This window comes from Schistocerca nitens, chromosome 2 (assembly GCF_023898315.1).
Source record: "Schistocerca nitens isolate TAMUIC-IGC-003100 chromosome 2, iqSchNite1.1, whole genome shotgun sequence".
Taxonomy (NCBI): Eukaryota; Metazoa; Arthropoda; class Insecta; order Orthoptera; family Acrididae; genus Schistocerca; species Schistocerca nitens.
This window is the reverse complement of record NC_064615.1, coordinates 1,069,433,228-1,069,721,585: the sequence shown is the minus strand read 5'-3', so window position 1 is coordinate 1,069,721,585 and position 288,358 is coordinate 1,069,433,228. Positions and strand designations below refer to the sequence as shown.

Here is a 288,358-nt window from a genome sequence, read left to right as displayed (position 1 = left end):
GAGCAACACGACGACATAAAACACTCCGTAGATCGGCGAAGGGATTCGTGCGAATAGCTGGCCGAAGAGAGACTGCAGCCTTGGCTGCTATATTGGCCGCCTCATTTCCACAGACACCAACGTGTCCTGGGATCCAGAGGAACAGCACCGAGACGCCACCCAACTGGAGCAAGCGGAGGCAGTCCTGAATCCGGTGGACTAGAGGGTGGACAGGGTAGAGAGCTAGGAGTGTGTGAGCAGATAACATACTGTATCCGCTGATGGCGGCGGATGTAGTGGACAGCCTGGAGAACAGCGTAAAGCTGCTCAGTATAAACCGATCCTTGGTCGGGAAGCCGAAATCGATTTGGGGCGTCGCCAACAACATAGGCACTCCCAACACCAAACCATGTTTTTGAGCCATCAGTGTAAATAAATGTGGCATCCTTCATTTGTGCGCGGAGAGCAGCAAATGCGCGACGATAAACAAGAGAAGGAGTACCTTCCTTGGGAAACTGACAAAGGTCAGGGAGCAGGCAGGTCCAGGTCCGGGGCCGGAGCCAAGGCGGTGTTGTACACCAAGTTATCAAGGAAGTTTTAGGAACGTGGAAGGAAAGAGAATGGAGCAGTTGACGGAAGTGGACTCCCGGTGGTATTAGGGAGGAAGGGCGGCCAGCATACCCTAAATCCAAGGAGGCGTCGTAAAAATTGTCATGGGCCCGATATGCAGGCATGGAAGGCAGATGGCTAGCATAACTACTACGAAGGACAGCTCAGCGGCTGGACAGCGGAGGTTCAGCAGTCTCGGCATAAAGGCTTTCCACAGGGCTCGTGTAAAAAGCTCCAGACACTAAACGTACTCCACAGTGGTGGATAGAGTCGAGACGCCGAAGAATAGGCGGTCGAGTAGAGGAGTAAACTATGCTGCCATAGTCCAATTTCGAGCGCACTAAGGCGCGATAGAGGCGGAGAAGGACCACTCGGTCCGCTCCCCAGGAGGTACCATTCAGGACACGGAGGGTTTTGAGGGATCGCAGACAGCGAGTTGAAAGATAGGAAACGTGGGAGGACCAGCACAGTTTTCTGTCAAACGTAAGACCCAAGAATTTAGCGACGTCCGCGAACGGAAGGTTGACAGGGCCTAGATGTAAGGAGGGTGGAAGAAACTCAGTACGACGCCCAAAAATTAATACAAATGGTCTTACTGTGAGAAAAGCGGATGCCGGTTTCGATGCTCCAACAGTGGAGGCGACCGAGATATCCTTGAAGGCGTCGTTCAAGAAGGCTGGTCCACTGACAGCTGTAGCAGATCGCAAAATCGTCCACAAAAAGGGAGCCCGAGAAATCAGGAAGGAGACAAGCCATTTATGGCAATGGCAAACAGTACAACACTCAGCCCGGAGCCCTGGGGTACCCCGTTTTCTTGGGAGAAAGTACGGGAGAGCGTAGTGTTCACCCGCACCCTATATGTGCGCTCTGCCATAAATTCGCGAAGAAAAAGGGGCAACCGACCGCGTCAGCCCCAAGAGAACAGTGTGCGGAGGATGCCTGTCCTCCAATAGGTATCGTATGCTCTCTCCAGATCAAAAAATATTGCTACTGTTTGGCGTTTCCGGAGAAAATTGTTCATGATATAAGTGGAGAGAGCAACAAGATGGTCAACTGCAGGACGATGCTTTCTGAAACCGCATTGGACAGGTGTTAAAAGACTGCGGGATTCCAGCCACCAAGCTAAACGGTAATTCACCATACGCTCCAAAACCTTACAGACACTACTCGTGAGAGAAATGGGACGATAGCTAGAGGGGAGATGTTTGTCCTTTCCAGGTTTCGGAACAGGAACGACGATAGCTTCCCGCCATCGTCTGGGAAAAGTACTGTCGATTATAAAGGCGAAGGAGTTAACGCAGACTATGGTATGATAAATGCAGCAGCATTTGGATGTGGATACCATCTGGTCCTGGGGCGGAAGAGCGGGAAGGGAGTGCATATTGGAGTTCCCGCATGGAGAAAACAGTATCTACATCGACATCTATACTCCGCGAGCCACCTTACGGTGTGTGGCGGAGGGTACTTATTGTACCACTATCTGATCCCCCCCCCCTTCCCTGTTCCATTCACGAATTGTGCGTGGGAAGAACGACTGCTTGTAAGTCTCCGTATTTGCTCTAATTTCTCGGATCTTTTCGTTGTGATCATTACGCGAGATATATGTGGGCGGTAGTAATATGTTGCCCATCTCTTCCCAGAATGTGCTCTCTCGTAATTTCGATAATAAACCTCTCCGTATTGCGTAACGCCTTTCTTGAAGTGTCCGCCACTGGAGCTTGTTCAGCATCTCCGTAACGCTCTCGCGCTGACTAAATGTCCCCATGCCGAATCGCGCTGCTTTTCGCTGGATCATGTCTATCTCTTCTATTAATCCAACCTGGTAAGGGTCCCATACTGGTGAGCAATACTCAAGAATCGGACGAACAAGCGTTTTGTAAGCTACTTCTTTCGTCGATGAGTCACATTTTCTTAGAATTCTTCCTATGAATCTCAACCTGGCGCCTGCTTTTCCCACTATTTGTTTTATGTGATCATTCCACTTCAGATCGCTCCGGATAGTAACTCGTAAGTATTTTACGGTCGTTACCGCTTCCAATGATTTACCTTCTATGGCATAATCGTACTGGAATGGATTTCTGCCCCCTATGTATGCGCATTATATTACATTTATCTACGTTTAGGGAAAGCTGCCAGCTGTCGCACCATTCATTAATCCTCTGCAGGTCTTCCTGGAGTACGTACGAGTCTTCTGATGTTGCTACTTTCTTGCAGACAACCGTGTCATCTGCAAATAGCCTCACGGAGCTACCGATGTTGTCAACTAAGTCATTTATGTATATTGTAAACAATAAAGGTCCTATCACGCTTCCTTGCGGTACTCCCGAAATTACCTCTACATCTGCAGATTTTGAACCGTTAAGAATGACATGTTGTGTTCTTTCTTCTAGGAAATCGTGAATCCAATCACAAACCTGGTCCGATATTCCGTAAGCTCGTATTTTTTTCACTAAACGTAAGTGCGGAACCGTATCAAATGCCTTCCTGAAGTCCAGGAATACGGCATCAATCTGCTCGCCAGTGTCTACGGCACTGTGAATTTCTTGGACAAATAGGGCGAGCTGAGTTTCACATGATCTCTGTTTGCGGAATCCATGTTGGTTATGATGGAGATTTGTATTATCTAAGAACGTCATAATACGAGAACACAAAACATGTTCCATTATTCTACAACAGATTGACGTAAGCGAAATAGGCCTATAATTATTCGCATCTGATTTATGACCCTTCTTGAAAATGGGAACGACCTGCGCTTTCTTCCAGTCGCTAGGTACTTTACGTTCTTCCAGAGATCTACGATAAATTGCTGATAGAAAGGGGGCAAGTTCTTTAGCATAATCACTGTAGAATCTTACGGGTATCTCGTCTGGTCCGGCTGCTTTTCCGCTACTAAGTGATAGCAGTTGTTTTTCAATTCCGATATCGTTTATTTCAATATTTTCCATTTTGGCGTCCGTGCGACGGCTGAAGTCAGGGACCGTGTTACGATTTTCCGCAGTGAAACAGTTTCGGAACACTGAATTCAGTATTTCTGCCTTTCTTCGGTCGTCCTCTGTTTCGGTGCCATCGTGGTCAACGAGTGACTGAATAGGGGATTTAGATCCGCTTACCGATTTTACATATGACCAAAACTTTTTAGGGTTCTTGTTTAGATTGTTTGCCAATGTTTTATGTTCGAATTCGTTGAATGCTTCTCTCATTGCTCTCTTTACGCTCTTTTTCGCTTCGTTCAGCTTTTCCTTATCAGCTATGATTCGACTACTCTTAAACCTATGATGAAGCTTTCTTTGTTTCCGTAGTACCTTTCGTACATGATTGTTATACCACGGTGGATCTTTCCCCTCGCTTTGGACCTTAGTCGGTACGAACTTATCTAAGGCGTACTGGACGATGTTTCTGAATTTTTTCCATTTTTGTTCCACATCCTCTTCCTCAGAAATGAACGTTTGATGGTGGTCACTCAGATATTCTGCGATTTGTGCCCTATCACTCTTGTTAAGCAAATATATTTTCCTTCCTTTCTTGGCATTTCTTATTACACTTGTAGTCATTGATGCAACCACTGACTTATGATCACTGATACCCTCTTCTACATTCACGGAGTCGAAAAGTTCCGGTCTATTTGTTGCTATGAGGTCTAAAACGTTAGCTTCACGAGTTGGTTCTCTAACTATCTGCTCGAAGTAATTCTCGGACAAGGCAGTCAGGATAATGTCACAAGTGTCTCTGTCCCTGGCTCCAGTTCTGATTGTGTGACTATCCCATTCTATACCTGGTAGATTGAAGTCTCCCGCTATTACAATAGTATGATCACGAAACTTCTTCACGACGTTCTGCAGGTTCTCTCTGAGGCGCTCAACTACTACGGTTGCTGATGCAGGTGGTCTATAGAAGCATCCGACTATCATATCTGACACACCTTTGATACTTAACTTAACCCAGATTATTTCACATTCGCATTCGCTAATAACTTCACTGGATATTATTGAATTCTTTACTGCTATAAATACTCCTCCACCATTGGCGTTTATCCTATCCTTGCGGTATATATTCCATTCTGTGTCTAGGATTTCGTTACTGTTCACTTCCGGTTTTAACCAACTTTCCGTTCCTAATACTATATGCGCACTATTTCCTTCAATAAGCGATACTAATTCAGGAACCTTGCCCTGGATACTCCTGCAGTTTACCAATATTACGTTAACTTTTCCTGTTTTTGGTCTCTGAGGACGGACGTTCGTTATCAACGATGCTGATGTTCTCTCTGGTAAGCCGTGAGGTATTTTATGGTTTCGCCCAAGGGGGGGGGGGGGGTCCCTCTAACCTAAAAAACCCCCGTGTGCACGTGTAGTATTCGCGATTTTGAGAGGAGAAAGCAAGAGGTTGCACTTCCGCTGCACGTTTCTTTGGGAGATACACTGGCGGGTAATTTGAAGAGCTCGAAATCTCAGTGACTTAGAAATTGCGACGGGGTCCACTAATGTATCATGCGTGACAGTGAGCCCAAAGACCGGGGCAAAACAAGGCGCTGCAGATAACCGCCTACTCCGACTCCTAACTTCCGAGGAGGGAGTGAAGACGTCCCAGCTTGCCTTCTTGCTATCGCGGATGACGCGATGGCATCGCGCACGGAACTGCTTATAGCGGATACAGTTGGCCAAAATAGGATGGTGTCTGAAAACGCGAAGAGCACGTCGCCGCTCACGTACTGCGTCACGGCACGCCTCGTTCTACCAAGGAACTGGTGTGGTGGGCGAGGGGGGGGGGGGGGGGGGGCGCCGGGGCAATTCGGAGGTGCGAGGTATTGAGCGTTCCGCGGCTGTAAGAATAATGTCTAATATGAGTGATCTCATCGTCGACGCTAGGAAAGTGACGGTCATAGAATGTCGCTAGAGACGGAAAGTGTGTCCAATCGGCTTGTGCAAACCAAAAAGGGAAAGACGGACAGTGACTGCTTGGAAGGAAGTGTTTAAGTGGATTGGGTGATAATGCAGAGTATCATGGAGAAGAATCATGAGTCCTCCATGGGCTGGAGTGCCTTCAACAGAGCGGAGATCAAATCGGATGGACTGAAAATGGGGGATAACAAAGCGGTCATGGTGACGCAGCTTTGTTTCCTGAAGACAGAAAATGACCGGCGAGTAGGATCGTAAGAGGATCGACAATCCATCCCGATTGGCTCGAATGCCGCGGATATTACAATGGATAATGGACATAGGGTGGACAGAAAATGGAAGAATGTGACCAAGGTTGCCATCAACTCAACGACTGCTCAGAGCTTGCGACCGACAGCGTGGATCGGCACTCGGCCGAAGGCAGAAGATCCTGATTCACAAGTTGTTCAAGAGCAGCTCCTGCCACCAGCCTTCTTGGAAACATGATGTTTAGATGAAGGAGGAACCGATGGTTGTGAAGTTGGGGTGCTTAAAAAATCTTCACAAGTATGCTCTTTTTTGGAAGTCCGGGTGTCTGACTTTTGGGCTCGAGATTGAGCAGAACCCGATGAAGGGTGAGCCCTAGGGTGAGCAGGCGAAAGTGGGGAGGTTGAGCGGGCGATCTTTACGCTGGCTGATCTGACGACTGTGGCACTAAAGGCGAGATCACAAGTCTGCGTGGCCACCTCCTTTGTGGGCCAAGGAGAGGCAAGGACAGAGCTGTATTTTCCTGTCTGAGGCACAGTCGGCTTTCGACTGGCGAATAATTTTTATAGCAGCAAAGGCGACACCTTTTCCTTCACTCTGATTTCCTGAATGAGCTTCTCGTCTTTAAAAATGGGGCAATCTCTAGAGGAAGCAGCGTGGTCACCCATACAGTTGACGCAACGAGGGGATGGAGGTCGAGAAGCAGACTCATGGCCGGGTTGGAACAGGACTGGCTGGTGTGATTGAACTGCTGACACTGATAGCGAAGCGTAGGGTTTGGGACGTAGGGGCGAACAGAAATGATCTCATAGCCCGCTTTTATGTTCGATGGGAGTTGAACTCTGTCAAATGTCAAGAAGACAGTACGGGTTGGAACGATGTTCATGTCAACCCTTTTCATAACGCTATGAACAGGGGTTACGATCTGGCCAGACAGGCAGTGTTGAATTTCCTCGGCGCACAATCCGTCGAGGGAGCGTGTATAAACGACTCCACGTGAGGAATTTGAAGTGCGGTGTGCTTCAACCCATACAGAGAAGGTGTGCAGCAGTCAAGTACGCAGCAATTGTTGTGCCTGGAGGGCACTGACTGTTTCTAACAACAAGGTGCCATTCCGTAATCTGGAACAAGACCTTACAGGACCTGCAATTACGTCGACACCTTTCTGAATAATGAAAGGGTTGACTGTGGAGAAGGCCTGACCTTCGTCAGACCGAGAAACAACAAGGAATTGTGGCAACGATGGAATAACTGTGTCGCTGAGACTCCGTGAACTTACACTTGTGGGCAGACATAATGGAAGATGGAGCCATTGCGAAAGTATCCCCCATGATTACCGGCGTCTCCTATGGCGCGCTCCTCCCTTGTGTGGGCCCTCTGAGGCCACTCCCGCCTTAGGTGATTGTTCACACCGCAGGTCACACCTCCCGACAAATGGACAGAGGGACCAGTCTGCACTTTTGGAAGGTATCAGTTCAGATAAACACCCCTCCCTGGGACTTGCCGTTACCAGGGGGTACGTACATGTCCCACCTGTCTACCGGGGGCGGGGAATTACGCGTTACCCAGTCACCAGCTACGCATGAAAATACGTGGTTCGGCCTTCAGACTCGCACATGAAGGAAAAAAGAGAAAGGGAAAAACAAAGAAAGGGAAAGGAAAGCAGAGGTCTCAAACACCGCAGCGGAGAAAAGGGTGAAGAAAAGAGGTAAGGAAAAGGACAAACGAAGGATGAAGACGTGCAAGCAGAGAAAGCGAAGATTGTGTTACATTTTCGAGCGTCCGTCTCTGGACGTAGGCTCAAACCATACTCTCAGAGGGGGAGAAAGGGAAGCAAAGAGCCGGACGTGAGGGGAGGGCAAAGATGGGGGATAGGGATGGATACGGGAAAGGAAGGAGGGCCACATTAGCTCGGGGTCCTGTGCTCGCTATGCACGTATCCACAATTGTTGACCCCCTGTGGGGCTGACAGGCTTGGTGGACCAGGTGTAGTCTTTGGCACCCCGTAGTGTCAACCTCCTGAGCGCACTAGTTCATTCACCACTTAGTACGTCTCATGCATATCTGGTCTCACTTTCCATGACGACCCATCGATGAGTTTTTCTTCACGGAGACATGTTCGGGTTTTCTCTTCCTAGATTCTTCCAAAACGATGTTCTGTCGTCCAGGTGGAGGAGGCCAATCACTATTAATTTAACGACATATTCTTAACGCTTCATAATGCGTAACGGTCGTTCTTACGAATACCAACTTTGTACCAAACTTTGGGAACATTTAGATACTTGTTTGAGCACACAGTATCTTCTCAGATGAAAGTCTCTCTCACGTCAGTACGCGGGTGGAACGCAGCTGGAGGCCCCTCAGGGCGAATTTTCGCGGCGAGAAGTGCTCACTCCACGCCCACCCCCCGAACATACATGAAACTGGGTGGCTTGCAACTCATCTTTGGCTTTTCTCACGAAATTATTCGAATGTCAGCCGCCTCGTTTGCCAGAGGCCGTGCCGTGAACAATTATGTACTTCTAGACAGTGAGTTTGTAGAGCGGCACAGATTTACTGCGGGTGACCCTCGTTGCCGTAAGGTGAAAGCACTGCTAGCTTGTCCAGTACGTTCGTGGCAATAAGGTCGCTTCTTTCCGACCGTCTGTATGGGAAATGCGCCTGATGTTAACTTCTTCATTCACCATCCTTCTGTTGGCTTTAGGCTGTCAATGCACCGAGCTTTCGACATGTGATCCCTTACTGTGATCCATCCCTTAGTATTTGACATGGTTTTATGAAGTTCAACCTGATCAGTAGAACTCGTAAAAGCGCTCCTTCTGACTTTCATTTGCTGATTTCTTCGAGGAAATGAACACTGACACTAATTTCCATCAGATCCAGTGTGAACGACGATGCATGTGATGTTACCTGGGTCGTTAGGCTGCGTCAAATTACTCTTCACTTTCTTACACAAAACGGTGGCTAGTGTTTCTGTGAACCAAACGGCGTTAATCTAGTAAATTTCCTACTAGATTTAGGTAATTTGACTGGATCACAACACGTTGTTGTTAAACAATCCTCTCTGCACCTGCCTGCAGTAGGGTGTATATGAGCCTTTCACAGCATAGGGGGCTTACCCAGCTGTCTCTCCCCTTCAACGTCCTACCCATGGAGTGGGCACCACAAGCCACCAGCAGCGACGATGTTTCTGGTTCCGCCGCATTGCCGCATAATTCAGGCGTGTCTCTCCTTTTAGTGATATCGTGTTGACGTGCTTTCCAGCACGTGACAGACAGTCAACATTGGTAATGCGCTCCAGCCGCAATCCCCTGGGCATTGTTGTCACCCGAAGTCCATTGCACCGTTGATGAGCCAAAGGAGCCCACACCTCAGACGGTCACAGCTGCAATAGTTTTTCCGATGCGCCTATATTACATTATGTCTACAGAAACGTGCCAATTCAAGTGACCGGGAGGCTGAATAGAATATCTTTCAGATCAGCGCAATTGTTTTCTTTTTATGTACGCAACTCAGAACGTTAGCACCGGGAAATGCTTGTACTGTTCATCCTCCCAATTATTGTGGAATCAAGTATGAGAAACGTCCGTAGTTTTATTTCTGTCATACCTTACATGAACGGTTGTAATAGTATTCGTCAATGAGATGAAAATTATGGTTGTGCAAAATCTAAAACATATTTTATATCGTATTGGAAACAGGAGTAAAAATCTGAAAGCTGTTGACCTCTCCAGTCCCCTTTGCAGTATACAGCCGTTATTAGATCATTCCCAACACCGCAGTCAGATAATGAGTCATTTCGGCATTCAGAAGCTCTTAACACTGTCTCCTTTTAGCTGTCGCTCGCAGTGGAGGCTGCTTTATCTTGTCGGACCTGGGGATCAGAGCGGATTGGATGGCGACTCGGGGATAAACCAGCGGCCAGAGGCCTGCCCTCGCCTCCCCTCAAATCCCCTCGCAGGAGAGCAGACGTCTTATTATTTACTCCTCCGAAGGATGTGTCGGTCTATCGCTGTTGCACTATCCGCTGATTTATCTATGCAGTTCTTTCTTAGCCCGAATTGGCGCCCGACGTTTTGTGTAGCTGCGTAATCTTCAAAGTTCTACCGAACTGTTATCACTTTACCATGTGTCCACTGAAGGTTTTCTTCCTGTAACTAGAATAGTGCGGCATTTACATCGATTTCTAAACGATACAAGACGTAGCGTAGTCTGTCGACGTTTGTGATATTTTCGATTGTTCGCTGTGTATGGAATTGTGCAGTGTTATGACTTCTTAACAGCGGGTCATGTTTTCAGATGCATCCCAATTTTGACAGCTATCTTTAGGAAATGTGTTAACTTCTCCAGCTGTTCACATCAGGACTTGCGAAAGAACTAGTGTAGCGCGAGCTCCGAGTGGGCTCGCAGTGAAATTACATGTTGCTACCAGCTCCACCGCGTGTTGCACAGCTGTAGTTTACGACCGTTAGTCCTGCTATAGTTAAGGATGGTTCTTCAGGTTTTGTTTCATGGTTACTATCCAATTTGATTTTCTTCCTGGATTCATTTCAAGTTTCTGAAAGTTTTTAACAGTTAAAAAGCAATTAACTTCCGCACACGTGAATGCGCAAGGCTTAAAATGTTTGGATGTAAATTGTTATAGCCGCAAAGTAAAACTTTATGCCAGTTTCAATGCTGCATTGAAAGTCCTCAATATTTCCGAAGCGTTATATCAGCCCCTTCTTCCACACAGCGAGAGCTGCACAGGTAACCGGTTACTTCCAGTGTAGTCTTTGGCAGTACAGATGTGACCTTGAGCAATACTTTCTCATGCATACTACTCTGATAGAAATAAATACACAGCAAGAAGAATTGGTCCACCAATCCATATTAGTTCAATGTAGCCGTAATTTTGCAGCCATTACCTCGCTTTCTCGCTGGACCTGGGTATTTTAGACAGTATTGTGGAGCATTATCATTTAAGCTGAGCGTGATTTTGTTCATCGGTAGGAATTCAGCCTTGTGACCTTTCCGGCCACATAGTTAGCGCCTGTACTTTTTTTCATTAGCTAAGTGGTTTGCTGAAGTAACTTTCGGTACTTCTGCGCTATAAGACCAGAGATAGGGATAAGTCTGACGTCATACGGCGAGCGCAGAAGACGCTAGGGGCTGGCTGGAGGACCCCATAGCCTCGCTTAAGGTAACCTTTGGAAGGGACTGGCGGACAAAGAAGCGTGCAGAGAACTGATGCCGCGGGTGTGAACCCTTCACCACGTTGGGTTCATGTCACGGCCCGTGTTCCCCTTCGACTTTATTCGTTTCGTAAGGACATATTCCAGCCTTGCTCTATCGCTCTAAGTTCCACGACCTTCGCACAGATCTATGAGATGGTACCTTTATGTACACGGATAGCTCTGACCGACTGACATTGGTGTCGGGTGCACCTTCGTGATTGGCACAGGTATTTTTCAGTATCGGCTTCCAGAACACTGCTCGGCATTTACAGCGCATCTCTTCACCCTCTATCAGGTCACGCTGTACATCCGCGACACAGGTCTAATCGGCGTCATCTGCTCCGAGTCTCTCTGTGCCTTTCGGAGCCTTTGTGCGCTAGAGGTCCAATCCTTTACTGCAGTGGGTCCAGGAAAGCTGTCACTTGTTCACTCTTTATGAAGCCACTGGAATGTTTATGTAGATTCCTGGTGACGCCGGTCTGACGGGAAACGAGGTTGCTGACGCTGCTGCGGAGGCTGCAGTCCTTACACCCCGGCGTCTTCCAATGATCTCTGTGTTGCTTTGTCAGCAGGCGGTGTCCCTTTGGCATCACAATGTGTCTTCCCTTCATGAGAGCATGCTTCGGTGAATTAAACACCTCCCAGCGGCTTCGCCGACCACCTCTCGCCCCTCTCGCAGCGAGCAGATCAATTTAGCTAGTTTGCTTATTGGGTACAGTCTTTATTCGTCGCCGTTTGTTAACTGGTGATCCCACCACTTTGCTCATTTTCCTCAACCTTCTACGGCTCACCATTTCCTGACGCAATGCTCTTTTTTTAACCACTTACGTTCCAATTTATGTTTGCACTCCGATTTATCGGCCGTTTTAGCTACCGACGCGCGGGCTGTCGGCCCAGTTGTTTTTTAGCTGTCGTAGCAAGATGCCGAAGGACATTTATTCTTTTGATCAGGACCTACGTTGTCTTCATCGCGTATTTTATGGCCGTTTCTTGAAGAAACAGCCCCATTTTTAGTTTTCTTTCCTTCCTGCGATTGGGGTTAACGTGGAGTCTCTTAGTTCCCTTTTCGTATCCGTGCTCTTCGGTTCTGAAATGAGCGCGCATGGCAGTTGTTTTGCAGCCCAGAACGGAACGGAACTGATGGGCGACTGCTGAACAGACAAAAGCGTGAAGAAGGCGCCTGTGGAGGCGAATATTTTTTGGCACGCGCAGCTGTCTTACCTGCTTTAAGCAGCAGGAAGGTGTCGAGAATTTGAAGACCTTGAGTTCACTAATGGGGTCCGAACACTAAGCGCCAAGATCTCGCACAAAGAGGCGTGTGAAACTGAAGGACTGTCGGAAAAGTTAGCCTGCTTAAAGAAATATTTGGTGGACAACAAGGAATTGGCATTTAAATAACGAACGCCAGCAGATTCATAGACGAAGCACGAACCTGAGGTGCTTCAGGCATCACGCTACGAAGCTTTATAATCAATTGCGGTGTGCCGTGTAATTGACGATGGGGATTTAGTTTTTTTACTATTTTTGTGTGAATCTTACTTAAATGAAGTCGTTTCGTCTTTTATTCACCTTAACAATTTGCTCCATTTGCGTATAAATTCCGTAATCTCTTCACATTTTGCTTTTTAATTTCGACCTATTATTTTCTCTTTATGTGCGGCAAAGAGATACTCGTGTCAATTTATGCCAGACAGCACGAGGCGTTCTCTGCTCAACGTATTTATGTTGCCCAGCGTGGGGCGATCTCATTTTTCATTTACGTATGTTTTCACAGAAATGCAAACTTCTCACAATTCAATGCACTACGTTTTCATTATCAGTGGCTTCACCTAAAATTTACTCAGCATATTTATGACATTTCAAATCTGTGTAAGGACAAAATGTGTCTCTTGAATGAAGCAGTTTACATTATAATGGTGACGGGGGTAACGCTAACAAAGGTGAAACCGTCAATCTAGAAACAAAAAATTCAATCCAACATTGTGTAACTATGAACTAAAAAGCCGCATCTAGCCTGCCATTTACGTTTTGGTAGACCACTTCCCAGGTGTTTGAAGAAAATCTTCTTCTGCATAGAACGGAATCAACGAATCGTGCTGCAGCACACTCATTTTGAGTTTGTACTGCGGGAGTCAGTATGCTTTAACAGTAGAGACATCATTGGAACTCAGGAGGAAATTTTAGTAAATCCTGCCACTAACAGATGTTTGTTGCGGCTGGTTTGTTGTTTTACGCCTAACTGTTGCACTGGATATTACTAATCACGTACTACGAAATTTCTCAGCGTCTGTTGGCATTCCGTAGAGCTCTCTGGCGCACTGGGAAATATCTGAACCTTTAAAACGTTAGTATACCTTACGAAGACCTAATGCGATGAACTCTGTACAGGAAGCTAACAGACAACATTGCCAATGGCTGGTCGGAGCTTCCTTCAGCGCGTAGTTTTAACTAAGGAGTGCACTACGGAAAAGGTGAATGTGGTCTGGGACCCTGTAGGAGGTTAGGGCACACTCAGTGCGTGGAGGCGTACATTTGCTCAGATGATTAGCGGATGACAGCACTCCACAGGGCATCGTGACTGGGCCGCTATGACTATGTTAGCTACTTGGAGGGCTCAGCACGGGACATCTGCACTGTACCCACTAATAAGAAATCTGACAGCTTTTGAACGCTGCTGTTTCTTATAATGACGTGGATGCGCATAGCACTGAATAGTATACACCAGTGCTGAAGTCACTATGTGTTGCATAAGCACAGCTCCAAGCAGTTTTGGAGAGTCCGAAAGAATTTTGGATTGACATCTTCGGCCTATCTACGTTGAACAAGTTCGGAGGACATTTACCGGATTCGTAACTTTCTTTCAACACGAGGGTCATGCTATGACTGTGTAGAAGGAAAATTAAGATGGTGCGGCTCTAACAAAGAATTCACCTTTTATGCTAGTAATTCAGTATTAATCAGGAACTGGGTTCCTTCTACAAGTATTCACCATGAACCGACGGAGTGTATATAACATTTCATGATAGGAAGTGAACATTTGTTCAACGGAGAGGAACAGCAGTTGAGATTTATCATTCAACAGTCGTTATCACATTCTTATCGAACAGATGCTGCCGTATCATCTGTATTTCCGGAATGTGTATTGCTGCTTGTCTCCAAGTCGTTTCTACTGTGGAGCCCGTTATCACACATCAGTGATGGATTACTCGTGTGGAACGTATGGTGCCACTCATCTAGAAGCATCTTTGCTTGAATGCCGACGTTTGAAATCGCCAGTGTTCCACGTATATTTGTCGCCAGGTATCGGTAAAGGCAACGCATTTGTTAAGTTTATATAGCCTGAGCAGCTAGCCATAGCCGCACCATAAGACTACGAGTAACTGTCTGATATTTTTTGAAGGATTTAGCTGCCGTTTTCTTTATTTCCTGTTCGATGGTAGAATTTCGGCCTTAGGCCATTTTGAAGTATCTGAAACGGAAGTTTCATACGTTTTATACACGAGTGAAACTTTTGATTTTTATGTAGGAACAAGCCACATCTATAGATGTACTAGGCGCATTGTAACTGAATAATATCTAATACAAAATTTTGGGCAAACAGGAAGGAAATTTAGCACACGATTTAAAGAACAAACGACAAAAAGCGACAATAGCCCATTCACATTTGTTGCACGCTTAGAAGACACCAACATAGCTAATATAGATGTATCACTTCGAATATTACGTAAGATACATAAAGGAAATGTGATGGATGTAATTGAAGAAATGGATACTTTATGTGCGTTTTGATTTCAAAGTTCTAAATGAGCAGGAAGACCTGCGAAATGTGAAATTCCTAGACAACTTTCTACCAGTTCCAGGGCTAAGAGTTACAGAAGCATAAATGTGAAATTATCGCCACACTAATTAATAAATATGACTAGTGTGAAACATGAAGCAACCATGAAGCAAATTTTACTAGACTCTCGTGGTTCTCAGTACTATCTCATCAGAATACTGTGATAAATGTGATGGGTAAGATCGTTGTACCATCTATTCAAAAATGACGTGCTCCTACAGTAACAGAACAAGTATTTACAAGTTATTTTGAAGAAATTACATTACCATATTCACACCAAAGATGAACGACAAATATAACAGATCGAAAGTATATGCAAGTTAAGTAGCAAAATTCTGTAAAATGATTGCAATCTTCCTCGTGTTAAGTACATTAAATTTCAGAGCTTTGCAACAATTGTTCGAAAGTAACGTACTCCTAAAATAGCGTGAACACCTCGAACTAATTTATGAGCATCATATGATAGAACAACAATGTATATGACAATCTTACACGGAAAAAAAAACATCCGTGAAGGGAATTACAATTCGCCTAGTATATATGCAGGTATTATATGTGTCTACATCAAAATCGCAAGTGTCACTAACGTACCCAATGTATGAATCTTCCGTTTTAGATACTTTAAAATGGCCTAAGGCCGAAATTGTACCATCTCACAGGAAATAAAGCAAACGGCAGCTGAAGGCTTCAAGGAATCATTTAAAACCTTCATCTCATAAGTGATATACACTTTGGGTAATACCATCCGAACCAATCCTGCCAACCTATCAAGCAGGTAGTAAGTTGAAAAGCTTATTACTGAAGGACTGGTGTTCTCGTGAGGGATAGAGCGATTCGGAGTGTCTTTCATTTAGCCGTACACAGTCTTGTTACTCCGTATCTGCTGTTTTAGGGGTGAAAGGTGAGACGTTCGTGATTGACACTAGTAAGGGTGCGTGTGGGGTAGAGAAATTCATTGCAGAATGCACTACCACAGCTACTGATTGATTTCTGTCTTTCGTCTGACGGAAGACAAAGGGTTACGAAAATTTGGTTCTCAGCACGGAATTTAATTTATTCCAATGGGTGCGCCCGCACACACGCACAGTTTCTTATTGGATTGTGGAATCTCTTTCGGGGAGGCATTAAAGGAGTTTTACTTTGTGGCTTGGTACTGTTTATGTGCACGAATTTGCGTTGATAGACCAATTTCAAAGTTTCTTTCAACGTCGTTAAGAGCTAAAGGACGAGGCTAATGTCGTTTAAGCTGAGGATAGGGGACGAGCTAAATATTTCTCTAAAAAGTCACAAATCAATCTTACCCAGCTGGAGCTCATTAGTTGCCCGGTGAAAGCCCCGTCGCAGCCTTTATAGGTCCTTTCGTAGACACAGGTTGTTCGTTACAGCGTTCCTAGCCGACGTTACACACATTACCGATTCCTGAACTTTGCCTTACACACTCCTCACGCATTCGACACCAGTATCTGTTAACAGCTTTGGCATATACACCAACATCAGGGCTGTCACGCCTGTGAAAACCTGTCAGCCACTTACGAGTTCTGCATCAATAGCTCATTGTTCGCTTACAACCAAAATTACACCTCTGACTGCGGTTTTTTGAGACAAAACTGACCACAAGATCTATGATTTTGTTGAGCGACATGTTAGTTATGATTCAAACGCAACGTTTAGCGAAAGTGTGCAGCTATGTCATTCACACTGAGGTCTTAGTATTGCTATTAGTACTTTCACGGTATTTATCTCCTAACAAAAAAGAATTGTTTAGGATCTTGACAGTGTCAGTACATACCTGGTGCAGTAATGCAGGTAGCACGAAGAACCTAGCGAACGAGGCGCTTTAACTATTGTGTAAACCCATGTAGAACGACAAAGTGGATATCTGCTATGGCCGTCCAACCTCAAGCGCTTCTTGTCGTCAAGGCTAAAGGCGAGTAAGTTATTTTTGATGAATATATAATCACATTCTGACAATGTGCAACCAACATTTACTGCAGAAACATTTACCCTTCTAGGAAGTTTAGCTCTGTTGACATGATTGCGTGTTAGGGAACCTTACTAGGCAAAAGCTGAGTGGAAACATTGCGCGCAATAATTATGTTTTAATTAAGTATGGATTTTATTCAGTGACAGTCTTGTGTACATCGCGTGCGCAGTAAATTAGGGCCACTAATCCTCCAGTCACCGGGAATTTGCTTCTTCGTTATATTGCAACACGTCCCCCAACCACCAACCTGTTAGTATACCATATCTACAGTTATGTCAACTGTAGGATTACCCTTACGCTTTCATTCAAGCAAAATCTCTTCTGCTTCGTCATTTCCACCTCTACAATGACGCAGACCACTGCATCTAAAGTTTGAGGTTGTCTTTTTCATGTATTTACTATTTAGCGCAGTGAACTGTTAGAAACAATGATAAGGTCTTATGGTGGTTAAAAAATGCGGCGTATATGGAATCCCAATGAAGGGACTTCCCGACTTGTCATGTGACAAGGTTTGAGAGAAAGACTCGTTACTTATGAGAGTACTTCGATTTGTGTAATGGGAGTTCACGTTCACAGCTACCGCAATCCCCAAAAGCGTTAACAGTAGCTGACGGTCCAGTGAGTTTTGTGGGAAGACCAGAGTGGCGGAGGAGCTTAACATCAAGTTAATGCTGAATGCCGTGGATAGTTCCCTTTCATTGAACGCTTGCAACAATTGCTGTACACAACTTCACTGTGCTGTGTGTGCAAATCAGCGGAGGCACGATAAACGGTAATAGGTTCAAACAGGACAGGCATGAAGCCCTTGTATGGGTATATGAGGGGTTAATGGTGGTAACTATCTCTCCTTAAGTAGTAGGCACCTACCTAGAAGTAAAAGCGAAAAGGTTTGGTAACATGTGCAAGTAACTGGAGCCAAGTGCTGGCTGGAATTATGAAGACACTGAAAAAACCCACACTGGTAACAAAGTCAGACAAGGAATACTGCTGTAGTAACCTTAAAGGTAATCTGTAAGTCCCAACAATACAATCATTTACAGAAGCACTAACTGTAATTACGCGCGGAACTAATTCTTAGTGTCAGCTTTTACAGGCTATAAATCGCAAACAAAGCTGTCTTACAAGGTAGATATGATATCGTCCAAAGGGACGACGTGCGTTGTTACCACAGACATTTGCCATGCCTGATACATGTTTATTTTTTTAATGGCGGTGTTTGTAGCATCACTACCTCACCATACTTTATTAACAAAGTTCTGTATTTACTTCAGTAGCCTGTTTACAAATGTTCTTTAAATGTTTTAAAATTTTTATATTTGCTATAAATTATTTTGACTGGCGTTAGCAGCGTGTTTTAAAAGGTAATTTATTGCCATACTGCTAGCTTCCGTGTTTTTTAAAAATTAGAAACAAGGCCGTAAAAATTCGCAGATAAGAAGGGGCAGGTGACCCTGGAAGCTGCAATACGGAGGACACCCGTCCTCCAACAGGTGTCATACGCCTTCTCCCGAACACAAACGAAAACAATCACAGTTTGGCATTCAGCAAAAAATTTTCTTTATGTGAATTTACAAGACAAAGAGCAGGCTAGCAGTGCTTATGGAATCCATATTGGGCGTTAGATTCCGAGACGTTGACCACCACACTAGCTAACCATTAATCAGACAGTCCATCACACTGCAGATGCTACTGGTGATGGAATTTGGGCGGTACGTGGAATGTGTCCTCATTAGGCTTAAGTAGGAGAGGAACAATGGCCTCACCTGCGACCGGGAAATGTGCCACCTGTCAAAATGCCAATATATGTGGAGGAGGAATCGCAGGCCCTCAGGAGATAGGTGTTTCGACATCAGGATGTTAACGCCGTCCAGTCAGAGCAGGTGAGCGGTACGAAAGGAGTGCATGTTTAAGCTCCCTTATAATAAAAGCGCCTGCAGATGATTCATAAGCTGATTAACTTCCATGAACTGTGGGTATGGTTGGCATCAATGGGTCTCCGGCAACTACATCAGAATCTTCTAATAGCATGGCAAAAGGAGGGACGTCATGGGGTCGAACAGAAGTGGACATAGGAAAACGAGATGGAAGTAAGGAGCCCGAAGATGATTACGATGGATTCTGATGCTGCTGGGTGCGGGAGTTAAACCGATGCAGATAATGACAAACTCTTAGTTCTGAAGACTTAATAAAACCTTTTTTGAACTTCAGTAGCCACTATTCTCATTCGTACTCCACAGTTCACCATCTGACTGCAGTGGTACATCGGAATACCAAAAATTTAAAGTCAAGTCTGATCAAATTCATTTATTAATTAGGATTCTGGCCAGTCTCCTGCCACTAGTTGGTAGACGTGACGCCACCAGCAGTCGACCAGCGGTATGTTCGCCCTGAAGATGACTCCTGCGATGGGCTGAAACCCGTTGGCATTAAACAAAAAACGCGATTACGACTTAATACGAATGACAAACTGGTGATTGTTTTGATAATGATAATGGAGATTCTGGTGATTCTGATGATTCTGAATCTGTTGACAGCTCTGGCAGTGAGTGAGGGCTCTGACAGTGATTACGGCCGTTGGTGTTAGATTCAGGCAGTACATCGTGCAGTTCGCATGGTCGTTCCAGTTCTTCCAATACCCACCAGACTTTATGAGAAAACAATTTTGGCTAGCGTGGCTTCACGATTAAGACTGCTGCAATGAAGGTTAATTAAGTGGTCTCAAAAGACCACGAAAAATCAGATAGTTCAAACAAAGCAGAGAAGAGCGAGAAACCAAAGAAAAGTGAAATAAAGCGAAGTAGTGCGGTAGCATCCTGTAAAGCACCAAGGAAAGAGAAAGACGAAGTTAAACCAGAACGATCATCAAGTACTAGGTTAGGAAAGACTAGTGACAGTGAAGAAGCAAGGTGTAACTACGAGAAAATGCAGTGGGTCTCTCACACCACTGAAGGGAAAGTTGGATTCAACTTCATCCTATTGCCTTCTCAAATGATGCAGGAGTAGGAAGAGTACCAACCTCGTAGAAGAACCAGTGTCCTCCTGGCCCTGAAAGGTAGCAGCCTGTCATAGTTCCCCTTGCCAGGGTAATGGCGAAGACCTGAATGGCCTCTGCGGCGGAGAAGATGCACTTCAGAACGGCGTCGATGGCGGAAGAGGCCAAATGGTAGCGTCTGTACGCCCAGAGGAACTGCGGGAGGCGTCTGACTCCATTTTAGGGGCGGGCTCATTTGAACAGTGGAAGGCAATGGGGAACCACCACTGCTATTTTGCCAAGACAACCTCATGGCTGTACTCAATCTCAAATTAGATTCCAGAGTAATTCCCCAGTCGGGGCTGGCGGGGGAAGATAAATCGATCTTCCATAAGCTAGACACATTGAAGATCATGTTGCCACTCCATGACTCAGGCAAATAATACAGTACATTTTTCCAAATGTGAGGATGTGAATAGACATGGCGTTGCTGTAGTGATTCCTAAGAAACTATAATTCTGGCATGGGATATGACCCCGTTTGAGACAATAATCTCCATTAAAATGGAAGCTACTCCCTGCAATATTGTCGCCGAAGGAGCTGAGTACCACAATCTCTGTGGTGTAGTGGTTATGATGCTAGACTGTTGCATGGATTGTCCTGAGTTCAGAACTCACCTGAATTGTAAAATTTTAATTTCTATATTCGGTTCGAGTACATTCTAGAAGTAACCACAAATTTCAAGAATCATTGTATTGCAATGTTCTGTAATTGTATATTTACCGTATGTGTTCTGGCCGGAGGCAGTTCGCTCCGCGCTCTTATGTGCAATTGCTGAATAAACCCTGGTTAAGTTAGTCATTCATCTAATTACACCTTCTGCGTGACGTTCTAGTGAAGACGCTGGGTATTGGAACTTGTGATAGCTCACATTATCGATGACACAGTGGCTCCCATGAGGCCACGACAGAGCCGCCGTTTACGTGGCGAGAAACCAGAGTTCGAGCCTTATTTAACAGGTCGCAATCTGTCGGAGACAGAAGAGGACGCCACGATGACAGTAACTGTGTGCCATCACATGAGATCCTGAAGGCTTCTCTGGTGCCGATGGCCAAGATCTAAACAAGTGGCTGAAGGTATATGAGCCTTTAGCTAAATTTAACAAATGTGATGACACCGCGTTAAGGACCAGAATTCAGTTGCCTTTTGTTTCTGATTAAATGTGTTACAACGGTTCTGGAGAGAAAGGAGTGGAAACAGTTTCGAACAATGGCTACAGCCAACAAGCTCTTGTCAAATGTGACGGAAGATTTCCACGATACTGTGGTACCAATGTTTATAGCAAATCTAGGATGTAGTGTACGTTATTACTGCGACTTCCCTAATCTTTCATGTTTAGTAACCTCTCAACCACCAGACCGCAGGACCGCCAGTGTAGTGGATTGAGTGGTCACTGCCTTGTCAGGACGTAGAGCGGACACCGCACTGCTCGAACTGGAGACGTTTTCAAGGGTGCTCTTGTAATTATCCCAAGAAAATTAAGCCGCACGATGAAGGAACAATGTGATAGTACCTGTACAGTTTGCAATCCAACCAAGCTAAATGGAAGCTAGGTAGCATGGACAACAGTTTAAAGACCTTTGAAGTACGTGGTCATCCAGTGTGTACAGTCTTACGACGTCAACATGAAGATTTCGATGCTTACAGGGAAAGCTATTTCAGATGTACTGCAGGTCTCTCACTGACGAATAAGTACCGGTTATACAAACTCTCACTGGAGGAAGGGAGGAAGGTTGAAACCTTATGTTCCCATGGCGAGTAGGTTATTAGAGACAGTGCAGGTATACTTTCAGAATAGTAAGGTAGGAAACTGGCTAAATCCATTTCAAAGAAACCGTCCCGCCACTGCATTACGCTATTTCTGGAGACCATCGAGAATGTAAGTGTATGTGTGTGCCAGGACATATTCGTAGTGTCCCACCAAATCCAAGGTAATTGAGTAATGTCTTCTCGATACAACACGAAATACCAGAAACCACCAACAGCTAACAAGCATCTAATCCAAGGTGATGCAGCTCGTTAAACAGTTCAAGAAACAATAGGCGACGCATTATTGAAATGTAACACGAACAGGGCAACACTTTAGGAATTCTGTTTGTATTTTCGCTATATTCTGTAACACGTACCGTCCACGCTGAGACCATAGCGCAACAATGTATTTCCTGCCGACAGTTCTGATGCGGTATATGTAACAGTTGCAGCGCAGGGTGAGTGTGAAATGGCGTGGTAACTGGCGATGGACTCACAAGATGAAGTGAGCTTAACAGTACGATTCTTTTGGCCAAATCGCCGAAACAGCAACGAGATTCGACTTGAAAATCTGGCTGTGGATGGGCCAGATGCAATGTCACACCCAGTCTTAGTACATATTGTGAACTGCGCAGAAACCTGGGTGATGCCGCTAGGGAAGTAGTGTCATCAAGGTCTGTCACAGGCGACTTCAGTCATTCAGATTTTCTGCGATCTCGTGTCTTCCGAGGGTGAAAACATTCACACAGCGCCTCTCTAATGGCTCCATCAACAAGGAGCCCATAGTAAGCAACGGATTGACGGAGTTCGTTCCGGCCGTTAAGAGGGACTGTGACCTAGCCCTGAAATAATGTAGTGACTTGGCCTGCCGTCATAATGCCTAATGGTGAAGCCCCCTATAATGAACTGATGTGCACTTTGTGGAAAAACTGTACTCTAAAATATCCACAGCTGCAACCGTGCTTATCAAATCAGTGACCAATTTCAGTCTATGGGGTTAGTTGCGAAATGTGTGTTTATAGATCCAGCTACTACCTGTCGTTTGAGGTCTTGTGGTCGTCTGTATGGATGAACCATTTGTGTTCAATCCACTGTATGACCAACTGTTGGTGTACAGCCCTTACTTAAGGGCGACCAATATATCTAGCATTCATACAATGAAGCTTACGTATCAGAAGGGGATCTTCTACAGCGTCTCAACAAACTGATCTTTTTCGGTGAGGAAGCTGTTACGGCAGAGCTAGCACATTCCTTTTTTTCCGCAAATCGTTTGTTCAGGAACAGTCTTATGCACACTGTATGCGCAGTAAATTACGACTACCAATGCACCTGTCAGCTGCAATTATCTTAGTTCTGTGCAAAATGCCCCCTACCACCAATCTCCAATCTCTTAATACACCCCGTGCACAGTTACATCAACTGCGCACTTACCCTTACGGTTTCACTGAAGCAGAAGTATGTGCTTCATCATTTCTCCTTACAGGTGAGACAAAGCAGCTCGTCCTAGGCTTACAACAGCAATTCTAAGCACATGTTTTCCAATTTAGCGTAGATAACCGTCAAACTTTGGTTAGGTCAAAAGGGCGTTAGAAATAGGGCAAGAATGATATCCCCATAAAATCTTCGCGATACTTGTCATGGGGCAAGCCTGGGGTAGGAAGCCTCAGCCTGCTTTTGATGGTACTTTGAGCTGTGTGATGGGAGTTAACGCTGGGGAAATCATTTAAGGTTCGACACCTACGCAATCCCCAGACGCATGAACAGGAACACAGTACACAGTGGTTGTTGCGAGAAGACCGGAGTGGCGGAGGAGGATAACGAATAAAGCGGTTGAATGCCAGTGATTGTTCCCTTTCGGTAAACGCGTCCCACAAATTAATAGAAAGAATTTTCAGACTGGGCAGCCAGTAATGGGTTCCGACGAGGCATGCATGAAGCTGGTCTACTGATGAATGAGGTTTTAGGGGGAGGATGTCCGTAACGAATAGTGATGCAGTAAGCTTAAAGGTTATTTACGATTACAAAAAATGCAATCCTATTTACGTAAGCACCAACGAATTACACGCATAGCTCGACTCTACAGTCAACGTCCACACACTAAGTAATAGACTAGCCAGTCTTTCAAGAGACTTGTGGTATCCTAAAATCGTGGTGTCACACTGTAGGTTACCAATATCCATCATACCACGTCTCACTGCAATCCGCCATGACGAATGGGAGCAGCGCTTTTGAAGACACGACTTACCCCTGGGAACTGGGACGCCATCCGACAGGTCGATATGGAGTCGACTCCCCTACACCAGCTCATGACGTCCGAGAAAGTAGGCAACGTAATCTGTCAGAGCACCAGTGCCATGAAAGTGTCAGATGGAAGTGTACTTCTGTAAACGTGGAACTTTTACTTTAGAGAACAGTTTGTAACAGTAGATGGCTGAAAAAATTCGACATTCCTGTGTCAACATATTGTAGGAAGTTACGTGGATCTATCATTCTTTTGACACATTCAGCGAACTTCAAAATGGTTCAAATGGCTCTGAGCACATGGGACTTAGCTTCTGAGGTCGTCAGTCCCCTAGAACTTAGAGCTACTTAAACCTAACTAACCTAAGGACATCACACACATCCATGCCAGAGGCAGGATTCGAACCTGCGACCGTAGCGGTCTTGCCGTTGCAGACTGTAGCGTCTAGAACCGCACGGCCACTACGGCCGGCCAAGTAGTAGTCGACCCATCTGAGTGAGGAGTTGGAAAAACTGGTCTACAAACGCAATAATTTAGGTAAGATAGTAGCGTTGCTCACATCTCACTAGTTACGCTGCAAATGTGGCGTTTTTACTTTATGAACTCTTTGTAGCCGTATCTTGCCGATTAAACCCGTTGTTCAGGTTCTGGAGAGAGAGAGGAGTGGAAGCATTTTCAAACTGGCTAAGCCAACAAGCTCTTGCGCAAATGTAACAGGAGATTCCCAAGATCCCGCTATATTTTTCAGGTAGTGTATATAGTCCCCAATTTCCCGAATAATCTGTTTCATATTCATTACTTCGCATTACGTGGCTGCTCTCTACCATTTGACAGCACGATCACCGATGGAGTGGGTTGACTGGCTACTACCATATCAAGGCGTGGAGCAGACACTGTATGGCTTGAACATGAGGAATGGACTGTTACATTACCCCAAGGAAATTAAGTCGCACAATGAGGAAACTGACTGCACGTTAATGGTTTGCAATGCAGCCAAGCACCGTGTAGGTTACGTTACATTGGACACGCAGTTGTGGGGGAAAAACTGGAAATACCTTGTTAAATATTTATGGTCGTGTGGCAACAGATGGATTATAAAGCCTATTGGGAAGCTATATGACACCAATCACATGGCAGGCGCCCCACTGCCAAATCTGGGCTGTTCTATACGTACGAATTCACGCTGAAGGTTGGAAAACTAAATCGTCAGATATAACTATCGAGAACTACTGTTAGGGAAGAGTAAGGCAGGAAACTGGCTAAATCCATTCCAAAGAGACCGTCCCACTATATGCGTTACACGATTTAGAGAAACCATTGAAGAGACACGTCTGGATGCTGCTAGGAGATCTGTAGTGTCTTCCCAAACGCGTGTTCATTGATTGAGCAGGGACCTCTTCTCAGTACAACAGCAATATTATAAGCATTGCAAGGCGTCACTTGCTTCAATGACAAATATGCTTGAGGGAAGCTGCATGTTGTCTTCACATACAGAAAAGCGTTATCTTAGCAATACGCATCAAACCATGTGCTACACATTTTTTAGGTATTATTTAGTGAATTTACTAATGACGCTTGTCCTATGCCTCTAATCACTTCCAGAAGCCAAATTCATAAATTTGTTTCACGAGACTGAATATTAAATTCTTGGTAGGCCAATGTACCAGTACAGTGATATACAGTGAATAGTAGAGGGAATAAGAAGGAGAACAGTGGCTATTTAAGTTTACAAACGGGAAGTTTTACTGAACCTTCAGTAACTATAACTTTCCAAAGAACCAGCAGATAAATCTTACATGAAAGTGAGAAGTCAGTGAAGGAATTGTGTTCGATAGGCAAAGGATACACTTTTCACTTTCATCTCTTCTACAATGCAACCTGACTGTTTACATGAATCCCCTGTGGAACCAAATAATGGAACCAAATAATGGAACCAAATAATGGAACCAAATAATGGAACCAAATAATGGAACCAAACGCGATCAAGTATACCACGAACTACGGTGCAACTGAGACCAGGGAGCTATGGCTACCATTTAACAACCCTTCGCCAATGGAGCAATACTTTACCGTTTCACCTTGATTCCAGTGGTTGTTGGTTGGCACTGTAGGGTGCAGAACTGCTAAGGTCTTAAGCCCATACCGTAACGTAGGAAAAGGTACGGAACAAAAACGGGGCGAAAAGGCAATAACCTCACCAAGCAACTTTGAAAGAGGGGCAGCTAAGGACGAGGACGCCCGTAGAGAAAATTTCTCCGAACATTGTTGACATTCCAGACGTCCTCGCAGGAAGGGGGGGGGGGGGGGGGGAGGGGGAGATATAATTTGCTTCGCCATGCCACTGCGGCGAAAGCGACGAGGTCGATAATATGCGTGGCATCCGCCAAAACACTGAAGTATACGGCGAACAACCGTGAACAGTTAAAACGGGCACCGGGCACCGAAGTGTCGCACGTCAAGTGTGAGAGCAGAAGCGATAGAAGGGGCAGGGATACCAGTTAATGGTGGTGGCTGGAACTGTGACCTATACGCAGTCGGGCTAAAATGACTGCCTCACAACGTGAGGGAGCGAGATGAAGTCTACTACGCTGTTCGTAGGTGTTTGAAGTCTCAGATTGTTCCCCTGCAGAGAAGACTTGTGCACTCCAAAGCCAACACAGCGACACTACGATCTGAGAGAACAGAATGACTAGCACGCCGAGGGAAGAGATGCAGCCTTGGCAGCAGCATCGGCAGCCTCGTTCCCTGGCACGCCGATGTCACCAGGAGCCCACAAATAACCATGTTGGCTCCCCCATAGTGATCAGGTGGAGGAATTCTTGTATCAGTTGTACTAGAGGTATAACTGACTACCTTAGATCCTTTGGGCTTTCCAGAGCCTTTGCGCCCTGTAATGACAATTACAATGCCCACATGTCGCTGGATGTACCAGGTGGCCTGAGGAAGGGCGTAGATCTCCGCGGTAAAAATTGCGAACGTGAGGAAGCACAAAGGGACACCAGACACCATGGTCGGCCCTGGAACCGTCGGAGTACAGGACATTCCCCGAACTGCGTGCTAAGTGTGAGGATCTCGCTGCGATACACCAGGCCGTGACTAGTATCCTTGGGAAGCGAATGTAGTCCTAAATGAACACTTACCTCGTCACGATGACAGGCCACTTAAAAGCTCGCAACCGTGGGAAACGTGGCAGGAGTGTAAATCAGGGTTAATGGCTGTGAAAAGTAAGACTACGCTGAGCACAGAACCCTGAGGCACCCCATACTCGAAACAGAAGTGTAAGCCGAGCCCATATATACTGTAAACCCAGTCTTGAAAATTTACAGATAAAAAGGGGCAGGCGCCATGATACCCATCCTCTAACGGTTGCCATACGCCTTCTCTCCAGCGTTGGGCGTTACTGAGGAGATTCCGAGACTAGAGCCACCACATCGTATTGCCATTAATCACACAGTCCATCACCTTGCAGACGCTATTGGTGAGGGAAATTGTGCGGAAGCAGGAAGGTTCATCCCTACTAGGCTTAGGTATGGTAACATCCTCACGCCTGCGGCTGGGATGTGTGCCATCTGTCCAAAACCGCTTGCATGTGGAGGAGGAAGCGTAGGCCCTCAGGAGAATGGTAACGCTGTCCAGTCATGGAGTGTAGGACCGGTCGAATAGAGTGCACGTTTAAGCTTCCTCATACTAAAATCAATATATTGACGTAGATGTGAAAAGGGTAAGATTTAGTCTTTGCCTCCGCCGCCAGTTTCAGGGGGAAGGCAGAATTGTAGTGGACGTAACTTAATTTCTGAGAAATATCGGCCCGAAGTGTTGATATCTACATTGCCTACAATGACTTTTTCACTATGGTCAGACGAGTAACCCGAATGAACGGCAGTTCCTGAAAACCGACAGATCATTCCAAACAACGGAATAGGGAGTAAAACTGTTACAACAGTTTAGAAAAGAAAGCCTACTTGTTTTTATTGCTATTCCATGGGCGACGCTGTTTGTAACGGATCGTGGGATGGTGTTTAATAAGAGAGCTCGTCTAGACCACGGATTGCATCGCGACTTTACTCAGTCCATCCGAGGACAAGGGCACGTCGCAGCGAAGATTATGTCTGAGGTATGGAACGTTCTGTGGCAGTAAGGATAGCTCTTTTAAGGTATTCGATGTGGTTGTTAACGCAGGGGAATGGTGTTCATCTAAAGTGGCCAGTGAGGAGCAGAGATGCCAGTCAACTTTGGAAATCTCGTGGCTCGTTGGATACAGATGGGATAGGCGTAAGCAAATTTATCTTACAGGAAATGGTCACTTTAGTGTGACAGTTGCAGCTGTGTTTATGCCACTCTTGGCCCTAAGCGACCTTGCTAATTTCATCGGTTTTCCTACGTTTTCCCAAGTTTTATTTTTTACATTTGTTTTTATTCCTGTGTTATTTGAGGAGAGTACGTTTTCTCAGACACATTCGCCGTGTGGTTACATGTAACCCAGGTAAATTTCTTATCCTGATCATTGCCCATGTGCAGTCGAAACCGTGGCCAATCTAACAAAAAAATTTTGTGCAATCGATGTGGCTATATATACATCGTCTAATTAAATAACTTCTAGTTGCTGGATATCGGCAAATAAAAATGCTTTAAATTTCGCTCAAGAATGTGTCGGACAGACCACTCGAGACTACGATCAAGCTGAACAGTGTAGATCGGAAGGTCCATGAGGGGAAAGGAGTGCATGGAATCAAAGAAATATGGGTGTACTCGTGTTCAGATTAGATTGAGCTGGTTGAAGATTTGCACTAGGAGAGAGCCTCGCTGGCATGACCGTGGGGAGCCCTAAGGAGGATGTTGGGCACTGAAGTTGCAGAACAGCTAGAAGGAAGGAGGAAGTTCAGCAATAAGTTGCAAAATGTCTGCCCTGGTGATAGCAAACGACGAGAAAGATCTTCAGAGAGCTGAAACTGGGAAAGGAAAGGGACAGCAACAGATTTAAGCCGAGTGTGCGTATCGCTAGTGTGAGTAGTGTGTATTCTCGACTGAGCAACGTGGCTCCTATATGAACTGGAGTCCCCACCTCATGCGGTAGGCCAGAACATACTAAAGTGGAGTGTGGGAAGTGACAGGTAATCTGACAGGTTTTCTTTCCTGGAGAAGGAAACAAATCTACAGTATTATCAACCCTATTCCAACTGATGCTGCCAATTTTCCATTGGAGAATAACCGTATTTGGTGTTAGGAAGAGAGTCAAATACGGGGACAGACAAGGCAGCAACTGCCGAGTGCCGGAATTACAACGTGCTCAACGATATATTTCAGAGGCTGGAGGATTTATTTTTTTGTGGTTTTAGGGCGCACAACTACAACGGTCATTAGCGCCCAGACTACATTAGGAATACACCGCGAGGCACAAGTTCAAAACAGCAACTAAAAGGGGAAACACGATAAAAGACAGATTGACAGGCATAGGATAAAAAAACAGAATTATCAAATGTCCTTAGACAGGTAGGTCAAGTTGATAAAACGAAGAACGCGAGCAGCTGCTCCTGGGTCATCCACCAAAATGGCATCCAGAGTACATGGCAGGCCAAGATCAAAAACGCGGTGTATTAAAATCCGGACAGGACATTAAAATGTGGCAGACCGTCAGCAATTGCCCAGATGGGCAGAACGGCGCCGGCGCAGCAGTCAGCAGTTGGCGGTGGTTGAACCGGCAGTGTCCAATTCGTAACCGGGCGTGAGGAGGACGTCCAAGCCGCGGGAAGTGGTTTCAAGGCCCGAAGCTTGTTGTCCGTAAGTGCAGCCCAATCGGCATGCCACAGCGATAAAATGCGCCGACAAATTACCCTGCTACAATCTGATGAAGTGACACGACAAGAAGCTGTCCGAGGCTGGAGGACCGCAGCCTAAGCCGTGGCATCTGCAGCTTCGTTCCCAGGGATACTGACATGGCCAGGAACCCACATGAAGCTAACTGGAGAACAGTCTTCCACCAGCTGCTGAAGAGAGCGTTGGATCCGGTGCACGAAAGGGTGAACCGGATACGGATCACTGAGGCTCTGAATGGCGCTCAGGGAATCGGAGCAGATGACATAAGAAGAATGTCGGTGGCGGCAGATGTAAAGAACAGCCTGGTAGAGGGCAAAGACATCAGCTGTGAAGACCAAACAGCGGCCATGGAGCCGGTATTTGAAACTTTGTGCCCCGACAATAAAAGAACAACCGACCAAGTCATTGGTCTTAGAGCCATCTGTATAAATGAAGGTCATATTAATGAACTTCAAACAAAGTTCGACAAAACGGGAGTGGTATACGAAACCGGGGGGTAACCTTTGGGAGCGAGCTGAGGTCAAGGTGAACGCGAACCTGAGCCTGGAGCCAAGGTGGCGTGTGGCTTCCCCCCTCTCTAAAGGCTGCAGGGAGTGAAAAATCAAGGTGTTGAAGGAGGCGACGAAAGCGAACTCCGGGGGGTAGCAGGGCAGAGACATACAACCCGTATTGATGGTCGAGAGAGTCGTCGAAAAAGGAACGATAAGACGGGTGGTCGGGCACTGACAGTAGCCGACAGGCATACCGACAAAGCAGTATATCGCGCCGGTAGGTGAGTGGCAAGTCACCGGCTTCAGCATGACGACTCTCGATGGGACTAGTATAAAACGCACCGATCTCAAGACGTAAACACCGATGTTGTATGGAGTTGAGGCGGCGTAAGATGGACGGCCGTGCAGAGGAGTATACGAAGCTCCCATAATCCAGCTTGGAGCGGACGATCGACCGATATAGGCGAAGTAGGACGGCTCAATCCGCTCCCCACGACATACTACTGGGAACACGGAGAACATTTAGAGAACGGGTACAACGGGCAGCCAAATATGACATGTGGAGACCAGCTAAGTTTCCTGTCAAATGTAAGACCTAAAAATTTTGTTGTCTCCACGAATGGGAGAGCAATGGCACCGAGTCTTAAGGACGGTGGGAGAAACTCTTTGTAGCGCCAGAAGTTAATACAGACCGTCTTCTCGGCAGAAAAACGGAAGCCATTGGCGACACTCCAGGAGTAAAGACGGTCAAGAGAACGCTGAAGACACCGCTCCAGGAAACATGTACGCTGCGCGCTGCAATAGATGGTAAAATCGTCCACGAAAAGGGAGCCTGATACATCAGCTGGAAGGCAATACATTATTGGACTGATCGCTATGGCGAAGAGAGCGACGCTCAAAACTGAGCCCTGTGGCACCCCATTCTCCTGGCGAAAGGTGTCTGACAGGACAGAACCCACACGTACCCTGAACTGCCGATCCATTAAAAAGGAACTAATAAAAGAGGGAGGCGACCGCGAAGGCCCCATGTATGCATGGTGCGGAGAATGCCCGCCCTCCAACAGGTGTCGTAAGCCTTCTCCAAATCAAAGAACACAGCCGCGGTCGGGCTCTTCCGTAAGACGTTATTCATAATGAAGGTCGACAAGGTAACCAGATGGTCAACAGCAGAGCAGCGCCTACGAAATCCACGTTGTACATTGCTAAGCAGGCGTCGAGATTGGAGCAGCCGAACCAAACTAAAGGTAACCATTCGCTCCATCACCTTACTGACAGCTGGTAAGCGAGATGGGTCGATAACTTGAAGGCAAGTGCTTGTCCTTCCCCAGATTAGGAATCGGTACAACAATAGACTCGCGCCAGCATGCGGGAACATGTCCCTCAACCCAGATGCGATTATAAGTACGAAGAAGAAAACCTTTACCCGCAGGAGAAAGGTTCTTCAGCATCTGAATATGAATAGAATCAGGCCCTGCAGCGGAGGACCGTGACCGGGGAAGTGCATTTTCTAGTTCCCGCATGGTGAATGGGGCATTATAACCTTCACGATTCGAGGAGCGGAAGTTTGGTGGCCTAGCCTCCATTGCCTGTTTTCGGGGGAGGAAGGTAGGGTGGTAATGAGCGGAGCTCGAAACCTCTGCGAAAAAGCGGCCGAAGGCATGTGAGACATCCTCAGGTGCCACAAGGACATCATTCGCGACCGTCAAGCCAGAAACTGGTGAGTGGACCTTAGTGCCAGATAGCCGGCGCAGGCTACCCCAGACAACAGAAGGAGTAAAACTGTTGAAGGTGCTTGTGAAAGCAGCCCAGCGGGCTTTCTTGCTTTTTTTAATAATACGACGACACTGTGCACGTAATGGTTTATAAGTGATACAATTCGCCACTGTAGGGTGGCGTTTGAAGGTGCGTAAAGCACGTCGACGAGCACGTAAAGCGTCTCTACAAGCTGCAGTCCACCAGGGGACCGGTACGCGACGTGGAGAAGAAGTAGGGTGAGGGATGGAATATTCAGCAGCAGTGAGAATGACTTCCGTGAGGTGTGCGACCTGACTATCGCAGCTTGTGAAGGTTTGATCCTGAAAGGTCGCCCTGGAAGAGAAGAGCCCCCAGTCTGCTTTGGAGATGTTCCAACTAGATGAGTACGGAGAGGGGATATGATGCAGGAGATGGATAACACACGGGAAGTGGTCGCTCGAATATGTATCAGAAAGTGCATACCACTGAAACCGGCGTGCAAGTTGGGTAGTACATATAGAGAGGTCTAAATGGGAATAGGTGTGAGATGTGTCCGAAAGAAAAGTAGGGACGCCAGTATTGAGGCAGACTAAATTGAGCTGGTTGAAAAGGTCTGCTAACAGGGAGCCCCTCGGGCAGGATGCTGGAGAGCCCCATAGGGGATGGTGGGCACTGAAGTCTCCAGTTAACAAAAATGGTGCAGGTAGCTGAGCAATAATTTGCATCATGTCTGCCCTGGTAACGGCAGACGACGGAGTGTAAACGGTACAAATGGAAAATGTAAAAGTGGGGAGAGTAATTCGGATGGCAACTGCCTGCACGCCGGTGTGCAACGTGATGGGATCGTAGTAAATATCATCCCGGACCAGCAACATAACCCCTCCATGAGCTGGGATACCAACCACAGGAGGTAGGTCAAAACGCACAGAGGTGTAGTGTGCCAAGGCAATTTGATCGCATGGGCGTAGCTTCGTTTCCTGGAGGGCTACGACGAGCGGACGGTGCAAGCGAAGCAGCAACTTCAAGTCCTCTCGGTTGGAGCGAATGCTGCGAATATTCCAGTGAATAAGTGCCATCGTAAGAAAAAAAGAAGATGAAAGAAGGGGTCACCTCGAAGGCCGCTGAGGGCCTGGCTTCGAGCGAGCACTGCCACCGCTATCAGTAGGCGGACAGTCATTGTCCATTGGTTCTATAGGTTCATCGGCCATCTTGTTAAGGCGGCCGGGAGGGGGAGCTTCCTCTGCAGGTGAACGGCTCGATGTTCGGCTACCAGCGGTGCGGCCAGGCGAAACGGTTGACGGCCTGGGGCGGCAACCGCTGGGTGGCGCAGGAGAAGAAATGCGCCGTGGCGGAGGAGGGGAACTGTGCTTCCTATGAGCCTTCTTGGAAGGACGTTTAGTGGAAGTACTGGTCGACGGCTGGGAGTTCGATTTACGTAGGAAGTCTGCATGGGACGGTTCCTTCTTGAAGGCCCGTGCATCTGACTTCAGAGTCTTCGTCTTAGCAGAAGCTGATGAAGGGGCTTGTGTCTGTGGGGTGATGGGAGGAAGAGGAGACGTCGACCGGGCGATCTTAGCACTGGCCGAACGGACAACCGTGGTGCTGAAGGTCAGAGGGCACTCCCGCCTTAGGTGAATGTTTACACCTCAGGTCACACTTCCCGAGAAACGGACGGAGGGACCAATCGGCCTGGTCGGAAGGTGTCAGCTCAGGCAATCACCCCTCCCTGGGTCTGGCCTTTACCAGGGGGTACGTGCGTGCCTTACTTGTCTACCCAGGGCGGGAAATTACGCGTTACCCCATCACCGGCTACGCGTGCGATCGCGTGGGTCGGCCTTCAGGCACGCCCAGGGAGGAAGGAAGAGGAGGACAAGGAAGGGAGAGAGGGAAAGAAAGGACAGACCGTCTCAAACGCCGAGGCGGAGGCAAGGGGAAGGAGGCAAGGGGAGGAGTAAGACAGTGAGCTGGAGGAGAACGAAGAAAGGAACCAACCGAAGGAAGGAAGGAAGGAAGGAAGGAAGGAAGGAAGGAAGGAAGGAAGAAACCAGGATATGTGAAAAACCAAAATGACCGCAAATATAGGTCGTGGAGCCGTCCGTCTCCGGACGCAGGCGCTAACTACCCCCTTGAGGGGGAGGGACTCCTTTTAGTCGCCTCTTACGACAGGCAGGAATACCTCGGGCCTATTCTAACCCCTGGACGCGCAGGGGGTAGAGGCTGGAGGATATTGGTCCATTAATTCGACAGGTCTCTGTTATCGACTTCGCTCGCCTCAGGACTTGTTAGCAGTGCGTCGCAGTGAAGCAGAGGACGGCTGCGTGAGGGTATCGCATGGTGACCCCATTGATCGCCGAGGTGGAGAAGGGGAGGGTCACTGGCCTTTGACTTCTTACAGCCTTGGCTTTTGTCAGGTGCAGACCTAGACACTGGCTGGATGAAGAGATTCTGTTGTGTCGTGTGCGTCGTATGCGTACAGGAGCTCTATTGTAAAACCAATGGTTATAACAAGAATTTCTTAAATGTCAAAAAGACCAATATGTGAATTTAAAAATCTGATCTGAATCTCAGTAATTAGAATACTATTTGTGAACATCGTTTTCTACCACTTGATCGGAAGTGCAGCGCCTTTCATAGCCATGGCGGCAATTTTTATTCCCCTACTATTTTTCAATAATCTACAAATTGGTTCAAAAGATGCTGATTTTTAAGAAAAGATTAAACCAGGGTGTATTCAATATTTCTTTTTTAAATACCATTTTCTATTAATGCTTCAAAGCCAGTCTCATTCGAACAACAGATTTTAAGGCGCCCCCCCCCCTCCACCGTTCCCGAAACAATGAGTTCAGTTTTCAATATTGGCTAACAACAGAGCAAAGTAGCAAGAAAAATCACAAGAAGAGAGTTTTAACTTTGGCATGTTGTTTCTCATTGATCAAAGGCGTTTAAATCAGTTGTGGGAAACATTTCATACAATTCAATGGAGTGTGGTCTAGAATTGTACTACTAAGGATAAAAGAATATAACTGTCCATGTTGTGTGTTAATAATTTAAATGTATCATATGCAGATTAATGTATGGGTTTTGTTATACTGGAGCAATGTGCTTAGCGTAATTACATCTGCCACAGAACAGATATTGTGCCATCTCCATCACCAATCCGTTCATTTGTCAGTTAACTGCTACATATGAAGTAGTCAGGCTTTGTTAATACAATTTTACATCTGTTGCATCTATTTCCCATCCTCCCCTTCGATCTGGGCTTTGGAAAGACACTGGTGACGTATATATATATATGTATATATATATATATATATATATATATATATATATATATATATATATATATATATATATATATATATATATATATAATAATTATTGTCAACTTTTGACAGACATTTATTTCTTGACAATTTAGTTCATTTTTTTAGATCCTTTGACAAATGGTGATAAAATTAAGTCCAAATATTAACAAAATGTTATTTCTGATCATGTATAAACACACAACTTCGAGACAAATTAAAATGTATAGTAAGTTACTCCCTTCAAACGAACCTCATACGTTCTTAACATGTCTAATAAGAGTTATTGCATAGTTTGTCACGTAAATCAGTTTGTTTTGAGCAATGTTCTTTTTCGAGTTATCATCAGTAATAAAATATGACCCTTTAACTTCATTCACTTCTTCTAATTTATACTTCCTCCAGAGCTCTTACTCAGATCTCTTTAGTGTCTTCAGCTGTTGTGTGACTATGCTATATTTTTTTGCAATAATCTGGTTAATCTCCTGAACAACATCATTGAGATCGTCATACTTCATGCGCCCTGTCAGGTACGTTGGTGTCTCTAAACTGATCAAATTGTACAAGGTTGATTCTGGGAACAAGCTGCTGTGGTTTTTTTGGCTCCTTTGAAGATACTGCATTTGACTGATTAGGTACTGCAGGTTTTGACTGACTAGGTACTGTCTCGCGCTTAAAAATTGGAGGTATGTTATTACTGACATTGTCTACAATTTCATCAAGAGTGCAAAAAACAATCTGAAGTTTCTCGGTTTTCTCAATTTCTGATGAGTACTTAAACAGAAGTGTATGTAATTCTTCCACATATTTCTGACATAAATTTAGTTCAGAGCTTAAAACACCACAACGTTATACCACGTTATCATTTACACCATCTAAAATTTCCACCATTCCCAAACATCTGTCTATTCTTTCCTCCAAATAAGAGAGTTCAGATAATAATAGAGCAGACATTGGTGCTGCACCTCGCTCATGATGTGACTTACCGAACGAAAGTGCTGGCAGGTCGACAGACACACAAACAAACCCAAACATACACACGAAATTCAAGCTTTCGCAACAAACTGTTGCTTCATCGGGAAAGAGGAAAGGAGAGCGAAAGACGAAAGGATGTGGGTTTTAAGGGAGAGGGTAGGGAGTCATTCCAATCCCGGGAGCGGAAAGACTTACCTTGGGAGGAAAAAGGACAGGTATACACTCCTTTCGTCTTTCCCTCTCCTTCCCTCTTTCCTGACTATGCAACCGTTGGTTGCGAAAGCTAGAATTTTGTGTGTGTTTGTGTGTCTATCGACCTGCCAGCACTTTCGTTTGGTATATTTTTACATATTTGCCTTTTTTGTAGTAATTCATTCAGAAGTGTCAACAAATTTTCTCAGATTTAGTTCCTAGTGATTAGTAATGGTTATTTGTATGATATGTCTCAAAGCAGGGCGCAACACATAATGGAACATTGCAAGTTTTACATTGGTAAATAGTTTCCCGGCGCACTTTGTTTTGTGCAAACTATGCATCTGCGCATTAGCGTACTATTCTGTGAATGTTTACTCACAATAACAGCCAAAAAATGTCTCCCTGTGAATCACAGAGGATTCTTGTCATTGTAGTGCCTTTGCCTACCATCTTTCCTCTGTACTGTAGTATATTTTTCTACAGTCTCCCTTACAAGAGAAAGGTAAAACTCTGCGAGTGCCATTTTTGCTCTGTTACCGACTGGTGGAGAGCATGAGCATTTAGAATGCACAAATCCAGAATGTGAAAAAAAAATTCTTATACTATTTCACAGTCTTATGCACTGATTCCACTGAGCTCAGTAACATGTCACAACGGTCAACTGCACCTGAACACGAATTGTAATCCACAATACATTGCGGTTTATTTTTTTGCCAGTATTTCTGTCAGTCTTCTCTGTTTCAACCATTTGTGTTGTGCGACTTGTGGTCAACATCTACACCTCTCTCTTATCACACCACTTGATAGAAAGAACCTTTCAGTGGACCTAAACTCAGTTTCTCCTCGTTTTAATTTCTTCTGCAGTTTCGGCATGTTGAGCCTATTCTTGCCAACAGTGCCACATGTGGCTATTCCGTGGTTGTGAAGTCAGAGGAACAGGTCTGGGCTGCAGTACCAGTTATTGACATATAGTGTATGACCCTGTTCCAAACATGGTCCCATAAGAGTTGCCACTACGTCGCCAGTTTTTCCCAAATTGTGGAACCCAATTTCTGTTGTTGCGCCTGCATATACAATAAAATCTAAAATATACCCAATCTGACAGTCATACAGTACAAATTTCTTTCAACAGACTTTCATCTCTCTAAAGTTTGTGATGTGGGTGAAATGAATTATGAAACGTCTTACGAATTTTCTCTACAGTCGTTTTAATTTTATATAGACTGTCATCTCTAGTACTCGCACAGTTATCACTGAAGTGTAACATTCTCAGAAGTAGACAAAAATGGTCTTGGGACATAATTTTGCTGAAAACTGGTGTGTTCAAAAGTGTATCTCTGGACCAATAATCACGTAATTTTAACTTCTTAAGGGGAGCCTGAAGGATCCATCTGCTCTGTGTTAATTTTAGCAAATAGAAGGAACATTTTTTCTGAAACCATTAAACATATTGCTCTGCAATTTGGACTAAATGTTCAGTGAATATTTCTCTACAAAGTTATAATGCCACGTTACGAAATACTTATTGGTTTAGTTTTACAATTTTTTAAACAGATGCTTATTTTTTCTCTAAAATTTTGCATTTTCTTTCTTAACTTCTGAATTATTAAACATTTTTTACAATTTGTTATACAAATGAAGGAAAAGAAGTAAACAATATTGTGTATAAATTTCACTGATATACTGTTAGCAGTTTTTGAGAAAATGTTCCTCAAAGATGAAAATTTTAAATTTACGGGAAATGGCTTCCAAAGTTTTTAATTCATTCCTGCCCCATATGATGGATTATCAGCATCCTCTTTCTTTTGCAGTGTTTCCTTTTCACTGGTCTTTTCTTCCCTTTGGCTGCATGTTGTAGGCTTTTGTCTCTTCTTCCTGCACCTCTTAGTATTTCTTCATCAATTAGGTGCGTTGTGGATATGGTGTTGTGTCCTGGTTGTAAACCTAAACGTTTCAGCACATCACATTTGATCATGTTTGCTTCATTGTATGTTGCCACTGTATCATACACTCCAAAGTGCAATGTTTGTATCTGTGCAAACATTCTTTGGGAATCGTAATCCAAATTAAATTATTTACACTTTCATTTGGATTTTGTGTTTTCACATGTAAGCACTCTTACAATAAACTTGGCTGTGGTAAATCTCTAAATATGGGTTTAATTACATCAATTACAGCATTTGGCAAACAGTTTTTATGGGCATATTCCTTTCCTGATTGGTACTTAAACCATGAGCCATCACCTGTGGAGCACAGTGCATGTTGTGGGTGCTCATTTGTTGATACAGTATGAAAAATTATGCCCATACTGCTCTCCTCATATGCTCAATGTTTCTTGTATTTTGCGTAATTGCACACCCATAGTACCTTTGCAATCTATCAATTGCTTCCTCCAAGGGTCTTACTGTCACTAAGCTTCTGGGATCCTAATGTCTGCTTTAGTGTGCACAAGCAAGCCCCTATGTGCTTCAGCACGTGCCCAAATTTTAGGTAAGCTATTAAAATAATCCATAGTGTCGCACTTTATAGATTTATACTTACAGTCATAGGTGATTCTCCCCAAAATCAACCCCCAATCAACTACTCACAGCACATACGACACCCGCTCCTCACTAGTGTCCGCTTGCTACACACGTAAAATTTCATCTGACCACGACTGACTGGAAGTTCTATCAGTAACGTAAGGAGACCAAACCGCGAGGTTATCGGTTGCGCCGCATTTGGGAAGGAAGTCTGACATGCCCTTTCAAAGGAACCATCCCGGCGTTTGCATGAAGCGATTTAGGGAAATCACGGAAAACCTATGTCAGGATGGCCGAACCCGGGATTGAATCGTCGTCCTCTCGAATGCGAGTCGAGTGTACTAACCACTGCGCCACCTCGCTCCGTACTGTGAGTAGTGCTGTACAGTGTTTGATAAAGATTCGATTGCAGTAATTAGTCGTAGACTTCTTGCTAACGGTAGGTCTTTTAGGCCGTAAATACCACATGTTTATCGTTAGACAATTGCTAAGGTATATCAGCGGATATATCAGTTATGGAGATTCCAAAAATGCGAACTGGAAGGTAACTTAGGCGACGTAAAGAAATTGCGTTGTTGACCGAGAACTGTTGATTTGCCTGTACACTTTCAGCGTAGTACTTCGCAACCCGGCTCCTGAGACAGGGCTCGCGCTGGTTCTCGACCAAGTGAGACTTTCCTGAGGGGCACAGGGCAGCGACGTACGGTTTACCTCTAGGGTTTCCCTCGCTCAGGAAGTGGTCATTTAAAGAACAACTTCAACTTCACTGACGTTAAATGATCACCTGTTAGAAGTAGAGTCTGTTATAGTTATACAGCATTCTCGACAGCTCAGGAATGTACTGAGGCAGTTTCATGTATTCTCTCCGGTTATCAAGGTCAGTGCTTAAACTTTTCTGTTTCAGTGCTGGAGAGAAAGCAATAAATTTAGTTGTATGTAACTCGAAGTACTGCGACGTGTGAAATTTTTCACCACCTAGTCCTGTCTGCTCATTATTTGAACCTCTGAGTAACTTCGGAAGTTTAACTGCGAGAAATGCGTTTGATTCGTTCTTCGACAGTAGCGTAGCTAGATCGTTTAAACACTTTCCCCACTTTTCTGAATGCATGGGTGGCTTTCACGAATTCCATTTCTAATTTGTGCAACTAATGTGAGCTCAAGAGCCAACAATTTTGTATATCCTACTCTGAAATATAATTCGTAGTGTCGCACTTGGTAAATTTATACTTACAGTAATAGGTGACACTGTAGGGGAGGGGGACGGACAGCAAGGAGTTGCACTATTTGCACTAGCCACCAACACAGTCACCGTCACCTCACCCTCGGCGCATGCGATAAACTTCATACATTTAAAAATACTCACTTCTTCCTATACGTTAAGTGCCCCGCACGTAACAGGGGACAATGAATTTAGTGGATACTAAATTGCATTAATGTATTGTCCGGCCATTTCTCCCTGTGGTATTTCATTTATTTTTTGTTATGGTTTTGGGGCGCAAAACTGCTATAGTCATTAGCGCCCGGTCTGTGACTGAGGAAAACCTAAAAAACTGGAAACCAGCAGCAATGGGAGCAAAACTCAAGAAGTTGGGAAACCAAAAACAGAAGGAAAGCTTAAAAACCACTATAGAAGGGGGTTGTTTGTCCCCAAAAAGAGCTTCAAATTACTGACGTCATCTCACTGGCACTAATGAACTCGAGAACGCGATCGGCTCATCGCGTGTCATCTGCTAAAATGGAAGATATATCAGGCGACAGCTGTAGACGGGCGCGTAACGAAGTAAAATAGGGGCACTCAAGTAAAAGGCGTCTCACCGTCCACAGTTGAGAGCAGTGGGAACAGAGTGGGGGAGGATCGCCGCTTACAAGATGTCGATGGCTCATAGGCAGTGCCTTATCCGGAGTCTAGTTACAATTACCACCTCCCGACGACGCGTTCGGGAGAAAGAGGTCCAAGCACAGGGAAGAGCTTCCATGTCCCGCAATTTATTATTTGGAATTGTCGACCAATGTGCGTGCCATAAAAGAGCAACACGACGACATGAAACACTCCGTAGATCGGCGAAGGGAATCGTGCGAATAGCTGGCCGAAGAGACTGCAGCCTTGGCTGCTATATTGGCCGCCTCATTTCCACAGACACCAACGTGTCCTGGGATCCGGAGGAACAGCACCGAGACGCTCCCCAAGTGGAGCAAGCGGAGGCAGTCCTTAATCCGGTGGACCAGAGAGTGGACAGGTTAGACAGCTTGGAGTCTGAGGAGAGAGCTGAGAGAATCTGAGCAGATAACTTACTGTTTCCGCTGATGGCGACGGATGTATTGGACAGCCTGGATAACAGAGTAAAGCTCCGCAGTATAAACCGAACCTTGGTCGGGAAGCCGAAAACGATTTGGGGCGTCGCCAACAACATAGGCACTCCCAACACCAAACTATGTTTTTGAGCCATCAGTGTAAATAAATGTTGCATCCTTCATTTGTGCGCGGAGAGCAGCAAATGCCCGACGATAAACAAGAGAAGGAGTACCTTCCTTGGGAAACTGACAAAGGTCACAGAGCAGGCAGGTCCGGGGCTGGAGCCAAGGCGGTGTTGTACCCCAAGTTATCAAGGAAGTTTTAGGAAAATGGAAGGAAAGAGAATGGAGCAGTTGACGGAAACGGACTCCCGGTGGTATTAGGGAGGAAGGGCGGCCTGCATACCCTAAATCCAAGGAGGCGTCGTAAAAATTGTCATGGGCCCGATTTGCAGGCATGGAAGACAGATGGGTAGCATAACGACTACGAAGGACAGCTCGCCGAGTGAACAGCGGAGGTTCAGCAGTCTCAGCGTAAAGGCTTTCCACAGGGCTGGTGTAAAAAGCTCCAGACACTAAACGTACTCCACAGTGGTGCATAGAGTCGAGACACCGAAGAATAGACGGTCGAGTAGAGGAGTAAACTATGCTGCCATAGTCCAATTTCGAGCGCACTAAGGCGCGATAGAGGCGGAGAAGGACCACTCGGTCCGCTCCCCAGGAGGTACCATTCAGGACACGGAGGGTGTTGAGGGATCGTAGATAGCGAGTCGAAAGATACGAAACGTGGGAGGACCAGCACAGTTTTCTGTCAAACATAAGACCCAAGAATTTAGCGACGTCCGCGAACGGAAGGTTGACAGGGCCTAGATGTAAGGAAGGCGGAAGAAACTCCGTACGACGCCAAAAATTAACACAAACGGTCTTACTGGGAGATTAAGCGGAAGCCTGTTGCGACGCTCCAAGAAGGATGGTCCACTGACAGCTGTAGCAGATCGCAAAATCGTCCACAAAGAGGGAGGCCGAGACATCAGGAAGTAGACAATCCATAATTGGATTTATGGCAATGGCAAACAGTACAACACTCAGCACGGAGCCCTGGGGTACCCCGTTTTCTTGGGAGAAAGTACGGGAGAGCGTAGTGTTCACCCGCACTCGAAATGTGCGCTCTGCCATAAATTCGCGAAGAAAAAGGGGCAACCGACAGCGTCAGCCCCAAGAGAACAGTGTGCGGAGGATGCCTGTCCTGCAACAGGTATCGTATGCTCTCTCCAGATCAAAAAATATTGCTACTGTTTGTCGTTTCCGGAGAAAATTGTTCATGATATAAGTGGAGAGAGCAACAAGATGGTCAACTGCAGAACGATGCTTTCGGAATCCGCATTGGACAGGTGTTAAAAGACTGCGGGACTCATTTCACCAAGCTAAACGGTAATTCACCCTACGCTCCAAAACCTTACAGACACTACTCGTGAGAGAAATGGGGCGATAGCTAAAGGGGAGATGTTTGTCCTTTCCAGGTTTCGGAACAGGAACGACGATAGCTTCCCGCCATCGTCTGGGAAAAGTACTGTCCGTCCAAAGTCGATTATAAAGGCGAAGGATGTAACGCAGACTATGGTATGATAAATTCAGCAGCATTTGGATGTGGATACCATCTGGTCCTGGGGCAGAAGAGCGAGAAGGGAGTGCATATTGGAGTTCCCGCATGGAGAAAACATTATTGTAGCTTTCGCGATTTTGAGAGGAGAAAGCAAGAGGTTGCACTTCCGCTGCACGTTTCTTTGGGAGATACGCTGACGGGTAATTTGAAGAGCTCGAAATCTCAGTGACTTAGAAATTGCGACGGGGTCCACTAATGTATGATGCGCGATAGTGAGCCCAGAGACCGGGGAAAACTAGGCGCTGCAGATAACCGCCTAATCAGACTCCAAACTTCCGAGGAGGGAGTGAAGGTGTTAAATGAGCTAATAAAGAATTTCCAGCTTGCCTTCTTGCTATTGCTGATGACGCGACGGCATCGCGCACGGAACTGCTTATAGCGGATACAGTTGGCCAAAATAGGATGGTGTCTGAAAACGCGAAGAGCACGTCGCCGCTCACGTACTGCGTCACGGCATGCCTCGTTCTACCAAGGAACTGGTGGTGGGGGGGGGGGGGGGGGTGGGGGGGGGGCGCCGGGGCAATTCGGAGGTGCGAGGTATTGAGCGTTCCGCGGCTGTAAGAATGTTTAATGTGAGTGATCTCGTCGTCGACGCTAGGAAAGTGACGGACATAGAATGTCGCTAGAGACGGAAACTGAGTCCAATCGGCTTGGGCAAACTTCCAGCGTCTCGGGTGCATATATGGCAGTCGTGGCTGCAATCTAAGGACACATGGAAAGTGGTCACTCGAGTGTGTATCAGCAAGGGCGAACCATTCGAAGCGCCGAGCTAGTGGAACAGTACTGACCGCAAGGTCCAAATGAGAGAAGTTTGTCGTGGAGGCAGACAAAAATGTAGGGTCCCCAGTGTTGAGGCAAACTAGATCCGCTTGGTGGAAGACGTCTGGCAATAGTGAGCCAAGTGGACAAGGATGTGGAGATCCCCAAAGCGGGTGGTGGGCATTGAAGTCCCAACCAGCAAATAGGGGTGTGGAAGCTGACCAAGAAGATGAAGGAGATCACTTGTGCCATTGGTGTGGACGACGGAATGTATACAGTACATAGAGAGAAGGTGTATCCAGAAAGGGAAAGACAGATAGCGACTGCTTGGAAGGAAGTGTTTAAGGGGATTTGGCGATAATGGAGAGCATCATGGAGAAGAATCTTGAGTCCTCCACGTGATGCAGTGCCTTCAACAGAGGGGATCAAGTCGGACTGACTGCAAATGGGGGAAAACAAAGCGGTCATGGGGACTCAGCTTTGTTTCCTGAAGACAGAAGATGACCAGCTCGAATGCCGCAGATATTCCAATTGATAATAGATGGGTGGACAGAAAATGGAAGAATGTGACCAAGGTTGCTGTCAATGACTGCTCAGAGCTTGCGACCGACAGCGTGGAATGGCATTCAGCCGGAGGCAGGAGATCTTGATCCACAGGTTGTTCAGGAACAGCTCCTGCCACCAGCGATTGGCTAGTTGATCGGCCGCCAGCAGTGCACCTCGGCGACACAATGACGGCTGAGTGCGGCTACCGCCAGGTGGTGCTGTACATGAGACACGCCGTGGCGGAGAAGGAGAGGAACTGGGTTTCTTATTAGCCTTCTTCGAAACAGGATGATTAGATGGAGGAGGAACCGATGGTTGTGAAGTTGGCGTACGTAAAAAAATCTTCAGGAGTATGCTCTTTTTTGGAAGTCCGGGTGTCTGACTTTTGGGATCGAGAATGAGCAGAACCCGATGCAGGGTGATCCCCAGAGTAAGCTCGCGAAAGTGTGGAGGTTGTATGGGCCATGTTTGCGCTGGCCGATCTGACGACTGTGTCACTAAAGGTGAGATCACAAGTTTGCGTGGCCGCCTCCTTTGTTGGCCAAGGAGAGGCAAGGACAGAGCTGTATTTTCCTCTCTGAGGCACAGTCGGCTTTCGACTGGCGAATAATTTTCGAGGAGCAAAGGCGACACGTTTTCCTTCACTCTGGTTTCCTGAATGAGCTTCTCGTCTTTCAAAATGGGGGGCAATCTCTAGAGGAAGCAGTGTGGTCACCCACACAGTTGACGCAACGAGGGGATGGAGGTCGAGAAGCAGACTCATGGCCGGGTTGGAACAGGAGTGGCTGGTGTGATTGAACTGCTGACACTGATAGCAAAGAGTAGGGTTTGGGACATAGGGGCGAACGGAAATGATCTCATAACCCGCTTTTATGTTCGATGAGAGTTGAACTCTGTCAAATGTCAAGAAGACAGTACGGGTTGGAACGATGTTCATGTCAACCCTTTTCATAACGCTATGAACAACCGTTACGATCTGGCCTGACAGGCAGTGTTGAATTTCCTCGTCGGACAATCCGTCGAGGGATCGTGTATAAACGACTCTACGTGAGGAATTTAAAGTGTGGTGCGCTTCAACCTGGACAGGGAAGGTGTGGAGCAGTGAAGTACGCAGCAATTTTTGTGCCTGGAGGGCACTGGCTGTTTCTAACAACAAGGTGCCATTCCGTAATCTGGAACAAGACCTTACAGGACCTGTAATTGCGTCGACACCTTTCTGAATAATGAAAGGGTTGACCGTGGAGAAGTCCTGACCTTCGTCAGACCGAGAGACCACAAGGAACTGTGGCAACGATGGAATAACTGTGACGCTGAGACTCCGTGAACTTACACTTGTGGGCAAACATAGTGGAAGGTGAGGAAACCATTGCGGAAGAATCCCCCATGATTACCGGCGTCTCCGATGGCGCGCTCCTACCTTGTGGGGGCCCTCTCTGAGGGCACTCCCGCCTTAGGTGATTGTTCACACCTCAAGTCACACCTCCCAACAAATGGACAGAGGGACCAATCTGCACCTTCGGAAGGTATCAGTTCGGATAATCACCGCTCCCTGGGCCTGGACGTTACCAGGGGGTACGTACATGTCCCACCTGTCTACCCGGGGCGGGGAATCATGCGTTCCCCAGTCACCGGCTACACATGAAAATACGTGGTTCGGCCTTAAGACTCGCACATGGAGGGGAAAAAACAGAGAAAGGGGGGGGGGAAACAGAGAAAGGGGGGGGGAACAGAGAAAGGGGGGGGGGGAAAACAGAGAAAGGGGGGGGGGAAAACAGAGAAAGGGGGGGGGAAACAGAGAAAGGGGGGGGGAAACAGAGAAAGGGGGGGGGAAAACAGAGAAAGGGGGGGGGAAAACAGAGAAAGGGGGGGGGGGGGAAACAGAGAAAGGGGGGGGGGAAACAGAGAAGGGGGGGGAAACACAGAGAAAGGGGGGGGGGAAACACAGAGAAAGGGGGGGGGGAAACACAGAGAAAGGGGGGGGAACACAGAGAAAGGGGGGGGGAAACACAGAGAAAGGGGGGGGGAAACACAGAGAAAGGGGGGGGGAAACACAGAGAAAGGGGGGGGGAAACACAGAGAAAGGGGGGGGAAACACAGAGAAAGGGGGGGGGGAAACACAGAGAAAGGGGGGGGAAACACAGAGAAAGGGGGGGGAAACACAGAGAAAGGGGGGGGGAAACACAGAGAAAGGGGGGGGAAACACAGAGAAAGGGGGGGGGAAACACAGAGAAAGGGGGGGGGGAAACACAGAGAAAGGGGGGGGGAAACACAGAGAAAGGGGGGGGGGAAACACAGAGAAAGGGGGGGGGGGAAACAGAGAAAGGGGGGGGGGAAACAGAGAAAGGGGGGGGGGAAAACAGAGAAAGGGGGGGAAAACAGAGAAAGGGGGGGGGGAAAACAGAGAAAGGGGGGGGGAAACAGAGAAAGGGGGGGGGGAAAACAGAGAAAGGGGGGGGGGGAAACAGAGAAAGGGGGGGGGGAAAACAGAGAAAGGGGGGGGGGAAACAGAGAAAGGGGGGGGGAAACAGAGAAGGGGGGGGAAACACAGAGAAAGGGGGGGGGGAAACAGAGAAAGGGGGGGAAAACAGAGAAAGGGGGGGAAAACAGAGAAAGGGGGGGAAAACAGAGAAAGGGGGGGAAAACAGAGAAAGGGGGGGAAAACAGAGAAAGGGGGGGAAAACAGAGAAAGGGGGGGAAAACAGAGAAAGGGGGGGAAAACAGAGAAAGGGGGGGAAAACAGAGAAAGGGGGGGAAAACAGAGAAAGGGGGGGAAAACAGAGAAAGGGGGGGAAAACAGAGAAAGGGGGGGAAAACAGAGAAAGGGGGGGAAAACAGAGAAAGGGGGGGAAAACAGAGAAAGGGGGGGAAAACAGAGAAAGGGGGGGAAAACAGAGAAAGGGGGGGAAAACAGAGAAAGGGGGGGAAAACAGAGAAAGGGGGGGAAAACAGAGAAAGGGGGGGAAAACAGAGAAAGGGGGGGAAAACAGAGAAAGGGGGGGAAAACAGAGAAAGGGGGGGAAAACAGAGAAAGGGGGGGAAAACAGAGAAAGGGGGGGAAAACAGAGAAAGGGGGGGAAAACAGAGAAAGGGGGGGAAAACAGAGAAAGGGGGGGAAAACAGAGAAAGGGGGGGAAAACAGAGAAAGGGGGGGAAAACAGAGAAAGGGGGGGAAAACAGAGAAAGGGGGGGAAAACAGAGAAAGGGGGGGAAAACAGAGAAAGGGGGGGAAAACAGAGAAAGGGGGGGAAAACAGAGAAAGGGGGGGAAAACAGAGAAAGGGGGGGAAAACAGAGAAAGGGGGGGAAAACAGAGAAAGGGGGGGAAAACAGAGAAAGGGGGGGAAAACAGAGAAAGGGGGGGAAAACAGAGAAAGGGGGGGAAAACAGAGAAAGGGGGGGAAAACAGAGAAAGGGGGGGAAAACAGAGAAAGGGGGGGAAAACAGAGAAAGGGGGGGAAAACAGAGAAAGGGGGGGAAAACAGAGAAAGGGGGGGAAAACAGAGAAAGGGGGGGAAAACAGAGAAAGGGGGGGAAAACAGAGAAAGGGGGGGAAAACAGAGAAAGGGGGGGAAAACAGAGAAAGGGGGGGAAAACAGAGAAAGGGGGGGAAAACAGAGAAAGGGGGGGAAAACAGAGAAAGGGGGGGAAAACAGAGAAAGGGGGGGAAAACAGAGAAAGGGGGGGAAAACAGAGAAAGGGGGGGAAAACAGAGAAAGGGGGGGAAAACAGAGAAAGGGGGGGAAAACAGAGAAAGGGGGGGAAAACAGAGAAAGGGGGGGAAAACAGAGAAAGGGGGGGAAAACAGAGAAAGGGGGGGAAAACAGAGAAAGGGGGGGAAAACAGAGAAAGGGGGGGAAAACAGAGAAAGGGGGGGAAAACAGAGAAAGGGGGGGAAAACAGAGAAAGGGGGGGAAAACAGAGAAAGGGGGGGAAAACAGAGAAAGGGGGGGAAAACAGAGAAAGGGGGGGAAAACAGAGAAAGGGGGGGAAAACAGAGAAAGGGGGGGAAAACAGAGAAAGGGGGGGAAAACAGAGAAAGGGGGGGAAAACAGAGAAAGGGGGGGAAAACAGAGAAAGGGGGGGAAAACAGAGAAAGGGGGGGAAAACAGAGAAAGGGGGGGAAAACAGAGAAAGGGGGGGAAAACAGAGAAAGGGGGGGAAAACAGAGAAAGGGGGGGAAAACAGAGAAAGGGGGGGAAAACAGAGAAAGGGGGGGAAAACAGAGAAAGGGGGGGAAAACAGAGAAAGGGGGGGAAAACAGAGAAAGGGGGGGAAAACAGAGAAAGGGGGGGAAAACAGAGAAAGGGGGGGAAAACAGAGAAAGGGGGGGAAAACAGAGAAAGGGGGGGAAAACAGAGAAAGGGGGGGGAAAACAGAGAAAGGGGGGGGAAAACAGAGAAAGGGGGGGGAAAACAGAGAAAGGGGGGGAAAACAGAGAAAGGGGGGGAAAACAGAGAAAGGGGGGGAAAACAGAGAAAGGGGGGGAAAACAGAGAAAGGGGGGGAAAACAGAGAAAGGGGGGGAAAACAGAGAAAGGGGGGGAAAACAGAGAAAGGGGGGGAAAACAGAGAAAGGGGGGGAAAACAGAGAAAGGGGGGGAAAACAGAGAAAGGGGGGGAAAACAGAGAAAGGGGGGGAAAACAGAGAAAGGGGGGGAAAACAGAGAAAGGGGGGGAAAACAGAGAAAGGGGGGGAAAACAGAGAAAGGGGGGGAAAACAGAGAAAGGGGGGGAAAACAGAGAAAGGGGGGGAAAACAGAGAAAGGGGGGGAAAACAGAGAAAGGGGGGGAAAACAGAGAAAGGGGGGGAAAACAGAGAAAGGGGGGAAAACAGAGAAAGGGGGGAAAACAGAGAAAGGGAAAGGAAAGAAGATAGGTCTTAAACGCCACAGCGGAGAAAAGGGTGAAGAAAAGAGGTAAGGAAAAGACAAGGACAAAGGAAGGATGAAGACGTGCAAGCAGAGAAAGCGAAGAATGTGTTACATTTTCGAGCGTCCATCTCCGGACGTAGGCACAAACCATACTCACAGTGGGGGAGAAAGGGAAGCAAAGAGCTGGACGTGTGGGGAGCCGGGGGGGGGGGGGCAAAGATGGGGGATAGGGAAGGATACGGGAAAGGAAGGCATGCAGCCCGGAAAGGAAGGAGGGCCACATTAGCTCGGGGTCCCGTGCTCGCTACGCACGTATCCACAATTGTGGACCCACTGTGGGGCTGACAGGCTTGGTGGACCACGCTGTAGTCTTTGGCACCCCATAGTGTCAACCTCCTGAGTGCACTAGTTCATTGACCACTTAGTACGTCTCATGCATATCTGGTCTCATTTTCTATGAAGACCCATCGATGAGTTTTTGTTCATGGAGACATGTTCGGGTTCTCTCTTCCTAGATTCTTCCAAAACAATGTTCTGTCGTCCAGGTGGAGTAGGCCAATCACTATTAATTTAACGACATATTCTTAACGCTCCATAATGCGTAACGGTCGTCCTTACGAACACAAACTTTATACCAAACTTTGGGACCGTTTAGATACTTGTTTGAGCACACAGTATCTACTCACATGAAAGTTTCACGTCAGTACGCGGGTGGAACGCAGCTGGAGGCCCCTCGGGGCGAATTTTTGCGGCGAGAAGCGCTCACTCCACGCCCACCCCCGGAACAGACTTTAAACTGTGGGTAGCTTGCAACTCATCTTTGGCTTTTCTCACGAAATTATTCGAATGTCAGCCGCCTCGTTTGCCAGAGGCCGTGCCGTGAACAAATATGTACTTCTAGACTGTGAGTTTGTAGAGCGGCACAGATTTACTGCGGGTGACCCTCGTTGCTGCAAGGTGAAAGCACTGCTTGCTTGTCCAATACGTTGGTGGCAATAAGGTCGCTTCTTTCCGACCGTCTGTGTAGGAACTACTGCTTATGTTAACGTCTTCGTTCACCATCCTTCTGTTGGCTTTAGGCTGTCAATGCACCGAGCTTTCGACATGTGATCCCTTACTGTGATCCATCCCTTAGTATTCGAGATGGTTTTATGAAGTTCAACCTGATCAGTAGAACTCGTAAAAGCGCTCCTTCTAAATTTCATTTGCTCATTTCTTCGAGGAAACGAACACTGACACCAGTTTCCATCAGATCCAGTGTGAACGACGATGCATGTGATATTACCTGGGTCGTTAGGCTGCGTCAAATTACTCTTCGCTTTCTTACACAGAACGGTGGCTAGTGTTTGTGAACCAAACGGCATTAATCTAGTAAATTTACTACTAGATTTAGGTAATTTGACGATCACAACACGTCGTTGTGAAACAGTCCTCGCTGCACCTGCCTGCAGTAGGGTGTATGAGCCTTTCACAGCATAGTGGGCTTACCCAGCTGTGTATCCCCTTCAACGTTCTACCCATGGAGTGGGCACCCCAAGCCACCAGCAGCGACGATGTTTCTGGATCCGCCGCATTGCCGCAGAATGCAGGCGTGTCTCTCCTTTTAGTGATATCGTGTTGACGTGCTTTCCAGCACGTGACAGACAGTCAACATTGGTAACGCGCTCCAGCCGCAATCCCCTGGGCATTGTTGTCACCCGAAGTCCATTGCACCGTTGATGAGCCAAAGGAGCCCACACCTCTGAGACGGTCCCAGCTGCAATAGCTTTTACGATGCGCCTATGTTACATTATGTCTACAGAAACGCACCAATTCAAGTGACCGGGAGGCTGAATAGAACATCTTTCACATCAGCGCAATTTTTTTTCTTTTAGATGTACGCAACTCAGAGACGTTAGCACCGGGAAATGCTTGTACTGTTCATCCTCCCAATGATTGTGGAATCAAGTATGAGAAACGTCCGTAGTTTTATTTCTGTCATACCTTACATGAACGGTTGTAATAGTATTGGTCAATGAGATGAAAATGATGGTTGAGCAAAATCTAAAACATATTTTATATCGTGTTGGAAACAGGAGTAAAAATCTGAAAGGTGTTGACCTCTCCAGTCCCCTTTGCAATGTACAGCCGTTATTAGATCATTCCCAACACCGCAATCACATAATGAGTCATTTCGGCATTCAGAAGCTCTGAACACTGTCTCCTTTTAGCTGTCGCTCGCAGTGGAGGCTGCTTTATCTTGTCGGACCTGGGGATCAGAGCGGATTGGATGGCGACTCGGGGATAAACCCGCGGCCAGAGGCCGCCTCTCCCCTCACTTCACCTCATTATAGAGGCGAGGTCTGACGGCGCCTACTTTAGATCTTGTAGTATCTACTCCTCCTACGGGAGTGTGGGCCTATCGCAGTTGCACCATTCGCTGATGTATCCTTGCAGTTCTTTCTTAGCCCGAATTGGCGTCCGACGTTTTGTGCTTCTGTGTCATCTTCAAAATGCTCCCGAACCGGTATCAATTCATAATGTTTCTGTGATCGCTCTAAGCTTGTGGTTATAGCTTGATACCAGTGCCTACCAATTTTAATTGTATATTACAGCACTGAGGATCGTCACTAAGTGACCGAAAATCGAATTTTCTGACAATAAAAGAACAATATACGGCCAATGCTGATTTTCCTTCCAATTCTATCCACTATTTGGTCGTGGTGCACACAACACGGCATGGAGTCGCCGATAAATAAAACTTCACAATGTGTCCACTGAGGGTTTTTTTTCCGTAGCAAGAATTGTGTGGTATTTACATAGATTTGGGACCAATACAAGGCGTAGCCTAGTCTGTCGACGTTTGTGCTGTTTTCGATTGTTCGCTGTATATGAAACTGTGCGTTGTTTTGGCATTTGTTAGCAGCGGGTAATGTTTTCAGATGCATTCCAGCTGTGACAGCTATGTTTAGGAAAGGGGTTAACTGCTCCAGCTGTTCACGTCAGAACTCGCGGAACATCTAGTGTTGCACGAGCTTCGAGAGGGCTCTCACTGAAATGACGTGTTGGTACCAGCTCCACCATGCGTTGTACAGCTGTGATTTATAATCGCTATTTCTGCTATAGTTAAGAATGGCTCTGCACGTTTTGTTTCATTGTTACTATCCAATTTGTTTTTCTTCCTGGATTCATTTGAAGTTTCTGAACGTTTTTAACTTCACATACCTGAATGTGCCAGGTTCAGAACGTTCTGATGTAAATTGTTATAGCCGCAAAGTAAAACTTTATGCCAGTTTCAATGGTGCATTGAATTTCCTCAATATTTCCGAAGCGTTATATCAGCCTCTTCTTCCACACAGCGAGGGCTGCACAGGTAACCGGTTACTTCCAGTGTAGTCTTTGGCAGCCGGAAGCACAGATGTTACAGTGATCAGTACTTTCTGATCCATATTACCCTGATAGAAATAAATACCCAGCAAGAAGAATTGGTCCACCAATCCATATTAGTTCAGTGTACCCGTAATTTTGCAGCCATTACCTCGCATTCTCGCTGGACCTGGGTATTTTAGACAGTATTGTGGAGCATGATCATTTAAGCTGAGCCTGATTTTGTTCATCGGTAGGAATTCAGCCTTGTGACCTTTCCAGCCACATAGTGAGCGCCTGTACTTTTTTTCATTAGCTACGTGGTTTGCTTCAGTAACGTTCGGTACTTCTGCGCTATCAGACCAGAGAAAGGGATAAGTATGACGTCATACGGCGAGCGCAGAAGACGCTAGGGGCTCGCTGGAGGACTCCATAGCCTCGCTTAAGGTAACCTTTGGATGGGACTGGCCGTGGGTGTGAACCCTTCACCACGTTGGGTTCATGTCACGGCCCGTGTTCCCCATCGACTTTATTCGCTTCATAAGGACATATTCCAGCCTTGCTCTATCGCTCAAAGTTCCACGACCCTCGCACAGATCTATGAGATGGTACCTTTATGTACACGGATAGCGCTGACCGACTGACATTGGTGTCGGGTGCACCTTCGTGATTGGCACAGGTATTTTTTAGTATCGGCTTCCAGAACACTGCTCGGTATTTAGAGCGGAGCTCTTCACCCTGTATCAAGCCACGCTGTACATCCGGCGACACACGTCTCACTGGCGTCATCTGGTCAGAGTCTCTAGGTGTCTTTCGGAGCCTCCGTGTGCTGTAGACCGCCTATCCCTTACAGAAGTGAGTCCAGGAAAGCTGTCAATTGTTCACTGTTGATGAAACCACAGTGATGTTTATGTGCATTCCTGGTCACGTCGGTCTGACGGGAAACGAGGCCGCTGATGCTGTTGCGGAGGCTGCAGTCCTCTTGCCCCGAGACCTCAAGTTCCTCCAATCATCTCTGTGTTGCTTTCTGTCTGCAGGTGGTATCTCTTTGGCATCGCCACTGGTCTTCCCTTGATGGGAGGAAGTTCTGGGGAATTAAAGGTCTGCCAGCGGCTTGGCCGACCACCTCTCACCGCGAGATCATTCCATCTAGTTTGCGTATTGGTTACTGTCTTAGTCATCGCGGTTTGTTAGGTGGTGATGTCACCTTTGTGCCCAATTTCCTCACATTTTGGCGGTTCATTTCATGACGCAATGCTCTTTTTTTTAACCATTTACGTTGTAATTTATGTTTGCAGTCTGAGTTATCGGCCGTTTTAGGCAACTACGCGCGGACTGTCGACAGAGTTTTTTTTAACCTTCGTAGTAAGATGCCGAAGGAGATTTAATCTTTTAATCAGGACCTACGTTGTCTTCATGGCTTATTTTATGGCCGTTTCTTCAGGAAGTAGTCCCTGTTTTCGACTGTCTTTCGTCGATTGGGCGTAACGTGCAGTCGCTTTTAGTTCCTTTTCCCTCTTCGTGCTCTGCGATTCTGACATAGGCGCACATGACAGTTGTTTTTGAACCCCAAAACACAACGTAACTGGTGGATGACTGCAGCCACTGGGACGGAGCATAGACAAAAGCGTGAAGAAGGTGCCTGTGGAGGCGAATGGCTTGTGGCACGCTACAGCCATTTTACCTGCTTTAAGCAGCAGGAAGGTGCCGAGAATTTTAAGACCTTGACTTCACTATCGCTGTCTGGACACAAAGCGCCCACATCTCGCACAAGGAGGTGTGGAACTGAAGAACTGCCGGAAAAGTTAGCCTGCTTAAAGAAATATTTGGTGGACAGCAACGAAGTGGCATTTAAATAACGAACGCCAGCAGGTTCATAGACGAAGCACGAACCTGAGGTGCTTCAGCCATCACGCTACGAAGCTTTATAATCAATTGCGGAGTGCCGTGTAATTGACCATGGGATTTCGTTTTTTACTATTTTTGTGCGAAACTTACTTAAATGAAGTCGTTTCGTCTTATTCACCTAAACAATCTGTTCCATTTGCGTATAAATTCCGTAAGCTCTTCACATTTTGCTTTTTAATTTCGACCTATTATTTTCTCTTTATGTGCGGCAAAGAGATACTCGTGTCAATTTACGCCGGACAGCACGAGGCGTTCTCTGCTTAACGTATTTATGTTGCCCAGCGTGGGGCGACCTCATTTTTCATTTACGTATCTTTTCACACAAATGCGAACTTCCCAAAATTCGATACACTACGTTTTCAGCATCAGTGGCTTCACCTAAAATTTACTCAGCATATTTATGACATTTCAAATCTGTGTAAGCACAGTATGTGTCTCTTGAATGATTCAGTTTACATTATAATGGTGACGGGGGTAACGCTAACAAAGGTGAAACCGTCAATCTACAAACTCAAAAAATTCAATCCAACATTGTAGAACTATGAATTAAAAAGCCGCATCTAGCCTGACATTTACGTTTTGGTAGACCACTTCCCAGGTATTTGAAGAAAATCATCTACATCTGTACCTGAAAATAACTTTTGCTGCCAAGCATTTCATAGGACCAGTATTCGAGGAATCTCTTGTCGATTTTATTTCCACGTATTCCTGACTTAGCGATCACCTCAGCTACCTCCCTTCGCAGAAACTGTCTCCCTTGTTAGGAACTTGACACTGAAGTAGTTTGCGTGTTTGAAGATCATTTTGACTAAGTGGATTTATTGTTATTGCAGAAAGTGAGCGAAACAAGTATAGGAGTGCCTCGAGTAACAGGGCGAACAACGTAATAACGCTGTACGTGAAAGAATCGGATATCAAATGTTGAAACAGTGTTATTTGAAATCTGCGTTAAGTTCGGTTGAAGTATCGATAACTGCTACATTAAAAGCATGTATATTCCGTTCTGCATAGAACGGAATCAACGAATCGTGCTGCAGCACACTCATTTTGAGTTTGTGCTGCGGGAGTCAGTATGCTTTAACAGTAGAGACATTTGAATTCAGCAGGAAATTTTATTAATTATTGCCACTAACAGATGTTTGTTGCGGCTGGTTTGTTGTTTTACGCCTAACTGTTGCACTGGATATTACTAATCACGTACTACGAAATTTCTCAGCGTCTGTTGGCATTCCATAGAGCTCTGGTGCATTGGGAAATATCTGAACCTTTAAACCGTTAGTATAAAGACCTAATGCGATGAACTGTGTACAGGAAGCAAACACAAACATCATTGCCAACGGCTGGTCGGAGCTTCCTTCAGCGCGTAGTTTTAACTAAGGAGTGCACTACGGAGGAGGTGAATGTGGTCTGGGACCCTGTAGGAGGTTAGGGCACGCTCAGTGCGTGGAGGCGTACATTTGCTCAGATCATTAGCGGATGACAGCACTCCACAGGGCATCGCGACTGGGTCGCTATGACTATGTTAGCTACTTGTAGGCCCCAGCACTGAGTCCACATTTAGGAAATTTACACCTTAAGAATGCTGCGGTTTCAAATGACGTGGATGCGCATACGTGTGATGAAGATACACCACTGCTCGAGTCACTACTACGTTTGTGTTGCATAGGCACAGCTCCAGAAAGCTGTGAGGCGTCTAAGAATCTTTCCATTGACACCTTACGCCTATCTAAGTTACACAAGTTGGGAGTACATCTAATGGATTCGGAACTTCCCTTCGAGGCGAAGGTCATGCTGTGACTGTGTAGAAGTAAAATTAACATGATGCGGCTCTATCTTTAGGATCTCACCTATATCGCTGCTAACTATTAATCTGGAATTTGGTTCCTTCTCCGAGTATTCGCCATGAACAGACGTTATGTGTGGAAACTTAGAGACGGGTGTTAACAAGGGCTCCAGACCCGGTCTGTCAGCACCAAAGTATCGGAAACCAGCCAGGTGGAGGTGGAGCAGGAGGATGGAGAATGATCCCTGCATGTAGCCATTCATGGGACAATTTTATAACTTTTATATGGAGATTTATAGGATGTGACCTGTTATTCAACGAAGTGGAACAACAGTTGAGATTTATCATCCAGACAGTCGTAATCACCTCATGGAACAGATGCTGCCGTGGGATATTTATTACTGGTAGTCGCACTCCAGCTTGTCTCTAAGTAGTTTCTACTGACGAGCCCGTTATCCTGTAGCAGCGATGTCTTGCTCGTGTGGAACTCATCTAGAAGCATTTTTGCTTCAATGCCGACGTTTGGAATGGCCAGTGTTCCACGTATATATTATTTGTCGCCAGGTATCGGTAAGGGCAAAGCATCTGTAAAGTTTTTATAGCCTTAACAGCCAGCCATAGCCGCACCTTTAGATTACGAGCAGCGGTCTGATATTTTTTGAATTATTTCTTGAAGCCTTTAGCTGCCATTTTTATTTTCTGTACGATGGTAGAATTTCGGCCTTAGGCCATTTTGAAGTATCTGAAACGGAAGTTTCATACGTTTGATACATTAGAGACACTTGTTACTTTGACACGGTGGAAGCTCGAGAGAATTCTATCGTTTTATTTGAATTTAAATACGACCAAGTGAAGTAACGAGGAACTAAAATCTTCCAGTTTGACTTTGATCAGCGCCTTGGTGACTGAGCCACTGGAGAATTGCTGTGTGAACACATTGCAGTACGTGTAATACTCACGATTCAAAGGTACTCCCAATAATGGAAGTTCATTACCTAAGAGGCGAGTAATGATGCACGCAAGTCACAACCACTTTGTAAAAAGCAGACTTTACGAAAGACATCTCTTCCTTTCAGTATAGCGTTTCGTACCTTAGGAAACTGGACACGACATTCAGCGAGACATTAAAAGCCTTACCCGTAGCTGTAGTAAGGTGTAGTTCACTGCAAGACGGTCGGAATACATCTACTGGATGAAGATGCATGACGATCATACTGCGGTAGAAGTTGCATTCTAGGACTCTGGAATTTGCCATTCAACTGGATTTATCTCAAATCACTCAAGGGTGTGTAGGCTGTGCACTACGACGACTGGGGTATTTTCCTAACACACCATCAGGAGCAATCTATAGTGGAATTATAGCGTTCTTCACCTATGCTGAAAAGCTAGCCAAAATAATCTTATGTTACTTAAGTCCGTAGATATATACAGCGAACACACTACTTTTAGTCGTAAATTTATTATTTCTTGCTTTTTTGTTCTTATTTTTAAGTATGTTGCTTATGACTTGTACAAAGCAAATATCTACAGAGATTCTGTTGTGTCGTGCGTCGTATGCGTACAGGAGCTCTATTGTAAAACCAATGGTTATAACAAGAATTTCTTAAATGTCAAAAAGACCAATACGTTAATGTAAAAATCTGATCTGAATCTCAGTAATTAGAATACTATTTGTGAACATCGTTTTCTACCACTTGATCAGAAGCCATGGCGGCAACGTTACTTTTTTTTTTGTTTTAGGGCGCAAAACTGCTATGGTCATTAGCGCCCAGCCCGTAACTTAGGAAACAGTAAAAAAACCGCAATTGAAAACAAGCAGCAATGGGAACAAAGTCATAAAATTGGAGAAACTAAAAGCAGAAGGAAGGCTTAAAAATCCACTACAGAAAGGGGTTTGTTATCCCCAAAAAAAGCTTCAAATAACTGACGTCATTCCACTGTCACTAATAAACTGGAGAACGCGGTCGGCTGAGCGCGTGTCATCGGCTAAAATCGACGATAGATCAGGCGATAGCTGTAGACGGGCGCGTAACGGATTAAAATAGGGGCATTCAATTAAAAGGTGTCTTACCGTCCACAGCTGAGAGCAGTGGGGACAGAGTGGGGGAGGATCGCCGCTTAAAAGATGTCGATGGCTAAAAAGACAGTGCCCTATCCGGAGTCTGGCTAAAATCACCTCCTCCCGACGACGCGTTCGGGAGGAAGAGGTCCAAGCGCAAGGAAGGGCTTTCACTTCCCGCAATTTATTATGGGGAAGTGTGGACCAATGCGCATGCCATCGGCTCCGTAGATCGGTGAAGGGAAGCGACTGAATAGCTGGCCGAGGAGGAGAGACTGCAGCCTTGGCCGCTATATCGGCCGCCTCATTCCCACAGATACCAGCGTGTCCCGGGAGCCAGAGGAATGCCACCGAGACGCCCCCCAGGTGGAGCAAGCGCAGACAGTCCTGAATCCGGTGGACCAGAAGGTGCACAGGGTAAAGAGCTTGGAGACTGAGGAGAGAGCTGAGAGAATCCGAGCAGATAACGTACTGTATCCGCCGATGGCGGCGGATGTAGTGGACAGCCTGGAGAACAGCGTAAAGCTCCGCAGTATACACCGAACACTGGTCGGGAAGCCGAAATTGATTTGGGGTGTCGCCAATATAGGCACTCCCTACACCTAACGATGTTTTCGAGCCGTCGGTGTAAATAAATGTGGCGTCCGTCATTTGTGCACGTAGAGCAGCAAATGCCCGACGATAAACAAGTGTAGGGGTACCATCCTTGGGAAATCGACAAAGGTCACGGAGCAGGCAGATCCGGGGACAGAGCCAAGGCGGTGCTGTACCCCAAGTTGTCAAGGTGGTTTTAGGAAAGCGGAAGGAAAGAGAATGGAGCAGTTGACGGAAGCGGACTCCCGGGGGTAGTAGGGAGGAGGAGCGGCCTGCATACCCTACATCAAATGAGGCGTCGAAAAAAAGGGCATGGGCTGGATTAGCAGGCATGGAAGACAGATGGCTAGCATAACGACTACGAAGGACTGCTCGCCGATTGGACAACGGAGGTTCAGCAGTCTCAGCATGAAGGCTCTCCACAGGGCTAGTGTAAAAAGCTCCAGACACTAAACGTAATCCACGGTGGTGGATAGAGTCGAGACGCCGAAGAATAGACGGCCGAGCAGAGGAGTAGACTATGCTTCCATAATCCAATTTCGAGCGCACTAAGGCGCGATAGAGGCGGAGAAGGACCACTCGGTCCGCTCCCCAGGAGGTACCATTCAGGACACGGAGGGTGTTAAGCGATCGCAGACAGCGAGCCGAAAGATAGGAAACGTGGGAGGACCAGCACAGTTTTCTGTCAAACATAAGACCCAAGAATTTAGCGACGTCTGAAAACGGAAGGTTGACAGGTCCTAGATGTAAGGAGGGCGGAAGAAACTCCTTACGTCGCCAAAAATTAACACAAACGGTCTTACTGGGAGAGAAACGGAAGCCGGTTTCGATGCTCCAAGAGTGGAGGCGATCGAGACATCCTTGAAGACGTCGTTCAAGAAGGCTGGTCCGTTGAGAGCTGTAGTAGATCGCAAAATCATCCACAAAGAGGGAGCCCGAGACATCGGGAAGGAGACAATCCATAATTGGATTTATAGCGATGGCAAACAGTACAACACTCAGCCCGGAGCCCTGGGGTACCCCGTTTTCTTGGGAGAAAGTACGGGAGAGCGTAGTGTTCACCCGCACCCTAAATGTGCGCTCTGCCATAAATTCGCGAAGAAAAAGGGGCAACCGACCGCGTCAGCCCCAAGAGAACAGTGTGCGGAGGATGCCTGTCCTCCAATAGGTATCGTATGCTCTCTCCAGATCAAAAAATATTGCTACTGTTTGGCGTTTCCGGAGAAAATTGTTCATGATATAAGTGGAGAGAGCAACAAGATGGTCAACTGCAGGACGATGCTTTCTGAAACCGCATTGGACAGGTGTTAAAAGACTGCGGGATTCCAGCCACCAAGCTAAACGGTAATTCACCATACGCTCCAAAACCTTACAGAAACTACTCGTGAGAGAAATGGGGCGATAGCTAGAGGGGAGATGTTTGTCCTTTCCAGGTTTCGGAACAGGAACGACGATAGCTTCCCGCCATCGTCTGGGAAAAGTACTGTCGGTCCAAATTCGAGTATAAAGGCGAAGGAGGTAACGCAGACTATGGTATGATAAATGCAGCAGCATTTGGATGTGGATACCATCTGGTCCTGGGGCGGAAGAGCGGGAAGGGAGCGCATATTGGAGTTCCCGCATGGAGGAAACAGTATTGAAGTATTCGCGATTTTGAGAGGAGAAAGCATGAGGTTGCACTTCCGCTGCACGTTTCTTTGGGAGATACACTGGCGGGTAATTTGAAGAGCTCGAAATCTCAGTGACTTAGAAATTGCGACGGGGTCCACTAATGTATCATGCGTGACAGTGAGCCCAGAGACCGGGGCGAAACAAGGCGCTGCAGATAACCGCCTACTCCGACTCCTAACTTCCGAGGAGGGAGTGAAGACGTCCCAGCTTGCCTTCTTGCTATCGCGGATGACGCGACGGCATCGCGCACGGAACTGCTTATAGCGGATATAGTTGGCCAAAATTGGATGGTGTCTGAAAACGCGAAGAGCACGTCGCCGCTCACGTACTGCGTCACGGCACGCCTCGTTCTACCAAGGAACTGGTGTGGGGGGCGGGGGGGGGGGGGGGGGGGGGCGCCGGGGCAATTCGGAGGTGTGAGGTATTGAGCGTTCCGCGGCATTAAGAATAATGTCTAATATGAGTGATCTCATCGTCGACGCTAGGAAAGTGACGGTCATAGAATGTCGCTAGAGACGGAAAGTGTGTCCAATCGGCTTGTGCAAACCAAAAGGGGAAAGACGGACAGTGACTGCTTGGAAGGAAGTGTTTAAGTGGATTGGGTGATAATGCAGAGTATCATGGAGAAGAATCATGCGTCCTCCATGGGCTGGAGTGCCTTCAACAGAGCGGAGATCAAATCGGATGGACTGAAAATGGGGGATAACAAAGCGGTCATGGTGACGCAGCTTTGTTTCCTGAAGACAGAAAATGACCGGCGAGTAGGATCGTAAGAGGATCGACAATCCATCCCGATTGGCTCGAATGCCGCGGATATTACAATGGATAATGGACATAGGGTGGACCGAAAATGGAAGAATGTGACCAAGGTTGCCATCAACTCAACGACTGCTCAGAGCTTGCGACCGACAGCGTGGGTCGGCACTCGGCCGAAGGCCGAAGATCCTGATTCACAGGTTGTTCAGGAGCAGCTCCTGCCACCAGCCTTCTTGGAAACATGATGTTTAGATGAAGGAGGAACCGATGGTTGTGAAGTTGGGGTGCTTAAAAAATCTTCACAAGTACGCTCTTTTTTGGAAGTCCGGGTGTCTGACTTTTGGGCTCGAGATTTAGCAGAACCCGATGAAGGGTGAGCCCTAGAGTGAGCAGGCGAAAGTGGGGAGGTTGAACGGGCGATCTTTACGCTGGCTGATCTGACGACTGTGGCACTAAAGGTGAGATCACAAGTCTGCGTGGCCACCTCCTTTGTTGGCCAAGGAGAGGCAAGGACAGAGCTGTATTTTCCTCTCTGAGGCACAGTCGGCTTTCGACTGGCGAATAATTTTTAGAGCAGCAAAGGCGACACCTTTTCCTTCACTCTGATTTCCTGAATGAGCTTCTCGTCTTTAAAAATGGGGCAATCTCTAGAGGAAGCAGCGTGGTCACCCATACAGTTGACGCAACGAGGGGATGGAGGTCGAGAAGCAGACTCATGGCCGGGTTGGAACAGGACTGGCTGGTGTGATTGAACTGCTGACACTGATAGCAAAGCGTAGGGTTTGGGATGTAGGGGCGAACGGAAATGATCTCATAGCCCGCTTTTATGTTCGATGAGAGTTGAACTCTGTCAAATGTGAAGAAGACAGTACGGGTTGGAACTACGTTCATGTCAACCCTTTTCATAACGCTATGAACAGGGGTTACGATCTGGCCAGACAGGCAGTGTTGAATTTCCTCGGCGGACAATCCGTCGAGGGAGCGTGTATAAACGACTCCACGTGAGGAATTTGAAGTGCGGTGTGCTTCAACCCATACAGAGAAGGTGTGCAGCAGTCAAGTACGCAGCAATTGTTGTGCCTGGAGGGCACTGACTGTTTCTAACAACAAGGTGCCATTCCGTAATCTGGAGCAAGACTTCACAGGACCTGCAATTGCGTCGACACCTTTCTGAATAATGAAAGGGTTGACCGTGGAGAAGTCCTGACCTTCGTCAGACCGAGAAACAACAAGGAATTGTGGCAACGATGGAAGAACTGTGTCGCTGAGACTCCGTGAACTTACACTTGTGGGCAGACATAATGGAAGATGAGGGAGCCATTGCGGAAGAATCCCCCATAATTACCGGCGTCTCCTATGGCGCGCTCCTCCCTTGTGTGGGCCCTCTGAGGCCACTCCCGCCTTAGGTGATTGTTCACACCTCAGGTCACACCTCCCGACAAATGGACAGAGGGACCAATCTGCACTTTTGGAAGGTATCAGTTCAGATAAACACCCCTCCCTGGGTCTTGCCGTTACCAGGGGGTACGTACATGTCCCACCTGTCTACCCGGGGCGGGGAATTACTCGTTACCCAGTCACCAGCTACGCATGAAAATACGTGGTTCGGCCTTCAGACTCGCACATGAAGGAAAAAAGAGAAAGGGAAAAACAAAGAAAGGGAAAGGAAAGCAGAGGTCTCAAACGCCGCAGCGGAGAAAAGGGTGAAGAAAAGAGGTAAGGAAAAGAGGACAAACGAAGGATGAAGACGTGCAAGCAGAGAAAGCGAAGATTGTGTTACACTTTCGAGCGTCCGTCTCCGGACGTAGGCTCAAACCATACTCTCAGAGGGGGAGAAAGGGAAGCAAAGAGCCGGACGTGAGGGGAGGGCAAAAATGGGGGATAGGGATGGATAGGGGAAAGGAAGGGGGGGCCACATTAGCTCGGGGTCCCGTGCTCGCTATGTACGTATCCACAATTGTTGACCCCCTGTGAGGCTGACAGGCTTGGTGGACCACGGTGTAGTCTTTGGCACCCTGTAGTGTCAACCTCCTGAGCGCACTAGTTCATTGACCACTTAGTACGTCTCATGCATATCTGGTCTCGCTTTCCATGACGACCCATCGACGAGTTTTTCTTCACGGAGGCATGTTCGGGTTTTCTCTTCCTAGATTCTTCCAAAACGATGTTCTGTCGTCCAGGTGGAGGAGGCCAATCACTATTAATTTAACGACATATTCTTTACGCTCCATAATGCGTAACGGTCGTTCTTACGAATACCAACTTTGTACCAAACTTTGGGAACATTTAGATACTTGTTTGAGCACACAGTATCTTCTCAGATGAAAGTCTCTCTCACGTCAGTACGCGGGTGGAACGCAGCTGGAGGCCCCTCAGGGCGAATTTTCGCGGCGAGAAGTGCTCACTCCACGCCCACCCCCCGAACATCCATGAAACTGGGTGGCTTGCAACTCATCTTTGGCTTTTCTCACGAAATTATTCGAATGTCAGCCGCCTCGTTTGCCAGAGGCCGTGCCGTGAACAATTATGTACTTCTAGACAGTGAGTTTGTAGAGCGGCACAGATTTACTGCGGGTGACCCTCGTTGCCGTAAGGTGAAAGCACTGCTAGCTTGTCCAGTACGTTCGTGGCAATAAGGTCGCTTCTTTCCGACCGTCTGTGTAGGAACTACTGCTTATGTTAACGTCTTCGTTCACCATCCTTCTGTTGGCTTCAGGCTGTCAATGCACCGAGCTTTCGACATGTGATCCCTTACTGTGATCCATCCCTTAGTATTCGAGATGGTTTTATGAAGTTCAACCTGATCAGTAGAACTCGTAAAAGCGCTCCTTCTAAATTTCATTTGCTCATTTCTTCGAGGAAACGAACACTGACACCAGTTTCCATCAGATCCAGTGTGAACGACGATGCATGTGATATTACCTGGGTCGTTAGGCTGCGTCAAATTACTCTTCGCTTTCTTACACAGAACGGTGGCTAGTGTTTGTGAACCAAACGGCATTAATCTAGTAAATTTACTACTAGATTTAGGTAATTTGACGATCACAACACGTCGTTGTGAAACAGTCCTCGCTGCACCTGCCTGCAGTAGGGTGTATATGAGCCTTTCACAGCATAGTGGGCTTACCCAGCTGTGTATCCCCTTCAACGTTCTACCCATGGAGTGGGCACCCCAAGCCACCAGCAGCGACGATGTTTCTGGATCCGCCGCATTGCCGCAGAATGCAGGCGTGTCTCTCCTTTTAGTGATATCGTGTTGACGTGCTTTCCAGCACGTGACAGACTGTCAACATTGGTAACGCGCTCCAGCCGCAATCCCCTGGGCATTGTTGTCACCCGAAGTCCATTGCACCGTTGATGAGCCAAAGGAGCCCACACCTCTGAGACGGTCCCAGCTGCAATAGCTTTTACGATGCGCCTATGTTACATTATGTCTACAGAAACGCACCAATTCAAGTGACCGGGAGGCTGAATAGAACATCTTTCACATCAGCGCAATTTTTTTTCTTTTAGATGTACGCAACTCAGAGACGTTAGCACCGGGAAATGCTTGTACTGTTCATCCTCCCAATGATTGTGGAATCAAGTATGAGAAACGTCCGTAGTTTTAGTTCTGTCATACCTTACATGAACGGTTGTAATAGTATTGGTCAATGAGATGAAAATGATGGTTGAGCAAAATCTAAAACATATTTTATATCGTGTTGGAAACAGGAGTAAAAATCTGAAAGGTGTTGACCTCTCCAGTCCCCTTTGCAATGTACAGCCGTTATTAGATCATTCCCAACACCGCAATCACATAATGAGTCATTTCGGCATTCAGAAGCTCTGAACACTGTCTCCTTTTAGCTGTCGCTCGCAGTGGAGGCTGCTTTATCTTGTCGGACCTGGGGATCAGAGCGGATTGGATGGCGACTCTGGGATAAACCGGCGGCCAGAGGCCTGCCCTCCCCTCGCCTCACCTCAAATCCCCTCGCAGCAGAGCAGACGTCTTATTATCTACTCCTTCGAAGGATGTGTCGGCCTATCGCTGTTGCACCATCCGCTGATTTATCTATGCAGTTCTTTCTTCGCCCGAATTGGCGTCCGACGTTTTGTGTAGCTGCGTATTCTTCAAAGTTCTGCCGAACTGTTATCACTTTACGATGTGTCCACTGAAGGTTTTCTTCCTGTAACTAGAATTGTGCGGTATTTACATCGATTTCGAAACGATACAAGCCGTAGCGTAGTCTGTCGACGTTTGTGATGTTTTCGATTGTGCGCTTTGTATGGAATTGTGCAGTGTTATGACTTCTTGGCAGCGGGTCATGTTTTCAGATGCATCCCAATTTTGACAGCTATCTTTAGGGAAAGTGTTAACTTCTCCAGCTGTTCACGTCAGGACTTGCGTAAGAACTAGTGTAGCGCGAGCTCCGAGTGGGCTCGCAGTGAAATTACATGTTGCTACCAGCTCCACCGTGTGTTGCACAGCTGTAGTTTACGACCGTTAGTCCTGCTATAGTTAAGGATGGTTCTTAAGGTTTTGGTTCATGGTTACTATCCAATTTGATTTTCTTCCTGGATTCATTTCAAGTTTCTGAGCCTTTTTAACAGTTAAAAAGCTATTAACTTGCACACACCTGAATGTGCAAGACTCAAAATGTTTGGATGTAAATTGTTATAGCCGCAAAGTAAAACTTTATGCCAGTTTCAATGCTGCATTGAAAGTCCTCAATATTTCCGAAGCGTTATATCAGCCCCTTCTTCCACACAGCGAGAGCTGCACAGGTAATCGTTTACTTCCAGTGTAGTCTTTGGCAGTACAGATGTGACCGTGAGCAATACTCTCTCATGCATACTACTCTGATAGAAATAAATACACAGCTAGAAGAATTGGTCCACCAATCCATATTAGTTCAATGTAGCCGTAGTTTTGCAGCCATACCTCGCTTTCTCGCTGGACCTAGGTATTTTAGACAGTATTGTGGAGCATGATCATTTAAGCTGAGCCTGATTTTGTTCACCGGTAGGAATTCAGCCTTGTGACCTTTCCAGCCACATAGTTAGCGCCTGTACTTTTTTTTCATTAGCTAAGTGGTTTGCTGAAGTAACTTTCGGTACTTTTGCGCTATCAGACCAGAGAAAGGGATAAGTCTTTTTTTTTTTTTTTGTGGTTTTCGGGCGCACAACTTCAATGGTCATTAGCGCCCTGACTACTCTATGAATGCACCGCGAGGCACAAGTTGACAACAACAACTAAAAGGGAAAACACAATAAAAGAGACTGACAGGCATAGGATTAAAAAACATCAAATGTCCTTAGCGAGGTTTGTCAAATTGATAAAACAAAGAACACGAGCAGCTGCTCGTGGGTCATCCGCTAAAATGGCATCTAAAGTAGTAGGCAGGTTAAGATCGAGGCGCAGTGTTTTAAGATCGGGACAGGACATTAAAATGTGACTAACCGTCAGCAAGTGCCCACATGGGCAGAACGGCGCCGGCGCAGCCGTCAGCAGATGGCGATGGCTGAACCGGCAGTGTCCAATTCTTAACCTTGCTAAAACGACCTCCTCCCGCCGAGGAGGACGTCCAAGCCACGGGAAGAGGTTTTAAGGCCCGAAGCTTGTTGTCGGTAAGTGCAGCCCAATCGGCATGCCACAGCGACACAACGCGCCGACAAATGACCCTGCTAAAATCGGACGAAGGGACACAACAAGAAGCGGTCCGAGGCTGGAGGACCGCAGCCTTGGCCGCGGCATCTGCAGCTTCGTTCCCAGGGATACCGACATGGCCAGGAACCCACATAAAGCTAACCGGCGTACCGACGTCCACCAGCTGCTGAAGAGAGCGTTGGATCCGGTGTACGAAAGGGTGAACCGGGTACGGATCACTGAGGCTCTGGATGGCGCTCAGGGAATCTGAGCAGATGACATAAGCAGAATGTCGGTGGCGGCAGATGTACAGAACAGCCTGGTAGAGGGCAAAGAGCTCAGCTGTGAAGACCGAACAATGGCCATGGAGTCGGTATTGGAAACTTTGTGCCCCGACAATAAAGGAACACCCGACCCCGTCATTGGTCTTAGAGCCATCTGTATAAATGAAAGTCATGTTGTTGAACTTCGAACGAAGTTCCAAAAAACGGGAGTGGTAGACCGAACCGGGGGTGACCTCTTTTGGGAGCGAGCTGAGGTCGAGGTGAACGCGGACCTGAGCCTGGAGCCAAGGTGGCGTGCGGCTCTCGCCCACTCGAAAGGTTGCAGGGAGTGAAAAATGAAGGTGTTGAAGGAGGCGACGAAAGCGAACTCCAGGGGGTAGCAAGGCAGAGACATACAACCCGTATTGAAGGTCAAGAGAGTCGTCAAAAAAGGAACGATAAGAAGGATGGTCGGGCATTGACAGTAGCCGACAGGCATACCGACAAAGCAGTATATCGCGCCGGTAGGTGAGTGGCAATTCGCCAGCGTCAGCATGAAGACTCTCTACGGGACTGGTATAAAATGCTCCGATCGCAAGTCGTAAACCCCGATGTTGTATGGAGTTGAGGCGGCGTAAGATGGATGGCCGTGCAGAGGAGTATACGAAGCTCCCATAATCCAGCTTGGAGCGGACGATCGACCGATATAGACGAAGTAGGACGGTTCGATCCGCTCCCCACGACATACCACTGAGAACACGGAGGACATTTAAAGAACGGGTACAACGGGCGGCCAAATATGACACATGTGGAGACCAGCTAAGTTTCCTGTCAAAGGTAAGGCCTAAAAATTTGATTGTCTCCACGAGTGGGAGAGCAACGGGACCGAGTCGTAAGGACGGTGGGAGAAACTCTTTGTAGCGCCAGAAGTTAATACAGACCGTCTTCTCGGCAGAAAAACGGAAGCCATTGGCGACACTCCAGGAGTAAAGACGGTCAAGAGAACGCTGAAGACAGCGCTCCAAGACACGTGGACACTGCGCGCTGCAATAGATGGTAAAATCGTCCACGAAAAGGGAGCCTGATACATCAGCTGGGAGGCAATCCATTATTGGATTGATCGCGATGGCGAAGAGAGCGACGCTCAAAACTGAGCCCTGTGGCACCCCATTCTCCTGGCGAAAGGTGTCAGACAGGACAGAGCCCACACGTACCCGAAACTGTCGATCCATTAAAAAGGAACGAATAAAAAGAGGGAGGCGACCGCGAAAGCCCCACGTATGCATGGTGCGGAGAATGCCCGCCCTCCAACAGGTGTCGTAAGCCTTCTCCAAATCAAAGAACACAGCCGCGGTCGGGCGCTTCCGCAAGAAGTTATTCATGATGAAGGTCGACAAGGTAAACAGATGGTGAACAGCACAGCGGCGCCTTCGAAATCCACATTGTACATTGGTAAGTAGGCGTCGAGACTCGAGCAGCCAAACCAATCGAGAGTTAACCATTCGCTCCATCACTTTACAGACACAGCTGGTAAGCGAGATGGGTCGATAACTGGAGGGCAAGTGCTTGTCCGTCCCCGGCTTAGGAATCGGGACAACAATAGACTCGCGCCAGCATGCGGGAACATGTCCCTCAATCCAGATGCGATTGTATGTACGAAGAAGAAAACCTTTACCCGCAGGAGAAAGGTTCTTCAGCATCTGAATATGAATAGAATCAGGCCCTGGAGCGGAGGACCGTGATCGGCCAAGTGCGGTTTCGAGTTCCCGCATGGTGAATGGGGCATTATAACTTTCACAATTCGAGGAGCGGAAGTCACGTGGCCTAGCCTCCTCGGCCTGTTTGCGGGGGAGGAATGCAGGGTGGTAATGAGCGGAGCTCGAAACCTCGGCGAAAAAGCGGCCGAAGGCATTGGAGACAGCCTCAGGGGCCACAAGGACTTCATTCGCGACCTTCAAGCCAGAAATTGGGGAGTGGACCTTAGTGCCAGATAGCCGGCGCAGGCTACCCCAGACAACAGAAGAAGGAGTAGAACTGTTGAAGGTGCTGGTGAAAGCAGCCCAGCTGGCTTTCTTGCTTTCTTTAATAATACGACGACACTGAGCACGTAATCGTTTATAATTAATACAATTCGCCACTGTAGGGTGGCGTTGAAAGGTGCGTAAAGCACGTCGACGAGCACGTATAGCGTCCCTACATGCTGCGGTCCACCAGGGGACCGGTACGCGACGTGGAGAAGAGGTAGGGTGAGGGATGGAATATTCAGCAGCAGCGAGAATGACTTCCGTGAGGTGTGCGACCTGACGATCGCAGCTTGTGAAGGTTTGATCCTGAAAGGTCGCCCTGGAAGAGAAGAGCCCCCAGTCTGCCTTGGAGATGGTCCAACGAGAGGAGCACGGAGAGGGAGTATGCTGCAGGAGATGGATAATACACGGGAAGTGGTCGCTCGAATATGTATCAGCAAGGGCATACCACTCAAACCGGCGTGCAAGTTGGGGAGTACATATAGAGAGGTCTAAATGGGAATAGGTATGAGATGTGTCCGAAAGAAAAGTAGGGGCGCCAGTATTGAGGCAGACAAGATTGAGCTGGTTGAAAAGGTCTGCTAACAAGGAGCCCCTCGGGCAGGATGCTGGAGAGCCCCAAAGAGGATGGTGGGCATTGAAGTCTCCAGTTAACAAAAATGGTGCAGGTAGCTGAGCAACAAGTTGCGTCATGTCTGCCCTGGTAACGGCAGATGACGATGGAGCGTAAACGGTACAAAAGGAAAACGTAAAAGTGGGGCGAGTAATTCGGATGGCAACTGCCTGCAGGCCGGTGTGCAATGTGATGGGGTCGTAGTAAATATCATCCCAGACCAGCAACGTAACCCCTCCATGAGCTGGGATACCTACCACAGGGGGTAGGTCAAAACGCACAGAGGTGTAGTGTGCCAAGGCAATTTGATCGCATGGGCGTAGCTTCGTTTCCTGGAGGGCTACGACGAGCGGACGATGCGAGCGGAGCAGCAACTTCAAGTCCTCTCGGTTGGAGCGAACGCTGCGAATATTCCAGTTAATAAGTGCCATCGGAAGAAAAGGAAGATGAGAGAAGGGGTCACCTCGAAGGCCGCTGAGGGCCTGGCTTCGAGCGAGCACTGCCGCCGCTATCAGTAGGCGGACAGTCATCGTCCATTGGTTCTATAGGTTCAGCGGCCATCTTGGGAAGATGGCCGGGAGGGGGAGCTTCCTCCGCCGGTGAACGGCCAGATGTTCGGCTACCAGCGGTGCGGCCAGGCGAAAGGGATGACGGCCTGGGGCGGCGACCGCTGGGTGGCGCAGGAGAAGAAATGCGCCGTGGCGGAGAAGGAGAACTGTGCTTCCTATTAGCCTTCTTGGATGGTCGTTTGGTGGAAGTACCGGACGAAGGCTGGGAGGTCGAGGTACGTAGGAAGTCTGCACGGGACGGTTCCTTCTTGAAGGCCCGTGCATCTGACTTCTGGGTCTTCGTCTTAGCAGAAGCTGATGAAGGGGCTGGTGTCTGTGGGGTGATGGGACGAAGAGGAGACGTCGACCGCGCGATCTTAGCACTGGCCGAACGGACGACCGTGGTGCTGAAGGTCAGATCGCATGTCTGGGTTGCTACCTCCCGGGTAGTCCGAGGAGAGGCGAGGACAGTGCTGTATTTCCCCGCTGGGAGCAGCGTGGGCTTCCTACTAGCTAATAGCTTGCGAGCAGCCGAGGTGGACACTTTCTCTTTGACTCGAATTTCCTGGATACAGCGTTCTTCCTTATAGACAGGACAGTCGCGGGAGGATGCGGCATGGTCACCCTGACAGTTCACACAACGAGGAGACGGAGGTGGACAGTCACCCTCATGGGCATCCCTGCCACAAGTGACACATTTAGCCGCATTGGAACAAGACTGTCGAGTGTGATTGAAACGCTGACACTGGTAGCAGCGCGTAGGTGTCGGGACAGAGGGGCGAACAGAAATAACCTCGTAGCCCGCCTTGATGCGCGATGGCAGCTTAACACTATCGAAGGTTAAGAAAAGTGTCCGGGTCGGTACAAGGTCATTGTTGACCTTTTTCATGACCCGATGGACAGCCGTCACGCCCTGCTCAGCGAGGAAAGATTGAATCTCCTCGTCAGTCGAACCGTCGAGGGATCTAGTGTAGACCACACCACGAGACGAATTCAAAGTTCGGTGAGCCTCCACCCGGACAGGGAATGTGTACAGGAGTGTGGCCCGAAGCAGTTTTTGTGCCTGAAAGGCGCTCTCAGTTTCTAGTAATAAGGTACCGTTACGCAACCTGGTACAAGATTTGACAGATCCGGCTATGGCATCTACGCCCTTCTGGATAACGAAAGGGGTGACAGAGGAAAAATCCTTTCCGTCCTCAGATCGAGAAACTACGAGGAACTGTGGGGCAGGCGGTAGTATTTTTGTCACAGTTGGCTGGTCACGTTTCCGTTTGTGGGTCGAAGTCGAAAGCGATGGAGTAGAATTCATTGCGGAGGAATCCCCCATGATTGCCAGCGTCTCCGATGGCGCGCTCCTTCCTTGTGGGGACCCTCTCAGAGGGCACTCCCGCCTTAGGTGAATGTTTACACCTCAGGTCACACCTCCCGAGAAACAGACGGAGGGACCAATCGGCATGGTCAGAAGGTATCAGCTCAGGCAATCACCCCTCCCCGGGCCTGGCCTTTACCAGGGGGTACGCGCGTGCCTTACATGTCTACCCAGGGCGGGGACTTACGCGTTACCCCGTCACCGGCTACGCGTGCGAACGCGTGGGTCGGCCTTCAGACACGCACAGGGAGGAAGGAAGGAGAGGAAAAAGGAGAGAGGGAGAAAGAGGACAGACTGTCTCAAACGCCGAGGCGGAGACCAGAGAAGGCAAGGAGAAGAAGGCAATGAGAAAGCAAGGAGAAGGAGGCAAGGAGAAGGCAAGGAGAAGGCAAGGAGAAGTCAAGGAGAAGTCAAGGAGAAGTCAAGGAGAAGTCAAGGAGAAGTCAAGGAGAAGTCAAGGAGAAGTCAAGGAGAAGTCAAGGAGAAGTCAAGGAGAAGTCAAGGAGAAGTCAAGGAGAAGTCAAGGAGAAGTCAAGGAGAAGTCAAGGAGAAGTCAAGGAGAAGTCAAGGAGAAGTCAAGGAGAAGTCAAGGAGAAGTCAAGGAGAAGTCAAGGAGAAGTCAAGGAGAAGTCAAGGAGAAGTCAAGGAGAAGTCAAGGAGAAGTCAAGGAGAAGTCAAGGAGAAGTCAAGGAGAAGTCAAGGAGAAGTCAAGGAGAAGTCAAGGAGAAGTCAAGGAGAAGTCAAGGAGAAGTCAAGGAGAAGTCAAGGAGAAGTCAAGGAGAAGTCAAGGAGAAGTCAAGGAGAAGTCAAGGAGAAGTCAAGGAGAAGTCAAGGAGAAGTCAAGGAGAAGTCAAGGAGAAGTCAAGGAGAAGTCAAGGAGAAGTCAAGGAGAAGTCAAGGAGAAGTCAAGGAGAAGTCAAGGAGAAGTCAAGGAGAAGTCAAGGAGAAGTCAAGGAGAAGTCAAGGAGAAGTCAAGGAGAAGTCAAGGAGAAGTCAAGGAGAAGTCAAGGAGAAGTCAAGGGAAAAAGTAAGGAAGACAGTGAAGTGGAGAAGAGCAAAGAAAGGAACCAACAAAAGGAAGGAAGAAACGAGAAGGAAAAACCAAAAAGACCACGATTATAGGTCGTGAAACCGTCCGTCTCCGGACGCAGGCGCTAACTACCCCCGTGAGGGGGATGGACTCCTTTTAGTCGCCTCTTACGACAGGCAGGAATACCTCGGGCCTATTCTAATCCCCGGACCCGCAGGGGGGGGATAAGTCTGACGTCATACGGCGAGCGCAGAAGACGCTAGGGGCTGGCTGGAGGACTCCATAGCCTCGCTTAAGGTAACCTTTGGAAGAGACTGGCGGACAAAGAAGCGTGCAGAGAACTGATGCCGTGGGTATGAACCCTTCACCACGTTGGGTTCATGTCACGGCCCGTGTTCCCCTTCGACTTTATTCGCTTCGTAAGGGCATATTCCAGCCTTGCTCTATCGCTCTAAGTTCCACGACCTTCGCACAGATCTATGAGATGGTACCTTTATGTACACGGATAGCTCTGACCGACTGACATCGCTGTCGGGTGCACCTTCGTGATTGGCCCAGGTATTTTTCAGTATCTGCTTCCAGAACACTGCTCGGCATTTACAGCGCATCTATTCACCCTCTATCAGGTCACGCTGTACATCCGTGACACAGGTCTAATCGGCGTCATCTGCTCCGAGTCTCTCTGTGCCTTTCGGAGCCTTTGTGTGCTAGAGGTTCAATCCTTTACTGCAGTGGGCCCAGGAAAGCTGTCACTTGTTAACTCTTTATGAAGACATTGGAATGTTTATGTAGATTCCTGGTGACGCCGGTCTGACGGGAAACGAGGTCGCTGACGCTGCTGCGGAGGCTGCAGTCCTTACACCCCGGCATCTTCCAATGATCTCTGTGTTGCTTTGTCAGCAGGCGGTGTCCCTTTGGCATCAGAATGTGTCTTCCCTTCATGAGAGCATGCTTCGGTGAATTAAAAACCTCCCAGCGACTTCGCCGACCACCTCTCGCCCCCTCTCGCAGCGAGCAGATCAATTTAGCTAGTTTGCGTATTGGGTACCGTCTTTATTCGTCGCCGTTTCTTAACTGGTGATCCCACCACTTTGCTCGTTTTCCTCAACCTTCTACGGCTCACCATTTCCTGACGCAATGCTCTTTTTTAACCACTTACGTTCCAATTTATGTTTGCCGACTGAGTTATAGGCCGTTTTAGCTACCGACGCGCGGGCTGTCGGCCCAGATTTTTAGCCGTCGTATCAAGATGCCGAAGGACATTTATTCTTTTGATCATGGTCATTCATTTAAGAAGCAGTCCCATTTTTTAGTTGTCTTTCCTTCCTGTGATTGGGCATAACGTGGAGTCGCTTTTAGTTCCCTCTTCGGTTCTGAAACGGGCGCGCATGGCAGTTGTTTTGCAGCCCAGAACGGAACGGAACTGATGGGCGACTGCTGAATAGACAAAAGCGTGAATAAGGCGACTGGAGGCGAATGTTTTGTGGCACGTGCAGCTGTCTTACCTGCTTTAAGAAGCAGGAACGTGTCGAGAATTTGAAGACACTGAGTTCACTAATGGGGTGTGAACACAAAGCGCCAAGATCTCGCACAAGGAGGCGTGTGAAACTCAAGGACTGCCGGAAAAGTTAGCCTGCTTAAAGAAATATTTGGACAGCAAGGAAGTGGCATTTAAATAACGAACGCCAGCAGATTCATAGACGAAGCACGAACCTAAGGCTGTTCAGGCATCACGCTAAGAAGGTGTAACTGACCACGGGATTTCATTTTTTTAAACTATTTTTGTGTGAAACTTACTTAAATGAAATCGTTTCGTCTTATTCACCTAAACAATCTGTTCCATTTACGTATAAATTCCGTAAGCTCTTCACGTTTTGCTTTTTAATTTCAACTTATTGACGTCATTTATTTTCTCCCTATGTGGGGCAAAAAGATACTCTTGTCAATTTACGCCGGACAGCACGAGGCGTTCTCTGCTCAACGTATTTTTGTTGCCCAGCGTGGGACGATCTCCTTTTTCATTTACGTATCTTTTCACACAAATGCGAACTTCCCAAAATTCGATACACTACGTTTTCAGCATCAGTGGCTTCACCTACAATTTACTCACAAGGGAACCTCCCCATCGCACCCCTCTCAGATTTAGTTATAAGTTGGCAGAGTGGATAGGCCTTGAAAAACTGAACACAGATCAATCGAGAAAACAGGAAAAAGTTGTGTGGAACTATGAAAAAAATTAGCAAAATATATGAACTGAGTAGTCCACGTGCAACATATGCAACTTCAAGGGTGACATGCAGCCAGGAGCGCCGTGGTCTTGTGGTTAGCGTGAGTAGCTGCGGAATAAGAGGTCCACGGTTCAAGTGTTCCGCGGCTGAAAATTTTAATTTTTTGTTTTCAGACAATTATTATCTGTCTGTCTGTGTCTGTCCGTCCGATGCGATCACTTTTTTGGGAGTTATAATCACATCCACAAGAAAACCTAAATCGGGCAAGGTAGAAGAATCTTTTTACCCATTCGCCAAGCGTGCTAGTTAGGTGGGTCGACAACATATTACTGTCATGTGACGCACATGCCGTCAACAGTATCGTATAGAATATATCAGACGTGTTTTCCTGTGGAGGAATCGGTTGATCTATGACCTTGCGATGAAATGTTTTCAGTTCCCATTGGAGAGGCACGTCCTTTCGTCTACTAATCGCACGGTTTTGCGGTGCGGTCGCAAAACACAGAAACTAAACTTATTACAGCGAACAGAGACGTCAATGAACGAACGGACAGATCATAACTTTGCGAGAATAAAGGAAGTAAATTTTTCACTCGGGGGAGGACTTGAACCGTGGACCTCTTATTCCGCAGCTACTCACGCTAACCACAAGACCACGGCGCTCCTGGCTGAATGTCACCCTTAAAGTTGCATATGTTGCACGTGGACTACTCAGTTCGTATATTTTGCTAATTTTTTTCATAGTTCCACACAACTTCTTCCTGTTTTCTCGATTGATCTGTGTTCAGTTTTTCAAGGCCTATCCACTGTTCCAACTTCTAGCTAAATCTGAGGGGGGTGCGATGGGGAGGTTCCCTTGTAAGCATATTTATGACATTTCAAATCTGTGTAAGCACGGTAAGTGTCTCTTGAATGATGCAGTTTACATTATAATGGTGACGGGGGTAACGCTAACAAAGGTGAAAACGTCAATCTACAAACTCAAAAAATCCAATCCAACATTGTAGAACTATGAATTAAGAAGCCGCATCTAGCCTGCCATTTACGTTTTGGTAGACCACTTCCCAGGTATTTGAAGAAAATCATCTACATCTGTAACTGAAAAAACTTTTGCTGCCCCGTTTTTCACAGCACCAGTATTCAACGAATATCTTGTCGATCCTATATCCACGTATTTCTGACTTAGCGATCACCTCAGCTACCTCCCTTCGCAAAAACTGTCTCCCTTGTTAGGAACTTGACACTGAAGTACTTTGCGTTTTGGAAGATCAGTTCGAGTAAGTGGATTTATTGTTATTGCAGAAAGTGAGCGCAAGAAATATAGGAGGCCTTGCGTAACACGGGGCATACGAAGTAATAACGCTGTACGTGATGGATTTGGATATCAAATGTTGAAACAGTGTTATTGGAAATCTGCTTTAAGTTCGGTTGAAGTATTACTAACTGCTACATTAAAAGCATGTATTTTCCGTTCTGCATAGAACGGAATCATCGAATCATGCTGCAGCACACTCGTTTTGAGTTTGTACTGCGGGAGTCAGTATGCTGTAACAGTAGAGACATCACTGGAACTCAGGAGGAAATTTTAGTAAATCCTGCCACTAACAGATGTTTGTTGCGGCTGGTTTGTTGTTTTACGCCTACCTGTTGCACTGGAAATTACTAATCAAGTACTACGAAATTTCTCAGCGTCTGTTGGCATTCCGTAGAGCTCTCTGGCGCATTGGGAAATATCTGAAACTTTAAAACGTTAGTATACCTTACTAAGACCTAATGCGATGATCTGCGTACAGGAAGCAAACAGACAACATTGCCAATGGCTGGTCGGAGCTTCCTTCAGCGTGTAGTTTTAACTAAGGAGTGCACTACGGAGGACGTCAATGTGGTCTGGGACCCTGTAGGAGGTTAGGGCACACTCAGTGCGTGGAGGCGTACATTTGCACAGATGATTAGCGGATGACAGCACTCCACAGGGCATCGTGATTGGGCCGCTGTGACTATGTTAGCTACTTGTAGGCCCCAGCACGCGACGTCTGCACTGTATCCACTAATAAGAGATCTGACAGCTTATGAAGGCTGCTGTTTTTATAATGACGTGGATGCGCATAGCAATGAATAGTATACACCAGTGCTTAAGTCACTATGTGTTGCATAAGCACAGCTCCAAGCAGTTTTGGAGAGTCCGAAAGAATTTTGGATTGACATCTTCGGCCTATCTACGTTAAACAAGTTCGGAGGACATTTACCGGATTCGTAACTTTCTTTCAACACGAGGGTCATGCTATGACTATGTAGAAGGAAAATTAAGATGGTGCGGCTCTAACGAACAAAGAATTCACTTTTTATGCTAGTAATTCAGTATTGATCAGGAACTGGGTTCCTTCAAGTATTCACCATGAACCGACGGAGTGTATATAACCTTTCATGATAGGAAGTGATCATTTGTTCAACGGAGTGGAACAACAGTTGAGATTTATCATTCAACAGTCGTTATCACATTCTCATCTAACAGATGCTGCCGTGTCATCTGTATTACCGGAATGTGTATTGCTGCTTGTCTGCAAGTCGTTTCTACTATGGAGCCCGTTATCACACATCAGTGATGGGTTACTCGTGTGGAACGTATGGTGCCACTCATCTAGAAGCATCTTTGCTTCAATGCCGACGTTTGAAATCGCCAGTGTTCCACGTATATTTGTCGCCAGGTATCGGTAAGGGCAACGCATTTGTTAAGTTTTTATAGCCTGAACAGCTAGCCATAGCCGCACCGTAAGATTACGAGTAACTGTGATATTTTTTGAAGGCTTTAGCTGCCGTTTTCTTTATTTTCTGTTCGATGGTAGAATTTCGGCCTTATTCCATTTTAAATTATCTGAAACTGAAGTTTCATACGTTTTATACACGAGTGAAACTTTTGATTTTTATGTAGGAACAAGGGAGATCTATAGATGTACTAGGCGCATTGTAACTGAAAAATATCTAATACAAAATTTTGGGCAAACAGGAAGGAAATTTAGCACACGATTTAAAGAACACACGACAAAAAGCGACAATAGCCCATCCACATTTGTTGCACGCTTAGAAGACACCAACATAGCTAATATAGATGTATCACTTCGAATATTACGTAAGGTACATAAAGGAAATGTCATGGATGTAATTGAAGAAATTGAAGAAATGGATATTTTAGGTGTGTTTTGATTTCAAAGTTCTAAATGAGCAGGAAGACCTGCGAAATGTGAAATTCCTAGACAACTTTCCACCAGTTCCAGGGCTATGAGTTACAGAAGCATAAATGTGAAATTATCGCCACACTAATGAATAAGTATCACTAGTGTGAAACATGAAGCAACCATGAAGCAAATTTTACTAGACTCTCGTGGTTCTCAGCACTATCTCATTAGAATACTGTGATAAATGTGATGGGTAAGATCGTTGTACCATCTATTCAAAAGTGACGTGCTCCTACAGTAACAGAACAAGTATTTGCAAGTTATTTTGAAGAAATTACGTAGTCATATTCACACCAAAGATGAACGACAAATATAACAGATTGAAAGTATATGCAAGTTAAGTAGCAAAATTCTCTAAAATGATTGCAATCTTCCTCGTTTTAAGTACGTTAAATTTTAGAGCTTTGCGACAATTGTTCGAAAGTAACGTACTCCTAAAATAGCATGAACACCTCGAACTAATTTATGAGCATCATATGATAGAGCAACAATGTATATGACAATCTGACACGGAAAAAAATCATCCGTCAAGGAAATTACAATTCGCCTAGTATAGGGCCTATATGCAGATATTATCTGTTTCTACATCAAAATCACAAGTGTCACTAACGTACCCAATGTATGAATCTTCCGTTTTAGATACTTTAAAATGGCCTAAGGCCGAAATTGTACCATCTCACAGGAAATAAAGCAAATGGCAGCTGAAGGCTTCAAGAAATCATGCAAAAACTTCATCGCAGCTGCGGACTCTCATTGAAAATGAGATCTCGTAAGTGATATGCACTTTGGGTAATACAATCCGAACCAAGCCTGCGAACCTAACAAGCAGGTAGTAAGTTGAAAAGCTTATTACTCAAGGACTGGTGTTATCGTGAGGGAAAGAGCGATTCGGAGTGTCTTTCATTTAGCCGTACACAGTCTTGTTACTCAGTATCTGCTGTTTTGGGGGTGAAAGGTAAGACGTTCGTGATTGACACTAGAAAGGGTGCTTGTGGGATAGAGAAATTCATTGGAGTAGGGTCTGCCACAGCTACAGATTGATTTCAGTCTTTCGTCTGACGGAGGACAAAGGGTTACGAAAATTTGGTTCTCAGCACGGAATTTAATTTATTCCAATGGGTGCGCCCGCACACACGCACAGTTTCTTATTGGATTGTGGGATCTCTTTCGGGGAGGCATTAAAGGAATTTTACTTTGTGGCTTGGCACTGTTTATGTGCACGAATTTGCGTTAATAGACCCATTTCAAAGTTTCTTTCAACGTCGTTAAGAGCTCAAGGACGAGGCTAATGTTTAAGCTGGGGATAGGGGACGAGCTAAATATTTCTCTAGAAAGTCACAAATCAATCTTACCCGGCTGGAGCTTATTAGTTGCCCGGTGATAGCCCCGTCGCAGCCTTTATAGATCCTTTCGTAGTCACAGGTTGTTCGTTACAGCGTTCCTAGCCGACCTTATACACATTACCGATTCCTGAACTTTGCCTTACACACTCCTCACGCATTCGACACCAGTATCTGTTAACAGCTTTGGCATATACACCAACATCAGGGCTGTCACGCCTGTGAAAACCTGTCAGCCACTTACGAGTTCTGCATCAATAGCTCATTGTTCGCTTACAACCAAAATTACACCTCTGACTGCGGTTTTTTGAGACAAAACTGACCACAAGATCTATGATTTTGTTGAGCGACATGTTAGTTATGATTCAAACGCAACGTTTAGTTAAAGTGTGCAGCTATGTCCTTCACACTGAGATCTTAGTATTGCTAGTAGTACTTTCACGGTAGTTATCTCCTAACAAAAGGGAAATTGTTTAGGATCTTGACAATGTCAGTACATACATGGTGCAGTAAGGCATGTAGGACGAAGAACCCAGCGACCGAGGCGCTTGAACTACTGTGTAAACCGAAGAACAAGGCTGTGGATATCTGCCACGGTCGTCCCACCTCAAGCGCTTCTTGTCAAGAGTAAAAGCAAGTACGTTTAGTTTTGATGTATATTTAATCACATTCTGAGACTGTGGAACCAACATTTATTGCAGAAGCGTTTACCCACCTAAAAATTTTAGCTCTTGACATGGATGCGTGTTAGGGAATCTTACCACGCGAAAGCCGAGTGGAGATACTAGTTGCAAGAATTATTTTTTAATGACGTATGAACTTTATTCAGTAACCGTCTTATGTACATCGTATGCGCAGTAAATTAGAACCACTAATACTCCAATCACCGGGAATTCGCTGCTTCGTTGTACTCCAACATGTCCCCAACCACCAACCTGTTTATGTAACTGTACACATGGTATACAAACTGTAGGATTACCCTTACGCTTTCATTGCAGCAAAATCTCTTCTGCTTAGTCATTTACACCTCTATAATGACGCAGACCACTGCGTCTGAAGTTTGACGTGGTCTTTTTCATGTATTTACTATTTAGCGCAGTGAACTGTTAGAAACAATGATTAGGTCTTATGGTGGTTAAAAATGCGGCGTATATGGAATCCCAATTAAGGGAATTCCCGACTTGTCGTGTGACAAAGTTTGAGAGAAAGACTCGTTACTTATGAGAGTACTTCGATTTGTGTAATGGGAGTTCACGTTCAACAGCTACCGCAATCCCCAAAAGCGTTAACAGTAGCTGACGGTCCAGTGAGTTTTGTGGGAAGACCAGAGTGGCGGAGGAGCTTAACATCAAGTTAATGCTGAATGCCGTGGATAGTTCCCTTTCATTGAACACTTGCAACAATTGGTGTACACAACTTCACTGTGCTGTGTGTGCATATCAGCGGAGGCACGATAAACGGTAATAGGTTCAAACACGACAGGCATGAAGCCCTTGTATGGACATATGAGGGGTTAATGGTGGTAAGTATCTGGCCTTAAGTAGTAGGCACCTACCTAGACGTAAAAGCGAAAAGGGTTGGTAACATGTGCAAGTAGCTGGAGCCAAGTGCTGGCTGGAATTATGAAGACACTGAAAAAACCCACTCTGGTAACAAAGTCGGCCAAGGAATATTGCTGCAGTAACCTTAAAGGTAATATCTAAGTCCTAACAATGCAATCATTTACAGAAGCACTAACTGTAATTACACGCGGAACTAATTCTTAGTGTCAGCTTTTACAGGCTATAAATCGCAAACAAAGCTGTCTTACAAGGTAGATATGATATCGTCCAAAGGGACGACATGCGTTGTTACCACAGACATTCGCCATGCCTCGGTGCAGTCCGCAACGATGAATGCGAGTATCTCTTGACACGCAATGTCTCTCAGCCATCACGACGAGTTCCTTATTGAGCAGAGCATGGACTCCCTTACCCTACCTCAGGACTTGCAGTGAAGCGGGCAACGTAATGACAAGCGCCTGTCAAATCTCAGAACTTTACTTTTGTAAATGTTAACATTTAAAGAGGAACGTTTGTTACTGTATGCATCAAATGATGCTTTACTGTTCAAAGATGGTTGAAAATATTCGACTCTTGTGGGCAATAAATTGGTAGAGGGCTGATAGGGACTGCAAAATGAATATTCGTGTAACTTCAGAGAAACGAAAGGAACCACAAATGACAGTACGATTTTAGTTCATTTGGACGTAAGCGTAGACGTATCTGATAATGGCATTTGCAACTAACTGCACTATGAAATATGCTGTAACAATAGGTATGTACATGAAATGTCTCTTAGCAGCAAGTACTCCATGCATTTTCTAAAAATTGTGCAGGAATTCATTTCTAAATTTCAGATTTATTGAATATAATAACGCTGTCATTGGCGTTTAATTGGAAATGGGAGAAACATACAGCCGTATGTGTGAATCATGCATGTATGTCTAAAGGAATAGCAGTGACTGTAGGTGGACATGGAATCAGCGTTTCGTGTAACATACGTTAATTAGTTTTAGAATGATTAGAGTAGGAATGCTCGTTCGATTCCATTTACTTTTTCATTGACATTTCGTCCCATTCCCATTGCACAAGATGTCGATGAAGTGTGTTGCGTGCTGGGGAGCTACTTGAGAGCCACTGGCTGATGTTCGGTGTCGTGGTGCTGGGAGTAGGGCAATTGGGATCTGCTGAAATGCAAGTGTTCATGCTATGGTCAATGGGGAGGGAGCGCTGACTGATTTTATGGAGGAGCATTTTCGATTAAGAGGCTGGTGCTTTTCGTGATCGGGAGCGAAGCTAAGCGAAGAGTTGTGAACATGAACTTGCAACTGCGACTTCGGCTGTCTGATAGTGAGGCACTTTCGTCACAAGTGGACTAGCAAACGCAACAGAGCGTGGGGATAGAGGGAATGGAGTACGAAGACACTTGGAAATTTGAGCAAGTTAGCGGGGACTAGCGTCACTCTTTCGCTGGTATGTACATCGTAAATGGGGTCTTCTTTCGAAATGAACTAATTTGACGCGATTAAGGACCTCCATTCAGTAGCCGTATCTAGCTGGTGAAACCCATTATTCAGATTCTGGAGAGAAAGGAGTGCAATCTTTTTGGAACAACGGTTACAGGCAACAAGCTCCTGCTCGAGTGTGGTAGAAGATTTCCACGATACAGCGGTATCAATCATGACAGGACATCTGGAGTGCAGCGTACGTAGTTGCTGTAACGTCCCTGGTGTTTTATATGCAATAACCTTTAATTCACACTACCATTTGACTGCAGGCTCATCAGTCTAGTGGATTTTCAGATCGAAATAGTTGCGTTAGCAATCAATCTTTTCTGTTCAAAACCAAATATTAGAGGTATTGAGCATAGTGATATTCATTAGTACGTGGTTAGAGAGAAACCGAGTAAGCCGTTCTAAAGAATGTAATACCCAACAACCATCACCTCTAAAGAAATATTGTATTTAACGATCCACCACTATGCAGCAGGAAGGCGCAAAAATGTACCTGCAATGTAGTGGACCTATACTAATAAAGCGAAGCAGTAAAGGTAGAGCAAATCTTCAGTACAACTAATTGACTTATTTGGAAGTTTTACTTTATTACTGCAGATACCATAATTTGTACTTTTACCCCTTCGTTTATATTCTCAGAAGCAGAAAATTGGAGCCAAGACTGTACGGAGACGTTTCTGGCTTAAGCAGCAGTGGAGGGTCTTGCATGTAAGAGATATTCGTCTCGCGTCAAGATTCTCTAAAGACCAATGCAAAAACGAATAAAAACCTCTTCAGCAAATAGCGACGGCAGCAGTTAACAGTTACGAATACACAAGAGGGAATGAAATGATTTTAACGAGTGGAATATTGTAACGTGTAAGTAGTAACAAGGAATTATTTGCATCACATGAACAGTTTCTGAGGCTCACCTGTGATTTTGGAGTCAAGCATTCATTCTATAGCAACGAACAGATTTCTGTAGGTGCTAGAAATGGAATCGTGTGATTTCTTACTGGCAGTGTGAGTAAAGCCCAGCAGCATTTTTCCAGCCCAACAGCAACTACTTGGCAACGGGCAACCGGATTCTTACTTTCTGCGGTCGAATCTGAGCAGCACTCTCCTCCCGGCGGTGTCAGTTCTGACATACCGTCGGTTTCGCAACTATATCCGTTATGTACGTAAATGCTGAGGCGACATGCAACTCTGAACAGTGCTTTCAATTAGCTGTTTCTAAGGGAACTAATGAATGTGAAAAGTCACGCACGACAGTAGCATGAAGTGGTTGTCCCACGCATGGAAACACGTTGTTGTATCCCAAAGGCAAATATTTTATATGGACACACAAACGCATGGATTCGCGGCGTAATATGCTGATAAAATTCTCTCCACATCCCAGCCGAATCAAGTATTTTGAAATGCGTAATTGGCTGAAAGCTCGCACATTTTAAGCATCTTAACACGGTGGAGGCTAGAGAGAATTTTATCGTTTGATTTGAAGTTAATATAGTTTCAATAGCAAAAAGTAAAGTAACGAGGAACTAAAATCGTTATTTATCTGTAGTACTTGCCATAGGAACGATTCAAAGGTGTTGCCAATAATGGAAATTAATTACCTATTAAGGGAATACTGATGCAGGCAAGCCGCGATCACTTTGTAAAAGGCAGACTTTAAGAAAGACATCTCTTCTTCCTTTCAGTATGGCATTACCATGCAGTTTCCAGCAAACTGAACACTGCGTTAAGAGGACATAAAATGACTTACCCACTGCTGTAGTAAGATGTATTTGCACTGCAGGAAGGTCAGTATTCATCTACTAGATGAACTTTCGTGATACTGATCGTACCGTGATGGAAGTGTTCTAGTCCTTTTGACTGCCTTTCAGACTGCTGTGACTGAAGCCACCGATGGTCTGTAGGGATACATAAATATGCACTAAGAGGACTGGGGTATTTTAATATCACCACCAGAAGTCATCTGTAGCGGAATTATAGTAGTCTTTACCTATGCAGGAAAGCTACCCTGAACATCAATTTTGGGCTACTGAACTCTGTACATGTTTACATTCAACATGTTTACATTCAACATGTTACTTTTAGTTGTAACTTTGTTACGCCCATGATTTTTCCTTCGTATTTTGTGGTATGTTGCTTATGACCTGTACGATGCGAGTATCTACGTAACTTGTGTTGCATATGTGATGTGTGTGCAGTAATGGTCAATTGTAAAGCCTATAGTGGTTATAAGAAGCATTTTACAAGTGTCAGGAATGTGATCTGCATCTTAGTATTTAGAATACTATTCCTGAACATCGTTTTCGACTCCTAAAGTGGAAGTACAGTGACCAGTACGGCGCCTTTTATAACCATGGCATCAACGTTACTGGTAGAACTTTTTGTCGGTCGTGGTGACGAAGTTGAAAGGTGGAGCAAGCCCACACTAGTGGCGAGCGCGTATCTTGTGTGCACTGACTAGTGCTGTACAGTGTTTGAGAAAGGGTTGAGTCCCCAAATTAGTAGTCGAATCATTACCAACGGTTCAAGGTATTCTAAAGCTGTAAAAACCATGTTTAACATTGAACAATATCCAAGGTACGTTAGCGGTCATCTTTCTTACAGAAATTCACAAATGCAAACTGTATGTTGACTGATAAGCAACATGAAGAAATTTCATTGTCAATCGAGAACTGGTCATTTGCCTGTGGATTGTCAGCGTAATACTTCGCAACCCAGCTCATGGGACGGAAGGCCTCACTTGAGCTGCTCCTGGACAAAGTGAGACTTTCCCGAGAGCACAGGGAAGTGATGTACAGTTTACCTCTTAGATTTTCTTCGCTCAAGAAGCTTTATTGGAGTGAAGTTAAAGGAACACCCGTTACAAGCTATGTGCCTGTTATTTGAACACAGCATTCTCGACAGCTCATGAATGTATTTAGACAGCTGCATGTACTCTCTGCCGTTATCAAGATCAGTGCTGAACCATCTTTTTTTCTGATTCAGTGCTGGAGACAGTAGTAAACTTAGTTTCATGTAAGTAAGTACTGTGTGCGTTGTGAAATTTTTCACCACACACTCCTGTCTACATAACTATAACTGCGAGAAATGCGTTTGATTGGTCCCCAGATAGCATAGCTGTGCAGTTTAAACACTTTCCCTGGTTTTCAGGAAATCCATTAACATGTGCAATCACATGTGAGCTCGACAGCAAACATTTTTATATCTTATTTTGAAATGTAATCCATAGTCTCGCACTTTGTAGATTTATACTTAACAGTGTCGGCAGGGGGGAGGGGGGAAGTGAGGGGACCGACAGCAAGGAGTTGCACTTGCCGCGAACCCCCCTCCGCACCATCGGCGTCTGCGATAAACTTACTTTATTTAAGAATTCTTACTTTTTCCTTAAGTGTAGTGTCCCGCATGCAACACGTGACAGTGTATACTACACATCGTTATGTAGTGTCCTGTAAGTTCTGTGTGTAACATTTCAATCGTTATGATAAATACGACATCGTTTGCCTGTCCTTTCGGAACACTGCTGAAACCAGGTACCTCGTCTTTCCTCTTTCGCTTCGTCATACAGTTGGAAATTAATGGTAATTAATTTGAAACCCTCAGCTGCCGACAGGTGTTTTTGATGTACCTCTATGGAGACAGCTGGAAATGTGTGCCCCGGCCGGGACTAGGACCCGGGATCTCCTGCTTACATGGCAGACTCCCTATCCATATGAGCCACCGAGGACACAGGTGAATAGCGTGACTGCAGGGACTTACCCCTTGCACGCTTCCCGTGAAACCCACATTCCCAACTGTCCAAAACACGGCCATTCACCTTCGTCTGTGCGAATGCGCCCTGGTTGCTCGAACTCTTACGGGAATCGTCACCTTAGTTGCCGCCAATAATGAGTAGATGGGAAAATATTAATAACATACGGAATGTAGATTGTGAACAGTGAAGCTGCAGGGTCATCAATGGTATCTCTTCTTTGGAGAACAGTTACTGTCTTCATATATAGCTGGAAGTTGCAGAAATGGACAGTTCCGACTTTTAGCACCGTGCATACCAGCCTGACACCTGTCCGATATTTTCAGAAGAACAGCCCTATCGTTTGTGGACATCGTAACCTTAACAATATGTCTGCAATTTACCTGTCAAGGCTTGCTGAGACAAGTTTAACAGCAGAGCAATTATACAACAGTATGGACAAAATGACATCCTTTACTGTAGGTTACTTCACTTTTACTTCATCTGAGGTCGAACAATAATCCTAGGCTGAACGCGATGGGAAACTGTGAAATTTGAGGTTGAATTTGTGTTTGGACCTCTGAACTATATGGTTGAGAATCTATACGGTATATGACCCTATGTCACTTCTAGTCACATACTGGTGTACTCGAGTTGCCGTATGTACACATCACTCCAAACCGAAGACACGAAGACTTTTTCGATCATTGGCCAGTAACAGGTGATTCTGTTTATTCATGTCGGCTTTCCAGCCGGATCGAATGTGTTCCGACTGGAGCCCCGACAGAAATACAACCAATTATTACGCCGGGAAAGATAACGGCATCACATGAAGAGCCTCAACGGGGAAGGGTTGTTTTAGCTTTCAAGGTTGTTTATGAACTTCGCAAGAAGGGAAATTGCTGAGCGCCCTCGCTTTTCTGCTGAGATGTTGGAATGAAGGATTAATACCTAAATTTGCCAAAATTTTTTCCATTACATCGGGACAAGAACGGCCAGCACCATTAAGAAGCGTGCTGGTTTTGCCTTAGTAAGGAACCGCATTATTTTTACACGCAGGCAACTGGACTTCATATCCAAAGATTTATTGTATTTGCATTTGGCAGTTTCAGCGTTGCTGTCTGCCGCATCCTGGGATTGTGTTGACAGTTCGTGCTGGGCAACGCAGTCAGTAGGTAATCTTCGAAGTTTCAACGGTTTTCTTCTCTCTCTATAGTATGTGGTGATACTCATCGACAGGGGATCAGTCTCTCAACGTAAGATCTGGACGATGCTACGCTGGCAATATTGGAGAAGGCATTAAATTTTGCCCTTACAACATGTTCCCATTACGGAATTCATTTCCGCCGTTGAACCCGTGTCAAGGTTTCCCTACCATCTAGCTGATGAGGTTAGGTGAGGTGTGTCAGTTGTGTCGGGTGCCACCCCCGCGACGTAACACCTCGCTTGGAAGAGCCGCGATCTTGTCCATCAGAGAAGAGTAGGATTTAGTAATTTTTCCAGTGGGCAAGGTTCATGCAACGGTTCTTTCACGGGACTTTTATGTGCATAAAATTTATCTCTTGTACACTCACCATACCGAAGATTGCAGAACTATCAAACTAAAGGTATAAAACGCAACACTTACTGTTTTGAATTGGAGTTCTTAGAAAAATTTCCAACTGAGGCTGAAGTCCCGCCGAGATTATACCGTTTGCCTAACGTACACAAGAAAGGACTTTCTCTTCGGCGTTTTTTTAGCAATTTTGGCGCTCCTACTTTCAAGTTTGTAAGTATCTAGCGTCCATTTTCAGTCCCCCCCCTCCCCCCCATTGGAGAATGCGATCATGATACTACCAGTTCTCTGGCTATTATTCAGCGTAAGACATTGGCTCAGTCCCAAGAATTCTCTCCTCAGGTTTGATGTTGCGTCTGTCTTTACCAGAGTTTCTCTTTAAGATTTTCTCTAAGATTTTTTGCAGTTTATTTGTGAAATATTGATGAAGAAATACGCTTTTCCGCCATGTGTTGACGCGGACGTACTTTTTACTTAATGAGAAATACTTTTAACAAACTGAGTGCCTTTGAGGAGTCCATTATCCCCGTGATCGCCAATTTGTTTGTGGAAGATGGAGAACGTGGCAACACCGTTCTTAAAATCAACTTGTTTCTGGAGATACGTCGACCATACCTTTATGGTATGGCCACTTGGGAGGGATGCTCTCTATCATTTCCATAATCATTTTAGCTGTCTGCATCCCAATATTAAGTTCACGATGGAAGTTGGAAAGGATTAAACACTTATCTTTTTAGATGTCTTTGTCCACAGGATGGATGACAGGACATGAGGACAGTGCTTATCGTAAGCCCACGCATACAATATCTCTATGCATCAGGTTGTCATCGATCGGACCAGAGCAGTGGGGGCCTACGTACATTGATGGAAAGAGTTTACGCCATCTGAGATGCAGACAATTTGACACAAGAAGTGGAGATCGGGAGGAACCAACTGAAGATACAAGCAAATCGGTGGCATTCCTACCTTTTGCGGGGAGCGTATCCGTAAGACATGAAAAGGTTAAAGAAATTTGATATTGAATGTGTATTCCGTCTGCGAGCTAAGACCAAAATTCTGCTCGGATTAGTGAAGGATGATTGGTGTTTGAGGAAGCCCGGGGTCTAGAGGATTCCCTGCCATTTCGCGAAAGCCTATATTGGAGGAACGATTCGTTCGCTCCAGGTTAGTGGCGTGGAGCAACATCTCACACGCGTTTATTTCAGCCATAAAATCTGAGTGGCGGAACATTGTTTTACTGAAGGACATAAAAAGTTGTACGATGGGACAAGTGGTTGCCCCTGCGTCGCGGTATTGGGCGTCTGCAGCGAAAGAAGCCATTGAAATGTGGCTCGCTGACAATATTCTGAACAGAGGTAAGAGGTATCCTGTAAGTAAGAGTTGGAACCATATTCTGTTTGACAGTAAGAAACAGCAATCCTTGTTTCTGTCATCAGGAACTGCCAAGATGTTTGATAACGATTTACAGTTCACGCGAGCTTACACCACTGGTGCGCTGTTGTGCCGGTCCCTGGAGGGCCGTAGCGTTCGCGCTGCTCGGTGGACACACGGTCTGTATATAGAAGAGCCGCCGCGGGGTGTTTGATTCCAATTGCGGTGAGATAGTGCGATGGCCTACTCACCTGAAGATGGCGGTCAAGTGCACCGGCGTAGTATCGAGTGCAGATGACTATGTTCCGGCTGGAGACCAGACATGAATACATACGCCAGGAAAGTTTACGGAGCCACGAATGGTGATTCTGCCGACTAATTCGATATTTGGCTGTAGATTTTTCGATGTTCACATGCACATTAAGCATGTCAAAATATGTACTGCCGATATACTGACGACATAAGCTTACTTTCAAGGTACAGCAGCCTTCTATATACAAAATATCCACTGTGTAACTGTCAAGTGTTTGAGATAGAATATGTGGTGTCACCGCCAGACACCACACTTGCTACGTGGTAGCCTTTAAATTGGCCGCGGTCAGTTAGTATACGTCGGACCCGCGTGTCGACACTATCAGTGATTGTAGACCGAGCGCCGCCACACGTCAGGTCTAGAGAGACTTCCTAGCACTCGCCCAGTTGTACAACAGACTTTGCTAGCGATGGTTCACTGACAAAATACGCTCTCATTTGCCGACACGACAGTTAGCATAGCCTTCAGCTACGTCATTTGCTACGACGTAGCAAGGCGCCATTATTTGCTACGACGTAGCAAGGCGCCATTATTTGCTACGACGTAGCAAGGCGCCATTATTTGCTACGACGTAGCAAGGCGCCATTATTTGCTACGACGTAGCAAGGCGCCATTATTTGCTACGACGTAGCAAGGCGCCATTATTTGCTACGACGTAGCAAGGCGCCATTATTTGCTACGACGTAGCAAGGCGCCATTATTTGCTACGACGTAGCAAGGCGCCATTATTTGCTACGACGTAGCAAGGCGCCATTATTTGCTACGACGTAGCAAGGCGCCATTATTTGCTACGACGTAGCAAGGCGCCATTATTTGCTACGACGTAGCAAGGCGCCATTATTTGCTACGACGTAGCAAGGCGCCATTATTTGCTACGACGTAGCAAGGCGCCGTTATTTGCTACGACGTAGCAAGGCGCCGTTATTTGCTACGACGTAGCAAGGCGCCGTTATTTGCTACGACGTAGCAAGGCGCCGTTATCAAGGCGCCATTATTCAGTTGCTATTGATATTGTAAAGAATGTACAGACAAGAGCTACGTTCAACATTAATGGCTTACAGTTAAGTATTCCACCAGCTACATCCTTTGTTTTCTCGTCTAACGTCCTTGTCCTGCTCCAGACCTCACGCCAGTCTGCGTGAGCTTAAACACGTGCCTTCCGGCTTCCTCCAAACCCCGAGGGTTGGCTCCTGACAATCCTCAACAGAATAAGCTATGTGTACTACATGTGAAACATTTCTCTTACCAAGGTTCTCCGACTTGACTCTACGCTCTTCGCGGGTTCCGTAAATGGGAAAACATTTACCACTCTGAACGAACCTGGACTTCTGGCTACTGTACACACAATTCTCTCCACAACTAACATTTAATTGGAGAGGAGGCAACATCCCTCACTAGTCAAAATCAACTGCTGGTTAACCCAAAGACCCAACCGCATCACAAGATCTACAAGATGTTCAGAAGTTCCCGTTGTCAACATTTAGGGTTTGTAGAGGCAATTGAGTAGGCGATAGTTTGAACTCCAACCCATGTCGGTTAATCGTGTGTATAGTCTACCATTTCCTCAAGTTATGAGTGGACTTTTAGAATAAGTGACTTACTGGGTCGCGCCTGATGAAATAAATTACTCGTGTACTCCGATGGCTTCTCTTCAACGTGATGCCATTCCGGTGTGGACCTTGTTGAACCTGTCACACCTGCTGATGGTGAAGGTACCATTTGACGAAGTCGGTTCATTGCTATACCGTAAAGTGTATGCAGTGGAGTCTGACGTGGTAAACTATGCTGATGAAGGCGACATGAGAATGACCCACGATCTAGGTCAGAGAGGTGGGATGAACTTCAACTGACATCTGTCAATACTAGAGTACCTCCAACGAAAGCTGCCGTTTTGCACAACTACGTAGCAACCATGTTTTCACATGACATGGGTTCCTTTGTGTAACGTTATGTACTGACATCCCTCTACGAGACCTGCACGTTCGTAACGGCAGTTCACGACCACCCTTTAAATGTATCTGAACTGGAGACATCACATTTCCACACTTTACAAATAGTCCTTCAGTATAATTTATTGCGATAGAGTGTTCTAATTTCGAGGCGCTAAATATATCGAGAATGCACCGAAGCAGACGCATTGCATGAACTGAGATGTTCAGCGCTTCGTGCTTATCGAATCTTAGGTACTCAAGTCGCAGAGAAAGAACAGTGCCGTCTCCGCGAAATCACTTTCTTGTGCTGTGATTGGCTGACCAGAAGCAAACCGTGAAGCCACCTTGTCTGCGAATGAAGTGTTTATATCTATACCTGTGTATTATGAAAATATGTAGTTAAAGTGATAATACTATGTTAATGATATCAAATTTGTCTTTGACACAGTTTGTTGAGCGGAAGTATCAGAAAATGCAACGTCTCTAAAAACATGCTACCATACATTTTAAGTTTATCATTTGGCAGGCCAAATAGGTACTCAACAAATGAATCGCTCCTGATCACCCTTCAGTGCACGTTTTACTTTTCATCATCGTATTTCCCCTTCCGCGGTGCCCACTAGTCTCTGTCCATTCTGCTGAAATTTGGAAGATTCAGTAATCCGTTTCTAAGCTTGTTTTCCAAATTTCAGCCCAAAAGATCTGGTAACAATCTTTTTTTTTTGTTAACGCAGTACACCGCAAGACTAATTCCAACTCCGGCACAATGCACTCTGAAAAATCCGCTCTCTAATGCCAGCAACTGGACCATTTTCGCGTGGTTGTTTCCTCGGCTCTTTCGTGAAAAATCTTTGCGGTGCCTGGAAAGGAGATCTCGATACAGAGAATAGCCAGAGTTATTGGCTGAAATGTTTACGCTACGGCGGGAATTGTCTGGACCTGAAGGGCAATTAGTTACATCGTTCTTGTTTTACAATAATTATATTTCACTGAGAAAGTAAAATAACCTGAAATAGTACATAGTCGACATCAGCGTGAGGGTGCCAGAAGAAAACCTACCGTCACAGATTACGTTTTACGAGTAGTCTTGGAATGAGACACGTATATCTCTGAGCCGAGTTGCTCTGCGGTTGTGGAGCCCAGGTAGACGTCACGCACTGTGAGTCGTAAGTTAGCGGTGCAGTAAGGAGATGGGAGGCAATATCACCTGGTGTAATTGCAATTGTGAGTTTGTGTTTGAAGTATGAATTTTCATGAAGTTCAGCGGCGAGTTACAGAAGAAGAAAAATACGCATCGGAAATCGTTTTAAGTGGTGTCGCAAAAGAGCCTTCCAGTGAAAGAATTCTGCAGAAAGGAAATGTTCACATATCTGAACCGTGGCCGAACTCGTACACAGGATCCGACGAAAAATTCATACGTCATCGCCTCTCAGACAGAGAGATAAGAAATTGTAGGAAGCCTGTTGAATTACGATGCGATTGGGAACTAAACCATGGCATTGTAGGACTGCATCCACAGGTAAGGCAACTTCCCGTTCAAAACATGTAACTGTAGACATATTTACACAGTTAAGCAACATCTATTACATATTTTTATTAGTTCCCCCCGAGTGACGAAGACTGGAGGTAATTATCGAAAGCTCTTTACTTTACCCTGATTTTTTCTTATCGGAAACGTTATCATTAGTAGACGTCCATTAGTAACACACTGAAGCGTAATAGAAATGCACGGAGATCGGTATTCGATCGCCAAGTTTCAGCCACTCAGTTCCATTTCTTATACTAAATGGGAATGAACCATCTCATGGGAGTCTAGAACACCCTCAGGCCCGTAAAAGCATTCTGTTCAGAAGGCGTGCCGTCAGGCCTCTACGAAGTACAGCTAACTGCCATTTCCAGTCACAGCCTCGAGGCCAGATGTCAACAGTTCTAAGCACTTGTCATTAATGTATGTTGAAGTACTAGAATTTCATGCTAGCAGGTTGTTGTGATCATCTGCATTCTGCTTTTGTGATGTTCAGCTTTCTGCCCTTTTAGCAGGATTTTAAGCGTGCTATCACTTTTGAGTTTCACAAACAAATTGGACGTCGGCGTGGTTGCACTAAGATACTGAAGGTACAAGGGGTGGCAGTGAGTTTGGCCTTTTCAGTGACACTAGTGATAATGGTGATTCCCTAGGAAGCAATGAATCCGCCGTGTGTTGAATACAGTGCAAGTATGGGCGCAGTGTAGCGCTCAGACATGATATTATGCTCAGTCAGATTTTTGCGTAAATCTGTTGAATGGTACAAAAGCGTTTTCATGCAGTGAATCGTTGTTTTGAATTCCGATTCTTTACAAATAGGTGACGTTGAGAAAAATGCCACTAGCAAATTTTCCATTGATGTCTGGTACAGGAACTTGGAAAAAATTGCTACACAACGGTGGAGAGAGACTGAACAAAGGAAGACGCTCTGATGAGAATCCTCTGCGCTGGAAGGCACTTTCCGAATGTGGTTGACCAGGTCAAGAAACGCTGTCTATGGAACATATGTGCAGCCTGTTCGATACAGAATGTACTCCGAGAAATGAAATATGAATGCAAAACATGCAACGTACCTTTGTGTGTTGTGCCATGTTTTGGAACACACGAGGAAGAACTTTTAGCAACGTATCCAAGCCTGAAACATCAAATTAAGCTCTTACTCCTGAAAAAATTAAATAACAAGAAATGAAAATAAGCACAAAAACAACTTCGCCATTGCTGGTCGAAACCCCAAGATGACTTAGGAAAACGGGAAAAATAACTGCGCAAACAAGTAAGTTGAAATGAAAGTAAATAAATAAAAACCCTGAATTATGTGAGCTTGAAAAACTTGTCCAAATGAATTACTTTGCTGACAGGCACCTGATATACGAACATGCGAAACATCCTGTCTGTATTAACAGACGCTGCCTTAATGCTTTAAGTTCAAAACCATAATGAACGAAACAAAATTATTCCTATCAATCGTTAATAACGAAAATCGTGGAAAATCCACTAGAAAATAGGTAGCCCTTTCACTATTTCCAGAACTTCCCAATCTTCCAGGCATCTCTTCCAAACTTTTGTTTCACACAAACCTTGCCATAATTATGAATGCAAGAAAAAAAGAATAATCTTCCAATAGGTTAAGCCATTTGAGTTTTAGTAACACAGCAGTTAATTAAGTTACTCAGATGTCACGTACAATGCAGCAAAGGGTTAATAACCAGCAGTCATTTGTCGTATCTTGCTGATAAACCCGTTACTCAGTGAGCCATGATGCCATTGCATCAGTAGACTTCTGTCTGGTGCCAGTGGCTCAGGTGTAGTATCTACTATCCCCCTCTTGAGGCCCCGTTGCCATTATCTAAGAGGAAAATTTGGTATGTGTGGGTTGTGTCCTTAGACGATCTTTGCTTACCGAGATTATATACGTACGGGGTTCGCTCCCGAGAGGTAGGCACGAAGAGGATTGGCGGTAGCGTCGCGACGAGAAGTGGTCGCAAGGTCCGAGCGGCCGAAGCCACGAGCTGCGCAAGGAGGGCCTGCGCAGAGCGAAGATACCGGAGTACTTCACCTGGCCCAGCGTCGACTACAAGCAGCAGGCAGACATCCCGTCGGTTGGTTGGCAACACTCGCGTCCGACGAACGCTCGTGGCCTGGCTGCCCTCTTCTACCTGGCTTTCATCGGCACCACTCAGTAACCGCTGCGACGCAACGTGGATCCATGGAACTGCTTGCTGATGAAGGGGGGTAACATTCTGCAAGCCTCGTGGTGATTTGTTTCATTGTCTACCTGCCTTCATTTTCTCGTTTGTACCCCATCGGTGTTCTAATTGATCAGCTATTGGTTGTTAATAGAGCCGGAACAATTTTACTACGGCACATAATGTCGTTAAAAGAGGGACCTTGTGGTCAGATTTAGCTGTTAACCGGTTAGATTCTTTGATTCTAATTGCATTTCTCTGTCAGTTGAAATTTGAACAACCTGCTGTACTAAGCTCTTCGTTTCCGTGTTTGAAAGACCGCATCACTGTTGGTGTATTTTAGCTTCATCTTGTGGTTCAGTCGATTTAGTTCTTTTGTAATAAGTGTTCCCAAGTGATGTTTCAGGACATTGCTTCCGAGCGGTCTTAATAACTATCAGTTTAACATTGAAAATATTAATAGCCAACTGTCAACAGGGCTTTACTCAATTGTCAGAATGGAAAGGTTGGGGTCCAGTCGCACCTTGGTTGCCGACTGAAACTAAGAGGTTGGTTGCTTTGATGTAAACCATATCAATGTCATTGTCTGCTAATCTGTTTCAACTTTAAGCACAGGTGCTAACCCTAACCCCTAACCTTTAGACATACAACTTTAAAATTAAAATTTAAGACGTTTTGAGTAACTGAATTAGTCTTATCAATGGTGCTTATATAGTTTTCATATGGCGCGGAAGGGCATTTAATAAGAGACTGTCTCCAGCGCGGTCGTCGTGTGATCGTTTTACTGTTTGCTGTTTTGCAATACAGCACTTCAGATTTCTTTTGAAATAGCTTATTCAACTTTAGGTTTAGGTTAAGGTCAAAAGAATTTTGCAAATTTGCTCATTTTGTTAAAGAAAATTTTATGGTTAAATACTTCGATTATCTGCAAAACAGTTTATATGTATCATTAAATAAACAGAGCGAGTGAAAAAATTGTACTGGTGGGTTCTCCCACGTTTTCCTCAAGTCCAGTAAGCAGTACGTAACACGTTCTGGACAGAAAGGAATGGAAACAGTTGTGAACAACGGCTACAGCCAACAAGCTCTTGCGGAAATGATGTGAAAGATTTCCGTGATACTGCGATATCAATCTCCCTAACAAATCTGGAATACTGAGTACGTTATTACCCCAACTTTCCTCATCTTACATGTTTAACAACCTCTAAATCGCATTACATGGTTTCTCTCAACCATGTGACCCCAGGATCGCCAGTGTAGTGCATTGGCTGGTGACCATGTCAGGAGGTAGAGCCGACACTGTACAGTTCTAACCCTAGACAGGTACAAGTCAACTCTTGAATGAACAGACTTACATTAGCCCTAGAAAATTAAGACGCACAATAAGAGAACTGTGATGCAACCTGTACAGTTTGCAAGCCAACCAAGCTCAATATAATCAAAATATCCACGGGTGTGCTGCCGGTCTATAGTGTCCAACGGGCACAGTATTTCGGCGATCATACATGTCGCCATCATCAGGCGAACTGACGGACTGAGCTCCTGTGAACGTGCCGGCATGGAGATCCGTACGCTATGGCTGCTCAGAGGGAACTGGGTTCGGTCGCGGCGGCGACCGATTTACATACCCTCCGCCGCGGACCGACCGGACACGAAACAGTTCTCTCTGAGCAGCCATAGTGTTCGGATCTCCGTGCCGGCACGTTCACAGGAGCTCAGTCCGTCAGTTCACCTGAGGATGGCGACATGTATGATCGCCGAAATATTGTGCCCGTTGGACACTATAGACCGGCAGCACACCCGTGGATATTTTGATTATCAAATACGCCGGGAGAAACTCAAGAATCACAAGCTCAATATAAGCTAGGTAGCATCAGACGACAGTTCTTGGTAAAACATTAAACTGGCTGGTTATTCTTCGTGTAAGGTCTTAAGACCTTAACACGAGTACAAACGTACAAGGAAAGCTATTTCAAACATTCCCTAAGTCTCTCACTAGTAAGTGCCGGTTATTCGAACTCTCACCGGAGGGTTGGAGGAACGAAGGTTAAAACTTCACGTTCCAATAACGAGTAGATTATTGCAGACAGTGCAGGTATACTTTTAATAGTAAGGAAACTGGCTAAACCTATTTCAAAGAAACCGTCCCGCCATCTGCCTTACGGCATATAAGGAAACAAAAGATAAATGTAGGTGACTGCCACGAGGTCTAAGTAGTGTCCTACCGAATCCAAGGTCAATGAGCAGTGTCTGCTTGTCGGTACAACAAGATAAACCACTAACAGCTAAGAATCATCGAATTTAACATGTTGCAGCTCGTCTAACAGTTCAAGAAACAATACGAAACTCATTATTGAAATGTAACATGAACACGGAAAATCGTTAGGAATTTGAGCAGTGTATCGACTTGTGCTACACCTTGTGTTTAGATTGCATTGGTTTTCCTTTTCTTAACCTGACATGTTTGATATGTTGTCTGTAATTAAGTGGCTGCTTGGTTGTCTTTTCCCTCTGCTATCGATATCTGCGTTTTTGCTTCCGGGAAACTGTTATGGAGGAAGTGACATCTTTGACCGGTTGTGACCTCGTGTGGTGGCGCGAAAGTAGGGCAGTGGCGCGCAGAGAGTCTGGTGGACACGGGAGCGCAATGTGGCTCTCCAGCGCGAAGCAGGCGTGGTCGGTTGTACCGAGTCGACACGTGATGTATGTCGATTGTGTGTAACGAGCGGGTCGAGTTGACGGAAGTGCTCCCCGCGGGTTGGTTGTATACAAAATCGCCCCACCAGTAGTTACTGTTAATTTGGCATTGGTGGGACGTTAACAAGCTTATTTAAATCCTGTTTCAACACTGGAATTTAAAAGGAGACACCTAACATGAAGGAGAGGTCACTACCTGTCAACATTGCAGAGAAGACGTGAACGTGACAGAGCATGTTGTCGCGTGACTGGCGTGTTGGGTACGCTGGCGACGCGTGCGCGGTCGGTTGTGTGGATCCTTGCCATTCGAGGACGTGTACTGCCTGTTCGAGCGTAATTGAAAGTTAAGTTTGTGGAACGTTTAATCATCAAGTAACCAGCGTCTCTTCTGCCTTGTGGCCTCCGGCGACCGGGTTTCCTGTCCCTGGCACCGGTGTAATTGAAGACAGTGATCTTTCCCCCTCTCGTTACTGTCCGATGGGAGGTGTAGTTTTGGCAGTTTGTTTCGCTATTCTGTCGTGGGTTATAAGTAAATTCATGCTTCTTGTTGATTATGTGGTCGCTCATTCAGCACTGTGTGGTGTAATGTTTCCTTGCACGAGGTTGGCTAATTCTGGCTCTGAGCACTATGGGACTCAACGGCTGTGGTCATCAGTCCCCTCGAACTTAGAACTACTTAAACCTAACTAACATAAGGACATCACACACATCCATGCCCGAGGCAGGATTCGAACCTGCGACCGTAGGAGTCGCACGGTTCCGGATTGCGCGCCTACAACCGCGAGACCACCGCGGCCGGCAGCTCCAATTCTGTCAGCAAGTTAAGCCATCTTTTAACAGGTTTTCGCTGGCTAAGTTGGTGCAGTGACCAGCCTGAGAGTGGTAATTGTGTTTACGGGCGTATTTAATTTCGTCAGTATTCTGTCTAGCCTGAGCCTTACACGGGTCCGTCATATTTTATGTTCTAATGATATTCCAGAACACTTTTGTTTAAAATTTTTTTAAATTCCTCGAAGTTTGTAAATTCCTTTTATTGGCATTAATCGTGTGTTCGCTGATACCTGTTTATTTTTTTTAATGGCGGTGTTGGTAGCATCACTACCTCACCATACTTTATTAACAAAGTTCTGTTTTTACTTTAGTAGCCTGTTTACAAATGTTCTTTAAATTTTTTAAAATTTTTATATTTGCTATAAATTATTTTGACTGGCGTTAGCAGCGTGTTTTAAAACGTAATTTATTGCCATACTGCTAGCTTCCGTATTTTAAAAAAAAATTTAGTAACAAGGCCTTAAAAATTCGCAGATAAGAAGGGGCAGGCGACCCTGGAAGCTGCAATACGGAGGACACCCGTCCTCCAACAGGTGTCATACGCCTTCTCCCGAACACAAACTAAAACAGTCACAGTTTGGCATTCAGCAAAAAATTTTCTTTATGTGAATTTACAATACAAAGAGCTGGACAGCAGTGCTTACGGAATCCCAATTGGGCGTTAGATTCCGAGACGTGGACCACCACACTAGCTAACCATTAATCACACAGTCCATCGCCCTGCAGATGCTACTGGTGATGGAATTTGGGCGGTACGTGGAATGTGTCCTCATCAAGCTTAAGTAGGAGAGGAACAATGGCCTCACACCTGCGACCGGGAAATGTGCCACCTGTCAAAATGCCAATATATGTGGAGGAGGAAGCGCAGGCCCTCAGGAGATAGGTGTTTCAACATTAGACTGTTAACGCCATCCAGTCAGAGCAGGTGAGCGGTACGAAAGGAGTGCATGTTTAAGCTCCCTTACAATAAAAGCGCCTGCAGATGATTCATAAGCTGATTAACTTCCATGAACTGTGGGTATGGTTGCCATCAATGGGTCTCCGGCAACTACATCAGAATCTTCTAATAGCATGGCAAAAGGAGGGACGTCATGGGGGCCGAACAGAAGTGTACATAGGAAAACGAGATGGAAGTAAGGAGCCCGAAGATGATTACGATGGATGCTGATGTTGCTGCGTGCGGGAGTTAAACTGATGCAGATAATGACAAAGTCTTAGCTCTGAAGACTTAATAAAACCTTTTTTGAACTTCAATAGCCACTATTCTCATTCGTACTCCACAGTTCACTATCTGACTGCAGTGGTACATCGGAATACGAACAATTTAAAGTCAAGTCTGATCAAATTCATTTATTAATTAGGATTCTGTCGAGTCTCCTGCCACTCGTTGGTAGACGTGACGCCACCAGCAGTCGACCAGCGGTATGTTCGCCCTGAAGATGGCCCCTGCGATAGGCTGAAACCCGTTGGCACTACATAAAAAACGCGATTACGACTTTTCTTAATACGAATGACAAACTGGTGATTGTTTTGATAATGATAATGGAGATTCTGGTGATTCTGAATCTGTTGACAGCTCTGGCAGTGAGTGAGCGCTCTGACAGTGATTCCGGCCGTTGGAGTTAGATTCAGGCAGTGAATCATGCAGTTCGCATGGTCGTTCCAGTTCTTCCAATACCCACCAGACTTTATGAGAAAACAATTTTGATTAGGGTGGCTTCAGGATTAAGACTGCTGCACTGAAGGTTAACGAACTGGTCTCAAAAGACCAAGAAAAATCAGATAGTTCAAACAAAGCAGAGAAGAGCGAGAAACCGAAGAAAAGTGAAATAAAGCGATGTAGTGCGGTAGCATCCTGTAAAGCACCAAGGAAAGACAAAGAGAAAGAGAAAGTTAAACCATAACGGTCATCAAGTACTAGGTTAGGAAAGAGTAGTGACAGTGAAGCAAGGTATCACTAAGAGGAAATGCAGAAGGTCTCTCACACCACTGAAGGGAAAGTTGGATTCAACTTTATCCTACTGCCTTCTCAAATGATGCAGGAGTAGGAGGAGTACCAACCTCCTGGCCCTGGAAGGTAGCACCCTGTCATAGTGCCCCTTGCCAGGGTAATGGCGAAGACCTGAATGGCCTCTGCGGCGGAGAAGATGCACTTCAGAACGGCGTCGATGGCGGAAGAGGCCAAATGGTAGCGTCTGTACCCCCAGAGGAACTGCGGGAGGCGTCTGACTCCATTTTAGGGGCGGGCTCATTTGAACAGTGAAAGGCAATGGGAAACCCCCACTGCTATTTTGCCAAGACAACCTCATGGCTTTACTCAATCTAAAATTAGATTCCAGAGTAATCCCCCAGTCGGGGTGGCGGGGGAAGATAAATGGGTCTTCCATAAGCTAGAGACATTGAAGATCATGTTGCCACTCCATGACTCAGGCAAATAATACAGTACATTTTTCCAAATGTGAGGATGTGAATAGACATGGCGTTGCTGTAGTGATTCCTAAGAAACTATAATTCTGGCATGGGATATGACCCCGTTTGAGACAATTATCTCCATTAAAATGGAAGCTACACCCTGCAATATTGTCGCCGAAGAAGTTGAGTACCACAATCTCTGTGGTGTAGTGGTTATGATGCTAGACTGTTCCATGGATTGTCCTGAGTTCAGAACTCACCTGAATTGTAAAATTTTAATTTCTATATTCGGTTCGAGTACATTCTTGAAGTATCCACAAATTTCAAGAATCATTGTATTGTAATGTCCTGTAATTGTATATATACCGTTTGTGTTCTGGCCGGAGGCAGTTCGCTCCGCGCTCTTATGTGCAATTGTTGAATAAACCCTTGTTAAGTTATTCATCTAATTACACCTTCTACGTGACGTACTAGTGAAGACGCTGGGTATTGGAACTTGTGATAGCGCACATTATCGATGACACAGTGGCTCCCATGAGGCCACGACAGAGCCGCCGTTTACGTGGCGAGAAGCCTCAGTTCGAGCCCTATTCAACAGATCGGAATCTACCGGAGACAAAAGAAGGGCTCGTTACGATGACAGCACATGGGACATCCTTCCGGGCTCTGGTGACGATGGCCAAGATCCAAACAAATGGCTGAAGGTATATGAGCGTATAGCTAAATTTAACAAATGTGATGACACCGTGTGTTTGGCTAACGTATTTTTTCGACTTTGAGGGCACTGCCAAGCAAATGGTATGAGAACAACGACGAGAAGTTCATAACTTTGGAAAAATTCCAGGTGGAACTGCTCAAGTATTTCGGCGACATCTCGACAGAAGTGCAAGACTGAAGAGTAAAGTGCAGGGCACAGCATCCAGAAGAAACTACAGCATTCTACATTCAAGACGTCTTGGAGCTGTATAAAAAAGTGGATCCTAAAATGAAGGAGGATGATAAGGTTGCACATATGATGAAGGTGGTTGCTGAGGACTTATCAAGCCCTACTCCTGAAGGAGGTTTCGACAGCAGACTTGATAAAATGGTGCCAGTATATCGAGACAATGCATCAAAAAAGCATAGAGGGAGCAACTGATTTCCCAAGTGTTCGTCAGATAGTTAGGGAGGAAGTTCAGAAGGCACTTGGATTGCACCGCGAGCAAAAAACCGTGACGCTTCAGGAGGTCGTAAGAGAGGAAGTGGAACAGACACTGAACCCCATCTCTCGTCCATTTCCCCTTAAAACTGTGAAAAAAATCGAGACCCGGGCGAAGTTAGGTTCCTACAATGCCGCCTGAGGAACCTGTTTCGGTACCAAGGAAGACCGATGTCTTGAGGACCCAGGATAACTAAATACTGTTTCCACTAAGGACGACCGGGAAGTGTTATGCGCTGTCGTCGAGAAAGTCTGCGGATATTTGATTTTTTTTTTGTTTTGGTTTTAGGGCGCAAAACTTCTATGGTCATTAGCGCCCAGCCCGTGACTTAGGAAACAGTAAAAAACCGAAATTGAAAACCAGCAGCAATGGGAACAAAGTCATAAAATTGGAGAAACTAAAAGCAGAAGGAATGCTTAAAAATCCACTACAGAAAGGGGTTGGTTGTCCCCATAAAAGGCTTCAAATGACTGGCGTCATGTCACTGTCACTAATAAATTTGAGAACGCGGTCGGCTGAGCGCGTGTCATCTGCTAAAATCGACGAGAGATCAGGCGATAGCTGTAGACGGGAGCGTAACGGATTAAAATAGGGGCATTCAATTAAAAGGTGTCTTACCGTCCACAGCTGAGAGCAGTGGGGACAGAGTGGGGGAGGATCGCCGCTTAAAAGATGTCGATGGCTAAAAAGACAGTGCCCTATCCGGAGTCTGGCTAAAATCACCTCCTCCCGACGACGCGTTCGGGAGGAAGAGGTCCAAGCGCAAGGAAGGGCTTTCACTTCCCGCGATTTATTATGGGGAAGTGTTGACCAATGCGCATGCCATAAATGAGCAACTTTTCGACATAAACCGCTCCGTAGATCGGTAAAGGGAAGCAACTGAATAGCTGGCCGAGGAAGAGAGACTGCAGCCTTGGCCGCTATATCGGCCGCCTCATTCCCACAGATACCAGCGTGTCCCGGGAGCCAGAGGAACGCCACCGAGACGCCCCCCAGGTGGAGCAAGCGCAGACAGTCCTGAATCCGGTGGACCAGAGGGTGCACAGGGTAAAGAGCTTGGATACTGAGGAGAGAGCTGAGAGAATCTGAGCAGATAACTTACTGTATCCGCCGATGGCGGCGGATGTAGTGGACAGCCTGGAGAACAGCGTAAAGCTCCGCAGTATGCACCGAACACTGGTCGGGAAGCCGAAATTGATTTGGGGTGTCGCCAATATAGGCACTCCCTACACCTAACGATGTTTTCGAGCCGTCGGTGTAAATAAATGTGGCGTCCGTCATTTGTGCACAGAGCAGCGAATGCCCGACGATAAACAAGTGTAGGGGTACCATCCTTGGGAAATCGACAAAGGTCACGGAGCAGGCAGATCCGGGGACGGAGCCAAGGCGGTGCTGTACCCCAAGTTGTCAAGAAGGTTTTAGGAAAGCGGAAGGAAAGAGAATGGAGCAGTTGACGGAAACGGACTCCCGGGGGTAGTAGGGAGGAGGAGCGGCCTGCATACCCTACATCAAAGGAGGCGTCGAAAAAAAAATCATGGGCTGGATTAGCAGGCATGAAAGACAGATGGCTAGCATAACGACTCAGAAGGACTGCTCGCCGATTGGACAGCGGAGGTTCAGCAGTCTCAGCATAAAGGCTTTCCACAGGGCTAGTGTAAAAAGCTCCAGACACTAAACGTAATCCACGGTGGTGGATAGAGTCGAGACGCCGAAGAATAGACGGCCGAGCAGAGGAGTAGACTATGCTTCCATAATCCAATTTCGAGCGCACTAAGGCGCGATAGAGGCGGAGAAGGACCACTCGCTCCGCTTCCCAGGAGGTACCATTCAGGACACGGAGGGTGTTAAGCGATCGCAGACAGCGAGCCGAAAGATAGGAAACGTGGGAGGACCAGCACAGTTTTCTGTCAAACATAAGACCCAAGAATTTAGCGACGTCTGAAAACGGAAGGTTGACAGGTCCTAGATGTAAGGAGGGCGGAAGAAACTCCTTACGTCGCCAAAAATTAACACAAACGGTCTTACTGGGAGAGAAACGGAAGCCTGTTTCGATGCTCCAAGAGTGGAGGCGATCGAGACATCCTTGAAGACGTCGTTCAAGAAGGCTGGTCCGTTGAGAGCTGTAGTAGATCGCAAAATCATCCACAAAGAGGGAGCCCGAGACATCAGGAAGGAGACAATCCATAATTGGATTTATAGCGATGGCAAACAGTACAACACTCAGCACGGAGCCCTGGGGTACCCCGTTTTCTTGGGAGAAAGTGCGGGAGAGAGTAGTGTTCACCCGCACCCTAAATGTGCGCTCTGCCATAAATTCGCGAAGAAAAAGGGGCAGCCGGCCTCGAAAGCCCCAAGAGAACAGTGTGCGGAGGATGCCTGTCCGCCAACAGGTATCGTATGCTCTCTCCCGATCAAAAAATATTGCTACCGTTTGGCGTTTCCGGAGAAAATTGTTCATGATGTAAGTGGAGAGAGCAACAAGATGGTCAACTGCAGAACGATGCTTTCGGAATCCGCATTGGGCAGGTGTTAAAAGACTGCGGGATTCCAGCCACCACGCTAAACGGTAATTCACCATACGCTCCAAAACCTTACAGACACTACTCGTGAGAGAAATGGGGCGATAGCTAGAGGGGAGATGTTTGTCCTTTCCAGGTTTCGGAACGGGAACGACGATAGCTTCCCGCCCTCGTCTGGGAAAAGTACTGTCGTTCCAAATTCGATTATAAAGGCGAAGGAGGTAACGCAGACTATGGTATGATAAATGCAGCAGCATTTGGACGTGGATACCATCTGGTCCTGGGGCGGAGGAACGAGAAGAAGAGAGTGCATGTTGGAGTTTCCGCAAGGAGAAAAAAGTATTGTAGCTTTCGCGATTTTGAGAGGAGAAAGCAAGATGTCGCACTTCCGCTGCACGTTTCTTCGGGAGAAACGCTGGCGGCTAATTTGAAGAGCTCGAAATCTCGGCAAAGTGCTGACCCAACGAGTTAGAAATTGCGACGGGGTCCACTAATGTGTCATGCGCGACAGTGAGCCCAGAGACCGGAGAGAAACTAGGCGCGCCTGAGAACCGTCGAAGCCGACTCCAAACTTCCGAGGAGGGAATGAAGGTGTTAAATGAGCTAATAAAGAATTTCCAGCTTGCCTTCTTGCTATCGCGGATGACACGACGGCATCGCGCTCGGAGCTGCTTATAGCGCATACAGTTGGCCAAAGTAGGATGGTGGCGGAAAACGCGGAGAGCACGTCGCCGCTCACGTAGTGCATCACGGCATGCCTCGTTCCACCAAGGAACTGGGGGGCGCCGGGGCAATTCGGAGGTGCGTGGAATTGAATGTTCCGCAGCTGCAAGAATAACGTCGGTAATATGTGTGACCTCATCGTCGACGCTGGGAAAGGGACGGTTATCGAATGCCGCTAGAGACGAAAAAAGTGTCCAATCGGCTTGGGCAAACTTCCAGCGTCGCGGGCGCATATATGGCCGTTGAGGCTGCAGTCTAAGGACACATGGAAAGTGGTCACTCTAGTGTGTATCATCAAGGGCGAACCATTCGAAGTGCCGAGCTAGCGGAACAGTACCGACCGCAAGGTCCAAATGAGATAAATTTGTCGTGGAAGCAGACAAAAATGTAGGGACCCCAGTGTTGAGGCAAATTAGATCTGCTTGGTGGAAGACGTCTAGCAATAGTGAGCCACGTGGACAAGGATGTGGAGATCCCCAAAGTGGGTGGTTGGCATTGAAGTCCCCTACCAGCAAATATGGGGGTGGAAGCTGACCAAGAAGATGAAGGAGATCAGCTCGTGCCATTGGTGTGGACGATGGAATGTATAAAGTACAAAGAGAGAACGTGTATCCGGAAAGGGAAAGACGGACTGCGACAGCTTGGAAGGAAGTGTTTAAATGGATTGGGTGATAATGGAGAGTTTCATGGAGAAGAATCATCACGAGTCCTCCATGTGCTGGAGTGCCTTCAACAGAGGGGAGATCATATCGGATGGACTGAAAATGAGGGAGAACAAAGCGGTCATGGGGACGCAGCTTTGTTTCCTGAAGACAAAAGATGACCGGCGAGTAGTATTTTAAGAGGATCGACAATTCATCCCGATTGGCTCGAATACCGCGGATATTCCAGTGGATAATGGACATAGGGTGAACTGGAAATGGAGAAATGTGACCAAGGACGCTATCAACTCAACGACTGCTCTGAGCTTGCGACCGACAGCATGGAACGGCATTCAGCCGAAGGCAGAAGATCCTGATCCATAGGTTGGTCAGGAGCAGCTCCTGCCACCAGCGACCGGCCGGTTGATCGGCCGCCAGCAGTGCGCCTCGGTGACACAGAAGACGGCCGAGGGCGACTTCCGCCAGGTGATGCTGTAGATGGGACACGCCTTGGCGGAGAAGGAGAGGAACTGGGTTTCTTTGTAGCCTTCTTGGAAGTATGATGTTTAGAGGAAGGAGGAACCGATGGTTGCGAAGTTGCCGTACGTAAAAACTCTTCACGAGTATGCTCTTTTTTTCGAAGTCTTGGTGTCTGACTTTTGGGCTCGAGATTTAGCAGAACTCGACGAAGGGTGAACCAGAGAGTGGGCAGGCGAAAGTGGTGAGGTTGAACGGGCGATCTTTGCGCTGGCCGATCTGACGACCGTGGCACTAAAGGTGAGGTCGCAAGTCTGCGTGGCCGCCTCCTTTGTTGGCCAAGGAGAAGCAAGGACAGTGCTGTATTTTCCTTTCTGAGGCACGGAGGGCTGTCGACTGGCGAATAATTTTCGAGCAGCAAAGGTCGACACCTTTTCCTTTACTCGAATTTCCTGGATGAGCTTTTCGTCCTTAAAAACGGGACAATCTCGAGAGGAAGCGGCGTGGTCACCCATACAGTTGATGCAGCGAGGGGATGGAGGTGGACAAGCACCCTCATGGGCATCCCTGCCACACGTAACACATTTGGCTGGATTGGAACATGACTGGCTGGTGTGATTGAACCGCTGGCACCGATAGCAACGCGTAGGGTTCGGGACGTAAGGGCGAACGGAAATTATCTCATAGCCGGCTTTGATTTTCGATGGTAGTTGAACATTGTCAAATGTCAAGAAGACAGTGCGGGTTGGAATGATGTTCGTGTCAACCGTTTTCATAACCCTATGAACAGCCGTTACGCCCTGGTCAGACAGGTAGTGCTGAATTTCTTCGTCAGACAGTCCATCGAGGGAGCGTGTATAAACGACTCCACGCGAGGAATTTAAGGTACGGTGCGGTTCCACCCGGACAGGGAAGGTGTGTAGTAGTGACGTACGCAGCAATTTTTGTGCCTGGAGGGCACTGACTGTTTCTAGCAACAGGGTGCCATTCCGTAATCTGGAACGAGACTTTACAGGACCTGCAATTGCGTCGACACCTTTCTGAATAATGAAAGGGTTGACCGTGGAGAAGTCGTGACCTTCGTCAGACCGAGAAACAACAAGGAACTGTGGCAACGATGGAAGAACTGACTGTGGTTGAGACTCAGTGAACTTACGTTTGTGAGCAGACATAGTGGAAGGTGAGGAAACCATTGCGGAAGAATCCCCTATGATTACCGGCGTCTCCGATGGCGCGCTCCTCCCTTGTGGGGGCCCTCTCTGAGGGCACTCCTGCCTTAGGTGATTGTTCACACCTCAGGTCACACCTCCCGACAAACGGACGGAGGGACCAATCGGCACTTTCGGAAGGTATCAGCTCGGGTAATCACCCCTCCCTGGGCCTGGCCGTTACCAGGGGGTACGTACGTGTCCTACCTGTCTACCCGGGGCGGGGAATTACGCGTTACCCCGTCACCGGCTACGCATGGAAGTGTGTGGGTTGGCCTTCAGACACGCACAGGGAGGAAGAAAGAGAAAGGGAAAGGAAAGAAGAGAGGTCTCAAACGCCGCAGCGGAGAAGGTAGAGAGAAGAGGTAAGGAAAAGAAGGACAAGGGAAGGATGAAGACTTACAAGCAAGGAAGGAAGGCGAAGAATGAAGTATATTTACAAGCGTCCGTCTCCGGACGTAGGCACAAACCATAACCCCAGAGAAAGGGAAAGAAAGAGCCAGAGGTGAGGGGGGGGGGGCGAAGATGGGGGATGGGGAAGGATGCAGAAAGGGAAGGTATGCAGCCCGGAAAGGAAGGAAGGCCACATCAGCTCGGGGTCCCGTGCTCGCTACGCACGTATCCACAAAAGAGTTGTGGATCCCCTGGGGGGGGACTATCGGTCTGTCAGTATGTCGTTAGGAGTGGACTACTTCACCCATTTGAGCGTGGGCGTTAGAAGAACTGGTGCACGAACTCAATAATGTGACTATTAACTGGAGACTAACGTCGCTCCCATGTTGCTAGTTGAGCTGCAAATGGGACGTTATTAGTTTATGTTCTCTTTTTTGTAGCCGTATCTTGCTGATTAAACCCATTATTCAGGTCCCGGAGAGAAAAGAGTGGAAACATTTTCAAACAATGGTTACAGCCAACAAGCTCTGGGGCAAATGTGACAAGATTCCACGATATTGCGATATTTTTCATGTAGTGTATATTGTCCCTAATTTCTCGAATAATCTGTTTCATAATCTTTAATTCGCATTTCGTGGCTGCTCTCTACCATTTGACCGCAGGATCACCAGTGTAGTGGACTGATTGGTCACTACCACATCAAGATGTGGAGCAGACACTGTATGGCTCGAAGCTGAGAAATGTACAAGCCAAGTCAACCAACGATCTCCTGCATTAGCCCAAGGAAATCAAGTCACAGATGTGGAAACTGAGGCAAGCTCAGTGTAAACTAGGTTACATGAGACACTATAGTTGCGGGAAAAACTGGAAATGCCTTTTTATCAAATGTGTATGTTCGTAAGGGAACTTAAGGATTACAAAGCCTATAGGGAAGCTATTTGACACCCATCACATTGCAAGCGTCCCACTGCCAAATACAGGCTGTTCTATACGTACTCATGATGAAGGAAGGAAAGTTAAATCATCATATCCCAGTATGGAGTGACTATTTACGAAAGAATGAGGAAGGGAACTGGCTAAATTCATTCCGAAGAGACTGTGCCACTATATGAATAACAATTTAGAGAAACCATGAAAGACGTCTGGATGCAGCTAGGAGATCTGTAATGTCTTCCTAAATCCGTGTTGACTGATGGAGCGAGGACCTCTTCTCAGTACAACCCAAAAATTATAAAATTATAACCCACTTCGAACTGTCACTTCCTTTGATCACAAATACGTTTGAGGGAAGCAGCATGTTGCCTTCACAAAAAGAAAAATGATATTTTTGCAATAATCAACAAATCATGCGCTAAGCCCTTAGTTTTTATATATGATTTAGTGGTTTACTTGTTCTATGACTAATCACTTCCAGAATCCTAATGAAATGAATTTGTTGAGACTTGCCATTAAATTGTTGGTATGTCGATTTACCACTAGCCGAACACAGTGAATAGCAGAGGGAGTATGAGAACAGTGGCGTTGTGAAGTTTAAGAAACGAGAAGTCTTATTAAACCTTCAGTAACTACAACTTTCCGGAGAAACAGCCGACAAATCTTACACAGAAATGACAAGTTAAGGAATTGTGTTCGATAAGCAAATCATACATTCGGCGTGTGGTCTATACTAATTTTCCCCAGATTTTATCTCTTCTGCAACGCAATCCGAATGTTTACGTGACTCCCCTGTGGTTCCAAACTAATCCAATGGTATCAACTGCGATTAAGTATACCAGGAACTGGTTCACCTGAGACCAGGGAGCTATGGCTATCATTTAACAACCCTTCGCCAGTGCAGTATTACTTTACCATTTCACCTAGATTGAAGTGGTTGGTGCCGTAGTGGGCTGAACTGCTAAGGCCGTAGGCGCCCATACCGTAACGTAAGGGAAGGTACTAAATAAAAACGAGGCGAAAAAGGCAAAAACCTCATGAAGCAGCTTTGAAAGAGGGACAGCTGAGGACGAGGCTCGATCCCTGGAGAACATTCCTCAAAACAGATTCCAGAGGTCCACGCACGGGGTGTAAGGGGGGGTGGGGGCTGGGGGGAAGAGATCAAATTTGCTTCGCCATGCCACTGCGGCGAAAACGACACGATCGACAGTACGCTTGACATCCGCTAAAACACCGAAGTATACGACGAACAAACGTGAACAGTTAAAAATGGGCACTGTCAAGTGTGAGCAGAAGCGACAGAATGGGGCAGGGACACAACTTAATGGCAGTGGCTGGAACAGTGACCTATACGCAGTCGGGCTTAAATGACTGCCACTAAACATGAGGGCCGAGATGAAGTAGATCATGATGTTGGTAGGTGTTTGTAGTATCTGAGTGCTCCCTGGAGAGAAGATTGTGGACTCCAGAGCGATACTATATGTCGACGGACGAAGATCCGAGGGAAGATAATGACATGCAGGCCGAGGGAAGGGAGACGCAGCCTTCGCAGCAGCAGCAGCAGCAGCAGCAGCAGCATCAGCAGCATCAGCAGCCTTGTTCCCTGGCACGCCGACGTGACCAGCCCACAAATAATGTTGGCTCCCCCATAGTGATCCAGTGGAAGCATGCTTCTATCATTTGTACTAGAGGGTTGACTGACTACAGCACACAAAGGCTCTGAAAGCCCAGATTTGAGCATTTCACAATTTGTAACCCCATTCGCTCTGTGTACCGGGTGGCATGTTAAATGGCGTATAGCTCCGCAGCAAAAAAATTGAGAAATATAGTACAAAGGCACAGCAGACACCGTGGACGACCTTGGAACTTCGAGAATGCACGTCATGATCCAAATAAGAACCAGGCTTTGGACGTTCAGGATCAGTAGGTGAATTGTGTGTTAAATCGTGGGCAAGCGACAAGCAGTTAACGAAATAAATCAGGACTCAATGTAAGAGTTGAAGAAAGTGGTGCCGAAGGAACAGTGGTTGTACGACACCAGCAACAACAAGGTTAAGAGGAATATAGTGCGGAAAATTGCTGTCTTAGGACGACCCCATTAAGTGTACTGGAGGTACATTGGACGAATGTAACCTTTTATCCAGAATCGATCTAGAGAAAGGCGGCTATAGCCCTGCGACATCCAACAGGATTATCAGGGATTTCTGCGGATCGGTGAACGGAAGTTGAGCGATCTCTCGTCTTCATGTGTCGTCAGGTGCAGCCGAACAACTCCTCAGTTTTACCGAAATCTGATTTAAATACAAACCGGTACACCCGTACATACTGAATGAACATTTTTGCGAAGTGCATAAAAACATAAAAGTTACTTCGTCAGTTCCTATCATAAAGCTATTGTATTTAAATTAGATAGAAATATTTGTATGCTGTAGATTTTCCAGACAATTTTCGAGGTCCGATAAGTGCGTTTTTCGGAAGATTTTGTAAGTGTAAGACCTTTAAATCCATTTTGTCAAGATTTAATAAAATTGGAAGATTTCGATTTATACTGTCCATTTTGAACTTTTTGCTTACGTACGAACAGTTTGGAATTCCTTTGTTAATACTTGGAGCCGCGGATATTTCATTTACTTTTAGTGCGTGTAATGTATTGGATCTGTACTATCTAAGTTATGTTTTGTTTTAACTGTGCAACTCACGAACTGAGTAACGCTGACAGTACGAAACCGAACTATTGTGGCGTTGATGTTTGCGAGCTTAACAATATCCAGTTTTCGTGTTGACTCCATGACTGCTAGATAGTAACACTTCCTGACACGTATCGCCGACTCGTGCAAGTTTTCAGGGTCAAGCAGAATCCTTACTCCGCAAATTACAATTCGGATCATCATAGTTGTAGCTGAATATAGCTTCAGTTGCGTCAACTCTTTAGGTATTTTGTCTGGAAGGGATAGCATCTTGTCTATGCTCCGCAAATTTGATGTGCGCCACAAGAAGAGGCTCTTCGGGACGGAATTCAACATACGTGACAGGCAATCCATCACGCACTTTATCTGAATGGGCATATCGGTAAACCGAAAGGGAAAGAGTTAAGTAGAATACCTCGTTAGCGTAGAAAATTAAGGAGGACGGAGAAAATTTTCATTTGTAACTATAACAACATTCAACACCTTTTCTCCAACAAAAAGAGCAGAGGTATATGCAAACAAAACGTTTTACAGGACATCTGGTTTCCTGACATGCATAAATCATAGGTGAAGCAAAGAATTGCTATGCCAACGGGGAGTATGTAGAAAGAATTTCACAAACAGAGAAAGAAACCCAAAAATCTAATGGTGGTTACCTAATGACCCGGACCTAGGAAATGAGTTCAAGGTATAGCTTTTAAGAGAGGTATTAGGGGTGCGCAGAATACCAAGTAGTGGGCAACTTGTGGTGCCATTCGTAAGGGAGGGGAAATAGTGCTTGGAAGAAGTACTGGGAAAAGAGCGCTCTTGGCAGAAAGGTGGTAGAGTGATGAGGTGTAAGGTATTTATGAAAAACGTGTGCTAACAAGCAGCGGTACTCATTTGGGTCAGAAGGTGTTATAGTTACAGGCACGCATCCCTTGTTGAAGGGCAGTGGAGAAAGCAAGAGCATGCATTCAAGTTTGGAGGACCGATGGACAATATGTATCTAGAATTTGTTAGTACCAATCATTGTGCAAATTATTCTTCGGCTTCTACAGAACGAGAGTTGACACTTGCACTAATATATGGCAACAGCCAGTGAGATTCAGCTGCTCTGTAGTGTTGCTCAAAGGGTTATTTATCTTCGTAGAAGTGTCGCTAAATTATATATGGACGCCAGACATACCATTCAGAAATTTCGTAATAAGATTGTGCAAGCTGTAACTTCCAGATATTTTCATACACACATGCTGAAAGAATTTTGGCAAGTCAGGTTCATTGTGTTCCTGATACTGCCTCTCCCACAAGCTGAAATATTGTTTTGAAAATATTTCTACAAAATGGTAACAAAGCAATGTATATATTTTATCCTGTATTTCAATATTTTAGGTGTGAAGGATTTCTGGCATGCTATTATATTCCATGATTTTGCAGTATCAAGAAGCCTAGTACAATTGAATTTATTCAATACATATAGAACCAGTAGAAAGCTTTGTATGACTTAATCACAGTTATCACTGTTCATTTTTAACACTGATGCTATTGCCGTTTACGGCGTCAGAAGAAACCATTCACATTATATAGATTGAAGAGTATGAAATGCAAAATGGGTTTATTATCAATAGTCTAAATAAGACTGCTTGTTGGAGACTATGTTAATGTCATTCTTTACCTAGAATCAAAATGACTTTTAGACTTTGTTGCTACCTGCGTAACGTTTAGAATATTGACATGTTTTGACACTCAAATTATTCGTAAGAGTCAGCAGCCATCTTATCACTGGAGTATGTTTTTAATGCAGTTTTCAGTGCCTGAACCAGTGAGTACTGTGGAATGGAGACCACTGAAAACAAGCAATTGCTTCTATTGCTAACTTCAAAGGTTTGGCTTTGTATCGTGGTACAGGCTGTAGTCGAGGTATCAGGGGTACGTAGACACAAAGTAGTGTGCAAAATGTCGTGCCATTCGGAAGGTAGGAGAAGTAGTGCTTTGAGGAACTGGGAAATGAGCCCTCTTGACACAAACTTTGAGCAATCAGGTATGATTTATGAAAAACGTATGCCAACAAGCAACGGCACTCATTTGTGTCAGAAGGTGTTATAGTTACAAGCACGCATCTCTGGTTGAAGGGCCTTGGAGGAAGCAGAAGCAACAGCATGCATTTAAGTTTGGAGGACCTACGGACAGTAGGTCTAACATGAGACAGGGCAGCGTCAGATGTATGTTGAGGGAATATTGCTGCAAGAGGAAAGCAATGTTGATAAAGTATGGGAGTTTGCTTATCTGCTCAGTTGGAAAATCCAAAATCAATCATCGATAATTGTTTTTGCATCCATAACCACAGACGTATCCGCTATGAACGAAACGAACTGGAGAAACGAGATGTCCCAATGAGACCCCTGCTGACGATCTGTCGTGTCTTGTTTAAGCCTCTGGGACCGTGCAACACTGATCAGCAAAATTGCACTCGGGATTACTTGTGGTACAAGAATCCACTAAAGGAGGGCGACATTAAAGATTGTGGTAATCGGAGGTACCCAAAATTGTACGTACTACGAAAATCGATAAGGTAATGGTGACGGCACCGACAATAACAGTAGGGATTGAATATTTCGGATTAATGGCACGGGAAGAAACAACGCACTCGAGCTATGTATTTCAGCAGCTTATAGAGGGACACCGGCAGCTGAGTAAGTACTTTTGGTATTTACACTTAAAGACAGCCACAGCAAGAAATAGGGAAGAGTATTGTGGCTTTCCTGCCACAATTTCGCCCACATTTTTATTTTACTTCTGTTTGCTATCAGTCTCACAAGAACTTTCAGTAGGAGGAATGTAGGGTGAGTGCTGTGTATTTAGTTGTGAGGCATATCGTTTACGAGCAAAGAAACGCGCCTGTTGGCGGTGACTACCACGCTGCAGTACCGTATAGCCAGCAGGAAATCGCGTACCGAGCGTGGTGCGAAGCAGTACAATGTTCACATTTCTTATTTCAACACTGCTATGTTCCTCCATACCGTCAGCATTGGTTGCACTGATAGATTAACATTAATTTCATTAACTCAGTAACTGAAGTAAAAACGTAAACGAGAAGAACGATTTTTAGCTTCGTCGTTATTGGAGGAAGAGGGTAGACCGTTCGCAAGCGAGCACTGAATAAGCTGATGCAAGGGAGGCAATAAAAACCTAATTCTCGTTACTCCACATTAGGAAAAAGATCACAAGTCCTCCACGCAGTCCCCATCCCTGACCATGCTACACTCAGGGGCAAAAAAGGAATGCGTATTCAAGTACAGTGGGATGCAAATGGGCAGAATACGGCTCTGCAGTCTGCAACGCCCATACGAGGTGCGACAATGAGATTAATTTTCTTTGCAGGATGTGGCAACACTGCAGGCCTGCGTTGGTACAGTATCTTTGACCTTTGTCTATAAGCTGCTTCTAGTCCAGGCGGCTCATTGATGCAACTGCTCAGTCCTGAGTTGGGCTGTAGTAAGTTAACACGAGTGTGTCTTGCCACAGAAATCGAACTGCATAATATTGCGCAACGGTATTCCATTTCTTTTTGCGTTAAATTGGGTGAAAACGCCATGACAATTTACGGTAGGCTTCAGAAGGCTTTCGGAGAGGAGCTAGTGTCAGGAGCTCATGTTTTTCATTGGCATAAAATGTTTAGTGAAGGCAGACCAAAAAAGTTCTGCTTCTCAAAGTCAGAAGTGAAATGCATGCTTGTGTGCTTTGGTTCCAAGGGAATTTTTCATAGAGTGGGTGCCTCCTGGACAAACAGTTAACATTACTACAAAGAAATTTCAGAAAGACTTCGTAAAACAGTTCGTGTCCGTGCCAGCATTGCTGATAACTGGGTTTTGCGTCACGATAATATGCTGTATAACGATATGTTTACGTAATGTGTATACATAAACGTACAGTTACAAATGTCCCCGTTCGTACAATATGTTTACTTTTGTGCTGTAACATATAGCTATAATCAGCGGTGGAAATACATTTGCGCACGCCGACCGTGTGCGGCTGTTTCTTACTGGATGTCTGATCAGTCGGAAGTTGCATTGCAGAGGAGAGTAAATGCCTATTCAAATTATAATTATTTTTGGATAGCTCAACATGAATTTCCTAAGGGACCGTAGTTTATCATGCCTTTACCAGTAGAATATGGCGCGGAGAAAATATTTCGCCGCATACAACTTCCGTCAGGTTTCGACGAAAGAATTCGTGACTGAACATACTATTTGGCAGAAACATAAAGAAAATTAAATAACTTCATGAAGGAGTGAGACATTCTATATTAAATAGTCCATACACCAATTCCATTTAAATCTGAATTTATGGCAATTAATAGATGAACTTACACTGCAATGAAAGATTTAACATGGATGCCGTTTTGACTGGCACTTCTCGTAATAAAAATAATTCCTTTGACGTTTTTACATATACGTCGCACAATGAATCTACTACAATGCAGTATTGCACTTTTACTTTACCCTAAAATATTTTTAACGATAATAATACGGCGGCAAGACATGCGCGTCCGACCAAAGTTACAAGAGACAAGAGAAAAAATAGGAACTGTGTAACTGTTAATCGAGAATATCTCGTACATCAAAAAAATGTGTAAAAGTGTTGTTCTGCCCTTTTTCGCGCCGCGGTTTTGAAAGTCAATAACTCACTGCATCTCTGACGGCGCTTCGACGATAAACAAGTTACGTCACAGGTCGTTCACCTTTTACATTCTCGCAACATTATTTGCTAACTGTGGCTGTTGCCGAGCGACTGCTCGATTAGTGAATGATTTAAAATAAGGCAATCACATAATGTTACATCTGTCCCATACTGCTGTCAGTACAGCAATTTTTAACCTCAAAACTAATTTCAGTACTACCACAGCCACCTTATTCACCAGATATCGCTCCGTGCTACTTTTATATTTCCAAGAGTCAAAACGGCAGTCAAGGTACACCATTTTCAAACAATATGTCCGAAAAGCTGTGACAAGGTTTGTTTGAGGATATTACAGAAGATGAGTTCCAGAAATGTTACCATCAATGACAGAAGCGCTGGAAAAAGTGTGTGCCATCAGAAGGGAACTACTTTGAAGGAGACAACATTGAACTGGACTAAAACGGTAAGCAAATTTTTTTCAAATCAGTCTCATTACTTTATTGTCGCACCACGTATAACGAAGTGCATGGCGCAGTTAGATCTGTTACTGCTGCTACAATGACAGGTTATCAAGATTTGAGTGAACGTAGTGTTGTCGGCGCACGAGCGATGGGACATCTCAGAGGTAGAACGACTATTTCACGAGTTTACCGTCAATATTACAAATCCAGCAAAACATCACATATCATACATCGCTGCGGCCGGAAGATCCTCCAAGAACTGGACCGATGGTGACTGAAGACAATCTTTGGGTCAACAGAAACCTCCGATCTTACTCGTCTGCTTTGACCCGTGACGTAAGCGTGTTGTGGTGTGTGACGTCATTACGGCGCGGAGTTTAGTCTTGTTTTTGTTTGTGGTGCTCTCTGGTGGTGTGTTCATGGTTTTCGTTTGTTTTAATTTAATGCTCATTGCTGTATGTCGGGTGAGTTTGTTATTGAGTGTATTTGGTTGTGGTTTTTTGTTTAGGAATGGATATGAAAGACCGCCTTAATAGTGTTCGGTTGAGGGCGATGATGGGCGAGACAGCGTTAGAACTTATCAAGTTCTTACAACTATTCGGTTTAATCGCCGAAGTTGTTAAGTGTTCTCTTTGCCTTGAGGCGATGAAATTGGTTAAAGTTCCGGCCTCTCGGACCAGCGACGGATACATGTGGTGTTGCCGGAAAGATGGCGTATGGCGTTCTATAAGGCGTGGTACCTGGTTCGAGAAGTCTAGATTGGGCATGCGTGAGATTGTGCTTATTACATATTATTTTTGTTTTAGATGCCCACAGAGTTTTTGCGCGTTTGAGACTGGTGTGAGTGAGAGGACTGTTTTAGACTGGTATTCCTTTTGTCGTGAAGTGTGTTCGGAATTTATTAAGTACAGGGGTAAGTTGGGTGGGCATGGGGTGCTTGTGGAGGTGGACGAGTCGCAGTTTGGTAAAAGGAAGTATGGGAGGGGGAAGTCTGTGGCTGGTCTTTGGGTGTGGGGGGCTGTTGTTCACGGGGGTGGGGGTACTGAATGTGTTTTTAGGGTTGTGGAGGGGAGGTCGAAGGCTGAATTAGTGGGGTTAATTGAGGAGTATGTAGAGCCCGGGTCCACAATAGTTTCTGATGCTTTTTCTTCTTATAGGGGGTTGGGTGACAGGGGATTTGATCATTTAGTAGTGAACCACAGTCTAGAATTTAAGAATTATGATACTGGGGCTTGCACTAACACAATTGAGGGGATGTGGGGGGCGGTTAAGTCAGTTCTTGGGAGGGGGAAGAGGCGCTCTTCTAACCTTCAGTCTCATTTAGATGAGTACTGTTGGCGGAAGAGTGTCCCAGAGGCCTATTGCATTTTTCGGGTTTTTTTAAGGGCTGTGGGTAAAATGTATAGGCCGAAAGTGGTTAGTTAGGGTGCATTTGTGTGTGATTGTGGTGGCCAATCTAGTTTGTGGGGCTGGAACTTTGAGGTAAGTTCCGTTTTTTTTTTGTTTTTGATGTATGTTTTGTGTCAACAGAAACATCCGATCTCACGCGTCGGCTTTGACCCGTGACGTTAGGGACCTACACATTGATCTGTAGCGTAGCCCTGAATACGAGGTTAGGTTGGGAGGTTTTTTTTTGGCGGGGGGGGGGGGGGGGTCAGGGGGGGGGCGCAGCCCCCCCCCCTGCCTGGCCTCGAGTACCACTTGTTTATTATTATCTTTGTTCGATCGTAATTTATGTGATTGGGAGCTGTTGTAGATGTATGTAGGTGTAAGGGAAGTGTTGGTTTCTTAGGTTGGTGTTGGGGGATGTGATCGGTAGGTTCTGTTGAGCTATATAGGTCAACGGAAGTGTTCGATCGTAATTTATTTGATTGGGAGCTGTTGTAGATGTAAGTAGGTGTAAGGGAAGTGTTTTTTTTTTTTTGTATTGGAGGATGTGATCGGTAGGTTCTGTTGAGCTACATAGGTCAAGGGAAGTGTCCGATTCTGGATAGGAATGTGTTTTTTGGTATTTGGTCAGTTTTGTGATGTTGATTTATTTCGTTGTTTTGCGTGGTTTTGTATGGCGGTCGGTGGCTACATTTGTGTATATTTAGTTTGTCCCCACCCAAAAACCCCTAATTTCCCACGCTTGTCCCGTTAGAGTCATTAGGCTTTTTGTGAAACTTGTGTATTTCAGTGTTTATAATACGTATGCGATGTTTTTATATCCGCCATATTGGATAATACGTATGCGATGTTTTTATATCCGCCATATTGGAATTGTCGTTTATAGTCGTTTCCGCTACATTTGTGACGTCATGGGTCAAAGCCGACGGGTAAGATCGGACGCTTCTGTATTTCCCAATCTTTCTACGTGACTGAAGTGCAACCCTTCCACAAATTGCTGTAGATTTCAATGTTGGGCCATCAAAAAGTGCCAGCATGTGAACCATTCAACAAAAAATCTATACTCGTGCACCTTTTATGACTGCATGACAAAGCTTTTATACCTCACCTGGGCCTATCAACAACATTAGACTGTTGATGGCTTGGAACATGTGACCTGGTCAGACGACTCGTTTCATATTGTGTGGAGAGGATGGACGTGTACGGATATGGAGACAACCTCATGAATCCATGGACCCCGCATGTCAGCAAGGGACTGTTCAAGCTGATGGAGGCGCTCTACTGGTGTGGTGCGTGTGCAGTAGGAGTGATACGGGACTGCTGATACATCCAGTTACGACTCACAGGCGACACGTACGAAAGCATCCTGTCTGATCACCTGCATTCATTGCTGTCCAACGTGCATTCCGACATACTTCGTCAATTTCAGCAGGACAATGCGACACCACATGTCCAGAACTGCTACGGAGCAGCTCCAGTCACACTCGTCTTAGTTTTAAGCACCTCGGCTGGCCATCTAACTCCCAGACATTGACATTCAACAGATCTGTGATGTCTTGCAACGTGCTGTTCAGAAGATATCTATATCCTCTCGTACTCTTACGGATTTATGGGCAGCCCTGCAGGATTCATGGTGTCAGTTCCCCCCCCCCCCCCAACACTACTTCAGACGCTAGTCCAGTCCATGCCACGTCGTGTTGCGGCACTTTTGCGTACTTGCTGGGGCCCTACACGGTATTAGGAAAATGTACCAATTTGTTTGGCTCTTCCCTATTTCTGGAGCCCTGAGTGAAGACTCATGGCCGTCCATCTGCTTCGGACAAAGTAGTACATGCCTGGGTACAATCATGGTTCCCTGATCAACCACTAATATTTTTCCTTGAATGTATTGACCGTTTAGTCTCGGTGGGATAAACGTACTAACAGCTATGGCGAGGTCTTAAATGTATCTTTTGCTTTTTCCCGTCTCGACTGCCCCTTACGCAACTCCGATACCTAGAGTTCCGATATGCTTGTTTTCTCCTGTTTTGCACTTTTGACGGTAGGAAACTGAAGAAACAATACAATGACTGGCTTATTAAACTAAAAATGTTCCCCGAAATTTTGTGAGCTGGTATGGCCAAACGATTGGTGGAATTTTAAAATCCGTTAAAATACTCTCTCTTCTTACAAAGCACTATCAAAAAGCAAGATACCAACATTTAGGAACTAAAACGATTGACAGCATATCTTTCTCACGAGGAGAAGTGACTGACAGTACGAATCCACACACTTCTGTACACGTGATAGTGAGTTTATGTCTGTGACTAAGCTTTTACAGCCCACAACATTAAATACATTTTCCCTCCTGTAGTTCTGGGTGAATCTTTCTTTTTAATTAATACATGTTTGTGATTGCTTCATTTATATATTACGGTAAATGTGTAGCGTAACCAACACCTCTGACAATAATAGATTTTCTGGCTCAAAATGGTTCAAATGGCTCTGAGCACTATGGGACTTAACAGCTATGGTCATCAGTCCCCTAGAACTTAGAGCTACTTAAACCTAACTAACCTAAGGACATCACACAACACCCAGTCATCACGAGGCAGAGAAAATCCCTGACCCCGCCGGGAATCGAACCCGGGAACCCGGGCTAGATTTTCTGTTTAATGCTTTCATACAGTAATACCTTTCCAAAGTATTTACGATTTCTGTACGTCACATCGCTCGATATAATCCCGCTACGAAGATAGCCTCACAATTTAGGTTTTCTAGTACAAGCGTGCTTTTAGTCTGTAAAAAAGCTCAGTATTTACGCTTGCACAAGCTTCAGTGACTATCAATAAAGCCTCTATCATTCTAAATAGCAAAATTACTGTATTCACGGCGATGTATGCTTGATTAAGTGCTTAGTCATGCATGGTTGTCAAGCTACTAGTTACATGTGTAGTCAACTTGCGCCCGCAGAGATAGCAGCAGACAGATGAACAGCCCATATCACTGTTCACTAGGAATGAGCAATCCGCTCTTCAACTGATTGAAAGCTAGATCGTTCAAGTGTCTGGCTACAGAAATTAGCCATCTCCGTATACGAGATGTCTGTAGTCACATCATAGAGCTGAGCTGGATTTCTACGTTACGTTTCTTCAGCAACGCCCCAGCAGATGGACAAAACAATTGCTTCGCCCAAATTACTTTTCTCAGTTAACGAATTACAAAACTTACTTATGTCCACTTATATAAATTCAACATGGATTGACTATTGAAAAGGCAACTACATGGAGAAATGGAACTTCAAGTTTGGTGAAAGCTGTTATCACCAATTACAATGTAAGTTAAAAATCACTGCCACAATAAACGCAATATTTATAAAATTCTTTTAAATTGCACAAATCCCATGTGCTCGCACATTTGAAATCCTTTGGGCAATATTCAATACGAAAGTCAGTATATAAAAGCCACAGGATGAGATTTTCTTTAAAAATAGTTGACAAATGCAAGGAAATTGAACACCGATCGCCAAAGGCCTAGCACTATAATATGTAGGGATTCTTCAGTCGGGTGGAAAATGAAGCCACGAACCAGAACCTGCAGCAGTTGTCGAAGTCTCTCTGTTTGGAGCGATTACTGGCTTTTCAGGAAGTAGAAAATTACTGCAGATTTTCTAGTAAACTGAGTTTTCAATAAAATTAAAGATGTTCACAATGTTGTTGTAATTCTTAATTCTTATTAAAGGTGGAATGCAGGATTTTTCAAAGTTTTTGAAATTGCAAGGGATATAACGGAAAATGGGTAATATTTGTCAACATGTGTCGTCTTGCACTGATCACAACAGCAGTAGTCAACAACAGTGGGTGGTATCTAAAGTTCCTGCTACTTCCCATCGTGTCCGCATCTCTGGAGCATGGTTCGAAGGTAACCCTGTCGAAACCTGTGACCCTTTTTGAATGAAAGCTGTTCTAGGTAAGATTTTACTAAGGAAAATAATCTACGTTTTTTTTAATACATGTCACAGAGGTTTTTTTTTTTTGTTTTTTGGTTTTAGGGCGCAAAACGGCTATGGTTATTAGCGCCCGGTCCGTGACTGAGGAAATAATAAAAACTGAAAATGGAAAACAGCAAAAATGGGAACGAAACTCAAAAAATTGGAGACACTAAAAGCAGAAACAAGGCTTAAAAGTCCACTACAGAGAGGGGTTGATGGTCCCCGATAAAACTTCAAATGACTGACGTCATTTCACTGTCACTAATAAACTGGAGAACGCGGTCGGCTGAGCGCGTGTCATCTGCTAAAATCGACGATAGATCAGGCGACAGCTGTAGACGGGAGCGTAACGGATTAAAATAGGGGCATTCAATTAAAAGGTGCCTTACCGTCCACAGCTGAGAGCAGTGGGGACAGAGTGGGGGAGGATCGCCGCTTAAAAGATGTCGATGGCTAAAAAGACAGTGCCCTATCCGGAGTCTAGCTAAAATTACCTCCTCCCGACGACGCGTTCGGGAGGAAGAGATCCAAGCGCAAGGAAGGGCTTTCACTTCCCGCAATTTATTTCGGGGAAGTGTTGACCAATGCGCATGCCATAAATGAGCAACTTGGCGACATAAACCGCTCCGTAGATCGGTGAAGGGAAGCGACTGAATAGCTGGCCGAGGAAGAGAAACTGCAGCCTTGGCTGCTATATCAGCCGCCTCATTCCCACAGATACCAGCGTGTCCCGGGAGCCAGAGGAACGCCACCGAGACGCCCCCCAGTTGCAGCAAGCGCAGACAGTCCTGAATCCGGTGGACCAGAGGGTGCACAGGGTAAAGAGCTTGGAGACTGAGGAGAGAGCTGAGAGAATCTGAGCAGATTACGTACTGTATCCGCTGATGGCGGCGGATGTAGTGGACAGCCTGGAGAACAGCGAAAAGCTCCGCAGTATAAACCGAACACTGGTCGGGAAGCCGAAAGTGATTTGGGGCGTCGCCAACAATATAGGCACTCCCTACACCCAACGATGTTTTCGAGCCGTCGGTGTAAATAAAGGTGGCGTCCGTCATTTGTGCACATAGATCAGCAAATGCCTGACGATAAACAAGTGAAGGTGTACCATCCTTGGGAAATTGACAAAGATCACGGAGCAGACAGATCCGGGGACGGAGCCAAGGCGGTGCTGTACCCCAAGTTGTCGAGAAGGTTTTAGGAAAGCGGAAGGAAAGAGAATGGAGCAGTTGACGGAAGCGGACTCCCGGGGGTAGTAGGGAGGAGGAGCGGCCTGCATACCCTACATCAAAGGAGGCGTCGAAAAAAGGGCCATGGGGTGGATTAGCAGGCATGGAAGACAGATGGCTAGCATAACGGCTCAGAAGGACTGCTCGCCGATTGGACAGCGGAGGTTCAGCAGTCTCAGCATAAAGGCTTTCCACAGGGCTAGTGTAAAAAGCTCCAGACGCTAAACGTAATCCACGGTGGTGGATAGAGTCGAGACGCCGAAGAATAGACGGCCGAGCAGAGGAGTAGACTATGCTTCCATAGTCCAATTTCGAGCGCACTAAGGCGCGATAGAGGCGGAGAAGGACCACTCGGTCCGCTCCCCAGGAGGTACCATTCAGGACACGGAGGGTGTTGAGCGTTCGCAGACAGCGAGCCGAAAGATAGGAAACGTGGGAGGACCAGCACAGTTTTCTGTCAAACATAAGACCCAAGAATTTAGTGACGTCTGAAAACGGAAGGTTGACAGGACCTAGATGTAAGGAGGGCGGAAGAAACTCCTTACGTCGCCAAAAATTAATACAAACGGTCTTACTGGGAGAAAAACGGAAGCCGGTTTCGAGGCTCCAAGAGTGGAGGCGATCGAGACATCCTTGAAGACGTCGTTCAAGAAGGCTGGTCCGTTGAGAGCTGTAGTAGATCGCAAAATCGTCCACAAAGAGGGAGCCCGAGACATCAGGAAGGAGACAATCCATAATTGGATTTATAGCGATGGCAAACAGTACAACACTCAGCACGGAGCCCTGGGGTACCCCGTTTTCTTGAGAGAAAGTACGGGAGAGAGTAGCGTTCACCCGCACCCTAAATGTTCGCTCTGCCATAAATTCGCGAAGAAAAAGGGGCAGCCGACCTCGAAAGCCCCCAAGAGAACAGTGTGCGGAGGATGCCTGTCCTCCAACAGGTATCGTATGCTCTCTCCAGATCAAAAAATATTGCTACCGTTTGGCGTTTCCGGAGAAAATTGTTCATGATATAAGTGGAGAGAGCAACAAGATGGTCAACTGCAGAGCGATGCTTTCGGAATCCGCATTGGGCAGGTGTTAAAAGACTGCGGGATTCTAGCCACCAAGCTAAACGGTAATTCACCATACGCTACAAAATCTTACAGACACTACTCGTGAGAGAAATGGGGCGATCGCTAGAGGGGAGATGTTTGTCCTTTCCAGGTTTCGGAATGGGAACGACGATAGCTTCCCGCCATCGTCTGGGAAAAGTACTGTCGGTCCAAATTCGACTATAAAGGCGAAGGAGGTAACGCAGACTATGGGTTGATAAATGCAGCAACATTTGGACATGGATACCATCCGGTCCTGGGGCGGAGGAGCGAGAAGAAGAGAGGGCATGTTGGAGTTCCCGCATGGAGAAAGCAGTATTGTAGCTTTCGTGATTTTGAGAGGAGAAAGCAAGATGTCGCACTTCCGCTGCACGTTTCTTCGGGAGACGCTGGCGGGTAATTTGAAGAGCTCGAAATCTCAGCAAAGTGCTGACCCAATGAGTTAGAAATTGCGACGGGGTCCACTAAGGTATCATGCGCGACAGTGAGCCCAGAGACCGGGGAGAAACTAGACGCGCCTGAGAACCGTCGAAGCCGACTCCAAACTTCCGAGGAGGGAGTGAAGGTGTTAAAGGAGCTAATAAAGAATTGCCAGCTTGCCTTATTGCTATCGCGGATGACGCGACGGCATCGCGCACGGAGCTGCTTATAGCGGATACAGTTGGCCAAAGTAGGATGGTGACGGAAAATGCGAAGAGCACGTCGCCGCTCACGTATTGCGTCACGGCATGCCTCGTTCCACCAAGGAACTGGGGGGCGCCGGGGCGATTCGGAGGTGCGTGGTATTGAACGTTCCGCAGCTGTAAGAATAACGTCGGTAATATGTGTGACCTCATCGTCGACGCTGGGAAAGCGACGGTCATCGAATGTCGCTAGAGACGAAAAAAGTATCCAATCGGCTTGGGAAAACTTCCAGCGTCGCAGGCGCATATATGGCAGTTGAGGCTGCAGCCTAAGGACACATGGAAAGTGGTCACTCGAGTGTGTATCATCAAGGGCGAACCATTCGAAGCGCCGAGCTAGCGGAACAGTACCGATCGCAAGGTCCAAATGAGATAAATTTGTCGTGGAGGCAGACAAAAACGTGGGGACCCCAGTGTTGAGGCAAACTAGATCCGCTTGGTGGAAGACGTCTAGAAATAGGGAGCCACGTGGACAAGGATGTGGAGATCCCCAAAGCGGGTGGTGGGCATTGAAGTCCCCAACCAGCAAATAGGGGGGTGGAAGCTGACCAAGAAGATGAAGGAGATCAGCTCGTGCCATTGGTGTGGACGATGGAATGTATACAGTACAAAGAGAGAACGTGTATCCAGAAAGGGAAAGATGGATGGCGACAGCTTGGAAGGAACTGTCTAAGGGGATTGGATGATAATGGAGAGTATCATGGAGAAGAATCATGAGTCCTCCATGGGCTGGAGTGCCTTCCACAGAGGGGAGGTCATATCGGACGGACTGAAAATGAGGGAGAACAAAGCGGTCATTAGGACGCAGCTTTGTTTCCTGAAGACAGAAGATGACCGGCGAGTAGGATCGTAAGAGGATCGACAATTCATCCCGATTGGCGCGAATGCCGCGGATATTCCAGTGGATAATGGACATAGGGTGAACAGAAAATGGAGGAATGTGACCAACGGTGCTGTCAACTCAACGACTGCTCAGAGCTTGCGACCGACAGCATGGAATGGCATTCAGCCGAAGGCAGAAGATCCTGATCCATAGGTTGGTCAGGAGCAGCTCCTGCCACCAGCGATCGGCCGGTTGACCGGCCACCAGCAGTGCGCCTCGGCGACACAGAAGACGGCCGAGGGCGATTTCCGCCAGGTGGCGCTGTAGATGGGACACGCCTTGGCGGAGAAGGAGAGGAACTGGGTTTCTTTGTAGCCTTCTTGGAAGTATGAGGTTTAGATGAAGGAGGAACCGATGGTGGTGAAGTTGCCGTACGTAAAAACTCTTCACAAGTATGCTCTTTCTTCGAAGACTTGGTGTCTGACTTTTGGGCTCGAGATTTAGCAGAACCCGACGAAGGGTGAGCCAAAGAGTGGGCAGGCGAAAGTGGTGAAGTTGAACGGGCGATCTTTGCGCTGGCCGATCGGACGACCGTGGCACTAAAGGTGAGGTCGCAAGTCTGCGTGGCCACCTCCTTTGTTGGCCGAGGAGAAGCAAGGACAGTGCTGTATTTGCCTGTCTGAGGCACGGTGGGCTGTCGACTGGCGAATAGTTTTCGAGCAGCAAAGGTCGACACCTTTTCCTTCACTCTTATTTCCTGGATGAGCTTTTCGTCCTTAAAAACTGGGCAATCTCTAGAGGAAGCAGCGTGGTCACCCATACAGTTGATGCAGCGAGGGGATGGAGGTGGACAAACACCCTCATGGGCATCCTTGCCACACGTAACACATTTGGCCGGATTGGAACTGGACTGGCTGGTGTGATTGAACCGCTGACATCGATAGCAACGCGTAGGGTTTGGGACGTAAGGGCGAACGGAAATTATCTCATAGCCTGCTTTGATTTTCGATGGGAGTTGAACTTTGTCGAAAGTCAAGAAGACAGTGCGGGTTGGAATGATCTTCGTGTCAACCCTTTTCGTAACTCTATGAACAGCCGTTACGCCCTGGTCAGAGAGGTAGTGCTGAATTTCTTCATCGGACAATCCATCGAGGGAGCGTGTATAAACAACTCCACGTGAGGAATTTAAGGTACGGTGCGGTTCCACCCGGACAGGGAAGGTGTGGAGCAGAGAAGTACGCAGCAATTTTTGTGCCTGGAGGGCACTGTGTGTTTCTAGCAACAGGGTGCCATTCCGTAATCTGGAACAAGACTTTACGGGACCTGCAATTGCGTCGACACCTTTCTGAATAATGAAAGGGTTGATCGTGGAGAAGTCGTGACCTTCATCAGACCGAGAAACAACAAGGAACTGTGGCAACGATGGAAGAACTGTCTGTGGCTGAGACTCAGTGAACTTACGTTTGTGAGCAGACATAGTAGAAGGTGAGGAAACCATTGCGGAAGAATCCCCCATGATTACCGGCGTCTCCGATGGCGCGCTCCTCCCTTGTGGGGGCCCTCACTGAGGGCACGCCCGCCTTAGGTGATTGTTCACACCTCAGGTCACACCTCCCGACAAACGGACGGAGGGACCAATCGGCACTTTCGGAAGGTATCAGCTCGGGTAATCACCCCCTCCCTGGGCCTGGCCGTTACCAGGGGGTACGTACGTGTCCTACCTGTCTACCCGGGGCGGGGAATTACGCGTTACCCCGTCACCGGCTACGCATTGGAGTGCGTGGGTCGGCCTTCAGACACGCACAGGGAGGAAAAAAGAGAAAGGGAAAGGAAAGAAGAAGGGGTCTCAAACGCCGCATCGGAGAAAAGGGCAAGGAGAAGAGGGAAGGAAAAGAGAAAGACAGAGGAAGGACAAGGACTTGCAAGCGTAGAAAGCAAGGAATTTGGAACAGTTTCGAGCGTCCGTCTCCGGACGTAGGCACAAACTATACTCCCATAGGGGGAGAAAGGGAAGGAAAGAGCCAGAGGTGGGGGGGGGGGGGGCGCGAAGATGGGGAACGGGGAAGGATGCGGAAAGGGAAGGTATGCAGCCCGGAAAGGAAGGAGGGCCACATTAGCTCGGGGTCCCGTGCTCGCTACGCACGTATCCACAAAAGAGTTGTGGATCCCCTGGGGGGATGTCACAGAGTGGAAATAGTTACAAGTACAATGACGTTTAATTTAGAAGGCAATGAGTTTTATTTTATTAAGTGAATGATGAGTGGTAGCGTTTGAGTGAGTGAGCGGTTTTACTTCATTCCCTGGAAATAAGTTTTGCCAATCCTGTGATATCTGCCGCAACTGTGTCACTCTAGTTGTAAATAGATCTTAACTGCCACAGCTGTTTAAACGTCTACGCAAGGCATGGAAAATCGCAACCCAGCGTCGAACGAAACTGACCCTCTGATGAAGCCTGAATCACTGATTTTGTGCTTCCACACGAACTGCTTGCACACATAATTTTCCTGCTATGCTACTCCAACCGGGAGTATGTTGCCAATGGAAGGTCAAAATACAAGTCTTTCGATTTTTGAAGATTTTTACATTTTATGGATGTTTTTAGCTAGTTTGGGCAAGTTTTTTGAATGGAAGTGGTTCACGTGAGATATGCACCACACTTACTTCGCAACACCTCTTAGCCCTTCAAGGTATTTCGTGCTAAAGATCTGTTTAAGAATTTGAGTGTGCTCCAACACAATTTTTCACTCCACTATCTGTTTCAGTTCAACATATCCGGGTGGCAGGCGTACGTAGTATCACGTCACGTTCCAGCACCAGGCTTTTCCCGTGATTCGTGGCACCACAGACGTGTAACAGTTTGATGTTGTAGCATCCTTGCACAATTCGAAGTGCGTATCGGTGAAACGGACGACTACAGCAGTAACTGACAAGCAAAGGAAATTGTGCAGTCTGCATACTTCTTAAGTGACCAGGGGGTGAAACACCAACACCTTAACACCATGACTCGCGAGGATGGACTTGGCTGCGTTCATAGTGGCACCGACAAAGGCCGTCAGACGGCGTCGCCTAGAGGTCGCCCAATAACTGCTAGATCATCGTGCGTCCGATCTCATTCGTCAGTTTTCAGCGGGGTCGAGCAAGCTAGGTTAGATTTTACCCCCCAAGGGTGGAATGCAGACCACGACGCCTCCGTGCTTTGAGGCGAGTGCTGCATTGCGGAGTTGGCTGTTTAAAAATTGCCGAATCAGCTGTACCTGCCTCAAAAGAAGAGCGTGACAAGTATTTTACACTGCCTTCAGTTATTGGCATTACTAGACCAGTTATACGAAAGTATGTAGAGGTTATCAGCACATTATGGCGAATCTACGTGGTGAAAGATGTTCATTATGTGGATAAAACTTCTGAGAGTAAGCGAGAATTATTTGATTACTGAAAAGCATATTTGTCGTTTCATTGCATCTCCCCATTCAAAAACTGAGTAACGCAATACTGACAGATGGTATAATCAGATTCCAGTACTAGAAACGTCACTGCTCTTTGACACTTGCCTAGTGGATTTGCGATTTCTGGCAGCAGTATTTGAGATTCAGTGGAGCTTTTAGTAAAGGGAATGAAATATATTCGAGTGCCTTAGGGCACTTTCACGAAGCGTAGTTCCAAAATTTGTTACAAAATTAAACATTTTGTAGAGCAGTATTTGCGTGCAAGAGTGAAAATACTTCCTTTGAATTTAGTATTTAGGGCATGATAGCAGCCAACACATCACACAAAATCTTTCGAACTGTACTTTTCAGAAAGCGGTATAGGTTATATTACAAAGATTTAATCGCCATGTCAAATATCTGAGTATCACCTATAGCTTCGCTTCACTTTAAATTGCATCTATAATGCAAGTATCAGATTTTTTAATATAGCTCAAATCACACCTCTACAAGCACTCTAAATCTGCTTTGCTGAATTTATTTGAAGTTGCGCCGCCATACTTCAACTAGCCTACAACGGCTGTCATTCATCATACGTGTGAAAAGTCTGGAATGAGATACGCTTAACTAAAACATTTAAGTGGAAAAACTTACACCACATTTGCAAACTACTTCACGTAACAATCAGCCTACTTGAATAGGACCGTTATTTATATACCTGACGTCTATGAAACAAAATATCACCTACAGTAACGTTACTCCTAGAGAAACACCATCCGTGTCACTTTAACAAATTATTTATCGAGGTTATAATCTACACCTAAAATTTGATTGATTGCAGTTTCCAGTGAACTGCGATTTCAGTCTACAGATACCAAACTATATCTTAATTGTACAACCTCTGACAAAGTTCGGTAAATAGTCCTTTAACAATAACGTAGATGAACTATGAACTACAGTTACCCTACTGTCCTTCAAAATAACCACCTCCCCTAACTATGCGCCGCTGAGCTCTGCGATACATGTTCTGGAAATTATGCACGAAGTCTTTGAGGTGGTGTTCAAAAGGCGCTTCACGTTTCGTTGGATGTCAGGAATATCGTCAAATGCTTCCTTCAAAAGCGCGTTTAAGTCGAGGGAATAGAAAGTCTCGAGGATTGAGATCCGGCGAGTATGATGGATGTTCAAGTTGCACCACCCCCTTTTTGCCAGGAACTGTTTGACAGTATTGGCTGTGTGTGAGCGAGCGTTGTGAACAAAAGCCCAGGAACCTTTTTGTGCGCACTGGGGTCATACCCTGCGTAGACGTTGCATGAAACTGTTCAAAATTTCGAAATACCGTGCAGCGTTCAACGTCGTTCCTCAGGTAGAAATTCCTTGTGGATGATGCCTTTACTATGTAAAAAGTGAGCATCGTTTTGATTCGTGGTTTTTCGTCTGACTTTCGGACGAGGTTATGTCGGAAAACGTCTTTCCATGCTTTGCCGTTTCGTTTCAGGATCGACACAGACACCAGGTTTCATCCTCAGTGATAATACCGTTCAAGAAATTGGGTATCGCATACACTGTTAGACAAAATCCTGTGAAGCCTCTATACGTGCCTGCTTCTGATTGATTAGTGATGTGGCACAAAAAGTTTTAGCTCTACGCTAACTCCTGTTTAAGGATTTGTCGCACGGATTCATTGTTCATCTGCCTTTCATCCGCTATCATGCGCACAGTTAATCGACGGTCTTTCGTGATTAATGTCCTCACTTTCTAAATGTCGCAGGTCTTCCGCTACGGGGATTGACAAACTTTTCTCGCCTCCTCGAAAACGGGCGAACCACTGGTAGACAATTCGTGGACAGTGCTTGATCCTATGAACACATATCAGCATTGCTTGCTGTTTTTTTTTCTTCGGTGTCTTACCAACCTTAAAACTTGGCATTGATCCTTTGCTCGTTCATTGTCCTGTTATGATTTCATAACCAACGCACTAAACAAGCACTTCGTCCAGCATGTCTAACGCAGAACACACTTTGCTCAACTGGACTACGGTGGGCCAGCCAGGTGCAGCGTTGTGAGTCGCCATTGTTGCCCGATCGGCTGTTGTGACTTCACGAAACTTTAGTCAGAGGTTATATGTTTCAGCTGCTGGATTCTACAAACTATTCCTTTCACTAAACAGTTTGTCACTGTCCACGTATCTTGTCATGTCGGCCATTATGACCAAAAAACCATTTGAATTTCACCGATTGTCGTCCGAAATATGTACGTTCGGGCGATGAGATCGGCTATATTCCGACTGCGTACGTATTGGCGTACTCACTTGAAAATACAGGTCGTCTTCGGACGATATCTGTCGTCGACCGAATCAGCCGATATGTGTGCGACTGTAACCGCTGTGTTAAGGTACGTTGTCCAAGACGCGACGCACACTAGCGACTGCGACGGGTCGCTACGTGACGTCAGAAGTTGGCTGCTGGCGCATGCGCAGTTCGAGTTTGGGATGCGACGCGCGACTGTTGCGGCAGCTGCCGCAGCACTGCACCAGTGAGCAGTGTTGCGACGGAAGTCTGACGACACAAAGACGTACGGCTGCCAGAAAGGTGTCGAGCCACTCAAGGAAAACTGAAATGAGCCACTCACAGGATGTGATGCTCTGTGAGCTGGTCTCGCAACATCCTTGCCTTTACGATTTGAAGAAACCTAAATATAGAGACACTATGTTCAGAGACAGAATTTGGGAAGAAATTGGTGCACAGTTGAAACTGGCAGGTGAGTGAAATATATAATATTTTCCCATTAATGCAAATTTTTCAGGCATGTTATGAAAATCATATAATCCATGCAGATGTAGAAATAGAATGATGGAAATGAACTTGAAGGTCAATTTTCGCATTACTCTTTTTTGTGACGATAAAAATTGAAAACGGCAAGTACATTATAAAATGAACAATCTAAAGTACAACGAGAAAGTTACATTTTACAATACCTTCACTTTGAAAGTAAACGGTAGATTGGTGTCTTGATGATACCTTCTAGTTGTGAAAAACCACCACCAGATTGTTGTACAGCTTTCTGTAATCAATAGATGTTCGTTTTTGAGGAAGGCGTTTCTCAACAGATTGCGCAAACAGTTTGCTGCAATAAGTAATTTGTCACATTCACTTCAATTCATTGGTAGATGATGGTGCTCAAAAAACTTGTGCGAAAAGGCCCTTCTGGTCTGACACAGTTCACAATTGAAGTTCGTCTTTTGTAAATCCTGGAGTCATCTTTTGAGTGCAGCTTGGCAAGATTAAATGTTCATGTCATCCATAACGATGTATGCTGTGAGAATATATGTTGTGTCTTGTTCATACAGCATAGACACAATGAGGTAGCTAGGTGCACGCTAAACTAACGCAGACGGGCTTGAAGTTCTGGAACATGAGACTTATTAATGAATAAGAAGAAAAGTACGTAGCGTTTAATACTTATCTTTAATTCTCTTGTTGGAATACATCTCTCTTGAATATTAGTACGCTATAAGCACTGATACAAATGGCGCCTTGCTAGGTCGTAGCTATGGACTAAGCTGAAGGCTATTCTATCTGTCTCTCGGCAAATGAGAGGAAGACTTGGTACGTCTGGTCGCAAGCTATGTCGTCCGTACAACTGGGACGAGGTCTAGTCCGTGTCTTGTGACCTGCCATGTGGTGGCGCTAGGATTGCGATTACACAGTGGCGACACGCGGGTCCGATATGTACTACAGGACCGCGGCCGATTTAAGTTACTACCTAGCAAGTGTGGTGTCTAGCGGTGACACCACAATATAAGAATATGGAAGTTCATTTGGATGGGAATAAAGAGTCAGTCGGCTATGAAAGTTGCCTTAGCTTGTTCCAAAAGTTTCTGCATGGGAGAAACTGACAAGTATAATTTGGGGAAATTTTGTGAACAAGCACGGACATTTCTTCCACATTTCTGCTAGTGTATACTGTAGACGTTCAGAATGAAAATTCTAGAGATATTTAAGGTGTAACGCTATCTTGTTGTCAAGAACTTTAAACAATGCAATGACACTAGCGTGCGCTTATTGTTAATAAACTTATCTTTCATTGGAATTTTAGGTGAAATGTGCCAAAACACATGGAGGAATATTCGGGACTCTTATCAGAGAAATAAACGATAAAGAAAGCTTGGAACAGGTTCAGATGCCTCAGCAAAACCAAGAAAATGGGTTCTGCTTGATCACTTGGCTTTAAGAAACCTACATTTTGTGGCATTTTAAATGAAATTGCCAAGAGCATATGGAGAAATATATGACAAAATGGTTTCATTAGGTCCAAATATGTCAGCGAAACAAAACAAATGCATTCTCTATCGTGTGAAGACCACACGATTCTCGTTGCGCGTCGACAGAACTGGCGGCTAGTCGCGACGCTCCCGGAGATATATGAGCCCAAATCTCGGAAACGGAGATCGATATTCTGATCTCAACTTTAAAAATAATTTCGATATGTTAGCTTCTTTTCATCGGCAACGATGTATGACCTAGCGTGAACCATACGTAAAGTAACCAGCGACCACATTTTTCACTGTACACAATTAAAATTTTATGCAGTAGGTTACTTGTAAATTAAGTATCGGAATAACTGTGACGAATATCGGAAAAATAGACACCTCATTATCAAGCTGTGATGTGAAACTAAGATACGCAAACATCAATTTTTTGTGCCTTTTACTTTCGTCACAATTAATAGAGAAGTAATATACAGCGAAAAAACACGCAAAACCGGAAGAGATACTTTTCAATTTTTTAAAGTAAAAGGAGAATCTGTATCGAAAAAGTAACTCTGGGAGGCGATGTAACTTTGTTGCATTAACATACGGCATTTTTTACAGCAAGAAAATCTGAATTCTTATTTTTCTTATGTATTTGAATCCGCCGCCGCCGACCGGAGCTTGGGAAACGGCGACGACTCCAGTCGTGTTGCGGCCGTGTCGCCGTCTGCCAGGGTGGGAAAAGAGGAGGGGGCAGCGTCGCAGTCGCAGCCAACTGTCGCGTCTTGCACAATGTAACTTTAGGGATAGAGATGGGTCGAACTCGTTCATTCCAGTGAACTACTTGATTCATTTCACTCTTTGCCGTGATGCGTTCAAATGAAGTAGTTCATTCGTGAAGTACGGAAGCCTGTCGAAGTTGCGCAGTTCGCCGCTCAGCCGCTGCTACGCTCGCTTCGCCTCGCTCGTACAATGTAGCTTCGTAATACTTCACAATTTTACCAACAGATGGCCGAACTATGCAGTAACGTGCACGCAACGTTTTACGCTCTTAAAGCGTCTGAGTTAACTTAAATAGAGCATGGTCGAAGGGGACAAAGGAAAGATAAACAGAGAAGCCTGTCACATATAAGGAAGGTATTACATTTAATCTTGCTCGAAATTTTCTCATGAAGCTTCCAAAAAAGTCGTTAACTGCCAAATGAAATATTATTTGTTGTATTCATGAACTGAAAAATAGGGCTACCAACGAAATGCAGTCCAATTTTATGTTCCTTGTAAAATTTAATCCAAAATAGAATGAGTATTTTTACCACTGTCACAGTCTATATACCTACGTTAAGTAATTATTCAGAAGTTTTCCTGTAGATTTTATTTTTGTTGAGAATAATAACCCTCCAGATTTAAAACGTAAACTGTCACCTGTAGTCATTGTTACGATTCCAGGTAAAATCCCTTTTATTTTCATGTTGGCTGTGCGTGCTCACACAGCCAGTCCCTTCGTTTATATCTTTAATATTCATTTGTCTGCAAGCGCTGCCAACGGTAGGCTACCCGTAGACGCGAAGTATAGCTGCACAAATAGTCACGAGTAATGTCAGCACTGCACGTAGCAGCTGACGCTGCCTTCCCCTCGCCCCTCACCACCCAACCCGTCGTAAACCTATCGTTGCCCACAAACTCCGCGCGATTCGTCGACAGGCAACAGAGGGAGGACTGAAGTGAAGTGAGTGAGTGACGTAGCACCGATGTAGTGGGAGAGGGAGAGGGGAAGAGAGTGAGTGAACTAGAAAAAAGTGTGGAGTGTGCTATCTGTGAAGAGTTTGAAGTACCAGTTCATTGAAATTGAGTGGTTAGTTCACACTTCACTGAAGTGAAGCGTTCATTTGAACGACTCATTCACGAGCTCCCAATCACTATTTAGGGATGCCCCAGCTCGGCTGCCAGCTGTCAGAACCCAACATGTCTCACTAAACACGAGATGCGAATGACACACGAGACGTGAGCGAGTAATTGCCGCCGCATGGCCGTCGCCGAGCGTCAGGAAAACAAGTCTACATCGCATTCGCCGACGACTGGCAGTCATGGCCCACACTCAATGCCCCTGGAAACGACTGATCGACCGATCATTTCGTGGCAGGCTACGCGTCCCGACCAACTACGTTCAGCGATTACAGCGCCGCTGTGTTTCCTGGAAGTTCAACCGCTTGGTTTTACACATACAAAAACGGGGTTTGCCTCTATTGTTTTGGAGGTAACAAGGCCAAAAAAATCTTACTTGAGTAGCTGGGATCCGCAGATTCTTAATAACGGGTGAACCACGCATTTTGGAGTTTCTGAAAATCAAGCCCTTCTTAACGAACAATAGATTGTGTACGCTGCGACCAGGGGTTAGCTACTTTGATTTCTAGCGACTCGCGGAAGGTAAAGTCTTAAATTCAGTACTGTTGTATCCCCAGTATTATCAAAATTCTTTCTGAAACCTGCGAAGTGACTTCTAGTTCACTGGAGAAATACATCATGGTAACGCGAACCAAATGAAAGACATACATGAAAAGTTTATTAAATAATTGATGTATGCAGCGTAGAAGTTGCCCCGGAAATTTAAGGAACTCTTCAAACTCAAAGCGGAGAGATTACTCGTGGTGGCACAATACGTACGAAATGAAGCATTTTCAACATTAGACCTGTCAAAGAGTCCGTCTTTCTCTTCATTGCCGAGAGCCTTGACTTAGGCTGGAGTTTTGGCACAACGATGAAACTAGTTCATTAACGTCCACTGAATGTAAACTTTTCCAACAACTTTAGAAAACAAAACCGAAAATACTAAAAGTCTCCATCTTTTTCAATTATGTACCACGCGAAACCACGACGGATTCGTTAGAAATTAACTATCATTTCTTACATGTAAATTGCTGTACTCTTCCAACCAAGTGTCCCTCAAACATCTGCAGTATTTAAAATTCTCCAGAATAATCACCTCGAGGTTGAAGCTCTTATCTGTGTTTGCTGTAACAATACATGTTACTGGGTGGGGTCCGCTTTTAGCAGAACCTTGTTTTTACAGCTGGTGAACAGTGACAACTCAATACACAGAACTTCACAGTGGAGAAGATAAGGACAACAGAACATGACAAAGAAAAAGACTGTAAAACGTAATACAGCAGGAAAACCACTGATGCTGCAACTGCAGTTAAACATGTCTGGGACAAAAAACAATTGTAAATGAAGATGGTATCTTATTTCGGACAGCAGAGGTAACATTGGTGATCTGGTCTTTCCGACATGTCCGAAAGAACAGATACCATCTTCATATAGATAAGGCTAACCGGCCAATCATCTTCAGTGCGAATGCTCTCAACTCACGGGAATCTGTAGATTGCCGCGAGTCATAAGTATACTGGGAGGAGCACTACAAATTTAGTGTGTGGACAGTACGTTGGGAATGTGGGTCTCACGGGGAGTGTGCCAGGGGTAAGTCCCTGCAGTCTCACTGTGCTCTGTGTTCAATGGCTCAGAGCGTCTGCCATGTAAGCAGGAGATCCCGGGTTCGACTCCCTGTCGAGGCACATTTTCAACTGTCCCCGTTGATATTTATCAATGCCTGTAAGCAGCTAAAGGTCTGGATTTCATCGTAATTTCGGAAACAATTGCGTTTTGCTAAAGGCGGAAGCCACCAAATAACGTATGTATTTCTCCAGAATCTCTGTTCTTAGAGAGTCGTCCGCTTCGCACTGTTATGTATACTAGACCATTTAATCCTATGCACAACGATGAAATACGGGAGCTTGGTACGACAGAGCTACGCACGGTACTGTTTGTCGCGTGGAGTGGCGTTGGTGGAGGGGGTCAGCTGTTGGCTGGTCTTATTCGCCCGACATGCCGCAAGGCACGTTCATTGGTCAGAACGCATTCGCGTACACTTTGTCAGTTGGGCCGTGTATAGGGCTCTTAAGAGGAAATGAACAGCAGGCCCTCCACTCCCACCACCACAGAAAACGTTACAATAAACTTTTCCACTCCTTCCGCCACAACAAAAAGCAATACTTTTTAAACTGTGACTGTGACTGACGCTCAGCATAGCAGTCATGACGAAATTTAACGAACCGGGAATGATAGCAGTACCCCCATTACCGCGGTATTATACTCACTAAATTCACGTAGTGACGGAAGTTCCAAAAATTTGCCAATTGCCTGTTTCCTACGATACACAAAATATTCGTTTCGACATAATTTCAGGGTATGTTCGCTGTTGGTTTCAGTGTAACGATTTAGCGTAGCACACACCACTGCCAGTTGTGTTCATACAAAGCACTAAGTCTATGTACTCTTTACCTGATTCGACTGCTGTGTTAATTACACCACTGTCCCCATAGAGCCGCGTGGAGATATTCTCAGTAAATCTCAGCTGAAACTTTCTTCCTACGGAAACGCAGCTGAACAAACTGTCCCAACACGCTGTTCATCAGTGACCATCAGAAGTACGTTGTGTGTCAATCTACTAGTCCATTGACATATGTTCTCCTTTAGGGCCACTGTTGCACTTTTCCGTAAGTAGGCATCAAACCGTACCCACTCGTTCGATTTCCAACTTCTCTAGCAAGTGTAAAATTTTTTGGCTGTTGTCTTCCTTGAGACACACACTATCAAATATCACTAGTATTTTCGTTAATTGCAGCTGTTAACCAATCACCCATTTACTATTTTCTACGTCTTAATACTGTAAAGCTTTTTATTGGCAGTATCGCAATTTCGGCCTTAGGCCATTATCAAGTGCAAATGTTTTGGGTTTAAGCCATTTCAACTTTATAAAGGCTGACATATGTCATCAATTGCTGTTATATAGATTCGTAACGCTGCTAAGTAGTGTGAGCGCACACGACCATATATTGTAAAACAGCGCAATCTGTACATACAGATGTTCGTTCCACCACCATTAGTAACTTTTGCACTAAACCACAGCAGCGAACCACTTCACAGGGTACTGCGCTTGATAATGGCCAAAGGTCGAAATTGCAATAGTGGAAATAAAGTTTAACGGTCACTGTCGTAGACATGTATTTACAAAAATATTTACAGGACTGAATCGCAGTTATGAAAAGTTTGGCATTTCTTTTAAAACACGCAATGTGAGACGTCACGTCACACCACCGCTACAGTAGTTCTTTTTCGCAAATTACAGCAACGACGAAGTACGCTGTGTCTGATAAAAAGATCGAGCCGTGAAATTACCTTTCACCAGTAACATAGAACCCGATAACAAGAGTAATGCACTCACAGGAAATTTTAATGGTACCATGCTGGAAATCAATTTCAGAATCACTGCGGCCACAGAACACCTAATATAGGTTCAGCAACAGAACTATTTTAGCACGTAAAATGACTGCTCCGAACGATAGTTAACTCGGGTAACTGTGTGAAGGAAACACTCGCAACGAAATTGTGAACTCCCACATTTGAATATCTGCGGAGATTTTATTTCCATTTTGACGGCATGAAAGTAACGTTCAAGAAGTTTACGAAAGCCTCCGACGTTTGGACATTTCCTTTGTTGACATTACAACCAACAAGATATTTAAATTAGAAGTTAAAGTAAACGAACAATCCAACTGCACGTAACAGCGACATGCAAGAATATTCCACACATTTATTAGTTTCACGAAAAAGCGAAGTACTCGAAGTCAACAGCTTTCGCTACACACATTTCATCAGAACTACTTGATTATCTGACTCCGCTATTTTCAGTTAACTTGCCACCTTCCCAGAACAGACGAATGAGAAACTATGCTCTAACTCAGCATTTGCGTGAATTTTACGTAGTCCCCATGTCCATTTACAGCGGTTTATGTAATGTGTGTGTGAGTATCATGCATCAACATAATCTTTTACACAATCTAATACGTTTACTGAATTTGATTTTCACTCAGTTATAATGCAATGTGCGTTAAAAACGCAAAACCCGTTGACAAATTACTATAGTAAATAGTAGGTTACATTTGGTCAGGCTGTTATCCGTTTTGCATTCATATTTATTCGCTTCAACTGAAATCTGATTTGAACTTATATGACCTGGAGCTATGCTACAGACCAATCATTACACAAGTGTGTACTGTCATGAACTGAACTTCATATATGTCCGAAACTTCGAATTCAACAGCTGACCTATAGCTCTGGCAACAGTGCCACAAGCGTGAGAAAATCTCTAACTCAAGAGATAAAGGGCGGTGAGAGACTGACCATCCCCCGAATCCATATCGGAAAGCTGGCTTCCTGCACCGGTGCTCTGTGGTTCTGGAATACAGAATTTAAATATTGTCACTGGAATCGTCTATCACTTCTAGTGGACTTAGAACATTTTCGTGTCTTCGCCTGATATCAAAATTAGAAGACGAGCTATCACACAGCACACGCAAGTCCGAGTAAACATTTAGTAAAACCAGTTGCAATGACAGTGTAAACGGGATAGTTTAAGTCTGACTACAGTTTAACTCCACACCTTAAATTACCACACTGCCACGATTAAGTCTATGTAATACCTCTTCGTACAATTACAGCAGGCCCACGCATGTGTTATTAGAAACAATTATAAGAAGCCAATCACAAATGAGTTACAACATCGCTGCCAACCATGGTCGGCATAAGTGTTTGAGGTGCTCTACCACGCTTGACTACTCTGTGAAACAACGATATTTGGGATCCCTATACATTTAATGCAGAAACTAACTATCCTCACGATATAACGATTTGCGCTAAGAAAAATTATTAAATTGAGCAAGTAACAGTACATCGAAGCAACTCATTTAATCTTTTTCAGAATACCTAAGTAAAAACTCGTAGGTAGTAACAAGTGAATCAAGGTTCGCTGTACAGAGCAAATGTCGGCTGCACAACTAAGCTTAATCGTAGCTTGACCATGAACTAAGTAACTCAGTTCCATCTGTCATGCGGGTGAACAGTAATGACGTTTTGACACCTGCACCAGTACCGAGTAAAATTTACCCAACACAACTGCGCTGTGCCGAAAATCAGCTGAATATGTTCCGTACTCACCCAGGAATGCAGCGGCAAACAGCAGTGAACTACAAACCCAGGTAATTCCCTCGCAGGATGCGAACATCGCCAATGTAAGCGCTGAGGCGACCGCTGCTACGATCCCGACGCGAGACGAAAGGCACGCGCCCGCACTGACGTAGTAAACACGACTGGTGATACGGGGGTACCACAGCGTGTGGCATTGCGTCACGTTGTGGCTCTAGCGCCCTCTGTAGCAGGAATCTACACGGATCGCTTCTCGATACCTGACAACTCTCGCAGCCTACAAATGGGAAGCGAACTATGGCGGCTGACTTTCCGATAATGATTGGCAATATGGGACGTATATTTTAATGCTATTAGTCTCGGTTTCTGGTACTGTACAGCTCGTTGATTTAAAGTTGAAGCGTTCACCTTGTATCAACTCTTTGGGCAGCGTGAAATCGTTTTAGTTAACCTACAACGGAAATTTAATCAACGCGATATTCTGCCAGAGCGAGGAAGAAGGCGAAATAGCGTACACCTGGTATCTATGGACGCGACACTGGTATATCTGTTTTCGTCTACGGCTTCGTAAATATTTATTACGTATTCATCCTCTAAGACGTGTTCTACATCCTAGAAATATCATCACTGTGGATCTAAGGAACGAGAAGTATTTCAAATATAATAAGATTTGCAGTAAATTTATTTAACGTATACCACTCCACTGAAATACAATCAAAAATACAAGACAAAGAAAGACATCAGTACAACTGACATATTACGGAACAGGCAGTTCTTATATGATAATGATAGTCTCCTTATCCAGTCCACGCTTGATGATGTAGCTATGAAAAAGGCTTTCGAATTACCCAGGCAGTCTCTCAGATCAAACTCGTCGACAATATGCCGGATGGTCTGGTTCGTTACTCCAGTATCACGCCATGGTCTGGTCCGCTTTCCCTGTTTGCGCAGGTAGTCCTGTGTCCTGCTCTGATGCAATTTATATTCTTCCATTCACTCCGTGGGATTTCAAAGCCCTTCTGTATCAGTGTAGCGACAGTAAGATGTCGCACTTCAGGTAGAGATTCGTAATCCATCTTTCACGCCATTTGCAACCAGTGGCGAAGTTGCTATCAGCAAGCTGTTGGGTCAGATCTATGAGTGGATTTTTGTATCGAAGTGGGTTTATCGCCAACCCAAGAATATCCTCAAGGATGAGTAGCTGAAGTTTATTCATTATATTGGAACGTCCTTTCATCAAGAGTTACTGTCTTCTTAACAGAGGAGGGGCTATGTGAGCAGTGATTAACACACTGACATCGGGAGGACGACGGTTCCAACCCGCGTCCGGTCACCCTGATTTAGGCTTTCTGTGATTTCCCTAAACCGCTACAGGCAAATGACGGGATGGTTTCTTTGAAAGGGCACGGCCGATTTCCATCTCTATCCTTCCCTAATCTGGTGGGACCGATGACCTCGATGTTTGATCTCCCCCACCCCCAAACCAATCAAACAACCAGCCATATGGCTGAGTGTCAGAAGCTAGTATTGTGAAGCAATTGTTATGCACACAGAGATACTTACCGGCGTACTGATCTGAGCCTCTATTTTATTTACGTCAGGGCTGCTCAACTGCACTAGCAACCACAGAAAATATTAAACAGAGCACAGAGGTTCGAAGCGTATCTGCTGACGATCCCTAGTTATTACCACAGAGCTTCTAGAGAAGATTTTTTCACGTGTTTACTTTCGGAGAAGAGTTTGCGATATACCTCCTCAAAGATAATGTTCTATCTGGAGTCATTACAAGTTCTTTGGGTGACTGGCAGGGAAGCACTGTTTCGTTCATCTGGACCTCCAGTTTATAGTCTGTTGCTCTGTTGCTTAAGTAAGAGTTAATTAAATGAAAGGAACCAATGGTTTGAAAAAAAAATGTCTGCAGAAAGATATGGATATATAGAAATAGAAAATCAAAACAGTAAACCACAGCAGTAGGATCAGAATGTTCGTACATACGTTTTCTTCGCGGCGAACTATATGCCGGACACAACAGAGATACTAGAATAAAGATTTATAACAAAATAACGATGGGTGCAATACCAACTACAGATGACTGAAAAATGAGAAGTAATGAGACCTATCAAAATGTACAGAAAATATCAGAAGTAATGGAAAAGTCAGGGTTGTTAATCTCCTTCGGATACCTCTACCAAATGAAGAAAGAGGCCAATGGAACAAATATTGCTGCAGTTCCTGTAAAAGAAGTCAGTAATAGCAAGGCTTACAGAAATCTGAAATAACAGAGAGACAACTTTTTATAGATAAAATACTAAACTTAGAAGGCTTTGATGGCAGAAGAAATAAGAAATCGGTAACATGGACAGAATAAGGAAGAGGACGACATAAGAAGAAGATGAAGCAGTGATAGTAAACACGAATCACTAAAGAAAGAACAGGAATTGCAGTTGTTACGGGATCCAAGTTGGTGAATACGAATTAGAAAGAAAAACATTTCCGCTGGCTAGGAGATAAGTAGAGACAGATAGCAGATTACGACAGGAACAAGGATTCAGCAGGAAATTGCTGGTGCCCATTTCTAAGGAATCCTGTCACCATTGCCTTAACAGATTTAGGAAAAAGCCGGAAATTCTAAATCAGGATAGTCGGATGGGGACACTAATGCAGCTCTTGCAAAAATCGAGTTTGCTGTCTGGCACAATTTCCTCTCTACAGAAACAGAAAATCTAACAGTTCTTAACGTCATCTTCTGCTGACAAACAGTGGAGGATTGTGGATAACTCTGCTCATTCCATTCCCACTGTCGTGTCGTCGTGTGAGTAGGGCCTCCCGTAGGGTAGACCGTCCGTCGGTTGCAAGTCTTTAGATTGGACGCCACTTCGCCGACTTGCGCGTCGATAGGGGATGAAATGATGATGAGTAGGACAACACAACACCCAGTCCCTGAGCGGAGGAAATCTCCGACCCAGCCGGGAATCGAACCTGGGCCCTTCAGATTGACAATCTGTCGCGCTAACCACTCAGCCACCGGAGACGGACATTCCCACTGTAATATGTTGCGATCTCAAGGCAGTACACTCTAAGACAAACCAAACGACGCGCCACGGAGAAATTACTCGCATTGGTTGTAAATCGTTAGATGTGATGTACATATACAGACGAACAAATGATAACAGTTTCAAAAAAAATTAGATGATTTAATCAAGAGATAGAGCTTCACAAATTAAGCAAGTCAATAACATGTCGGTCCAGCGCTGGCTCTTTTGCAAACAGTTATTCGGCTTGGCATTGAGTGACAGAATTGTTGGATGCCCCACAGAGCGATATCGTAACACATTATGTCCAACTGGCGCATTGGCTAGTCAAAAGACCGGCATGGTTGGAAGGTCCTGCCCATAATGCCCCAAAAGTTGTCAGCTGGGGAGAGACGTAGCGACCTTGCTGGCCAAGGCAGGGTTTGACAAGCACGAAGACAAACAGAAACTCTTGCCGCTTGTGGGCGGGCGGTAAGTTGCTTGCCATGAACGGAAATAAAATGAGTCGTAGACAGTCGTCGACGTACCACTCTCCTGTAAGTGCCGCGGATGGCACATAGAGGCCCCCTGCCATGAAAAGATATGTCCCCCCAGGCCGTCAATCCTGGTTGTCGGACGTGTGGTGGGCGGCAGTCCGGCTGGTATTCCATCGTTGTCCATGACATCTCCAGACACGTCTTCGGCCTCGAATCTCTTTGACTGGAGTAGAATTGTCTTCAGTGATGAGTCGCACCTCGAACTGTGCCCAGATGGCCATGCAAAGATGTTTCTGGAGACGCCCCGGCCACCGGTGGACTACCAGTCTCATTGCCGCCCACTATACGGACCGACAACCAGGTGGCTGAAGCGACATTTCGTTTCAAAACACGATTCCTTTGGTTGTCAGTCGCAGCATTCGTAGTACAGGAGAACGTCGACGATATTCTATGCCTCGTTTTGTTGCCCTTCATGGCAAGGCATCCTAGGCTTATGTTTCAGCAAGATAATGTCTGCCAGACACGACGAGAGTTTCTACTGCTTGCCCTCACGCTTGCTAAACGTTACCTTGGGCAGTATGGTCGCCGGACCTCTCCCCACTTGAGAACGTTTGGCTCATTACGGGTAGGGCCCTCTAACGAGCTAGCCGTTTTGACAATGTAAAGCACTTATTGGACAGAATTTGTCACGACATCCCCTCAGGAGGACATCCAGCATGATGATGATGAAGACTACACAACAACACTGAGTCATCTCGAGGCTGGTGAAAATCCCTGACCTCGCCGGGAATCGAACCCGGGACTCCATGCTCGGGAAGCGAGAACTCTACCGCGAGACCAGACAATAAGAGAGAGAGAGAGACGAAGTTTACAGAGGTGTATTATGAGATGATGTCAGCTAGTGGGAATGTCAGGTACTGAGGATAACTGTATCAGTTTCATTCCATCTGTAACATATTATACTTCTATTGCCCCGTTAAAGTAAGCATTCTCACATTCGCTGTTTGATCCCCTGACACCTCCCCCGCCTCCCTAATCAACTAAGCAGCGAAAGTAAGCAATACAGAGAACCAGAGAGAGTCTTGACACCATAGTTCCGTTTGGTAAATATTGCAGCTGTCCTCGAAATTGTTATCGTACGTAAACTCGATTAGCTCCAATCATTTTTATAAAAAGCGATAGTTGCCAGTCCCAGTCATCGATTATGGTTTCTGGTGTAGAATAAGATGCAATACCTTTTTTCCTAAATTGGTGCTTGTTATCATGAAACCTCACTGGAAACTAGTACAAACGCTAGATGCTGTCAGTGAGTTCTATGAACCACGAATAACAGTCTCAAATTGAAATGCCAACTCTCTTTAAGTATTTTAGACGTTAAAATACCATTGTTAGATTTAACAATATCACAGAACAATTTGTATGAGGAAACGTTGTATTGGAATGTCCGCCTTACACCAAATGTCGTCCTAAACCCTATCTTCTTCGAATGTTATTTTATATCCACATATTTTTAGACATGAAAATAACTTTGTGGTACTAAATTTGAGAGATCATATTCGTGTCTTAGGCACCAGTTTATGTGACGTAAGTGTATGTATGTATGTGTGTGTGTGTGTGTGTGTGTGTGTGTGTGTGTGTGTGTGTGTGTGTATGGCATATCACATTGTTATGCTTGAACTAAAGATTGCATTTTTATATTACCGATGTATTTTACAGATGTTGTATTTTTCAAACGTTGTATTGACATTATGACACTTGACAAGCAACATACAACTATTTAGTTACGGAAAATAGTTAATATGAACACACGATAATCGACCTTTAGATACGGTCATATGTTGGTGAAGGCAAGCAACAGGTGCACAGAGTATTAATTGATTTCGTTTCACGTTTTGAAGCTTTGTAGAAAAGTATTTATAGCAAAACTCATCTTTGGCAACTACATATCTGATTACTTAATCACATTAGATAATTGAACACTGATCTTTAAAGTATTTACTGAGAGTATGTGTTACTCTAATATCACACAGCGAATACTCTAGATTTTCCAGTGACATTTACAGAGACGAAATTTACTGATGAGACAGTACAGATTTTGGTATAAACAAGTTTTTAATGAAGTGTGAAAACAGAGTTGGCATTACTTTTTCTAACATGGCGTCATTTCCCTCTGTCTCTCTCTTTGTGTGTGTGTGTGTGTGTGTGTGTGTGTGTGTGTGTGTGTGTCTTTTGCTCACGTATTTCAGATATGGAAATACTACAATTACACCTTTATGTAATTTTTGAATAAATATTTCTGAACATAATGCACGAAAAGTTCAGATCTTTTGCATAGTGTTGAGAGAAGCCGACATGCCTGCTCAGGAGCTTCATTTTGATTTCGTTTTATCGCCCACTAAAATACTACACTGTTAATGCTTGTTTCGTTTTAATACTGCACTTCTATTTGCTGTATGGGAGAGGGAAAGGGGAGAGGAGGACGGAAAAGGAGACGCGAAGGGGAGGCGTGTAGGATGTCACGTGATAGATAGGTGTGTGAGTTATCACGTGATACATAACAAGTGCGAGCCATGCCGTGTGATAGATAAGGGGACGTGGTGGCCTTCATCTTGGATTTTTTTAATTTCACAACATCACCAGCGACTGCAGCGCCGCTATAGCCCTCCCAATTAGAGGCGAATACTTGAATTACGAATCAGTTTACGTATAATGCTAACGTCGATGGCTAGTAATAATAGACCTCAGAGCACGGGTACCAAATGATAAATATGTAGAACGACGTAAAGTTAACATACAAGTATGTACAACATCATATTTATTGATCAATAAATACAACAATACTTAAAGAGTCCGTATCCTATATCACTCTGTGCACAGACCGTACAAATAACATTTCTGGGTGAAGTATACAGCACTGTCGAAAGACCGCATCTAATGCTTTTGAGAACAGTCTTTCGGAAGCTGACTATGTAACTATGCAGCTCAAATACTTCGAGTGCAATTTTTGGTAGCACTGGAGAGGAAGTATCAATGATGATACCTAATGGATCTTGTTTAAGACGAAAAGTGATCCTTTACACGGTAAGTGAATTGTAATGGTAAATTCGTTTCTGTACCACTTTGTAAATCGTTCTTTTCTTATGCTATTTTACTGTATTCACTCCAGAAATCGAATTTGTTTCCTCTGTTTTCCCGTAATATATCAACGTGTTGCTCATCCTCACTGACCGTGATATCAGCAGCTGAAAGCTAGTTCTTCATGGTTCACATTGCCTTCTAACATGCTAAAGCATCTTGAAAGTGTGGATTAATTGATGATCGAGCAAGACTGATGCGCCTAATATGTTAACGATTTTAGTTCGTGGTAAGCGTTTTTTGAATCTGTTATGATGTTACGCTTCAGATTCTCTCCATACTATTCACTGGGATCGCTTTACTGCTTGCAACATTGTTTTCTACGCAAATTTCACGAGTAGCTAATCCCAAAGGCTGCTAACAGCCACATCCATCAGCCACATCTATAATAACTGCGGCTCTGCATAGATGGTCCACTCGTTTTGGAATTAAGAATAATCACTGGCCGCAACTAAAAATCTTTGAATCAAAACGTCGTATATGACATTTTCTTCCAAATGCTATTTCTGTGTCCTTAACCAATACAGTAATGTTATGAGACATGTTTAGAGGAAGATTATTTTAAATGACATCCAGTTACTGACAGTGGTAAGACGCAGCCTGGTTGTTTGTCAACATACTCGTACACAGTGGATATTTTAGATGTTAACATTTTATCATCGATGTTACATTTCAAGAGCTTTTTATCGAAATCCATACATCGATGTTTAAGTTCACAACATCGATATTTTGTAATTATCGACGATCATTGAACATCCCTGATTTCCACAAACCAGATACTCTCCGGAAAACGGCCACTTCCATGGACGAGTGGTCAGCATGTGCAACTGCCAGTTTTGCGAGGATTTATCTTTGGCGGGGGACGTGGAACTGGGTGTACTCCGCCTCCTGGTGACAGCGGAGGAGCTAGACCAACGAGAAGTAGCAGCTCCAAGGTCTGCAAGTCGACAATGGCTGGCAGAGTGGTGTGCTGATCTCATATCTCTCCATATCGCAACTGCCTGTCATCTCATGGCAGATGATGACACGGCGGCTGGTGAACATCTCATGGTCTTCAGGCTTTAATCGTAGAGTTTTTTTTTATCTGAAAATCAAAGGACGCCATTACGCCCACGACAAATTTGTACAATTGAAACACTAGCATAACCCACTTTTGAATGTCTCACATGCTACATCTGCACAGGTAGAAAAACTCTATCTCCGTTCTCCTCCGTGTGACTCCACACATACACACACACGCACACACACTCACTCACCGATTGTCCTGTGCACCTACAACTTCTTAATGACGACTGCTCACGTAAAGCTACAACTGTACAGGCAGGCCTGCACAGTTTCACCTCTCACAGTAACCTGGACTCACCCAAATCAGACAGCCTTTCACCTTTCTATCTCCTTACATCCTCAACAGACGACGCTCTAGCGATGCTGACAAGCCGTGACTGTTTTACACGTAGAAACAAGTGTTCCTAGATTTAAAAGTAGAGTGGAAGAAGGGCCAAGCGCAGTGACTTCTCAGTTTCTTAGAAAAGATTTGTATTATTGTGGTTCTTCAACTTCTCCCGGCGTAAGTTATCAACGCACCTGATGATGACAACGTGGTCGTTTGCCGAAACATTATTCCCGTTGGACACTGACATCGCACTGTTCACTTGTGAACTGTTTCGTCATTATTATTACTTTTCGCTTGTCTCAGTTCCAGCTCTTGTATCGTCATCACTTTCGATATTTGAAAAGGAGTTCAGGGGAACATTTTGTAAATTCAAAGATCTTAAGAGTTCGAAGTACTACTTCCTGTAGTTAAAGGCTTCTTTCCTTTTTGGTTTCTTCAGATAATTATACTATTCCTTATTCTGGAAAGTACAGTCTGTTTATTAGCTGAGAGGTTCTATTTCGTTCCGTTTTCTATAACCTTTAAAGCCTCATTTAACCATAAATTTAATTTGCAGTCAACACTGAACTTCATTTTGCAGGTTCCCAGTTTTTAATCCATTATAAATAAATAAATGTATATATAATAATTTCTTTCGTCAAGATCGCCTTATAACTACATTTTCACGTTACCAGTTGCGGTAATTTACTGCGATCGTGGGATGTGGTTAATCTAACAACAGCTTCGTCATGATACATAACAATTCAAATCATGCACCGGCCGGAGGGACCGTGCGGCTCTAGGCGCTACAGTCTGGAGCCGAGCGACCGCTACGATCGCAGGTTCGAATCATGCCTCGGACATGGATGTTTGTGATGTCCTTAGGTTAGTTAAGTTTAATTAGTTCTAAGTTCTAGGCGACTGATGACCTCAGAAGTTAAGTCGCATAGTGCTCAGAGCCATTTGAACCAAATCATGCACTTGGAACGTCTTGAAGGACTATAAAGTATGTTAAGAATTATACATCATGTCGTCACATAGTAAAAGATACTGGGCGTTTCACCGTATGTTGACATGATGTATAATTAATTAATATATTTTATACACTTTTGTGATGTTCATAATGCGTGACTTGAGATTTTATACATAATCACGAAGCTGAAGCCTGAAGATGCCAATAAATTATCGAGACGCGTAGTGTGAAATAAGGTGATCTTGGCGTAATAACTGTCTACACATTTATTATGTCGTATACCTCAGTTTGACGATATGCCAATTCTTAAATATATGGATTAGATAGCCTAGACGGATTTATTCGCTAAGAAGAAAGAACCTCTAGGTTCGCAAGGGTTGTTCTGTGTCTGATGAAGAACTCAGGACTTCTTTCTATCCCTCCCACCCATTTTCAATGGTGGGGGAGAGGAGAACCGCAAACCATCGGCAGTTTGGAAGGTCTTATAAAAACTAGCAACCACAATACTTTCAGTTCTTTCGAGCCTTGACAGACGATGACAAGTGAGGCGCTTTGAGCTATGGCACCTAGAGGACGGCGAGGTAGTTACAGAAAGAAACTTCTCTTCAATGATAACGTTGCACCGTTTTATTTTTTCTTCGAGGGAATATGATGAAGCACCACAGTGAAGCTCTATTTCTTTGAGCAGCTCTTTCAGGAATGGCTGTTGATATACTTTCCGGGATGTGAGGTCGTGGTCCAAGAACTTTTCTGCTCCTTACGTTTCGTCCAGGACTGCGCTGGACTTCCTCAGAGGCGCTGCTCCGCTGAGTCTTGCCGACTCTGAGGACGTCCAGCGCAGTCCTGGACGAAACGTAAGGAGCAGAAAAGTTCTTGGACCACGACCTCACATCCCGGAAAGTATATCAACAGCCATGTCACCCGGTCGTGAAAGCCTTCATTCTACAATCTTTCAGGAATCTCCAAATAGAATATTCTATGATAGTCAAATATTCTCAATATGGTACTTTCGTGGAGTGAATGTCATATTCCAGAACACTTGCATCTGGACATTGTTTGTACCACATTTGAAAACTATTGACGTAGATTCAGTTAACAAATACAGCATCAGATGTATATTCAGAGTGATTTATATAGTAACTGTCAAGAGCTTTTAACCGCTAGTCGTGAGTTCACGGGCTAATATGATTAATAGTTAATACTAATTGCTTTCTTGGCCTCTATAGCTCCCCCGCAAAATCGTGTGTCTGTGTATGTATCGATTTTGGAAACTATTGATAACATAGTTGGGAAAATTGAACATTCCACTTTCAAAAAACACTTCAGAACTGCTGCAATTATCAGTGTTATGCATAAACATATCAACCATTTGTAATAAATGAAGGTGGAAAATATCTGAAGAGTGTTTTTAGATAAGTTTTGATTTGTGCAAATAAATGTTCTATGATCGACTTGTAGCTACACAATAACTACATTAATATTCTAGTCATTTTACAAATCCCTTGTTCTACTTTGCGAATAAAGTAAAACGCATTTTTCCAATAATGCAAAGCGGCGTTCGTGAAGTACATTTAATACGATGTCCGTTGTTGTTCCACTGCTGTGTGTTCAAACAGTAAAGAAAGAAGGAAAACGATACATATTTTTAATAATTTCAATATTTATTATTAGCATCTAGCATACATAGTATTTAGCCACCACAAATTAAAAGGACGAAAAACAACATAATACATCAAAGTAAGATTTGAACTTCGTGATACATAAATTTTTGGGTAATACATTACCTAAATTTGTATTGGAAATGAAAATGTTATGTGTAATCTGTTAGCCTACTAGATACAGTTGACAGTTAGCCACGCGTTTGTATTGCAGTTGGTAACTCAGTTCGTGAATTAACTTCAGTGGCCACCGTTCCTTTTAGATTTTGATGTCTTCTTGTGCTATAAACGTAGCTATGGCATCATATGCACTCCAGGTGGCATCTCCAAGATACGGGATATTGCAGAGTGGTTAGCAGCGACCAACTCGTGAGAGCTACTTTAAACATTTGACTCTGCCTTCCCCATGGGGGTTGCACTGAAATCACTAATTGTTCCGTCATGACATTGAGAGTACGATATGATTGACGTCACCAACTGTTACGTCACCACATCGATAGTAAGGTTTCGTCGAATGTTGTGTAAACGGGTGGAGAAACATCCACGATTGTGACGCATTCTCTTAATAGACACTGTTATTTTACTTCAACGCGTGGAATTTACAATCACTGTCTTGGTATGAATGGCTGCGTACTTGCATAGCTTTTACCTCTTGTTTTTTGACTTTCGTTCAATTCTTCATGCCACGATAGAACAGCTTGTCGTTTTATTTTCAGAGATTAATCATTGTTTGGAAGTTTTATGTCTATATTTGTTTCACTGCTATTTGCATCTCTCCGTTGTCGATGTGCTTTGTCATTGCATTTGATGCCGGAACGACACTCGATCCACACAAATTCTCGAATTTAACCAGTAGATGTTTTGTAAATGTCGATGATCACCAACATTCCTAATTTCCAGAAATAAGCTTGCGATTGTAATGTTCAATGAATTCCTCAGTAGTGTTGCACCTTTTACGGTTTACAATGCTTGTTAATTAACATCCTATCTCAAAAACAATCGTAACTGCTAAGAGTACTACAATTAACACAATGCAGACAACAGAGCTCCCTTCGGAACGTGCCTCATGCTGCACCGGTACATTTGTACAAAGATTCGTTCCCCTATGGCCACCTGTACACTTAATGTTGACTTACACAGTTTTGTTGGTACACACGATGCGGTTGTCCTACACATCTGCAGGTACAAACATAAGGTACATGCGCCACATTAAGATATGACGATATTTTTCATCCGCAAACTTCTAAGCCGATTAACTTGAAACTTCGTATGCCTTCAAAATAGCTCTTGAGCCACTAAGAAAAAAAAACAAAACGTTTTCTGCTCATTGAAATTGGCTTTTTGGGATACGCGGTATACCTAATAACGGCACTCTATGCACTCCAACAAGGTCATGTCTACGGAAGGTTGGGTTGGAGACAGTGAATTCTGAATAAGCTGTCAAAAAAACGTTATTACATATGAAAAGAAAAGCCACCAAAAATTAATATTTTCAGGAGAGACTTGGACGGTAAGAGATCACAGTAGAGCACAAAATAAGTTCAGAATAGTGTCTCTTATACTGATTAATTAAACATTGTAAGAAGATTAATTTACTGGCGTCGCACAATAGGTGCAACAACAGTGAGTTCGCTCGGGAGCGTGGGGCTCAGCTAATTTAAGATCAGCGACTCTCACTCCAGACGGTCAGACTAATGACTTTTTGTATACAAAAAAAAATTGTAACATATTCGATTGTTAGATGATAGTTCTTCGAACCTTGAAGTTATTGACCTCGTCTTCTTCTTTGTAGACAATGTTACGGCGTCCTGCTTGCTCTGCTAAAATTTATTGCTTCTCCGAAGTATTACATGTAGTGGTAACGAAGATAGATAGATCAGGTGAAATAAGGAACTAGTAAGTGAAGTTGATTTCGTACCATAAGAACTAGTTTAGGTAGATGAAACATCCGATAGGAGTTTTTACAAACATAAGAAAATTAATGTTCTGCGTCTTTTCTCGCTAGCCTAAAATAGGCTTGATTGCTGTGGGCACATCGCATTTTAATATTTGCCGTAAAATACATAGACGAATGAATGGATAAAAATTGACAGAAAAAATATTCCCAGGTAGGTAAACCAGCATGGGTTTCAATGCACTTTTTTTTTCGATCCTGGCACAAGGCTCATGGCCGGCCGATGTGACCGAGCGGTTCTAGGCGCTACGCTACGGTCGCAGGTTCGAATCCTGCCTCGGGCATGCATATGTGTGATGTCCTTAGGTTAGTTACGTTTAAGTAGTTCTAAGTCTAGGGGACTGATGACCTCAGATGTTAAGTCCCATAGTGCTTAGAGCCATTTGCACGAGTTTTCGAACAAGGCTCATGAACAATAGTCCCGTAGAGAGGGAACTGCGAATCATATCTTTTAGTAAGTTCACAGTCCGGGTGAAACAATACCTAAATGTAGGTACATCCGTTTTTGAGATGCAGGGACATACTTGATAAATTTCTCCGTTGTCCTTATATTGACGTTCGTAGTTTCCATTGTAACAAATTTTTGTTTACTAGGAGACCCGCATAATTTAAAGTTGTTTCTTCTCTGGGAGCACCTCTTCTTCCTTTCGGGGTTTTTAAGATGTCGGTGAAGGACTTCGCTCAGATGATGAAAGGGTTGACGAGTGTTCCACTCCAGGAGGCGTTTCACATTGATCTTGTGAGGTAGGTTCGTTGACTTTCCATCCTTCTGCTAGATTGGCTTCATCAGGCTAAGATACCTACAATAATCATAGGAAACGAAATAAACAAATAAAAATTCAGGTAATGAAACATCTGAGGTGAAAAACGGGCGTGAGAGCCCAATAGGCCAGCCTGGCCGTAATAAGACCAGGATGGCTTTATTGGTGTACACGCAACTATCCGTCCTTCCCGCGCATGCTTCTGCCGTTTCTAACAAACCCATCTTGACATGACTGAAAGGTTTCAAAACCATTACTAATATGCTTCAAAAGAACTACCAGTCCATGAAGCAGCCTCAAACGTTGATTACTCCACAGCTTAGAAAGAATATACCTTAGTAACGTAGCAAAAACCTCCAAACGCAAGGATTCACGTCTGCCACGGAATAACGTGAAACATGGCGCCTCTTCTTCCTTTTTGCCACTGGGACGCCATTTCCAGTCACGTAGGTGCTGCCATCCAACGAATTTGAGTGGAAATTTCCAAAATAAAGGGGAAGGTGGCCACACTGGGCCAACGGCCTTGCCGCAGTGGTAACACCGGCTCCCGTCAGATCACCGAAGTTAAGCGCTGTCGGGCTGGGCTAGCACTTGGATGGGTGACCATCCGGTCTGACGAGCGCTGTTGGCAAGAGGTGTGCACTCAGCTCTTGTGAGGCAAACTGAGGAGCTCTGGTCTCGGCAACTGACATACTGTCGGGAGAGCGGTGTGCTGACAACAACGCCCTCCATATCAGCATCCAGTGACGCCTGTGGGGTAAGGTTGACACGGCGGCCGGTTGGTACCGTTGGGCCTTCGTGACCTGTTCGGGAAGAGTCTACTCTGACCTCACTGGAGACTACGGCCTTATTTGACGTACCTACCGTATGGAATCACAGCAAGAAATAAATGCAGATGCTAGTCAAGCATGAAGGATTAGGCGGTTGTCCTTGACTACGGACGGCACCTGTGCAGTGTCCTCAATGCGTTGCAAGTACCAATTTTGGTGAGAGAAATGATCTGTCTAGTTGCGAGTGTTATCTATGAAACTGATCGCATAATCCTTGGCGGCCGGCCGCAGTGGCAGAGCGTTTCAAGGCCCTTCAGTCTGGAAACGCGCGACCGCTACGGTCACAGGATCGAATTCTGCCTCGGGTAAGGATGTGTGTGATATCCTTAGGTTAGTTAGGTTTATGTAGTTCAAAATGGTTCAAATGGCTCTGAGCACTATGGGACTTAACTTCTAAGGTCATCAGTCCCCTAGAACTTAGAACTACTTAAACCTAACTAACCTAAGGACATCACTCACATCCATGCCCGAGGCAGGATTCGAACCTGCGACCGTAGCGGTCACGCGGTTCCAGACTGAAGCGCCTAGAACCGCACGTTTATGTAGTTCCAAGTTCTAGGGGACTGATGACCTCAGATGTTAAGTCCCATAGTGCTCAGAGCCATTTGAATCCTTCGCGGTAATCCCATTCGAATGTGAACAAATTGTTAGTTCTCGTATGGTGGGTACTTTCGTAAACAAGGTATCCGAAGTGCCTTATGTTTCAAGAGGCACCGTTTCGAAGATCAATACCGCATACACGGAAGCCCGAAAAACATCATCTGCTGAGTCACAAGCGGACGGAAGTTTTTGTTGATCGTTCGTGGCAGACAGTCATTGAAGAGGATTGTGACGAAAAATAAGGAGACGACAGTTGTCAACGGAAATGCAGAACTGAATGTCGCACTCGAGAGCGCTATCAGCACCAAAACAATAAGTTCCGTAAGCTGGAAATTGCACGCCGAACAACAATTCCAAAATCGCACATTAGTGATGCAAATGCTCGTAACAGGGAAACGTGGTGCCGAAGCCACAGGACCTGGACGAGCTAGCAGTGTAAAAATGTCATTTGGTCGGATGAGTCTTGTTTCACTGTGTTTCCAACTTCTGGCCGACTTTACGCCGCAAGAATGAAGCATGGCAGGAGTTCGGTGATGATCAGCCACATCGTGGTATTCCATGGGCCAAACGTTACTCACCAAGACAGCATTACCGCCAAGGGTTATGCGATCATTTTGGCGCATCGGGTTCATCTCATAGATGTTTGTTCCAAAACAGTGATGCTTTGTTCCAAGACGACAGGGCCCGTGTTCACACAGCTCGCATCGTCAAGCAATGGTTTTGTGAGCACGAGGATCAATTATCGCATCTCCCGTCGCCACCAGAATATTATTGAGCCTTGTCATCTACTTATGCGAGAAGGATGCGTGATCGCCATCCAGCTCCATCAACGTTTCCTCAGCTTGCCACTGATTTGAAGTTTCCCTTGAAGACATATTGTATCTTTATTCATCCAGTCCCAAATAATTAGAATTTGTTTTGACTACTAACGGTCTTCCCACGTCATATGGTTATGTGCCGTGTTTTTGGTGTTTCCATATTTTTGTCCACCCCTTCCTTGTAAACATAGTGGTTCAAATGGTTCAAATGGCTCTGAGCACTATGGGACTCAACTGCTGTGGTTATCAGTCCCCTAGAACTTAGAACTACTTAAACCTAACTAACCTAAGGACATCACACACATCCATGCCCGAGGCAGGATTCGAACCTGCGACCGTAGAAGTCCCACAGTTCCGGACTGCGCGCCTAGAACCGCGAGACCACCGCGGACGGCAAAAAACATAGTGGAACATGACTGATTTGACGCGGATGCCCTCCACGAATTCCTTTCATCTTAGATAGCAATTGCAACCTACATCATCAGTTATTTACCCTGATATCTTAACACATATCTTTTTGTGCCTCCTTTTCTCAGTGTTTTGCAAATATTCTTTTCCTCGCCTATTCTGCTGAGAACCTCCTCATTTATTGCCTCATCTGTCCACCTAATTTTCAGCTCTGTAGTTCCACATCTCAAATGCTTAGATTATCTTCTGTTCCGGTTTTCCCACAGTCCATGTTTCACTACCATACAATGGTGTGCTCCAAAAGTATATTTCAGAATCTTCTTCCTGAAATTAAGGCGTAAGTTTTATACTAGTATACTTCCTTTGGCCAGGAATGCCCTTTTTGCCAATGCTAGTCTGCGTTTTATGTCGTCATTGTCCGTCCACCATGGGTTACTTCGCTGCCTAGGTAGCCACTTCGTGATCCCCAATTCCGACGTTAAGTTTCTCGCTGTTCTCATTTCTGCTACTTATCATTACTTTCGTCTTTCTTCGATTTACCCTTAGCTCATATTCTGTACTGATTAGACTATTTTTTCCATTCAACAGATCTTGTAATTTTTCCTGACTTTTATTCAGGACAGCAATGTTATCAGCGAATCTTCTCACTGATATCCTTTCACTTGCGTTTTAATTCCACTCTTGAACTTTTCCGTCACTGCTTCTTCGATGCATACATCGTACAGTAGGCATCCTTTGTAATCCTAGCACTTCGTTTAGTAGTTGGTCTTCCAGTGAAATTGTTCCCTCTTGTTTCTTTTCCATGTTGTATATTACCCGTCTTTCGCTATAGCTTGCCCCTATTTTCCTCAGAAATTTGAACATTTTGTACCATACAATTTGCATCATTTTACGTTGTCGAAGATTTTTTCCATGTTGACAAATCCGATGAACGTATCTTGATTTTTCTTCAGTCTTGCTTCCATTTTCAACAGTAAGATCAGAACTACCTCTCTGATGCCTTTATCTTTCCTAAAGCGAAACTGACCGTCATCTAACAATCCTCAATTTACCGTTCTTCTATATATTATTCTTGACAGCAACTTGGGATACTTGAGGGTTTAAACTGACTGCACGATCATTTTCGCGCTGGTCATCTCTTGCTGTTTTCGGAGTTATGTGGAGATGTTTTTCTTCCGACGTTCTAATGGTTTATGAGCATAAGAATGCGAATAGTCATTTGTTGGCACTTCTCACAATGATTTTAGAAATTCAATTCTGCCTTATCTGGTCTTAAATCGTCCAATGCTCTTTAAAATTCTGATTTAAACTGTGACGATAAAAACAAAACAGCACGTAGTGGTAAATACAATGTTTGTTTAAAATTATATACATAGAGGTGACAAAAGTCATGGAATACTTCCTAATATTGTACCGGATCTCCCTTAGGCCGTCGTAATGCAGCAGTTCGACGTGGCATGTACTCAACAAGTCGTTGGAAGTCCCCAGCAGAAATACTCAGCCATGCTGCCCCTATTGCCGTCCATAATTGGCAATGTGTTGCCAGTGCAGGATTTTGTGAACGCACTAACCTCTCGATTACGTTTCATAAATGCTCGCCGGCAATCATGTCGGGCGCCCTGGGTGGCCAAACCATTCGCTCGAATTGTCCTGAATGTTCTTCAAACTAATCGTGAACCATTGCGGCCCGATGACACGGCGCAATGTCATCCATAAAAATTCCATCGCTATTTGGGAATATGAAGTCCATGGATGACTGCAAATGGTCTCCAGATAGCCGACAATAACTATTTCTAGTCAATCATCAGTACAGTTTGGCCACAGGATCCAGTTCGCTCCATGTAAACAAAGCCCACACGATTATGGAGCCACCACCGGCTTGCATAGTGCCTTGTTGATAACTTGGGCCCATGGATTCGTGAAATGTGTGCCACACTCGAACCTTATCATCAGCTCTCATTCGAGCAGTTCACGGTTTTCCACTCGTCTAGAGTGCAACTCATATGGTGATGAGCCAAGGATAGGCGCTGCAGGCGATGTCGTGCTGACAGCGAAAGTACTCAAATCGGACGTCTGCTGCCACAGCTAATTAGCGCCAAATTTCAGCGCACTGTCGCAACGGATACATTCGTCGTACGTCCACATCGATTTCTCTAGTTATTTCACGCAGTGTTAGCTGTCTGTTAGCACTGACAACTTCGCTGCTACTGGTCGTTAAGTGAAAGCCTTCGGCCACTGCTTTGTCTTTAGTGAGAGGTAATGCCTGAAATTTGGTATTCTCGGATTTCTGAAATGGAATGTCCCATGCGTCTAGCCCCAACTACAACTTCGCGTTAGAGTCTGTTAATTCCAGTAGTGTGGCCATAATCACGTCGGAAACCTTTCCACATGAATCACCTGAGTAGAAATGACAACTCCGCTAATGCAAAGCCCTTTTATACCTTATATACGCGATACCACCGCCATCTGCATACGAGGGGCGTTTGAAAAGTCCATGCAAAAATAAAAACTACTTACGAGTTTGGGGTAAACCTTTTTTTATTTTTCGACTTAGACTCCTTTTAGACTTATATACTTCGTCCAACGATGTTCTAATTTGTTGATCCCTTCCGAATAACAGGAATTGTCCAAGTCTGCAAAATAGCTATTAGTTGCTGCAATTACTTCCTCGTTTGAATAAAATCTTTGTCCCGCCAGCCATATCTTCAAATTGGGGAACAAATAGTATTCCAAGGGAGCCAAGTCCGCAGAATAGGGGGGATGTGAAACGAGTTGGAATCCTATTTCCAACAATTTTGTAACCACAATTGCTGAGGTGTGCTGGTGCATTGTCATGATAGAAAAGAACTTTTTTGCGGTCCAATCGCCGGCGTTTTTCTTGCAACTCGGTTTTCGAACGGTCCAATAGCCATGAATAATATTTACCTGTAATAGTTTTACCCTTTTCCAGATAGTCGATGAGGATTATCCCTTGCGAATCCCTAAAGACAGTCGCCATAACCTTTCCGGCCGAAATAATCGTCTTCGCCTTTTTTGGTGCAGATTCTCCCTTGGTAACCCATTGGTTAGATTGTTGTTTGGTCTCAGGAGTATAGTAATTTGTCTATGTTTCATCCAGAGTGACGAAAAGACGCTTAAAGTCCTGCGGATTCTTCCTGAACAGCTGCAAACCATCCTGGCAACACTTCACACGATTTCGATTTTGGTCAAGCGTGAGCAATTTAGGAGCCCATCTTCCGGACAGCTTTCTCATGTCCAAATGTTTATGCAAAATATTATGTAGCCGTTCATTCCAGATGCCCACAGCACTAGCAATCTCACGTACCTTAAATCTTCTGCCATCCATCACCACATCATGGATTTTATCAATGATTTCTGGAGTTGTAACCGCCACAGGGCGTCCAGAAAGTTCAGCATCACTTGTGCCCATATGGACTCTACGAAAATTTTGAAACCAATTATAAACTGCTCTAATCAAAGGTGCAGAGTCACCGTAATGTTTATCAAGCTTCTCTTTAGTCTCCTGAGGAGTTTGGCCTCTCATAAAGTAATATTTAATCACCACTCCAAATTCTTTTTCGTCCAGTTTTTTACAATCACTCGACTTCCTTGATTCACACGAATGCCAAACACAAAGAAATAGGCCAATATGGCCGAACTTGGTGTGCATTCTTTCCAAAGATGCTAGTAACTACCCGGCCGCTGTGGCCGAGCGGTTTTAGGCGCTTCAGTCTGGAACCGCGCGACCGCTACGGTCGCAGGTTCGAATACTGCCTCGGACATGGATGTGTGTGATGTCCTTAGGTTAGCCAGGTTTAAGTAGTTCTAAGTTCTAGGGGACTGATGACCTCAGATATTAAGTCCCATAGTGCTCAGAGCCATTTGAACCATTTGAAGCTACTGACTAAACATGACCTTGATGGGCGCCGGTGGTGCCATCTGTCGGACTTTGCACGGACTTTTCAAACGCCCCTCGTATGTGCATATTACTATGTTATGACTTTTGTCACTTTAATGTATAAGGATGAAGAATATATATATTGGGAAAACAGTTCGTCTGTTGGTTTAAATGCCCTGCTATCCATAGTTTGGACTAACAGCGAGGAACAAAACGAAGCAGCACATTATCACAGCAGGGAAAAACACATCTTGTTCTTTCTCCCAGACGGTTGAAAGAGAAAATCTGTATATGTCCGCTCAGAAAAAAAGTGTAGCCGTTGTTGATTTAATATTCTTCTTTCTCGCAGTTGGTTCTAACTACCAAGTGTTTATTACGAATATTGTGACGTAAGTTGCTCAATAACACTCCAACATCGTGTACGATGCGTAATAATTATGTAGTCCAAAGTTTAATAGAACATCGTGCAAATACTTATCGAGAGTTTTGATAGCACTAATAAATGTCGACGAGTCGTATAATAGCATATATTTCAAATATACATTTTTATAACATATTTTTTAAAAATAGCACTCTATATATGTTCGACTGTTTATTAGCCCAGCATGTAAAAATCTGAAGTAAATCGGTCAAGAACTTGTCGATAGTTTTGCTAACAACTTTCCCCGCTTATACAGCAACTATATGTTTATAGACACACATACATTTAAAAATATGTAGCCTATGTCCGCCGAAACGTTTATTAGAGCGCCACATAAAAATTTGAAGTAAATCGCTCAGGAACTTTCCGAGATGTTTGGTAACAACGTTAAACAACGACTTGTCTTTATATAGCAATCTATACACCTGTATTGCCAAAAAAGAAATAAGTAGTACTAAGAAAATGAATCGAGCATTCTCCTTTACGTAAATAAATGGGTGCTTCCATCTCTGCCCCCACCCCCTTTTTCCCCGGCCTACCACCACCTGTCACGATCTTTCATTCGCATCACTTTCGTGACACACACCGTACACAAATCTTCCTTTTGGGCGCCTTGGTGACCTTCTCAGCGCGCCAAGTGACTGTTGCTGTTTGTGATAAGGCCCTTATAGAAGTCTCACAGTTAAGGCATCTCTTTTGGCGCCCCAAGCGGCAACTTGAGTCCCTTGTGCCATAAACTGGTCCTGTGCCTGTCACCCCCCTGCACCGCAAACCCTGTCAACGACACCCCCCCCCCTCCCTCCCAGATATTAAGAGAGGTTTTTTACTGTAAACGATCGCTAGTTTAGATCTTACTAAAATCAAGAGCTACAACACTTTCAGCTCTTCGAGCTTTTCCCGTCTGACTGTCGATGACAAGTGCGCTGCTTTGAGCATTGGCATCTAGAGGAGTGCGACTTAAATTGCAACAAAAGTTGACTTTAAAGATAGAGCAGCTCATTCATTATGCTGTGAAAAGCAATATTTTTTGGTATTCGAATATTTACAATTACGGCACTTTCATTCAGCGAAGAACCCTCTACAGTCTGGACTGGTTGTCTAGCGGCGCCTGAAAATTGAGAGGTTGCGGGATCGAATTCCAGTCGGACCACGGATTTTGCAGTTTGCGTTTTAACCTAGCCTTCAACTCTCAAAGATTTGAGGAATTCCTGGAAAGACGCGCGTTAAACATACTGCAGTATGTTAGGGACACGAAAGTCACCGAAGAGGCTTTGAGTTGAAAAGACTTGCGTCAGGTCACTGAGCCACACGAAATTAATAGTACGATATTATTATCACATTTCAACATGTATCAAGACACAGTACGAAATTTTTGTATACCAAATCTGACACCTATTAGGAGTAGATTCGATTTACGAATACAGCTTCGTATGTCCACTGAAAGTAATTTATATGGCCACATTATAGAGCTCTTAACCGTTAGATCGTAAATTCACGAGGTTATTGGGAACATCGTACATTCCATTTTGGAGAAAACATCACAACTTAACTACTGCAAGAACCGACAATAAGGCCAAACATTTGGAGCATTTGTAATGAATCACTGTGAAAATATCTGAAGAGCGTTTACAGGTAAGTTTCAATTTCATGGTTGGTTGGTTTAAAAAAGAGGGGGGGAGGGGGGAGGAAGGGACTAGACGGCTTGGTCGTCGGTCCCTGATTTCGTGAATAAAGTAAATCATACGGTAATATTCACCCCACAAGACTTTGTGCAAACACGACGTCATTTTGACGTCACGCGCAATATCGTCCCCTGCAGGAGTTGCTATTGACTTTTGCCAAGGAAGAATATGAACGTTATTCCTACTCGTTTCACTCGCAGCAATCTAAGTTGTCCTCTTAATTTCCTGCCTAATCACAGACTCGGATATTGCACATGTTCGGAAATAAAGAACCAAGTATTTGTGAAAAGGAAGAACAAGATCTTTATTGTTGTTCGTTTCAGTTGCAGCAACTAAAGCTGTCCTCATAGTTTCCTGCTTAACCATACATTCGGAAACCGCCATTCGGAAATAAAGAGCCGAGCATTTATGAAAAGGAAGAATATGAATTTTATTGCTGTTGGTCTGAGTTGCAGCAATTAAAGCTCACTTCTTGGTTCCTGCCTAACCACTCTCTGGAAAACACCAAATATTTATTTCATCGTTTATTCTCTAATCATTCTGAAATGAAAGTACATAGAATATTGTAGAACATACTTGTATTACACTCATAAGGAAATCCCGGATTGTATTAACTACGTCAAGATGGGAAAAAATATGAACACGTAGCGGTATGCGTACCTACATGCTTTGATTCCATAAACCACAACATCATTCATTACGCTAGCGCCTGGTCATGCGACTTTAGTCTCGTATCTCGGTTAATTTAGCATCTCTTGAAGGCTTATATCGTGATGTGTTATTAACTGACATTTAATGAGGACGGTGGCGTGTTTGTGATAAATTTTCAATGAGCCGTCGCTTTAAAACGGCAGACTACAAGGTATAATACAAAACATTTTAATATGCCAAAATGAATATGGCGCCTGCTGCGGTTGTCGATATTGCGTATGACGCCAAAATGACGTCACGTTCGCAGAAAGTCTTTTGAGATGAGCTACGGCTCATTTCAGAGATATTACTACTCTATGGAGCTCAATGTTTACATTAAAACATATATTTCCAATTGTGCTAAGCGTTGTTCATGAAGCGTTTTTAACCCAATATCTGTGACTGTTACCGTGTCGCGTATTTAGTCACAAACGAATGAGAGAGAGGAAGAAAAGGTCAGCTATTTATTCTTGTGACGCAGAAAGGCTATGGATAAGGATTCTTCTTTAAACTATTTTGTGAACAACACATTTAGTAATCACACGTAAACTGCACTATGCGTTTTTTTCTGAGGAGAAAGTCGTTTGTTGAAAAATTAATTTGGTCTCGTGACACAAGATGGTCTTCAGAAACATAGGGGCCTATCTGTTTATTTCTAAATATGGTCAGTATCATTGCTTGCTGTGGTAAGGTTAGAAACATATATCTTTGGTTGTATACATTTGTGAATATCTTTCCTTTTTCTTCCTGATCGCTTTACATATTTGGCTATATAAATATTCAAAATTCCAAGTATATAACTCAACATATAAAATATTTGTCTTCCTACGGCGACGAATTTCTGTAAATTTATACCAGGTAAGGCATTGCATGTTCCTTCTTTTATTTTTAATTGAATTAGAATTAACTTATGGCATACGAGTATCTCCCTCCATCATAAATGTGCAAGGTCTCACAGAACTTATTCGACACACGCAATTGGCAGAATAGCTTATTTAAAAATTACGTGTCAATTCATTTAATCATAAAATTATAGCAATAATTAAATTTTAGCCTGCTGTCAGTGTGAGGGCGACATTGCTGTCCCTAGGTGAAGCATTCATGTTTTTCATAGAAATCACTTTGCGAAAGAAAAGACCGCGAAGGGGAGCAAATAAATAAAAAGCTTCCGAATTGCTGTACCAATTTTGTGCATAAAATGGAAACAAAAGCACGCCGAAACACTTGGAAGCACGAGGAAACCTGAGTGATCATAGCTACAGCCTGTTGCGAGACAGTTTAAAGGAGAATCATTAAATATAAATTCGGAAAGTGATAATGTAAGAGAGTGTAGAAATGTCATCGTGTTTCCTTTTTGTTCACTGTGAGTTGTAGTTAAGGCAACTATTGCCTACATTACAAAGTATAAAATCATGGTCCTCACTGTCATAATTTTAATAAGAAATGCTGGATGTTTTATACTTAAGAATGAAAGGGTCTAACAGCTGCTTGTTCATTCAACACGACTGTAGCACTAGGAACATATTTCGAAAGGATTAATTTACTTACCCTATGTAAATGTATGTTAAAGAGCATTATTGTTGACATATTATGCGTAAAAGTTTGTTTATAATACTGGGGTCACAATGACATCAGTTGTTCAATTAGTCATTGCAGACTGGGGAGAGAGGAGGTGTAGAATGGCAAAAATATATTGTATCAGAATGTAAGGACGACTTGAACATATGTTTCAAACCAGTTTTCCTTGCGATAATCCGACCGCAATTAGCTTTCACAGCAGGTATCGCAGCAGCAATGCGAGAAAACATCCAGCTATTTTCATTCAGACATATATCCTGCATTATTGTATGGTAATGCTTCTAACTTCGTCGAAGTCAGTATAGTCTTGTGGAGGAAATATGGTACAACAGGAAAATGATATAAATCGTGCAACTCAGGTCACAATCACGGATGCTTAGTCTCTTTTTCGTTTAGACGGAGACATTCATTGTCTTCTGCCCTGACCAGTCTTACCCTTGGAACTGCTAGTTTAAATCTCTGATCATTACAACACGTGGAAATGTAGGTTGAAACGTTGCATGTCTCCACTGCTAGCAATTTCTCGTTTCGTCTAGATGCAGGTCACAATTCAGTTATATACTCACTTCTGTGCAATTTCAGCAGTTTATTTTTTTTTTCTTTCAGACAGCTGTCAACAGCGCCGGTATACTTGGAGAAATGGATGTTACGCATTGTGCTGTCTTACATTTATTGACTACTGGTTTCGATCATGAACCATCTTCTCAATAGGAGATATCAATTGTGACAATGTGAAGACATGGCATACACGATATTTAACCAGCATGGCGTATACTTTATAGGTTAAATAACATGTATGCCTTGTGAAGATGTCACAATAGACATTTTTCCACTGTGAATACGATCCATGGTCAAAACCGATAGTGAAGAAATGTATTGTAAGACAGCACAGTGTGTATTATACATTTCTCTAAGTTCAGCATTTTCGCACTACTGTAGATAAGATTAGAGCGGGCTATCACATCTCACAGAAAGTAATTACATTATTTCTCCGAAGACACAACTGCTTGCGCTTTATGCACCAAGTTTTGCTGCGTGTGCTGACGATTGATGTTGAATTTTCTCTGCCCTTTGACTGGGTGTTTGTGTTGTCCTCATCATTTCATCATCCTCATTATCATTCGTGACAGTGGCTACTTTGGACTGTGTAAAAAATTGGGCTGTGTAAAAGTCGGGACCTTGTACGGGCGCTGATGACCGCGCAGTTGAGCGCCTCACAAACCAAACATCACGACTGATGTCTAAATCAAATGGCAATGCAGTTTCAAGCAGGCACTCGAACACTTCGTGCCAATGCGAGCACGGAAAATAGTGACGCTCAATATCACAAATGCTGAATATGTTCACATGACGTTTGGTTAAGGAGTTTGGGAACGTTTGAAATGTCGTTGATAACTGTAGCGACTACCAGACTCTTAAGGGTTTCCTCACGTTTTCAATGCAAGTCACGAGTCTGGTTCATTTTACAATAGAAGTACGACAAGCACACGAAGAACATCAACGCGTACTTGTGTTCAACAAGGAAAACCATGACAAAAATTTTGTCAACATCTTCATCCTTTTCGTCATCAGCGCGTGCTACACCTTCCCGTAAATGTACTCTTTTTTCGTGTGTACCGTTATTCCACCATCTCCAAGTGCTTTTCACCTTTCTACTAGACGAAATGCTTTCCTTTCGTCATCTGTTAGTAGTTCCGAAATGCGCTCATCCCCACAGTCTATTTTCTGAGCGTTTGTCCCTTGTAGGAACACATCACAGATTTTTGAAGTAGTGTCCAGTTGTCTTCAGTATGATCTCCCGATTCGTCGAAACAGAATCATCTGACAGCCTGACTGATTTGATATGATGTCTACCCAACCTAGCATTAAGTGCCTCTCACTTTTTCTTCATGCTCGGCTGTTATAGGTTATTTCCCTTTTAATTCTGTGACTGTACTTTCAGACATATTATCGTAAACGTTTTTGAATAGTTTTGTTTAGATCAGTCAGTTCTGTCTGATTTCTGGAATCATGTATTAGGTGTAAAACTTTGCTTCCGCCGTTTTTTCTCCAAGTTCGAGACTTTAGTGAGGAAAACAAAAAACTTACGATTCAAACTATTGGCCATTACTGGCCACTACTTTCTTCCTTCTTTTCGGCAGCATACGAATTCCACGCCGTAAGAACTGGAGATCTTTAGAGGAGATTTATGAATCGATCCAGTTTTGCACTTGTTCATGTGATCGCAAGGCTGCTCAGCCAGGCAGTGTGCCATTGACAGAAAAAGAAGGTAGTCAAAGGGAGCAAAGTCTGGAAGATACGGGAGTTTGAGTAGGACTTCCCATTTTAATGTTTCCCATTATTTTTTCACGGGTTCTGCTACATCGTATCGAGCATTGTCATACCAAAAAATCACGTTTTCATACCTATAGCTGTATTGTGGCCGTTTGTCTTTCAGTTCTCGGTTCAAAGGCATAAATTGCTTTCGAAAACGATCCCCTGTGATTTTTTCCGTAGGTTTTAGTAACTTCAAGAACCTTCTGTCTTCCACCGCCGTGCCGGCAATTGGCGTCAAAATCACGGTTCTTGATGCCTTGAAACCATTCTCTACGCTTTCTTTCACTAATAGGTGCCTCATCATAGGTGTTACCAGCTTTTTATGAGATTCAGCTGAGTTTACTTCACGTTGACTCACAAAATTAATATTTCCTGAAAATGACGAGGACTGGGCTTGTAAGTTGACGTAGGCAATCGAAAATAACTTCATAACGCAATCAAAAATCGATTAATATTTTGATTGCGTTATGTTTGTAGATGTCTAAACGTATTGTTTGAGACTTGGCGATATACCACCTGACTGTCAAAAATGGCTCAAATGGCTCTGAGCACTATGGGACTTAACAGCGGAGGTCATCAGTCCCCTAGACTTAGAACTACTTAAACCTAACCAATCTAAGGACGTCACACACAGCCATGCCCGAGGCAGGATTCGAACCTGCGACCATAGCAGCCGCGTTGTTCCTGCGCTATCACTCGCCGCTACTGCTGTCTATCGCAAAACGCAGAAGCAAAGTTTTACACTTAATATTTTTAATTCTTTTCCCTACTTTATCGACTGTCACGTGCCGTCAGAAATGTTCTTTTGCGAATCATCAAATGTGACTTAATGTAAGTTATCCAAACACACTATTAAGAGGAGCGTTTGATGACAAGTGTATTATAAAAGTTGTAAATATAAATTATATTTGTAACAATATGCTGGTCACGTAAATAAGCTATTCAGTGAAATGTTCGTCATCGGTAGGTCGATCACACTCGTTTGCAACAGAGGCTGGTAGTACAGTGACTGTACAGCGGACTTGCATCTTGATTAGTTCATCAGTAACTTTCGTTAATAACAAAACACGTATGACCTGATGACTCTTTCTTCCAGCCCATGATCTCTTTATTTCCTGATGCTCATCTAGAATGAAGAACTGCTCTCTCTTTATATTGATTTTCGCATTAATAGATATGATAATCTAATTTCGCTTCATTTTCATATACATATCACTGAGAGCAAAATACGTGCTCGAGTTAAAGAAAATAATCTAGGGTCATTGACATGTCGGATTCGCAGAGACTGGCACACAAAAGCCCTACAATAATTTTAGTATTGTCTCTAAGTTGTCTGAATAACTGTGGAAATACTGGTTAATACTGGAAAATCCTGGAAGATTGAAACTTTGTTTCGGACCTGAAGTCGTATGCGAAAACATTGAATTTTGCGGGTTTTGCTCTCCGACTGTGCTGTGTAAGTACGTCTCACAACCCGCTCTCACAGCTTCGCTTGCACCATTACCTCTTCTCCTGCCATCAGAACACCACAAAATCCTTCTACATCTACGCACAGGGCCTTAAGGGTGTATATTGTCATTAGTGGTATCTTGATATTTACCCGCTTCAGTGTGTTAGCTGTTTTACCTTTGTGTGTGTCTTCCCGCAATCATGTGACGTACTGTAGTACCTGATGTTTTCTGCACAGCCGTAACTGCACCATTAAGTCGACTAAGCCTGTCAGTCTAGACTAACTGTTTTGCATCCACGTATCCACATTTCAATACCTGACATGCTGGCCAGAGCATACTGAGCATTACTGATTTGCCCTTGCCACGTGTGCTTGGAGGTACTAAACAACCTGAAACATACTGCCCCTAATAGCTACAGTCATTAGTCTGCAAATGACGTAAGTACTGGGTAATGTTGTTCAGTAGACTGTCCGCAGTCACCAATAAAGATATCTGCGCTTCATACTCCTAACACACTGTATATAAGATTGATAGATGGATAGATAATCAGTGATCACACGCCCTGCAGACCACGCGCTGCTTCCATAAACTGCCTCCATTCCTTCCTGTTTTGTACCCAGTTCCACCAGGTGTCTTCAATTCCCAGAGCTGCTAGGTCCTTCGCCAGGTCGTCCATCCAGCGCTGCCTTGGTCGTCCAGTGGGGCGTTTGGTTTTTGGTTTCCCCGCTAGTGCCATCTTCGCGTATCTTCCATCTGGCATACGGGCTACATGGCCCATCCATTGTATTATTTTGCTCTTTATCTTCTGTAGGATAGTTAGTTGTCGCATCAGAAGGTAGATTTCCTCGCTTTTCCTCCTCCTCCATTCTCCATTATCTAAAACTAGTACCCATATCTTCTCCATTACTCTTCTTTAAAATATTAACAGCTTTTCCCTTTCTCTCTTAGTCATGCTCCATGTGTCTGAACCGTGCATTACTGCTGGGCATATCACTGTGTTGTAGATTTTCATCTTCGTGTTCACTGCAACACTGTATACAGGGTGAGTCACCTAACGTTACCGCTGGATATATTTCATAAACCACATCAAATACTGACGAATCGATTCCACAGACCGAACGTGAGGAGAGGGGCTAGTGTAATTGGTTAATACAAACCATAAAAAATGCACCGAAGTATGTTTTTTAACACAAACCTACGTTTTTTAAATGGAACCCCGTTAGTTTTGTTAGCACATCTGAACATATAAACAAATACGTAATCAGTGCCGTTTGTTGCATTGTAAAATGTTAATTACATCCGGAGATATTGTAACCTAAAGTTGACGCTTGAGTACCACTCCTCCGCTGTTCGATCGTGTGTATCGGAGAACACCGAATTACGTAGGGCTCCAAAGGGAACGGTGATGGACCTTAGGTACAGAAGAGACTGGAACAGCACATTACGTCCACATGCTAACACCTTTTTATTGGTCTTCTTCACTGACGCACATGTACATTAGCATGAGGGGTGAGGTACACGTTCGACGGGCGTTTCATAGGACGTGGAGGACGCATAAATTGGCCAGCCCGTTCTCCTGATCTTACACCTCTGGACTTCTTTCTGTGGGGTACGTTAAAGGAGAATGTGAACCGTGATGTGCCTACAACCCCAGAGGATATGAAACAACGTATTGTGGCAGCCTGCGGCGACATTACACCAGATGTACTGCGGCGTGTACGTCATTCATTACGCCAGAGATTGCAGTTGTGTGCAGCAAATGATGGCCACCACATTGAACATCTATTGGCCTGACATGTCGGGACACACTCTATTCCACTCCGTAATTGAAAACGGAAACCACGTGTGTACGTGTACCACACCTCTCATAGTAATGTACATGTGCGTCAGTGAAAAATACCAGTAAAAAGGTGTCAGCATGTGGACGTAATGTGCTGTTCCAATCTCTTCTGTACCTAAGGTCCATCACCGTTCCCTTTGGATCCCTACGTAATTCGGTGCTCTCCGATACACGCGATCGAACAGCGGAGGAGTGGTACTCAAGCGTCAACTTTAGGTTACAATATCTCCGGATGCAACAAACGGCACTGATTACGTATTTGTTTATATGTTCAGATGTGCTAACAAGACTAACGGGGTTCCATTTAAAAAAACGTAGGTTTGTGTTAAAAAACATACTTCGGTGCATTTTTTTATGGTTTGTATTAACCAGTTACACTAGCCCCTCTCCTCACGTTCGGTCTGTGGAATGGATTCGTCAGTATTTGATGTGGTTTACGAAATATATCCAGCGGTAATGTTAGGTGACTCACCCTGTATAAGGGGCAGTCAAATGAAAAAGAAACATATGAGATAAATAAGTAAAGCATTAGTTACTTCAACAGTAATCGCCATAACCGTTAACACATCCATCCCACTGTGAGACGATATGATCAATGCCTTCAAGGAAAAATGTTTTCAATTGCCTACAGAACCACGCGTGCACTTCCTTGTTCGAAGCAAATCGTTGGCCATGAATATCTTTCTTCAGGACCTCACAACTGTGGAAATTGCATGGGGGGGGGGGGGGGGGGTACTGGGACTGTATGGAAGATGTGTAAGGGCTTCCCAGCGAAACTTCTGCAGCGTAATCGAAACAGCCTTGACAACATGTCTACTGACATTACCCTGCAACAAAAAGATGCCATTCGTCAACATTCCTGGGCGTTTGGACATAATGGCGCGCTGCAATTTTTTCAGACTGCCCAAGTACCACCGTGCTATAATTGTGGCGCCGTCTTTCAGACAGTCAATGTGCAGCGGGCCCTTGCAGTCAAAGATAAAGGTCATCACGGCTTTTCCGGAGCTGGTGTGTCTTTTGTTTCAACAACGCTGCAGAAGTTTCGCGGGGAGGCTCTTACACATCTTCCATACAGTCCCGATCTTTCCCCATTCGATTTTCTTATCTTTGGAGTCCTCAAGAAAGACTTCCGTGGCCATCGATTTGTTTCGGATGTAGAGGGGCACGCCTTGGTACAGTCATGATTCCGTAGGGAACAGCAAGCATTTCTCCACGAAGGCACTGAACGTCTTGTCTCTCAATGTGTTAAGTGTTTTAACAGTTACGGCGATTGCTCTTGAAATAATAATCGGCTTACTTACTTTTTCCATCTGTCTCGTTTCCATTTGGCTACGATTTACACAATCACAATCCGCAAGCCGCCTTACGTTGAAAAGCGGAGGATACTTCTTTTCTATTTCCAGTCGCGGACGGTCAGCGAGAAGAACGATTGTTGGTAAGCTTCTGTGTGAGTCAGAAACTCTTTATCTTCGAGGTCTTTCAGCAAGATATACGTAGACTGAAGCATAATAACTCTTGTAGGAACATGCACTCTCAGAATTTTAAGGGTAAACCTCTCCGTGATCCAGAAAGCCACTCTTCTAGGATCTGCCGCTAGAGTTGGGTTAGAAACATCTGTGTCACTACTGGCCATTAAAATTGCTACACCACGAAGATGACGTGCTACAGACGCGAAATTTAACCGACGGGAAAAAGATGCTGTGATATGCAAATGATTAGCTTATCAGAGCATTCACATAAGGTTGGCGCTGGTGGCGACACCTACAACGTGCTGACATGAGGAAAGTTTCCAACCGATTTCTCATACACAAACAGCAGTTGACTACCGTTGCCTGGTGAAACGTTGTTGTGATACCTCGTGTAAGGAGGAGAAATGCGTACCATCACGTTTCTCACTGTGATAAAGGTCGGATTGGAGCCTATCGCGATTACGGTTTATCGTATCGCGACATTGCTGCTCGCGTTGGTCGAGATCCAATGACTGTTAGCAGAATATGGAATCGATGGGTTCAGGAGGGTAATACGGAACGCCGTGCTGGATCCCAACGGCCTCATGTCACTAGCAATCGAGATGACAGGCATCTTATCCGCATGGTTGTAACGGATCGTGCAGCCACGTCTCGAACCGTGAGTTAACAGATGGGGACGTTTGCAAGACAACAACCATCTGCACGAACAGTTCGACAACGTTTGCAGCAGCATGGACTATCAGCTAGGAGACCGTGGCTGCGGTTACTCTTGACGCTGCATCACAGACAGGAGCGCCTGCGATAGTGTACTCAACGACGAACATGGGTGAACGAATTGCAAAAGTCATTTTTTTCGGAAGAATCCAGGTTATGTTTACAGCATCACGATGGCTGCATCCGTGTTTGGCGACATCGCGGTGAACGCACATTGGAAGCGTGTATTCGTCATCGCCATACTGTCGTATCAGTCGGAGCGATGGTATGGGGTGCCATTGGTTACGCGTCTCGGTCACCTCTTGTTCTCATTGACGGCACTTTGAACAGTGGACGTTATATTTCAGATGTGTTACGACCCGTGCCTCCACCCTTCATTCGATCCCTGCGGAACCCTACATTTCAACAGGATAATGCACGACCGCATGTTGCAGGTCCTGTACGGACCTTCTGGATACAGAAAATGTTCGACTGCTGCCCTGGCCAGCACATTCTCCAGATCTCTCACCAATTGGAAACGTCTGGTCAATGGTGGCCGAGCAACTGGCTCGTCACAGTACGCAAGTCACTACTCTTGATGAACTGTGGTATCGTGTTGAAGCTGCGTGGACAGCTGTACCTGTACACGTCATCCAAGCTGTGTTTGACTCAATGCCCAGGCATATGAAGGCCTTTATTACGTCCAGAGGTGGTTGCTCAGGGTACTGATTTCTCAGGATCTATGCACCCAAATTGCAGGAAAATGTAATCACATGTCAGTTTTAGTATAATATATTTGTCCAATGAATACCCGTTTATCATCTGCATTTCTACTTGGTGTAGCAACTTTAATTGCCAGTAGTGTATCTTGCGGGACTAGCACACCCGAAGAAAAGGATATTTCGCAGACATGGCTTAGCCACAGCCTGGGGCTATGTCTCCGGAATGAATTTTCACTCTGCAGCGGAATGTGCGTTGTTTCGTTTATTCTATGGCAGGTTAAAACTGAGTACAGGACCGGGATTCGAACTTGGGATCTTTGCTATTGCGCATAATTGCGCTACCGACTAATATGTCCAGGAGCGAGACAGCACCCGCTGTCACAGCTTCAATTCCGGCAGAAGAGCTTTCGCCCCCTAAAGCCAAAGGTTTCCGTTTCCAGTCCAGGTGCGGCAAACAGTTTGATCTTCCAAAAGAATTCAGTTCAGCTCACACTCCGCTACAGAGTGAAAAATCTTTATCGGCACTGGTTAATATAGGTTGCGTATGGATTTTTGTTCCCGTAGCCAAACAATAATGATGAACATTTGTGAGTAGTAAAACTTTTGTACTGAATATGCTGCTAGTATGTTACAAATTGTGCTAACAGTGCGTTCTTCACGGAATGACACATATTGTCACATAAGTTCATCACAGCAGATTCTGCGCTAAAAGGTAGAAACATACTGTATCAATAATGATGAAAACTCTATTTTAACTCTGTTTAAACCCCATAGTACTACAAGCTATATGACACTGGACATGTGCTTCATAAAATATATACATGCATCGTAATTTCACACATACACTGAAATAGAAAGGCAAAGGTAATAATGTACATTTAGTAATTGGTCACCCTGCCATTTCATGAATTTTGGTACTTACTTCGCTCTTACAGAGAGAAAATGATAAGTTTAATAACAAGTGACGTGATTTATCTCTGTCTTCCCGGTATATTTGACGAAACACAAAGTGCCTTGCTTCCATCAGGGTTTATAGCTCCAGGCCATGATGCCCCAGCCCTCCAAAAAAATTTGTATTTTGGGTGAGTCACTAACTAATGCCAACAAGAATAACTGTGAAAGTATGATAGTAGCTTAAAAGTTTGTGGGACAAAAGTTGCATGGGACTACGGGGGCCATAATATGACGTTGGTTTTTTGTTGCTAGGTGGGGTCGCTTCAGAGATATGGAGGTCAACTTTGTTTTCTTAAATGCCATGCTATATTTTGGTACTTATTTTCTGATAGCGGCTATCGAGACGAATCCAGTGATGTAACAGTAAGGTATTTGAAGGTCACAAAGGTGGCACGAACGTCCACTTACAGAAAGTGTTCTAAGCGATGGCCAATGGTACCAATGCAGCGCTGAATTCTTCTTATCATGGATTGAGTGGTGTTCCTTATCACTTTGGCACTTACCGAAGCAAATGCTCTGACAATTCTCTCTCGCATATCTTCAGGTGTAGTTGGAACTTCTTTATAAACAATGTCTTTTACGAATCCCCACAAGAAAAAATCCAGAGGCGTCAAGTCTAGCGAACAAGCACACATCTCCTCCGCGTCCAATCCAACGATTTGGGAACTTTCTCTGCATCTCATTTCTAGGGATCAGCGAAAAATGTGCCGGACACCCATCTGTTCCTTGTTCCTTAAGGTATTTCTTCCAATAACAGACCTAATATTTCTTACGGGAATGTGGTGTACTTCCTACCATTATGAATTCCTTCGATGAAATAGCGGCCTATAATTCTGTCCTCCAAAATCCCACATCATACATTCAACGACCACGGTGTTTGGTGTGCAAATTGACTCAGACAAAATGGATTTTCAGTTGCCCAATAATGCATGTTATGCAAATTAACATTTCCATGGTTCGTGAATGTAACCTCGTCAGTAAATAAAATCAAATTAATAAATGTCATTCCTCTGAATCTGAAGTTGAGCAAATCGGCAGAATTTAATCCGACGTATACAATCCGTACCAGTTAATTCTTGGTGGAGACTGATCTGGTAGGGATGATATGGAGATACAGAATATGAACAACAATACTCTGGCTCATGTCAGATTCTCTTGCGATTTGACGCGAACTTACACAAGGATCTCGAACCACAGTGGCAAGAGTACCAATTTCATTTTCCTCGTTAGTAACTTTCCTTTGCCGGATTTGTTTCTATGCGTGAAAGATCCAGTTGTTCTCAATTTATCATACAAATATTTAAATGTAGGACAATACAAATATTTTAATGTGCGACGTGTAGGGTGAGTACGTTGAGGATGTCTTTCGGCATCTCTAGCTCTCAGTGAATTTCGTTGGCATTCTCTGTAAATGAGAAGCATATCGACTTGTTCTTCGAAGGAATACATCATTCACATTCGCTTGATTCGACGATACTAGTCTTACCGCTCCTATTAGTGTTGTATTGCGAAATCGTCGAATAGTGTTTACGTGTCAATGGTACGTTAGATGGATACGCCGTATCCGGCGAAGTTTACGATTTTCACGATATACGTGAGAGAATTGTCAGAGCATGTGCTTTGATAAGTGCCGAAGTGATACGGAATGCCACTCAGCCCGTGATAAGAAGATTGCAGCACTGCATTCATACCAATGGTCATCACTTCGAACACCTTCTGTAAACCGGACGTTCGTGCCACCTTTGTGACCTTCGTTGACCTTGAAAAACCTTACTGTTACACATCATTGTATTCGTCTCTATAGCCGCTATCAGAAAAAAGTACAAAACTTTAGCATCTCATTAAAAAAACAAATTTGACCTTCATATCTCTGAAGCAACCCCACCAGGCAATAAAAAGCCAGCGTCATATTATGGCCCCCGTTGTCCCATGCAACATTTGCCCCACAAACTTTTCAGCTGCTATCATACTTTCGGAGCTATTCTTGGTGGCAATAGTTAGTGACTCACCCTGTATATACAGGGTGATTCACTAAGATATTCAAATACTGCAGTACGTTATTCTACAAGTAAAACTAAAGAAAAAAGTTCATATAACATAGGTGCGAAAATGTTTAGTTACAGAGTTACGGCTAATAAAAATTTTGCCTGAAATATAACAACTTTGCCAATTTGCAGCCATCGCAAAACTGTGCGAGGTTAAAGTAAAGCACGATTTCCATTTATTTTGTTGTTAATGATCTGGTGAATCTATAAAATATGTCTTAGACGTGTATCTGCTGTAGTTTTCCACAACATCCAGAAAAGCAAAGAAGTAATTTCGTAAAATTTTTTTCTTTATTAACGACTTGGCCCAATTTGTTTGTTAAATTCCAGACATTTGCACAAACTTTTCAACAGAAGTTGTAGAGAATTTAATTTTTGAAAAATGATGGTAATAACGTTAACTGAAATTGCATGAATGTGTCACATAATCTGTTTTTATTAAAACCATAGCACATGTGAATTCATGTTCCTCAGTGTTAAGGAAACTGTACAGTGCACACACGTTTTCACAATACATTCACAATAAATCTTCAAAAATGTTTCCACTGAGTTAAATGCATTTAGCTACACGTGTATGAACAGATTTTGTTGCTCGTTTCAGTTTTACAGGGTTGTTCTAAATTTCGTCTATTGCATTCATAATGCGAGCAAGTAATGCCTCACGTGTATTGACTTTGTCCTTATAAACTATATCTTTCATCCATCCCCATACACAAAAAACCATTGGTGTTAAATCGGGCAATCTGGGTGGCAACAGACGTGTAGCACCACGACCAATCCATTTCTGGGGAAAATGTTCATTTAAATGTGTAGTAACGGCGTTGGTGAAATGTGGAGGCGCGCCGTCATGTTGAAAATACATTTGCAATCGCGTAGCAGGTGGAACATTTTCGAGCAAGCGGGGCAGTTCTTCTTGAAGGAATTGTAAGTACGTCTCACCAGTTAGACGTCCTGGCAAAATGAATGTTCCAATAAAGTGTGTTGATTATATCACACCACACATTTATGCTAAACCGCTGCTGGAAATTGCATTGCACTGTTGCGTGTGGATATGCTTCCGACCAAACGTGCTCGTTGTGTAAATTGTTCATACCGTCTCGAGTAAACTGGGCTTCATCAGCAAACATAAAATGTATTTTTGTAATTGCCGATTAGTATTTAACCAATTCCACAACTCCAAGCGAAGGGCAGGATCTCCCGGATGTAAAGGCTGCGCTTTTTGTTAATGGTAAGGATACAGATTATTGTACTTCAGAGTACGCCATACCTTAGATTGTGAAATGCCTAACCGTTGAGAGATACGTCGTGTACTGGTACCCGGCATGTGTTGAACAGCAACCATAATATCCTCATCATCATCTTCACGTATCGAACGCTCGTACTGATTATGAACGCTAGACAGAGAACCTGTCTACCATAACATTCGAAATACTCCACTAATGGTTCGTGCATTGGGAATCCTTCGACTTAGATAAAGTACGCGATATCCGTTAACTGCAGCTGTAGTATTACCATCACATTTACCATAAATAAACACCATGTCAGTGTATTCCTCTGTCGTATATTTGAAAGGCATCCCTATTTCATAAATAATCTGCAAACTACAACAGTTACTATGTGGTTTCACATAAATACACTGTAGTTATTATGTTCTATCACTGAAAAATACATAAAACTAGCTCGTTTCAAGGTTGCCAAAATGACACAAACGTTTCTACATTCTTAATGGAAAGTAAACAAATTTATTTGAATAATAATCTTTGCATCTCGGGATGTTCTGGAAAACTACTCCAGGTACACCTCTGGGACACGTTCTGTTAGATTCACCAGATCAATAACAACAAAATAAATGGAATTCGTGCTTTACTTTTACCTCGTATGGTTTTACGATGACTCCATATTAGCGAAGTTGCTAAATTTCAGGAAAAATCTTTTATTAGCCATAACTCGTAACTAAATAATTGCCGACCTGTGTTTGTATGAATTTTGTTCTTTAGTTTTACTTGTAGAATAACATATAAAAATAATTGTATATCTTCATGAATCATCCTGTATATCGATTTCTACATGTCACAGTTACATTTCGGAGAATAAAGTAGCATGACGACTAAGAGCCCCGAAAATGGCGAAGGATTAACAGAGGATACCCATCAGTTAGTCGCAGGAGGGCCTGCCCACCTGGATGTGCGATGACATTCCAGCCAGATATATGCGCTGTACAGTATGGCGGCGTGGGATGTGGGCAGAATGGAAGAGGTGGGTTGCCAGGGCTGGTGAAAAGTCATAAATACACTGAATCTCCCGTGTTTATTTAGAGATTACTATGAGATTCTGCACGATCAACGTAGTTATATCATATCCCAGTCACAAAGGCGACAGGGGTGCATGATCAAAAGTTAAGAGACATCATAAAGCAACAGTGACATTTCAGAGACGAAAGTTGAATGACATAGAGAAGAGTAAACGCAAGTTACAAGAGATACACTTGCGAGGTCGACGGTTCATATTCGCATCCGGCCTCCATGTTTAGTTTTTTGTGCTTTCCCTGAATTGCTTAAGGTAAATGCCGAGGTGAATCCATTGCAACGGGACAGTGGATTTTCTCCCGCATCCTTCCATTATCCAAGCATGTGAGCCGTCTCTAATTACCTCGTTGTCGAAGAGACGTGAAACACTAATCTTCGTTCCTTCCTTTATTCAAAGAGAGACAGCGGCAAACAAACTAAATCCGTTGTTCAGAGCATCCCTGCCCGTGAACTTTGGTTCATCAGTGCAACACTCGTATATGGGCACAAATAGCAGGAACTGAATAGAAGACCTTAACGAGATTAAAAAGTAATAAAAATTATTAATATGTAGGGATCCTTATTTATATAAATTAGCAGGAACTAAATAGAAAACCTTAACAAGATTAAAAATTAATAAAAATTATTAATATGTAGGGATCCTTATTTACATAAATGATATGCCCTCTAGTATTACGGGTAACTCTGAAATATTTCTGTTTGCTGATGACACTAGCTTGGTAGTAAAGGATGTTGTGTTCAACATTGGCTCGGTTTCAATTAGTGCAGTACGTGACCTAAGTTCATGGCTTGTAGAAAATAAACTAACGCTAAATCACAGTAAGACTCATTTTTCACACTTTCTAACACACAATTCAACAAAACCTGACGTTTTAATTCCACAAAAGGGACATACGATTAGTGAAACTGAACAGTTCAAATTTCTAGGTGTTCGGACAGATAGTAAGCTGTCGTGTAAAGCCCACGTTCAGGATCTTGTTCAAAGACTTAATACGGCCATTTTTACTACTCGAACGGTATCAGGAGTGAGTGATCGTTCGACACGAGAATTAGTCTACTTTGCTTATTTTCATTCGCTTATGTCGTATGGTATTATATTTTGGGGTAACTCTTCCCATTCTAAAAGGATATTTTTGGCTCAGAAACGGGCGGTTCGGGCAATAAGTGGTGTGGGTTCACGAACCTCTTGTCGACCTCTGTTCACGAGTCTGGGTATTTTGACATTGGTCTCTCAATACGTATATTCGTTATTGTCGTTTCTTGTTACCAATAGTAGTTTATTCCCAAGAATAAGCAGTTTCATTCGGTTAATACTCGATAGAAATGGAAAGGTTTGGATCGGACTTCCTTAATTCTTGTGCAAAAAGGTGTGCAGTATACTGCTGCATCCATTTTCAATAAGCTGCCACTCGAATTCAAAAATCTTATCAGTAATCCACGCGCTTTCAAATCCGCATGTGTCGCTCCTTCTATTCTGTTGAGGAGTTCCTTGAAAAATTTAACTGATTCTTATTGTATTGCTGATAGTGATTACTTAAATTTATGGACTGACTTTTTTCAGATTCATGAATATATATTTTTTTATCTGTTATTAATTTTATGTTGTAAATTCATGTAATGACACATTCCATGACCTGGGAGATTTGCTCCTCCGTTTGGTCCTACGGAACTTGACGTGTATTAAAATAAAAATAAAAACGTTGCGAATGACACCTAAGGCTGTACAACGTAAATTAAACTGAACTGACGAAAGTCATGGTGTACCTCCTAACATCGTGTCGGACCGTCTTTTTCCCGGTGTAGTGCAGTATTCCGACGTGGCACGGACTCAACAAGTCGTTGAAAGTCCCCTGCAGAAATACTGAGTCATGCTGCCTCTACAGTCGTTCATAACTGCGAACTGTTCCCGGTACAAGATTTCGTGCAGGTACTGACTTCCCGATTACGTCCCATAAATGTTCGATGGCACTCAAATCGGGCAATACGAGACGCCAACCATTCGCTGTCCAGAATACGCTTCCAAGCAATCGCGAATAATTGTGGCCCTGTGGCATAGCGCATTGTCGCCCATAACAATTCCAGTGTTGTCTGGGAACATGAAGTCAGTGAATTGCTTCAAATGGTCTCCAAGTAGCCAAATGTTCGGAGGAACCAGTCCATTCCGCATTAAGGCAGCCTACACCATTAAGGAGCCACCACTATCTTGCACAGTGTTTTGCTGATAACTTTTTTCTGTGGCTTCGTGAGCTCTGCGCCTCCCTCGAACGCTACCATCACCTCTTACCAACGGAAATCGAGACTCGTCTGACTAGGCCACGGTTTTCCAGTTGTCTAGAGTCCAACCGATATGCCCACGACCCCAGGAGAGACGCTCTGGGCACCAAAGGCATTCAAGTAGGTCGACTGCCGCTATAACTCATTAACGCCAAATTTCGCCGCACTGTCCTAACGGATAGGTTCGTCGTACGCCCCACATTGATTACTGCGGCTGTTTCACACATCGTTATTTGTCTGCTAGCACTGACAACTCTACGCAAAAGCTGCTGTTCTCGGTCTTCAACTGAAGGCCGTCGGCCACTGCGTTGTCTGTGGTGAAGCCAAGCCTGTGATATTCTCGCCACACTCCTCACACTGTGGATCGAGGAATATTGAATTCCCTAACCTATTTCCCAAATGGAATGTCCCATGTGCTTCGCCCCAACTACAATTCCGTGTTCAGAGTCTGTTAATTCCCGTCGTTTCCATAATCACGTCGAAAACATTTTCACTTGAAACACCTCAGTAGAAATGACAGCTCTGTCAATGCACTGCCCTTATATCCCTTGCGTATGCGATACCACTGCTACGAGGTGCATTCAAGTTCTAAGGCCTCCGATTTTCTTTCTCCGGACTGGAAAGAGATAGAAACATGCGCATTGTTTTAAAATGAGGCCGCGTTCATTGTCAATACATCCCAGAGATGGCAGCACCGTATGGCAGATGGAATTTTACCGCCAGCGGCGAGAATGAGAACTGTTTTAAATACTTAAAATGGCGACGTTTTCCTTACTTGAACAGCGTGCAATCAATCGTTTTCTGAACTTGTGTGGTGTGAAACCAATTGAAATTCGTCGACAGTTGAAGCAGACATGTGGTGATGGAGTTATGGATGTGTCGAAAGTGCGTTCGTCGGTGCGACAGTTTAATGAAGGGAGAACATCGTGTGACAACAAACCGAAACAACCTCGGGCTCGCACAAGCCGGTCTGACGACATGATCGAGAAAGTTGAGAGAATTCTTTTGGGGGATCGCCGAATGACTGTTGAACAGATCGCCTCCAGAGTTGGCATATCTATGGGTTCTGTGCACACAATCCTGCATGACGACCTGAAAATGCGAAAAGTGTCATCCAGGTGGGTGCCACGAATGCTGACGGACGACCACATGGTTGCCCGTGTGGCATGTTGCCAAGCAATGTTGACGCGCAACGACAGATGAATGGGACTTTCTTTTCGTCGGTTGTGACAATGGATGAGACGTGGAAGCCATTTTTCAATCCAGAAACAAAGCGCCAGTCAGCTCAATGGAAGCACACAGATTCACCGCCACCAAAACAATTTCGGGTAACCGCCAGTGCTGAAAAAATGATGGTGTCCATGTTCTGAGACAGCGAGGGCGTAATCCTTACCCATTGCGTTCCAAAGGGCACTACGCTAACAGGTGCATCCTACGAAAATGTTTTGAAGAACAAATTCCATCCTGCACTGCAACAAAAACGTCCGGGAAGGGCTGCGCGTGTTCTGTTTCACCAAGACAATGCACCCGCACATAGAGCTAACGTTACGCAACAGTTTCTTCGTGATAACAACTTTGAAGTGACTCCTCACGCTCCCTACTCACCTGACCTGGCTCTTAGTGACTTTTGGCTTTTTCCAACAATGAAAGACACTCTCCGTGGCCGCACATTCACCAGCTGTGCTGCTATTGCCTCAGCGATTTTCCAGTGGTCAAAACAGACTCCTGAGGAAGCCTTCGCCGCTGTCATGGAATCATGGCGTCAGCGCTGTGAAAAATGTGTACGTCTGCAGGGCGATTACGTCGAGAAGTAACGCCAGTTTCATCGATTTCGGGTGAGTAGTTAATTAGAAAAAAAATCTGAGGCCTTAGAACTTGAATGCACCTCGTACATGAAAGGCGCGTGTCGCTGCCCCATGACCTTTGTCACCTCAGGCTGACACTACGACAAATCCGATACGGTTCATTGCCCACATGTAGAATTGACAAACCACAGCAAGTCGAGTAATGCAAGACAGAAGGGGAAAGAGTCTCCAATAAAAGAAAAGAAGAGTTACAAAAGTTACAAAAGAGTTTCCGAACGTAAATGGACACGACTGAAAGGTACAGCGAGGTACAGTATTTCCATCATCTGCACTCTCATGTAGCCATAGTCTGCAGAGCTTTCCTCAGTGATTAGTCAGATACTGGTAGTGGTGAAACCACACTTTATTCTACACTACTGGACATTAAAATTGCTACACCAAAAAGAAATGCAGATGATAAACGGGTATTCATTGGACAAATATATGATACTAGAACTGACATGTGATTACATTTTCACGCAATTTGGGTGCATAGATCCTGAGAAATCAGTACCCAGAGCAACCACGTCTGGCCGTAATAACGGCTTTGATACGCCTGGGCATTGAGTCAAACAGAGCTTGGATGGCGTGTACAGGTACAGCAGCCCAAGCAGCTTCAACACGATACCACAGTTCATCAACAGTAGTGACTGGTGTATTGTGACGAGCCAGTTGTTCGGCCACCGTTGACCAGACATTTTCAATTGGTGAGAGATCTGGAGAATGTGCTGGCCAGGGCAGCAGTCGAACATTTTCTGTATCCAGAAAGGCCAGAACAGGACCTACAACATGCGGTCGAGCATTATCCTGCTGAAAAGTATGGTTTCGCAGGGATCAAATGAAGGGTAGAGCCACGGGTCGTAACACATCTGAAATGTAACGTCCACTGTTCAAAGTACCGTCAATGCGAACAAGAGGTGACCGAGACGTGTAACCAATGGCACCCCATACCATCACGCCGGGTGATACGCCAGTATGGCGATAACGAATACACGCTTCCAATGTGCGTTCACCGCGATGTCGCCAGGCACGGATGCGACCATCATGACGTTGTAAACAGAATCTGGAATCGACCGAAAAAAAATGTTTTGCAATTCGTGCATCCAGGTTCGTCGTTGAGTACACGATCGGAGGCGCTCCTGTCTATGATGTAGCGTCAAGGGTAACCGCAGCCATGGTCTCCGAGCTGATAGTCCATGCTGCTGCAAACATCGTCGAACTGTTCGTGCAGATGGTTGTTGTCTTGCAAAAGTCCCCATCTGTTGACTAAGGGATCGAGACGTGGCTGCACGATCCGTTACAGCCATGCGGACAAGATGCCTGTCATCTCGACTGCTAGTGATACGAGGCCGTTGGGATCCAGCTCGGCGTTCCGTATCACCCTCCTCAACCCATCGATTCCATATTCTGCTAACAGTCATTTTATCTCGACCAACGCGAGCAGCAGTGTCGCGATACGATAGACCGCAATCGCGATAGGCTACAATCCGACCTTTATCAAAGTCGGAAACGTGATGGTTCGAATTTCTACTTCTTACACGAGGCATCACAACGTTTCACCAGGCAAAGCAGGTCAACTGCTGTTTATGTATGAGAAATCGGTTGGAAACTTTCCTCATGTCAGCACGTTGTATGTGTCGTCACCGGTGCCAACCTTGTGTGAATGCTCTGAAAAGCTAATCATTTGCATATCACAGCATCTTCTTCCTGTCGGTTAAATTTCGCGTCTGTAGCACGTCATCTTTGTGGTGTAGCACTTTTAATGGCCAGTAGTGTATATCGTTTAGTCCTGAAGGATGTCAAACTTCACAGACTTTGTACTACCACCGTTCTTAAATTAAGTGCACGACACGTGTGCCTCTCAAACTTTCAATCTAATCCTTTTCTGTTGTCTGTATTTCAATTTTTTGTATGTTATGCTAAAACGATTTACCAAGCACTAATTCCAACAAATTATTATTATTGTTAGCGTACATTTTACTATAGTTAAGCAATTAACTATTATTATTATTACTATATGAAAATATTGTATACACTCAAAGACAAAACAAACGGCGCACCACGAAGGAATTATCCGAATGTGATGGAAATCGATAGATGTGATGTACACATACAGACATATCACTAATCAATGATTACAGTTTCAGAAGCACTGGATGATTTATTCAAGAGAAAGGGCACCACCAATTCAATAACCCTTTGGGACCACTCAGGCCATTTTGCAAGTAGCTCTTTGGCTTGGCATTGAGTGATACAGCAGCTGGATGTCTTCTGAGGGATATCGTGCCAAATTCTGTCCAACTGGCGTGTCAGATCGTTAAAATTCCTAGCTGGGTGGAGGGCCTGCGCATAATGCCCCAAATGTTCCAAGAGCGGAGGGATCCGGCGTTCTTGTTGGTCAAGGTAGGGTTTCGCAACAAAAGGTTCCAAGAGCGGAGGGATACGGCGTTCTTGTTGGTCAAGGTAGGGTTTCGCAACCACGAAGACGAAAAGTAGAAACTTTCGCCGTGGGCGAACGGGCATTATCTTGCTGAAATGTAAGCCCATGATAGCTTGCCAGGAAAGATTAGACAGGGCGTAGAATACCGTCGACGCGCTGCTGTGCTGTAAGGATACTGCTGATATGAAATGAAGTGGCACCCCAAACCATCACGTCTGGTCATGAGGGCGACAGTCAAGTTGATATCCCACCGCTCTTCGGGACGTCACCAGACACATCTTCTCTGGTCATCGGAGCTCAGATCGTAGCAGGACTTACCACTGAAGATAATTGTGCCCCCGTCAATGAGATTCGAATTCGAATGTGCCCGACACCATTGCAGACGGGCGTGTTGGTGTACAGAGGCCAATGGTCGTCCGCACAACGGGCGCCATCAGCTCAGCGCCTTTCTCTGAGTTGCCTGTTAATGGTCTGCTGATCACTCAAGCACCAGTATACGTCAGATCGACAATAATGATGACTATGGGGCTCTGAGCACCTCTCTGGTGATTTCTCGTCTTCTTGTTCCATCGTCTCTCTAGATCGACCGCTTCTTTCTTCATGTTGTGTTCGACTGTGGTTCGCCAATTCCTGCCAGCATCGTCGAATGGTGGCATCGCTCCTATTCAAATGTGGAGCGATTCGCCGATTATAAGTACCGTGTTCTTTGAGCCCAAGTACACGGCATCCCTCAAATGCTGACATCTGCGTATATTGTTCACGCGCCTGTCTGAGAGACATAGAGCGGGCCGTTGTGGCCGAGCGGTTCTAGGCGCTTCAGTCTGGAACCGCGCTTCTGCTACTGTCGCAGGTTCGAATCCTCCTCGGGCATGGATGTGTGTGATGTACTTAGTTTAGTTAGGTTTAAGTAGTTCTAAGTCTAGAGGACTGATGCCCTCAGATTTTAAGTCCCATAGTGCTTGGAGCCATTTTTTTAGAGACATAGTAACTTCCATCTGAGTAAACGGAATGAAATTCGCAATGGCTTAATGCCCTGGTATCGACATGTCCCCCGTTTACTATTTTTGCCAACTGCGCTGCGGAAATTTCGCTGTAGCGTCGGATGTTCATCCGTCGGCCACCAAAGTATACCGTTTTGCCTTTTTCGTTGATTCCTGTATGAATATCATTTTGTGACCAATTTCCGTAACTCCATGGTGGTGCGTAGTTTTTTTTCTCTATTTAATCACTGTCATTAAAATCGTAGTCATCTGAGGCTCATTAAAATGGGATAACAGCGAGCTATATTTGAGGATGGAGAAGACAGGGAGACTGTAAGGAAATATGACATACCTCGGCAGTTAATCCTGGTCCATGCCTCAATGACTTCTCTGTTGGCGAAATACATATCTCTTTTTTCTCGGTCGGTATCTAGTCAACCAGCCTGAAATCAATAAACCGATAGAATACCATGAAATTTGCCTTTTAGTGACTTTAAATTAATGATTTACGATTACTTTTCAGAGTGAAGTCCTCGTAACACCCAGTAACTTAACAAAGAATCGGAATTACTAACCTCGTCCAAGACTAGAGAAGTGCCACAGCTGTGAATATGTCGGAAGGAGATGAAGAGAAACCGCCCGAAGAGGGAGAAGAAGAAGAAGGCGAAGAAGTCGCCGAAGGCGAAGGCCAAGAGGGAGAAGGAGAAGAGGGCGAAGAAGGAAGCAAGGAAGGTTCGATCAGCGGCAGTCAGAAAGGTTCCGTTATTGGAAGTGGAGCAGGAGGCAGCCGCGGCTCTGTGGGACAATACAGTGAGGGCAGCCGGTCACTGTCAGTAGACATAGAGTTGCTGAGTCACGAGCTGAGAGAACTGAAAGACTTCATAGGTGTCCAGTACGAAAGGTTATTCATAGCAGCGAAGCAGCGACACATAGAAGACCTTCCCAAAGCTCTCCAATTAGCTGAAGAGAAAGAACAGTTTTTGGAAAGGCTTGAGAATCCTGACCTAATTGCTCTGTTGAAACAAACTTTTAAAAGAGCTGAAAGGGGTTCCTTCGCTCCACGCCAATTTCAAAAACGAACCGATTATCTAGAAATACTAAAAGCTGACAGTGCTAAATTTGAAAGGTATTTGAGCGAAATTGGTGAAGCAGTTGCGAGCATAGATGGCGTTATAAACGAACTAGGAGAAGAAACGCCAGAAGAGCTAATTAAGTACAAAGAAATTCTTGAGGAAAGGGCGCAAAAACTTAACTCTGTGAATAACTTATTAATGAGGTATTTAATCCAGGAATCTTGCTTGGATAGTTACATAGCTGAATTAGACCTTGCGCGCGCTTATGCGTTTGTGAAGGAACAGAGTGATCACATTGCGAAGCTATTGGAGTACGTCGACCTGCAACGAAAGCATATGGATCCTGAGAGCCCAGCGTTTGGTGAATGGTCAGGCATTGACACGGAAAAGGAACCTCTCGATAATAAAGTAGAAGAACGCTTAAAGACCGTAGGCGAATTGGAAACTCAGTACGGTAATCAAGAGGAAGACGAAAAGGATACAAACTTAGTACGGCTTATGAGAAAGAATATGGAAGAACTTCTTCGCAAACAATCTGTATACATACAAAAGCTTAGAAACTGCATCGAGGCTCAGGCCCCATATGTGTACGAAGATGATGAAATTCCAGATACCACTGAGATCGCTGCAGAGGGTACCTACATTTCAAAATACGTTGAAGAATGGCTTATGTTCAATCGAATGGAATCAAATAATCCATCAAAAGAAGAAGGTGAACTTGAACTACTAAAGTGCCTAAAAGAAGAGCTCGAGGGATTTATTGAGGACCTGAAAAGTGAACTAGAAGAAATGGAAGAAGAAACACCGGAAGAGGAAGAAAGTAGGGAAGGTCTTGTGGAATGGCTGACAAATAACGAAAGTAAAAAGGAATATTTAGAGAAAATGGTTCAAGAATTGTCTGATGAACTAAATACGCTCGACAAAAACATACAGGTTGTGGAAAGAAGAGCCATATATGGCGATAAGAAAGCTCTTGGTCCGAAGAAAAGCAGACGGATGCCCAAAATGTCTGAACTGGGGAGTGTGGAGTCTCTGGACATGCCTGACACAGTGGCAGAACTGAAGGACTTCTGCAAAGATCTAGTTCAGAAGTACAATTGTCTGTTTAAAGGTAATCCTTATATTACTATCAATCTCTGTTTCTTACTAGTTTATGTTTTACCTCCTTGCACAGTGTGTAGTTCTTTAGTGGGCACTCAAGCTTGGCACAGATGCTGTTCATAAACAGGGAATTCATATATTAATTTATTTTACATCTAATATCAAATACTAGAAGTAAGACATAACTTTGTTGCTGTAGCTGCAGCGTCAGTTACGAACAGTAGATTTGAATGTTGAAATATATGTCGATACAAATTAATTACGCTTCAGACAGTCTTAAACACTATGAATATCCAGTAAAGGACGACCCTGGCCGCTATGGAAGTCTGTAAATCTCATTCAACTGGTAGCCACACAGAATGGGCACAGTGTATGAATGTTCTAACGTAAGAACACTCTACGATGGAGCTCCGGAGAGGGGACGCTTGCTTCTCGTTGGCAGCGACGTAACCGTTCGTGGCTGTACGAAATGCGACGGCGTAACTGGCGGCGCGCTTATTTGAAAATGCGGCCGACCGGATGTCGGCAGATCTACATCTCCATCTACATCTACATCCATACTCCGCAAGCCACCTGACGGTGTGTGGCGGAGGGCACCTTGAGTACGTCTATCTGTTCTCCCTTCTATTCCAGTCTCGTATTGTTCGTGGAAAGAAGGATTGTCGGTATGCCTCTGTGTGGGCTCTAATCTCTCTGATTTTATCCACATGGTCTCTTCGCGAGATATACGTAGGAGGGAGCAATATACTGCTTGACTCCTCGGTGAAGGTATGTTCTCGAAACTTCAACAAAAGCCCGAACCGAGCTACTGAGCGTCTCTCCTGCAGAGTCTTCCACTGGAATTTATCTATCATCTCCGTAACGCTTTCACGATTACTAAATGATCCTGTAACGAAGCGCGCTGCTCTCCGTTGATCTTCTCTATCTCTTCTATCAACCCTATCTGGTACGGATCCCACACTGCTGAGCAGTATGCAAGCAGTGGGCGAACAAGTGTACTGTAACCTACTTCCTTTGTTTTCGGACTGCATTTCCTTAGGATTCTTCCAATGAATCTCAGTCTGGCATCTGCTTTACCGACGATCAACTTTATATGATCTTCCATTTTAAATCACTCCTAATGCGTAGTCCCAGATAATTTATGGAATTAATTGCTTCCAGTTGCTGACCTGCTATATTGTAGCTAAATGATAAGGGATCTTTCTTTCTATGTATTCGCAGCACATTACACTTGTCTACATTGAGATTAAATTGCCATTCCCTGCGCCATGCGTCAATTCGCTGCAGATCCTCCTGTATTTCGGTACAATTTTCCATTGTTACAACCTCTCGATATACCACAGCATCATCCGCAAAAATCCTCAGTGAACTTCCGATGTTATCCACAAGGTCATTTCTGTATATTCTGAATAGCAACGGTCCTACGACACTCCCCTGCGGCACACCTTAAATCACTCTTACTTCGGAAGATTTCTCTCCATTTAGAATGACATGCTGCGTTCTGTTATCTAGGAACTCTTCAATCCAATCACACAATTGGCCTTTAGTCCATATGCTCTTACTTTGATCATTAAAATACTGTGGGGAACTGTATCGAACGCCTTGCGGAAGTCAAGAAACACGGCATCTACGTGGGAACCCGTGTCTATGTCCCTCTGGGTCTCGTGGACGAATAGCGCGAGCTGGGTTTCACACGATCGTCTTTTTCGAAACCCATGCTGATTACTACAGAGCAGATTTCTAGTTTCCAGAAAAGTCATTATGCTCGAATATAATACGTGTTCCAAAATTCTACAACTGATCGACGTTAGAGATATAGGTCTATAGTTCTGCACATCTGTGTGACGTCCCTTCTTGAAAACGGGGATGACCTGTGCCCTTTTCCAATCCTTTGGAACGCTACGCTCTTATAGAGACCTACAGTACACCGCTGCAAGAAGGAGGGCAACTTCCATCGCGTACTCTGTGTAAAATCAAACTGGTATCCCATCAGGTCCAGCGGCCTTTCATCTTTTGAGCGATTTTAATTGTTTCTCAATCCTTCTGTCGTCTATTTCGATATCTACCATTTTGTCATCTGTGCGACAATCTAGAGAAGGAACTACAGTGCAGTCTTCCTCTGTGAAACAGCTTTTGGAAAAAGACATTTAGTATTTCGGCCTTTAGTCTGTCATCCTCTGTTTCAGTACCATTTTGGTCACAGAGTGTCTGGACATTTTGCTTTAACCCACCTACCGCTTTGACATAAGACAAAATTTCTTAGGATTTTCTGCCAAGTCAGTACATAGCCCTCCTCACACTACATTTCGCTTCGCGTAATTTTTGTTTCTGCAGTTTCGAACAGAATTGCTGTTGAACTACCTCTGCAACACAATGTACTGTTTCTTAGTAAAGCCACAATTCCCATCTATCGACATAGTCCATGCATGCAAGTTATTGTTACGTTTGTTGTTCCAGATCACTATACATCATAAGTACTCAACGGTTTTCGGTGCACTTCCTTTTTCACTGTGTCTACTATATGGCTGTTTTATCTCAATTTTCACGATTTTGAGCCACACTCGGGAAAGTTTCTACCTTTTCCCTCTCTTTCCATCCGAACAGGCCTCGGAAGGCTCAGGATTCTGAGCCGACAGGCATCACTAGGTGCGAATATGGAGCAGCATGTGGTCAGCACACCGTTCTCCCGGTTGGTATCAGTTTTCGTGACTAGAGCCTCTACCTCTCAGTAAAGTAGCTCCTCAATTGTCCTCACAAAGGGCGAAAGCATCCCACTTGCCAACAGCGCTCAGCAGACCCGGACGGTTACCAATTAAAGCCCAACAGCGCTTAACTGCCGTGATCTGAGGCGAACCGGTGTTATAGCCGCGGCAAGGCCGTTGGCTTTCTACCTTGTAGTCAGCAGTAAGAAGTAAAGTTGTATGGTCGTAAGCAGCTCCTCAATTGTCCTCACAAGGAACGAATGTACCCCGCTTGCCAACAGCGCTCAGCAGACCCGGACGGTCACCAATCCAAGCCCAACAGCGCTTAACTGCCGTGATCCGACAGGTACTGGTGTTATAGCTGCGGCAAGGTCGTTGGCTTTCTACCTTGTAGTCTGCAGTAAAAAGTAAAGTCGTATGATATTTTGGCTAGAAGCCCCGAAGAGCAGGTCCACAGCTACCTGAACTGGAAAAGTGTTTTTCATCCTTCGCACCCATAAGCACCTTTCCTTCGTGAAGCGTGAGCATTTTGTGTTTGAGTGTAACTGCTAAGTGTAGGTGATTTTAATGTGTCAGTGTGCAATGTGGTGTCATTTATGAGCTGGATGATGATGAGAGAACGGAGAGGGTGAAATTAAGTACCATCACATTGCGTACTCCAATCGGACGGCACCAAGGGGTCTGTCGATGTTCTCAGGGACTTTATGCCAACACCCTTTCCATCCCTCTGCCATGAAAGCCGGAGGAAAACTGCTTAAAGCATGCAGTGTACGGGAACAATCTCCCACCCATGCACTGGTCAGGCCCGATGGTGCTGGACTCTGGTGATGTGGCGGGTACTGGTGTATCCACCGCTGTGCGACCGTTGACTAGGTCGAAGTATAGTGTGTCTACCATGGCCGAACCAAGATCCCTTCAGTCGGCCTCCATTGTACTGCCTATCTTTGCCATTGTTTCCTATCTGCACGATGGACATGTCGAGAAATATTGCATAGGGTTCTTTTACATGATTTTTTTGAAGCCATGCGATGTCGAAACGTTCGAAACGTCATCCAGTTGAATGTTGCAGGTGTCTAATAGTTATATTTGTTTCCGTGCTACTTTGTCGGGATCCTGTATTCTTCGATGCAAGTCACAATCCAGTATCGTGCAGTGCTGTAGGCCGAGTAGTGATGCTACTATAATGTGATCTATACAAATCTGAGACATATTGGAGCTACGAAAATCCTCATCAGGTTCGATTCCCTAAGTACACTACGAGCCATTTCATGCATGCACTGTGCAGAGGAAACGTGCTATGTAACAGCAGGGTCATGGATAGTTATGAGAACAGAGGTGGGTTTCAGTGAAGACAAACAAAAATCTGGTTGTGAAACCGACAATCTGGCTGTGGGGTAGATCTTACACCCATTGAAGTGAAATAAAGTCCTGTTTACTCGCCTCGCCACGGTTGGTCGACTACCGCGTGGTCTTCGTAGCCTGATGGCTGGGTTTCCTTTTTTTACACAGACACACAGATAAATCAATTGCAAAGGAGACAACGGATACCATGGGTTCCTTATTCCACAATCCTCAGAAAATATCCCTGAACAGTGTCTGTAATTCTGACATTGTAGTTTGGCTGCTTTGTATAGACTGCAGCCGTTTCAAGCACGCACTCTTGGCGGCAACAGTCATCAGATTGTGATGCTTGTGCTGTGTCCATATATGAGCATTTGCTTTTTGGGTGTTTATTCCGTTTGTAGCGGCAAGTACAGATCACAGTTTCAGTTGCCTTCTAAATTTTTCGAAGGACTATCGCCTCATTTCTAAAGTTTCAGGGGTAAGCGTTTACAGCTTTTTTTAACTACCTGGTTCTAAGCATCTGAAGAAAATAATTATTTTTCAGAGCCTTCTATAAAATTGTTTTCGCATGAGAGACACGTATATGTTTGGGATTTCCTTTTTGATTACAGTTGTTCTGATAGCCAATACTTACTTTACCACATAATTTATTTTCTGCACCATTTCACTAATAGTGCCTGAAGGCCCCAACTAAAACAGTAACATCAGTAACAGTGATCAAATTTCAACACAGTGTCTCCAGGGACGTTGCGTTCGTTATGACTATAAACGTTCGGTGAGTTGACGCTTAATTGCTTGTCCAGTTCTTGTACTCCTTTACGATATTAACATTTATTATGAAGATGAATTTATAAATTCTTGGCTTGAAACGCGTAGCACGTAGCCGAAACAGCAGCTGTTGAATAAAGCATAGTAGTGAAACTAAACTTTGGCAATGGCGCAGTTGCGAGCTTTGCACAGTAGAGGAGATAACGTACAGGTGAGGAGAAGTATGGCAGTAGTTATTACCTAATACCGAGAATTTCGTGTGAAGAAAGTTTTTTGTTGTGGGGAAACTATAACTCGACAAGAAGAAATCCAGTAAACATCAAACCGCTCATCAGATTGTAGGCTATGGAAAAGGAAGAAAGGTGTGAAGGAAAAGAAACACTTTGTGTGCACTGAAGCCAGAGCATATTTTTCCAGGATAAAAGAAAAATCAGCTGTAAGCAGATTTTCAGATTATTTTTTAAGTATTTTAATACAGAAAAGTTCTTACTTCATTTATTTGCTATCGTAATAGCATCCAGCTTTCCCGTGATGTACTGTGATGTGTGCGGTATGGGCGGGAATTTGCACTTACCGTTACAGTATAAAATTTTTGGGACAGTTATACTAAGTAACAGTATCCTCAAGTCATCTAATATATTTAAAGTTGATCTGTTTAACTTAAACGTTATTGAACTTTACTGAAATATACTCAGAAATGTTGACAAAAAATTTGGCAATTATCATTAAGTATTCTGATGATTTAATAGTCATCAGTGTTACATTTTTCTGTCCAGTTGCATGCATCTTGTTATACCAACATAAATAGCAAATATTGAAACATGACAAAAACATTCTGCTTACGATAAATCATTTCTGCTTTTTACTTTTTCAGTATACACGATGCGAATGAATTTGAATGATGAGAAGAGGCGACAAGAGCAACTGCGAGAGAAAATAGACAAAGTTATAGACTCAAAACATGCACGAAAGCGAGGCATGTAAGTACCTAGCTGTAATACAGTTTTCTGCCCTCTATATTTAAGGAGGAAATCTTATATGTTTTTTGTTGTAGTCTGAGAAGCTCGATCGAATGAAGTTATGGTGGAGTGTAATGATCTTCGAACAGGTTGACCTCTAGTTTTAATGTTTCGTAATAAGATTCATTTAACGCTAAATGGTGGTGTTTCATGGCTAAATTTTCCCCGATAGCATCTCTATAGAAGCATACTTCACGCAGTACCTGCTGTCCTGTAATGCTCTGTCGATATTCTGATCCTTTAATTCCGTGAGGATGTTCACCATACCTGTTTCGATTCTGTAGCTTCCACAGACTGACGGACGAACAGTTTCATCGTCAGGAGTAGAAAGAAAGAGAGTAGAGTTATATAATTAGTTGGTGTACATAGATGCTAAACGATAGGGATAATGTACCTTCGCATAATCGTCATGGGTCAGAAGGAATGAAAACAAAATATCTGTGGCGATTCGATATCCTTGAAAATATGACATGTCAGTTGCATATTATCAGAACAGCCGTTTCTCTTCCCTCACCCTCTTCTGAAAGAAGAAACAGATAAGGACGCCGTGCCTCTATTCTGTAGCTGCCTGGCGTTTACTGCCCTCCTGTCACAAAATAAACATTTGCTATTTTTCGAAAATTCTTGTGCTCACTGTCAGGTAAGTAAGAGAAGTTTCTGTTCGAGATCTCAGACTTTGCTCTTCCTGAGCGTTACGTAACCGTGACAACTTGCTTCAGTCTTACCATAGAGGATGAAAGCACTATTTAGATACACCACTATAACTTCTATCTGTAAGCAGTGTTTATCGTAACGACATTTGCAATACAGTGTGTGACAGCCTAAATATCTTGACACCCCTGAAAGTACACTCCTGGAAATGGAAAAAAGAACACATTGACACCGGTGTGTCAGACCCACCATACTTGCTCCGGACACTGCGAGAGGGCTGTACAAGCAATGATCACACGCACGGCACAGCGGACACACCAGGAACCGCGGTGTTGGCCGTCGAATGGCGCTAGCTGCGCAGCATTTGTGCACCGCCGCCGTCAGTGTCAGCCAGTTTGCCGTGGCATACGGAGCTCCATCGCAGTCTTTAACACTGGTAGCATGCCGCGACAGCGTGGACGTGAACCGTATGTGCAGTTGACGGACTTTGAGCGAGGGCGTATAGTGGGCATGCGGGAGGCCGGGTGGACGTACCGCCGAATTGCTCAACACGTGGTGCGTGAGGTCTCCACAGTACATCGATGTTGTCGCCAGTGGTCGGCGGAAGGTGCACGTGCCCGTCGACCTGGGACCGGACCGCAGCGACGCACGGATGCATGCCAAGACCGTAGGATCCTACGCAGTGCCGTAGGGGACCGCACCGCCACTTCCCAGCAAATTAGGGACACTGTTGCTCCTGGGGTATCGGCGAGGACCATTCGCAACCGTCTCCATGAAGCTGGGCTACGGTCCCGCACACCGTTAGGCCGTCTTCCACTCACGCCCCAACATCGTGCAGCCCGCCTCCAGTGGTGTCGTGACAGGCGTGAATGGAGGGACGAATGGAGACGTGTCGTCTTCAGCGATGAGAGTCGCTTCTGCCTTGGTGCCAATGATGGTCGTATGCGTGTTTGGCGCCGTGCAGGTGAGCGCCACAATCAGGACTGCATACGACCGAGGCACACAGCGCCAACACCCGGCATCATGGTGTGGGGAGCGATCTCCTACACTGGCCGTACACCACTGGTGATCGTCGAGGGGACACTGAATAGTGCACGGTACATCCAAACCGTCATCGAACCCATCGTTCTACCATTCCTAGACCGGCAAGGGAACTTGCTGTTCCAACAGGACAATGCACGTCCGCATGTATCCCGTGCCACCCAACGTGCTCTAGAAGGTGTAAGTCAACTACCCTGGCCAGCAAGATCTCCGGATCTGTCCCCCATTGAGCATGTTTGGGACTGGATGAAGCGTCGTCTCACGCGGTCTGCACGTCCAGCACGAACGCTGGTCCAACTGAGGCGCCAGGTGGAAATGGCATGGCAAGCCGTTCCACAGGACTACATCCAGCATCTCTACGATCGTCTCCATGGGAGAATAGCAGCCTGCATTGCTGCGAAAGGTGGATATACACTGTACTAGTGCCGACATTGTGCATGCTCTGTTGCCTGTGTCTATGTGCCTGTGGTTCTGTCAGTGTGATCATGTGATGTATCTGACCCCAGGAATGTGTCAATAAAGTTTCCCCTTCCTGGGACAATGAATTCACGGTGTTCTTATTTCAATTTCCAGGAGTGTAGATGGTGCCGTAACTGTTTGGGTAATGTAGTATGCAGTTTCACTTGCACAATACAGTATTTTAACGAGCGATTTCAAATCCTAGGCATCCATATTTAAGCCGCATAGAGTAAGACAAACTCCAAGCCTACTGATATTACTTTCCACACTCTACAATGAATCCAGTGTTGACGAATAGTCTTGAGGTGTCGCAGACTCTAGCTGACACCACGTGTTCACCTGAAATGTACACCATTGGCATTCTTATCATTTTCATGTCACGAGTACTATGATTTTAAATTCAGGCTAATGTACTGAATTCGTTTAATCAGTGTGTCTTTTATGTAGTCCTGAATTTGAAAAGTCATTCTGAACGTTGACAGGAGGGTATAATTGCCGGAACAGTGAGAGGTCTCGTTTCTTTGGCTCCTGAGGGGAAAAAATGGTAGATTTCTCACGAAAAACTATTCGTAAAATTTCAGGAATCGATTTTCAGTGTTACATGTAAGATTATTCATCAGCCTTCCGAAGGCAGCTCCTATAGTAGCTGTAAAATTAAAAATCTAATCGAAACACAAGAGTGACTATTCTTCCATCTACGCCGGCCGGGGTGGCCAAGCGGTTCTAGGCGCTACGGCCTGGAACCGCGCGACCGCTACGGTCGCAGGTTCGACCCTGCCTCGGGCATGGATGTGTGTGATGTCCATAGGTTAGTTAGGTTTAAGTAGTTCTAAGTTCTAGGGGACTGATGACATCAGATGTTAAGTCCCATAGTGCTCAGAGCCATTTGAGCCTTCCCTCTACCATCCGTAATATATAGGGTTGTGAGTAACGTAAACGGGATTCCACGCCCACTTTTCCGGTTATTTCAAAGAAATGAAGCTTTTTATTATTCCCTGATATATACGGACACACCACAACCATCATAATCAGATGACTGTTTCCGCCAGAGAACGCGTTCTTAAAAGGACTGCAGTATACAGAGTGAGGTCCAAAAGTTCGGCAAAATTTCGCACGCAGTTCAGGGATATTTGTTGAGTATTCTGGGATCAGGAATCTATGCTCCCCGTTGTCTCTTTATAGAGCAACTGATTTATCTTTGTTTCTGTATAAAAAAGGAAAACCTGCGATTAACCCTGAAGACCATACGATAGTCGACCGACCATCGTGTCGTCCTCAGCCATTCAGCATCAGATCCGGTATGGCGGACCATGGTGTCACCACACAGCAAACCGGCTGTTGTCGTCATCTCGACCTGGAGCCCCTAGTCCTGTCTCCTCAGCTGGCATTACGAAGCTGAATGCACCCTCGTCCTGTCCTCCCACAAAGGGAAAAATCACTGTTAGTGCCGGGAATCGAACCCGGGTCCTCCGCATGAGGAGCTGTCGCGTTGACCACTTTTTTTTTTTTTTTTTTTTTTTTTTTGGCACAAGATGGAAATGTTTCGAGTATGGGACAGGAAATCGGCAGCGTCCTCACAGAGGAACTATCCAGGCGTGTGCCTAGAGTGATTTAGGAAAATATCGGAAAACGTAGATCGGATGGCCTGAGGTGTATTTGAACCGTCGCCTTCCCGATTGCGAGTCTAGTGTGGTAACCACTTTTTTTTATCCATCTTTTTTTTTCTTTTTTTTATTTTTTGAATTTTATAACGCCTTAACCACTTTTTTTAGTTTTTTTATCTTTTTTTTACATGGACAAAAGGCGTCTTTCAGTTACGACAAACAAAATTAGAAAATTACAGCCGTAGCAACAACAGAACAAGAGTTCCTCCTAAACTATGAAAAAGAATTTGAAACTAATAGTGTGATGATAGATAATAAAGAAAGAAAAATGTAACCAAATCCCGCACGCCATTCCATGTGCATGGCCCCTCGGCGTACAGATTCCTTGTTCCAAATTGTTACAACATTTCGCGGCGTGTGGAGCCCCATGTCGGCGGTCATCCTCTGCCCGGTACTCCCCAACTGTGAGGGGGGTTGTCGAAGACACTGCGCAAATAGTTCGCAAATAGCTGTCGGTATCGGGGTGTACACTCAAGTGTGCTATGACTGTCCTGGAGAAATTGCCAGTAATCAAGCACCATCTTCTCATCATCGCGAAAGAGGTAGTATATGGACATGCCTTTAAACCATGTGAGTGCGTGAGTCTTCGCAGGTGGGAAATAAGTATCCTCTGGACAAAGGAGGAGCCGTGGCTCAATTGTGCGAGGCGCGATACGTAGGTAGCAGGCGAGGATCTTCTGCACTAGCAGCCATACCCCTAACGCCGATCCACATGTTAAACGGTGTTCGTCAGTATCCACGAGGTGGCAACGTGGGCAAAGGGGGGAATCCGTCATCCCAATAGCGTGCCGCCTTTGTCGTGTTACAACCTTCCCGTTCACCACCTGGTACCACGCGGCTCGTGCCCGCGTGGGGAGGAACGGCTTCTGGACCGCTCTCCACACTGCCGGCCATAGGGTCGTAGGGCTCTTCCTCTCAATCACATTCCGAGGTATGGACCTTAGCAGCAGTCTCTAAACGTCTCTCGCCTTGGGAGTGCGAGTGTTGGGAAGGTCTGGGTGCACGTAACTATATTCAAGAATAAATGCCGAGAGGTGCGAGAGTGAAGGTGTAATGTGCGCAACCGTGACAGGTGGCAGAAGGGACGCCGGCAGCAATTCCTCTAACAGACGTCCCGTAAGGGAAGCATCTTTGTGGGTCCACAATTTCATCATTGTGCACAAGTATAACGCTGTAGCTCTTGCTCGTACATTTATAAGTCCCAGTCCGCCATCACGCGGAGGGAGGGTGAGTGTTTCGTAGCGGACTTTGAATAGGTGTCCGGCGGTAAGGTAATATCCAAACGCTGCTTGCAATCTGTGTGCCATCGCTGTCGATATCGGTAGGACCTGGGCCATGTGGATCATCTTAGTCGCCACGTGAAGGTTGAGGTATTCCACACGCTGTAGGAGGTCCATCCTTCGAAGTAAGTTCCAGCGAACTTCTGTGCGTATGGCCTGTAGTAATCGTGCATAGTTCATTGCAGCCGTGCGGCGCACATCCTGTGTAAATGTTATGCCCAAGAACCGGATCTTGTTAACTAGTGGGAGTGGGGCTAAAGCGTCCTCCTGTAGACCTCTCCCAATCGGCATCGATGCCGACTTGGCCACATTCATGAGGCTGCCCGCTGCCAATCCATAGCGATTGATCCATTGTATCACCGATCGTACCTCGTCACCAGATCGGACAAGTAATAGAAGGTCATCAGCATATATCCTGCAGTGAAAGGTGTGACCCCTCAATGACATTCCCGAGAGCCTGTTTTTCAACCCTCCGACAAGTGGTTCGAGTGCGATCGCGTAAAGGATCATGGAGAGTGGGCATCCTTGGCGAACTGACCGTCGGATCGGAAAGGGACCCGCAATCCGTCGATTCACCAGTACACGGGATGCAGCTCCACGGAAAAGGCGCTGAAAGATGTCGAGAAAGTCAGGCGGGAAGCCCATGCGGGCCATAACGGACAGAAGGAACTTGTGGTGAACTCTGTCAAAGGCGTGGTCGAAATCAATGGAGATCAGAGCAGCTCGAAGGCGACAGCATGTGGCGATGGCTATTAAATCCCTGCATTCGCTGGTTGCCGTTTGCATGTTGGTCACTCCGCCCTGTGTCGTTTGCTCCATTGAGAGGAGTAGGGGCAGAACCTGCTTTATGCGGCTGGCGAGTAGTCGGGCGAAGATCTTATAGTCCGAGTTGAGCATTGTAATGGGCCTGTAGTCCTCGACCGTCCGACCTCTGGAAGCCTTGTGTATCGGTATAAGGAGACCTTCCACGAATGCAGGTGGCACGTGGGAACCGGAGGTCATCAGTTCTTGGTACATGCTGATCCATCGGGGCATCATTAGATCGCGGAAAGTCCGATAAAACTCGAGCGGCAGTCCGTCTGGCCTGGGAGATTTGTTGAGTGCTCCCTTGTTAAGCGCGTCCTCGATGTCGTCCCGTGTAATTCCACCTAACAGCGTCGCCGCTGCTGCAGTGTCGAGGGTGTGCGACACGTGCTGCAGTATGTCGTGATCGTCCGCTTCCTCTTCCTCTGTATTCACCTCGTCGTAAAACTGGCGATAGTGATCTGCAAAGGCTTCTGTAACCGCGGCCTGAGTCAGTACGACCCTACCACCTGGCAATACGAGGTCCGTGATCAGCTGCTGTCGGCGTCGGCGGCTGTCGAGCACGATGTGATGCATAGACGGGTTTTCTCCTTCCGCTCGGTCGTGACGTCGCGATCGCACGACGACCCCCTTCAAACGTTTCCTCGTAAGAGACAATATTTGACCTTTAATTCGGCGGCTTTCCATTTGTCGGTTTGGAGATGGTGGTTGGCCGTCGAGTTCGCGAAGCATCGTGTAATAAAAGTCCAATGTGTGACGATGCCAAGCTGCGATATCTTTACCGAATTGAGTTAGCACACGCCGAAACGCTGGTTTTGCACAGTCCACCCACCATGCTAGAGTCGAAGGATATCGGGGAAGACGACGTTCGCAATCCAGCCATGTGTTGGCGATAATTCGACGGCATTCCGGGTCTTGAAGATGTGCCACATTCAGCTTCCAGGGTCCTCGGCTGCGCCATATTCGCTGCTGTTGTAGAGTGAGTGTGTATATGAAAGCGCTATGATCGGAGAAGGCAAGCGGCCAACGTTCGGCGTCCAATACTCCCGGCGCTAGAGCTCTTGAGACATAAATGCGGTCTAGGCGACTGGCCGAGTGACTAGTAAGATATGTCGGCCCGGGACGGTCACCGTGCACTGTCTCCCACGTGTCAGTGAGAAGCAGATCACGAACCAGGAGCCGAAGTTCTTGACAAGTCGAGAAGTGTGGGACTTGGTCTTTGGGGTGGAGCACACAGTTAAAGTCGCCGCCGAAGATATATTGATCGTAGCGGCTGATAAAGAGGGGGGCGATATCCTCCGAGTAGAACAGCGATCGTTCGCGGCGTTGGTCAGTTCCTGATGGAGCGTAGATGTTAATGATGCGTGTGCCCAGTGCTGTGATCGCCAGCCCCCTTCCTGACGGAAGGTAAGTCACTTCTTCGATGGCAATTCCGTCGCGCACTAGTATTGCCGTACCGCTGCCATTCCGGTCCGCCGGTGACATATGTGTCACGTAACCGTAGAAAACGGGGAGGGCCGCTATATACACTTCTTGCAACAGGGCAATGTCAACATCCGAAGAACGAAGCATCTCACGCAGCAACTGGATCTTCACTGCTGTTCGTATCGTGTTGAGGTTAAGCGTGGCGATACGATATGCTTGTTGCCGAACCGCAGGTGTTAAGTTATCCATTAAGACTGGAATTGCCTATGGCGCTTCTGACTCTATTGACATCTCCGCATCCCCACAAACCGCACCTGCCGTCCTTTCTAGAGAGCCGGCGCCAATGGCGTGGGCCCTGTTGGCGTAACTTGCATGGTTCCGTCGTCGTCGTGGTCATCCGCCCACGTCGGGGAACTCAATTCAAGATCTGCTTCCCTAGCGTCCTCAGGACTCGGCATGGGTGCTTGCACTACAGAAGGTGGTGGGCAGCATCTGTCCTGCATATCGGCATCCGATGTTGCCACTGTAGGTATATGTGGTTTGTCCGCAGTTCCGTTCGGTGGTGTAACACTGCAGCAAATGGCGGCTGCCTCTGTGGTAGCGTCGTCATTGAAGGTGGAGTCTTCGTCCTCTGGAGGCTGCGTCGCATCCCGTTCGGAAGTTGCTCTACGCCTCCGCTTCCGTCGCTTCGGGGAGCGTTGCTTCCTGGAGTGTCCTTCTGTGTCAGACGACGGCAAAGATTCCCGACGTTCCGGCACAAAGGCAGCTGTAGGAACAATAAGCGAGTCTACGGCCATGCTATCGTCATGTATATTGTTATCCGTCGACGGGGGCGGCTGCATCGGAATTGAATCCGTAGCTTGTGGAACGGGTGTGTCGTCATCGCCCTGTATTGGAGGATGGAGCCGCGACCCAACAGTGGATGTCGGCTGTCGTGGTGAAGTGGTAGCTGTCGTGAGGGCTGCTGCATAAGTCACGGGAAGCAGCGTCGGCTGCGATGGCGGGTCTGCGTCAGCCGGCGGCAGTTGCGTGATTCGACGTTGGAGACATTCTGATCTAAGGTGTCCCTCCTTCCCACAACCAGAGCAGGTCGTTGGTTGCCCATCGTAGATGACGATGGCACGGCAGCCACCGATAGTCAGATATGAAGGTACATGTCTTTTAAGTTCTATTCGGACCTGGCGGACTCCATTCAGCACAGGATATGTCTGGAATTGCGTCCATTTTTCCGCAATATGATCATGGACCGTGCCGTAGGGGCGCAGCGCTGTCACGACGTCCTCCGCCGGTAATTCGAAAGGAAGTTCGAAAATTCTGATCGTGCGAAGTCCCATGCCAGAATAATCGACGTGTACAGTCCCCACATTGCCATCAGCATGGCAGAAACGGAGGCCCTGTTTCGTGTCCCGAAGGATCCGTTCACATGTTGCGTCGTTGATGATCTTGACATATACGATACTACTCACAATGGACAAGTGAATGCCGAGAATGTCGGTCGCCGGGATTTTAACTTCTTCTCGTAGAAATCGTTCGACTTCGAGTGCTTTGGGCCGTGCAAATTCGTTGCGGAACGTAAATTTGAGCGTCGATTTTCTGTATTGGTGCGCCATGGTGATCTATTCGCTGAGTACGGCACGCGCGAAACGGCCGAGTACGATGTAAACAACACAAGCGCTCGCTCCGCGGCAGGAACACAAACAGCGCGTCCTCACCGCAGCACAGCCAAAGGCCAACTGTTTACTCTGCTATAGAGGCGGATTTCTTCCGTATTGCACTGAAATGCCTGCACAGCAGTGTATATGTCGCCAGTACGTACAGTATGTCTTGCTTGAGAACAAATTTGTTCCACCCACTCACGGAACTTGCTGTCGACTACAATGAAGACCACTCTACTTTTTGTTCTCTTGTATTTCTAATAGAGAACCCAAATAGAAATTTTCAGAAATTTACCTTAAAAATGTTTTCACACAGAAATATTTTCATAAAACAATTCATCCCCTATTTCACCCTCTTGAGGTTCGAAATTACAAAAAACACTGAAACACGTATTTTCTTTATTTATAACCGAGAAAGCCAAACAGCAAATCCATAAATGTAGCTTTAATCTAAATGTGTGTCCGGAACCTGTTTCCTTTGTTAGTTTTACATCAGCTCTTATTTTCATTGAACCTTTGAACTCGCCGGCCGGAGTGGCCGACCGGTTCTAGGCGCTACAGTCTGGAACCACGCGACCGCTACGGCTGCAGATTCGAATCCTGCCTCGGGCATGGATGTGTGTGCTGTCCTTAGGTTAGTTAGGTTTAAGTAGTTCTTAGTTCTAGGGGACTGATGACCACAGCAGTTAAGTCCCATAGTGCTCAGAGCCATTTGAATCATTTGAACCTTTGAACTCAGACAATGCCAAGGCGTCCTGCATTTTTCTCATATGGATGCATTGTCGTTGCCAGTTGCGAAAATGTATCCGTCTGTCATCAGGAACAAACACGATATACCTGATCTGTCAATTCCAGAAGAATGAATAAATTACTTTAAGTTTTTCTCTGTAATATTATACATTAGTTTGGCAAATACTTCGCACTATTTCTGTGGAGGAATTGTTGAATAATAAATCTGAGTCGAAAATTGTCATGCCACAATGGCATGTGAAAGTAAAAAACTATTAATTTTTTTTCTTTGTCCACTAAGTTACTGACTTGAGAATATTCATCTTCTAAGTTATATCGGTAGTTTTTCTTTCTCTTTTACAGCCAGTATGAAATACAGCTAAGATCAGCGCTAACGACCATAGAAGCACTGAGGGAGGCCCTTAAAGAGGATAAGAAGTGCGCCAAAAACAAATTTGAGGTACGACACAGTAATAGCTTTAAGAATGAAACGGGACCATGTGTACATAGTAAGACAGTAGGCAATCTGGTGCATTTTTATGTAGTTTACGACATGACTGTTAACCATGACAGCAACTGGTAATTGGGCTGTTATGTAATTCGGCTCATTTGTAATACTGCTCCCTTTCTCATTCACCTGTCACTCCCTCCCCCCCCCCCTTCGCCTCTCCATCAAATGCCTTATGTCTAATGATGTTGGAGTATTATGCTTTTGCCCAGTGTCACTTAGTGCTCCTATGCTTACTCCAAGTAGAGTGCCAGATCATACCACCAACTGGCTGAGCAGAGGCAGCGCCACTTATTTCCAGTAGTTCGAATAGCAAAAATTATCATGATGAAGCACATCCAGCAGCTGCAAGCAGTTTGGAGGAATAGTAAGACCGCATTTGAAAGTAAGTAATTTCTCATTATTGTTATTATTGGTGCTGTTAGTATGAGTGGTCATATACTTACTTTATTCTATTATTATTGTTTAAGAACTCCAAGACTCCACACAGCCACCAAGGCAGCAGCAACCTTAGCAGCTCAGCTCCCTGACCTGTTGCTAATTCAGCAGCAGCAGTTCCAGCAGCAGTCTCAATTTGAGTGGCGAGGCCTGCTAGCATTCGATCGACCCCAGCCAACAGCATCATTGAAACTGCAGTCGAGTGCTATTATTATTATTACTACTACTACTACTACTACTACTACAAGCAGAATTCTGCCACATCTCTTCACTGATACATACAATTTAATAGCGAGTGTCAAAGCGTATGAATGTGGGTCCAGTACCAAACAGGGACTTTGAAGTTGTCATCAATAAAGAGAATCCACAGTGAAGTGGTACTAAACTACGCTGTACAGGGATGGAAATAGACTACCTTTGTGATAGGACTGAATATGTATAAGGAAAACATTATTGACGAGTTTAGTGAGCTTTTCCACACTGATTAATGTTGGTATGTTAAAAGGAGAAGAAGCAATAGTGGATCTCTGTAGTAATGCTTGAGTTGAGAATTAATAGTGCGATCATATACATGAAGGATTCAACTGGGCAAGAACTGTATTGTCCATTAATTATAACGTCAGACTGACTGTGCTGCTGGCTGCAATATTAGAGTGGCATTCCATGACTATGTTACCTGTTTACACACCAACAAAGTGAAGTTAGACCAGCTATGGCTATGTATAAATATGTGTATTCGACCTGTACTATAATCTATAAAAGATGAACCTATAACTGTAACCTCTATGAACACTGAATATAGTGATGGGATACAAAAGTATGTAATTACTGTGATAGAATCAAATACAATACAAGCCGAATAAAAGGTTTATAAATATGAAATATTTAGTCAATACCGAATATATATATGTACATCTATAAAATTAAAAATATATTATGATAAAATATTAATGACACCCACCACCATCATCAATAAAAAACGTATAGGCTTAGAGGGCGTATTTTACATAAAAACACAGTTTCAATAACTATTTCTTCATATTTACAGCATTTCTTCAAAATAAAGAATTTTTAACAATATTTTGAAAAACACATAATTTTAATGTTTACCTATTTTTATATTCACAATAAGAACAACTTGTTTGGAAAATACAAACATTTTTATTTTAAATTTGTCACATATACAAATAAAATTTTCTGGGTGAACACAGTAATTGTCTATACAACATCTATGCAGAGACACATATGAAACTACTGCTTACTAACAGAGGCAGAGGAGGATCTCTGTGTGCATGTCAGTACTGTTTCTTTACTTGTTGCACTTATATATACAGCAATAAGTAAAAGAATAGCACACAAAGGTGCACGCACACACACACACACACACACACACAGATATTTCATATATATACGCACACACACACACACACACACACACACACACACACACACACACAGATATTTCATATATATATACACACACACACACACACACACACACACACACACAGTTTGCAGATAAAAAGTATATACATGTTCACATAAGCACATATGAACAAAAATCTATGACAAGTCATTCTTGTTACCATTCCTTATACACTGACACAAATATGTCCATCTACTAACAAAAAGCAATAAATAGCTCATTCACACACACACACACACACACACACACACACACACACACACACACACACACACACACATACGCACACATGCATTCTATCACATTCATGTGAATAATGTGTGAATGGTAGAGATCTAATCCCATCACCACAGATGAATCGCTTGTCGTCATGACCTAACAATCTGTCATTTGTTGTGTAGGGTGTACCACATGCAAGCAGCCAAAGGACTTGACACTCCATATGTGGGGATATAGGTGGAGAACCATCAACACCATCTAGCATGCACAACTTGCAGTCCTAGGTCATTAGTGATATTGTAGCCACATGCTCTACACCCTTAGCCCACATTTGGGTGGTGCCAGTATCTGTATGGTATGTCTACATCTTACATTAGTGTCCCACAAATTCCTCAATCTGAAAGCCATTGGCCCTGCCTTTCATCAGACCGATAACCTTATTATTTTATGGTGTTTTACCATAAGGTTTATTAGCCATGTATCCAGACGTATCAAATTTCTTTAGGATGGCAACTAATTACCTCATATGGGTCACATCCATACACCCAGTAGATGAAACTGTCTGCATCTATATAAAGTAACTTTGGGTTGGCAAAGTGTTGCTTGGCGAATTTGTAATGAAACCGGTACAGCCGGCCGCGGTGGTCTAGCGGTTCTGGCGCTGCAGTCCGGAACCACGGGACTGCTACGGTCGCAGGTTCGAATCCTGCCTCGGGCATGGGTGTGTGTGATGTCCTTAGGTTAGTTAGGTTTAAGTAGTTCTAAGTTCTAGGGGACTTGTGACCTAACATGTTGAGTCCCATAGTGCTCAGAGCCATTTGAAACCGGTACATGTTGAGTTTGGAGAGGTCCAATAAACACAAGCAACATGGATAGGCGTCGTAAACCACACCAAAACCTTAGCCATTTCCAGAGCGACAAGTTGTTCATTGAAGATTGTGCCCCACTTAAAATTTGGCGAGGTGTAATAATCTTGTGTACCATAATGCCTATTCCATCAATAAAGCAGGCAAATATCGCAATAAGTTCTTAAATTTTCCATAGTTTTCCGAACCATCTGCTTGTTCATTAATTAAAAAAAAAATCTTTTTTAAAATCGCCCTCCTTTCGGTATTTAAGTTAATACACTCTTCCAGCCAGGGACTCAGGTCAAAGGAAATGGTACAGGCAATTCTGACAAGTTTGATTCACAATCCGAGCCACTGCTGGAGGTTGCAGTAGTGAATGATGTTCCTCTGGTTGTTAGCAGCTCGGGAATGGAACCATTACACAGGGCTAGGTGCTCTAAACAAAATGACATTATGCTGGGCACATCATGAAAATCCTGGAATATTCAAGGTCTGCCTCCATGACACATCCTGTGTCAGATTTAACAGCACACCATAAATCTTTTTCTCCAATTGTATGAGTGAATTGTCATCATATATTTATTATAACCTTCCCATTGGCAGGGATTGTTGCTTGGCATGCCCATATTAAGTTATTTACATCCACATAGAGGATATAAGTCGAATCATCATTAGACAGCCTGTACTCCACCTCACTCATTTACAGGTTGCTCGCCTTACGATGCCAGTGCATCCACTGGCAAAGCTCCCCATAAATTTCACTTGTTACAGTGGGAGTATATCAACATCAGACATAAGGTTGATGCTGACATATATCTGTTGTAATATTGCATCCCAGAATAGCCCTGGTACTGTGTAATAAAACGTAGGATCCAGAGAGTACATGTCCAAGCATACATTCCAGAACTTCTCAAAAATGTCCATGGGCAGTTGTACATTGGCGTTCATATATAATCTTGCATACTCCCCTCAGTTAGTGATACTGAACTCCTGCCATACATTCACCAAATGCACATACTCTGCATTCATTATCTCAGTACCTGTAGTGCCACTAGAGAATGCAACATGTTGGACAATGGGTTTTCACTCAGACTCTTCCTCGAATCTAGGTTATTCACAAGGAAAGACCCCCTTCGTTGCCGGCCGAAGTGGCCGTGCGGTTAAAGGCGCTGCAGTCTGGAACCGCTACGGTCGCAGGTTCGAATCCTGCCTCGGGCGTGGATGTTTGTGATGTCCTTAGGTTAGTTAGGTTTAACTAGTTCTAAGTTCTAGGGGACTAATGACCTCAGCAGTTGAGTCCCATAGTGCTCAGAGCCATTTGAACCATTTTTGAACCCCCTTCGTTGTCACAAGTTGAAACTTTGCATCAGCGGGATATGCTGCTCTAGTGATACACATTTATCTGAACGTATCGTCTCAGAACGTTTGTGAATAGATGCAGACATGAACTGAAGAGAATCCATGGAGCGGACTCCAGTTTTAGATGTGAACCACTTGGGGAGTGAAATATACCATTCAACAGCGTTAGGTATGACAGTGAGTTTGTCTTCTCTTAAGCCAAAATCACCCATGTGCTCAACAAGAAAGCGAGCATCATACCCACTGAAACTGTGAAAGAAAATGAGTATGCGTCATGGTAACTGGTATTTCAAGTTGCAAGCATTGTGAGATACATTGCAGAACTCCCCCGTTAGATGATGGTGACCTCTATGAGGAGTTTCTGCATCTTTATCCAATGGCAGTCCACAGATATGAGAGTCAACAGGTTTCTTGTGCAATTCCTCATTCTCTCAAGAGCTGGCCATGTGATCGTTGTCGCTATAACAGCAATCAACTTCCCATACGAGCTTTTTGAGCTCAGTGAGCAGCCATCTCGCAGGATTATCCCATACGTATGATCTGAAACGAGAAAGATTTGATATGTATGTACACATAACTTGAAATGCAGCCACATTTGGTGTGTGTTATTCAATGAAGGTTTTATGAGAGGTAGTGGGATTACCTTTACAATGTGCCACAGGAGTAAGAAGACACTTGAAGACACTGTAAACTACAAAGGAGCATCGCTCCTTGTTGTGGGCTTCTTAAGCTTTAAGCACTTGCCTGCCTCACTTGGCATTTCCACATGCATTGGTTCCTGGTATGACCAATGAACCAATGCTGGTTGAAGCAAACAAGTTGAGGTATCGCCAAAAAATGGTATGTCCGATTGATGTTCTAAAAATTTGGTAGAAAGGAGGTGGAACTGTTTGTCCACTACAGAGGTGCAGCTACTTTATGCTTTATATCCTTATTCTTATTTTGCACAGTTTGCTTATTTTTTTCTGGCCTTACTGCAACCAGCCCATAAACATGCACAGAATACTTGGGAATATGCCTCTCACATTTTGGTAGGTCCTAGATTTTAACATGGAACTATTCACTGTTGAAGCTATAATGGCTGCAGACATTCATTTTGTACTTAGTACAACTCTGCCTTCTGCTCATAATTTTTGTCACAAGTGAGAAGTGACCATGTGAAGTAAAATATATCTCCCTTAGGAGCATTTTAGACATTAGCAGCTTTATCTTTCAGAAGACAAATGAACCTAGACCCCCACTTCCCATTTACTGGATCCTAGGCACATGAGTGCACATCAAGGTGGAGTACATGAGTGAGTGCCTTACCAGACTGTCTTTTCTGCATTTTAGAAAACTGACCCAGGTGAAATTCCTCAAACAATCTACAATTGAATCACCCCATGATATCACACCATTTTCTACGGAAATGTCAACAATGCCTAGCTCTCTCCAACACCAATGGCGCTACTATTTCTTTTTGGTGGGTGGGTGGGTGGGGGGGGATTTTCACAGCTTACAGCCACACCACACTTAATAGCAGGATACTATAGGCTTCCAACGATTTTATGAAGTTCCCTTTCCAGAATGGGCAAACATGCTACATGCATTAAGGAAAGTGTTTGGGTCCCTTTAGCCTGCACACAGAGACAGCTAAAGGAAGTGTGTGACTTAGCTAACAGTCCTTATTAACGGGCTTGGCTGGTGTTGAAGTGTTACTGTTACTGCATAGCAAGCATGGTGAGCGTTGGACGCCGCACCAGTCCCTTCTGGAAGTATGCCGGTTCCACAGTCAAGGCTGCAACAGTAGTGGTGCTACATCAGCATGGGCTGGTGGTCAGCATTTCGACAGCTTGGGCTGTGGCACTGGAGGCAGTCACCAAATTGAAGGCCCAGACCACAGAGAGAGTGGTGTTATGATGGCAGTGCGAGGTGGTCGTCATTGCCAATGTAACAGCCTGAACTGTAGCAATGGGAGCGTTGACCAGCGAGAAGGATTGGGCATCGGAGAGGGTGGTGTTGCAGCAGCAGTACAATATGGTGGTGGTGGTGGTGGTGGTGGTTTTGGTGATTGAGGCCAATTTGATAGCCCAAGGTGTGGTGATGGAGATGGCCACCAGTGGGAGGGTCCAGGCTGTGGTGTAGTCGTCGTAAGACCACCACCCAATACGAAACTGGTAAATATCTAATGATTCCGAAATAATAAAAACACAGCATACTGTCATTATTAATAATAATTTCCAGCTAGATACGTATAAAACGATCGCTACGTTCATTAGCGAAATACGCCTCTAGTAGCCCATCTTCAAACAAGTGTGCCAGCCCTCAGAAGCGCACCCAGCATGGGTGTTGTTGGAGGTGGAGGTATGTGGCACAAGCTGGATAGTGCTTTATTACATAAACCATGTATACTTACTTTCACCACACTCTGCCAAGTTGTTCAAGCTGAACATCATCCAATGCAACGAAAGCTATAGGATGAAGCACATTAAAGTAACTCCGACGAATGGATACGACTGGAACGTGAAAGTATGCATACAACACCTCGTGACGTGACACACACACCACGAGTACGCCCGCCACGTGCTCCACACCGGTTCAGAGCGAAGTGTGAGCTGTGTCAGTGGAGCAGTGCAAAGGTGACGATAGTACTATCAGTGGAAGAGCGGGTGGTCGTTGTGGAATCTCAAAAAACATTCCGAAGCCTGCCCGCACACGATAAAACATGGCCGCAGTTCAACAGGAAATACTTCAGAGTCCTACCAAATCAACCCAACGTCTGTCGCAAGGGACCAGCATATCACGTCGATCATGTGGACAGATACACCACTTGGACCTGCCGGTGGATCACTAACGAATGCCTGTTGTTCATTCACTAATACTGGCAAATGTTCCTCATCGCCTCCAGTTTTGTGAGTTCCTGTTCACTGAATAACAATGAATGGCCTGGAAATCGATCTGTTCTTTACATGCCTGATGAAGCCTGATTTCACCTAAGTGGTTATTTCAACTCACAGAATCACAGGTTGTGGGCAGCGGAGAAGCCACATAACTTCCACGAAACACCATTGCATGATGAGAAGTTTGGGGTTTGGCGTGCAGCGTCTGCACACCGCATCATCAGTTCCATCTTCTTTCATCAGATGCTGACTTCGGCGTGTTTCATTGCCGACATTTTGAAGCCTTTGTGGCATCCCTCATAGTGTTCAAGAACGCAGCAGAACATTTCGGATAAGACTGCAGTAATTCTAGCAGTTCGGCTTCGATCTGCATCCAGCAACTTGCTGGCCAGGGCCCAAGATTGCCAAGGGATGAGTGGTGGTCACTTTTAACATCTTCTATAGTGAGGTTAGTACCGTATTTCCCTTCCTCTGATGTGTTTCCTTCTATCCTGGATCTCTGTTCTTCGGGCGACTTCTATTTTCCCCACCCTTTACATCAATAAGTACGAAGTGCCCACACTCTTCGAGGAAGCCCTGAACATCAACAACAATGTTCGTCCACTGGGAATTCATCATGAAATGACACGCCTGTGATACACGTGTACCTTTATAGGGCTCGCTGTACAACCCCAGTCAAAGACGAGTAACTGAACAGGAATCATGCACTAATACTGCAAACGCAGCATTGCCTTGTGGGAAGTTTTCTGATGATTCAAATTCCATTCGAATGCCAATGGTACCGTTTTAGTACTCTCATTTTTTTTGGAGCAGTCTATCACTACAACTGGTGCCAAGTCCAAAAACTAAGTTGGCTGACTATACTTCCAGACTCATCTTCCTCGTAGTAAGAAGAGCGAAACAGCCAACACATTTCATATAGTAGACTGTGTATGCTATTTACCCTAGTCAAGCTGTAAGTTATTATCATATCGAAAATATTCTGCGTTGATTAGTTTGCAGTTGTCGAACACACTCAATTCCTCTTTCATATTCCATCTCCTGTTTATTCGCAGTGCCATAATTAGGTAGCATGATTCCAGAATGAGATTTTCACTCTGCAGCGGAGTGTGCGCTGATATGAAACTTCCTGGGAGATTAAAACTGTGTGCCCGACCGAGACTCGAACTCGGGACCTTTGCCTTTCGCGGGAAAGTGCTCTACCATCTGAGCTACCGAAGCACTACTAACGGTCGGTCCTCACAGCTTTACTTCTGCTAGTATCTCGTCTCCTACCTTCCAAACTTTACAGAAGCTCTTCTGCGAACCTTGCAGAACTAGCACTCTTACAGCATCCTGGTGCTCCATGAAGATTTTGCTGAGGACACTGCTGCTTAAATAGTATTTTTTTCAGCTTTTTCTTCTTTAGTCTACCTTGGGCTGCATTCATTATGTGACTCAGTTTTATTCCAGTACCCAATTTAAGTTTGGCGCGAATTGTCTTATCAAGTGTGAATGCAGCAAAACACTGATCTACACCAATATCTCTTCTTCAACGTATTTGCTTATCTTTAACAGCTAAAAGTCTGTCAGTGGTCTGTCACTCCCCCAAACCTTTATGTGCAGTGTACAATATTTCATACTCCTTGCACACGTCGCCTAGTAAGTTAATACCTTTCTCACCATCAGCCAAATGCTTTTCCAGCTGAGTTCCGGGCGCACAGAAGTTATATCCCCGGAGGTGCAATTCAGCTGACAATGGTGTGGTACCTACCACACATGGTATAATAATATACGGTTTGGCATTTGCGCACGCTGTCGTATACCAAATCTCGTGCGTTCACACAAATGTCGTGCGACGAAGGGAATCCAAGGCATTTTACTAAAGCCTTGTCCCCTCTATGTCTTCTGACAGAATCTTTGAGATGCACATCTGGTTCAGTGCTTATATGCATTTGTTCTGTGTAAAAACTACAGGCTATTTCACGCCCATTGTCATCTTTCAAGATAAATGTTCTTGGATTCGTACGTCCCACTTCCGAAACTGTAAATATCACCGTTGAACAGTTCGCTAAGAATATCATTTTTCGAATGCTGCCTTGTATTTTGAAATACACACCAGATCACTTACATAATATTTCTGCTTTTGTCGATCCATCAGTTTGATATGATTGTACTCTGTATTAAGTTTATTATCGTGGACACCATTTTTATCGTTATGTGATGAATATTGTTATACTGATTGCTTGTTTCAAAAGGGTTCAAATGGCTCTGAGCACTATGGGACTTAACTTCTTGGGTCATCAGTCCCTTAGAACTTAGAACTACTTAAACCTAACTAACATAAGGACATCACACACATCCATGCCCGAGGCAGGATTCGAACCTGCGACCATACTTTTAGCAGCCATAATTTCCATGACTTGCCTTCCACACCTCGATGGCTTTGCGTTATGTCAACATGTTGCTGCATACTACGCTGACTTCGAGATTGCTCGCATCTTCTATAGCCTCTCTTCAAATGTCTGAAATTGTTTTTCCAGTCTTGTTGACCTTAGTATTTACTACACTGATTAACTGCGAAAGGGTTCTAATACTTTCTTGAGGATAATTTTTCCCGTTAAAGTTTATTAGAGGATTTTGTTTAATATCTTCCAATGTTTCTTTTATTTAATGAACAGCTTATGCAATGAGCTTGCATAGCGCTTCCCAACGTCTGCATTTCTGTAGTACGGTGATTAAGAGATTCGTTGATGGCTTCTAATGTTTCTCCTATTGCATGGCGCTATACAGTCATTATGTTTTGTAAGACGTTTCCCAACGACTGCGTTTCCGTGGTATGACGATTAACAGTTTTGTTGACGACTTCAGTTTTCGCGTCCTCCTATGAATGGATGTTCTATCTATTCATAACCCTCCTTTTGGCCTGAAGGCTTGACGTACATCTGAATACGGCTGTTGCATATCATAGAGTGACATCACTTTTTAATAACGAGAACCTCCTGAAAGTTACATCTATGCCATCCGTCATTTGTAGTTTTGTCAGTAAGCAGAAACTCACACTCTGATTCCAGTAATCTGCGCAGACAGTTATAAATTCATTGAACGTCATGTCAGTACCCACACGTGCCTGGTAAATATGCTTTAAATGTATGTCGTCCTCTCTGAAAACGGTGATGAGGTTAAAATTATCACGAACCGGCTGATGTGGGATCTGGTAATACGTCTGACTCAGATAAGAAATGTCCACTTTTACATGTTGGCCAAAGCAGAAATACCTGAGTATGTGACCCTGATTGTCCTCGACAGTGTCATAGAATATAAATACGGTATTGGATTTTACCTTTCTGGTGGTGAAATATCACTGCTTTTGCTGAACGTGTGGTATGTAACTCCATCGGTACTGTGTAAAATCCCATGTAATAGCTGGTATTCTGGTTGCCATAGTACACTATTAGCCATTAAAATTGCTACACCAAGAAGAAATGCAGATGATAAACATGTAGTCATCGGACAAATATATTATACTAGAACTGACATGTGATTACATTTTCACGCAATTTGGGTGCATAGATCCTGAGAAATCAGTACCCAGAACAACCACCTCTGGCCGTAATAACGGCCTTGATACGCCTGGGCATTGAGTCAAACAGAGCTTGGATGGCGTGTATAGGTACAGCTGCCCATGCAGCTTCAACACGATACCACAGTTCATCAAGAGTAGTGACTGGCGTATTGTGACGAGCAAGTTGCTCGGCCACCATTTACCAGACGTTTTCAATTGGTGAGAGATCTGGAGAATGTGCTGGCCAGGGCAGCAGTCGAACATTTTCTTTATCCAGAAAGGTCCGTGCAGGACCTGCAACATGTAGTCGTGCATTATCCTGCTGAAATGTAGGGTTTCGCAGGGATCGAATGAAGGGTAGAGCCACGGGTCGTAACACATCTGAAATGTAACGTCCACTGTTCAAAGTGCTGTCAGTGCGAACAAGAGGTGACCGAGACGTGGAACCAATGGCACCCCATACCGTCATGCCGGGTGATACGCCAGTATGGCGATGACGAATACACGCTTCCAATGTGCGTTCACCGCGGTGTTGCCAAACACGGATGCGACCATCATGATGCTGTAAACAGAACCTGGATTCATCGGAAATAATGATGTTTTGCCATTCGTGCACCCAGGTTCGTCGTTGAGTGCACCATCGCAGGTGCTCCTGCCTGTGATGCAGCGTCAAGGGCACCGCAGCCATGGTCTCCGAGTTGATAGTCCATGCTGCTGCAAACGTCGTCGAAATGTTCGTGCAGATGGTTGTTGTCTTGCAAACGTCCCCATGTGTTGACTCAGGGTTCGAGACGTGGCTGCACGATCCGTTACAGCCATGATGATAAGATGCCTGTCATCTCGACTGCTAGTGATACGAGGCCGTTGGGATCCAGCACGGCGTTCTGTATTACCCTCCTGAACCCACCGATTCCATATTCTGGCAACAGTCATTGGATCTCGACCAAAGGGAGCAGCAATGTCACGATACGATAAACCGCAATGGCGATAGGCTACAATCCGACCTTTATCAAAGTCGGAAACGTGATGGTACGCATTTCTCCTCCTTACACGAGGCATCACAACAACGTTTCACCAGGCAACGCTGGTCAACTGCTGTTTGTGTGTGGGAAATCGGTTGGAAACTTTCCTCATGTCAGCACGTTGTAGGTTGTCGCCCCCGCGCCAACCTTGTGTAAATGCTCTGAAAAGGTAATCATTTGCATATCACAGCATCTTCTTCCTATCGGTTAAATTTCGCGTCTGTAGCACGTCATCTTCGTGGTGTAGCAATTTTAATGGCCAGTAGTGTATATCGTTTATACGTACTCGAAACTAATTCCCTCAGTTCCCTCAAGAAGTGTTAACAATGACAAAATTAGTTTTTTCAAAATGTGAATGTACCACAAATGAAGCACGGATGCCATCAGAAAGTAACAATCCATCCTTCTTCTTATTTCCCCTCAAGTTTTCAGGATCACTTCAGGACCACTCAGTTACTTAAGATGGCGACGTGGCGATGACTATACATTTGTATTACTGTATTGGCGTTTTTATAGATACGAGTGTATAGTAATACACTTGTGACTTACTTGTTGCTTTTTATTTTTTTAAGTCTTACATATTGCTGGATGTATAAATGTACTTAAATATGAGTCCCAATACCTCGCACTGTTGCATCTTACTTAGTTCCATCCACTGGTACGCTGGACTCGCATTCGGGAGGACGACGGTTCAATCCTGCGTCCGGCCATCCTGATTTAGGTTTTCCGTGATTTCCCTAAATCGCTCCAGGCAAATGTCGGGATGATTCCTTTGAAAGGGCACGGCTGACTTCCTTCCCCATCCTTCCCTAATCCGATGAGACCGATGACCTCGCTGTTTGGTCTCTTCCCCCAAACAATCCAATGCAATCCATCGACTCATAAGCAGCAGGTGTCGTATAGTTAAGAAACCGTTTCCTCTGACGCGTTTACATACTAGCTCCAGTAAATTGATCCATAATTTCTTGTAGATTCTGTAGATAGTTGGTTGCCAGCTGAGTCCATGGTCTAGTGTTTGCTGGACAACATAACTAGCATACATTTAGTTACTGAAGGTGGTTCATGCAAGTATGTACAATGTACACTCGCTCTCATTGCAACTGTGTGTTTGTCCAACTCTGGTGATGGCGACCGTTTCCGTCCATGGAACACTGACGCAATCTGCATTGAGCTGTCACACAGGCAGTTCCACTCGTTTCTGGAAAGTTTTACTGTCACGTCACTATGTCTGGGATTTTCTAATCTCACTGTCGGAAAGAACTCACAGTGTGAAGACATCCCAGTATTGGCATACTTACGTGTAATGATGTTTAGATTGTACGTAATGTTGAACAGCAGCATTTCTTTGCGTCAGGTAGTGATTTTATCACATCTGTAAGGGAAAAAAAGAAGAAGTATAATTCTATCTGCTTTTACGACGATATTCGTTTCCATCACCAAATGACTGATTTCTTTCTGCAGGGAGAGTAACTAAACGGTACGACACGACTTATTGAAATTCACTCACTCACATGACTGAGCGAGCAAACTGTCGCTAGCTGGTTACATAGATTTTTTTCTCTATCAGCGCTGCAACATTTGTGGCGTATTTACATAATGCACCTGCCATATACAAATGTAAGTGCGTATTAAGCAGAGCGCTGAGTGTCGCTACAGTGGCAACGAGTAACGTGTTTCATGACGCTAAGACAGGGGTTGTCGCTCTTATCGCTAACTTGTGCGAAGGCTGTGAACGTATTTCTCCTGTTGTGAGCGTAGGCACAACAATCAGTGAGCTGAAATTGCTGCTGGCGCCGCCGCACGGTGAAATCAGAATTCTGCTATATTCACAGAATCATCTGAGCAGTGATGTTTTAACTACTCTGCAGCAAATTATTACTCCAGAACGTTAGGATTATGGATTTACTGCTCAAGGACACTGCTTTGATGTGTTTTGTATGTACTGTAGCCTGAAATCTAAAAGCGTATGTAATGTCCTCACCGATGTTTATGAAAAACTTGCAAGACACTGCAGTATCTGAATGGTGTTGATTATTACCTACTTCCAACACAGTTTATACCATGTTTGTGTGACGTCTCACATGGATTTCATTTGCTACCGCCCGTATTTAAAAATGGCGCTGTTCTGTCTAAATATGAAACGGGCCCTAAGCACTATGAAGTGAATGGGAGGTGTCAAATTGATGGTCCGCCACTCATTACAATTAATTGTGTAGAAGTCGAAAAGATGAACAACAAAACATTCTTTTTGCAGGGGTGCTTTTTATGAAAATGTGTGTAATCAACACCGGTCAAATCAGCGTCTGCGTTGCACCTGCATATCAATTTAGTATTATACTAATTGAACTATAATAATCACACACGAAATTCGTCTATGATTTTGGTGCATGTAGCCATGTAACCGCAAAGGCAATACAGAGTATTGTTGTAGGCTGATTTCCCAAGAAGTGTAGCCAAGTGCATATCTCTAGATGGCGGTGAGCTACCCATCTGAGATCTCAAGTCACAGGAAGCGCCTGGGAAAATAAATGAAGACTTAATTACCTGACAGTTATTATTACGGGATGTGTGGGATGCTCGATATGCACCTGTCTGTAACTGGTTGACATGCTCGGTAGACATAAACAGGGTTACATCCGGGTCTGATGTCTCAGCATTAAATCAAGGCTTAATTGCTTGACAGTTATTATTATTATGTTCGTCAGTGTAAAGAACAAGAATTAAACTTTCCAGACGGGGAGACTGGGAAGCTAATTATACAAGCAATTTTTAGATGTCTGCCTTAATCTCACCTCCTCTCTGGAAATCTGGGTCCAAGCTTATTCAGACCTCTCTAAAGACAAAATGTATTTTACTACATGAACTGGGTTTCACATTAAAAAATGCTGTTTTTGGAGAGTTTTTTAAATTCTTTTACACACACACACACACACACACACACACACACTCATACACAAACACACACACTGGTTCACTTTCTGAAGTGTAGACCTGTCGCCAATAATACACACGTGACTGGGCTTCCCTTGTGAATCTGCTGTGCTCCATTGTCAATCAATATCGACTGCTTACAGTTTCGACAAACACATTCAGTGCCCGTTTTTATTACATAATAATTTCGGAAAATATTATCAACCCAAGTTCTAGAATACTGGAACAGTCGCCATCACATTGCGCTATACGAAAAACAAAAATATGGAAACCTTGAATGCTTGTCAGCGTGATGTGACGATGGTATATCTCTTTTCCAAATACTTGACGGTTGACGTCATCTGTCGTACCTGTCAAGTCAAAAATGTAGCGAGATGATGATATGCACGAAGACCCTTCACAATCGATAGCTATTTCATAGCCTCTTTATAAACTGAACACCTCCATTAGCGTTGTAATAGTAGGAACAGAACCCTAAGGATATAACTTCATGCAAACATAACAACAACAACAACGATAATAATAATTATTATTATAGACAAATTAGTGCTTAGTATAATGGATAATTACTATTATCGTAGACAGATTAATGTTTACTACAATTGCTTACGCTTCTTGGATGACAGGAAACGGAATAATCATTTTAGGAAAGGCCTACAATTCCGCCATATGCCATGTGGTGTGTTCGTCAGGAAACGCATCTTTTTCCTATTCTGGTGAATAGACATAATTTGCAGAACAATATTCCACCGTCTTCAGTCTAACGCTTGTCCATTACCGTGTGCTTCCAGTCTCAATGTAGAAAGCTGTCACCCGATTCTGTGCTAGGTGTTTACAGTAAACAGATTCGCCAAATTCCACCTTGCTCAGTATAAGCGTCTCATAAGTTGAACACACAACGTACAAGTACTTGAAAAAGCAGTTATAATAGCAACAGATGGCAAATATGTTAAACAATATCAATAATTTTCACATGTGATAATATTCGCTGCTGCTGGCAATGCTGGTGGGTTACTGGCGCCCAGATGATTTTTCAATCTGGCGCTGAATGGATCAGACCTCAGAGCACTAAGCACCCACTGGCTGAAAGTATAATACTCAAAAGACATTGGACACAAGGCATTTGAGGGGAATGGGGGAGAAGGCGAGTGACAGAGACGGCCTAAACAGAGAGAGCGCAATTACGTAAGAGCCAAATTAGGTGAAAGCCGAATTAGCAGATAGTGCACTTGTTACCAGGGTCAAGAATTAAGTCGTAAATTACACAAAAATACACCAACTTGCCCACTGTCGTATTACTCATGTACTCTTTCATTGTTATCATTTTGATGCAAGGTGCACATATACAACGCTGACTGACATGTTACGTATTTAACTGATCAGTGGAACATTCCCCTCTGGAGAAGAAGAGGGCCGGCCGACTCGTTAATTTATTCTTTTGAACACGTCCTAGCCGATCCACATGTTTCCCGCGGCTGTGCGGTTTGAGGCGCCATTCACGGACCGCGTAGCCCCTCCCGCCGGAGGTTCGAGTCCTCGCTCGGGCATGGACGTGTGTGTTGTTCTTAGCATAAGTTAGTTTAAGTAGTGTGTAAGTCTAGGGACCGATGACCTCAGCAGTTTGGTCCCTTCGGAACTCACACACATTTGAACATTTTGAGGACTTATGAGGGGAAGCCACAGATGAATGAGCAGACAGAACCATTGGCAACCTAATTTCATGGACAAGCTTAGCAAAGAACAGAGACGAGGGAATGAGTCAAATATATATTGATACGTTCGAACTTTGTCGATCTGCTGCAGTTGGTCACCAAAACTAGTCCGTGCCCCCCCCCCCCCCCCCGTTCCTCACCCCCTGCTACACCACACACACACGCCACACACTGTTTTGAATGTGGAGCCGTTTCCTGACGTCTGGAGCGACAGGCATTCAGTCACTGGAGTGGTAAGTGACCTCTATTAGAGCGTCTTGCTTGTTTTGTGGTTTCAGATATAAGAATAAGTATTTAGTTATAAAATCAACCAGTCTCTTACTTTCAGAGTTACTTATGTCAGGGAAGTGACACAAGATCCCTTAATTTTCATTACTTTTGTAAAGTCTGTGGGAAGAGTGTATTCTGATGATGATCCCTTCGTGCGAGTTTGAACCACCGTTATGTCCCCAAGTTGTGGTTAATACTTTGCTAATACTTGATCATAGATTGTTCACGTAGGATTCTGAGTGTATTTTATTCAATTCTAGGGATGGTTTCCTGAGGCTAGTACGCTAGTCTCTGTCCACCCCCCCCCCCCCCACAAGTCCATTGTTTCATAGCTGACGAGCTATAGTGCCGGCCGCTGTGGCCGAGCGGTTCTAGGCGCTTCAGTCTGGAACCGCGCGACCGCTACGGTCGCAGGTTCGAATCCTGCCTCGGACATGGATGTGTGTGATGTCCTTAGGTTAGTTAGGTTTAATTAGTTCTACGTCGAGTGGGCTGATGGCCTCAGATGTTAAGTCCCATAGTGCTTAGAGCCATTTCAACCATTTCGAGCTATAGTAAACACTATTGCGTAGCGTATGAAACTCTGTGTGGATTTTTTGAGTGGGTTTGAGCCAATTCTAGTGGCGGTAACATTGCAGGTAAAGTGTCTACTTTTGTCCACGACCACCTCACATGCTCATGGTTTCACAACTTGCAAGGAACCGTTCCCTACATTGCGTCAATATTAAATTCTGTGTACAGCGAGTACCTAAATCCAGTGTGAAATACCAACCGGTGTCTGTTTTGTTTTCCGAGTTATTTTTTGCGTATTTTGTATGGGCTTCAGCCACCTCCCACACTGCCTACTTATAGCATTAACCCAACAGTGAAGATAAAGGTGAAATTCTGAGAGGATTTGAGACTATTCTAGTGTTTGTTTCTCTGTGATTAGTGTGTCGATCCTTGTCCACCACCACACATATGCTCATGGTTTCACAGCTAGCAAGCAATAGTTACCTTCATGATTCAGCACATTGAAGCCTGTGTATAGCAGTTAACTAGGCGCTATCTGTTGCTAACCATTTTGCTGTGTTTTTGAGAATCTGTCGAAGTAGAAGTCCATCGATATGAATTTGATTCACAATCTGGTACGTTCACCCTTTGCTCATCTTGCCCACCATAGTTAGTAATATATATGGTTGCTCATAGTTTTATTGACTGCATCAATATGGGCATGATTTAAGCATTCCAATCAGCCACTGGTCAGTCGTGTTGTGCATTCTGCATCACGCCATGTGTATCCAGGTAAACTAATTTTGAAGCCATTCTTCCTATAACGATTTTTTATATTTCTTTACATAAAAATAAAAAATATTGAAATTAGTGGTACCATGTAAATCAAATTGTATTCACTTGTTATAACTCGCTGTATATTACTATATTAAAAGGATCATAGAGCTATTATGTTGAAGAGCAGTTCTAGTATGGGACTGCTATGAAGTCCTACAATCATTCATAGAGGCAGCCTGAAGGTGGTAGTGGTACTTTCCAAAATAATATCCCACATTGTTTCCATTTGTTTTCGAAGTTTGTCGACATAAATGCGGGTAATATGTGCAGAACCAGACGCAGTCCTATCGTACTCCTTACGTGTTCAAGAAGTTCAGGTCCGATAATCGTGGCAGTCAGATAAAGCGACTAACATCTGCTAAAGATGGTAGGGGAACGAAAGAAATGTCTTCTACTGGAAGTCTGTGTCTCTCTGATATTACAGGAGCAGAAACAGAGCGTTGTAAAAATGTTGTACATGCAAAGCGTTCTGTTGAATAAACGTCAATGATTTGGGGTCACCGTAGGCTCTACCTACCAGCGCCCGGATGCTCGGAGTTGGTAGGTGCAATCCACCTGGTCCGCGTCGCAGCCACAAACATCCGTCAGTGCAACAATACATAACTAAACACAAAGTAGCGACATGATCTGAGTCAAATTACACGGCCAGCCTCATCAAAATTTAGTGAAGCAGTAAATGTAATGGCTGGGTATTAAAACACTACGGAGATATACTAATACATGCACGATGAGGGTCAGTAAAGTCCTTTCACACTGATTTTACTTGGTTTCATGTATGGTGATGGATATTTATTAATATATAAAACTGTTTACTTCAGACAAATGGGTAACTAAAGTTGGGAAACTGTGTTTCATTGTTCCCATGCAGTCAAAGAGACACTGAAGAGGAGAATGTGACTCCTCGTTTCCCAGCTACCTTCTACGCTTCCTCACGGTTTTTCATGTAATTTTTAAAAGGTAGCGTGATGTATTTGAAATCAGTTAACTGAAAACCCTTCAAGCGACAATATGCGTCGTCATTAAATTTCGGTCTATACAGGGTGGTCCATTGATAGTGACCGGGCCAAATATCTCACGAAATAAGCATCAAACGAAAAAACTACAAAGAACGAAACGCGCTGTGGTTGGCCCGTTAGATGGCGCTGCCATAGGTCAAACGGATATCAACTGTGTTTTTTTTTAAATAGGAACCCCCCCCATTTTTATTACATATTCGTGTAGTACGTAAAGAAATTTGAATATTTCAGTTGGACCAGATTTCCGCTTTGTGATAGATGGCGCTGTAATAGTCACAAACGTCGAAGTACGTGGTATCACGTAAAAATTCGCCAGTGCGGACAGTATTTGCTTCGTGATACATTACCCGCGTTAAAATGGACCGTTTACCAACTGCGGAAAAGGTCGATATCGTGTTGATGTATGGCTATTGTGATCAAAATGCCCAACGGGCGTGTGCTATGCATGCTGCTCGTTATCCTGGACAACATCATCCAAGTGTCCGGACCGTTCGCCAGATAGTTACATTATTTAAGGAAACAGAAAGTGTTTAGCCACATGTGAAACGTCAACCACGACCTGCAACAAATGATGATGCCCAGGTAAGTGTTTTAGCTGCTGTTGCGGCTAATCCGCACATCAGTAGCAGACAAATTGCGCGAGAATCGGGAATCTCAAAAACGTCGGTTTGAGAATGCAACATCAACATCGATTGCACCCATAGCATATTTCTATGCACCAGGCATTGCATGGCGACGATTTTGAACGTCGTGTACAGTTCTGCCACTGGGCACAAGAGAAATTACGGGATTTTTTGCACGCGTTCTATTTAGCGACGAAGCGTCATTCACCAACAGCGGTAACGTAAACCGGGATAAAATGCACTATTGGGCAACGGAAAATCCACGATGGCCGCGACAAGTGTAGCATCAGCGACCTTGGCGAGTTAATGTGTGGTGCGGCATTATGGGAGGAAGGATAATTGGCCCCCATTTTATCGATGGGAATGTAAATGTTGCAATGTATGCTGATTTCCTACGTAATGTTGTGCCGATGTTACTACAAGATGTTTCACTGCATGACAGAATGCTATCCAATATGATGGATGTCCTGCACATAGCTCGCGTGCGGTTGAAGTGGTATTGAATAGCATATTTCATGACAGGTGGATTGGTCGTCGAAGCACCATACCATGGCCCTCACGTTCGCCGGATCTGACGTCCCCGGATTTCTTTCTGCGGGGAAGCTGAAGGATATTTGCTATCGTGATCCACCGACAACGCATGACCGCATGCGTCAGCGAATTGTCAATGCATGTGCGAACATTACGGAAGGCGAAATACTCGCTGTTGAGAGGAATGTCGTTTCACGTGTTGCCAAATGCATTGAGGTTGGCGGACATCATTTTGAGGATTTGTTGTATTAATGTGGTATTTACAGGTAATCACGCTGTAACAGCATGCGTTCTCAGAAATGATAAGTTTACAAAGGTACATGTATCACAATGGAACAACCGAAATAAAATGTTCAAACGTTACCTACGTTCTGTATTTTAATTTAAAAAAACCTACCTGTTACCAACTGTTCGTCTAAAATTATGAGCCATATGGTAGTGACTACTACAGCGCCATCTATCTCAAAGCGAAATAAGTGATCCAACTAAAACATTCATATTTCTTTACCTACTATACGAATATGTCATAAAAATGGGGGTTCCTATTTAAAAAAAAAAAAACACAGTTGATATCCGTCGACCTGTGGCAGCGTCATCTAGCGGGCCAACGATCTGGTTTCCACCTTCAAGCTAGACAAGTTTCGTTCTTTGTAGTTTCGTGAGATATTTGGCCCGGTCACTATCAATGGGCGACCCTGTAGACCGAAATTTAAAGACGACCCATATTGTCGCTTGAAGGGACCACCCTGTATATACTCATAGTTTACGGGATATCAGACGTATCCTAGGCGCATCACTTGCTGAATTCATCTTGTAAAACCTTGGCATCTGTTAGATGTTAGCTTTAACTTGGGCATAAAATCTTCCTCTACTCCTCTCTGCTGTGCCCTAGTACGGCGACCATTGCTCTTGAGCATGTTTTCCGCGCGCGCGCGCGTGTGTGTGTATTAAGTGGTGATATAATGTTCAGTAATACCTTGAAAAAGGCGTTTTGCAGTACTCTCCTGCACTAAGGTATCCACCATTGCACTATGATATATCCCAGCACAATCCTTAGTCTGTCTTGATGCCTGATCTTAACAGCCCACATTTCATTTACAACAGCTGATGTTGTTCTACTTAACTACAGTGTTAGGCTTCCTGTATCCTTCATAGTTATATACTCAAAGAAAAAAAAGACGCATGACAGTGGAATTATACCAGTGGGACGAAAATCAGTAGGTATGATATACATGTACAGATAAACAAATGATTACTGTTTCAGGTAGATTTGGTGGTTTATTCAAGAGAAAGAGCTTCACAAAGTGAAAAAATCAGTGACGCGTTGGTCCACCTCTGACCGTTAGGCAAACATTTATTCGGATTGGCATCGACTAATAGTGTTGTGGGATGTCTTCATGAGGGGTATCGTGCCAATTTCTGTCCCATTGGAGCGTTAGATCGCCAAAATCCGCAGCTCGTTGGAGGGCCCTGCCCATAATGCTCCGTTCATTCGGATAAATCCCTCCGCGTGCGCCGGTTTTAGTATCGTGTAACTCGGATCCTTTACTCTTGGGGTGGCTGTTGTCATCATTGTTGCCTCAGAACAAACATGTGTCTTATGATACAGTTAATAGCACGTCTAGCTCAAACGTGTGCATGGCCTGGGTACTCCTGACCTGATGCTGGTTTCCGTCGAAAGAAGGAAGTTATGTTATAAGAAAAGTCTTTTATTGCGATTTATTTTTGAGTTGAATCGTATAATGTAATTTGCTTGAATTACCTCTTTCAGTTAGAGAAGAGGTAGGGCTTTATTTCTGTTGAAGAATCCTTTTAAAAGTAATCTGTGTTCAACTTCTTTGCAGTATCTCAAAACGAAACTTGAAGCAGCTTTAGAGAAACAAACACGACTGCAGGAAGAACTGGGGTCCTTCCAATCAAGAATGACAGTGAAGGTTGAAGGCTCATTGCGAAAGTGACGCACGGAGCATTCTGCCCATTATGTGGCTACACAACGAGGTACCAGCGCTAATCTCAGAGCTGAGAAAAGAAGACATCCATGGTGAAATACAACAGTAATGGAAGATTACATGGCTACAGCGACAAACATTTAGCAAATCAGGCATTTTTTCATTTATTTTTATATATATGAGTACAGATATCTTCTTTCTTTTGTTCTCGAATGACAATAAATACCAGCTTTGCAAGGTGATCATCGCTACAGAGTTTCTTAAACTGTCAGTCTTGAGATTACCTTTGGTCATCGAGACCAAAGACGATCTACGGAATGACAATGTAACAACAGATATAGTAATAATCGCTTTGCAATCCAGGTATTTTTCTGTTACTGTTATATGCGACCATCTGTCTCGTGTATGTACTGTGACGTTCATTTTAATACTGAAATATACTGGCATACGTTCAATAGTATCAACAGTTCTTTTATTTCTCCTTTTTCTTGTTTCTGGATATAAGGAACTATTGTCATTGTTTACAGGCAACCTTTCACTGCTTTCTTGAAGAACATCATGGAATTCCAATCTAAATACTTTTCATCTTTCCACGTTTCACCACGTAACGGCTTCACTTTCATACTTAGTTCTCTGTCTCTGATCTAAAGTCTACTACTGAAAATAGTCACTAATTATTTGTTACTTTAAGTTATACAGTTCAAAATCTCGTACTGTTCAACGGTGCAAGCAGTAATACTGCGACGTAAACGCGTTGCAGTTAACAGAGTGGTTTGAGGGAGTGGCTGGTGGTCAAATTCATATACATGGACAATAATCAGACTTTTTAGCACATAAATTGCGCAAGAAGTTCAGTTTCTTAACAAAGATCTCATTAGCTGATTTGCAATTCACAACGATGTATTTTAAATGTGTATCTACATAACGTATCCACTTAGCACCAATACGTTGGTAGTGATTTTTGCTATATGTAATCACATTGAGTTTTCAAAGGACTTTCTCATTTAAACAAATGTCCGCATCCGGTAGCTGAGTGGTCATCACGACAGAATGTCATTCCTAAGGGCTCGGGTTCGATTCCCGGCTGGGTCGGAGATTTTCTCCGCTCAGGGACTGGGTGTTGTGTTGTCCTAATCATCATCATTTCATCCCCAGCGACGCGCATGTCGCCGAAGTGGCGTCAAAAGACTTGCACCCGGCGAACGGTCTACACGACGGGAGGCCCTAGTCACATGACATTTCTATTTATTTAAGCAAATTAGTGCGCAAAAATTGCGTGCAAAGAAATAGCACTTAAACGAAATATCGAAATCACATGGAAACATCTTTAAGACACCTATACAAACAGATCCGAAATATGTTCCCTATTCACCATGTTTATTGCTATCAACTAGGCAAGGAGGGATATTCATTACTCACACAGATAAATATGTTGAATGACAATCATTCACTTGACTGCGGACTGGTAAAACGGTCTTGTGCCAGTCGTTACTACGTAAGAATACTATACGTATAACTGATATGTTAACTAACATTGAAAAGAAAAGCAGCTCTATGCACAACATAACGGCGAGACAGTCCTCAATATATATTGTTTTTAAGAGTAGTTTACAAGAGATGACCTGGTCTCAATTTTATATGAACTAAATGACGACATAAAGTTAATTTATTGCGTGATAAAATAGCTTTCTGTATAAGATAATCATAAATGACATGGACATGTAAGAAACCTTGGATCACTAGAGAGAGGGGTTAAAGTATCTTGTGAAAGGAAAAGGGAATTCTATCTGTTGTCAAGAACAACTAAAGATCCTGCGTTTGTAGCACACTACCACTAAGAACAGTTATTAAAAATCAAGAAACATGCATAGTGTGTCCGAAATCAGCATAGTTAAGGCTCTATGAAATTTAGTGAAACAAAAGACAAGACAATTGGCCAAAGAGCGGGATAATAAGATATTGTGTTAGATTGAATGGTTACGAATGATGAGTCACACGTATCCAACGTGTTTACTAATAATTTCCTGAATATATTAGAAAATATAAGGACAAGCAATTCAAGAGAACAAGCACAGCACTATGTTGAAAAAGCAATACTAATAAAATTCAATTATATGAAAGTATTACCTACTTCTCCATCTGAAATTAAGAAAATTACATATTCTCTCAAACATAAAAGCTCATGTTGATTTGATCATGTTTGCAACAGAGTACTAAAGATCTGTTTTCATACAATAAGCCCTGTCTTATCTGAAATACGTAAAGCATCACTCACTCAAGGCATTTTTCCCGTGAGATGAAATTAGTCTTTTTGAAGGCCTTCTGTAAGAAAGGTGATAGGAGAGTTGTCATCCTGTTTCATAACTGACATCATTTGCCAAATTTTTTGAGAAGGTGGTGTATTCTAAGAGTGCTATTTCAGTTGAGCAACAATAATATCGCCAGTAAATTACAGTTTGATTTCAGAAGAATTGCTCTACTGAGAATGTCAAATTTTACAAGCATTAAATATCAAAATAGCACCGGCTGCTATTTTCTGTGACCTGTATAAGGCATTTGACTTTGTGAACCGCAATATCCTCCTAGATTGCCTGAGGTGTTATACATAGCCAGCCAATGAATAGTCTCATATCTAACCAAAGGAATGCAGGAGGTTGTACTTACAAATTTACCCAGTGTAATTAGCGGTGATTTCTCTGAATGGGGAGAAATCAAATTTAGAGTTCCCCAAGACTCAATCTTAAGACCGCCATTATTGCTCATACATGTAAACTATCTTCCATCTAACTTACGAGAAGCACAACTAGCTATTTTTGCGGATGACACTAGCGTTGTAATCGATCAAAGCACACATACAGCAGCAGAAGGAATGGTAAACAGGTTTTCTGCGAATGATGTAAGTCTCAGTTTTAAGAAAACACAACACATTCACTTCTGCACACCTAGAAGTACTACACCAATAATAAGTATAACACACTGTGAGGAAATAACGAATAGGGTAAACTTCAAAAATTTTAGAGGTCCCTACTGACAGAATTGAAACTGGAAACAGGGCGTTTCAGAATTCGTGAAACAATTTAGTTCAGCCACATTTACATTTATAGTCATTGCACATCTCTGCGTGAGGCAAATCAGTAAGTTGACATACGTTAGATATTTTCATTAAATAATGTCATATGGAATAATGTTCTGGGTAATTCATCTTTAAGAATGAAAGTCTTCATTTCTCAAAAACGTGCTGTAAGAATAATGCAAGAATTCCGACTATTGATTCACGTACATATATGTGTTCCCTCATGAAGTTTGTTGTACAGGGCAATCAAAAAGTTTCCGTCGAAGGCCGTACAGTCCAGAATTATGCCATCGGGCAAAATCACCGTGAGGACTGTGAAATCATCACATCGACCATCGACGCATCAGGTTGAACGTAACCGTTTGGTAAAATACTTTGTCCTACAGCGCGAAGAAGTCGGGAACTGCCTGCTGCACATCCTCGTCCGAAAGGAAATGTCGACCCTTCGCCGTGCTTTTTAAGAGGCTGAAGGAATGATAATCGTATTGGGGGCTCCTAACACAGCCTCTGGTAATTAAAGTGTTATGTATCACACATACGATCAGGTTTCCAAAGATGCCCTCTGTGGCAAATACAACAAATAAAATTCCCAATTCTCTAAACTGTAGAAACCTTACAGCTGGACCAGCTGCAAAAATCTTTCAATCAAAACGCGATATATGACAATTTATTCCGATACTTTTTCTACTTCATTAACCACTGTACTGACGTCATTACGAGATATACTTAGAGAACGAGTCGCTTACATGACAACAAAAGATTAACAATGTAGCAAATAGTCATGTATTTTTGCCAATGGATATGGTCGATATTTTGTCTTTATCATTGATGTTGGGACATTTAAACGACTTCCGTATAGGTACTGAAAAATCGATGATAAATGGCCAACATCCACTTTTTCTGAATGTCTATCATCATAGAACATACCTAATTCTCATAAACAAGTTACCGATTTTCAGCGTTCGAAGAATTCCTCTGTAGTGTTGTGCTCCTTACGACTTACAATGCTTGTAAATGGACATGATAAAGAGGGAGTATGAATACCAAATGAGTGTGAGTGTAATCGTGCGGTGGAGGGGGAGGTTATTTAAAAGGCGATGTCTCCGAATTATATCCTCACTATTTATTCCAGCGGAGCTTTCTATTTTGCACCCGCCAAGATCGCACCAGATTGATACCAGACGTAAGATACTGTTTTGTAGATTCCCAATTCCACACTTCACATATAAAACCGCTTATTGAGAGATAAACTGCCTTTTAACTTAGTCTTTACCATAAAATTTTTCACTAGTATGCATTGTCAGACTTAGAAACTGTTACCATGCAACAATGTTTGTAGTTATATATCCAATCAAGAAGCAAGAGAACTTATTTAAACAGAAATTACGAATGCATTGTTATTGTGAACAGACGACACAGTGTTATTGTGTGTGTGCATTCTTGCTTGTTTGTTGCACGATTACGTAACGACTATAAGGCTCACATACTTAGAACATTTACCAGTACTGCTAATGAGATTTTAATGCAACATTTTGGTTTACTTGAAAATACATTATGGATTCGAAGTGCTTTCTGAGAGATACCAGATGACATAGTGGTTAGTTTATGTGACAGCTACACGATTTTATCACGACGCTACTAATGAGTGACAATTTACAATGTTGCTTTTGCAGTGTATCTGTTTTATATCTGCACAGTTTTCTGAATTCTTCTGGAAAGTAAAACATATTTTAGTAGTAACTTTTGTGGTATAGCTACAAGGAGACAGCCTTTTCTGTAGCACAACAATACGTTACAGCACAGTACTTTCTTCATCACGGCAATAAGCGTAATAACTAAGATATCTATACTCAAAGCATTTCACTTTTGTTTATCATGAGGTAAGTACATTGACTTCTGCAGAACTTAGCTTTCGGAGGACGATAACTACGACACTTCAACAGAGATTATGTTGCAACAAGACGCACATTTAGCGCTACAGGACACGTATTTGAGTGATTGATTTTGTACTTAAAATATTTATTTTTAAAGATATTTGGAGTACAATGATACAAAGGTTTTCCGTGATACATTTCATTCCATTCCTGTAATCTGTAACACCTGAGGGTATAATTACATTAATCCCCAGGGGGGTACACGCCTACTTTGTGTACCATGTGTTTGGCAAGCACAAGGAGCCCTAGCTAATATGGTATTTGCTTACACAACTTTACACATCGGTACCATATTTCTCTAACACAGAATTACACAGCTATCTGATTATTTAACAGAGAAACAAACATTTCTTTATTACATCAGTGACAGATGTTTACGTAATTACACAGTTGGATAACTTCACACTTATGAAATTGTATTTTGTCTGTACTTTGTGAACTGTTCATATTTTTTCGGACCCATTGTGATGATATGAGAGCTTTGAATGATACATTTGGTATGGGATCATGATTTTTACATTTGAGGTAGATGACACTATTGAAATGAGCAGAGAATTTTGTTTAGGTTTTGAAATTATTGGAGGAAGCTACGACGTATTTGAGATTTGACTGAAGTGTTATGATATTATTACGACGACGATGTGTATTATGCTGTTGCGGAATGTTTATTATGATATGTATTTATTATGATGAAATACTGAAGAAGTGTCGACAAATATGTATATGTGTAATAAGGTAAGGAGTAATGAATAGTGGTTAGAGACTCTGATTTGTGGAAAAGGATGTTGGAAACCAAGAATCGTACTTTAAGAGTTATGAAATGTGTGTATATGCGTGAATGTATCACAATGCTGGCGAAAATTTTTTTGGACACTGTTATATCTATAAGATTTTGTTTCTACAGATTTGTAACGCTAATTCTTGACCTGTGAAATTTTTTATATGAGACTGCCACTGTAGCGGAAACTGCTGTCATCAATATTTCAGTATGAAAGGTAAGTGACCTTGATGTAATGCGTTGTGGCGCCCAGCTGGGCCAGCTGCCTGGAGAAAAAGCCATTAGGTGGAGGAAAAAAGAGGCCATTAACCTCACTTCTGACATTCCTTTGTAGAAAGCATCGCAAAAACGACACGGTCGAACTTGAAAGCATATGATTACACTGTGGAGCTCTTAATTTATGATATTTACAGAAATGCCATATGGCTTGCTTTATGTATATATTTGCTCATTTCGTTTAATATCTAGTTTCTAGCTGCACTGTAGCATTGGTTAAAATAAAATTTTATAGATGTACTAATATAAATATTTTCTGTCTACAGATCGAGTAAATAATAATTTTTTCAAAAAAAAAATGAGGGAGCACAAAAAGACAATTACCTTCACAGGAACTGCAATCATAGTTTTCTTTTCAATTACTTGGTAATTTCTTTTGTAGAATACATTGTGATGCATCACTCTAGTGTTAAGATGTGACATAGGTATTAGACATGGCCATTTTTAGTGTAATATTTTTTCTGCTTGAGGTCTAGGTTTAAATTTTATTTGCTGCTGCTGTTTGCCAGGCATAGTGTTACTGAATTTAACTTTGTATTACTCTGTTAATCTAGTTTTACTACTGATTTATTTTTCTTGTTGCTGCACATTGGCTCATATTAGTTGTAACGTTGCATTGCTTGGTAATTTAGATTTCCTGTAGCTTGCTTTGCAATTTTACATTTTTTTGTCATTGCTGTTTATATTAATTGTTTTGTGCTGCTGCATTGCCTCGTCCCTTAGTTTAGCATCTGAGCTCAGTAGATTTAAGTTAGCTTAAGAGGGGGTAGACTATATAAGAGAATGAGTTGCGATGAATTGAAAGAAATGCATTGAGAAGTCATACAAAAAAAGTACAGAAAGCAGGTATACATAGGACTTTTTGGAAATAATGAAGAATGAAGGGAGATCTCCAAGAAGTAAAGAAAGTTTTGTTTGCAAAATACTGCAGTAAAACAAACCCTGTCCTTTCCCCCTGTGTTATTCTGGTATGTGTTTGTGTACTCTTGTATATTTGTGTTTTTCCTGTCTTTATGTGTTTAGCTAATAAGAGTTATGTGGTAGAATTTTTCTGATAATATGTTATTTTCTTTGTAAAGATGTTTAGACATTATTTATTCTGTTTTTTTTTTTAATGCTCATGTGTGAAGTTGATGTTTCGAAAGTTATTCTGATCTTTTATGTATTTACTTATGTCATAATTCCTGTAACACTGATGCATATGTTTATTTCTATTCTTTTGTAAAGCCTGTGCAACTACAAATGTTATCTATACTGTTATGTTCTTTAATGATGTATTTTGTACCTTTGTAATTGTATTCTTATGTTGTAAATTTATAATTGTATAGACACCAGTTCTTCAAATTAAGTATCATTTCACTGCACACGTTTTTGTTGGTCATAATATACGCACAGTACGTGAGCAGTTGGGACTGTTAGTGTTTGCACGTGTGTTAATAATTCAGCAAGGGACTGGATAACAGCATTGCTGGTTCTAAGGACAATTAAAAAACTTTGTGAGTGCACAAGTGGTGGTTTATGGACTTGCTATATTGTCCACAAGACTCTTCGATGGTGATTGTGCACCTGCACAGTCACAGCAGATGGCTGCTGGCCATCTCTACAAGGACTACAGTGGGTCTGCATCTTTGATGACCCACCAATACCATTATTTCTACAGGGACTACAGTGGGTCTGCGTCTTTGCTGACTCACCAGTACCATTATTTCTACAAGGACTGCAGTGGGTCTGCGCCTCTGGTGGCCCACCAATACCGTAATATCTACCAGGACTACAGTGGGTCTGCTCTGTGATGACCTACCTACCAATATTCTTCAAAACTTCGACTGACTCCGCTGTGGGTTTGCTCTGTTGTGGCCCATTACCTGTCAGCATGTCAAGAGTCAGCACTGTCTTTCCGTTGGAAGGACAACACTACTTCTTCAAGACTGCATGGAAATCCACTACTTCTGTGTGCAATTTCTTTTACTAATAAGACTTTGTGAAAAAAAACTGTAATTACTATTATGATGAATGATCAGGACTATCTTTATGGACTGTGAGAAAATTTTAGCTTTTGACCAACATTGTATCAATAAGTGTGTGCATTTGATTTCTTTGTTATTGTAATTACGATTATGAAAAATTTTAACAAATATGTATTGCCCAGTGCCCAAAACAATTTGTAAAATTTTTTGTGGGGAGCATGGGGGCTATGTAAGTAGGCTGTTTAGGTTTTTTTATTGGTAACGCCACCTCTGTATGAAAATCACTGGCTGTGCTGTGTGCACTCTGTGGCTGCTTTGCATTGTTGTAGTACTCGCCATTGTAGTGTTAGGCAGCTATCTGTGAACAGCGCGTAGCGTTGCGCAGTTGGAGGTGAGCCGCCAGCAGTGGTGGATGTGGGGAGAGAGATGGCGGAGTTTTGAAATTTGTCATGAACTGCTATATATATATTATGACTATTGAGGTAAATACATTGGTTGTTCTCTATCAAAATCTTTCATTTGCTAACTATGCCTATCAGTAGTTAGTGCCTTCAGTACTTTGAATCTTTTATTTAGCTGGCAGTAGTGGCGCTCGCTGTATTGCAGTAGTTCGAGTAACGAAGATTTTTGTGAGGTAAGTGATTTGTGAAACGTATAGGTTAATGTTAGTCAGGGCCATTCTTTTGTAGGGATTTTTGAAAGTCAGATTGCGTTGCGCTAAAAATATTGTGTGTCAGTTAAAGCACAGTCTTGTATAATTGTTCAAAGGGGACGTTTCAGTTATCACTGTTGGAACGTAACTGTACAGCAGCATTTTGGTGAATCCAAATGGCTGGAAAATTTTCACATGGGGAAAGAGGTTTTCCTGCAACACTTGTACGGAATTATCAAGTGCATTATCTCCAGACACGTATTTATTTAGTGAGCCGTTGCCACTCTCATACAGGGTGGCAATAGCTCTTTATAAAATGGCAAGCTATGCAGGGTACAGGGTAATAGCAAATCGGCTTGGTGTGCAAAAAAAGCTATTTCCACAAGTGCCTGTATTCATTCGTTGTTTGGTAACAAAATTTATAAAAAGACCAGACAATGAGGTACCAGAGATAATTTGCAATGAGTTCTCCAGCATGAGAGGTTTTCCACAGGTCATAGGAGCAATAGATGGCATTCGCATTCCTGTTGTAATTCCTCAGGAAGGATACACAAACCTTGTCAACAGAAAGGGGTGAATGTGAGTTGTTCCTTAGGCAGTTGTTGACAGTCGTTGTTGGTATTTAAAACGTTTTCTTCTAAATATAAAATGATATTAGAATTGGTCAAAACATAGAAATATATTTTTCTCTGCACAGTTTTAGGAACATTAACACCATCCACACTGAGAATGTCCATGATACATCAGTACTGAAGAATTCAGGACTTCACAAAATGAACGGCAGATTGATACCCAACCTAAGATACAGTTTTCTAGACTCCCAACTGTTAATGTGCCATTAAGCGGGTTTCCTTGGCGGCTGTAAAATACAGTTTCACGCGCTTACTGCGTTCTGATTGACTGTCAATTGTCCAATAAAGTCAAACGATTCACGTGTAGCATGTTAAGACACTTCACATCAAAAATAAAAACAAGTCATGTTTAGCTACAGACAAAATTAAATGCGAAAAGGGAAGCTGCCCAAACCATAGAGCTGTAGAGCTTGTTTCAAAAAATGCATTACTAAAAACTGCACGTTTTCAATAAACTATATTTCCTTATTACAACAATCCAATATACACAAAAAGTAGGTGTTCCATGTCACGCAGTTGAAACTCCAAATATTGTTAGTGAAAATATGTGTCATCATCGAAATTCTGATGGTCTAGTAATGTCATTGTGTGTGTGTGTGTGTGTGTGTGTGTGTGTCACCTAGTAAAAATAACTTCCAGAGATATTTTAAAAACTTTTTAGCATAGACCACTCATTTTCTTATGTACAACCTACAAAACCAACATTATGCAAACTCCAAAGGGAAGAAATGTAAAATAAATATTTCTTACACAATTAAGTCAGTATATGCAAAGTAATACTTTTTCATATATATAAGCAAATGATAATTACAGTTATTTTGTAAGTTATAGCTTAGTTAAGTTACTTAAAAAACAATCAACAATATTTTAATATTGTCTACTAATCTAAATTTATTTTCTTAAGCACCAAGCACAAGCATTGGGACTGTTGTGCCAAAGTTGCTGCTTGGAGATGCAGCGTATCTCCTCATAGCAAGGGTGATGAAACCAAATACCAGGACTGTTACAGCTAAACAAGAGAGGTTTGGTGTTTAATTGAGATCCATCAAATTGTTGTGGAGAATGCTTTTGGTAGGCTCATTGCTCGATGGAGATGCCTTGCCAAACGTATAGATATAAACGATGAATCTGTGTCTCACCTTGTCTCTTCGTGTTGTGTTCTCCACAACATCACTGAAATGCATGAAGACAACTTCAGGGAAAACTAGCTGAAAGATGTGGCGCGGGGAAATGAAATGTTCCCACAGCCCAATGACTATAGTTGCGCGGAGGCCTCCCAAGTTACTAACGGGTTAAGAGACTGTCTAAAATATATTGCGCTTCTATTTACCCATTGAGAATGTGGGGTCCTGTCCACTCGTTTCTTATAGGGTGCCTGAGGGATGCTGCTGTCCCGGATAGCTATACAACAATTCAAGTAAATCACATTAATAAAGTAGATTGTGGGCTGCGTACTGTAAGACCTTCGGTACACACACCATCAGATTATTTGACTGGTCGCTCTAGCGAAGTAGGCGAGTGTCAGCAATATGTCTCGTGGTCTTATCGTGGCGTGTTTATCTTCTGCCGTTAGGTCAGACGATAGAAATGCCACTTGCACACTTAGAGTAGCAGATTGACGATGACCAACTTTAAACAGAACTTGATTAATTTTCACACACATTTATTAAAATAATAAAAAACATAGAAATTACGTAACAGGATTCTGGATGCTGTTTACAATTGACAATCTGAAGTTCCTTTGGTCTTGGTACGTTAATCTTATTCTCACATATCTCTGATACTTGACAAAGTGTCTATACATTTCTCTTCATGGCTATGTACAGGAATATGATAATCTTATTAGGCGCAGACTGAAACTTGACTATAGACTAATGCAGACTGACTAATCGGAGGTCTGTACACTCGTTATAATACCTCGCGCGTTCAGGTATCACTGCAAGAGTGTGATCCACGAGGAGAAAAGGTTCTACGTTAGCAGCAATCTCATTGGCTGTGTGACATATTAATACGCAGATCGGCGGAAGCAGAATTTGGTCCGTCTCTAAGACAGCGCCATCTCGTAGTGCGGAGATGCACGAGCGCTGCGCCTGCGCTGTTGTGCTTAGCGGGGCGCGCTCTAGTGGGAAAGATGTGTACACGCTGACTACGCGGAACTATGTACACAACATAGATTGTCATTACTAAACTTTGGTTTACAACTGGTCGTCGCAAGCGATCGGCGAAATGCAAATAATCAATGTCTGTCGCTATAGACAATGTCCATAGATGCAATTAATATAAGCCACTTGTCTCAGCATAACAGTTAGGATGATGGATCTTCTACTCCGTGGTTTCTACTCTCAGGGTCTGCTAGTGCCAGTCAGCTACTGTCCGGCCGAGGCTGGCAGGAACGACGCTTATATTCTCTTCGGCTAGAGGCCACTCCTGTCGTGGTGTGGTCCTAACTATACTCATGCTCATAAATTAAGGATAATTCTGATACATTATGAAACAACGCTCTGGTGGGCGGTTTGTCGGTTTAAATTACCCCAGGGTATGACCATACAGTCCATTTGACCTGCGGTCGTCGCACGGTGGCGCTGGCAGCAATCCACATACGCAGAGTGTGTTGGTGCATGTCAGAGTACTGTGCAACGAATAAGTGTGCAGACGTTTACAGACGTGACTGTGTTGAAAATGGCTCAAAGAAATATTGATGACGTTATGAGGGGTAGAATACTAGAGCAACTGGAGGCTGGTCAAACACAGCAGGTCATAGCACGGGCCCTCCGTGTGCCACAAAGTGTGATCTCAAGATTATGGCAACTATTCCAGCAGACAGGAAACGTGTCCAGGCGCTACAGTACGGGACATCCACAGTTTACAACACAAGAAGACCGATATCTCACCATCAGTGCCCGCAGACGGCCACGGAGTACTGCAGGTAACCTTGCTCGGGACCTTACTGCAGCCAGTGGAACAGTTGTCACCAGACACACAGTCTACAGACAACGGAACAGACTTGGTTTATTCGCCCAGAAACCTGCCAGGTGCATTCCACTGACCCCTGGTCACAGGACAGCCTGTAAAGGCTGGTGTCAAGAACACAGTACATGGACATTGGAACAGCGATTCCTGATTATGTTCACGGACGAGTCCAGATATAGTCTGAACAGTGATTCTCGTCGGGTGAACCAGGAACCTGATACCAACCCCCTAATGTCCTTGAAAGGGACCTCTATGGAGGTCGTGGTTTGATGGTATGGGGTGGGATTATGATGGGTGGACGTACACCCCTGCATGTCTTTGACAGAGGAACTGTAACATGTCAGGTTATCTGGACGTCATTTTGCACCAATATGACCACCTTTTCAGGAGTGCAGTGGGTCCCACCTTTCTCCTGATGGTTGATAACGCACAGCCCCACTGAGCTACCATCGTAGAGAAGTACCTTGAAACAGAAGATATCAGGCGAATGGAGTGGCCTGCCTGTTCTCCAGACCTAAAACCCACCGAGCACGTCTGGGATGCTCTCGGTCGACGTATCGCTGCACGTCTTCACACCCCTATGATACTTCAGGAGCCCCGACAGGCACTGGTGCAAGAATGGGAGGCTGTACTCCAGCAGCTGCTCGACCACCTGATCCAGAGTATGCCAACCCGTTGTGCGGCCTGTGTACGTGTGCATAGTGACAATATTCCATATTGATGTTGGGGTACATGCGCAGGAAACAGTGGCGTTTTGTAGCACTTGTGTTTCCGGACAGTTTTCTCAACTTATCACCAATACCGTAGACTTACAGATCTGTGTCGTGTGTGTTCCCTATGTGCCTATACTACATGCGCCAGTTTTGTGTTGTGCCACGTTGTGTAGCACCACATTCTGCAATTATCTTTAATGTATGAGCATGAGTGTATTTGCTGACGTCCTCTCACAGCCTTCTCTGCTCTTGCGTTCTTTATCTTCGCGCCAGCACTTTCGTTACGCCAGAACGTAGGAGAACTCGATTAAGAGTTTAATAAGTACAGTGTATCATATACTCTAAGTAACATATATATGTATATGTTATCGGCATTGAGATCCTGGTATTCTCTAAAAGGCCTAGGTACTGTATAGAATGCCTGATGGTTTTAGGCAAACTATAAAATATAAATTTCTTGTGTAAACGTTACATACCTTTCCAAGGTCTTCTACACAGTTCCTAGGCATTTACTCAAGGTGTTAAAAGGGCACAAGATTAGAACCACATGGTTTTGAAACTGAAGGCACGAAACTACTAAATAAAAGCAAAGGGTATTCTCACTGGAAAGCAACTGAAGCTGAAAGTGCTTATTACAGTAATTACCTACTTTTCGTCTTCACAAAAAAACACTTTAAATTTTTGGCAATTTGGTCTTATACACAGACTTCATGACTAAAAAGAACAATGCGAAAAGAATATTGTTACCGTTAAAACACAAAGCATAAGTGGCATGATCTATTTGTTGCAGCAGGGAACGCTAGGGTGACATTTTGAATTACATTTGATTGTAATTTTCACACGAAGGCACCTCATATATTGGTATTTCATGTGGCACAAGCACCTGACGAATCGTTGGACGCTTTTTGTGGGTTGAGAAGTAGTTGCAGATCGGAGAGGTATTTCGTGGTCAGGACATACGGTCCTTTAGACATAATGTGACATTTGTCGACGTCGGGAATCGAACCTCGCACAGTGGCACCCAAAGGCACAGGAGGTTTTTTTTTTGTCAGAATCCCTTTTCATTTTTTTGCCCTCAATCTCAAAGCTAAATTTCGATTCCGTTTTACTTTTGAAAGCCTTCTCAATGTTGAAGCTAACACTGTACAAAATGCTAACCCCATAGCTTTCTACTTCATCGCCGCAATAATCTTTAGGAGAACGTCCACAGATGGCATGAGCGTTTCGGCCACACTTTTGACATGCGTGAGCACCGGTGGTTTCTTTTAAGCAGACGCGACAGATATCAAAGAAAGAAGGTTTTTCGGTGTCCGCAGAAATGGAAGGGTCTTCATTAAGCATGGAGGAAAGCGTGGTTTCCACCATCACGGATTGCATTCTCATCTATGTCTGCTGTAGGGAGCTGTGCCTTTTGCATTGATTCATCTCATCTTTCTTTCTGCTGCTGTGTTGTTTGTGCGCTCTTTACTATGTCTCCCAGCTCTTCCTCAGTCTCTACATCCTGCAAAACGTCGTCAGGCAGAGAGACGTCGAGAGACCTACGCTAGCTTTGCAGCCGAACAGAACTTCGTATGGTGACCTGTTAATTCCAGAATGAAATGCTCTGTTTTTCGTAAGTTGGAAGAGCCGCAGTCGGTCACTCCAGCAGCTAGGTTTTTCATCTCGCTTCCAAGCACACAGCATATTTTCAGTGTCCTAATTTCCTCTTTCGACGCTCACCTAACTTTGGAAGTGGCGCGGCTTACCATGACGATCTTCATTGTGGGCCAATACTCCTTTAGGGTGCTTACCACCTTGTTTGCAAGTTCCATGCCGTTATCGGACTGTAGAATCGTTGGAGCACCAAGCAACGTAAATTTTCTGATGAGATTGTAGGCTACGTCTTCCGCTCCCTTTGATTTCAGAACCCTGAGAACGAACTACAAACTTAGTGAGATGCTTTTGGTAGATCATTATAAACTTGTACTCTCTATCAGGATGAGACTGAAAATCGATGAGATCGACGTCATAAGAGAAACTGAATTCGTAAAATACCATTGGCTTGATAACGACACTTCTTTTTGCACATTTTTAATTCTTCTGGCAAGGCTCACAAAGGTGAATGTACAGCTCAGTATCATGAAGGGTAACGTTCACATACTTGGATCAAAATTCTTTCAACATCCTGTCCCGCTCTCCATGACTAACAGTCAAATGGGGGTGGAGTATGTCAAGTAAGTCGGTGTCGGCAACGTAAAACTGAATACCATTCGCCACGCTGGGTAGCCGCGCGGTCTCGGGCGTCTTGTTACGGTTCGCGCGGCTACTCCCCGTCGGAGGTTCGCGTCCTCCCTCGGGCATGGGTGTACGTATCGTCCTTAGCGTAAGTTAGTTTAAGTTAGATTAAGTAGTGCGTAAGCTTAGGGACAGAGTTTGGTCCCCTAAGACCTTACAACAAAATTCCAAAAAAAAAAAAAAAAAAAAAATTGAATACTATTCGTACCTTCTTTAACACGATAGATCAACTCAGTCTTATTCTATACCATCACGTCATAGTGTTTCAGCAGCCACTAGTCCTGTGCTTCCATCTTCATGTTCGTCTTAGCCTTTTCACACTGCTGAGTAACTTTTGGTAACTGGTTTCGGTTAGGAAAGCTCAGTTTTTAGCAGCCTTGGCTCTTACTTAAGGTAAGTAATCGCAGAAACATCGTTGCTTTGCAGCAGGGGTGATTCCTGTCTTGGTACCGCATTCCCTTCCGACATGGTGATAAAAGAACAACGGGGAAGGATGACGGAATACCCTCTGTGGAAAATCAGCCAAAACCTATACACTGGAGAACTGTACGATGTTCAACTATCACGCCACGGATATCGTTGTAACAGTTAACTTCAATACCTATTGTTGTGTCTAGACAAGACAGCCTAGACACAATGAGAGGAAGCCGAAAGGCACGCGCTTAAACTCACGCAGGCTGGCGTGAGGTCTGAAACAGGATACGTAATGAATGCTATAAAGAAAAGTACGTAGCTTCTGGAATACTTAACTTTAATCCACATTTGTAGAACATTGCTCTTGATGATACATTAATAGAATCTCAATATCAATTGAATACGGCGCCTTGCTAGGTCGTAGCAAATGTAGCTGAAGGCTATGCTAACCATCGTCTCGGCAAATGAGAGCGTATTTGTCAGTGAACCTTTCCTTGCAAAGTCGGCTGTACAACTGGGGCGAGTGCCAGGACGTCTCTCTAGACCTGCCGTGTGGTGGCGCTCGGTCTGCTATCACTGACAGTGGCGACACGCGGGTCCGCCGTATACTAACGGACCGCGGCCGATTTAAAGGCTACCACCTAGCAAGTGTGGTGTCTGGCGGTGACACCACACCTATTATGGCGATATCCGTGGCGCGATAATTGAAAGTCGTACAACAATACGCAACCATTAAACAAAGACTCGAACGCCACCGTAAACAGTGTTACTGGGAAAAAAATGGCGGGTAAGGCATATTATACACTCTGCCAGGAGGCAATCCGACAAAGTATACAATGCCTATGCAATGTATAAAATATCAATCTTTTCATACTTTGACGTTCAATTTTAGGCATTCTATACATTGGCTAAAAAGCATTCCGTCTTCAGGCCACAAGTGGCCCATCGTGACCATCCGACCGCCGTGCCATCCTCAGCTGAGGATGCGGATAGGAGAGGCGTGCGGTCAGCACCCCGCTCTACCGGTCGTTATGATGGTATTCTTGGCCGAAGTCGCTACTATTCGGTCGAGTAGCTCCTCATTTGGCATCACGAGGCTGAGTGCACCCCGAAAAATGGCAACAGCACATGGCGGCCTGGATGGTGACCCATCCAAGTGCCGGCTACGCCCGACAGCGCTTAACTTCGGTGATCTGACGGGAACCGGTGTATCCATTGCGGGCAAGGCCGTTGTCCATACATTGGCTAGGCATTCTATTAAATGCCAGATCTCACACAATGCCAGTAACATATACAAAAACCTGTAAATCAGATCTCTTTTGAAAATGTACTTTATCTTAGGTCCTTTTAACAAATACTTTACTTTTTGTTAAGTTTTATATTTTCGTGTTTGCAATATGTAGAGAAGAAATAGGACAGAGAGGGGAAAGCGCATGTACCTGGAGAAAGTGATGAGGCTGGAGAAGATGATGGAGCTGGAAGTGGTGGGACAAAGCCAGGCTGTGGAAAGAACTGGAAGGCATGTGGGTAAGACGTGAAATGGGGTTGAGCACTTCCCCACAAATGGACTGCAGGCCACTTAACAAAGTGGTCTTGTCTCTCCTGCGTGTCTTTCTTGCATATTTTCTAGCAGCTGCTTCTCGCACTGCCTAACCCTTTAAGATTCATCTGATAACCTGTAGCATAGTTTAGTGAAATTATCACTGTGTTGATGATGTACTTATAATTTGTAATGTTACTGTCTTTATAAACAAATGCTGATGTGATAACAGGTTTCCCCAGCAAAACCTTGAAGTACCGCTACACTCCTGGCCATGGTACTTGGTCTGTATCTACACCATTGTTCCAAACTGGTACTCCATTTTAACTGGGTGATTTTATAACTTCTATGCCATTTTCTAATTTAGCTCAACGTGACTGAGCTGAATCAGAATGCATGAAGTGCCAAAGATCTTATGAATTTCACAATAACTGGCTAACAAAAACATTACTAAAACATGTTTTATCTAATATAATAAAAGTTACATTACAAGAGGTGCAGATATTCTTTTGTTGACGATGGCGTTTATATTTTCATTTATTTTTGCAAGACCTGGTTTGATAGTTTATGACAATTATTCTTAAATAATTACGGTAACTGTACTTAAGTCACTCCTTCCAGTGAACAGTCGAATGCATAGAATGTGTTTTAATTATTTTTAATGATCAGAGTGAGTAAAAATGCTAGATAAACATTTTGATTAACAGACTATAACGTAATTTATATTTTCACTAAAAAAATGATATCAGTGTCCTAAAACTTAAGCTATGGTAGCATAGACAGAACCCACAATAAGGGGGAACATGAAATTCATTCACTGCCTAATTGAAACACGTATAGGTGCCCAATGATAACTTCCACTACAATTGTATGAAACAGTAAAAATGTGCGCAGTAATCAAGGAAATAAACGAAAACGAAATTTTTACACCTTTTATAAGCCATTTGGACTACCGAGGAGAAGTGTATAAGACCATGCGTGCCGAATAAGTGGGTGCGCCAAGGACCGGGCACCCGCATACATAATCTTGTGTGTGCGCCGCATTTACAAAATATTTAGTTTGATAAAAACGAAATAAACATTTTTCATTTGCCTTTATCGAAAAGTAATGATCTATTAAAATACTGAGATGGAAGTTAAAATTTCTAACCTCTAAAACATATCTATTTGTTTCGGTTGTCTTTGTTCAAAGACAACCTTCCTTGCCTTTCTCTGGCCAAGTCAAAAGCACTCCCCAGAATAACAGTCGCACTATACTGTGAATAGAATTCCGTCTCTTCGGCCTGCTTTCATGTTTCCATACAAGTGACTCGCTAGAAAACTACCACTCCACTTGTAAAGAGTTGTTTTAAAATACGTGCTTACCAATATTGAGCAAAAATAAAGAATAATTCAAGATGCAAGAAAGCGGACTGCTGCAGACTAGCTCAACAGTTTTATTAATTTAACAGCGGTGTGGTTTAAGGTTTCAGTGGAATTGTTTCCACGTAACCGGGATTGTTATGGTTTTGTTTGCTGAGACAAAGGACGCAGGAGGTCCGCCACTGACATGCATCTTGCAACTGATACCACAGCTTTGCTCCAAAATAAGAGTCAATTGCAAGGTTTGTATCGCAGCTAGAGTGTGATATTGGACCCCTGCCCTTGCCTATGCAAACTTCGTATATAGTGAAGCTATGATGAAACTGTGATGATAACAATGTTTCTCAATCACAAAACTCATTTTCAATAAGCAAGGCTACATAAATTTGAAATATACGCAGCACTCATATCTTACAGGTCTGCTGGATGCAGTGACTGTAAAATTAGGAGAAACCTCCGCAGCTACAGTGAAAGCACTCTTTTCATTTACTGGAAGTTCCGATTCTCCCGTTTCATAGTCTGTTTCTACAGATTCTGCACAATACAGAAATGTACGATACAGCGTTTTATTTAAGATCATAGATATAGAATTAAATAAAAATGCTGTTTTCCTACAACAGCTAAAAGCTCACCTTTCTCACATGGTGTGGAATCAACACCACATTCTACAATTTGGGCAGACGGTTTCCAATACAAGAGACTGGCCATATCGCCATAAAAAGCAAAGCCTGACCGTTCTCTTCCACTACTGCTCTTCAGAGATTTCCACTTTGATCTGAAATACAAATTTAGAGTTCAATCAAATTTAATTTAAAAATAAACAAGAATGTTCATGTTTATATTACAAACATTACTTGTATCTAAAAAGCTACAACATCCGCAATTGATCGGGTGTTGGTACGTATCCATCTTCAACCACAGCTTTAGATAGTTGTGTAAAAACATCACCATTTCGGAATCTTTTTCCGTCTAGCAAATTTAAGATATGCTTTTTCTCTGTTAAGTACAGCACATGGATTATTCCCTACTCGATACAGTACTTCTTTTACTCCTTAGTTGCACAAAATCTCGTTTCCTCCATATTACAAGACATTTAACGCTAGATGACACGAAACAACACAACGCAAAACCTGACACTTGGCTTGTGAGATAAAAGAGAGGAAAAAAATTGTTAGGGATGGATAGAGACTGCGCCTGTTGTGTACGGATTCAGGGGGAATTGGCCACCGTCCATAAACAGCTGGAAGCTGTGTTGGCTGTGGTCGACATGCTCCAGTCTGTTACCCTGTGCCGCGATGACATTGGGACACCCGAGGCGAGCGCTTTGGCGCCTCGGGAACCCGCAGCATCGACTGGGATCTCTGATGCCACTGCACCCTCGGATTCGGATGTCCCTGCCGGTCGACACTTGAATGACGGTGATTGGCGAACCCTGGCGGGGTCGCGAATCCCTGGGCGGAGGGCGAAAGTTGGCGCTGGCTCCGTAACAGGTTTGAGGTGCTGCCCACTGCTGAAAGTACTTCTGAGCCAGGATGGGCGGCCTCGTCTGTTGCGGCAGTGGCCGGTCTTCCTGAGAGGTTCGGACAAGCGCAGAAGGTGGGATTACTTGTCATTGGAAGCTCCAATGTTAGGCGGGTGATGGAGTCCCTTAGGGATAAGGACGGGAAGAAACCAATGTGCACGCCGTGCGCATACCGGGGGGAGTCATGCAAGATGTGGAAAGGGTCCTTCCGGATGCCATGAAGGGTACAGGGTGCAGCCAACTGCAGGTGGTGGCCCATGTCGGCACTAATGATGTGTGTCGCTATGGATAGAAAGAGATTCTCTTTGGTTTCCGGCCGTTATCTCAGTTGGTGAAGACTGCCAGTCTTGCTATCGAGACGAAGGCAGAGCTCACCATCTGCAGCATCGTCGACAGGACCGATTGCGGACCATTGTTACAGAGCCGAGTGGAGGGTTTGAATCAGAGGCTCAGACGGTTCTGCGACCGTGTAGGCTGCAGATTCCTCGACTTGCGCCATAGGGTGGTGGGGTTCCGGGTTCCGCTAAATAGGTCAGATGTCCACTACACACAAGGGGCGGCTACACGGGTTAGACAGTCTTGGGAAAGATAAAAAAGGGCTCCAGACTCAAAGGATACAGGGCAAAGAAACGACGAGAATCGACCAAGCAACAGACGGTATTGTAGTTGTAAACTGTTGTAGCTGTGTTGGAAAAGTACCAGAGTTTCAAGCGCTGACAGAAAGCACTGAAGCTGAAATCGTTATAGGAACAGAAAGGTGGCTAAAGCCGGAGATAAATTCTGCCAAAAGTTTTACAGAGGCGCAATCGGTGTTCAGAAAGGATACATTAAATAAAGTAGGTCGTGGTGGATTTGTGTCTGTTAGTAGTAGTTTATCTTGCAGTGAAGTTGAAATAGATAGTTCATGCAAATTACTATGGGTAGAGGTTATGCTCAACAGCCGTACCAAAATAATAATTGGCTCCTTCTACCGACCCCCCCGACTCAGATGATATAATAGCTGAACGCTTCAAATAAAACTTGAATCTCATTACAAATAAGTACCCCACTCATACAGTTATAATTGGTGAAGACTTCAATCTACCCTCGATTTGTTAGCGAAAATACATTTTCATAACCGGTGGTAGACAGAAAACATCTTCCAAAATTGTACTAAATGCTTTCTCTGAGAATAACTTCGAACAATTAGTTCATGAGCCCACACGAATTGTAAATGGTTGCGAAAACACACTTGATCTCTTAGCCACAAATAATCCTGATCTAATAGAGAGCGTCATGACAGGTACAGGTATTAGTGAACACAAGGTCACTGTAACGAGGCTCAAAAAACTACTAAAAATAAACGCAAAATATATCTATTTAAAACAGCAGATAAAAATTCGCTTGATGCCTTCCTAAGACGGAGTCTCCATTCCTTCCAAGCTAATTATGAAAGTGTAGACCAGATATGGCTCAGCTTCAAAGGTACTGTATCGGCAGCAATAAGTAGGTTCTTACTGCATAAGTTAGTAAGAGGCGGGACTGATACACCATGGTACACAAACACGTCACAACACTGTTGTAGAAGCAACGAAAAAACCATGCCAAATTCAGAAGAACGCAAAATCCACAAGACGGGCTAAGTTTCACGGAAGCTCGAAATATAGTGCAGACTTCAATGCAAGATGCTTGTAATAGTTTCCACAACGAAATATTGCCTCAAAATATGGTAGAAAACCCAAAGAGATTCTGGTCGTATGTAAAGTACACCAGTGGCAAAAAACAGTCAATACCGTCACTGCGCGATAGCGGTGGAAATGTTACCGATGATGGTGCCACTAAAGCAGAGTTACTGAATACAGTTTTCCGTAATTCCTTCACGAAACAAGAGGAAGTAAATATTCCAGAATTCAAAACCAAAACAGCTGTTAGCATCAGTGACCTAAAAGTAGATATCTTAGGTTTTGCGAAACAACTCAGATCATTTAAGAAAGGCAAGTTTTCCGGTCCAGATGGTATACCAGTGAGGTTCCCCTCAGAGTATGCAGACACAATAGCGCCTTTCTTAGCAATCATATTCAACCGCTCACTTGACGAAAGGTCTGTTCCTAAAGACTGGAAAGTAGCACAGGTCACACCAATATTCAAGAAAAGAAATAGCAGTAACCCATTGAATTACAGACCCATATCACTGACCTCAATTTACAGTAGGACTTTTGAGCATGTACTGTTCTCGAACATTATGAATCACCTTGAAGAAAATGACTTATTGATACATAACCAACACGGATTCAGAAAATATCGTTCTTGTGCAATACAGCTAGCCCTTTATTTCCATGAAGTAATGAGTGCTGTCGACAAGGTATCTCAGATCGATTCCATATTCCTAGATTTCCAGAGGGCTTTTGATACCGTTCCTCACAAGCGACTATTAATCAAATTGCGTGCATATGGAGTATCGTCTCAGTTGTGTGACTGGATTCGTGATTTCCTCTCAGAGAGGTCACAGTTCATAGTGATAAACGGTAAATCATCGAGTAGAACAGAAGTGATATCTGGCGTTCCGCAAGGTAGTGTCGTAGGCCCTCTGCTGTTCATGATTTATATAAATGATCTAGGTGATAATCTGAGCAGCCCCCTTAGAATGTTTGCAAAAGACGCTGTAATTTACCGTCTAGTAAAATCATCAGGCGATCAATTTCTATTACAAAATGATCTAGAGGGAATTTCTGTATGGTGCGAAAAGTGTCAATTAGCAGTAATCAAAGGAAAGTGCGAGGTCATCCACATGGGTGCTAAAAGAAATCCGATAAATTTTGGTTATACGATAAATCGCACAAATCTAAGGGCTGTCAATTCGACTAAATACCTAGAAATTACAATTACTAGGAACTTAAATTGGAAAGACCACATAGATAATATTGTGGGGAAGGCGAAACAAAGACTACCCTTCGTTGGAAGAACACTTAGAAGATGCGACAAACCCACTAAAGAGACAGCCTACATTACACTTGTCCGTCCTCTGCTGGAATATTGCTGCGCGGTATGGGATCCTTACCAGGTAGGATTGACGGAGGACATCTAAAAAGTGCAAAGAAGGGCAGCTCGTTTCGTGTTATCGCGCAACAGGGGTGAGAGTGTCACTGATATGATACGCGAGTTGGGGTGACAGTAGCTGAAACAAAGGCGGTTTTCTTTGCGGCGAGATCTATTTACGCAATTTCAATCACCAACTTTCTCTTCCGAATGCGTAAATATTTTGTTAACGCCCACCTACGTAGGGAGAAATGATCATCATAATAAAATAAGAGAAATCAGAGCTCGAACGGTAAGGTTTAGAAGTTTCTTTTTCCCACGCGCCATTCGAGAGTGGAATGGGAGAGAAGTAGTATGAAAATCGTTCGATGAACCCTCTGCCAGGCACTTAAGTGTGAATTGCAGAGCAACCATGTAGATGTAGACACTCCTGTAACGCTTCAAAACCGGTTATGCGTTTACGAGGGAGCGAAAATCTATCGCGGGGGATGGAAAACCAGCAAGTAGAACAGCATTTTTAGAATCGAGTTTGAAGTGTATACATGACCAACAGAAGTGGTTTTGGGAAATCGATTTACGAAATGCGATTTTGGGAGCCCATGTAAACTAGGTGAGTGTGTGTCTACACTACAAATAAACAAAACGAAAAAGCAACAGAAGTCCCTTTTGAACGTCTCACATGCTACACGTGGTCACTCTACGGCTACAAATTTCCTTCTTTTTGTTGTGGCCGATGACGATTGTGGTGGCTTGACAATGCCTCGTGCGCAATATTGGTCACGCCAGACCGCTCGTGATTTTTTTTTTTTTTATTTGGCTTAAAAGACCTTAGCATGTTCCTCATGTATAGGTTGAAAGAGTATAGCCTCAATAGAATAAAAACCTCAAAGTCCTTCTCAGACACACAGCCGAAGGCAGTCAGTGCATTCACTTCAGTTCTCCTGTATTGCTGTACCTGGCAGGTGTACCGGAACGTGTGTGATGATTTCAACACCTCACGATGGCTAAAAAACACGTGCAGTTGTAACTACACCGACAAGCCCGTACACACGAGATTCAGGTAAACTTTAACCTTATTATATCATTACGGTCTTGACAGACGACGCTCTGGCGATACTGACAAGCCTTTAACCGTTTTATACAACCAAAAAATGGTGAAAGAAAAGGCAAGCACATTTAAGTGTAAGTTTCTTACAAAAATTTATTATTTTTTCTCACTTACCTCAGCTCTAATACCACTGTCATCACTTTCGACATTTAAACATAATTTTCCTGGAATATTTAGATCATTTAAAAAAGTTAACAGCTCGAAGTATTAATTCCTGATTTCTTACATTCCCTTTTTTATTCCTTCGGAAAACTGCTTCTGATACTTCTTATTTTGGAAACTGCAGTCAGTATACTGACAGAAAGTTCTATTTCTTATAGCTTCCTGCAGTTTTGAAGTCCCGCTTAGGCGAAAGTTTTACTGCAATTGACCCTGAATTTTATTTTATAAGTTCTAAAACTAGACTGAATGATGTCAGCAGACGAAACGTCGCTGCATATAAATAAATTTATTAAGCAATCCAGACAATTATATTAGCAAAAACGAAAGAACGAAAGAAACGAACGGAGGATTCCCCTGTATCCGAAGAACTGTGAAAAACTGAGTGCCACCTTGTCCCCGCCATCACCCAAACCCCATTCTTTCAACCCCGTCCCCCTCGAATACCACATACTGAGAGAGGAATAGCATAAACGATCCATAATTTCGAATATTTTATAAAAAACAGAAACCGAAACACTTTCAATATTGTTTCGAGATTTGACTGTCGATGAGAAGTGAGCCGAACTGAGTAGTGGCTTCTAGGGGAGGGCGACCTAATTACAAAACCACTTGTCTTCAATGAAGAGCTTGTTTCTTTGAACAGCTCGTTAATAATTCCCCAAAAAGAATATTCTATGACGTTCGAAGGTTAACAGTTAAGGTACTTTCATACAGTAAACATCACTTTCCAAGGCATGTTTATCTGATACAACAATGAGTGTTCGGAAATATTGATATAAATCGCAAGATCGTGAATTTACGGGGTTATTTAGTTACCAGATAAAACCAATGCTGCCTTGTCCCATGTGGCATCTCCATCGCAAGTCCACCAGCCTACCTCTTCGTGCTTTGTGGTGTGTGTGTGTGTGTGTGTGTGTGTGTGTGTGTGTGTGTGTATTGATTTTGGAAGCTTTAAATTAGGCTCATGGGAACATGAACATGGAGAACGTATCACAGCTGAACTACTGCAAGAATAAAAGTTTTTAACAGGCATATCCAGCATTTTTATAACAAATCACGATGTAAAATATCTGAGGAGCATTTTTACATAAGTTTTAATTTTTGCAATTAACGTAGTTATCTTCGTGGATAAAGTAGAATTTACGTTTTCAATACTGCAAAGCGGTGTTCATGAAGTGATTTTCATACAATGTCTGTGTTCGTTATCACGCTGTGAATTTAAGCAGAAAAGAAAGAGAGAAGGGAAGAAAAAAATCGGCGATTTATTGTATGGATAAGAGTTCTTTTTTAAACAATTTCTGAGAGTAAGTCCTTTAGCACTCACACGCAATCTACATTACGGTTTTTTGTGAGGAAAAAACTATCTATTGGAAAATTAATTTGCTGTCGGGACACAATACGCTATTTCTTTCAAAATATTGTCAGTGGTGACTGCATTTTGTGATAACCTTAGGAATATATATCTTTGCTTGTTTACAAATGTGAATATCTTTCCTTTTTTCGGACCGGTTTACCTATTTGGCTACACAAAATTCAAAATTCCCAGTATGGAACTCAACACATGAAATTTTTATACTGATACGATGATGGACCATCGAAAATTGTACAGGTAAGATATTGCACATTCCTCTCCTATTAAAAAAGTGTGAGAATTAACTTATAGGATGTGAATACATCTCTTCTTCCTAAACGAGCGTCATTGTACAGAAGTTGTTCAACACCTGCAGTTTGCAAAACGGCTTACTTAACAAATTAAGTGTTGATTACAAATCGTAAAATTATAGTCTGCTGTGAATATAAGAGCAACATTCTTGATCGTAAGCGAGAACTGAACGCTTTTTACGGAAATGGCATTTCGAAAAGTATGGAATCGTTAAAAAGACACCTGAAACGTGCTAATGTGAGAGCGTCTATAAATTTTCTAGCATTTCCTTTTAGTGCGCAGCCAGTTGCCATTAATGCAACATTTATATTAGAAAGATTACATTCTTAACTGTTAATAATGTTATTAATACATGGAGGATATTTTGTACTTAAGAATGTTTCTTGTTTATTCAACGCGATCTCAGTGCATCAGGAAAGAAACGAACTTTTCGGAACTAAACATTTTTTTAGTTATCGTAAATAAATATAAATTAAAGCTAAAGATAATTGTCGACGAGATAGAAATGATATGCTTATGATATTGAGGTCTCATTTACTTAAGCTGTGGATTAAGTCGCGCAATGAGGAGAGAGCAGCTGAAACATGCCAAAAATATATGAAACTGGTTAAGGCTGCTTCAATCAGCATATTTGGCAAACTTTAATTTATATATTTCATATTAGATTTTCTTGTATCAAAAATATTGCGTAATAGAGCGCAGTTACCTTTCATAGAAGATGCAATAATACAATAAACATCGAGCGATTTTTGCTCAAATTTACATCTTACATTGTCGTAACGTTCATCCATCTATGTATACAATGTTCGTATTTCAAAGTTCGCTAGAAATCAAGTATTATTCGAGGGAACAATGCCCAGTAGCAGAATCATATAAATCACTTTAATCAGATCATGATCACGGCAGCTTAATCACGTTTTATTTTAAGTGGAGATCACAGTCCAACAGTCGCGACACTCACTACTGTGAAAATTGTTACCGACTGACAGTTGGTGCGACACTAGCGCCCCAAGCGGCGATTAAGTAGCTGCAAAATTAAAGTTCGTTTTTAAATGTTTTTCTAGTTAGAGAAATAGTTGATATATTTTTGCTTTCGAAGCAATATTAAGTTATCAAGAGGTATGAATGACGACGAAACAAATGAAAAAACAGTGATATAAGCAGCAATTTGATGATGGAGAAATACCTTCGAATATGTGTATAATTGTAGCTTAATCTGCTAAAAACAAGAGAATAGAGACATGTATTTCATGCGTGAGAAGAAAACATTTCTTTCTTTGTCTGTTCCTATTATGACAGTCACTTTCCTTGACACGTAACAACTTTATAGGGAGCCAAGTGTTTTACATAGTCTTACACTTCACTCGGTTATCTAATACATAAATATTTTTGTAAATGTAATTACTTTCGCTTCAGAAGAGAATGTATTGGGGATTCTTGCCGTTTGTGGCTCAGATGCAGCAATAATTGTGGAAATGGTTTCTTCTGTGTCTGGAAACAATTTATTTCTTTTATTCATTTATTATCACGCCACTCTGGTTTTTCTTTCAGCGACAGTTGTGGTGGACACCACACACATCCATGCCCGAGGCAGGATTCGAACCTGCGTCCGGAGCGGTCTTGCGGTTCCAGACTGAAGCGCCTAGTACCGCTCGGCCACACTGGCCGGCGTCTACTTCTTCTTCTTGTTCCGATTTATTGCGCTACAAACGCTCCCGTTGGTAAAAACCATTCTACAAGCTAATGTAAACAATTAAGATTCGCTTTCGCTTTCAAGATATCTCATCGAACTCAACAGTGTAACTTCCTGGCCACATGGTGCGCTGCAATCGCAGTGGGTAACAAAAAAAGAAACTCAGTGTCGCGACTGTTATGTTAGATTGTGATAGAGATCTTCATCGCTTTGTAGTCTCGACCATACAACACGTTGTAAAAGTAGGCTGAAACACTGGATGTCCCCAGAATTTCTAGCAATTTCTCATTTCTTCTAGATGCTGATCATAATTCATTTATATACAGGACACTACATATAAAAGACTGACAGCGATAGATAAGAGCGAAAATTCACAATCACAAAAATTATCTAACGAGATCGATAAATACGTTATTATTGACCATTTTCTTCGGAGATACAACTGAAGTCGGGTACGTCAAGTTCTGGTGTGCGTGTTCGGAACTAAAACAGTGATAAGCAGTTGTGACTGACGTCCGACAAAAATGACACTGCAGTTTCAAGCCCACACTTTTGAAAACGACTCGCCCAATTTCACATAAGCTGATGTTGTCGACGTGGCATTTGTTTAAGACTTTTGTAATGGAAACGCTGTTGATTGTTGATAACCGTAATTATTGACAGACCCAGTACCGTCTCCTCGTGTCTTCAATGAAATTCGCGAGTTTGGTACATTTTATAGTAGCTCCTGAATGAAACATGAATGAAGCAGAAGTAGAAGCCAATCTTGACTTGGTGCATGATAGAAGTACAGCAAGCACACGAAGAACGCCAACGTCTACTTGTACTTTTACATACAAAACTACGACAAAAATTGCGAGAAATCTAATACCCTTAGTATGATCTCTCAGTTCGCTGTAACAGTCATCTAACATCCCGATTGGTGTGGTATAATGCCAACTCAGTTTTAGCGCTTCTTCCGTTTTCTTTGTACTTCCGCTGTTCACGATTATCTTCCTTGTAATTATACCTTATGACATCTCTCCTAAACGATTATGAATAATTCTGTTTAAGTCAATCAGTTCTGTTATCATTTACTTTTAATTCTTTTCTCTTCTTTATCAGCTGTCTGGCACCCCTTGAAATTTTGTTTCGCAACTTATTTATAATTCAAAAATTCCGTAGACACAGGAGTGTTATCAACCATGACGTTATTTAAGTTACGCAAACGCATAGTTAAGAAGGGCGTATAATGAAAATTATATTATAGAAAAATATACATTTTGTCATGTTCGTATCAATATCCCAATTACTTACATGAGCTATTAAGAAAATGTTTGTGAACTGGAAGGTACTAGTGGTTTTACTCACATACACAATGCCACTTAGGCTATGGCCGAATGGTTGCACCTTGATTAGGTTTTCCGTAACTTCCCCCAAAAAATAAAGCCGTATGATGGTATGATTCCTTCATGCGGCCGACGGTTCCTTTATTTCCTTATCTTCGTCTCGTACGAAGGACTCTGTCTCCATTGATCTCCACAAAGGTAGATATTCTGCAGTTATATGGATATAAATATACGCCGCAATTCACCTTATGCTGTTTGGCAGAGGATACTTTGTGTTCCACTATTACATATCCACATTCCTATTCCTGTCGCGGTTGGTCAGCGGGTAGAACAATAGTGTTGGTAAACTTATGCTTCAGTTCGAATCTCTCTAATTTTACATTCATGGTCCATAGCGAATGTACATATGAGCAAGCAATATGTTGATTGACTCTTCAATAGCAACACGCATTCCTGGAATTTTAACAGTAAAACCACTCTGTGATACAGAATGGCCGTCTCGTAGCGTCTGCCACTACAGTTAGATAAGCAGTCCGTGATGCTTTCTCGCTTCTGCATGACTTGCAGGACCAGCACTCCTGGAAGCATGTTTTGGAGAAATTGCTTAGCGACAACGTAGGCAGTTGTTTCGAGGATAAATTTCCACTCTGTAGGTCCATCGGGATTCGAGCCTGGGACCATTGCTTTAGCTGGTAATCGTTCCAGCGTCTAACCTATCCAGGAAGGACTCAATATCTGGGCTCACAGATACAATTTTTCCAGCGGGGCAACTGTCCACGAAAATCAAAGTTCTAGTTTCGAGTTCCAGTCCAGCACGTAGTTAAAATCTGCCAGAAACTATCAAACCATCGCAGTTGCAGAGTGAAAATTCTTGCTGATAATTGCCCTACTGCGTCTGAATAGGACTAATTCTACATTTCTGTTCTTTTATCCAAACAACAGTGAACATTTCTGGCAAGTAAAACTTTTGTAATGGATACGCTGGTAGTATGCTACAAATTGCGCTGACAATGCGCTCTTCACGTAGTAATTCGGTATTGACACATACGCCGGCCGCGGTGGTCTCGCGGTTCTAGGCGCGCAGTCCGGAACCGTGCGACTGCTACGGTCGCAGGTTCGAATCCTGCCTCGGGCATGGATGTGTGTGATGTCCTTAGGTTAGTTAGGTTTAATTAGTTCTCAGTTCTAGGGGACTGATAACCACAGCAGTTGAGTCCCATAGTGCTCAGAGCCCTTGACACATATATTCGTTGCAGCTTGTTGTCTACTAAAAATATCGTATGAATAACGATGGAAAGTCTATTTTAACATTTTAAAGTCATATAAACCTGCAAGCTTTATGAGACCGGAAGTATACATTATATTAATGTATACATTGATCTTAATCTCACGTTTAAACACAAATAGAAAGGTGAAGAAAATAACATGCGCATTAGCAATTGGTGACTCTGTCGGTTCGTGAAGTTTCCTACTTTCTTCGCTCTTACATAGTAGTCCACAAAATGGAAGAATTATACGAGGGTAATCCAAACGTAAGGTCTCCTATTTTTATAAGTACATAGATCTGTTTATTTCTACAATGGTTTACATCAGTTTATAGCTTGAACATTTAGCTATTTTTCGACATAACCACCATTTGTGTCGATGCATTTTTTTAGACGCTGCGGCAGTTTTTGTATGCCCATGTCATACCAGCTCGCCGCCATGCTGTTCAGAAAGTTATGAACCTCTTCTTTCACCTCGTCGTAGGAGCTGAATCTCAGGGACCACAATTAAAGCTGACAGGTAGGCCTACTGTGAGACTCTGAAAAAACTCAAACGGGCAATTCAGAGCCGGAGAAGAGGAATGTTGAGCAAGTGCGTACACATTCTCCATGACAACGCTCGCCCACACATCGTTCGGCAAACCGTTGCTCTACCGCAACAGTTTCAGTGGAACATACTCACCCACCCACCTTATAGTACTGACTTGGCGCCCAGTGACTATCACCTGCTCCCTATGTTAAAAGAACATTTGGACGGTAAGCGATTCAGCTCTGTCGACTATGTGAAAGAAGAGGTTCATAACTTTCTCAACAACATGGCGGCGAGCTGGTGTGACATTGGCATGCTAAACCTGCCACAGCGTCTACAAAAATGCATCGACAGAAATGGTGATTATGTCGAAAAATAGCTAAATGTTCAAGCTGTAAACTGATGTAACCCATTGTAGAAATAAACAGGTCTATGTACTCATAAAAAAATAGTAGACCTTACATATAGGATTACCCTCGTATGTTTCGCATCAGCTAGTGCGATTTATTTTAGGCTTTCACGGTACACACTGTTTCACAGGCGAATAAATATACTGTGCTTAAAATTTTTTATTAAAGTTCCACCGGGCAACCTGGGAAAGGTGTAGGTTAGAGCTGAACAGATTTGCCAATACTTATGTCAACATAGCGCACCGCCAACACAGCAGACCTCGTTATGGGCAAACAGAAATGCAAGCACTGCTGTATTATTCAGTAAGTCTCTGTGAGGTAACACTATTTAACTCCATGTCAGAGCACTGCTACACATGCAAATGTCGACGGGAAGATTGAGCCCAGTGGCCTAGAAATCATTACTGGAATTACCACAGAGAGACAGTATGCCCTGACTGGTATGACAGATTGGAGAAACCATGTTCATGCACACTATACACAGTGAGGTAGCCAAATCTGATGCATATCACAGCTGTGGTCTACCATTGCTGCCTACTGGGTCATCGTGGATGAGAAGATGGTGACCAGCCAGCCCCCCTCCTCCCGTGCGCCATCACGGCCGATCTAGAAACTGCCATCTTTGCACCTACCAGGCGAGGTGCGTCCGCACAGCCTCGTGGCTGACTCTTAAACATCTGCTGCAGTCTTGGTCAATCCATGATGGATTACCTGGGCCTTTCTATACAACAACTGGCATCCTGGACCACAGTAGGCAGAGCCCACCTGAGAGCATGATGGGGTGATCTTCGAGAGTGCTGAGGTGGTGGCCAATCTGAGTCAATGCAGTACTTATGGCTGACGTAGTCAAGGTGCTGACCTGCAGCAGCGACGTCACGACACAATGACGACGCGTCAGTATTCCTTTGTGGCACGTGCACCTATGCCTGGCCATTGCATGCAGCTTCGAAGAAGCTCAAACTTTGTAACCACTTTCTTGACCAGGAAATGCACTTACAAATAACGCTGTATGAGTGTCGCTTCCAGATCTGCGCTTCCAAGTGTGCACTGGACCATTCGTCCTCACTCATTAGTTGCTCTCTTGATTTCAACGCGACCCCATCCCAGCAATGCTACATTGGTGTCCAGGAGCGGTTCCGACACGCTACAGTATCACCAAACAGAAAGTTCCTTCATCTATTACGGTTTATGACTCCAGGCGCTGATGCAAGGTTACAGAGGGGTAGGGGATGAGTTGGCAGGGTGCCATGGAGGTCATATCCCCCCCCCCCCCCAGAGGATAAAGTAACATGAAGACTAAGCGCCTTTAAAATGGCAATGCCTTCTAGAAATTACAGACTGTGGTTGATATGGGATACTTCACGGATGCTTCCAGCAGGACCTGTTCGCGTGGATGTGTTGTGGTCTGTGCGGTAACACTGCAGCCAGATATACATTCTATAACAGTATAACTGAGTTGGATGTGAACATGTGAACAGAAAGGAAGAGACGGATTGCCAGGACTATTTAGTAAATACACTGATAACATCTGTGTTTATTACAGTACAGGGACTGCTGCGGGACCATCCAACAGCGATGTAGTTATGCCATACGCTAGTATGTGGGGGCGACAGGAGTAAGTGGCCAACAGTTAAAACATATCGGACAGGAACAGTGAAACTTCAGGGCGGGAGGTAGAATAATAGAAAGAGGACAAATGCATCTTACAAACGTGACAAAAGTTGACGGCATGAAGTCTTTATTTAAAAAATGATGGCCTAGGTTGCGGCTGAGTGTGGGCTCTCTACTTCCTGAGGACATTGGTCAATCAATTCAGTACTCATACAGTGGCACAAATAGCTGGCTGTAACGAATAGGTAGTTACTGCCCGTAAAATCTTAACAAGGTAAAAAGGCAATAAAAATCATTAATTTTGAAGAGTCCACGTTGGGACTTTCAAATGGGGTTGGACAGTGTACATTCATAGGCTGACTGTACCTGTTGTCAACCAAAAATTCGATATGGTTCGTGGTCCACAGGTAGAACTGAAAAACACAGGAAGCCGAGCAAGGCAATACAGAAAGAGAAAGATGCTCCACTAAAAAAAAATAACCAAGAAAAAGTGATTTTCCGAAAGTAGGAGCGACTGAAAACAACAACATTATTCCCCTCACTGACACACACACATATTCATAGTCTTCAGACTTTCTCACAGTTTGAGCACTTAGTGAAATACTAATAATAGTGACTGCATACTTTAGTTGATATCGTATAAGATACGACGTTGCCAAATTTTCGAGCATTTGTTACTCTCACAATTCTTAAAGTAATTCCATGACGTATCTACGTCTCAAACTTTCAGTTATGCTTTTCAGATGTTATATTTCTGTGAACCGTATTTTTTTTGTAATGTTAAAGCGATTCACCAAGCTTTGATTAAAACCAAGTACTATTAATATTATTACGCTTATACATTTTCTTATTATTATAAAATTAATATTTTTGTATATTTTATTAGATGATTATTATTAAAATCATTGTCATCAGTGGCTTGTTAAAAGTTGGGATGACAGTAAGTTGTACACTATTTTACAAAAGTGCCTGGTCACGTATTAGTCGCCGGCCGGTGTGGCCGAGCGATTCTAGGCGCTTCAGTCTGGAACCGCGAGACCGCTACGGTCGCAGGTTCGAATCCTGCATGGATGTGTGTGATGTCCTTAGGTTGGTTAGGTTTAAGTAGTTCTAAGTTCTAGGGGACTGATGACCTCAGCTGTTAAGTCCCATAGTGCTCAGAGCCAGTTGAACCATTTGAACTTATTAGTCGACATTAATGTGGAGTGTGCTCACCCTTCACCTTTATGATGACAGCTTCAACTCTGATGGGGACACTTTCAGTGAGGCATCTGAATGATTGTGAACAAATGGCCCTTTCTTCCTCAAGAGTCGAAAGTAAGGAAGGTAGTGATGAAGGACGCTGAGGTCTGGAGCAAAGTCGGCGTTCTGATACATACCAGATGTGTTCCATTGGGAGCCAATGGCATTGCCGCAGTGGCAACACTGGTTCCCGTCAGATCGCTGAAGTCAATCACTGTCTGGCTTGGGTAGCACGCGGGCGAGTAACCGTCCAGGTCTGCCGAGTGCTGTTGGCAAGCGGGATGCACTGAACCCTTGTCAGGCCAACTGAGGTGCTGCTTGATTGATGAGTAGCGGCACCGGTCCCGAAAACTGACAACACCCAGGAGAGTGAGGTGCTGACCACATGCCCTCCCTTATCCGCATACGGTGACGCCTAAGGTTTTAGGATGCCATGGCTGCCGGTCGGTACTTTCAAGACCTATTCTGATTGTGTTTGTTTGTTACGTTTTCCATTGGAATCAGGTCGGGACTCAGGGCAGGCCACTCCATTTCGGGAATGTTATTGTTCACAAACCATTGCCTCACAGATGTTGCTTTGGGGCAGGACGCATTGTCATTCTGATACAAACAATTATCGCCTCCGAAATGTGCCTCTGCTGTATGCAGTACACAATTATGTAAAATGTCTTCATATCCTATTGCATTCAGGCGTTTTCTTAGGTACAACAAGGGGACCGTGTCCTGACCACGAAAAATACCCCCATAACTTAACAGAACCTCCTCTGCACTTGGCTGTTGGTACTACAGATTAAGACAGGTGACATTGTCCAGGGATTTGCCAAACTCTCACATCGAATTGCCATAGGATGGATCATCACTCCAAATCACCTGTCCCCAGTCATCCACTGTTCACTGGCGTCCCTCTTTGCACAACTTCAAGTATTGGTTTGTGTTGACTACTGCATGTGCGGCTTTTGAGGATCTGAACGACCGCTGTGCCCTTCTCTTTTTCTCTACCATGCCCACAGTCATTGTGTTAGCCGGACTTCTGGTAGCAATTTGGAACTTAGGAGTGATTCCTTCCGCCGACTACAAGCGATTTTTTGCACCAGCCTCATCAGTCCCTGGTCGTCAACACGTAAGTCTGCCTTCTCTTGGTTTATGTGTTATTGTTCCGTCACTTTTACGCTTCGCAATCACAATACCAACAGTCGACTTGGGTGACTATCTCCGATAGTTTTGTTACACATTCAATGGTTAGTCTACATTCGATTTCACTGAGCTCTTCTGACCGACCTGTTCTTGTGTTACTGCTCCTCTGCTGGTAACAAAATAATTACCGCCTCTTTTTATACTGGATGGTCCGCCTTCTACTGTTCAGTTCCGTATTATACTTTGTCCAGATACTTTTGATCACTGGCTCGCTGTTGGCGCAGTATATGTTTCACTCTGTCCATGTGAAGTTCAGCCAACTTGTCTGGTATCATCTACATCTACATTTATACTCCGCAAGCCACCTAACGGTGTGTGGCAGAGGGCACTTTACGTGCCACTGTCATTACCTCCCTTTCCTGTTCCAGTCGCGTATGGTTCGCGGGAAGAACGACTGTCTGAAAGCCTCCGTGGGCGCTCGACTCTCTCTAATTTTACATTCGTGATCTCCTCGGGAGGTATAAGTAGGGGGAAGCAATATATACGATACCTCATCCAGAAACGCACCCTCTCGAAACCTGGACAGCAAGCTACACCGCGATGCAGACCGCCTCTCGTGAAGAGTCTGCCACTTGATTTTGCTAAACATCACTGTAACGCTATCACGCTTACCAAACAACCCTGTGACGAATCGCGCCGCTCTTCTTTGGATCTTCTCTATCTCCTCTGTCAACCCGACCTGGTACGGATCCCACACTGATGAGCAATACTCAAGTATAGGTCGAACGAGTGTTTTGTAAGCCACCTCCTTTGTTGATGGACTACATTTTCTATGGACTCTCCCAATGAATCTCAACCTGGCACCCACCTTACCAACAATTAATTTTATGTGATTATTCCACTTTAAATCGTTCGGTACGCATACTACCAGATATTTTACAGAAGTAACTGCTACCAGTGTTTGTTCCGCTATCATATAATCATGCAATAAAGGATCCTTCTTTCTATGTATTCGCAATACATTACATTTGTCTATGTTAAGGGTCAGTTGCCACTCGCTGCACCAAGTGCCTATCCGCTGCAGATCTTCCTGCATTTCGCTGCAATTTTCTAATGCTGCAACTTCTCTGTATACTACTGCATCAGCCGCGAAAAGCCGCCTTGAACTTCCGACACTATCTACTAAGTCATTTATATGTATTGTGACAAGCAATGGTCCCATTACACTCCCCTGTGGCACGCCAGAGGTTACTTTAACGTCTGTAGACGTCTCTCCATTGAGAACACCATGCTGTGTTCTGTTTGCTAAAAACTCTTTAATCCAGCCACACAGTTGGTCTGATATTCCCTAGGCTCTTACTTTGTTCATCAGGCGACAGTGCGGAACTGTATCGAACGCCTTCCGGAAGTCAAGAAAAATAGCATCTACCTGGGAGCCTGTATCTAATATTTTCTGGGTCTCATGAACAAATAAAGCGAGTTGGGTGTCACACGATCGCTGTTTCCGGAATCCATGTTGATTCCTACAGAATAGATTCTGGGTTTCCAGAAATGACATGATACGAGAGGAAAAAAACATGTTCTAAAATTCTACAACAGATCGATGTCAGAGATATAACCTATAGTTTTGCGCATCTGCTCGACGACCCTTCTTGAAAACTGGGACTACCTGTGCTCTTTTCCAATCATTTGGAACCTTCCGTTCCTCTAGAGACTTGGGGTACACGGCTGTTAGAAGGGGGCCAAGTTCTTTCGCGTACTCTGTGTAGAATCGAATTGGTATCCCGTCAGGTCCAGTGAACTTTCCTCTGTTGAGTGATTTCAGTTGCTTTTCTATTCCTTGGACACTTATTTCGATGTCAGCAATTTTCAATGAAGCGATAGGATATCATAAAATTTACCTTTTACCAACAACTAAAATAACTATATACCATTACCTTTCAGAGTGAAGTCTTCACAAGAGCCACTACATTGACGAAGAGTCAGGACTACAACCTCGTGCAAGAATAGAGAAAAGCTACAGTTGCGAACATGTCAGAAGGAGATGAAGAGAAACCCCCTGAAGAGGGAGGAGAAGAAGAAGGCGAAGAAGTTGCCGAAAGCGAGAGCCAAGAAGGAGAAGGAGAAGGAGAAGAGGGTGAAGAAGGAAGCAAGGAAGGTTCAGTGAGCAGCAGTCAGAAAGGTTCCGTCACAGGTAGTGGCACAGTACGCAGCGGCAGCTCTTACAGTGAGGGGAGCAGGTCACTGTCAGTAGACATAGAGCTGCTGAGTCACGAGCTGAGGGAACTGAAAGACTTTTTAGGCGTCCAGTATGAAAGATTATTCACGATAGCGAAGCAGCGACGGATAGAAGACCTGCCCAAAGTTCTCCAACTAGTCGAAGAGAAAGAACAGTTTTTGGAACGGCTTGAGAATCCTGACCTTATTGCCCTGTTCAAGCAAACCTTTAAAAGAGCTGAGAGGGGTTCCTTCGCTCCACGCCAGTTTCAAACAGGAACCGATTATCTGGAAATACTAAAAAACGATTCAGCTAAATTTGAAAGGTATTTGAGCGAATTGGGTGAAGGAATTGCGAGCATAGAAAGTTTTATAAACAAACTAGGAGAAGAAGCGCCAGAAGAGCTAAATAGGTATAAAGAGATTCTTGAGGAAAGAGCGGAAAAACTTAACTCGGTGAATAACTTACTAATGAAGTACTTAATTCAGGAATCTTGCTTGGATAGTTACATAGTTGAATTAGACCTTGCGCGTGCATATACCTTAGTGAAGGAACAGAGTGATCACATTGCGAAGCTACTGGACTACGTCGATTTACAACGAAAACATATGGATCCTGAGAGCTCTGCGTATGGTGAGTGGTCTCGTATTGGCACAGAAAAGGAACCTCTCGATAACAAAGTAGAAGAACGATTGAAGACCGTAGGCGAATTGGAAACTCAGTACACTAATGAAGAAGAAGACGAAAAGGATCCAAACTTAGCACGTCTTCTTAGAAAGCATATGGAAGAACTTCTTCGCAATCAGTCTCTTTACATACAAAAACTCAGGAACTGCATCGAGTCTCAGGCCCCACATGTGTACGAAGATGATGAAATTCCGGATATCACTGAGATCGCTGCAGAAGGTACCTACATTTCCAAGTACGTAGACGAATGGCTCGTGTTTAATGGAATGGAATTAAATAACCCATCAAAAGAAGAAACTGAACTCGAACTACTAAATCGCCTAAAAGAAGAGCTAGAGAGATTTATCGCTGATGTGAATGGTGAACTGGAAGAAATGGGAGAAGAAAAATCGGAAGAGGAAGAAAGTAGAGAAGGTCTTGTGGAATGGCTGACAAGTGAGGAAAAGAAAAAGGAATATTTACAGAAAATGGTTCAAGAACTGTCTGAAGAACTAAATACGATCGACAAAAACAAGCAGGTCGTGGAAAGAAGAGGCATATATGGCGAGAAGAGACCTCCTGGTCCGAGGAAAATCAGACGGATGCCCAAAATGTCTGAAATGGGGAGCGTGGAGTCACTGGACATGCCTGACACTGTGGCGGAGTTGAAGGACTTCTGCAAAGATCTAGTGCAGAAGTACAATTGTCTGTTTAAAGGTAATCCACATATTATTACTAATCTCTAATTCTTATTAGTTTCTAAAAGAAATTCTGTAGAGCTATGTACGTAGCGTGAGTAAAAGGTCGCAATGTGTAAGAAGCGTGATGCACACTTCGAATGTATCCTGATGGCTAAAAGAGCCACGTGCTCTTTGAATAAGAAAATGCTACTTGACATTGAAATCAACGTAAGAGATTGGGTCGCCACCAATTCCGGCCACACAACAATTACTTAACTTATTCGTAAGAATTGTAAAGTCACTGATAAAGAATGGGATGTAATTATTAATATGATGCAGGCATTATTCACGTGAATCAAATACTGAATAAAGTAAAGACTGCGTGAACACTGTGCATTAGTGCAACTTGCAGCAACATTCCTGTAAACAAGATCTGTTCCAAAGCATTTGTTTTAAATATAAAGAGGCACTAATTATTGAACCTGTGCCCATGGGCTAACAAGGAAATGGCGTAGGTAACGGAGACGCAACATCGGTACACTGGATAAGATTGGAGGCAAAATTATTTATTCCTTAAAACATTGATGTAAGGCATCTACATAACTGCTGTTGGCTGGTAACACAGTACAATTGCTTGTGAAACACTATACGTTTCACAACAGACTCGTGTACCCACACGGTTCGCGGAGACACAGTTTCTACATATCATGGCCAAATTTTAGTAACATCAAACCACGCAGTCGCGAACAATTAACATTTTACGCAGGACACATTTGAATAGACAAATGATAATGGCAGTGGGCCAACAAACTCAAATATTAACCCATGTGGATGGTTTCCACCGGACATAAAGTAATGAGACAAAGAAAATTCACAGACAAGCAAATATTACCGAGATTCGGAAAAGATTAGAATGCACACACAAGCAGTTGCAGGCACACAAACATTCACACTGAACCTAGAGCGCTTCAACGTATACAACACCATTGTACTACGTTCTTCTTGCGTATCAAAGTCAAATCTGCATTAGGAATCAAACTGAAAGTCTACAAAAGCCTTGTATTCTTTGCTGCGACCCAGCAAATCAGTCTTTATAAGATGAAACGCGAGACCAAAAGCTAAAATCTCCCCTCTTGCTATGACACAACGCGCCACGCGGTTAAGTCAACTCACCCTTCTTCAAAGAGACTTCGGCTGCACAACCTCGGCGAGCTGGAAGCAGACTGACGGTCTCACACCCTCCAACGTCTCCCACGCGACCTCGAGGCCAGGAAAATCCAGAGATGAGGCTTCTGCCACCAACCTAACACCGGTACCTTTCACACAAGGGGAGAAAACCTCTTTCCCTACCTGAAAACTACAAGAGTTGGCCATTCTGTACGACTACCGCTGATTCTCTGCAGCAGACTAAACCACCATATAACAAAATGAAATACACCCACATTCATTCACTCACGCATGCCAGAGTTCTGTATCACTGGAAAGCAAATAAAATGATAATAGAAGGGGACTACAGGACCCTTTCAACTATCTCGGAAATGTAATGCATAGTTCCGAAGTAATATTAAAATTTTTTCTATCAGTATTATCCATGAGCGCAGATCATTACCACGGTTGCAGTTCCAGGCCACTACAAAGACTTCATAAGTACTCAAACAGCTAAAAGTATTGTTTAGGGACGATGCTTGTGAAAACATTATATAGGGTGTTTTGCATGTTTTCCTGGATCCATGCAATTCCGAGTCATTAAAAATGTTACCCAGTCTACTGACATCGCTGTCTACTGATTATATTGGTTTCTATGACGCTTTGTCGACACGGTGTATTATCCGATGCAATTGACTGTCGTAGACTGCAACAGGATGAGCAGTGATGCGTCATGTCTTCTCCTTAAAGCGACACTTTATTCAAAGATCTCAGGTGATACTGGTTTGCGTTCGCCACTTCAGCGAGGCAGGAAAGGTTCTTAAATTGACGTTACCTTGAAGTCGACCATCGTTTTGTCAGTCGTAGTGGATCTACACTGTCTGCTTCGATGTCACAGAGTTCTTGGGGTTCAGTTTCCATGTAGTGCTTCCAGTTTTCATTGAGCACCAGGTCATACGGCATCACTTTGTCTCTCCACACCTGAACTTAGTAGTGAAGATCAAATTTCTTCTCTCTTGCGAACATGAGCAGATCAGCGCAGAGATATAATCATTTTTCAAGTCTGATGCAACTGTGACGGTAACAGTAATTAATTTCATTATTTTATTATTGTGCAAATGTATATCTTTGTGCGTTTTATTATGGCAGGGTAAATTTAGAGGTCACAGCATCATCAGCTGGACTTTCTGTGTTATGTACGTAAAAAACAGTATTCCATTTGAGTCCATAGACGTATAACGGCACTGCAATGAACAGATATTTTAATGTTGTGTAGGGGCAGTGGAATTTAGTGGAACTAAACTTCTAATTGTTGCTGTTTATAGGTCCACTAACTCTGACTTCAGAGAATTTCTGATTAAGCTACAGAGGGTTCTTGATTCATTTTGTGGGAAATACCAAAAGTTAGTTATATGTGGTGTCTTCAATATATATTTTGTACATTTATTTATTTAATCGTATGGTTAGGGCCCCCTGTCGGGCAGACTGTTCGCCGGGTACCGATCTTTCAGTTTGACGCCACTTCGGTGACCTGCAGTCGATGAGGACGATAGAATGATGATGATGATGATGACAGCACAAGACCCAGTCCCTGGGCGGAGAAAATTCCTCAACCCAGCCGGGAATCGAACCCGGGCCCAGAGGATTGACAAGCCGTCACGCTGACCATTCAGCTACCGGGGGTGGACAATTTTGTATATGATGGAGCAAGAAAAAGGATGGTGGTAGATCTCCTAAATTCATATGATCTGATGCAGATTGAGTTTTTTCCAACTAGGGTGCACGGGAACAGTAGCGCAGCCACAGACAATATTTTTATTTATTCGTCATTACTTGATGTGAATTCTGTTAGTAAAAGCGTGAATGGCCTTTCGGACCATGATGCATAAATTTTAACACTAAAAGGCTTTCGTACTCAAACAAATGTCGCATCTAATTACAAACTATGTAGGAAAGTTAATCCAATAGCAATAGAGAGTTTTTTAAATCTTGTCAAGGAACAAGGATGGCAGGATGTTTATAGTGCTGGTAACATAGATGATAAATATAATGCATTCCCTAACACATTTCTCATGCTCTATGAGAGTTGCTTTCCATTAGAACGTTGTAAACGGGATACTAGCAGCAACGGGCAGCCCAGGTGGCTGACTAGTGGGATAAGGATATCATGTAGAACAAAGTGGGAATTACATCACAATGTTGGAAGCAGTCACAATCAAGCTACAGTAGCCCACTACAAAGAGTATTGTAAGGTGCTTAAAATGTTATTAGGAAGGAAAAGAGTATGTGGTATGAAAATAGAATAGCTAATTCATTGCTGGTGAATTAAATAAAAATTTAGTTTCTACAAAGAATCATATAACTTTCTGGGCAAATGCCTTTCCGAGATTGATGTGTGAAATACTCCTCTGTGGTACAGACATGGGGGAAATTGTGTCAATAATTAAATCACTGAAGACTAAGGACTCTCATGGTTATGATGGGGAGCCTAGCAAAATGTTAAAGTACTGTGCTGCATATGTTAGCCCAGTATTTAGCCATATTTGTAACTTCCCTGAAGTTTCCCGAACGATGAAAGTACACAGTAGTGAAGCCGCTTTATAAAAAGGGTGTAAGGGATAATGTAGATAATTTTAGACCTATTTCTATGCCATCAATGTTTACTAAAGTTATTGAGAAGACTGTGTATGTTAGGATAATTGATTATTTTATATCACATGATTTGTTATCAGATGTACATTTTGGCTTTAGATGTCGTTTAACTACTGAAAATGCTATATTATCTTTTCTCTGTGAGGTACTCGATGGTTTAAACAAAAGGTTTCGAACGCTAGGCATATTTTTTGATTTAACTAAGGCGATTGATTGTGTTGATCACAAAATATTGCTCCAGAATGGGACCATTACGGAATACGGGGAGTTGCTCACAATTTGTTCACCTCTTACTTTAACAACAGCCAACAAAAGGTCATTATTCACGAGAATGGCTGTGATGCGAGGTCTGAGTGGGGTACCGTCAAGGTGGGAGGGGGGGGGGGGTCCCAGGGATTAGTGTTGGGGCCACTCCTGTGTTTCTTATTTATATAAATAATATACCTCTAGTATTACGAGTACCTCTAAAATATCTCTGTTTGCTGATGACACTAGCTTGGTAGTAAAGAATGTTGTGTGCAGCATTGGATCGGTTTCAAATAGTGCAGTTCATGATCTATGTTCATGGCTTGTAGAAGATAAACTAACGGTAAATCACAGAAAGACTCAGTTTTTACAGTTCCTAACACACAATTCAACAAAAACTGACGTTTCAATTTCGCAGAATGGGCATATGATTAATGAAACTGAACAGTTCAAATTTCTAGGTGTTCAGATCGACAGTAAACTGTCGTGAAATGCCCACGTTCAGGATCTTGTTCAAAGAATTAATGCTGCCATTTTTACTGTTCGAACGGCATCTGAGATTAGTGATCGTTCGACACGAAAATTAGTCTACTTTGCTTATTTTCATTCGTTTATGTCGTATGGAATTATATTTTGGGGTAACTCTTCCCATTCTAAAAGGATATTTTTGGCTCAGAAACGGACGTTCACGAGTCTGGATATGTTGACATTGGTCTCTCAATATGTATATTCCTTATCATCGTTTCTTGTTACTAGTATTAGTTTATTCCCAAGAATAAGCAGCTTTCATTCGGTTAATACTCGGCAGAAATGAAACCTGCAATTGGATCGGACATCCTTAACTCTTGGGCAGAAAGATGTGCAGTATACTGCTCCATCCATTTTCAAGAGCTACCACTCGAATTCAAAAATCTTAACAGTAATACACGCGCTTTCAAATCGAAACTGAAGAGTTTTCTCTTGAGTCATTCCTTCTATTCTGTCGACAATTCCTTGAAAAATTAAGCTGATTCTTGTTGTATTGTAGTTGCGTTTACTTAAGAATTTTTTCGGGTTCATAAACATTTTATTTTTATCTGTTGTTACTTTTATGTTGTAATTTCATGTACTGACACGTTCCATGACCTTGGAGATTTGCTCCTCAATTTGGCCCTACGGTACTTGACGTGTAAATAAATAAATTAATTAATGTAGGGACATTCTTTGCTATGTCAACGCTCCAGAAACTTGTATATGTGGGAGTTATAGTGCATTCTTAATTGGAGGTGCGAAATTATGGTGGAACATATAAAGGATTAAAGAAGGAAAAATTAATTTTTTTGTTAAAACTTACAGTACACACTCTGTGAATGGGAGATTGCTTAATTAAGATGTCATATACAAACGAAATGAACAAAATTTATAAGTTTACTACAGGTTTTTATTAAAAGCTACTTACATTTTACTGCACTTTCGTACATATTCTTCGATAATTTCGCAAACTGTATTTAAGAATGCTCCATAAAGCTGAACGATACATATTTCTGGCTTCACAGTCCCGATTTTGCCAAGAGTAGTCACAGTGGCTGCAATGAAATACGCAAAACTTATTTAAAGACAACAAAACAAAATAATAGTTTGTAGAAGCAGAAAATGAGAGAAAGGAAAACACAAAATGAACAGTGAAACTAATAATAATTTCTTTTCATTACCTGATGATGGACTAATTTGCTGAAAAGTGTGCAGTAGTAAACACATGTTAGTGGAACACAACCTAATTTGTTTACGTTTAACTTTGAAGTACAATATTTCTCCACAGAGACTCGACGGAAAAAACATTAAACTGACTAACAATACAATTATAACAAAATAATGATAATGAGGCACCAGAGCAATGTGGTATGTAACGAGGAAACAAGTTAATAGGGAAACCAATGGAACAAACGTGGTCACAGATGAAGGCAACGTTTCTAAGAAGCGCTTAAATCATAAACAGACTCATTTTTATAGCAAGAGTAATAGTAGACGCTCTCTTCGTTTTATTACCGGACTAGTATCGGAAACATGCCCACCTTCAGCGGTATCTGTATACTGTAGACGAAATACAGCGTACAGTATGTTTATTTCTAGCGTACACTGTTGCGTATGGTACAGTGTCTTTTGCCCACCATAATACAGATGACATTCAATATTGGCATGTGAGCGATATTTGGTGAACAAGGGTGTGTGAGCGATGTTAGCTGATGTGGGCTTCAGTGCCAAGACCAATCTGACGCAGCTAACCACGCTGGTCTATCCTTTGCAAACCCCTTCTTCTCTGAATAACTACTGAAACCTGCATCCATTTGAACCTGGTTTCTGTGTTTGAGCCTCCCTCTACATCTCTTACCCCCACATTTCCCTCCATCATTAAACTGAGGACTCAGCAAGCATTCCACCAGGTTCGATTATCCACAAGGTTCGATTATGGGTCCCCTTCTGTTCTTGATATATGTGAATGACCTCGCTTCTTATGTGAAACAAGATGCAGAACTGACACTGTTTGCTGATGATACAAGCATAATTATTAATCCAGTAAAAGAAATTCCGATAGAAAATGATACAAATAAGGTCTTTGGAAAAGTTATCAATTGGTTTTCTGCGAATGGGTTTGCTCTGAACTTTGAAAAAACACAGTACATCCAATTTTCTGCTGCCAAGAGTATAATTCCTTCAATAAACATAACACATCAAAAGAAGTCAGTAGCCAGGGTAGAGCATACTAAGTTTTTGGGTGTACATATAGATGAGAATCTTAATTAGAAAATTCATATTTTGGACCTCCTAAAGCTACTAGGTTCAGCAACTTTTGCAATCAGAATAATTGCCAATTTTGAGGATGTAGAATTTAGTAAGCTAACATACTTTGCATAATACCACTCTCTGATGTCATACGGAATAATATTCTGGGCCAACTCAACACTTAGGCAAAAGGTATTCACTGCTCAAAAGAAAGTAGTTAGAAAAATGTGTGGGGTTCATAGTCGCACATCTTTTAGGCATCTGTTTAAAAGGTTCACAGTACATTTACTCAGTAATGAAATCTTGTCTCAACATGGACCAGTCTAAAATCAACAGCGACATTCATGATTACAATACCAGAAAAAAGAAAGACCTACACTATCCTTTACTTGACCTATCTTTGGCACAGAAAGGAGTGAAATATGATCCTATAAAACTTTTTGATAAATTACTAGATGAAATAAAATGTCTGACAGACCGCAGTAACAGTTTCAAAACCAAATTGAAATCATACCTCCTTGATAACTCCTTCTATACCATAGATGAATTCTTGAATATGAATTAGAGTAAATAAATCTGGAGAAATAATATATGAAATTTGTGCCATTTAAGGGAATGGGATAGAAATATTTCGGTATAACACTGTAATGTAAACAAAAAGAAAAAGAAAGAAAATTCTTTCCTGTGGGCATTTCTTGTGCGTTTGACACATTCCACATCATAACGGTTTTCCGTGCTATTGAACAATGGAACACGTAACTAACTAAACTAACTAACTTCTGTCAACCAGTCTCTACCTTTAGTCAAATTACGCAACAAATATCTTGTCTCCCCATTTCTATTCAGTACCTCCTCATTAGTTACATAATCTTCCCATGTAATCTTTAGAATTCTTTTGCAGCTCTGAACTTGAGATGCTTCAATTCTCTTCTTATGTATAATGTGAAGTACAATCAAACAACTTAAAATCAGAGATGGTAAAATAGTCCGTATTAAACTGAGTGAAAGTTCAAATCCGCAATAGCTCTTTATTGTGGTTTTTCCTGTAAGACGACCGATTTCATACCGTGGAGGGTTGTATCTGCATATCGAATGAAACTACATAAGAATAAGCGCTAATAGTCAACATAACCTACCGAACAAAGTAGACAGTAAAGCGATGTACTCAGAAAACTAATACTTCTTGTGCCATGACTTCCAAGGTGCAACTGCGCATAAAAACATGTCACTGCTCGGTAAAACCATGGATGAAACGGCTGATGGGTAACCAATATGAACCGCGCGTGTACAGTAAAACATTTCTAATTCTCTGTCAAAAGACTTGTCCTTTACATTATGTACAAGTTCTTTAGCTATGGTTGTCCGACCTATAAGGTTATTTGTAATTCTCTTCTTCGCTGAACTACTAACTGCCCACATTTCACTTCCATACATGGCTACATTCCATACAAATACCTTCACAAAAGAGTTGGTTGGTTTGTGGGATTGAAGGGACCAGACTACACAAAAGAATTCGAAAGTCTTAAAGTTATATTAGATGTTAACAATTTCCTGTTTTTTCAGAAATGCTTTTCTTGTTATAACGCCTCTACGTTTTATACCCTCTCTACTCCGGTCATCATCACTAATTTTCGTGCCTAAGTAGCAAAATTATTTGACTGAATTTGGTCTCCCATTTCTTTATCTAATCCCTCAGCATCGTCCGATTTAACTTGCATACATTCTGCTACCCTTGTTCTACTTTTCTTGATGTTCAACCGATACTAGTCCGGAACAAAAGATAAAATAAAAAGTACACGCTATGTACCACCTAAAGGCAGTGTATATATGCAGGGCTAAAAAAGTAACAGATTTCAAACACTTACTGCTTCCAAACTACAAAAGATAGAAACACAATACCAACATTCCTGCAAAGAGAAAAGATCAGATTTTATGCGTTCAGTGAGAAGACCATGTGTTACACGACAAATATCAAAACGGTGGCTCATTACCTGCCAGACAAGAAGCAGCTGGACTCTTGTTATCGAATTCACAAATTCAGCAATACGATGTGCGGACTTTCAAGTGTGTCAGGTATAGGGGGATGGGGATAAAACTGCGGTCTTTTACATAAGCCCACAGATAAAAGTCACAAGGTGTAAGATCTGGAGACCTGTGAAGCTACTGGCGACGAGGTTCATCTTCTGCTCTTTCTCTTACAATCCAACGGTCTGGATTGTAAGAGGAGGATCATTTGTTGTTTGGAATCAATAAATGTCTGAGACCTGTTCCTTGTTTTAGAGCAGCCCTGTATTATCATGCCATATTTTCAATAATTTTGGAATATAAATTATTTCACAATTTTTGTAATGATCCTACCACTGTTCCTATCACCAGGAACTATACCCCCTTTCGGTGGCCGTGCGGTTCTAGGCGCTCCAGTCCGGAGCCGCGCTGCTGCTACGGTCGCAGGTTCGAATCCTGCCTCGGGTATGGGTGTGTGTGATGTCCTTAGGTTAGTTAGGTTTAAGTAGTTTTAAGTTCTAGGGGACTTCAAGAAACAAACGTAACTTCAAGTGTGCCTCAGGGCAGTGTAATAGGTCCGGTGCCTTTTACGATTTACATAAACGATCTGGTTGATGGTATTGACACCGTCATTGGACTGTTTGCCGATGATGCTGTAGTCTACAGGAAAATAGTATCACACGAAAGTTGTGAAGAAATCAATGACTATTTGCAGAAAATAAATGCGTGGTGTAATGACTGGCAGTTATCTCTCAATATTAGTGAGTGTAACCTACTGCGTATAACAAGGCGAAAATCCCCATTAATGTACGAGTACAAAACAAATGCCCAGTCTTTGAAAGCGGTAACATCCGTCAAGTATTTGGGTGTGAGTATTCGAAATGCTCTCAAATGGAATGATCAGATTGCACAAGTAACGGGCAAGACGAACGCTAGATTGCGGTTTATTGGTAGAATCCTGAAGCGATGCAGTACTTCAGCAAAGGAAATAGCTTACAATACGTTAGTTCGTCCAGTATTAGAGTATTGTTCGTCTGTATGGGACCCTTACCAGTTGGGTCTGATTCAAGACACTGAGAAGGTCCAAAGAAAAGCGGCAAGATTCGTGACCGGTACATTCAGCCATCGCGAGAGCGTTATAAATCTCATTGAAACTTTCAAGTGGGACACACTTGCAGATCGACGACACGCTAAACGGAAGGGGCTGCTCACAAAATTCCGAATTCCTATCTTCGCCGAGGATGTACAGCATATATTATTACAACCAAACTTCAAATCGCGCAATGATCACCATTCAAAGATAAGGGAAATTAGAGCTCGTACTGAGGCGTTCAGACAGTCGTTTCTCCCTCGCGCGATCCGCTAGTGGAACAGGTGGGGGGAGGGGGGGGGGGAATATGACTTTGGTGAGAATTGTGCTCTCCGCCACACACCGCTTGGTAGCTCGCGGAGTATATATGTAGATGTAGATATGTAGATGTAAGTCACTCTTTTTTATTAAATAAAGCAGCAATAACTCGTATAATCGCAATTTTTCGTTGAGTAACTGCCGCTGATTAATGCTTGTAGACAAAAATGACTACAATGGCCGGTTGTGGAAACTGCCGGAGAGTGGTGAGAAATGGTCGACGGTGTGAAGAGTGCCCACTCTTTTTTCGTGTTCCGTGTAGTGAAGCAAAAGGTGTGGATATAGATGTGGTTAGTCTTCGGCTAGTCGTGCCTACCGCACCACGATTATGGAGTGAGAGCAGCTGTCCTTAAAATTCTAAGCTGATCGGCGGTAGTACACGCAGAATTAGAACAGTTGAGGACTGTAGGAGGCAGCATTGTAGTCAGTAATAGGGTACATGACGGGACTGTGATCTAACCTACCACATCAGGCAACAGTTCTGCTAGCTTCAATCTATGTCTATGTTTCCAACAGCTTCACCCCTCTGGAGACAAGACCAAAGTTTGCACAGAAACCAGACGGTTGAAACACTTTGACAAGACAAGAAAAACAGAGGAAGCTGAGGTTGGTACTAGTAAGAAGTTTAAAACACCAAGAAGACCCCTCTGCTAGAAAGCAGTCTTCGGACGGGAGGGTTGAACTCTCTGGGTAGTGAATATCAGGTAACTAGTATTTATAAGCAAAGTGCAGGGCTCGCCGACGCATTTGTAATTTAGGCTCTGTGTAGAAATATCTTGGTAAATAAGACCATGTAGTGATTATTGGGATGCCAGGAGCAGTTTAGAGCGTAACAACAACCACGTAATTGGGAATGACATCGCTAGAAATGGGCTTTGCGTAACTGTGAACACTGTAACGCTCTTCAACCGATGTGACAAGTACTAGATACTGTGTCCTGTTGAATGTGCAAACGGTGAGCTTCGTGTGTCGCTCAACAGATTGAGGCAATAATACATTAGTGTTACGGACCGTCGCCCCTCACAGGGTAGCATCAAGCACGGCACGGCCTACATTAGAATGTTTCCAGTAAGAGAATTAGTTGCACGACTAATATCCAGAAGCGCTCGGTGCAGCCAGAACAGTATCTGCCCAATCTCTGTGATTTTCCATATTTTAACTAGGCTTTTTTATGGTGCATGTTTCCGAGATATTTGCTTGCAATAATAAATGGAGAAATAAAGAGTAGAAATGTTAACAGTCACAATATGGTAATAGGCATCTGCATCAAAGTATAAGAAGAAAAATTAGCTAGTCATGCAAATACAAGACACTGAAAAATATTTCTGTAACTGGTATGCATAACACAACATTATCTGCAAGTCTCAATTAGTGTCACATCACTAGAGGCGTAATACGAGGAAGGGGGAGTGGTTATATTCACAGAAAGTTGAATGAACTCCTAGGCGATAGACCTTAACGAGTACTCCATTGAACGCGTTTTTGAGAGCTGTACTTCGGTAATAGGCTTTCGAAATGTACCAGATAGCAGCAGCGAGAGGCCCCCAACAGGAAATGTTTTAATTTTCATGAAGCTATGACAGTGAGTACAAGTATGAATTATTAGAAATAACTGGGAAATGATTGTACGTCGAGATTTAAAAATACATTTCATCTCGGGTAGTTCTCATCGAGGGCCCCTAGTATTAATGTCGTCCAGCGTTTGTTTTTAACCCCCTTCCCCCCCTCCCTTCCACCCAGATAATATTCCCAACAAGAATAGTAAGAATACAAGGATATAGTGCATAGTGCTCCAGAAACTGTTAATTCATTCTTGAGTCGATTTGTCTCTAATGAAATAGATCTGAACACCATAACAACTGATTTATTTGACCATGATCGTCAAACTGGAGCAATAACACATACCCATCAACGAAGTTAAACTAAGAAAGAGAAATGAAAATCTCACGGATTTGCAAATGGTGACTCAATATCACTATTCAGAGATAAATTACAGGTTTTTCTACAACATATTTGAAAACAGCGATGATACATCAGCAATAAGGTTAGATTCTGAGTGGTGAAACTTGACACATGGGATGCCACATTGTTCAGTGCTTTTCCCGCTTCTGTTCTTAGTGTACATGAATGTTTCCCTGTGGACATTGGACGTCTCTAAAAATTTTAAATGCTTGTTGATGACGCAGTTGTGTTGATACAAGTTCCAAACACACCCATACCAGCCACAGCCATGAGAATAATGGAACAAGTTTGCATCTGGCTCGCTTGTCAACATCGTAATTCTAAATCTTGCAAAAACTATCTTTTCATAGTAGGACTCCTTTGGTTGTCATCCGCGGTTGCCTTACAGCATAGCGGTACGTTGACGACATTCTAAGCCCTGCTTTGTTGCCGTTCGTGGCAAGCCATCTGGAGCTTACATTTCAGCAAGATAACGCCCGCCCGCACACAGCGAGAGTTTCTACTCCTTGTCTTCGTGCCTGCAAAGCACTGCCATGACCAGCAAGGTTGCCGGATCTCTCCCCGATCGAGAGCGTTTGGCGCATTATGGGCAGAGTTCTCCAACCAGCCCGTGATTTTAACGATCTGACGCACCAGCTGGACAGAGTTTGGCACCGATGTTTTAGAGGATATCTTGCACTTTGACCATTTTCGGTCTTAAAGGACATTTTAAAGCGCGCTAGGTGTCACTGCGTTGTACAATAAAACTTCGAATGTAGCCGACCTAAAGGCGACCGCAGGTCGTGTAGGCGTCAGAATTAGAATCATAATCCTTACTGTGTGGAGTAATTGTCATGTTAATAACTAATGCCACGTTGCAGGACACTATATGCGTTCGTTTGCGTTGTTGAACACCAACTGTCAGTTCTGTCCACGCGGGAAAAAGTTACGGCAAAGATTAGTGAAAACATTCTCAAAATCCTTGCAGTAATCCCTGCGATTAGCATTCATATTTAGGTATACAAAGGCGACTATTGACTTCAGTTTACAACGTACACAGAAGGAGAACGTGTGTGTATATATGTATAGATTACGGTAATAATGGTTTCGTGTGGCTCCACGTCTTTCAATTGGACGTCACATTGGCGACTTGCGTCTCCCTAACCATTTATCCAACCAGGAAGAGGTGACCTACAACTTAACGTTTGCGCTTCTGGCTAATGTGCACGTCATTGAGGTGTGAATCTAGTTAGAAGACAGTGAAAAATATGAGATTCGATCGTGCGACCTTCCGGAATTCAGACACACTTTAAACCACCAGGCCCGACGTAGATTCTGCTCAAGCTTCACTGCTATCTCGAGTTGCGGTGGCTGTACCGCTAAATGTCAATGCCTTCGTTTTCACAGACTTTAATACATCATACTTCAGCCTGTTGCCACGAAATTTTTTATAAATTATCTACACCAACCTTACTCATGAATCTGTCTATTAGTCAAAACAGAGTCAAAATCCCCTGAGTAGTTCCTAAGAATAGCCTATACAGACAGACAGAAGCAAACATTTCAGTTTCTACAGGGTGTATCAATCCTTGGTGAGATGATAGAGGATCTTAACTGCAACAAATAATGTTAACACAATATTTCCGTATGCATCGCCGTTTTGTAGTAACATATGTAACTCCAAAATGGGGAGTTTCTCGTTCCTTTGAATGCCACTCCCAATTAACACGTTTCTCATATTATTTTATTCACCTAATTCCTTTAATAATTACATTAATACGTGTCATAGTCCTTAGTATTTCTTAGTATCACCGGAGCAGATGCTCGAAACGTCTTCCCCTGGCATGAATACAAGCTTCAGAACGTCGCTCCCTCTCTCGCTGCATGATACCAAATCCCTGTTGACCATTAGACTGCCGCCGTGTAAATCTTTTCATTGTTGTCACCTTTGCTTGTTATCTCCGATCTGAACACTTACTCTTCGATAAAATCCCAAAGAAAGAATTACAGTGGTGTCAGCTCAGGGGACGGTGCTGGCAAAGGAAAGAGGCAGCCTCTTCCAAGCCATGTAGCTGGAAAATGGTCGTCGAACCATTGTCATACTCGTAGATGGAAATGTGTTGGAGCACCATCTAGTTGTTACCACAGGTATTGTCATGTCTGTAGGCGCATATCATCCAGACCATCAACAAGATGATGCTCCAGAACATTTTCGTCTATGAATACCACAATATTGGACTACCATTTTCCAGCTACATGGAAAAGGTAGGGCAGTCCCATTCTTTGACCAGCATGATCCTCCAATTTGACACCACTGGACTTGGCTATGAAATCTTCTCAGGTTCTCTTCCGAGTGGCGTCGTCGCTCTTTCGCAACGTTTCAGTGGAGTCTGTGTCCAACATCTTCAGGAGAAGTGTCAAGATGCTGCTGCTCTCATCTGTTTCTTTCCCCTCTTTGGGGACGTGTGAGGGGTAGTTTGTAGCCTTTCGCCTTTTCCTCCCCTGTATACGTGTGTGTTTGATTATATCTGAAGTTTTTTGGTGTCTGTGAAATGTGATGATTGTTCTGTTTGTGTCTGCTATACTTGCCTGAGGTTGGCGAGATGATTGGTGTTAAGTGGGAGGGAGAAGAATTAGCGATTGGATATTGGGGCGCTTGTGCTTGTCGCGGGGACATGTCATACCGACCTAGGGAATGGATGAGGGCGTTTCCTGATCTGGAAGAACCTTCATAGAAGGCCCTTAACAGAGCTTGGAAACGCTCTCTCAGGAGTGGGATTTCAGGTGCGGCGTGCAGATCATCTACGGGGAATCCAAGAGGTAAATGCAATGCCCTCCTGATGGTGTGGATCTGCAGCCTCTGGAGTTTGTCCAGGTGGTACTTCACTGCGTATCCCCAGACAGGGCACGCATATTCAATGACTGGCCGGATCAGGGCCTGATACACGCTCACTCCTACTGAGCAGTGAAGGGAGGTGGATGAGTTGAGGATTGGGTACAGGATGGACATTCTGGCACAGACCTTCCTGTGGACCTCGTCTATGTGGGGTTTCCACATAAGACGAGAGTCCAAGGTTACGCCAAGGTACTTGGCGGTTCTGCGCCAGGGGAGTTGGGTCCCATTTAGGTGAAGGTGGAGGGGGATGGGGGCGTTGAGGAGGTTCGCGCCTACCGAGTCTATGGGTAATGCGCATGGCCTGCGTCTTTTCGGAGTTGATGGTGATGCGCCAGCCATGGGCCCAAGTTTCTGTGTCATCTAAAACCCTTTGTAGCCTATGGATGACCAGGTCCTTGTTCGCACTTCTCGTGTAGATGGCTATATCGTCAGCGTACTGTGCGGTGCGCACCAGGGGGCCGTTTGTGTGTTCGCACTGTACAGACTGTACAAAATGGGCCTCAGGACCGATCCCCGTGGCACCCCGGCCGGCAAAGATACGCCTTTTGGTGGAGGTGTCAGTTTCTACTTTGACAGAGAAAGTTCTATAAGTGAGATAGCTTTTGATATGCTTAACTATGCTCCCAGGGAACCTTTGTGTGTACAACTTGTGGAGTAGCCCTCTATTCAATACTGAGTCAAAGGCTTTGACTACGTCTAGTAGCAATATCCCACAGTAGCCTCTGTGGTTGAAGCCCTCTGTGGCTCCTTCAACCACCCTCATGATCTGTTGTGGGGCAGAGTGGTTCTGCCGGAATCCAAATTGGAAATCCGGCAGAAGTTGCTCTCTGGTAATATGTTCCTGTATGGGTCTTAGCAGGAGGCGCTCATAGATCTTGCTGAGGGCTGGCAAGTGGCTAATCGGCCTGTAATGCTGCGGGAATAGAGGGTCTTTCCCTGGTTTGTGTATCGCGATCACTTCCGCGTGTTTCCAGCAAGCTGGGAACTCGCGGGAACGAGTAATCTCGTTGAAGTTCGCGAGGAGCGTGATCGCCGTGGGTGGGAGGTTTTTGACTAACTGATTGGTGACACTGTCATATCCTGGTGCCTTTTTGGAGGGTTGTTGTTGTTGTGGTTTTCAGTCCTGAGACTGGTTTGATGCAGCTCTCCATGCTAATCTATCCTGTGCAAGCTCCTTCATCTCCCAGTACCTACTGCAACCTACATCCTTCTGAATCTGCTTAGTGTATTCATCTCTTGGTCTCCCTCTACGATTTTTACCCTCCACGCTGCCCTCCAATGCTAAATTTGTGATCCCTTGATGCCTCAGGACATGTCCTACCAACCGATCCCTTCTTCTAGTCAAGTTGTGCCACAAACTTCTCCCCAATCCTATTCAATACCTCCTCATCAGTTACGTGATCTACCCACCTAATCTTCAACATTCATCTGTAAAAAAAATGCAGCTTTTGGAGGAGAGGGACCTAATTACTTTTACCATGTCTTCGGGGGCAAAAATCGTGGCTTCGTCCTCTGGGTCCTCCTCTGCATTGAGGAAGACAGCCAGTTGACGATGGGCCACCTCTTGATGCTTGTCATCCTGGTGTTCTGCCGCTTGAAACTGCTTCTCAAAGGAGTCGGCGAGGGCGTTGGCCTTTGGCCTTTTCAGCATGGCTGTAGGCCAGACCCCGCTCGCCATGAAGTGGCGGCATCCTAGCGCCTCTTTTTGCCAATTGTTTGGTTGCTTGCCATAGTGTGTGATCGTCTACTTTGAGGGCTGTGAGTTGGTTTTGCCATTGCTGGTTTCTGTGCTAATTGAGCGCTACCTTCAGGTCTCTCTTTAGACGATTGAGCAGCGTCCTGGTGGCCTGATTTCTGGTCATCTTCCAGTCTTTTGCCACTCTATTCTTGTGTCGGATTTGAGCTAGCAAGTGTTCCAGGAGCTGTATTTGCGGCGGCGGGCCATCCCTTTGTGGAGGGGTGGCCTCTTCTGCAGCCTGAAAGATGGTACCTGTTAGGTCTTGTAGCGCTTGTTTTACTGTTTCTGCAGTAGGTGGCGGAGCGCGAGTAGTATCAGAGGCGATAATTTCGCGGTATCGCTCCCAGTCTGTACGATTGTAAGACGTCTGGTACCATGGGAGTGCTACCCATTCTCCCACGTCGACCTCTAGAATCACTGGGTTGTGGTCGGAGGACATTCCGTTGATTGCCCTTGCGGTCACAAACCCCGCAATCCTCCTAGTGAGAGCTATGTCTAACACACTGGGCCTACCTCCATTTTTTGGAAAATGTGTGGGCTCATCTGGACCCCATGCTTCGAAATAGTGGTTGAGCGCTAGTTGTTGCAATTTGGCGCCTACTCTGGAGGTTACTCTAGAATTCCAAGCAGGGTGTTTGGTATTGAAGTCGCCCCTTATCATGAGTTTGCCTTCAATTTGCCCTAGAGCAGCTATGTCTCCCTCATCTATCTGGTCTTGTGGGGGTCGGTAGATTGCAACAATTGTTAGGGGTCCGGTGGCAGTGGTTACTTCGATTTTATTGGTAGCTGGTAAGAATACCTGGTGGTGGGGGATCCCTCTTTTTATGTATATGGCCACTCCTTAGCCTTGGGTTGGCCTGTCTTTGCGGTAGCTAACATAGTTGGGGACTGTCGCTTTTATTCCCGGTTTTAGGTGGGTTTCCCCTATCATGCATATGTTGATGAAGAACTCTTTCATGAGTTCTCTGAACTCGACCTCTTGATTAACAATGCCGTCTGCGTTAAAGACACGTATTGCCAGGCCTTGGATATTTGGTCGTCTATCCATGATGGGATTTTGAAACTACTGAGGAAGTCGCAGAGGGGAGAGACTCCTGGACTGCTGCCTGAAGGGCAACGAGGATCTGTGTAATAAGTTTCCTTTAATTTACGTCTATGGTCACAAACTTTTAGTTAACAGATTACCAGTTCGGTCTTTACTAATGACAACATGACTTGTGCATGTGATGTTATTTATATGTATTTGACGATGCTGGTGCTGACTCCGCATTTAACACTTGACGATGCCACTATGGCTGCAGTACATTAGGACTTTGTTTTTATGGAATTGATCTGATGATGGTCATTAAAGACCGAAACCGGTAATCTTTTAACTAAAAGTTTGTGACCATAGACGTAAATTAAAGGAAACTTATTACTTATATGGGTCACCGTGTTTTCGCGACGATGTCGCACCTTGTGAGGATCTGTGTGTTCTGCTTCTGGGCTTCCCTGAATTCCTTCATCATTTACTTGATGAGGTTCATGGTCTGTACCATAACGCCTAACAACTGATCAATTGGGGCGGGAGGGGGCTGTGTGTGGGGTTCACAATGGCTCAAATGGCTCTGAGCACTATGGGACTTAACATTTGAGGTCATCAGTGTGTGGGATTCGCTAGAGCTTCCTCTGTCTTGGTGGACCTGGTCGTTGTAGTTGTGTGTTTTCCACTGTTGTTCTAGTGACTGTGTTTGGTGTTGTAGTGATAGGACCACGCTTTCATGGCTTCTCGGAGGAGAAACCACTTCTGCGTATATTGCCCTTGGTGTGTCCGGTCTTGGTTTTACGCAGGCCTTGTCCATGTGTGTTGTTGTGTTTTGTTTCCTTGTGTGACTGGTTGGGTTGGTGGTGTTTTATTTGCGTGTGGGGGGGGGGGGGCTTTGCGCCCTTTGCCTGCTGTGTGTGTCGTTTGTGGACCTCACAACCTTGGTAATCCGCTGTGTGGTTTTTGCCACACAGTGCACACCTTATTTGTGGGTCCTTGTGTTCAAGTGTGTATGTTCTTGTGTCGTGGCCTCGGCGTACTTTCTGCATATCATTGGCATGGTGCAGTATGCGGCGATGTGGTTTAGGCCCTGACACCTGAAGCACTGCACTGTCTTGTTTTTACGGCGCAGCGGCTCAGTGGTGACACGTACAGCCAGGACCGTTTTTATCTCCCTTTTGTTTTGAGGGATGTCAGGGAGTGTGACCTTTTATAGTGGCTACTTGCTGTCTATGTTGCCCAACTGCTGGACCGCCTTAACGACGTACCACCGGGGAATCAAGTCTGTTTTGATTGCCTGGAGGCACAGTCATCTTGTGAGGTCTCTGATTACTATGTTTTTGTTGCGTGTTTTTGCTGTGGGGAACGTTTAGTGGTGTATGTTTTTGTTGTTGAAAAGTGTCTTGACTGTGGTGTAGTTTTCTATTGTGTGTACTGTAATTTTGATTTTGTCTCCACCTGCAGGTTTTGCCTAGAAGCTGCCTCCCCAGATTTCTGTTTTCAGCAACTCGAAGAGCTCCTCGTAATTCTGAGAAAACTCAGCGACAATCGGGGTGAGGTGGTGGGTGACGCGTTTTTGTGTTTCCGTTGTGTCATGTGGTGTTTCTGGCTCATGTCAAGATGCTCTCTACTGCGCCCTTTATAGCCCCTTGACCGCTGTCAGATTCCGCACGCTGGCCAATCACGCGGCAGAGGAATTGCACGGCGCTGTTGGCGCCGCCGGAAGTTGGAGGAGGGGTGGGGGATGAGGGGGGACGCGCGTTGCTGCCCCAGTACGGGAGTCGAGTCCTGGTGTCAAACGCTCGGTGACAGTCGTACTGAGTGGATCGTTTGCTGAGCTGCAGGAGCGCTTATGATACTGCATCTAGCCATAGGGACCTGTCAATTGGATTGCGTTGCGGGGGTGCCAAGGCTTTCAAACCTGGCTTACGAAGGTCGTTGGAGCTACGGACTGTGTTTTTATTAAAATAGAGTTTGGCGTTCGGGAAGAATTTTTTAGCGACTCCTAACAGCGGAACTGTCTTACCTTTTCACTTGCAGCGAGATGTTCAGCTCACATGCCGAATTGGGGCGCGGCGGTCCTCCGCTGACGACAAAAAGCTTATCTTCTTGTTCCCGCGGGCCACGTCGCCTGCCGGTTCGAGCACCTCGACTTCTGCAGAGCCAGGCTCTGCTCCTCCCAAAAATAGGGAAAATGTAGGCCCAGAACTGGAAGTAGGCCGCGGAACTAAAGGGAAGGCTCCCGCCGCCACCGTCCAGTCCTCCTCGTCTACCAGCAAGTCTTTAGAGTCAGCAATGCAACCGAGAATCCCTATCGTACCAACGAAGGTTGTAACTGACACCCCTTGACAGAAGCCTCCCTTTCAGAATGCAGTCACTCAAAAGACAGAAACAAATACATAGTCAGTACTTGCGATCCCACCCCTCCTGAGCCTCTCTGAAGTCCGCTCCTGCTTGCCAACGCCCTAAATCAACTTCCTACATACATAATGTTTGTAAGTAATGGCAAGAAGACGTCCTGTAAGCTGATAGAAATACTCCCCAAACTCACCACCTCGATCGAACCGCCCCTCTTCCCCCCTCCCCCCCATTCCAAATATCTGAAATCTCCTCCACACAAGCCCATGACCTCCCAGTGGCATAAGAAGAGCAGGAGGAAGTCCGCCTCTCCAACCTCAATCACTCCATCAACCCCTGAGGAGCCTGCAGTGCCTGGGCCACCGGCAGCACCTGTCACCATTCTGGAAGGGCACCAGGAAACCATCGACCTGCAGAGGACCGCATAACCGTGTTGGTGAGAAAACATTTTTGCCAGCCGAACCTTGCACTGGTTTGGGGGATGGAACTAACCCCGAACAGGTTTAAAATTGTGGCTGATGTACTGGTGACATCACATGAAACAACAACACAAAAACACCAAACACGCCACCTCCCTCCGAATGTCGTAGAATTTCACCGTAACTGTGAGGAACTCTACAACACGATCACAGCTGCAATTAAAGGAGATAACTTCAAAGCAACACCAGATGGGGGGGGGGGGGGGGGAGGGGGAACAAGATAAAAATAACACTCAACACTATCGAAGATTACAACACCATGAAGGAATTATTCACAGAAAAAATATACCTCATTACATGTTCCCTACAACTAAAACACGAAACACAAACATGATTATTAGGACCTCCCAGAACAGCTGTAGTCTCAGGCAATCAAAACAGACCTGACTGGCCAGAGGTATGTCATCAAAGCCGTCCAGCAGATGAGTAAACCCGGTGCAGAGAGCAAGTGGTCGCTATTTCAGGCTACTCTCCCAGATATACCGCAGAACAGAAAAGAGATCAAGGTGGTTCTGGCCACCCCAGTCACGAAGAAACGACAAAAACAAGATGATGCAGTGCCTCAGGCATCAGGGACTGAAACACGTCACCTCTCACTGCCGGATGGGTGTGCAGTGTAGGAAACGCGCCGGGCCTCTAGACACCAGAATATGCACGCTTAAACTCACAGACCCGCAAATAAGGTGTGCGCTGTGTGGCAAAAGCCACACAGTGGTATATAACGATTGCGATGTCCACGAAAAACACACACAGCAGGCAAAAATTCCAAAGGACCCCCTACACACAGAAAAGGACAGCACAAACTCCTGCAACCACAAAAGAAACTAAACAAGGCAACACACACAGACAAAACTTGAAGGGCACGTTGCTGAAGTGGTTTCCCCTCTGAAAAGCCACGAAAATGTAATGGAAGGATCCCTGCCCTGTCACCAGAACATCAGACACAGACAGATGAACAACACTGGGAATGACAATACAGCAATGACTAGGCTCATCAAAACAGAGAAAGCTCTAGGGGTCCCCAGACACAAGCTACAGCAGAGTGAAAGCCTCTCCCCAGCAGCTCCCAAATCCTCTCCCTCGGATCAGCTGTTAGGCATTATGGTCCAGACCATGAACCTCATCATTCAAATGATGGAGTTCAGTGCGCCCCAGAAGCAGAACACGCAAATCCATGTTGCTTTTCGTGCAGCAATCCAGCAGTCGTTCCCTCTGTGACATCATCAATAGCTTCAAAAACCCATAATGGACAGACGACCAAATATTCAAGGCCTGACAATGTGCCCCTTTAACACAAACAGCATTGTTAATCAAGTGGTCGAGTTCAGAGGATTCATGAAGGAGTTATCTATTGTATTCATGATGGTAGAAGCCCACCTCAAGCTGGGAATAAAAGTGACAGTCCCCAATTACAATTATTGCTGTATACATAGGCTAACCAAAGGCAGAGTAGTGGTCATATAAATAAAAGAGGGATTCCCCACCACCAGGTATACATACTAGCTACCAATAAAATCGAAGCAGTAGCAGTGGAAGCAACCAGTGCCACAGGACCCCTAACAGTTGTTGCAATCTACCGATCCTCAAATGATGAGGTTGATGAGGAAGATATAGCAGCATTTGGGCAAACTGAAGGAGAAATTTTGAACGGAGGTGACTACAATACCAAGCACCCAAACTGGACCTCTAGAATAACCTACAGAGCAGGCACCAAATTGCACCAACTAGCATGCGACCACCACTTTGAAACATGGGGTCTCGTCGAGCACACACACTTTCCTAAAAATGGAGGTAGGCTTGACATAATAGACATTGCTCTCACTACGAGAATCAAGGGGTTCGTGGCTGTGAGAACGATCAACAGAATGTCCTCTGACCCAACCCTGTCATCCTCGAGGTTGATATGGGAGAATGGGTGGCACTCCCATGGTACCAGACATCCTGCAGAGGCGTAGACTGGGGGGGGGGGGGGGCAATACTGAGAAACTGTTGCCTCGGATATCGTTCGCGCTCCGCCACCTACTGTCGAAACAGTAGAGCAAGCGCTAGAAGACCTAACAGGTATCATCTTGCAGGCATCGAATGAGACCATTCCCCTGCACAAAAACAACTCCCAGAACAATTGCCATAAATCAGAGTAGTAAAAGAGTGGATAATCACTAGAGAACAGGCCACCAGGAGGCTGTTCAGTTCTCTAC

At 44.3% G+C, this 288,358-nt stretch overlaps 1 protein-coding gene and 1 pseudogene across 1 annotated transcript; both read left to right on the top strand.

The window, feature by feature from the left end:
• Positions 1-71,857: 71,857 nt before the first annotated feature.
• Positions 71,858-210,925, top strand: LOC126235549 (myosin-9-like). Its single transcript, XM_049944266.1, has 5 exons — positions 71,858-72,494; positions 187,139-188,542; positions 194,221-194,326; positions 205,052-205,221; positions 210,564-210,925. The coding sequence occupies exons 1-5, from the start codon at positions 71,858-71,860 to the stop codon at positions 210,923-210,925; spliced, it is 2,679 nt and encodes an 892-aa protein (XP_049800223.1).
• LOC126238583 (5S ribosomal RNA) lies at positions 154,613-154,730 on the top strand (annotated as a pseudogene).
• Positions 210,926-288,358: the final 77,433 nt, after the last annotated feature.

Bases quoted from the DNA above. Each gene is read 5' to 3' on its own strand.
- LOC126235549 (XM_049944266.1), top strand. From the start codon at position 71,858: ATGAGAAAGCAAGGAGAAGGAGGCAAGGAGAAGGCAAGGAGAAGGCAA. The intron at 72,495-187,138 runs GTCAAGGAGAAG...GAAGTGGAGCAG, and splicing joins CAAGGAGAAGTCAAGGAGAA to GAGGCAGCCGCGGCTCTGTG. The intron at 194,327-205,051 runs GTAAGTACCTAG...TTATTGTTTAAG, and splicing joins CATGCACGAAAGCGAGGCAT to AACTCCAAGACTCCACACAG.